At 40.3% G+C, this 288358-nt stretch overlaps 2 protein-coding genes and 2 long non-coding RNA genes across 12 annotated transcripts; 2 read left to right on the top strand and 2 right to left on the bottom strand.

Annotated features, from left to right (window-relative positions):
- Positions 1-3030: 3030 nt before the first annotated feature.
- Positions 3031-9662, bottom strand: LOC117203450 (uncharacterized). 3 transcript variants are annotated; one of them, XR_007473117.1, is made up of 3 exons: positions 9361-9662; positions 8397-9097; positions 3031-3494 (listed from the first exon to the last, which is right to left on the bottom strand). It is a non-coding gene; the product is annotated as an uncharacterized LOC117203450 (long non-coding RNA). The 3 variants fall into 3 exon arrangements; XR_007473105.1 differs by having other exon boundaries at positions 8397-9662; XR_004486218.2 differs by lacking the exons at positions 8397-9097; positions 9361-9662 and adding an exon at positions 6887-7838.
- A 59507-nt stretch (positions 9663-69169) lies between these two features.
- Positions 69170-109444, bottom strand: DTL (denticleless E3 ubiquitin protein ligase homolog). 6 transcript variants are annotated; one of them, XR_004486219.2, is made up of 17 exons: positions 109183-109361; positions 104214-104339; positions 103033-103131; positions 101972-102033; positions 101767-101887; positions 95785-95850; positions 94455-94567; positions 93120-93193; positions 91156-91259; positions 90740-90844; positions 87964-88076; positions 82410-82499; positions 79874-80009; positions 73378-74210; positions 71968-72013; positions 71054-71164; positions 69170-70952 (listed from the first exon to the last, which is right to left on the bottom strand). XR_004486219.2 is itself a non-coding variant. In XM_033438065.2 (17 exons), exons 1-16 carry the CDS (start codon positions 109232-109234, stop codon positions 71066-71068), a joined length of 2289 nt encoding a protein of 762 aa, XP_033293956.1. In that variant the 5' UTR covers positions 109235-109361; the 3' UTR covers positions 69170-70977; positions 71054-71065. The 6 variants fall into 6 exon arrangements, 5 of the variants coding, with proteins under 5 accessions (XP_033293956.1, XP_033293955.1, XP_033293957.1 ...); XM_033438065.2 differs by lacking the exon at positions 71968-72013 and adding an exon at positions 72359-72454 and having other exon boundaries at positions 69170-70977; XM_033438064.2 differs by lacking the exon at positions 71968-72013 and adding an exon at positions 72359-72454.
- An 85-nt stretch (positions 109445-109529) lies between these two features.
- INTS7 (integrator complex subunit 7) lies at positions 109530-221694 on the top strand. 2 transcript variants are annotated; one of them, XM_033438069.2, is made up of 21 exons: positions 109530-109782; positions 113689-113817; positions 121071-121200; positions 122374-122520; positions 123653-123790; positions 136970-137016; positions 141080-141279; positions 141760-141882; positions 156435-156552; positions 158681-158815; positions 162191-162288; positions 164962-165201; positions 166768-166905; positions 168010-168216; positions 184292-184486; positions 185038-185141; positions 186532-186600; positions 196439-196571; positions 202014-202112; positions 203491-203676; positions 207149-221694. In XM_033438069.2, the coding sequence occupies exons 2-21, from the start codon at positions 113808-113810 to the stop codon at positions 207434-207436; spliced, it is 2805 nt and encodes a 934-aa protein (XP_033293960.1). In that variant the 5' UTR covers positions 109530-109782; positions 113689-113807; the 3' UTR covers positions 207437-221694. The 2 variants fall into 2 exon arrangements, with proteins under 2 accessions (XP_033293960.1, XP_004275321.1); XM_004275273.4 differs by lacking the exon at positions 113689-113817 and having other exon boundaries at positions 109531-109782.
- Positions 221695-281083: 59389 nt separating this feature from the next.
- On the top strand, positions 281084-283818 carry LOC125964205 (uncharacterized). Its single transcript, XR_007476951.1, has 2 exons — positions 281084-281129; positions 281206-283818. It is a non-coding gene; the product is annotated as an uncharacterized LOC125964205 (long non-coding RNA).
- The last annotated feature ends 4540 nt before the right edge of the window (positions 283819-288358 follow it).

Here is a 288358-nt window from a genome sequence, read left to right as displayed (position 1 = left end):
TCTTGCCCACCATGGCTGGTTTTATCTTAATGCAGAAAACTTAACTGCTCTATAGTTCTTTCTCCCAGGGTTAGTAGTTCCAAGTTATAGTTTAGCTAATCTATTTAACCGGTTCATGCTAACATGCAAATGGAAGTGGTCCCTCCCCTCCAGTCAATGTACGTTTTCATGGTGGTCTCAGAAGACCTCACCTCTCTAGTGCCTGAAGGGACAGAAGACAGACACATGAAGAAACCTTGGTGGGAGAGAGACTTACACACAGGTGTGGTCTTGGGACCATCTTGTTCTACCCTGTCACATTGGTCTTCCCCTACACGAGTGGTGCTCATTGCTACGATGTGCCTCATGGGCTGGCTGATTGACAGACTTTCCTAGATGACAGTGAGGGTCCAAGGTTTTTTTCCTTAGCGGTGTCCTTTAGGATAGTGTTCAGGAAGGTTGTCCTGGGAAAGTGTCTGGTGTAGTCATGATTCACACCATAACTCCCTTTCCACAAGAGAGCCAGAAGCTGAACCAGGTGGTTTTCCTCCCCCGAAATCAGGAGGTTGGGAAATGTATCATATCCCTGTGTTGGCTGGAAAGTTTAAGCTGTACGTTTTCTATGTATCTCATTTGTTCTTCATTTCTTTTCTCCTCTGTCTTCTTTTGGATTTATTGAGCATTTTTTATGCTTCCATTTTATTTCCACTATCAGCTGTATGTATCTCTTTTTTTAAAGGGAACTTCATTTTTATTTATTTATTTTTGCCTGCATTGGGTCTTTCTTGCTGCACCGGCTTTCTTTAGCTGCGGTGAGCGGGGGCTACTCTTTGTAGTGGTGCACAGGCTTCTCATTGCAGTGGCTTCTCTTGTTGCGGAGCGCGGGCTCTAGGCACACGGGCTTCAGTAGTTGTGGCTCACGGGCTCGAGAGCACGGGTTCAGTAGTTGTGGCACATGGGCTTAGCTGCTCTGTGGCATGTGGGATCTTCCTGGACCAGGGCTCGAACCCGTGTCCCCTGCATTGGCAGGTGGATTCTTGTATGTATCTCTTAAACAATTCGTTTTGGTGGTTGCTCTCTATGGTTTACAATGTACATCTTCAACCTTATCACAGTCTACCTTCAAATAATTTTATAGTTTTATGTCACTTCACATATAGTGAAAGAAACTTACAGAAGTGCCTTACATTCCCTTCCTCCTGAGCTATTGTCAAACATTTTACTCTGACATATGCTATAAACTGAAGATACATTGCAAGTATTTTTGCATGAATCAATGATCTTTTAAAGAGATTTAAAAGCAAGAATATCTTCTTTTCTATTTAGCCTACTATTTAGCATTTCTGGTGCTTTTTATTCCTTTGTGTAGATCCAGATTTCCATCACCTTCTGCCTTTAACATTTCTTCTAGCGCAGGTCTCCTGGCAACAAATTCTTTTGGCTTTTCTTTGTCTGAAAAAGCATTTATTTTGCTTTTGTTTCTGAAAGATATTTTCATAGGGTATAGAAATCAGGTTTTATTTTCAGTAAAGATGTTGCTCCACTCTCTCTAAATTGCAGAGTTTCTGACAGGAAGAATGCTGTCATTTGTATCTTTGCTCCTCTGAATATTATGACTTTTCCTCTGACCACTTTTAAGATTTTAATTTTTATCACTAGTTTTCAGCAGTTTGATTATGATGTGCCCTGATGTGGTTTTCTTTAGGTTTATTCTGCTTGGAGTTTATTGAGCTTCTTATATCTGTGAGTTGATAGCTTTCATCAATTTGGGGAATATTTCAGCCATTAGTTTTTCAAAAATGTTTTCTACCTCCCCTCCTCTCCTGGGACTCAGATTTACTAGATACTGTCTCACAGGTAACTGAAGCTTTTTTTTGTTTCCCTAATCTTTTTTTTTTGACAGTTTCTATTGTCACGTTTTAAATTCCTTGATCTTTTCATCCGCGTTATCTGATTTGCTCTTAATCCCATGCGGTATATTTTTCATTTCAAATATTATATTTTTCACCTCTAGGAGTTTCAGTTGGACCTTTTTGGTATCTCCCATTTCTCCCTTCATTGTCTTTACGTTTTCTTCTACCTTCCTCAGCATGTGGAGTATGTTTTCATTTTCTTGTCTGCTAAATTCCGTCGCCTCTGGCATTTCTAGGGCAGTTTCTACAGATTGATTTTTTTCCAGGTTACGGGTAATATTTTCTTATTTTGATGCATATTTGTCAAGCTTTGCGTGGTTGCAGGATATTGTGAATTTTACGTTTTGGGGCACTGGGTCTTATTGTAATCCTTTAAATGGTGCTCTAGGTGGTTCTGACATACAGCTTGCTTACTTACAGTCAGTTTGATTCCTGCACAGTGTACTATAGTTCTGTTAGGTGGGTGCTATGCAACAGTGAGTCTAGGGCTGATCAGGTCCCACTACTCTGACAATGTCCTTCTGAGGACCCTACTTGATGCCCTGTGTATTATGAGGTCTTTCCACTCTGGTTAGTGGGAACAGAATTCCATGAGCTCCAGGAATTTGGGGGGCTCTTGATGCCCATTGCTGTGTGTGTTCCCCTCACATCCCTCCTCTCCCAGCTTCGGGTCATTTTCTTTCACATGTGTTTTCTCTCAGCCGAGGAGTTGATCTGCAGATCTTCAGAGCTCTCTCTCTGGGCAGGTCCCTCCTCTCTGATGCTGCCTCTTAAGCTCTAGCTATCTTAGCTTCCCTGAACTCCAACCTCTCAATTCAGTGCGACCACCAGGCTCTGTTTGGGTTCCCGTCCTCAAACTGCAGCCTAGAAACTGCCTCCGGCTAGTAAGGTGAAGCAATCATAGGACTGGCCTTGTTTTTCTCCCCCTTCTCTCAGGGGAAACAGTCCTGTGCTGACTATTGTCCAAAGTCTGAAAACCACTGTGTCATAGTTTGTCCAGATTTTTAGTTGTTTAAGGTAAGAGAGTAAACCTCTGGAGCCTCTATTACTCCATCATGGCCAGAAGCAGAACTTCTCTCAATGAATATTTAATTATATAACATATGACGTTTTACATCATGGTGTTTTTGCTTAACAGTAGATATTGGTCATTTAAAACTTTTTGTTGCATAATTGTGGTAAACATTTTTTTTAATTTATTTATTTTTGGCTGCGTTGGGTCTTCGTTGCTGTGTGTGGGCTTTCTCTAGTTGCGGCAAGTGGAGGCTACCCTTCGTTGCTGTGCGCGGGCTTCTCTTGTTGTGGAGCACAGGTTCTAGGCCCACAGCCTTCAGTAGTTGCAGCACGTGGGATCAGTAGCTGTGGCACACAGACTTAGTTGCTCTGCGGCATGTGGGATCTTCCCGGACCAGGGCTTGAACCCGTGTCCCCTGAATTGGCAGGCGGATTCTTAACCACTGCGCCACCAGGGAAGCCCTGGTAAACATCATTTTAAACTGTGTATACATTCATTCACTTACCAAACAGCCACTGATTGAGTGACTCCTACACTCCAGCTCTGGATAAAGCAGATAAGATCGCCACTCTTCCAAAGCTTTTACGCTAGAGGAAGGAAGACAGGTAAAAGATAATAAACCATAGCGTGATAAGAGCTAGAAAACAGGGTGATATGTTAGAGTGACAAGGGAAGCTCCTGAAGCTGGGTGTTTAGGGAAGTCCTCTTGGGAGGTATGATGCGGGATCCAAGTCCTGAGTGATTTTAGGGGCAGCCGTGTGCAGTGTTACAGACAGGGAAGGGAAGTGCACGAGCCCCAGGAAAGTGGCAAGCCTGTTGCATTGGAGGAACAGAGAGGAGACCAGTTTGATTAGAGCATAGTGAGCAAGGGTGGGGAGAGTGGTACCAGATGAACTCAGGGAGGTAGATGGAGGAGGGCAGACTTTATGGGGCAAAGAATGCCGTGCAAATGCATAATTTATTTACCTAATTATATCATTACATGCTTATTGACTTCCTTGTTCCTGTCCTGCGAAACTTCAGATTTTTGCATTTTACAGCATTTTATCATAAATCACACTGCAGTTAAAACCTTTTTCTTTTTTTTTCTGTACTTAGAATTATTTCAATATGGCAGAATTTCAAGACGAATTAAAGAGTCAGGGGGTAGGTAGCAGAGGCGGATGGTGCGCTTGGGGTCCCTTTAACAGTCAGGGATCTCTGTTCTCAGCTGTTGCAGGTGCTGCTGACACCTCACACCTTGGACAACAGGACCCACCTCCGCACGTGCCTGGGAATGACACCCCTCCAAGCCTACAGCCAGTGGCTGACTGGTGTGTGGATACAAAAGCACCCACCTCCTTGCCTCAACGCAGGACAACTCTGTGGTGCCATTCATACCCCAGAGCTCCTGGAAGGACCAGGTGGAGGCCATGATCCTCCTGAAGTCACATTCCTGCTTAGCTTTCCCCTTCCTTGCTCTGCTCCCCTCCTTCCCTCAGATTTCTTCTGAAGCACTCCCCCGAAGAGTCACCTGTACAGGAATCCCCACATCAGGCTCTCGCTCTAGGGAACCCAACCTAAGACAGGATATGAGCCTTTTGAAGATTCCTGATTTAGTAACTCCTTGGTAAGAATCCATTTTTAGAAACACTATGTCCGCTGAAGACAATTTGAATGTACCCCATTCCCACGAAGGGTAGGAAGCACTAGAAGGTAGCAGATAGGTAGTTGAAGGATAACTAAAAGTCCTGAGGTGAAGAACTAATGGTACTGACAGCTCCATGTGGAATGAGGATTAAGATTCCACTGGATTTGGATGAGTTAGGAACACAAGTCTGGGAAGACTTAGGAATAGCTAGACTCAACCTTCAACACCAGTAGGCCATCTGAGAACATCAGGTGAACTTGTTCCTTCTCTCAGAGACACTGAGAGCCTGCAGGTTACCTCACTGGTCCCAAAGCACATCTCCTATTTTCCTCCAAGAGTCTGTCATTTGATCCCGGAGGCCCTGTGGCTTTAAGATAAGAGGACAAGAGAACAGAAACACTACAGCCAGGAGTGGAAGCAGTGGTCAAAAGAAAGAAGGGGACAAACTGAGAGATGAGAAAGAGGGTTCAAAACAGAAGAGGAAAACTTAGGGTATCCTGACACTTTAATCATGATTCTTTTTTTCCTCTCTTCTACAGGAGAAGAAGGTAGTCACATGGGAAAGCTGAAGATCAGCAGTGACTATCACACACACACACACACACACACACACACATACACACTCACCCTGTTACTCTTCCCCAGGTCCCTATCTCCCCATCCTTTGAAGAGAGGATCTTAGATAAGGGAGCCCTGGCACAGGGTTTGGAAGTACCCTCTTTTTTTTTTTTAACATCTTTATTGGGGTATAATTACTTTACAATGGTGTGTTAGTTTCTGCTTTATAACAAAGTGAATCAGTTATACATATACATATGTTCCCATATCTCTTCCCTCTTGCATCTCCCTCCCTCCCACCCTCCCTATCCCGCCCCTCTAGGTGGTCACAAAGCACTGAGCTGATCTCCCTGTGCTACACGGCTGCTTCCCACTAGCTATCTATCTTACATTTGGTAGTGTACATATGTCCATGCCTCTCTCTTGCTTTGTAACAGCTCACCCTTCCCCGTCCCCACATCCTCAAGTCCATTCTCTAGTAGGTCTGTATCTGGAAGTACCCTCTTACTGAGAGTCTGGGCAGATTCCAACCTGGCTTCCAAAGGAGATGGTAATTCTACTGCCAATTGTTTCTGAAGAGGCTGATATCTGAAGAGTCTGAGATCTAGAATCATTAACAAATCTGACCAAATGTCAGGAAAATGAGAAAAGTCTACGTGCCGGAAGGCGGTTGGTCTTACTCTGGATTCTTGTCCTAACTCTACCCACATCAGAATGAGAATAGCAATGACTAAGTACACATCTGAATATACCCCTTACATGCTGAACACACAGAGTCCTTCAGACTCTAAGGTGGCATGTCCCTGGGGCTGCAGTTCCAAGACTGTGGACGGTCGAGCCAGTCAGGATGATGGTAAAAACTAAGACTTGCACAGGAATTTACAGCTTCCAAAATACTTTCATAAATATTATATTTAGCTGCCACTCATCTGTAAGATAGCTACTCTTATTAGTGTTGTTGTTTTAACTTTTTCATGATGAGTACCTTGAGATGAGTACATTGAGAGTCAGAGCAATTAAATAACTTGCCCATGATCCCATAGCCAACAAGAAGCAATTCTTTTCTATAATACTGGGACTAAATCCTGTACAGTTCTTACTCTATTTGCCTGCCTTGTCCCCTTCTCTGCTCCCTGGAGTCTTCTTACATCTTGCTGTTCAGGGCTAAGAGTTCTAAGATCCTAGAAAGGGCAATAAGGAGTTGGCTATCCACGGGATCCTGAAAGCCTACTCCCTCTCTCAAGAGGACCTTCCCACGCTTGCTGGAAGAAGGGCATGATAGCTCATTCTTTTTTATTTTAAGGTACAGCTCCCAACTTCCTAAACTTAAGAAGAACTTCTTTTTCTGCCTGATTTGCACCTCTTTGGTTCCCAAGATGGCAGGCCTCTTCACATCAATGGGAAGATGGCAAGATGTATGAACCTATCCCTGCAAGTGTAATCACTGCCTCCCCTGGGCATGCAGGAAGTGAGTATGGGTATCTCCGGCCACTGTAAATGTTGAGCATGTTGTTTTGTAACCTGCGCCACTGGCTCCCCTTTACTCCCCCACCTGCAGAGCTGCCTATCTAATCTGGGCTGATGGAATGCCATTTCTTTCTCTCCTTACCCTAAATGAAGTATCATTAGGGAGGTAAAGGCTCTGCCTAAAACAAATCACCTAACATATCCCAGAGACAAATTAAAATTATTTAAATTATTTTTTTAGATAACGTGTCCCGTCATATTATCCAAACCATTGCTGCTTTCCCTAGCAAGAATAATTGAGAATTGATACAAAAAGAAACTCACCTGAAGCCAGGACTTCAGCTGACTTGCAGAACAGGTGTAAAGCCTGCCACGGAAGGAAGTCTACAGTGATAGCATTTGGGAGAATTTATCATCCCGAGGCATATGGTGGTAGTAATTTCAGTATTTGCAAGCTGTGACTCACAGCAGAGCCTGCTACGTGGTGGGGATAGACCTAGCTCTGGATTGGATGACTTTCCCAGGTGAACTCACCCAGCAGGCCTGGGAAGCTCCATAGACTCATCAGGGCGTGATTACCATTGCCAGTGAGCAAAAACGCCCTGCTGAGGTTCGCAGGCTGGGACTTGCGGGCACAAGACTCCTTGAGAAAAGGATATAGAAGAGCCTCTAGACCAGAGGCCCCTCCCCCAGCTCACAGGAACTGAGGTGGCTTAGTCAGGGAGGGAGGGGCAGGGATGGAGAAGGACTGCTGGTGGGCCCACCCCTTAGAGCAGTGTGCCTGCCATTCCTTGGCACCGGAAGCGGGCTAAACAGCCATGCCCGTGCCTGCAGGTGTGTTGGCTAACCTAAGAGGTCCCTTGAGGGTGATTAGAGCTAGAAGATTCTGCTTCTCTGTCAGCAACACTGAGCACAGATTCTGGAGGCAACCAGCCAGAGATACAAGGAAAAGAAGTGGTGGTTCCTCTAGGAACTGCTGTGGTAATGTGGGGAGAGTTCTGGGTCAAAGACCAGGAGATTTAGGAACAGGTTGTGGAGGTGATCAGTGAACTAGAGTTCCTCCCATTCCTAACATTCTGTGATTCCAGTTTATGGGAGGAGACTGGATAAACATACCTCAAAAATATACAAATGCTAAGCTCCAGGAAGTGTAGCGGTGGAGTCAAGACTTTCTGTCTTGAGCATGATCTTTATAGACCAGTGACAGCGGGGCTGAAGTCTGGACACCGCGGACAGACGGTGTGAGAAAAGATAGGTGATTCTAGCTGAAATATCAGAGAGAGTTGGTGATAGAACAGATTGGAAGGGGAAAACTCTATAAAAAGAACTCTTTTTTTTTTTTTTTTAACTCGAGGCTGAAAATCTCTTTCCTCCTGGGGAGAGAGATTCTGCTATTGCTTCAGCCAAGATGTGAATTTCCTGAAGGAGGAGATGACTCAGGTGTTCCTCATGGAAAGGTGGCTGCTGGTGAGAGAGGGGTGGGTACAGGGGATTCAGGGCTGATTTAGGCCTTGCCCGCAGTGATTCAGGCAGCCCAGGACCCTGCCTTCTGTGGGTGAAAATCCTGAGATAGGTCCTCCCATGCAGACACGCAGGCGGTTGCCATGTGGATGGTCTGAGATACTTCTGCGACTGCTTAGTAAATGTCCCAAGGGAAAATCATTTGGAGGTTAACCTAGGGAAGGGGACAGGTATGATGTTCTAAAGCTAAGCAGATTCATGCAGGGCCAGGAGGGTGTTCTAGAAAAGGGAATTTCTAATCGGCTTCACCGAGGAAGGGGAGCTGTCTTCCGTCTCATGCATGATCTGCAAATGTATCTCTGTGTATACTCACCTCACCTGCAGCGGTGGTACGGTTACCAGCTCCAGTCCTTGGACTCTTTAATCAGTGTTAACTGATAAGAGGCCAGATGAGAAATTCAGGCAAGGCTTTACTGGGACTCATGCTGCAGCAGGAGGGAGAGAAAACAGGTAACAGGTTCCCTTACTCGCTCCCTGAGGAGGGGCCAGCTGGTCCCTTAAATGGGGTGAGAGTGGGGGCAGATTGGTGGGTTGGGCCGGAGGGACGGCTTTTGTGGTCTGCCACCCGCTTGGTGGTGCTGTGCGCACGGATCGTGCGCAGTACCCTGCTTTTGCTCCCGGCACCTCAGAAGTGGCAGTTGGTTTGTGGCCTTTTTGTATCTTGTTCATAATTGCCCGGAATGCTCGTGCACGCGGTTGTTTTTAGTCTCTTATCGTTTCTTTGTATTCTGTTGCTTGAGGAGACATTTGTCCAGGTGCAAGCACTGCAGCAAAGGGTCCCAGGTCACAGCCTGTCTCAGTACAGCTTTTAAGCATTCAGGTTGATTGAATCTCCTTTGACGGGTCAGAGTGAGCTGAGGGGGTTTACTGAGCTCCTACTGCCCAAGGAGGCTGGGTAGTATGTAGGAAAGCCCCTGGGGTTGCCAGAAAGATCTGGGTTCATGTCCTGCCTGGGCCACTTATTAGTCGTGTCTTCTTGAATATGTTGCTTGACCTCTCTGATTCCACAGAGTCCTTAATTATAAAACGGGGACAATCATTCCACAGAGCCGGACTGAGAATTAAATGTGATAATATACAGCACTGGGACAAGAGTAGCTCCAGTTATATTACTTCTGTGAGTGTCAGAAACACAGTGGGAGGGCAGGACCCGAGATGAAGGTAGATTAAGGGGACGGATGAACAGGTGTGCCCAACTTGGGGCCTCAACTGTGCTTTCCTCTAATGCAGTGCCATGTGGAGGGGAACCAAACCAACCTGAACCCAGGGTGCCTTACCAAGATGGCGGGCCCTCACTCCAGAGACTTCTCCACGTAGAACCTGTGACAGGCCCAGGACACGTGAGCCATGCAGCCTAGGCCTCAGCCCTGCCTTTGGCAAACAGGATCACCCTGGGAACTCCCACTAAGCCCAGGCTCTCTGGCTCTGCCTCGACAGCACAACATAAACACAGCATTAAGGCCCAGAGGCAGTGCCCTGGCCCTGTCTGTGGTATGTCTCCTTGGCTTTAACGATATGGGCTGTGAAATGAAAAATAATTTCAAAAGGGAAAATATTAGTTAAGATCATGTGAACAAACTTCCAGTAGACAGACTTTCATTTTTCTTCTTCTTACTTTTCAGTCCTATTTGTGTGTTCTTGTATGAGACTATGTCTGCCAGGGCTTAAATATGTCAAGCAAGAAAGAGGAATAATAAGTTCTGGGTTCCAGCTCCAGCTCTTATTAACTGACAGGGAGAGACCTTGGGCTAATCCTTTAATCTTTTTGAGCCTCCATGATCTCATCTGTAAAATGGGGAGGCTAGTGCCTCTCTTAAACTATTGTGGTTAGGATCAAATAAAACAATGAGTGTAAAAGCCCTTAATGAACTGAGGGCAAAAGTGATACAAATGGAAGCTCGTTTTTGCATGTCGAATGTTCATTGATCGTCTGCTTGAAGCGTCTGTAATTACTGGGTTGACTTCCTAGGCTATCTAATGATATTTTGGCAGACATCTGAGCCTGCCCTTTCGCCTCTGCTCGTTCAATCCCTACCTCAGTCTCACCCCTCCAACAGGTCAAAAGAACTGAGACACTGTTGACCCATCGTGCCTGGGGCAGGTTGGATGTTCCTGAATGGTCATTAAGGACTCTTAGGGACAGAGGTGATGTGACAACTTGCTGGTGTGAGTGTGGGGAGCCTTTCTGTGTTTGCCTTGCAAACCCTCTCAAGGCTCATGTTGCCCCAGCCTTTCTCTCAACAAGGGCAACAAACGAAAAGAGGAAAGGTTCACGGGACACAGAGAATGGGATGCTGACTGCCATGGCCTCCAAGTTTCCCCACCCACAAACTCTCCATCAAATACTTGAATACGCAAGAAAGGAATGATAGCCTCTCAGGTTCTCTCTCTTTACTTTTCTCCTCATGCACTCCCCTCTCAAACACTGCAAAGATTATAGAGAACAAGGCTATAGCTACACAGTCTGAAAGCCAAAGAGAGGGTGCAACTACCAACCATTCTGCGTGAATGGGAGTTTACTCTCTCTTGTTCATCTTGTTTTGAACATAAACTATCTTTTCCTATCGATTTTTTCATTAAAAAATTAAAACCATTTTTGAACTATAAAACAATACATACTTGTTGTAGAAAATGTAGAAAATAAAGGAAGCGATAAAGAAGAAAAAAGAATTACCCACAATTCCACCATTACTAACACCTTGAGTGTCTTTCCCTTCAGTGTTTTCTCAGCCACAGAATGTGGGTGGTGTGTGTACAGTTTTGTGTACTCTTTCACTTAATGTTATGACATGAAAAATTTCCCATGATGCTAAAATTCTCAGAAAACAGGATTTCAATGGCTGAGTAAGGTCTATCATACGGATGAATCACAAATTATTTAGCCATTTCCCTATTGTTCAACACTGAGGCTGTTTTAACTTTTTCCATTAAAAATAACACTGCTATTAATATCCCTGTACATGTGTCCATGTCTCTGATTATTTCCTTAATATAAATTGCTAGAAATAGAACCACTGTGTCAAAAGAGTAGGAATGTTTCTGAAAGTTTTGATCTATGCTTCCAAACTGCCCTCAAGAAAATACGTACCGATTTACCCTACCAGTAAGAGTGCATAATAGCACGCATTTCCCCACGCCCCCAACAACGCTGCACGTTATCTCCATTTTAATCCCTGCTGTTTTAATAAGTGAACACTGATTTGCTTTATTTATTTTTATGTAGCGATCCTACCTTATCATTCCAGCCATGACACTCATTTGTATGTTTGCTACCTGTTTATTTTGTATGCCCTGCCTACCTCCAAACAGAATCTGAAGTCGTGCCAACTAGGTAATAAGCCCTTAAAATTTTCCCAGTAATTTTCCCTCTTTGTAGCTTCTATGACTGGCACAGTGGTCTTCACATATTCAATAGTTGATACGTGTTTACAGGTGAACCATATAGAGATGTTCACTAACAGAATCTTCTCTCTTTTTGCTATGTGTATGGCCCCATTATGGCCTTTTCTCTCAATTTTCATTGCTCTTACACTTAATCTTTTTTTTTTTACACAATCTTAAATGCATATAATTATTTAGTGGCTTTTAGGAGAAAAAAACAAAATATAAATAAACAAAAAAAACCCTCTGTCTCCTCAACTGGATTGTCAGTCACTTGAGGGCAGGGGATACATGCCTTTTATTTATCTTAGAAGAAATGAGTATAGCATCAAGCACACAAGGACATTTAATTTTTCATACATTAATTCACTTATTTAACAAGCATTATTGAGCATCTGTTAATACGTCAGGCACTGCATTCAGTGTTGAAGAAACTAGCTCCCAGTCTGATAGAAGGAGTGGGGTATGGTGGCATGCAGGATGTTATGAGAGCATTAAGGAGGGACCTCAAACCCAGACTGGAGGAATCAAGGAGGGCTTCCTGAAGGAGATGGTGGCTGACAGGAGCTAGCCGATAAACAATATGGCTGAGAGGATGGGTGTTTCGGGAAGAGAAAGCAGCACATGTGAAGTTATGGTCTACAAAGAAAGTATGATGCTTCGAGGAATTTACTACTGACTTAACATATCCAGAACTTAGAGAGGGACAGAGAAAATGCAGGAAATGAAGCTGGAGAGTTGGGCAAATGTACAATGAGGATGAAATTGACCAGTTTGCGGCTTCACCAGTCGATGTATATAGTGGCAATCCCACTGGCATCAATACCCAGTTTCACATCCTCTGTATCCCGCCAGCTTGACTTAAAGGAAGCCAAGATCCTTGGAAGAAATCAAAGTTATTTTCAACATCTTTCCCATCAAGTATTTAGGGGACTCTTTGGGGAGTACTTCCACGTTTCAGTGAAACAATATAGGTTATCATTTACTATGAAGTCTAGCCAGGCTGGAATTCTGCAGTCCCAAGCCTTAGTGCTTCAGCAAGGATGCCAACGTCAGGCTGGAACAAATACCTAGCAGTTTATGGAGCTCCATAATGTGGAAATCAGAGCATCACTGCTGCATCTGAAGACCAGAGATTACTGCCACTGGTCTAGCAAAGTGTGAAGGAAAATGCTCTTACCAGTACAGTTCAAATAAGGGTTCTGTGAAGGCTGCTCAACTTCACAGAAATAGCTCTTTAAAGGTCCACACAAGGCCTTTCCTTCCAGGAGCCACACGTGCTGCCAAAGCAGCTAGGGGAAGCAAGTTCCAGTGTTAGCCTCCACAGTGAACCCAGAACACCGTTCCCCTTGGGCACTCTGGCCCAAATGTTAGATTGATTCAAGAGGCCAGATGCCTTTTTCTCTATGATGACTGAGTTCTCAGGGCCCCCACGACCTATAATCATGCCTCCCTCAGGGCCATCCCAGTCCATCAGGTGCCTGAATCCAACCAGGAATAAGATTCAGGCTCTCTCTCATAGGTTGTACTGTTCAACTTCTGTGTAAATCAGTGGGTGTAAATGGATACACGGAGGGAAGGCAGTTGCCCAGCCGTTCTTATCAAAGGCATCTGAACACCATCTCCTGCCCAGACAACACACCTGGCTTTGTTAAAGCACATAGAGTTTATTCTGCAGGCAAAGAGGATCCAATAAAGTTATCATACGGTATATTAGTACACCAACTGCACTATACTAATTAATGATTAATATCCACAGTATGCACAGAGCTCTCAGAAACTGGTTAGGAAAGACAAACCTGGTAGAAATGGGTAAATGATATGCGATTCATAGACGAGAAAATCTAAATGTCCAGTAATGTACTTAAAACATACTAATGAAAATTAAAGCAATAATGTAATTTTACTTTATACCCTTCAGATTGGTAAACATTAAGAATGATAACACCTACTGCTGGTGAAAATGAAGAAGAAATACTTGACATTGCTCGATGAAATGTGAATTGCTACAAACTTTTTGGCTATCAGGCGAAGACTATAAAAATTTAACGCATATGCCCTTCATCCCAGCAATGCCATTGCTGGTAATCTACTCTATAGAAGCACAGTTAACCCTTGAACGATATGGGTTTGAAGTTTGTGGACCCACTTATATGTGGGGTTTTATTTCCACAGTAAATACTGTAGTAGTAAACGATCTGCGGTTGGTTGAATCCGCGGATACAGAACTGCGTATATAGAGGAACTATGTATATATGGGAAAAAAAACCCTAAGTTATATGCAGATTTTGGACTGTATGGAGAACTGCTGTCCCTAATCCCCGTGTTGTTCAAGGGTCAGCTGTAAAAGCAGGGCACAAAGGATACATATACAAAGGTGTTTATTGCTGCATTGTTTGTCGCTGGCAAAACACTGAAAACAAAGTGAATGCCCACCATTAGGGCATTGAGTCCCACCATTAGGCGACTGAATAAATTATGATGTACACATGCCATGGGGAATTGTTTAGCCATTTAAAAATATAAGTTAGATCTATACTGACTTGGAGGGATTTCCATGAAGTGTGATTAAGTGGGAAAAGCTATATGCAAAGGTGTATATGTACTCAGATCCCATTTTTTAGAAAACGAAGACATCTACTGCTAGCAAAACAACAACGCTAAAATCTTGTGGGCGGGTGTGTATTTTTCCTGTCCTCTCTTGCAGATAGGAGTGGCCAATGAGATATAAGTGGAAGTTTTGGATGGAGGGTTTGCTGAAGTTCTTTTTTACTCCTGGTCTTCCCCTTTTCTTATCTGAAATAAGGATATGTGATAGCTGGCACTTTTACAGTCATTTTATGGCTTTGAAGATATGACAGTGTGAAAGATTACAAGGCAGACAGTTGGAAGGAACGGCTCCCTGATCACTTTGTGTAGCCCTGGACTTCGTACATACGAGAATAAAACCTCAAGTGATTAAATATCTGTACTTTGGTCACTATAATGAGGAGCCCAACACCATTATGATTATATGAGCATGAAGAAAAGGTATGAAAGTATACATACCAAGTTCTTAGCATTGATTACTTGGGGTGTGGGTGCAGAGAGTACAGAAAGAGAGAGGAAAGTACAAAGAAATTATTTAAATAAAAGGTGCCCTTTATTCAAAGCAAAACAGCATTATGATATAATTCCATTTGTTTCCAATCATATATTCACTCTTTCCAGGCCCTCTTTGTTCCTACTTAAAATTATTCCTCTCTCAGGGCCATCCTGTAATATCTGAATCCCAGTGAGGGGCAAGGTTTACACCCTTTTATCATATGATTGATCAACATAAAAAGGTGCCTGAAAGGATGATCATCAAAACATTAATGGAGGAATGGGGATAATCTCAGGGTAGCGTGATTTCAGGTGATCGTTTCTTTCTTCCTTATATTTGTATGATTGTTTCAATTTTTATATTGATCTTGTATTATTTATATAATCAGGAATAAACCCAACAATGCTATGTTCACTGTGGGACAACAAAAATAAAGCAAAGGTTGAAGTGAGGCAAGATCAACTATGAGGGCATTTTAATAATCCAGTTAAGAAATGATGATGGGTTGAAGACAATTGGAGATGGAGAGATATAGAAAGATTTAAAAAATAGTAAGGAGGTAGAATCAATAGGATATAGTGATTGATTGGAAGAAGAGGAGAAGGCAAGATTTCTAGGTTAAATGAGTGGATGGAGAGGTGTGCCATTCCCTGAAATGAGGAACAAAGGAGGAAAAGCGACTGAGTGGAGGACATGTAATATCTTCAAAATACTGATGCCGAAACTCAATATCTGAATCACAGTCTCTAGGCACGTATTGCCGGATGATTCCAAGGCACAGCCAGGGCTGAGAAACACTGGGAAAGACCCCAACACAGGGATGAGGACCAGAGGACCAGGAAGTTTGAGACTAAGAAAACATGGTCAGAGAAGGAGGAAAGCAAAGGAGAATATGTCCTGGAAATCAACTAGAGGAGGACGTTTCTGATACTTAGCACTGTGCCCGTTGCATCACTGGTGCTTAATAAATATTACTGACTAAATAACAGAAGGAAGGGACAATGGTGTCAAATATTGCTAAGTACTCCAGAAAGAGAAGAGTTGTAAATTTTCTGTTGGAGTTAGCATCAAAGAGGTTACCTTTCACTCTTGTGGGGTTGGTTTGTGTTGTTGAGGAGTGAGGAGTGAGAGCAAAAGGGCCATGGGTTGACAACTGAATGGATGGTGACACACCATTATATCAAAAATCTTGATTATGCCTCAGAAATCACATTTCTAAAACATATTTTGTGATATTGAAAAATGCTCAGTCTATCTATAACGTATGATTTTGATTAGAAGCATGAAGAGCTGATTTAAGAGCTTATGTTCTGGAGCTAGACTTTCTGGGACTGAATATAGTCTAAGCCAGTGATTCGATTGATGTGCAACTATGGGTAAGTCCTTCACTGGATCATGGTAAGCCTTGGGCACAACAAACACCCAGGAAAATGTCAGCTATTAAATGTTAGACATAGATATATACACATGGAAATCTGAAAATGAGTGGCAAGATTATAATTCTTTCCTATATAGTTTTGTACAAATATTCTGTAATAAACACGTACTAGTTTTATAATTAGAGAAACATGTAAAATAATATTTAAAAACAACAAAAAAACTTTGCTGTTAAAGGAAAGATAAAGAAAAGGCAATAGCTAAAGGATGTAGGATTGATGTTTCACGTGCTCATGACATTTGCCTGTTCATGGCTTTTGGGAAAGAGCCTGAAAGGGGTTGAGAGTGGTGTCTGCGGCAACAATGTTTCTGAGAGGGAGAGGGAAGTGAGTATGAGAGCAGCGGGAGGACTTAGCCTTAGACAGGACATGTCCTTCTGTGATTGGGGAGGAAAGAAGTGGTGAGTAGGTATAAATGCAATAATTTGTAGGTGCAGAGAGACACAGGAGGTGGAAGAAGTTCTTGACTGATAGTCTTCTTGTCTATTACTGAAGCCAGCAAGGCTGTCTTCCGAGAGGGGAGATTTTTTTGTGTGTGTGGTACGCGGGCCTCTCACTGTTGTGGCCTCGCCCGTTGCGGAGCACAGGCTCCGGACGTGCAGGCTTAGCGGCCATGACTCACGGGCCCAGCCGCTCCACAGCATGTGGGATCTTCCCGGACAGGGGCACGAACCCGTATCCCCTGCATCGGCAGACGGACTCTCAACCACTGCGCCACCAGGGAAGCCCCCGGGAGGGTAGATTTTGAATAGCCACCATAGGGAATGAAGGAGGAAACTGACACACGGAGACATCCAAGCGCCTGGCTTTGGATGGAGATGTAACCCTGCCGTGGCCCTGACCTGTGTCACCTCCAGTGTAGCAGATGTACCCACTGTTCTGTCACACAGTTTTGGCGTACTTACGGCTTGCTCTGGATTTGTCTCTCAGAACCCCATGGCTTCTAGGTTCAGGAACTTGCAAAAGCTCCATCTGTGCCTTTTCTCTTTGATACCTGTGCTATCTGATCATGAAAGAGTCATTTTAGGACAGGGGTTTGCCTTGGAATCTGACTTCCTGATGATTTTTGATTGGAGGCCAGTATTATATTCAGTCTGTGTATGAGCATGCATGTGCTTCCTTCCCTTCTACTATTAAGGATTTAATTTACTGGAGGGGAAGCACCTGTAATCGCTGTTTGGAAAAATGTCTGCTGAATGGCAATCCTCCCAGATGGGACCCACTTGATAATAAAAGTTCTAATGGAATCAGGTCTCACTGTAGCCCAGTTTACGTATAGATATAATTAGACATTTGGCTAACTAGCCGCAAATGACTGGGTCTTCCAGAATGCTTAATCCCCCCCATACGTATTCTCTAATTTTATCAGAACCTCCGATGTTTCCACCCCTTCATTTTCTACCAATTCAGCATACCTCCTGGCATATTTTCCTTCTACATCCTGCCTGAAATTCATGGCATATCCTCTGCCATTCTTAGCATCCAAGCTCCCTGATTTTCCTGTCACATCTTTTTTATAGTTCATCACCTTTGGATTAATCTAGCCATTTCCTCTTCTTCTATGTCAGGCCTACTGAGCCCTTCATCAGGGCCTAGGTTTTTGCTCCAGTATGATGAGCAGGGATTAGAGGGGAAGGATTCACCCTTGATGTCACTGGTGGGAATCAGTGACTGCAGAACCGAGGACTGGCCCGAGTAGCCAGGGCATTGGTTACATGCAAGGGAATTGAGCAAATATGTTATATATTAAGGATAATGAAAGCCACTCATTGTTAATGAAAAGAGTTACAAATATGAAAAGGGGAAGGCTAAGATAAACCCTGTGATATTGAATTGGGACTGGAGAACTCATGGTTTTTAGTAGATAGACAAACATGGAAATAGATACAGATGAGCATGGGTGTTTTATATATATATATGTGTGTGTGTGTGTGTGTGTGTGTGTGTGTGTGTGTGTGTGTGTATGTATACATTTCCTAGCTCTGTCCACTGAGAGGATAGGGGCCTAGAAGTAATAAATGACACTCTAGGAGCAATGAGCACACTGAATACCCAGATCCTGGTTTATGAATATCACCTTCCACTAAAAGGAATCAAGCCTCCTTGGAGAAATGGCTAATCTGGGGGCCAGGGCAGGGAAGTATGAGTCTAGAGCCTGTTACCAAAAGTAACAAAGTGCTCAGAGAATGATGGGGACATACCAAGAGGACATAGGAGATAACTTCTACTGGTCATATGTGTGGACAATTTGAAGATCAAAAAAAAAATAGTAGTAATAGATTATAAGTCATTGAATAAAATAGGAATCCATGAGTCTACACAACTGACTTTAACCAAAAATTAACAATTTGTGGGGCTTATAAAGTATGTAGAATTAAGTGTATTACAATAGCACAAGAGCCAGAAAGGGGTAAGTATATTATTGTATGTTTCTTACCTTATACATGAAGTGATATAATATTATAATATTATTTCAAGATATACCTGTGATAAGTTAAAATGCATATTATAATTTGTAGAACAGCCACTAAAATGAACAGAAGTCTCATGAGAAATGCTAAAATGTCAATAGAGAAGACAAAATAGAACACTAAAAACTGTTTTCTGCTTTACACAAAAGGAAGCAGGAAGGGAGTTTAAAGAAAAAGGAACAGAAAACAGATGGGGTAAATTGAAAATAATAGCAAGAGGGTTGACTTAGAGGCCAGCTCTGTCAATAATTACACTAAATGTAAATAGTGTAAACACTACAATTAAAAGGCAGGCTGGATAAATAGAATGGTCTAGGAAGGCTTCAATACGAAGGTGACAACTAAGCAAATACTTGAAGGAGAGGAGGGAACAAGACATGCAGATGGATCAGAGTGTTCCAGACAGAAAGAAGAGCATGTGCAAGACTGATCTGGTCTATTTTTAAAACAGAGAGCTGATTACCAGACACTGCTCAGAGATGAAGCTGTCTGGATTCTCAATGACTGAAACATCTAGGAAATTCTTAGGATTATATATTAGTAAATTATTATGGCCTCAGAGCTTTGCAGGAATATCGCTTAGAACATGACTAGTTCTGATTCTCAATTATGCCTTTTCTGAGCTCATATGTTCTCTACGCTCTAGCTCAAGCCCCGATACTCTACCACAAAGTTTATAGTGATAATGATCACAGAGTCATGGAATTAGGGATTGGAAGGTATCTCAAAGGTCATCTTGCTCCAACCTCACATCTGTGGTATGGCTGACAGATGAGTCAGTCACATCCAATGGAAATGATTTCACACCTCCCAGTGCCAGCTCCTCATCTCATGGAAGCCTCTACTAGAAAGTTCTTTCTTCTGTGGGGCACAAACCTGCCTCACTGCAGTTGAATTTTTTCTGCATCTAAGCAACTGTGATGAATGTCTTACCACATGTAGTGAATGAGACAAAGTGCAAGAGTTTCAAACTGACCATAAGTTTCTTGGCTTTTATCACCTTCCCAGAGCCTGTCAAATGGTTTAGGTTTCAAAACTTAAATCCTTGGCCTTCACTAAACCTTCCCAATATCTTCTGTCAAGAAGCTTCCTGGACTTTTGAAGGGAAAGTAAACCAAATGGGCGTTTGTTTCCCATCATCGAAATCTAAGTGCTTGCAGAGGCCAGCTGGGCTATTTTTGTCTGTGGGTGGTGGATGGTTGCCAAGATTGAGCAGAGGTGTTTGTCTGTGGTAAAGACAGAGACAGGGATTGATGGAGATGAGTATTGATGCAGGAGAAGGAAGGTTCATGAATAGGATTCAGAACCTGAGAACCTTGTTGAGATGATCCTAGCTTGACCTTCAAGCTCAGACCTCTCATTCTCCTCCTCACTGGCACCTTCTCATCTGTGGGCTCGGGACTGCTATGAGATTCATTCCTCTTCTGACAGGAAGTAGATATCAAGCCTTTGGTTGGGCCAGGTCATGCAGTACCCTCATCTTACTGCATGATGCTCTGATTGCTGGTACCCCGAGTCCAATGTATCCTCTCCCTCATCCTCTCTAATGAGGCTCAGCACTGCTTTGGCTGGATGCAGAAGGCTGGGGTGGGAGGATAGAACCACCTGAGGTAGCACAAAATCTCAAAGGAGTCAGGTTAATCCGAGGGATCTGGGGACAGACTCAGATTCAAAGACTGAGTGTCGTCCAGAGAAACACCACCTCCACTGGCCCCAAAATGCTAGGATTTCAGAGCCATGAATTTGGAACCAGTTATATCCGGGATTAAACGGAAGCAGTTTGGGAACAAGCCCATGCAGCGTCCTGGGTTATTTTAGCATTTGCACTTTCTTTAAGGGCCCATGTGTGTTGAATACTTACACATGAATAAGTGTGAATTCAGGGTGACTTTTTTTTTTTGCAGTACGCGGGCCTCTCACTGCTGTGGCCTCTTCCGTTGCGGAGCACAGGCTCTGGACGCGCAGGCTCAGCAGCCATGGCTCACGGGCCCAGCGGCTCTGCGGCATGTGGGATCTTCCCGGACTGGGGCACGAACCCGTGTCCCCTGCATCAGCAGGCAGACTCTCAACCACTATGCCACCAGGGAAGCCCCAGGGTGACTTTTTTAAAAATAGATTTTAAAAATATAGGTTAAAATACAGATTTCTGGGCCTGCTCTTAGAAATTTTGACTCAGGCAGTCTGAGTGGGACCCAGAAAGCTATCTTTAGAAACTTCCCCAGATGACTCTGGTTTGTGATTGGGAATCATCAGCTTAAAGGACTGGCGGTCAGGCAGACACCTGTGCTGAGTCTCTTGTCTGTTGACATCTGAACTTCCTGTCCTCAGCTGTGGTACTGTGTGCGCCTTATCTTTTCTCTCACCTACCTGGATGGCTCCCATGACTTGATTATTTCCCTGTGCAGTTTTAGCCGGCCTCAGGGCTGCTGTGAGCTAATGATAAAGAATACTTAGCACAGGGCTTCCCTGGTGGCGCAGAGGTTGAGAGTCCGCCTGCCGATGCAGGGGACGCGGGTTCGTGCCCCGGTCCGGGAAGATCCCACGTGCCGCGGAGCACACGGCCGCGAGAGGCCGCTGCAGTGAGAGGCCCGCGTACCACAAAAAAAAAAAAAAAAAAGAATACTTAGCACAGTGCCTGGTACTCAATATCACTCAGTAAAAGTCAGTTGTTATTCTACTTACCTCTGGTTAAAATTATATGATGGGCCTGAATTGTATGACCCATTAGACCATGCAATCATATCCCTTGAAGATAGTGGAATTAGGTCAACCTCCTACCTCCTATACTAATCCCTGGAATCTCTCCTCCTCCAGGAAACTTCCTGTTTGGCCCCCCTGGGTTCTCACTTGGTGCCAGTCTGATTTTCTTGGGTTTGCTTTCTATTGTTTTGGCAGGATCCGGAGCAGGTGTAATCCCCTTTGTGTTTGTTTAGAAATACTCTCCACTGGATGAGAGGAGTTGGGCCTCCCACTCACAGTGTTCTGGTGATTTGTTTCCATTCCTTTGTGGTTGTGGTACAACTACTTGAAACTGAACTGTGGTTTCTTTGGAGACAGGGGTATTCTGTAGACATAGTGTGAAATTCCTTGGACTGGGAGGGCCCCAGAATGTAATACAATATCGCTACTGGCTCTAGAACTACCCAGAGTAGATAGGATTCTACTGTTATAACTAGAAGTGGAGTAAATGCAGGATTCACTCATTTGTACATTCATTCAGCGAATGTTTTTGAGCACTTTTAGTGTGCCAGGAACTATGCTAATACTGGGAAGAAAAAGAGGGCCCCTACCATTTCAGCCCAGATCCTCTTTGTCCCCTTTCCAGTCCATCGATTACAACACTGCTAAGTTAACCTTCACTCCTTTCCACTCATGGTTACTGAATACCTACTGTGTGCTAGGTGAAAAAGTTGGTAGGATGTAGTTCCTATCTCCCACGACCTCACAGCTTGATAGGAAAGCAAGCTCAGAAACACACAACTATTCTATTTCAAGTCCTGTTTGGAATGAGTAAAATGTGTTTATTCTACCAAGAGCTTAGTACTAAGTTAGAGCTATAATAGAAACGTGTGCAGAGTACGGGAGCATAAGAATTAAATTTACTTCAAAAGAGTCATTCATTTTAAGCATTTACTGAATGCCTACTATATGCCTGGCATTATGCTTGGCAAAAGAGAAAAACAGCTTTTGCTTTTATGGAATAGAGTTTAGAAGTGTGGGCTCTAAAGAGTAAGAGAAATCTGAGTTTGTATTCTGGCTCTACCACTGACTAGCTCTGTGATCTTGGGCAAATTACCCACCCTCTCTGAACCTCACATTTCTCATCTATAAAATGGAGGAAATAATATCTACCACACAGGATTACTGGAAAGGTTAAAGAAGTCTTTTTTTTGTTTTTTTTTGTTTTTTTTTTTTTAAATAAAGAGCTTTCAGTTTAATCGTCCTTCGTTCTAATCTCCTACCTTGTATGAGAGTTAGTGCCTGACTGTTGCCCTAGACTGTAATTTCCCAAGGGTGGTGACTGTGTCATATACAGTTTTGTATCTACTGTGACTCCTGCACACGTCTGGTTTAGAGTCCCTCACAGCTGCTGTTCCTGCTCCCAGGCCTTGGCCACCATCCATTGATCAGAGGCCTCTGGCTAGGCTGAATTGACTCTGATCACAGAGAAACAGTATAAAACCTGGGGCATGGAGCAGGAAGCTGGTGTGGTTAAGTTTGTTCTTACTCTCCATCAGTTTCCTAATGTGTCCCCTTAATTTTAACTTCCACCCACACCCAGCTTCTTGAACCCAGCCCTGCCACTGCCAGTTTCTTGCCGACCATGTCACACTGCCTGCTGCTGGCTTCCTGTCTGACCTGATTCTCCACACTGGCTCTTGGGGCCAGACTGATACAGCACTGCCTGCTTTAGAAACTTGTGCTCACACAGGAGTGACCCCAGCTGGCCTCTAACTCTCCCACCCTGACCAATGCCCTAGTGGAATCCTTGCTATCAGCTTTTCTACCCCAGTTGGACTTCTGTCCCACTCTGACCCTTCAACAAACATGCATTGAGTTCTAAAGTGTACTAGGCTCTGTGTTAGGGAACACACAGACGAATGAATGGTCCCTGCCCTGAACCACATCTTTGATTGCCCTGGTCTTCAACATCCTCAGGCTAAAAACAGTTCCGTTGGAAAAGGAGTCTCTAGGCTGCACCGTGAGGTTTTCTTGCCCACTTATGAGCAGATAGCAATGTGCCTTCTGGCAGGACCCTAGAGCCAGCTCTCTCTACCTGACCTGCAAGAATCTCACAGGGCAGGAAGCAGTGAATCGATAAACACTTATTATGTACTTACCATGTTCCAGGTACTGGAGGATACGGCATAAACTATGATCTACTTCCTGCCCTCACAGAGCTTGGAGTCTGTGGTAGGCAGAATAATGGTGCCCAAAGATATCCACGTCCAAATCCTTGGATGCTGTGAATATACTATGCCACCTGGCAAAGGGAATTAAGGTGGCAAATGGAAATTAAGGTTGCTAATCAACTGAATTTATTTATTTAATTTTTTGGCCACACCATGCGGCTTGCGGGATCTTAGTTCCCAGACCAGGGATGGAACCTGGGCCACAGCAGTGAATGCGCCGAGTCCTAACCACTGTACCACCAGGGAATTCCCTCAACTGACTTTTTTTTTTTAACATCTTTATTGGAGTATAATTGCTTTACAATGGTGTGTTAGTTTCTGATTTATAACAAAGTGAATCAGTTATACATATGTTCCCATATCTCTTCCCTCTTGCGTCTCCCTCCCTCCCACCCTCCCTATCCCACCCCTCTAGATGGTCACAAAGCACTGAGCTGATCTCCCTGTGCTATGCGGCTGCTTCCCACTAGCTATCTATTTTACATTTGGTAGTGTATATATGTCCATGCCACTCTCTCACTTTGTCCCAGCTTCCCCTTCCCCTTCCCTGTATCCTCAGATCCATTCTCTAGTAGGTCTGCATCTTTATTCCCGTCTTGCCCCTAGGTTCTTCATGACCATTTTTTTTTTTTTTAGATTCCATATATATGTGTTAGCATGCGGTATTTGTTATTCTCTTTCTGACTTACTTCACTCTGTATGACACTCTCTAGGTCCATCCACCTCACTACAAATAACTCAGTTTCGTTCCTTCTTATGGCTGAGAAATATTCCATTGTATATATGTGCCACATCTTCTTTATCTATTCATCTGTTGATGGACACTTAGGTTGCTTCCAAGTCCTGGCTATTGTAAATAGAGCTGCAATGAATATTTTGGTACGTGACTCTTTTTGAATTATGGTTTTCTCAGGGTATATGCCCAGTAGTGGGATTGCTGGGTCATATGGTAGTTCTATTTATAGTTTTTTCAGGAACCTCCATACTGTTCTCCATAGTGGCTGTATAAATTTACATTCCCACCAACAGGGCAAGAGGGTTCCCTTTTCTCCACACCCTCTCCAGCATTTATTGTTTGTAGACTTTTTGATGATGGCCATTCTGACTGGTGTGAGATGATATCTCATTGTAGTTTTGACTTGCATTCCTCTAATTAATGATGTTGAGCATTCTTTCATGTGTTTGTTGGCAATCTATATATCTTCTTTGGAGAAATGTCTGTTTAGATCTTCTGCCCATTTTTGGATTGGGTTGTTTGTTTTTTTAATATTGAGCTGCATGAGCTGCTTGTAAATTTTGGAGATTAATCCTTTGTCAGTTCCTTCATTTGCAAATATTTTCTCCCATTCTGAGGGTTGTCTTTTCATCTTGTTTATGGTTTCCTCTGTTTTGCAAAAGCTTTGAAGTTTCATTAGGTCCCATTTGTTTATTTTTGTTTTTATTTCCATTTCTCTAGGAAGTGGGTCAAAAAGGATCTTGCTGTGATTTATGTCATAGAGTGTTCTGCCTATGTTTTCCTCTAAGAGTTTGATGGTGTCTGGCCTTACATTTAGGTCTTTATTCCATTTTGAGTTTATTTTTGTGTATGGTGTTAGGGAGTGTTCTAATTTCATTCTTTTACATGTAGCTGTCCAGTTTTCCCAGCACCACTCATTGAAGAGGCTGTCTTTTCTCCACTGTATATTCTTGCCTCCTTCATCAAAGATAGGGTGACTATATGTGCATGGGTTTATCTCTGGGCTTTCTATCCTGTTCCATTGATCTATATTTCTGTTTTTGTGCCACTACCGTACTCTCTTGAGTACTGTAGCTTTGTAGTATAGTCTGAAGTAAGGGAATCTGATTCCTCCAGCCCCTTTTTCTTTCTCAAGGTTGCTTTGGCCATTCAAGGTCTTTTGTGTTTCCATACAAATGGTGAAATTTTTTGTTCTAGTTCTGTGAAAAATGCCAGTGGTAGTTTGATAGGGATTGCATTGAATCTGTAGATTGCTTTGGGTAGTAGAGTCATTTTCACAATGTTGATTCTTCCAGTCTAAGAACACGGTATATTTCTCCATCTATTTGTATCATGTTTAATTTCTTTCATCAGTGTCTTATAATTTTCTGCATACAGGTCTTTTGTCTCCTTAGGTAGGTTTATTCCTAGATATTTTATTCTTTTTGTTGCAGTGGTAAATGGGAGTGTTTTCTTAATTTCACTTTCGGATTTTTCATCATTAGTGTATAGGAATGCAAGAGATTTCTGTGCATTAACTTTGTATCCTGCTACTTTACCAAATTCATTGATTAGCTCTAGTAGTTTTCTGGTAGCATCTTTAGGATTCTCTCTGTATAGTATCATGTCATCTGCAAACAGTGACAGCTTTACTTCTTCTTTTCCAATTTGCATTCCTTTTATTTCTTTTTCTTCTCTGATTGCTGTGGCTAAAACTTCCAAAACTATGTTGAGCAACAGTGGTGAGAGTGGGCAACCTTGTCTTGTTCCTGATCTTAGTAGAAATGCTTTCAGTTTTTCACCATTGAGGATGATGTTGGCTGTGGGTTTGTCATATATGGCCTTTATTATGTTGAGGAAAGTTCCCTCTACGCCTACTTTCTGGAGGGTTTTTATCATAAATGGGTGTTGAATTTTGTCGAAAGCTTTCTCTGCATCTATTGAGATGATCATAGGGTTTTTCTCCATCAATTTGTTAATATGGTGTATCACGTTGATTGATTTGAATATATTGAAGAATCCTTGCATTCCTGGGATAAACCCCACTTGATCATAGTGTATGACACTTTTAATGTGATGTTGGATTTTGTTTGCTAGTATTTTGTTGAGGATTTTTGCATCTATGTTCATCAATGATATTGACCTTTAGTTTTCTTTCTTTGTGACATCTTTGTCTGGTTTTGGTATCAGAGTGATGGTGGCCTCGTAGAATAAGTTTGGGAGTGTTCCTCCCTCTGCTATATTTTGGAAGAGTTTGAGAAGGATAGGTGTTAGCGCTTCTCTAAATGTTTGATAGAATTCGCCTGTGAAGCCATCTGGTCCTGGGCTTTTGTTTGTTAGAAGATTTTTTGTTTTGTTTTTGTTTTGTTTTGTTTTTTAATGAATTTATTTATTTATTTTTGGCTGTGTTGGGTCTTCGTTTCTGTGCGAGGGCTTTCTCTAGTTGCGGTGAGTCGGGGCCACTCTTCATCGTGGCGTGCGGGCCTCTCACTGTTGCGGCCTTCTCTTGTTGTGGAGCACAGACTCCAGACGCGCAGGCTCAGTAGCTGTGGTGCGTGGGATTAGTTGCTCTGTGGCATGTGGGATTTTCCCAGACCAGGGCTCGAATCCGTGTCCCCTGCATTGGCAGGCAGATTCTCAACCACTGTGCTACCAGGGAAGCCCTGTTAGAAGATTTTTAATCACAGTTTCAATTTCAGTGCTTGTGTTTGGTCTGTTCATATTTTCTATTTCTTCCTGATTCAGTCTTGGCAGGTTGTGCATTTCTAAGAATTTGTCCATTTCTTCCAGGTTGTCCATTTTATTGGTGTATAGCTGCTTGTAGTAATCTCTCATGATCCTTTGTATTTCTGCAGTGTCAGTTGTTCCTTCTCCTTTTTCATTTCTAATTCTACTGATTTGAGTCTTCTCCCTATTTATCTTGATAAATCTGGTTAATGGTTTATCAATTTTGTTTACCTTCTCAAAGAACCAGCTTTTAGTTTTATTGATCTTTGCTATGATTTCCTTCATTTCTTTTTCATTTATCTCTGATCTGATCTTTATCATTTCTTTCCTTCTGCTAACTTTGGGCTTTTTTTGTTTTTCTTTCTCTAATTGCTTTAGGTGGAAGGTTAGGTTGTTTATTTGAGATGTTTCTTGCTTCTTAAGGTAGGATTGTATTGCTATAAACTTCCCTTAGAACTGCTTTTGCTGCATCCCATAGGTTTTGGGTCGTCGTGTTTTCACTGTCATTTGTTTCTAGGTATTTTTTGATATCCTCTTTGATTTCTTCAGTGATCTCTTGGTTATTAAGTAGTGTGTTGTTTAGCCTCCATGTGTTTGTACTTCTTACAGGTTCTTTCCTGTAATTGATACCTAGTCTCATAGTGTTGTGGTCGGAAAAGATACTTGATAAGATTTCAAATTTCTTAAATTTACCAAGGCTTGATTTGTGACCCAAGATATGATCTATCCTGGAGAATGTTCCATGAGCGCTTGAGAAGAAAGTTTATTCTGTTGTTTCTGTATGGAATGTCCTATAAATATCAATTAAGTCCATCTTGTTTAATGTCTCATTTAAAGCTTGTGTTTCCTTATTTATTTTCATTTTGGATGATCTGTCCATTGGTGAAAGTGGGGTGTTAAAGTCCCCTACTATATGTTACTGTCGATTTTCCCTTTTATGGCTGTTAGTATTTGCCTTATGTATTGAGGTGATCCTATGTTGGGTGCACAAATATTTACAATTGTTATATCATCTTCTTGGATTGATCCCTTGATCATTATGTAGTGTCCTTCTTTGTCTCTTGTAATAGTCTTTGTTTTAAAGTCATTTTGTCTGATATGAGAATTGCTACTCAGGCTTTCTTTTGATTTCCATTTGCAAGGAATATCTTTTTCCATCCCCTCACTTTCAGTCTGTATGTGTCCCTAGGTCTGAAGTGGGTCTCTTGTACACAGCATATATACGGGTCTTGTTTTTGTAACCATTCAGCTAATGTATGTCTTTTGGTTGGAGCATTTAATCCATTTATATTTAAGGTAATTATCGATATGTATGTTCTTATTACCATTTTCTTAATTGTTTTGGGTTTATTATTGTAGGTCTTTTCCTTCTCATGTGTTTCCTGCCTAGAGAAGTTCCTTTAGCATTTGTTGTAAAGCTGGTTTGGTGGTGCTGAATTCTCTTAGCTTTTGCTTGTCTGTAAAAGTTTTAATTTCTCTGTCAAATCTGAATGAGATCCTTGCTAGGTAGAGTAATCTTGGCTGTAGGTTGTTCTCCTTCATCACTTTAAATATGTCCTGCCACTCCCTTCTGGCTTGCAGAGTTTCTGCTGAAAGATCAGCTCTTAACCTTATGGGGATTCCCTTATGTGTTATTTGTTGTTTTTCCCTTGCTGCTTTTAATATTTGTTCTTTGTATTTAATTTTTGATAGTTCGATTAATATGTGTCTTGGTGTGTTTCTCCTTGGATTTATCCTGTATGGGACTCTCTATGCTTCCTGGACTTGATTAGCTATTTCCTTTCCCATATTAGGGAAGTTTTCAACTATAATCTCTTCAAATATTTTCTCAGTCCCTTTCTTTTTCTCTTCTTCTTCTGGGACCCCTATAATTCGAATGTTCGTGCATTTAATGTTGTCCCAGAGGTCTCTGGGACTGTCCTCAATTCTTTTCATTCTTTTTTCTTTATTCTGCTCTGCAGTAGTTATTTCCACTATTTTATCTTCCAGGTCACTTATCTGTTCTTCTGCCTCAGTTATTCTGCTATTGGTCCCTTCTAGAGAACTTTTAATTTCATTTATTGTGTTGTTCATCACTGTTTGTTTGCTCTTTAGTTCTTCTAGGTCCTTGTTAAATATTGCATTTTCTCCATTCTATTTCCAAGATTTTAGATCATCTTTACTATGATTATTCTGAATCCTTTTTCAGGTAGACTGCCTATTTCCTCTTCATTTGTTAGGTCTGGTGGGTTTTTGCCTTGCTCCTTCATCTGCTGTGTTTTTCTGTCTTGTCATTTTGCTTAACTTACTGTGTTTGGGGTCTCCTTTTTGCAGGCTGCACGTTCGTAGTTCCGGTTGTTTTTGGTGTCTGTCCCCAGTGGGTAAGGTTGGTTCAGTGGGTTGTGTAGGCTTCCTGGTGGAGGGGACTAGTGCCTGTGTTCTGGTGGATGAGGCTGGACCTTGTCTTTCTGGTGGGCAGGTCCACGTCTGGTGGTGTGTTTTGGGGTGTCTGTGGTCTTATTATGATTTTAGGCAGCCTTTGTGCTAATGGATGTGGTTTTGTTCCTGTCTTGCTAGTTGTTTGGCATAGGGTGTCCAGCACTGTAGCTTGCTGGTCGTTGAGTGGAGCTGGGTCTTGGTGTTGAGATGGAGATCTCTGGGAGATTTTCACCGTTTGATATTACGTGGAGCTGGGAGGTCTCTTGTGGACCAGTGTCCTGAACTTGGCTCTCCCACGTCAGTGGCATAGCCCTGTCGCCTGGCTGGAGCACCAATAGCCTGTCCTCCACATGGCTTGACAGTGGACTCTAATCTCAACAGTCCTGTTAGACAGTGATATGACAGCATCTAGTAAAACTTTATTACATCCTGAGAGAACTTGGGTGCAATTAAATAAAGTTAGGAAAGAGCTCCAGTGCAATAAAATGAAGTAGGATGTCTACACTCTTACATTTTGGTGAATCACAGGACCATTGGTAAATGCAGTCTTATCCGAAGGAAATGCCATACACTCCTTAACTTAGTTCTATGATCCTTTATTTCCTTGGTGCTTGTCCAGTTTCACTTGCTCATAGGGTGCTGTGTCCACAGGCCTCTCACCCAGGACTTCAGACCAGAGTTCCTAGTGCGAAACAGCTGTGCTGACTGCTCAGCTCCAGGCCCCGTACAGAAGCTTTTTTTTTTATTTGTGCTTCCTAGTTTCACTCGCTTATTTGGTGCTGGGGGCAGAGGCCTCACACCTGGCTCTTCAGACCAGAGTCCATAGTGCAAAATTCGCTCAACTGTCTTTAAGATAGGAGGGTTAGCCTGGCTTATCCAGGTGGACTCAATGTAATCACAAGATCCTTAAATGTGGAAGAGGGAGGCAGGAGAGTCAGTGTCTGAGTGATATGATATAAGAAAGACTCAACCAGTCATTGCCAGCTTTGAAGATGGAAGAAGCCACGAGCCAAGGAATGCAGGCAGCCTCTAGAAGCTGGAAAAGGCAAGAAACCAGATTCTCCCATGAGTCTCCAAAAGGAACCCAGTCCTGTCAATACCTTGATGTTTTTGGCCCAGTGAAACCTGTTTTAGACTTCTGACCTTCAGAGCTATATGATAATAAATTTGTGTTGTTTTAAGCCACTTAAGTTTGTGGTAATTTGTGACAGCAGCAATAGGAAACGAATCCAGAACTCAACTAGGAAGATGGAAGTTAAAGAGGAGATTATACTTCAGTGTGATGAGTACTGTGATGGGAGAAGTATTGAATGCTGGGAGAGTATATGAAAGAGATCCCATACCAGTCTTGGTGGTCATGGTAAGGGGGAGTCAGGCAGTGCTTCCTGAAGGAAGAAGGCGGGGCACCTGCAGGAGAGAGAAGGAGCCAGACAAGAATCTGCTGTAACCGTGTGAGGGGACAGGGATCTAGTCCATCAAGAGTCCAGTGAAGAGGTGTGGGAGAGTCTGGGCTATGAGAGTGAGGAGTCACGTAAAGGGCTGCTCTGGGCTGGTCCCTCTGCCTGCAGTTCCTCCTTTTAGGAGAGGAATTTTGCTAAAGTTTTCAAAATATAAAAGATGGATAAATAAATGGTAGTAAATTGATACAGCAGAATATTATACCTCAATTAAAAAGTAAATTTAGGGCTTCCCTGGTGGCACAGTGTTTAAGAATCTGCCTGCCAGTGCAGGGGACACAGGTTTGAGCCCTGGTCTGGGAAGATCCCACATGCCGCGGAGCAACTAAGCCCATGCACCACAACTACTGAGCCTGCATTCTAGAGCCCGCAAGTCACAACTACTGAGCCTATGTGCCACACTACTGAGCCCGTCTGCCACAACTACTGCAGCTCACGTACCACAACTACTGAAGCCCGCATGCCTAGAGCCCGTGCTCCGCAACAAGAGAAGCCACCGCAATGAGAAGCCCGCACACTGCAACGAAGAGTAGACCCTGCTCGTCTCAACTAGAGAAAGCCTGCGAGCAGCAATGAAGACCCAATGCAGCCAAAAATAAATAAATAAATAAATTTAAAAAGTAATAAGAAACTATAAAAAACAAGTAAATTTAAAAATTATTTTCACAGAACAAAATGTAAAATGCACAAACCCTTTGACCCAGCAAGTTTCACGGCCAGGAATTTATCCTGCATATGTGTCTTCACGGGAGTTCAAAGATAAATGTACAAGGAAGCTCTCTGCCGAGCAGTCTCTAATGGTTAAAATGAGAAATAACTTAAATGTCCATAGATGGGGATTAGTTATATTTGAGGTATCATGGTGTGACATTCCATGAAACTTATTAAAAGCAAAAAGGCAGATCTATTTGACCTGATAAGTAGAGAGATTTATCTAAACCAGGATGGTTTGAGAGTGGGAATCTGTTGATAATTATACAGGATGGACTGTCCCAGGTAAACTGGGACATACAACCATACCAATGATAAAGAATGATTTCCAAGGAAGATCTTTAGGTAAAAAAGCAAGATGTATAATAATATGCATAGCATGACTCCATTTGTGTGAGTGTTTTAAGGAAAGGATACACTCTCCTAGTTACATATGCATAAATGCTTTTTAATGCCTCCACACCAGGTTCTTATATTCATTTTATGATCTATACTGGGTACTTAAATTACTTTTATAATAAAAACACAATGCTGACTGGGTACATATATTACTATTATAATAAAAATGCAAATTCAACTAAAGTCATGGAAAGTCAAACACATTTTAATTAGGCGTTTGCTCCCAATTTTCCTCCGGTTCTTAGGTCAGCTCCCTCACCAGTCTCCTCCCTCTCAGTTTGGGCCCTGAGTCTTCATACACTACTTAGCCTGAATCCCAACAGTTGCAGTAGGAGATGATGGAAAAGCAAAATATAATAAATAAATAAACACATCAATATCACATATAATAAAAATCCCTCTAGGTTTCCAACTGGGACAATTATAAAAGTAGAGGCTACATTTCCCAGAGAAAATTTTCAGCCTCTTTAAAGCTGCCAACTCTCCACTCAGAGGAAACAGGTGCCCATTTGTAGAAAATATTTCTCTTCTGTATTCTAAAACCTACTGCAGGATAGTAAATCATTCCTCCCACTCCTTTTTCCTTCTGCACTGAGAAAGGAGCACATTTAAAAACTTTCCTCCTTTAGATGATAAGTTCCTTCCAAGAAGGGAAGGGTTGAATTTTAGGTCATTTGTCCACCCACTTCCTGAGAAAAGGTCACTTCCTCAATCCTTATTATGGACCCCGCCTGAGAGCAGGGTGGGAAGGACTGTTCTTTGGCTTAGTGGTTTGGTCAAATGGCCTTAGAGGGGTCATGTTTGGCTGAAGATCTGTTGATTTCCATGGATTTTTATCACCCTGGAAGTTCACTCTCAGGGAACAGGAGGCACCGATGCAACCAGTTCAAGAGATTGAGAGGGTGGATGTCACTTGACTTTCTCTGAACAACTTTTTAACAGAAAGAATCCCTGACGGACTCATTCTGTTCCTGCCCTCTCCCTACCCTCACGACCACTTAACTTTTCTGGCCTTGGAGAGCTTTCCCTCACAGTGAGGTGGCAGGAAGGGGGGGTGGGGTGCAGGAATAATAATACTAGTAAGTGGTTGAACTAGTGTTTGACCAAGTCGACCTCAAAAGCCTGTGAGATCTCCACACACCTGGCCCATCCCTAGCTCATCCCCCTCTCCTTCTGGGAATTCAGCGCCCCCTTCAGGCAGGGCTCTTCTCAGCTCTAACCGCCCCTGCTACTTTTCACCCTCCAGACTGTTCTCTAGACACACACCAACCCCATCCTTCCCACCCCTACACCCTGTCCAAGTACTCCCACATTTTCAGGGTACCCTTCCAGTCCTATCTCTTTCATGAAGATTTCCCTGAGCACCGACGTTATGCTAAAAAGATATCGGATTTTTAAAAATCCTTAAAAACAATATGCAAAAGACTATTATTATCATTAATGATAATACAATCATTGACTTTAGCTGTGGGGCACATTTAAGCTTCAGGCTTAGCCCGGTGGCAGCCTGTGGTAGAAGCAGTGGAGTCTCCAGTCTGTTTTTCCCAACTGTGACCTAGAGCAGCAGGGGGGTACTGATGGCCTGGAGGGCCCCTGAGCTCTCCTGCTGAGCAGGGTGAAAGCTAAGCCAGCCACAACCAGCCTGACGGCAGGAGGTACCGGGAGAAAGCAGGCTGCAGTTTGCACATCAAATCCCAAGCTGTTTGGCCTCAAATACAAAGGAGTCACTTCCTAAGAGGAAGTCAGTTCTTCCCATGACTTACCTGATGCCACCAAAACAACTCTTGGTCACTCTTGGAGTATGGCAGGGTATACTGTGGTCTCAGGACAGAGCCTGGACACTCTTGCATCCAGCTCCTCTGACCAGGACATTCTGGCCGTCACTGCTGGACCTAGGGGTTCCCATTTCCAGCTGTGTTAGTAGAAAGAGAATCTGGGATTGGGTCAGAGAATCATAAATTGTTAAGAAGGGATTCAAGGAGAAATCCAACACCCTCTGATAAGGTAAATGAGGCCCAGAGAGATTTCAGAAGTGTTTCCCAAATGCTGATCCTGGTATCTGTCTGTCTTCTGAAAAATGAAGAAAATAAGGACAAAGTAGTGAGTTAAAAAAATAAACAAAATTTATTTAATTTAAAAGACATGCCCTTTATTCTGGTATTAAGGTCTTTCCTTGTTTTTAGTGTTAAAATGCCTTTTCTTTTATGAAGTGATGTTGATAGTAGATGGCGGGTGATTTTTAATGCTCTTAAAAAGAAAGTAATGACTGTACTTGAAATTCCGGATGCTACAAGGTTGGGTTACTCATCAGGGGCCCAGTCGGGGCGGAGCTGAGTTTGCATTTCTGTTACTCATTGCTTTCTCCTAAGTCACAGAAACACGTATGCATGACTCCGGGTAAGTGATTTTACATCCTGGTCTTCAGATTTTGCATCTACAAAATGAGGGATAATGAAATCTGCCCTGTGTCACCAGGGAATCATGAGGCTAAAATGAGATAATGGAGAAGAAGGAACTTCAAGAAGTAGAATTTTTACAACTAAACAAGGGCTTGGTGTGATTATTGTGTCAGTCAATTGACTTGCTGCTCCAGCTGGGCAGATTATTTGCTTTGAAGACTATATTAGTTTCCCAGGGCTGCTGGAACAAAATACCACAAAGCAGTGGCTTAAAACAACAGAAATTTATTCGCTCACATTTCTGGAGGCTAAGTCTGAGGTGTTGGCAGGGTCATGCCCCCTCCAAAGCCTCTAGGAGATGATCTTTCCTTGCCTCTTCCAGTTTCTGATGGCCCCAGGCATTTCCTGGCTTTTGATAGCTTATCTCCTATCTCTGCTTGTGTCTTCCCATGGCTGTCTTTACTCTGTGTGCCTCTGTCTCTTCACATGGTGTTCTTTTTGTAAGGAAACCAGTCATATTGGATTAGGGGCCCATCCTCCTCCAGTACGACCTCATCTTTATTGATTTCATCTGCAAAGACCCTATTTCCAAATAAGGTCACATTTTGAGGTACTGAGGATTAGGATTCAGTACATCTTTTTTTTTGTTGGGGGTGGGGGACACAGTTCAACCTATAACAAAGACCATCTAGGTAAATTTTAAGTTGCATTTTTTAAGTAGCACCAGCTGCCCTGATTTTAAGAGAAGCAAATTTCGGGACTTCCCTGGTGGCGCAGTGGTTAAGACTCCACGTTCTCAATGCAGGGGGCCTAGGTTCAATCCCTGGTCAGGGAACTAGATCCCACACTCATGCCGCAACTAAGAGTTCACATGCCACAACTAAGGAGCCAGCGAGCTGCAACTAAGGAGCTGGTGAGCTGCAACTAAGGAGCCTGCCTGCCACAACTAAGACCCGATACAACCAAATAAATAAATAAAACAAAATAAATTTTAAAAAAAGAGAGAAGCAAATTTCATTCTTCCACCCTTCTAGGAAGAAACCTGTGAAGCAGAAACAAAGAGAAGTAGGGGGAGAATTCTGGAGGAGAATTAAAGCAGCTGGTTAATCAACACACAAATCTTTGGCTCCTGAGAGATGCAGCACATAGAGCAGCAGTGACCAGAGCTTGAAAGCAAATTCCAGGCTGAGCTTGCTCCTCAAAGAGCTCTTAACTGGAGTGTGGCTCCCCCAGATCAATCTGCACTGCCGGAGAGAGGTCAAGGAACCATAGCTTCTTAGGTCAACATGCCTGGGCCTGAAGCAGTATTTATTCATGAAGGGCCTGAGCTGGGTTCTGCTCTGCTTGACACACTGAGCTGACACACTGGTGGCAGGGGCATTGCTGGGCAGTCCGGCCTCGCCAGGCCCTGGGGCCAGTTGAATCAACACCAGCACTCTTCTTTCCTAGCTGCCAGCCTCCGCTTCCTTCCAGAGAGCTTTTTTGTTTTTATCCTGACTCAGAGGTCAAAGGCAGCTGTGTTTAGTTCTCCAAAGGACTGGTCCAAGGACATACGTGATCACAGCAGGGATTCTGCTCAGATCTTGGGAAGAATCCATGCTCCATCAAGTTTGTGGACCTGTTACTTGAGGAAGACAGGGCTGCATTATAGCTTTCACTGCCCCTTGGCACTTTTCCCTTTATGGCCCCCTTCCTCCATTAAAAAAACGTATTAGGGCTTCCCTGGTGGCGCAGTGGTTGAGAGTCCGCCTGCCGATGCAGGGGACACGGGTTCGTGCCCCGGTCCGGGAAGATCCCACATGCCGCGGAGTGGCTGGGCCCGTGAGCCATGCCCACTGAGCCTGCGCGTCCGGAGCCTGTGCTCCGCAACGGGAGAGGCCACAACAGTGAGAGGCCCGCGTACCACACACACAAAAAAAACCCCAAAACATTAAAAATTATATTTTATATAATTTGTATAAAGATGAGTATAATCCAGGCTGGGTTCATTATTATATATCCATTATTATTACATTCTTTTTTCCTTCTAGTTTTAAAAGAAGTTAAAATTAAGATGTTTTTGTTGGTCCTTAAAATACCACGGGCCCTTAGCACTGAGCCTACTGTCTTTGGATAAGTTGGCCCTGGGGAGAGGCTGTGCTCTTTTTAAGCATGTGGGAGTTGGTTTAAGTGGGGCGTGTGTGTGTGTGTGTGTGTGTGTGTGTATTAGATCTAGGAGACGACTTAAAATCAATCCATTCTGGACACAGGGGAATGACCAAGATGACCTTTTGAGACCCATGTAGCTGAAGGAATAAGGTTTAGGGTACCATGCCCTTTCTCTATATAGTGTGATGCTCCCTTTCCTCCTAAGGACACAGATATATATCCAAATGGAAAGTATAACTGTCTCGTCAATGGTTCCCTGATATCCAACTTCAATATTTGGATACCTTGTCTGACCTCAGAACAAAAATGTGGAGGAGGATGGGCAAACAGGGTGATGAGATGGGGGAGAAAGCCAGGAGGAATGACTTGGACCACTAGTCTAAACAGAGGCCCAGGGCCTGACATTGTTGCATATCAACAGAAATCCTTCCTGGCTGGGGGTCCCCAAAAGCGGTTTTCTCTCAGACCATAACTATTCACAGTTATGAGTGCAAAATATTTAATCTTCCATCAAACCTAGCACTAACCTACCTTCTCCTCCATCAAGGGAAGTTGTACCAATTTTACTGAGCCTGGGAAGCATTTATTGAGTTTTGGGGGTTGGCAAATTTTTTCTGTAAAGGGCCAGATAGTACATATTTTAGACTTTGCAGGCCTTTCAGTCTTTGCTGCAACTACTTAATTCTGCTGTCATAGAACAAAAACAGCTGTGGATAATACGTAAACAAATTGGTATGGCTGTGTTCAAGTAAAACTTTATTTACAAAAACAGATAGAAGGTGGGTTGTAGTTTGCTGAACCCTAGACTAATCAATCTTTCACTTCCTGACCATATCCTGTTTTTTCTTTTCCCAACATTTCATGAGTGTTTATTATGTGCTATGCACTATGTTAAAAACATTATTAGGCCTTGTAATATTTAAATTTTCCTGTTTTTATTTCTTGTTTCTTCCGTGACCTCAAAGACCCTATCTTCTTTTGTATCCTCCATGAGGCGTAACACAGTGCTAAGCTGAGCATACTTTGGTTTCTTATATTTCTTACTTACATTTTTCTGGTTTTGAAATCAATAGGAAGGGCATTAGTTAAATTCACTAAAATCCACCCATTTGCATTTGGTGTTCAGTCACCTTTCCTTTCAGGTTTCTGCTTTCCTCATTGAGCAACCTTCAGCTCTTGCCTGCAAGGCCCATCCTAGGGAGCTTTGCTGGCAGTTAACCATATCCACCACTCGTCAGTCAACAAGTATTTATTGAGCATCTACCAGTATACTCTAGACTAGACTATGCTGGTAAGTGTGAAAGTTTCAAAAAAAAAAAAAGATGCAATCTCTACTCTGTTTATAAACTGAGGTAGACATTGGTGCCCCCCCACCCCAAACCACACCTACCCTTTCTAAAAAAAAAAAAAATTATTTATTTAATTTATTTATTTGGCTGCACCAGGTCTTAGTCGCAGCAGGTGGGCTCCTTAGTTGCAGCTCCAGGGCTCCTTAGTTCTGGCACGATGGCTCCTTAGCTGTGGCAGGTGGGCTCCTTATTTGTGGCTCACAGTTTCCTTAGTTGCAGCTCCAGGGATCCTTAGTTGCAGCTCCAGGGATCCTTAGTTGTGGCTCACAGCCTCCTTAGTTGTGGCATGCATGTGGGATCTAGTTCCCTGATCAGGGATCAAACCCGGCACCCCTGCATTGGGAACATGGAGTCTTATCCACTGTGCCACCAGTGAAGTCCCGAGTCATACCCTTTTGAAGCCTTTTCCCACATTGACTCTGGGGTTGGTTGTGTGACTTCCTTGGTCAATGAGATATTAACAAACATGAAGCAAGTAGATAAGTGCTTGCCCTTTGTGCTCTACTTTTGGAAATGCTACCTTCTGGAACTTGGCTGCCATGGTGTAAGGAAGCCCAGGATGACCGCTGGAGAGAAGGCCATGTGGAGAGGCCCTGGAGAACGAGATACCACATGGAGAGAGGGGCCAGCCAGCCCCCAGCTGTTCTAATCTCCTCAGCTGAGAATCAGACATGGGAATAAAGCTCATCTTGGGTTTTCCCATCACAGTTGAGCCTCCAAATGACAGCAGCTGTGTGAGTGACATCAACTCAACCAGCAGAAGAACCATCCAACTGATCCCAGCTTACATTGTAGAGTTGTGAGTAAATAAACAGTCATTTTAAGTCACTAAGTTTTGGGGCGGTGTGTAACGCAGCAATAGATACAGGTTTCCCCTGCCATCTGAAAATAGAGTGCTCCTATGAAATCTTTTGTAAGCTGAAATGGTGTAAAGCGAAGAAGCAATTACCTTTTCTCGTAAAAGGAAAAGTCCCCTTTGGATTTCTTTCGGTTAATGAAAACAGGTACCAGTGTAGGTCTTTCATAAAAGCAAAGTGGTATAAAGTGAACTTTTGAAAAGTGGGGGATACCTGTAATTGATAGACGCACTAATTAGGAAACATGCATGTGCACGCACACACACACACACACACACACACACTTACACAGAATCCAACCAACAAGCCACACAAGACCAAACCTGCTGGATCAAAGACTCATAGCAGCAATACGAGTCCTCCTAAAGAGGGTGGCAGGCTGGAACAGAACCCCTGAGGAAGTGCTCTGGACCTGAATGACAGGCTTTGAGTATGTGGAAAAGAGCAACCTAAGCAAAGGAACAGCCAGAGTAAAGGCGCATCTCTCTCTGGACTATATGCCTTTAAAAGAAGACTTTGAGGGCTAAAAGCATCCCTGAGGACTGACTCTGATGGACTTCCAGGAACAGTGATGCAAGGAGGCATTTTGGCGTGCAGCTGAGGCACCCTCTCATTTCTCTCAGAACACACACGAAGGTGGCAACCTACTCCACTTACTCATAAGGCTGATAAAAATAATCTATTATCATTTTAGAAAACTCCTAAGGTGAAATCCCTGGGACCCTAATGGGGCTTCTTTCTTAGGAAGAATAGCCAAGAACAGCTAGGTTTACACCTTCTACTTTATAAAATGGCCAAATGCTAGGTCTCAGGGTCCTATGGTTATCTATCTTGGTCCTTCTTGTTCACAACATGATTTGGTTTCTTGTTTTTTATTTATGTACTACCCCATTGAAGGCTATGTGCTTCTCTGCCATCTGACCTTTTGGTTTCCTGATGGCAACACCATCAGTTAAGATCCAGAGCTGGACAACTACCACAGTGCACTGTAGTTGACTGTTCACTTCTCTGCAGTCCCTGCTAGAGCATGAGATCCTCAGAGGCAAAGATTTCTTCTACTCAAAGTTGTGTCTCCAAAGCTTACATAGCGGCCAACATGTAAGGATTCAATAAACGTGTAATGAATTAAGGAGAATACTCAGAAATACAACAACCACAAAACCAGGCAAATTAGAGTGGAAGGCACACTAGGCATAAAGCTTCACTAACATTTACTGGCACAACCTGATTCCAGATCCTGTGCTAACCACGTTAGGAACCTTTTGTTCTCTCTCTCTCTCTTTTTGTGTTTAGCAAGTTTTAGTTACATTTGGAGAAGTTAACTTTCTTATTCGCAGAGCTGGAATTCAGCTAGGCCCTTCTGTCCCCAAGTCCACACTTCTCTTTCTAGCTCTCCTCCTGGATCGTAAATACTACCCAACTGCTCCTATTTGGAGGTCACCAAACAGGGGCAGAAAATGGAGGAGACTGACAAGGCAGCTCCCTTAGAGAATTTTTGCTTGGGCCTCAGGAAGGAACCTACTTATCCCTGTGCTTGTGCTGGGGAGGACGAGGTGTAGACAGAAGAGGCCCTTAGAGTCTTTCCAGACCTTTACCTGGGCACAAGGAGGGAGGGTTTGGCACCCAGCCTGTGCTGGGAGTAATAAGGACGAGTCCCTCCCAGGCTGCCGTCTTCTCCCTCAGGACCAAGTTACTTTTCTCTGGAAGGACTAACAGGCAGGAGAAGGCAGCCAGACCTGCCTATGCATAGGATGGGGCATTGCCACTTGACCCTCATTTCCCCGGTGTCATGCTTAAGACCAGGAGTCAGGGGTGGGGCAGGGGCTTGGCATTGGGGCTGAGGCAGATGAGGGAAATTCGGGCTCTTGAAGGGCAGGATGCAGCTGAGGTGACTCAGGGGGCAGGGCCCGGTGTGGGGCAGCCTTCGGCAGGCAGGGGCAGATCTGAGGACGAAGTGTCTAATTCCACGTTTGTGCCTGCGGCTTTGTAGGCACCATTTGGCAGCTGCAGGGCAGTAAGGTAGCCTATGGCTGGGTCTTCGATATCCTAGGCTCAAATCTTAGCATGGCCGCTTACTGTCTTGATGGCACTGGCAAAATCACTTAACTTTTCAGAGCTTCAGTTTCCTCTTTGACACCACAGGACTGAAAAGCTGGGATGGGGAGATGAATCAATGAGAAAGCCTGCTGAAATATCATTTCCCCTCCATCTCCCTGTCCTGCTGGCTCTTGACGTTAGCCAGAGCCTTAAAGGTGAGCTGTGTCAGGCAGGGCCACGTTGTGACTTTCGTGGGCCCCTTTCGTCTTCCTGGGTTGCTTCCTTCATAAGAAAATATTAAAAATTCTATTTCATGACTGTATTGGTATAAAGATGAATATAATCCAAGCTGGATTTATTATCATATATTAATTATTATTATACTCATTTTTCTTCTGACTCTAAAAGAAGTTATAGTTAAAGTATTTTTGTGAGCCCCTCATGACCTCCTGCGCTGTGGCTAACGGAGTTTTTGCAGGCTCAGGTCTCTTCCTTTTTCCTGAATCTTTGAGTCTCATTGTGATCCAGATGGTTTAGGACAGTGAATTCACAACTGAGAGGCACTTTCCCCTAAGGTGTTTATTGGGTCGGTGTGTGTTGCACATGACGATGGGTGTTCTGGTGGTGGTCTCGGTGTGTCCACATTTCAAGATGTAGCTGTTTTGCAGTGGAGGGAGGTAGTGTGAAAGCCTAAATTATAAAGTCCCGAAACTTGATTGGTTCATCCAACAATTTTTTTTTTTTAAGTATCTACTATATGCCAAGCCCTGTTGTAGGAATTAGAGATATAGTACACAAAAGACAAAAAGTCCCCATTCTCATGTAGCTTACCTTCTAGTTGGAGGGAGGTAGACAAAAAACAAAAAGAATTATGTCGGGTAGTAAGTACCAAGCAAGGGGGGTTGGGAGAGTGGGTGGTGATAAGGTGGGAATGGAGTTTGCTGTTACATATAAGATGGTCAGGAAACGTGTTGGATAAGGCGATACTGGAGTGGAGACCCAAGGGAAGTGAGGGATGTGGTTATCTCAGGGAATAGCTTTCCAGGCAGGAGGAGAGGCAAGTATAAAGACCCTGTGGCAGGAGCATCCTCAGTGAGCTTGAGGAACAGCATGGAGACCAGAGGCTGGAGCAGGGAGAGGGAGGGGCAGAGTGGCTGGAGAGGAGGTCAGACAGGTGGCACAGAGCCAGATCTTGTAGGGCTGTGTAGGCTGTTGTAAAGGTTTTAGCTTGCAGTCTAAGTGTGACGAGAAGCCACTAGAAGAATTTGTTAGAAGAATGACATCATGTTAGCTCTTAACAGGATCACTTTGGCTGCTTGCATGGAAGAGAGGAAAGGGGCAAGCACAGAAGCAGGGAGGCCAGTTAGGAGGCTATAGTGTGTTGCAGGTGAGAGTTTATAGGGATTTGGAGCAGAGGGTTAGCAGTGATAGTGCTGAGAAATGGTCAAATTGTGGATATGAAGGTAGAGCCAACAAGATTTGCTGGTATATTAGATGTTCAGGAAAACAGAGAGAGAGAGTAGTCAAAACTCCAAGGTTTTCGACTGGACAACTGGAAGCCTGGAATTGGCATTTATTGAAATGGCGAAGGAGACAGGTTTAGGGAGGACTCCAAGAGTTTGGTTTCTTTCTTTCTCTTTTGTTTTAAGACTTTGGTTTCGCACAAGTTAATTTTGAGATGCTTCTTGGATAGAGATGCCCCAAATTGAAGCACTGGCCAAGGCCTTGCAGCCCCACATTGACCAGTCTTTGGCTGTGAGCTGCCCCCAGTGAGGGGGTGCAGAAATGAGCCAAGGAAGTTCCTTTCAGCTGACAGCATTGCCCAGAGAGGGACACAGCTGTGAGCCATCCATAGGCAACACTCCTGGCTGCTGAGGGGGACATGGACTGAGCATTATAGTATCTGCTACAAACCACCTCTTGTGCCATTCAAATCCACTCCATCTGGGAACAGCTTCTCCAGGATTCTGGCTGGTCTGTTTCTTTGGGGTAACTTAAGGAAGATTAGTGGGATGAACTAGCCACCCCTCCCTCTGTCCCCACTACTGGCAGCTAGTCTTGAGACTATAATGAATGATCATCATCTCCCTCCTGTACTGCCCACTCTAGAGTCCCCTCACCCTTAGCTGGTACCTCTCCTGTTCCAAGCGGTGTGACCCAGACCCTCATCCCTAAGGGATGTGAGCAGTGGGTTACCATGTCCTTCTCAGATCAAGGCTGCTTCACTTTTCCATATACCTTTATAATCGGGAGGGGGAGTATCAGGAGATGCCCCCGTGGATTACATGAGTGCCAGAAATATTCCTCCCTGTCCCCAAAGTGTAACCCAGCCTATCACCTTCTGATGGTCAGGGTCAATCACCTTGGCCAGTGTGGTGATGCTTTCACTGTCTGCTGCTCTCTTAGCTTAAGGAGCCTGAAGTTACCAAGGCAGCAGCCACGGCTTAAAACTTACTGGAGGGGCTTCCCTGGTGGCGCAGTGGTTGGGAGTCTGCCTGCCAGTGCAGGGGACACAGGTTCTAGCCCTGTCCAGGAGGGTCCCACGTGCCGCGGAGCGACTGGGCCCGTGTGCCACGACTACTGAGCCTGCGCTCTGGAGCCCGCGAGCTCTGGCTACTGAAGCCCGCGTGCCTGGAGCCCGTGCTCTGCAATGAGAGGCCACGGCGGCGAAGAGTAGCCCCCGCTCGCTGCAACTGGAGAAAGCCCGCGCACAGCAACGAGGACACAACGCAGCCAAAAATAAATACAATTTAAAAAAAAAAACCTTACTGGAACTCCTACTATGCATCCTCCAAGTGGAAGCATTCTCCCTGTGGGAACCAGGGCCTCTACACCCATACTGCCTAAAGTTGCAGGGACTGGACACACAAATTCCTCAAGGTCACTGGAGTGATGGTGAGCAGGTCTCTCTATCGGGGACACAGTAGTATATAATGGTGGTTGATTAGGATGAGACCACATCCTGGAGGACAACACCCCAGCTTTGCAGGATATCAGCTCCAAGTTGGTGTCTCAGCTGCATCGTTAAGCAGTCACTTCACCACTCTCTCAGCTTCTGGATATGAGATAGGACTAGGGGATACCATGTCGGGTACCCACTCCCACACCTCTTTTGCTGAAGAGTAAGGCCCATGGTCCAAAGCAAGGTTACACTCAATCCCATGTCAGTAAATCTAATGCTCTACAAGCTTTTGGATTGTGGTGTTGGCCCAGGCTCTCCTGGCAAGAAAAGCACATCCAAATCTAGAATATCAACCAGGAATATGTTGTTTTAAAATTAAACCTTTATTTGATAATTATATATGCATATGCAGTTGTAAAAAAAAATACAGAGAGAACCCATGTACTCTTTACCCAGTTTCACCCAAGGGTAGCATCTTGCAAAATTATAGTATAATATCACAACTGGGATATGGACATTATTACAAATCAGACTGCCCCAATTTTACTTGTCCCCTTTTGTGTGTATGTGAGACTGTGTGTGTGTGTTTAGTTCTATACAATTTTATCATGTGTGTAGGTTTGTATATCCACCACCACAGTCAAGATACAAAACAGTTCCATCCTCATAAGATTCCATGTGTTGGCCTTTTATAACCACACTTGCTTCTCCCTCCCTTTTCCCCAATCCCTAGCCTCTGACAACCATTGATCTGTTATCCATGTGTAAAATTTCATCATCTCAAAATGTTTTATAAATGGAATCACACAATGTATAACCTTTTAGAATTGGCTTCTTTCACTCCGTATACTTCCCTGAAGATTCATCCAAGTCGTTGCATTCACCAGTAGTTCATTCCTTCTTATTGCTGAGTATTCTATGGTATGAATGTGCCAGTTTGTTTAACCATTCACTCACTGAAGGACATCTGGGCTGTTTCCATTTTTTTTTTTTTTTTTTGGGCTGTCATGAATAAAGAAACTATGAACATTTGTGTATAGGTTATTGTGTGAACATAAGTCTTCATGTCTCTGGGATTAATGCCCAAGAGTGCAATTGCTGGGTCATATGGCAATCGTATGTTTAGTTTTATAAAAAAAAGAAAACCTGCCAAGCTGTTTTCCAATGCAGCTATACCATTTTACATTCCCACCAGCACTGTGAGGGAGCCAGTTTTTCTACATTCTCACCAGCATTTGATGTCACTAATTTTTATTTTAGTAAGTGTCTAGTGATATCTCATTGTGGCTTTACTTTGTTTTTCTTTAATGGCTAATGCTATTGAACTTTTTTCCCTTGTGTTTATTTTCCATCTGAATATCTTCTTCAGTGAAATGCCTGTTGGTACCTTTTGCCCATTTTCTAATTGGATTTTTTTTTACTGTTGAGTTTTATGAGTTCTTTATATATTTTGGATACTAGTCCGTTGATAGGTATATGCTTTGCAAACATTTTCTCCCAATTGCAGCTTGTCTTTTCATCCTTCTTACAGGGTCTTCCATCGAGCAGAAGTTCTTAATTTTAGCGAGGTCAAATTTATCGGTTTTTCCTTGTGTGGATCATGCTTTTGGTGTCAATTCTAAGAACTCATTGCCTAGCCCTAGATCCCAAAGATTTTCTCCTGTTTTTTTTTCTTCTAAGTTTTATAGCTTTATATTTTATATATAAGTCCATGATCCACTTTGAGTTAATGAAATATGTTTTAATCCCACTCAAGATAAACTGTTCTCTCTTCCAGGGTGAAGAAGGACCAATGTAATCAGCTTGACACAAGTGGCTGGTTTATGTCCTTTAAGAATGGTGCTGTATTGGGGGCCGAGCAATCTGAAAATTGCCTCCACAATTGAGCACTCACCTCATTTGCTTCCCTTCCCTTAGGGATCACAGTCCTCTCCTGCCTCTGGTCCAATGTCTGGAAATAGTTGTTCTGTATCTTTATCCAGTTTTTCCATTTTTTTAAAAAATAAATTTATTTTTATTTATTTATTTTTGGCTGCATTGGGTCTTCGTTGCTGTGTGTGGGCTTTCTCTAGTTGTGGCGAGCGGGGGTTGCTTAGCAGTTGTGGCACACGGGCTTAGCTGCTCTGAAGCATGTGGGATCTTCCCGGGCCAGGGCTCGAACCCGTGTCTCCCGCATTGGCAGGCAGATTCTTAACCACTGCGCCACCAGGGAAGTCCCTTTTCCATTGTTTATAGTGAGATAGTTAAGTCCCATTTTTCATGGATGAAAGCAAACCCGAATCTATTTTGAAGATAAGGCCAACAGGATTTGATTATGAGTTGGATGCAGGTTGTGAGAAAAAGAGAGACGTCAAGGATGACTTCCAAGTTTCTGGCCTGAAACTGGAAGAGTGGCATTGCCATTACCTGAGTTGGAATCAGATTTAGTCGGGGAGGCAGGGAGGTAAAGTTAGGAGTTTAGTTTTACAAGTGTTAAATGTTAGATGCCTGTTAGACATCCAAGTGGGGATGTCAACTTTTCAGTTAAATATATTGGTCAGGTGTTCAGGCGGGAGGTCAGGCTAGAAATGTAAAATTGCGGATCGTCTCTGTATAGATAGTACTTGAAGCCATGAGTCTGGGTGAGATCACTAAGGAAGGACAGATAGAACCAGTAGGAGTCCAGGGACTGGGCCCAGGGGCACTCCAGTATTAAATACTTGGGGAGATGAAGAAGAGCCCAAGTTGTTTGTGCCAACTCTCCTCGTCTTCCCACAATTTTCTTTCAGTCTCATGGCTGTGCCCCATCCTGTCTGCTCAGTCAGCCTACTCTTGCTGCTTTCCTGGCACTGACTTTTGCTGACCTATTTGTCCTGCAGCCATCCAAGTTCAGGCCTGACAGATCAGTTCCAGGACTGATCTCAGGCCTTGGAAACTTCTCCAGTCAATCCATGTCCTCAAAATCCTCTGAAGTCATTTAAGATCCATCTGGCTCTATCAGGACTGACTCCTCTGCCAAAGTATAAAGTGGGAATAAGGCAAAGGGCCCATGGCTTCCAGAGTGAGCAATGCCTTGCCCAGAACCTCTTATCATGTGTGGTGGTAACTTCCAAGTTGAAAACTCAGAAGAATAGGGAAAGAGAAGATACATCTTCCTAGACCAAGCCAGTTTCTTCTGCCCAAGATTCTGTCCTACTCAGTATTGCTGCATGGGCTACCCTGGTAGTGTTCTTCATGCTACTGACCTCAAAAGACTAAGTGTACATTTTCCAAATATCCCCAGTTTCCACATAGCAGTTTATTATTGACTGGATAGTAGTAATTAATATTAGCATCATTTATCTAATCACATGCAACGAGTTGTATAAGGATTTTGTCATAGTGCTATTTATAAAAGTATTAGAAAGGACCTACATGACCAACAATAGGAGACCGAGTAAATAAGTTATGGTACATCCATAATATGCCCTCATTAAAATAATTGTGCAGATGTGGGAAGATGTTTATAATATAATGCTGATTTAAACATTTTAATGAGGCAGTTCAGTGTAGTGTGTAAAAGCACTTTAGAGTAAACGGACTTGAAGAGAACTCCATGCCTTGAACTCTAACCATGAATGGCTAGGTAGAGAAGGATGAGCTTGTAAAGAAGACTGAGCAAGAGTGGTTAAAGATTTAGAAATTAAACAAGGAGAGTGTTGTATCATGGAAGGGAAGATTTTTTTTAAGAGAGAGGGAATGGTCATTTATAACCACTCAACAGAGTCAAATGCTGAAGAGGAAGATGAGAACTGAAAGATGAACACTGCATTAATCATGGATATCACTGATGACCATTGCAAGAGATTCTTCAGTAGAGTAATGATAGCAAAAGCCAGATTGGAGTGTATTGAAAGTTAAATGGAAGGTGAGAAAGCAGAGCTTTATTTTGAGGAATTGATTGTGTAGAGGCAGAGAGAAAGAAGGCCATAGACTGAGGAGTATGTGTGTTAAAGGATTCTTTTTTTTTTTTTTTTTTAATGAGAGAGATAGGAGTTTGTTTAAATAACCGTAAGATGGGCCCGGTAGAGAGGGAGAGACTAGATACACAAGAGAGAGATTGGATAAATTACAGATAAGGTTCATGGGAAGGTGGGGGAGGATGGGATATAAAACCCAAGTGGTGGAATTGTTCTTGGTTAGAGAGTAGAAAGGAAAACTCTTCAACTGTAATGGGAAGCAAGAAGGAAGGGTACCATAGGTAGGTTTAAACACTTGGTAACACAAAAGAGGAACTCGAAGATGATGACTTCTGAGAAAAGTGAGGGTGGAGGTGAGGGCACCAGAGGTCCCAGGAGAATGGAGAAGGTTTGGAACAGTTGTTGATAGGAGTGTGAGCTGACCAGAGAAATGTAGTAAAATTCTCAACCACCCTTTGGTCCATGTGGGGTTAGTGATCCTGAATTAGAGTGGAACCAATCTGCCTGATGGTGAGACTTTCCTCAGTAGTGTCTGGTTGCTTGAGTGCAGACAAGAAGGAGGCAGATAGATCAGCTCCTCCGGGGTTGAGATTTAGCCATACAAGAGAGGTGAAAATTTCTGCCACCTGCTTGCAGGCCTGGGTGGATGGGGATGAGCCAGCTGCCTGGCTCTTCTGTGGAAGCACAGCCAGAGGGAAACGGGAAGAGGGTGGTTCCTCTGTTTCCACTAAATGAGTTTCCCTGCAGTCACCTTCCAAACTTCCTGTCCCTGGGAGAGCTGGCCCTTTGTTAGCCTGACAGATTCCCCACATAGAACTCAGCCTCCCTGAGCTGTTTCTGCAGGCCTGTCAGGAACAATCCCTTTCAGTCTTCAGAAAGGTCTTTTTATACGTGCTGCTTCTTGATCCATACTGTGCTTGTGAGTGCATGGGAGGGACAGGGCTTGACCCCTGAGGAAGGTCACTGTCAAGGTCTAGTGAAGACAAAACAGCCTTCTTTAATGCTTCAACTCACTCAATACTCTGGTGCCCACACTACCTAAAAGAAGCAACGGGGCTGCTCTTTCCTCTGGCCCTTGGCTTCTGTGGAGAGCAAAACAGAGTGGAGGCATTTATTTCCCTCAGCTCTGGGCATTTTACCCATGGAGGAGAAACAGGGCAGCCAGGTTATAATTTGTGCATGTGTGACAGTCCTAACCTGGTCCCTGGGCCAGAGTTGGTGCTGAGAAAGGAAGGGCTGGTGAAGGAGGATGGAAGGAGTGGTAGAATCAGGTTCCAGCTTGGGCCCAGGCCTCAGCTGTGGCTTCTACTGCTTGGAGAACAGAGGAGAGAGGCGAACACAGGGGCGAGCCACTGATGGCTCTGCTGAAGAGTGGACAGTGTTCTGCAAAAACCAGCTGAATTTGGGAAGATAGCAACCCCCACTCCCACCCTGACATACACACTCCAACCAGGGAAAAGTCAACACATGTTTCCTGTGTCATTGTTTGCTGGGCAGGGGAGCATTTAAATGATAAGCCAGTAAATTCTCAACAAACTGGGTATAGGGAACTTACCTCAACATAATAAAGACCATATATGACAAGCCCACAGCTAATATTATACTTAATGGTGAAAAGCTGAAAGCTTTTCCCTTAAGATCAGAAACAAAACAAGGATGCCCACTCCCACCACTTTTACTTAACATAGTACTGGGAGTCCTAGCCAGAGCAATTAGACAAGAAAAAGAAATAAAAGACCTCCAAATAAAGGAAGAAGTAAAATTGTCTCTATTTGCAGATGACATGATATTATGTATAGAAAACCCTAAAGACTCCACCAAAAACTGTTAGCACTAATAATCAAATTCAGTAAAGTTGCAGGATGCCAAATCAATGTACAAAAATCAGCTGCATTTCTATACACTAATAGTGAACTATCAAAAAAGAGCTATCAAGAAAACAATCCTATTTATAATTGCATCAAAAGAATAAAATACCCAGGAATAAATTTAACTAAGGAGGTGAAAGATCTGTACACTGAAAACCATAAGATATTGATGAAAGAAACTAAAGAAGACATAAATAAATAGAAAAATATTCTGTGCTAATGGATTGGAAGAGTTAATATTGTTAAAATGTCCATACTACCCAAGGTAAACTTCAAGGTAATCCCTATCAAAATTCCAACGGCATTTTTCACAGCAATTGGACAAACAATCATAAAATTTGTATGGAAGCACCAAGAACCCCGAATAGCCAAAGCAATCTTAAGAGGGACAAAGCTGGAAGTATCATACTCCCTGATTTCAAACCATATTACAAAGCTATAGTAATCAAAACAGTATGATATTGGCATAAAATCAAACATGTAGATCAATGGAACAGAACAGAGAGCCCAGAAATAAACCCATGCATGTATGGTTAATTAATTTTTGACAAAGGAACCAAGAATATATAATGGGGAAAGGACAGTCTCAATAAATGATGTTGGGAAAACTGGACAGCCACTTGCAAAAGAATGAAACTGGGCCCCTTTCTTACACCGTATACAGAAATCAACTCAAAATGGATTATGGACTTGAATGTAAGATTTGAAACCATAAAACTCCTAGAAGAAAACATAAAGGGTAAGCTCCTTGACATTAGTCTTGGCAATGATTTTTTGGATGCGACACCAAAAGCAAAGGCAACAAAAGCAAAATAAACAAGTGGGACTACATGACTACATCAAACTAAAAAACTTCTGATAGCAAAGGAAATCATCAACAAAATGAAAAGGCAACCTATGAGATGGGAGAAAATATTTGCAATTAATGTATCAGATAAAGGGTTAATATCCTGCAAAGAGTTCCTCCTGGACCCAATTCCAACGTGTGTGTGTGTGTGTGTGTGTGTGTGTGTGTGTGTTGTGTGTTGTGTATGTGTGTTGTGTGTGTGTGTGTGTAGGTTTCCCCACACCAACAAGCAATTCTCAGATGCCAGGAGAGTGTCCAAAAATTCAACTCAGTTCTGACACTATCTACTCGGAGATAGGATCAGAAAGCACAGGTGAAGGGCTCAGTCCCACAAGGCCGCTGCCCTCCATTTCAGTTGTTACCTGTACTTCTGACCTACTGGCTATAAATAAGAGGTTCTCACGACCGTCTCCTTGGGCTTGATTAATTTGTTAGAATGGCTCAGAGAACTCAGGAAAACCTGTTTACTCACTATATTACCAATTTATTATAAAAGGATAATAAAGAATATGAATCAACAGCCAAATGCATAGATACAAAGAGCGAGGTCCTGAACAAAGGAGCTTCTGTCCTCATGGAACATGGGGCCTGACATGGTGGCACATGGAAGTGTTCTGGTTCCCCAGTGTGGAAGCTCAACAAAAAGAACAAAAAAGCTGTCCTCAGAGACATGATTGACTAAATTGTTGGCCAATGGTGTTTGGTTTAACCTCAAACAGCTCTCTCATTTCTGGAAATCAGGGGGTGGGACTGAAAGGTCCAACCGTCTAATCACAGGGTTGGTTTTCCTGGCAACCAGTCTCCACCCTTAGGTGCTTCTAAAAGTCACCTCTTTCACATAACAAAAAACACTTTTATCACTCTCAACACTTAGGAAATCCCAAGGGTTTTGAGAACTGTGAGTCAGGAACTATAGATGAAGACCAAATATATATGAGAACTATATTTTGGTCTTCTGAATAACCAAATGTATATTTCTTAGAAATCATAATATCACAATCCAAAATACATAAAGAATTCACAAAACTGAATAGCAAAAAACCAAACAATCCGATCAAAAAATGGGCAGGGACTTCCCTGGTGACACAGTGGTTAAGAATCCGCCTGACAAAGCAGGGGACACAGGTTCGAGCCCGGGCCCAGAAGATCCCACATGCAGTGGAGCAACTAAGCCTGTGCACCACAACTACCGAGCCTGCGCTCTAGAGCTTGCGTGCTACAAATACTGAGCCTGTGTGCCACAACTACTGAAGCCCACACACCTAGAGCCCATGCTCCACAATAGGAGAAGCCACTGCAATGAGAAGCCTGCACACTGCAATGAAGAGTAGCCCCCGCTCACCGTAACCAGAGAAAGCCCGTGCACAGCAACAATGACCCAACACAGTCAAAAATAAAAATAAAAAATAAATAAATTTTAAAAAAATGGGCAGAGGAACTGAACAGACATTTTTTCCAAAGAAGACATACAGATGGGCCAACAGGTACATAAAAACATGCTCAGTATCACTAATCATCATGGAAATGCAAATCAAAACCATAAGGTGACATTACTTCATACCGTTACTGTTGAATGACTATCTTCAAAATAAGAGATAACGACTGTTGGGGAAGACTTGGAGAAAAGAGAACACTTGTACACTGTTGGTGGGAATGTAAATTGGTGCAGCCACTATAGAAAACAATATAGAAGTTCCTCAAAAAATTAAAAATACAATTACCATATGATCCAGCAATCCCAGTTCTGGGTATATATCCAAAAGAAATGAAAACAGGTTCTTAAAGATATATTTGCATGCATTATTCACAATAGCCAAGATATGGAAACAACCTAAGTGTCCATCTACAGATGAATGGACAAAGAAGATGTAACACATATATACAATGGAATATTATTCAGCCAAGAGAAAGAAGGAAATCCTGCCATTTCCAACAATATGGATGGACTTTGAGGGCACGATGCTAAGTGAAATAAGCCAGACAGAGAAAAACAAATACTATATGGTACCACTTATATGTGGCATCTTAAAAACAAAGTCAGACTTATAGAAATAGAGAGTAGAAAAGTGGTTGCCGGGGTCTGAGGAGTGAGGGAATACGGGGAGATTGGTAAAAGGGCACAAAGTTGCAACTACAGGATTAATAAGGTCTGAGGATCTAATGCAAAATGTGATCACTATAGTTGATAATGCTGCACTGTAAAAATGAAATTTGCTAAGAGACTAGAACTTACATGTTATCTTAAAAAAGACAAATATGTGAGGTGATAGATGTGTTAATTAAATAGATGGGGGAAATCATTTCACAATGTATATATATATATCAAATCAACGTGCTGTACATTTTAAATATCTTATATATGTCTATTATACCTCAATAAAATTGAAATTTAAAAAAGTATAAACTATAACATGCTCCTAATCAGAAGGCATTCCTTTTTCTATCAACAAAAAAGTTTTTAATTAGAAACAAATTTTTTTTTAAGTTATGACCCAAACAAACAAACAAACAAAAGACTAGACAGATTGTCCATGTAAGGTATTTAGCATAATGCCTAACACCTAGTTAGTACTCCATAATAATCCCTTTCCCGTCCTGACCCCCAAAGAAGCGCAGAATGTGATTCCAGATTAGGGAGGGCTGGGGACAGTTGGCCTGGTCTGATATGACCCTGGCTTAATGCAAGGTCACCCAATTGAAAATCTAAGGTCCTGTGTATGTAGGACCTGCCGTGGCAGGAGTAGAAGGAGCAGAGCATTGTCTAGGCCTAAAGGTGAGCTCTGCTCTCTCAGGGAAAAGCTCCAGGTGCAGGTGGAGTCAGATCAGGATGAGAGAAAGTCTGCATGTAAGTGACAGAATGTCAGGCAGTGAGGACAAGGGGGAGCAAGGTGGTGGGGTACACAGGGTAGGATCAAAACGCTTGCTCAAGCACATGAAAGAGCTAGTTCTGCCTACATTTAATACGGGATTGTGGCTGCCTTTCTGAGTTTTAGGCGTTTAGTTCTCATATTTAGCCAGACTTTTAGTTGTTCTATTCCAGACTCACATGCTCACCCAGGATGAGTCTAGAAACGAACTGGCCATAGATGGTATAGCACCTTAAAATTACCTCCCTCCAACTCAATTCACAATATGAAAAAGACCTTGAAGCCACGGCCAATGGAATCCCTGAGTGTGTGGACAGCATCTGAATCAATATCTGTGGGCAGTGAGAAAAACAGTGTCATAAAAGGGGATGTTGGCACCAATTGTGTGTGTGTGCTAATACTACATTAAGGAAAGCTTGAGCCTTATGGTAAACAGTACCTAGCAGGGTGCCTGGCACATAGTGCACATTAGATATACATTTTTTGATAACTGAATAAATGAACAGATGCATGATAGACAGTTAATACTGACTGCCTATCTTGGTTCATGTGTTTAAAAATGAGGAGATTATTGTCATGTGCTTTCCTCCATATATAAAATTATATCCCTTATTCACCATTAAAAGACCATTCACAGTATTATGTGGTGTGGCCTGGGCTCTAGTCCTAGCGCTATAACTGCCATGTGACCTCAAGTAAATGACTAATTTTCTCTGTGTGTGTTTTTTTTTTTTTCTTTTTAATGTATAAAAAGAGGAGGTTGAACTGGGCACATGCTAAACCTCCTTCCAGGTCTGAACTTTAGAGATTATTCTGTGGTTCTGAGATAAGAGCTCCTGTGTGTAAAGTCAACTCATCCACAGAGGGACTAAACCTGTGAACCCTCTTCCACTAGTGTTGGGCTGGAGCTGAACTGCCCTACAGTAGCTTGAGCCAGGCATCCTTAAACACAAGACCTGCAGAGCCCCTGAGTTCCATCAGTGGGCTTCATAGGGTCTGTAAACTTGCAGCCCCACCTCCACTCTTATAAGCAACATTTTGTGTATAAGTATCTTGTGAATTTTTCTGGGGTGCGTGTCCCTAGATTTCAGATTCCCCAAAATGTGGATAAGCCCCAAGTGGTTAAGAAATCCTTGAGCTTTTCAGAGAACAAGTGTAGAAACTTATGCTCCCAACACTGTAACATTTAATCTGATAAATGATTAAGTCCTGGTTGTAGCCACAGAAAACTAATGAAATTCAGAACAAAGGTCTGAGCATTTCTATGCATGAGACAGTCATTCTGACTACAGGTGGGTCATTGACAGATCAATGACAGGAAAAAACCATCAGAAGCCATGACTGCAGGACAATAATATTTGAGCTGGGTAGAATTCCACCCAGGTAGGGTTATCACAGAAAGGTATGTGTCAGAAAGTTTTCCAGTGTAATGATAATCTCTACCTGATGTAGTGATGTCCAAGACTGTCCCAGAGAGACAGGTGGCAGTGTTGCAGAAGGGGCGCACGCCTGTAGCCATCCATAGTTTGGTTCTTAGACTGGCACAAACCAGAGGTAAGCAGGTGCAGGGCGGGCCAACTGAAAGAGGCAGGGACCTGCTGAGCTCTAACCACTGCTGTGCTGTAGAGTTATGATTCAGTGCAAACCACTCAACCCTGCTGGATCCCAATTCCTTTATTTCATAGGGCTATTTAATATGAGAAGAGAGAACTTGAATTCCTAAGAAGAAATCCCAGAGAATTAACAGAGTTTACTTTTTAAGAAAAGGAGGAAGTATATAGGAAGTCAAGATAGGGGATTCACCTAGAGTCCAGACTTGGAGTCCCTGAATGGATCTAAGGGAGTTTGGGGGTTTAAGGTAACTAAAGACCTACTATCATAGAACCACGAGTGTCCCCAGGGCAGAGTCTTTGAAGCTATGCATTCAGCAGCAACTAATCCAAAGGCTTGTCCCAGAGGCTCGCAGGGCCACTTAGCTCAAGATGCCATGGGGTCAGAGATTTGACCTTTGTGTATATGTGACTGTTTCCACATTAGACTGAGCCCTAGTCCCAACCAGCAGAGTCACACATGTGCATTACTGGGGACACACAGAGGACTGGCTGCGAGAGTGTAGCTGGCATCCCCGCCTTTGGAAACTAGCTCAAATACACTCTAACTCAAACTACACACCTTGACCCCTAAGGTTTAGAACAGAGTATCTGTAAGTATCCCGCAGGTCATGGTCATTTTGCAGTCATTTTAAAGAACGTGTGAGCAGGGAGAGAAAACAGGGTTCACTCCTGAGGGCCTTAGGCTGAGGCACTAGCCTCGTATTGACCAACTGGATTGACTGTTGATCTCCTTCAGGAAGTAAGTACTCAAAATTCCCTGTCTTTGGGGAAACCATAGAGCTTTTCTTTTCTTACAGGGCCTTTCTCTCTCGGCACCTCTCCCTCTGAGCAGGGCTGGTCATCTAGGCTCCAAGTGAGAACTGTAGAGGAGTGTCAGACACACAAACCAGAGGGCTGGGCCTTTGACGACAGCTCCCAAAATAAGGTGCCAAGCCCTACTTCTCACTTTCCCCTTGTGCCCTATGAGATGCTGGCACTGCCTCTGGAGCCATTACTCAGCAGCCTGAATGTACAGAAATAGGTCGGCTTTTCCCTCTGGCAGGGTCCTGTCCTGGCGTGGTGGGCCCAGGCAGGGCTGTGTGGGGACATCTCTTGGCCTCCCAGTCTCTCTTCCTGTCAGGCAGTAATCCTATTACAAGACGGAGCTTCACTTAACTGTTCCTAGGCCTTTGAAGTGTCTCCTTGCCCCTAGGCTATAGAGTACCAGTTAGCTGGTGAAGGCACTTCCTCACCTCCTCCATCTTTTCAACACATATGCTTTCCATCTTCTTATCCTAATGGAAACATGGCCTGCCCTGTTCTCTGGCCCTCTCCGGAGCAGGCAGCTTCTCTCCTGCCCCTGGGTCTCGAGGTCAGGAGAACAGGCTGGCATTCTCTGAGCTGCTGGTATTTCTCCAGGTCATGGCTCCCCAACCCCTCGTGGGCAGACCATCCTATCTTACAGGCTGCCCTGTCCATTTGATTGTCTCCTGATCTCCAGCACTCTCTTATCCTCCTCAGTGGCTTAACACCAGCCTCTCAGCTTTCCTGGCCACTTCATCCCGGGCACCTGTTTTTTGATCCTTCTGATACCCTGGCTTCACCATCATTTTGAAAAACTACAAATTTGACCCTAAATTCTGCCAACCTGTCACTCACTGTGATGAACGTAACCTGGGTACGGCATCAAAATGGCCCACGGCATCTCAAATTCTCATAACCCTACTCTGACCACAACCTACTTAACTCTTTCTACCTGTCAAGGTATTTCATTCCTCACCTGCTCACCCTTCCCAGAACCTCTTGCTTCCTCCACATCCAGCCTGGACCTCGTGGCCTGCTGCCTCCAGGCTGCTCACGGATCCCGCATTCTTTATTCTTCTCTGGGTCCTTCCTTGTTGACTCCCCATCTCAGGTAATCCCTAACTCAGATTTCTTTGCCTCTGCTCCCAGATTGCTGAGCTATGCTGGAAATTTACAAGCTTTCTGTGGTGTTTGAGCTCTCACAAACCATTCCACTGAGACCATGTGTGTCTTCAAATGAATTTATCTACGAAACAGAAACAGACTGACAGATATGGAGAACAGACTTGAAGTTGCCAAGGAGGAGGGGTGTGGGGGAAGGATGGATTGGGAGCTTGGGATTAGCAAATGCAAACTAATTATATATAGAATGGATAAACAATGTCCAACTGTATAGCACAGAGAACTATATTCAGTATCCTGTAATAAACCATAATGGAAAAGAATATGAAAAAGAATATATACATATACATATATATAACTGAATCACTTTGCTGTACAGCAGAAATTAACACAACATTGTAAATCAACTATACTTCAATTAAAAAAAAAGACCATGTGTGTCTGACTCTCTTCCCTACTATTTGCTCTTCAAGGTAGGAATTTTGCCCCTCAGGGCAACTGTAAAAAGTTAAAACTTAGCACTTGCCTGGCACTTGTCTGAGGACTTTATACTTACTAACTCATTGAATTCTCCAATGACAATGAATTACTGTTATTACTTTTCTCATTTTTTTGATGAGGAAACTGAGGCTCAGAGAGATTAAGTAAATTGCATAAGGTCACAGAGTTACTAAGGGGTAGAGTTAAGATTAGAATCTCGGTGAGACATTATACTATGTCACATCATAAGATGATCATAAACTCTGGGAAGTCTGTTGACTTTCATCAGAGCTCCTCCTGTAGTTCAACAATCTTTTAAATCATCCCTTGTTCACTCTTAATTGGAGGTATGTATATTTCAATTCTGATTCTATCATTTTTGGTCAGTTGAGACCAGAGACCAAAGGCAGGAGTCCTGGTGAGCATCTAGAATCTTGGGGTATTCTTCCATTCTCTTCTGCCTCGTGTTTGACTGAATCAGTGCCCACGTGAGCTTCCCTCAGGACTCCATATACCATAACCCCAGATCCCTCCAACTTTTAGCTGGGCCACAGTGTCCTAGTCTCCATTCTCTAGGGAAGGGAGAAGATACTGCAATTCTCATAGTGGTTATTTAAAGCCATTTCCATGTGATCTGGCTTTGGAGGCCAGGACTTAAAACTCTCCTCCACTACTCACTAGCTTCCATGGGAGAATGGTTTAAACTCAAAGAGGTTTAGTTTCTTTATCTGTAAAATAGGAATAATAACAATCCCCTTAGTAGGGTTGTACTTATTGAAGCGCCTAGCAGAGACTGGGGCACAAACAGGCACATATTAGTTCCTTTCTTTCTCTTCCCCACACCCATTTGTTTCTTCATTCTCTGCAAATGTCTCTGAAACTTTCCTTTTAAAAAAAATTTTTAATTTTAATTTTATTTATTTATTTTTGCTTGTGTTGGGTCTTAGTTGCGGCTGGCGGGTTCCTTAGTTGCAGCTCGCTGGCTCCTTTAGCTGTGGAACGTGTGCTCCTTAGTTGCAGCTCGTGGGCTCTGTAGTTGCGGCACATGTGCTCCTTAGTTGCGGCCAGCGGGCTTCTTAGCTGTGGCTCGCTGGCTCCTTAGTTGCAGCACGTGTGCTCCTTAGTTGTGGCATGTGAACTCTTAGTTACGGCACGCATGTGGGATCTAGTTCCCTGAACAGGGATCGAACCCACATTCCCTGCATTGGGAGGCAGATTCTTAACCACTGCGCCACCAGGGAAGTCCCTGACACTTTCTTTTTGAGTGAATTTCCTCAGTTTCCCTTATATCTGTATCAGAAATTTCTCATTCAAAGTACAACTTTCCCAAAAATGAGTTGGCACTTTTAAGGTAAGGGCCTTAATGTTTTTCAGACCCTTTGTCATAGTAATTCCACCTCTAGGAATCATTTATGAAGAATAGTGGAAATGTGTATATGTATTCTATATATAAGATTCTATGTTCTATGTTTTTACACACACGCAAACATGTCTGTTGTGGAAATGGGACTTCCCTGGTGGTGCAGTAGTTAAGAATCTGCCTGCCAATGCAGGGGACACTAGCTTGAGCCCTGATCCGGGAAGATCCCACATGCCGTGGAGCAACTAAGCCCATGAGCCACAACTACTGAGCCCGTGTGCCACACTACTGAAGCCCGTGCGCCTAGAGCCTATGCTCTGCAGCAAGGGAAGCCACTGCAATGAAAAGCCCACACACCACAACAAAGAGTAGCCCCTGCTTGCCACAACTAGAGAAACCCCACAGCAACGAAGACCCAATGCAGCCAAAAAGTAAATATAAATAAATGAATAAATAAATTTATTAAAACAAACAAAAAATGATGTTGTTGTGGAATTATTTACCCTAGGGGGGAAAGATACAAAGCTTCTCTGTATTTTTGCTCATTATTTCTTCCTTCCCTTTTGCTTCTGAGAAACAAGTAACTCTTTTCCTCCCTAGATTCAACTAAAAAGTATTTTGTAAAATAACTTAAAAAAATTACAAAACTAACATATGCTTGTAGAAAAATCTAGAAAATAAATCAATCACTTGTGAGTCTACTCTCCAGTGCTGACTACTACTACAGTACCTTTATATTCAAATTCGTTTATACCTGTAAGAACAAAATTAGATATTATACCTATTATTTGGTAATATATTATTTCCTATCTTTTTTCTATCATTACAATAACATCTTTCCTAACACTCATATCTTAATTTATCTAACCAACGTCCAATGATTGTTGGAAAATCTATTTTGATCTATTTTATTGTTTTAAACTTAAAAAAAATTGAGGTATAGTCGATGTACAATATTATATAAGTTTCAGGTTTACAACATAGTGAATCACAATTTTGAAAGTTATACTGTTTATAGTTATTATAAAATACTGGTTATTGTCCTGAGTTATTCAATATATCTTTGAGCTAATTTATTTTATATATAGTAGTTTATACCTCTTAATTCTCTATGCCTCTCCTGCCCCACCCGCTTCTCTCTTCCCACTGGTAACCACTAGTTTGCTCGCTATGAGTCTATTTCTTTTTTGTTATATTCACCAGTTTATGTTTTAGATTCCACATATAAGTGATATCATACAGTATTTCTTTCTCTGACTTATTTCTTAGCATAATACCCTCCAAATCCATCCATGTTGCTGCAAATTTTCATTCTTTTTATGGCTGAGTAATATTCCATTATATACATATCATATATATATTCCACTTTATATGTGATATATATATATATATATATATCTCACATCTTCTTTATCCATTCATCTGTTGACGGGTGCTTAGGTTGCTTCCATAGCTTGGCTATTGTAAATAATGCTGCTGCAAACATTGGGATGCATGTATCTTTTCGAATTAGTGTTTTTGATTTTTTTGGATTAAACTATTTTTTTTTCAAGTTTATACATAGGACTGTGGTGACTGCAGCTGCATCTTTGGGCACTTCCTAAATTATATCCTTGCCTGTCTTTGTTTCTGATGCCATCCCTCCCAAGCCTCCATTTCCAGGACCCTGAGCCATAGCATAGGTCCTTGCCTCTGGGCAGGCCCCTTCCCGTTGGCTTACAAATATTACAAACCTACTCCACACACCTAGGTTTCAAAACTCTCCCCCTTGATTCTTCTGGCCTTTCCCTGCATCCTGAAGGCTCCTCTGTCCTCACAGGTAGGGCTTCTTCCTCCTCCTTAAGGCGAAGTTCCCTGTGTTCTTGATCCCCTTCCTTCCTGTTATCCCCACTCCTGCCTGTAAACACTTCTTTCCTGCCTCCTTTCTCCTAGCCCACACATGTACTTAGTCTTTCCCAACCACAGGTCTCGTCCTGACCATGACCCTCCCCCTGCCCCCAGTGTGCATCCCTTCTCACTTCTCTTCTCAGCCAAACCCCTTGGAAGTGGAAACTGCGTTTGCCATCTCCCCTCTCCTCCCTGACACGACCACCTGGCTCCAGTATTACCTTCTAAATTGTCAAATGCAATTGGCATTATTTGTTCTTCGTCTTGCCCGACATTGTTCAAATTTACTCCTTGAAACTCTGTCCTGGGCCATCTCTTCCTAAAATGGTTCCTTCTTAGTCACTCCTGTCAGCTCTTCTTTCTCTAATCACTCTGAAATGCTGGCTTCTCTCCACACTAACAGTCCTCAAAGTGTGGTTCCCAGACCAGCACCATCAACATGGCCTGAGAATTTGTTAGAGATGCAGCTTTTCAGGTCCCACCTCTGACCTCCCTCCTGAATTAAAAACTGGTGGAGTGTCCACTCAAGTTTGAGAACCACTGCGCTACACATTCTCCCTGGCCCATCTCCTCTTTAAGCTCCACTTTATTCTTTTCACACCTAATACTCCTAAAATTCTTTCCACCTCAGACTGCTCTCCGGAGCTCCAGTTCTATACATATAACCACCTATAGGGCATCTCTACTCTCCCATCAGGGCTTTACAGGGAAAATAATTTCCTCCCGTAATCCTGTCATTTCTACTGTATCCCTTTCCCCCCAGATGATACCACCATCTACCCAGTTGCCAGTGTCAGATCCTTGGATTTGATTCTTCTCTCATTTACTCACCTAAAAAAACCACTAGTTTGCCATTTCAGGAGCATCTCTTAAATTGACACTATCCTCTAGTCTGCACTGCCATTGCTTCCTTCAGGTCCATTGCCTTTAGTGCTGGGATTACTGCAATCACCTCCTAACAGGGTCGACTGCCTGAAGCCTGGTTCCTTACCAATCTACTTCCCACACTGCTACCAGAATCATCTTTCTAAAATAAAAACCAGATCGTGTTTGTCTCCTGCCTAGTCATTCAGTGGCTGTCTAGTGCCTTCCAGATAAAGTCCAAACTCCATATAGTGGCACAGTGGGGGCTTTTATGCCCCGACCCCTGCTTACCTCCACTGCCACATCTCCTGCTGTTCTTTATGTGCTCCCTGTGCTCCAGCCTAGGGGGAAACTGGAATCATCGATACTTACAGTTCCTCCAAAGGGCACTCTTTCTCACACCCTCAAACCATTGTTCGTGCTATTGTGCTACTTCCTTTATGAGGAATGCCCTTCCTTCACTTACCATCTGGAAATTTTCTTTCTTCTCTAGGGCTCAGCTCAGAGTCAACTTCTGTGTAAAACCTTCCTTGGATGCCCAGGCTCAGCTGGATGAGCCCCACAGTCCGCACATCATGCCTTGATCAGAGACCTTATCACGTTGTGTTTTGTTCTCTTGTTGTCTGCCTGAGGAGTCTGCGAGTAGCTTGAGGACAGGTACTGTCATCGTTTAGTGCAATGCCCGACACATAGTAGGTGTTTAGCAAATAGCTGTTTAATAGGAGAAAGACTGCTTTCTCTTTTCTTGAATCTACCCTTACTACCTATTTCCTAACCACCCCTATTTTTTCATTCCCAGCCATCTTTCATCCCTATCATGCTCCTGAAATAGCTCTGGAGAACAAAGATGTGCTGGCCTTATCATAAACTTCTGAGCAGCAGTTAGCTACCCAGTTCTCAAAGAATTCTCTTCCCTGGGCTACTGAGCAGACGCTTTTTGAATTCTCTTTACATTTCGGTCTGCACTTTCACTGGTTCCCTTCCTCATGCTTTTTGCAACTGCTCTACTGGGCACTATAGCAAGCACAGGGGTTGATGGCGACGGTGGGAAATGGGCCCGGATGTGCTGATAAGCTGGCTCTCTGGGGGAAAAAAAGGCCCTGATTTGTAGCTTTTGTCTATTCCATGGTATAAATACTCTCACCAGACTGATTTCAGGCTACCAACATTTTAACAACCAGCTCACAAAATTCCTGAATATCTAATAATTGGCTTTCATGAGTATGAGCCAGCTCTAGCATACCACTGGGTATGCAGAAATGAGTAAGGCCAGTTTGACAACTAGGAGGGGATAATCTAGTGGTGGAAACAGAGAAATATTGGCTTGGCCAAAAAAGTTCATTCGGGTGTTTCTGTAACATCTTATGCAAAAACCCAAACGAACTTTTTGGCCAACCCAATAATTCTAAGACAAATGTGATAAGCACCATTTAGTGTTTAAACAAGGCACTATGGGGTTGAATGGAAGGAAGGTTTAATTAGGAAAATCTGTGAATACTTCCTATAGGAAGAGAGGGGTGTCTGAACTAGACCTTAAAAAATGAGGACTTTAAAGGCAGACATAAGGGGTTAAAAACTATTCCAGGCAGAGGAGATGCCTTGAACAAAGGCGGGATAGTACATTATTTGGAGGAATAGCTAATAGATGAGTAGGACTGGGATGCAAAGAAAGTGGGACACCAGAATGGATTCTGACACTATCTAGTTTTGTGATGTTGGTCAAACTGGTTAACTTCCCCAGGCCAGTTTCTACACCTTTAAAAAAAGAATCTGATTTCTATGGCCCATTTCTGTCTTGATTTGATGACCCACCTTGGGAAGAGAAAGAAAATACAAGAGTGGGAAAGGAGAAAGGAAGAAATGTATATAGCGTGGAGTTTTTAGGTGGCTAAAGGCTGCAGTGCTGGCAATGCTGCAGGATTCCCTCCCACTGTCAGTTCCCCCCGCTAACTTTTGGCTTAATCCCAGTTATGAAAACCCCGACCCCATGTTTGAGCCATTGCACTGTTAGCTGAAGGCTCAGTTCTTTTCTTTTAAACTGAATGAATATACTGAATCCTGACAGTATATGTAGAAGCAATTTAGTTCATCCTTCTGCTTTGAGGGAACAGGGGATTTTCCTTTTTCCATAGAAAGTATCAAGAAGATCCCACAGGCTCCCCTAGTAACTCATTCCCTTTGAATAACTGTTATTATTGTTATTATCCAGTCTATCTAGAATTTCTCCATCCCCACCTCTTGCCTGTCTTCTCTAGAGATCTCATCTTCATTCCTTTAAACATTGTGAATCATAAAACATATACAGAAAAGTACATAAAACATAAATGCAAGGTATAATCAGAGCAGATAAGCATGTCAGCACCAAGAGCAAGAGACAGACTTGCCATAACCTAGGAAGCCCCCCATGTATTATTTCCCAAGCACGACCCTCCAGAGGGAACCACTGTCTTGACCTAATGTAATAATCATCTTTGTTTTGCCTCTTACCATCCATATATGTATCCCTCAAATACTAGTTCAGTATCCCGTTTTTTAACACTTGATTTGAAAGGAATCATACTGTATGCATTCCTTTGTTCTTGCTTCTTTTGTTCAACATTCTAATATTCATTCATATTGTCATGTGTAGCTAGTTCATTCTTTTACATAGTCTTCCATTATGAGTATCCCAGTTTATCCATTCTACTGTAGATGGACACTTGGGTTGTTTCCAGCCTTTGGCCAGTATAAACAATGCTGCTATGAACATCCCTGTACACATGTCCAGTGCATGTGAGTTCCCTTAGGGCACAGGGGTAGAATTGTTAGGTCATAGGCTCTGTGTATCCTCCTCTTCATCCTTCATTCTCTCCCTTATATTCGTGGGCAAGCTTTATTCCACTTTTTCTTTCCTAAAGAATTTTAACTTCTGTGCCTTTGTTCCTGTTTTTCTAGCTTTTGATCCTGTTTGTCAGTCTTCTTGTGTTCTTATAACGTTATCAGTATTGGTTCAAGCTTCTCGACCTGTATATCACCTTCCTCCTGTAGTTAAGAATGGTTTCCTCTCCCAAAGAGTAATTTTTTTATTACTCAAGTAGGAAATGTCTTTGGAGTATTTTGAGAGTTCTCTTTCAAATGTGCACAAAATGAAAAGCATATATATATATGTGTATATATATATGTGTGTGTATATATATATATATATATATATATTTTTTTTTTTTTTTTTTTTTTTTTTGCGGTATGTGGCCCTCTCACTGTTGTGGCCTCTCCCGTTGTGGAGCACAGGCTCCGGACGCGCAGGCTCAGCGGCCATGGCTCACGGGCCCAGCCGCTCCGCGGCATGTGGGATCTTCCCAGACCGGGGCATGAACCCGTGTCCCCTGCATCGGCAGGCGGACTCGCAACCACTGCGCCACCAGGGAAGCCCAGAAAGCATATATTTGATTAATAGAGGGCCAGGGACAGGCTTCTTTCTGTGAGTTATTATAGTATGGGAATTAGTACTGTGGGCTTTTGAGTCAGACCGATCTACAAGCTGCCACTTGTTGGCTATGTGTCCTTGGGCAAGCTACTGAACTTTCATGCTTTAGTTTCTGTCTAAATGTGGATCTGTCAAAATGTAGATAACAATTATAGTCACTTATTGGGTTACTGTGTGTATTACATGAAAGAATCTATAAGTTTGATTAAAAGAGGTTTATAAACTTGGTCATAAGATAGGGAGAAGTGAGGAAAGACAGGAATTCAGAATGCCTTCAGGATGTGTGTAGTGAGGGTACATACTATGAGTTTGTACCACCCTCTGTGGGGCGGCTTGCTAGGGGAGGCATGTGACAGGCTGCCTGTGGCCACAGAACAGAGTGAAGTGAATAGGCCATTTGGGAATCCAACTCACAACCCTGGCTTCATTTACTGTTCAGCTGGCCAAAATACCATGAAAAAGTGAATGGGATTAGAAATGCTGTCAAAGTAAACAGGAAGGCATGAGGACACCACAGGATAACTCGAGTTAACAAGCTGCTCTAAACAGCATCCTCTCTTTGTGCAATTTATTGTACAGGAGAGTTGGCTGGAATAGAAACCATTCTTAATCATCAAAAAACCACATTCTAATTTTCCTGGCTCTGCAGGCATTCCATGTATAATTCCAGACTTTTGTTGCTTACATTTCTTAGTTTTAGGAGGTAGTTTTCCAAAACCAGATACTTAATTATAGCTGCAACACTTAAAAGCTAATACCTCATTACCTAACTAGGAAGCTGAGAAATGTTTATCATTTCTCTTCCCCACTCAAAGGTTATTAATATTCATTTCGACTTGTCTGCTAGTCAACCTCTTTGTGAAGACATTGAGTTTTGGACTTGGAATCGTACTCCCACATAAAGCTAGAAAAATCTAATAAGGTTTTTATGGAAGTAGCATTTCCAACTTGACACTAACTGTTGGACCAAATATTGACCCATTACTGGGGCAACAATGCCTACTGGATTTTAACTTTTCAGTTCCTATACCGCTATTATTTCAGTTACACTTCATAAATCCTATTATGCTTCTTTTCAAATAATTCTTGGAAAATTATGTTTGAGTGTACTGTAGGTGATGGGGAAAAGGTGGAAGAGAAATTAAAAAGAGGAAAAGACGGGTGCTGAATGATTATCGAGTGACGTATGACAGTATGTGCTAACTTCGTATCAGCATAGCAAGGCCAGATGGTTTATTTATAGTTTGTTATTTCAATAACATATGTTATCTGGTAATATAATAGGGAAGGGCCCACTTGTATAATTACTTTTAAACTCTGGATTTAAAAGTAAGGCTGTTAACAGAAAGAAAAAAAAAAATCAGCCCTTTACATCTTCACCTGAATTGATAACTCTGGCACAAACTGATGAAGGGGTCCAACATGGAGGACTGTTCGGAGAGGAAGGTGCCAACTCCTAATAAGAGAATGCTACATTCTATAAGGTCTCGTAATTGGAAATCACGGTCTTGAACAGCAGCAGTGGCAACACAGATGCCAACTGAAACCTCAATGTTGGGTTTGTCCACCAAAATGTCAAACCTTCATGGCTGGTATTTTGGCACTGATGAAATAAAGGCACTAAGTATTACTGGCATTGAAAAAGAGCTCAGGGAAGAATCTCACTGAAGTGAGGGAAAAGAATCTAGAGACTTACACAGTACTCCTCAACCAAATGTTTGACTCTAAGTTTCTTACAAAATCAGAGCTACTAATACAGCAGCATAGCCTGTTTTGAGCTTTACCTCTCATTTGCCTACTCACTGGCCAGGGAACACAATAGCCCAACAAATGATCAAGACTTGGCTCTAAATGTCCCCCAGCAGCAGCTTCCTCCCTAAAGGTGAACACATCTTAAACAATGTAGCACAGCTGGGGGCAGCGGTCAGGAAATGGGAGGGTGGGCTTTGTGTGAGCAACATCTTTGGCTTACTTGAGAGTCCAGGATATAGATTTGCAAACCACAGCCTCTTTAAACAGTGGCTGAGGCTATATACGAAATAACCTCTGTAATTTTCATGTACATCTGGTGAGAAAGAGTCATGAATCTCAAACACCTGGGGAAATAGAGATTTTTTTTCCCAGAGGCCCATTTGCTCCTTTTGAAAAGTGCTAAGACTGGAGGCCCAGGCGAAGCTTCCCAGGTGATTCTGATTTAGTTCCCCTAACTGAGGATCACAACTGTAGTGGAACAGGAATGTCAGAAGAACTGGTTACTTAAACCTTTATGTCCATTTATCAAATATGGTTAACAACCCCTGCCCTCCCTACCTTATGAGAATAATAGCTAACAGTAATTGTTCAATAAATGTAAGCTATTACGTGCTATTAGGCACTGTCCTAAGAACTGTACATGTAATAACCACACATCTCATGGAAACTGATTCACAGAGAGGTTAAGGAACTTGCCAAAGGTCATACAGCTAGGGCTGGAATTCAAAGCTATGCAGTCTAGAGATGTTTTTAACTGTTATTTACAGTGTTATAAAGAATATATGAAACATGCATGAGGAAAGCATCTTACTTTGAAAAGTTAAAGGTGCTTTAAGTGGAAGTTGAATGAAGTTCCTGGAGGGAAGAGTCTGCATCTAGCCAGCACTTGCTACATCGTAGCTGCTCACAACTTCATTCAAAGGACGTGAAAATCCGATCTTTGCCTGTTTCCCTCAAATGCTGACTTTAGCCTATTGAAGCGCCACAGATAAAGTGACTCCTTTGACTACTGAAAATAAAGGGAGGAACTCTGCAGACCAGGTGCTTCACACAGGGCTTGGCAGGAGTGAATAAATAAGTGTTGGCTGAATTGAACATCTTCCAGGTGATGGATGTGTTGGCTGAATTGAATGTCTTCCAATCAAAGGCATTTAAAATGTGCTATTCATATTCTACAAAATAGCTTGAATTATTTAGAATGTCAAAACGGGAAAGGGCAAGTGGCAAGTTAAGGAAATTAAAGAGAAATGGGGTATAAATGGAATATTAAACCTTTGAAATTCAAAATTAAGAACCTGGTTATATATCCTTGAAGTCCTCTTTCCTGGCTTAGCAGGGAAGTGGGAGGGATGAGCTTCAGGGATGGAATAAGCCTATGCTTTAATACTGTAACACCTCTCATTTGTGTTGTACATACTTGCTGTAGGCATACTGATCCAAACAAGCTGCCTAATGTTTTTTTTAAAGGCTGACTTGACTTTACATAATTCTATAACAACCCTTACACTTTTTAGCATGTGCTCAAACATAGCTCAGAAATAAAACAGGTTTTTCTACCCCTTTAGATGACAAAGTGAGTCCCTTATAGCAAGCTGGGCTTGTATTCCTGGCATTGGATCTAATGAAGTATTTGACTCACTTCACATCCAACAAAATGTTGTTTGGCTTGCTTATAACGTGCAAACAATCTCTAAAGAGCACATGCACAATGCAGGTTTTTCCACAATTCCTAGGAATCTGATGCGTAACCGGTTAATCCGTGATGTGGCATGATCCGAACCGACGGCAGGCAAAGGATCTCCTATGGAGACCTGTGTGGGAAGCAGTGTGATGCTCAACGGGGCCAGCATTCAGCCCTGTATATAATTACAAAGCAGACACCTGTGCTGAACTGCCACAAGGAGGACAAGAACTCAGGTTCTCTAGTACGACATCCTCACTCAGTTTCTCTTCTGATGCACCTCTGTAAAATGTTGCCCACACCACCTAGCTGTGGAACGGATTCTCTCTGTGAGACTGCTTGTCCTTTGCTTTAAGAGCAGTGTGAGAGGAAGTCCTGTCCCTTTTGGAGCTAGGAAAAGCAGAAGAACAGACCTAAGAGCAGCAGTGTGTCGGCTACAACAGGCTCTCAAAAAGCATATGTTAAACTGCTGTGACCTATACAAGATCATTGCCACTGGCTAATTTCAAGGTGAGGGTTAAAGCAACTCACACACACACACACACACTTAAAAAGAAAAAAGTAATGTCTAGACATGCATATTGCACAGTTGAGGTTTTAAAAAATGCCTCCTACACAGGGTGTCCCAAAAATCTTAAAGTTTTAAGTTATTAAGGCTGGGGATAGGGATGGTGGGCTGAACCTGCCTTCTGCCACCCCAACGGGGTAAGCTACACATGATTCTGATTTATCACCAACTGAAAGCGCAGCCTAGATTAAGAGACATTTTAAAGGACTAATTAGTCAACCCTTGCAAAAGTAAATTAAGGGCCTGTGTTGAAACAGCCAAACGGAAACTCTAATACAGCTTTGTAGCAAAAGTGCTTGGAGTGTATTCAAATAGAAAACCTTGGGCTGGAAATACTTGTTTCTAAAAAGAATTACACCACCCCACCCTCCTTTATCAAGTAATCCAAGCCACCTTAAACACTCAAGGTCTGATCAAGCAAGACGTATTTTATGAAAACCTCTTTCAGCCTGAACTAGATCATGTCCTTGGGAATAAACAAATTTTATTCAATGAGCAAGTAGAAGGGATTCTTGATTACTGCTATAGTTCTTTTGTGTAGACAGACTGCTTCTAGGTTAATGCAAAAGCTCAGAAAAGAACATCAGATAAGGTAAAAGGCTTTATTATTCAGGAGCAGCTCAAAGTCTGACACTGACACAAGCAGGGATAATTATTATCTCATTACATTTGACCTTTGGCACCCATTTGAAGTACTAGTTTTCCAAGTGGGAATGTTACACTCAGTAGACTCTCAGCACAGTTTCTGACAGCCACATTTATCCCCAATTTTACTCAGCAGAAACTGTCAGATGAGCAGGGATACAAAGAAGAAAACCACCTACTTTAGTTCTCTTTTTCATGGATCCTTTTCCCCACTGGCTTTCAAATCAAGAAAGATAGATTGCATTATTGGCAGGTATTGGTCATAAATAACACCTTCCCACAAACACACAAAAATCAAACATCAAATATAAGTAGAGTTCTTAAATATTCAGTTAATGCTACGGCATACTTTGTTTCGAAAATAGCATTTCTGTGGCTTTCCTTTATTTACCTTTCTCCTTGGATAAAACCAGGAGAACCCATGCTTAACTGACCCATGCAGTTCATGTTGTTACACCTTCATTTATAAGAATCAAAGGAATTAAAGAGTTATCATTAAGAATAGATTTTAAAATGATGACAAAAGTATGAATAAAGTCTACACAGTCCTCAGGGATGTGGATAAAATGAATCAAGTTTCATGACTGGAAGAGGACTCCCTTCCAAGGACATAGTACATAGAAGTACACGGAGCTTGTTTCTATAAGGTTACAAAGGGCTAAAATATAAAACAATGGTTCATTTGAAGCTGATTCATACGTAACTGTTAAGGTAAGGGATACTCAAGATATTTTGCACACTATTAACTGAGAGTCAGTCTGTACACTCTCTCTATTAAATACCTAGAGAAAATTCTATGATGTTTGGCTCAGGGCTCTACTAGAAGATCATTGCTTTTTCGTATATAAAGAGAATCCAAAAAATCAAGTTAAAGTCAAGATTTACTCTTTAGGTTCTGGATTTTCAGTTAAGAACTACCTACTTTTATAAAAATATCAATAAAAAATCATTACTTTTTCTTAAAATCTGATGACTTCTTTTTTAAAAAAGTAGCAGCCCCTAGAGAACTGAAGACTGAATTCAAACTCCAGCTTCAGTGACTACTGATTCTATAAACATCTTCCTCCAGTAAATGGCAAAAACTATAACCTCTTCTAGAACGTGATGTTGGGTTGGAAACATAGTAGATTGCTTGGTAAAAATATGAGAACCTTAGATCTCATGTGGGAGATATATACGGGGGAAAAAAAGACAAACATTTCTAGTGTTCTCCAAGTTTCTCCAACTAGCTGATATTTATCACTGCTTTTAAAATAAAGATGATTTTAACTTGAGATTGTATTTTAACACTGAATCAATATAAATTTGCTTATCTAAACATCACATTTTACCACATACTTAAAAAACCCCACAAAAATGTAGTGAAAAGATTATATATATTTTATATGAAACTGTATTTGTTGGAAGCAGCAGAGACCCAGGGTCCTCTTCAGCAGCTCACCTTCACAGACAGGCCTCCTGCTGTGGCCTGCAGATACTTTCCACTGTGCCCAGAAAGTTTCAGAGTAAGAGAGACAACACTTGTTTTTTTGCCTCTATGACATGGGATGTCATTATTGTAGGGAGGATGCATAATTTAAAAAGTAAAGACTACTCATTCAAAATGTTACACAGTGACAAACTTACTTTATGAAATTTAAACACAGCATTCATTCCGAGGAAGCTGCACGGTACACCATGGCAGTAGAACCAGGCTAGGTAAATTTCGGAGTTGAAAGGATTTTCTCTAAAAAGGAAAAAACGGTAGCTTTCTTAAAACCAGAGTTACAGAGTCACTCTGTTGAATTTTTTATCTTGTTTTAATGGGTCAAAGTTCAGTTAACTCACTCAGATGAGAATCTATAATTCTGTTGACTGTTCTGGACTACAGTAGCCATCTTGGGACTTTCTATGGAAATATGTACAGATTTTCCGCATGGAGCTGGGAGTAATGGTGACCTAGAAGAAGAAAGTTTAGATTCTAAAGATTTTCTAAGACAAAGTTCAGCTGTTACCTCAGCAAGTTATCACTAAGGGTATTTTAAGTTAGGATGCCTAGAAATTTGCTTATTTAGTCAGATAGATTTCAGTCTCAAATACTTTGATGGCAATGTCTCTTTTGGTTGATTTGTACTAAATACAGAAAAATTTAAGGCAGCATGCAAGGAAGGAGGAAACAGATTTTTCATGTGAACAGAAAATATTGCCAGTTAAGCCTCGTAATAGGAACCAAAGAGGTTACAATTACCATCCTCTTTGAAATACGTGAGTAAATCACCCTCCCAAATTTACAAACGAGATAGGTATTCAAATGGCAGATACTACCCTTTTCTGAAGTCTACATTATCAACATGTACATAAAGAAAAAAATTATTTTAAAGAAACTTAAGCTTCAAAGATTGAAATTATAAAGCCAGAAATATCTTGGACCAGCACACTATTTTTTACAGCCTTTAAGGTGTACACATTCATGAAAACAATTTTTTATTGAAATTGCTTTTCTGCTAACACATAGCTTGGACTAGCTCCCTGAAATAAAATTCCTATAATAATAGGAATTTTAGCTAGGGGCAAAGATCACCTACAGGGATAATTTTGAGAGAAAAAAGGAAAGACTACTTATAGTTTTTTTTTTTTTTTTAATATTCTGTAGCAGGTCTTGGAATTTGTGTTTGAAGTAATCTTTAAAATATTTCTACCGCCACCATATGATGATAAAGCAATAAGACAACTCATCTGCAAGCCAAGAAATGGACCCTCACCAGGATGAGAATAGCACCTTGATCTTGGACTCCCCAGCTTCCAGAACTGTGAGAAATAAATGTCTGTTGTTTAAGCCAAAAAAAAAAAAAACAACTTCTAGTTTATCTTTCCTAAAATTATGGGATAGGCTTCATGACAGTAGGAGGGGGATATGAACACTTATTAAACTAGAACTGGCCTAAGGTTATCTAGTTTCTGCCCTTTAAATGGGCAGATGTTACTGATCATGACTCCTAAATTGGGTTTCAATCGTTCTTCCACCTTCTCCCTAACACAGACAAAGAGCTACTATGAACTACAGGAGAAAATTCCTTAACCCACCTCCATCCTTAACTTGCAAACTGAGTAGCAGAAGCTTTCTATTCCCTTTGAGTGGTACCCATAGCTCACCCAATGCTCACAGCTACTTCTGCCTCCACCATGAGTCACTTGGTTTTCAAGGTTCACAAAGCTATTTCTGCCAGCAATATCTGTTTTTGAAATTATCTAAGTTAAATAAAAAGATAAGTAAAGTTAAACTGAATGTTTAAAAAAAGGCAGATAGATACAGGTGAGTTGCCAAAAATACCGGTGTGAGCAAGATGATCGTAAAAGACTGGGGAAAAATCATAAAAATCTAGGATTCTTCACTTAAATTGCTTTGTAAGTATCTTAATTTTGCTTTATTTTAAATAATTATAAGCTGTAATTACATATTGAAAATCTATTTATGGATGTTGGCAACTTGTCCATGAATTACAGCTTTGTCTATAAAAAGGGGAGAGAATCTATAAAAAGAGGCTGCAGGGGCTGGGGGGTAGGGGAGGGAATAATGTCAAACAAAGGAGAGGGAAGATATTTTTGAATTGACATCCTGGAGGATGAAGAAGGCTTTGATGAATCAGGCAATGGGGCTGAGGGGTATGGACCTTGACAGATGGGATTTTTTTTTTGGCGGTACACGGGCCTCTCACTGTTGTGGCCTCTCCTGTTGCGGAGCACAGGCTTCGGATGCGCAGGCTCAGCGGCCATGGCTCACGGGCCTAGTTGCTCCGCGGCATGTGGGATCCTCCCAGACCGGGGCACGAACCCGTGTCCCCTGCATCGGCAGGCAGACTCTCAACCACTGTGCCACCAGGGAAGCCCGACAGATGGGATTTTAATGGAAGTAAATAGGGTTGCCAGATAAAATACAGGACACACCCAGCTACATTTGAATTTCAAGCAACAAATAACTTTTAGTATGAAAAACTTTTAGTATAAATATGTCCCACGAATATTTGTCCTGCATTTTTATGTGCTAAATCTGGCAATCCTAGGAATAAATAGATTTACTTTTAAAAAAAAACCAAAACATTCTGACTTTTGAGAAGAGATCTGTGCCTGCCCTGGCCAGTTGGGAAATGCATCTTCTACCACTGCCAACTTACCGGGCCTGGAGAAGTCTTTCCACTCTGCCTCCTAGGGTTGGGGGTCTGGGATGATGGACTTCGTGGAGACGAATTCTCAGCCTTCCGTTTGGCTGCCATGGCCAATAACCAGTTTTTATTCTCTGGGGAGCTATTCTCTTTGCCTACCACTTCAGAGCCTTCTCCACAAGATCCCAAAGGAAGAGGTAGCGTTCCACAGCCTTCTGAAGCATAAGGACTGGCAGGAGAAGGAGGCTCTGTGACACTCATACTAGTCCCTTCAATCTTGCTTGGTTTGGTAGGACCTAGAGAGTCCTTACCAAGGTCTTCCTGGTTACCAGCAAGGCAGCACAGATCCAAATGAAGCTTTTCAACTGGGTCATCAAGCTCAGTCACACAGTTGCAACTCTTTACACACTTTTGTTTCACATTCTCCAGACAACTTGAGTCTAGCCTCCTCTTTACTCTATTTCTAGACTCAGAGCAAGCCACTGCTTGGGATGATTTCAGGCTCACAGGTATAAGGGCTTTTCTTGGAGACATGATCTTGGTCTCAGAAGCAGGTGGAGTCATGGGTGGTGATAAGGAAGGTGTCCGGGTCATCCAGTTCCTAATGGACATCTTGAAAGATGAGGGTGGCTTGGGAGAGACAGAGGACACGGAGCCTCTTCTGCTGATGGGAGATCGGGTCTTGGCAGGAGGGGTTTTAAGAGAGAATGTGGCAGTATTTGAAGGAAGAGGGAGGTCTCCAGCACAGCTTGGAGCACAAGCTGCTGATGATGGGGAGGAAATGCATGGACTGCTCTTTACTCTGGGGGCTTTGGCAGGAGTACTCTGGCTACTTGTCACTGTTACTGAAAAAGAAAAGAGGGTCACAAAAATCAGAAGTGAAAGCCATAGAATACCCCCAAGTTCTCATCAAGGAAAATTATAGCTAACTTAATCATCCAGGGGTTGATTTCCCAGTGAGCAGATCACATAAGTCATTTGATTCTTACTGGACCCTTTTAGCATTTTCCTTCCCTTTTCCTAACTGCCAGCCCCCCAAACACCCTGCTGTAAAACACATACTTGTAAAAATCTAGAAATTATAGAAAAATTTAACAGCATCCAAGTGAACCACTTTTAATGTTTTTTCTATACTTGTGCATGTGATATAATACATCTCTTTTTTCTACACAAAAATGGGACCATGATGTACCAAATATTTAGTAACCTGCTTCATAACATATCATGAACATTTCCCACATTAATACAGATTTATATCACTTTTAACAGCTACAAAGTATCCTAAGGTAACAGTAAGACATTAGGGTTGTTAATGATATTTTGTTTTCATAAGTAAAGTTGCCATTAGCATTCCTGTGTATACTTCTGAGCACAGGGCAGAGAGGCACCGCACACTAAGGAACATACAGGTCTACAATCTGACACAATCACTATGTGACTTGGTACAACCGTTCACCTCTGCCTCGGTTTCCACATCTATTAAATGGAGATAGTTTTTAATCTCCATAAGAAGTAATTCCATCAATTACTTGTTATCAGGCCTCATGTGGCTTTCCACCTTAATTTACAATTTATGATTTTCCACAAGCCAAAGAATGTCAAAGAACATTTCAGAAACTCAATGCACGCTCTCTGTAAAGCAAATCAAATAGTGGATAGAACTCTTCTCTATGTGTCCTGTCCCTTGTTTACAGGCCATGACAAATACTTCAGGCAAATTCTTATAAACTGGGACTTCCCTGGTGGCGCAGTGGTTAAGAATCCGCCTGCCAATGCAGGGGACATGGGTTCAAGCCCTGGTCCGGGAAGATCCCACATTCTGTGGAGCAACTAAGCCCTTACACCACAACTACTGAGCCTGAGCTCTAGTGCCTGCAAGCCACAACTACTGAGCCCACGTGCCACAACTACTGAGCCTGCACTCTAGAGTCTGTGAGCCACAACTACTGAGCCCGCATGCCACAACTACTGAAGCCCTTGCGCCTAGAGCCAGTGCTCTGCAAAGAAGAACAGCCCCCACTCGCCGCAACTAGAGAAAGCCTGGGCGCAGCAACAAAGACCCAACACAGCCAAAAATAAATTAAAAAGAAAGTTATAAAAAAAAAGACTACAGCAAGCACTTGAGATAGAACAGGTAAGGTTTTCTTCTCTTTAAGATAATCATTTTTGTCACTTAGTAATACTTGACCAGAGGTTCTCAATCTGGCTGCATAGCGGACTTAATGTGGAGCTTTATAATAATACAGGTACTTGGCCCCTACCCCAGGCCTACTGAACAATTTCTGGAGACAAACTTTTAAAAAGTTCCACAAGTGGCTATGATGCACAGACAAGGCAGAGAACCATTTGCCCTGACGGTGCTATGAAATCTCTGGCTGAAACAGTGAAAGAATAGTAAACAACAGAGCAGGTGCTGACTGAGAAAAGTAGGACAAGGTAAAAGGGGCCGTGCCTTGGGATTTAAAGCCTTCTAGTTACTAGGTTAAAAGGGCCAGAAGAGAAGACAGGCCGTCCAGGACAGCAGTGAAGGATTGGGGTGGCAATTAGAGGCTTGGGAAAGCATAGGAACATAATTTTCAAAACGGCAGTGTGATTAGCAGCAGCCAATCCATTGCTGCAAGTTGGCTTACAGGGCCGAATGGCCAGTGCACCAGCCTTTGGCCCTTGCGTCAGGTTGCTGCTCTGTAGTGCTCTTCAGAGTTAACTCTAGCATCACCCAGAGACAGAGAAATCTAGGTCTAGCTCCTGGTCCAGGCTTAGTTTGAACTTCGCTTTGCTGTGCTGGGTTAAAGGAGGCGGTACTGCAAGGTGCTTCCAAGCATGAGCTTTAGAATCAGACTGCAAGGGTCTGAACTCTGATTCTACTATAACTTCACAGCTGTGTGATCTTAGGCAAGCCTACGTTCCTTGAGTTTCAGTTTCGGTTGTTTGGGGAATTAAACGAGATAATCCAACTAGGTCCTTAGAACAACTGTATTAATATTCAATAATGGCTAAATGTTATTAGTATGGTACAAATTTGGTCAACGTATGTAACTTTTTTGTGACTTGACCTCCAAAACTAAGAATAATTAATGACACACTAAAAACACCTAGTTAGGGACTTCCCTGGTGGTCTAGTGATTAAGATTTCGCTTTCCATCGCGGGGGGTACAGGTTCGATCCCTGTTCGGGGAGCTAAGATCCCACATGCCTTGTGGCCAAAAAACCAAAAAACATAAAACAGAAGCAAAACTGTGACAAATTCAATAAAGACTTTAAAAATGGTCCACATCAAAAAAATCTTAAAAAAACAAAAACACCTAGTTAAAAGAAACATAATTTTCATCAAAAATGTTAAAATGTTTATAGTCATTAACACAGAAATTCCACCTCTGGGAATCTATTTTAATGGGAGATGGGGACCCTAAATTCAGAAAAAAATTTTTTCCCACAAAACATTGGAAATAAAATGTCCAACTACCATAGAATAGCTAGGTAAAATATGGAACATTTACCCAGGGGATGATTCAAAATGTTTTGCAAAAAAGATAACACGGAAAGTGCTTAGAATATCATGTTCAGTGAAAAAAATCCTCAAGAAATCCAAATATATCTGTAGTTTAACTATGACTGTTAACAAGAAAATCTCTATGGATAAGGGAGTAAAATCTCAAAAAATAACTCTAAATGTTAACTGAAATTTTGTATGAGTGGTGGCAATGCTGATGGCTTTTTCCTCATATAATTCATTTTTGTTTTTCAAAATTAGGGAGCAAAAAATACATATAAAGACAAGGCAGCAGAGGGACTTCCCTGGTGGCGCAGTGGTTAAGAATCCACCTGCCAAGGCAGGGTACACAGGTTCGAGCCCTGGTCCGGGAAGATGCCGCGGAGCAACTAAGCCCGTGCGCCACAACTACTGAGCCTGCGCTCTAGAGCCTGTGAGCCACAACTACTGAGCCTGCATGCCCCAACTACTGAAGCCCGGGTGCCTAGAGCCCGTGAGCCTAGAGCTCGTGGTCCGTAACAAGAGAAGCCACCGCAATGAGAAGCCCACGCACCGCAACGAAGAGTAGCCCCAGCTCACCGCAACTAGAGAAAGCCTGTGCGCAGCAACAAAGACCCAACACAGCCAAAAATAAATAAAACATTAAATTACTGAAAAAAATTTAAAAAAAACAAACAAACCATATGACTGGTTAAAACCAACTTTCCACCTACAGTGTACCTGTACCTGTGCAGCAGATGCACAACCATGCTGACTGCTCACTTTCAATGAGTGAGTGCCAGCCTTAGGTTGACTCTTATGCCCAACATCATATTTCCCTGGTCCATTTACTCTTCTATTCTCTATATGACTATTCCAGACTTTCTTTTCTCTCCTCAAATCTCTATCACTTCCACCCCTCATCCTTATTCTCAGTTGATGATCCTCATTCCTATCTAAGAAAATAGAAGCTGTCAGAACAGTTGGAAACTTCCACAAGTTCTGACCATCCCATTTATCCACCTACCTTCACTGTGCCTATATTTCTGCCTTCTGGTTACTATGGATGAACTATCTACACCCCTGACAAAGGACTACTCTTCAACATGTATATTAGATATCATCCCCTCACTCGAGGACACTGGTCCAGCAAACTTCCCTGCATCGATTTTCCCCTTCACTATAGGATCCTTTCAATCACATACAAAATGCTATATTCTCATTAAAACCAAAACAAGGGGCTTCCCTGGTGGCGCAGTGGTTGAGAGTCCACCTGCTGATGCAGGGGACATGGGTTCGTGCCTCGGTCCGGGAAGATACCACATGCCACAGAGCGGCTGGGCCCGTGAGCCATGGCTGCTGAGCCTGCGCGTCCGGAGCCTGTGCTCCGCGACGGGAGAGGCCACAACAGTGAGAGGCCCGCGTACCACAAAAAACAAAACAAAACAAAACAAAAAAACAAAACAAAACCAAAACAAACTTCAACACAGCTTCCTCCTTCAGCTACCACTTCATCTCTCTTCTTTCCTTTCTAGGAAGACTTCTTGAAAGAGCCTTCTCTTCTCCCATCCTCCTGAACAACACTAATCAGGCCACCAACACACCACCAAAAACTGCTCTCACTAAGGTTGCCTGCACTGCCAAACCTAAAGGTCAGTTTTTAGCCTTCATCTCACATTGCATGCCAAAAACATCTGACCTTTCTTAGTTTACACAATACTCTTGGTTTTTCTCTTACTTCTCAGGTTGTACCTGCTCCTTCACCTCTCCAATTTCTAAATATTAGGATGTTCCAAGGCTCAGACCCAGACCTATTCTCTTTTCCATCTATAGCTACCTTTTACCAATATGATGATGAATCCCAAATTTACAACTCCAGCCCTAAATTGCAGAATTAAACATCTAACTGCCTCTCTGACATCCCCACTTAGATGTCTAACAATATCAAACAACATATCCAGCTGTTCCCTCCCCCAAACCTGTTCCTCCTGCAGTGATTCCTATATAGGTTAACGGCAACTCCACCCTTCTAGCTTCTCAAGACATAAATTCTGAAGTTATCCTTGATAACTCTCCCTTACGTCCCACAGCACATTCTATTGGCTCCATCATATCCAGATTTTGAAGACTTTTTGTCCCACCATTTGCTACCTCTTTGGTCTAAGTCAGCATCATTGCTTCCTGCGTTATTTCAATGAGTTTTTAAATTAGCTTGCAGCTTTTACCCTGATCCCCTTACAATTTGTTTTCAACACAGAAGTTAGAATGATCAAATTAAGAAAAGTCAGATCACACTTCTCTATTCAAAACCCTCCAACAGCTTTCTGTCTGTCAGAATAAAAGCCAAAATCATACAAGAACCTTATTTTCCACTACTATTCCCCTCTTCTCTTTTGCCCGCTTTAGCCACAGGGACTACAGCTACATTAGCCTCTTTGAGGAACACAAAATATGCCAGGCCTGCTCCTGCTTCAGGGCCTTTGCATTTGCTGTTTTGTCTGCCTAGAACATTCTCTAAAATATCCATATGGCTTACTACTTCATTACTTCAATTTTTTTACTCAGATACCATCTTTTCATTGAGGTCTCCCTGGGTACCTAATTTAAAATTTTAACAGCATGCTTTGCTATTCTCTCATTCCTTCTTTCCTTTTTCCCTAACCACATATTGTTATCTGACAAATTTTACTTCTTTAACTTGTTTGCCGACTCTCACACTAATATGTAAGCTTCATTTACATCTTTGGGATTTTGAATCTTTTGTTTATTGTAGAATCCCCAGGAACTTAGAACAGTGCCTAGAACATAGTAGATGTTCAACAAATACTTAAAAAATAAATCTACTGGTGTATTCCAGTGCCTTGTGTAGATGATAAACATAGTAGTGTTCAGAAAACATATATTAAAAAGAATGTCAATGAGACGGTGCTTTCCTCTGAAAACATACCAAAATAAGATCAAATCTAGCTCACCATCTGTACTACAAAACTAAATCAATCAAACCATTAAAAAACTTAGAAAAATGCACGGGATCCTTACCTAGGTCGGCTCTCGCCTCTCTCTTCTTCTGAGAGGCCCAGCCCACTATGGAGAGTTTATCTCCTCCTGATTTCTCTTCTAAGTCTCTATTCAAGCGCCAGACTTTCAGTGTATTGTCATCAGAGCAGGTAGCAATCTACAGAGAACCAGGAAGGGAGTTAATAAGTTTCAATCAAAGATTCACAACAAAGTAAAAAACAGGTATGTATTAAGCGCTGATGATTAGAGAATTATTCTGCCTGATGTAACAGGATATAGAAAATGTTATCTGAAAGGTCAGATACTTTCATTCCTTGCTTTCAGGAATCATTCCAGATTTCCAAAGAAGTGAATCCTTTAGTTTCTTCATTATATACATTCTGCTGGTATGACTTTTGTGACCAGTCATTTCTTAGCTACCTAAAGCTCTACTATAAAACCAGGTTCATTTCATTTTATTCTCAAGAAGTTGGGCAAGTCATTATCTTTATCACCTTCAGTGTAACTACAAAACATGTAATTAAATTAAGATGTCATTTTTACTCTTTCTCTTAAAAGATCAGTCAGTGTATGTCACTGACATTTAATTTGTATGACTTTCCTCTGACTTCCTCAAGTTCTGGCTTATTGTTAAAGTAATGGGATTATTCCCAAGATCTGATTTAGTCCATGACTCTAGTATGCTGTGGCAAGTAGAATGAAACCTTTCCCTAAGATTCTTTTTCAGATAGGTAAAGGAGCAATCTGGGAAAACGACACGTTCACTAGACTGAAAAAAGTTAAAAATAACTTTTGCCCCTTTAAAAATATCTAACCATTCCTGATCTTGGTCCCAAGCCTTTTATGGCAGAGAAAGTCCAGCTTGAAGAGCTTGTGGCAAATGGCCACTGGTACCAGAGCTATTCCCTAGCATTTGTTTATATAATTTCTCTATTTCAGTAACTAAAGAGAGAGGAAAAAGAACACACGTTCTCTTAAGTCTTGGTCCCCAAGAGGCTGGCAGCTTTTTCCTTTCCTCACTGGGAGGCCAAAAGAAGACACACATATTTAACTGCTCAAAAGAAATGCCTGGAATCCCCAGTTATTCTATAGTCTATAAACAAGTTATTATTTACAGAGCAACTACTAAATCTGAATGTCTGAAAATTTATGTTCTTTATCTTATTTAATTCTCACAATATAAAAAGGCTTGTACTCAAATAACCTCATCTACAAAATGGGAATAAAGTTATTTGCCCAAGGTCACCACAATTAAGTGGCAGAGCTAGAATTTAAATCCAAGTTTTTTCAATTTCAAAGTGTAAATCTTTTTTTTTTTTTTAAAGCGGTATTTTTATCTTCCTAATTCTAGGCTCGGGACAAAATTATTTTAAAGAACCTTTTAAAAAGGTGGTCGTTAAATTGGTATGAGTAAACAGCCCTGCTACTTCCTTTGAGTCTTTTCTGTGCAAAGAGATAAGGGCAATATATGATGGATGGAAAAAGATGATAATTAACTGAATAATAAAAAAAAATCATCTCAGTAAGTTCTATGAAGATATAAAATTCCACATTAAAAGCAGACGTTTCACTGGAAATCACAGGGAATATTAGAGGGAAAATGCCATAGGGGTGTAATTTTTGGTGATTAAAGCAATGATTTCAAAAAATGTCTATCATGAAGCTCATCACAGAAATGGTTATATAGGGATATAGAAATAAAAGGAAATCCACAGTAGTACTGGAAAGCTAGCAGGGATGCCATGAGTAGATCAGACCATGAGAAGATTCTGGAAGATAAAAAAACAGATGGGAATAATAGGCAACAAACCTTCAAAACATAATAGATAAAAAGGAGTTCTCCACAGAAGGGACATTTCCTGCAAACCCAAAATAACCCAAAGACCAAAGGTAGGCCCTGGAGAAGTGAGTGGAACTCGGGCCACTATTATATGAAATCCCTACATGTATGTGGAGTTTGTTTATGTTTCTGGGATTTCTACCTTTCAGGGTTTTTACTTGTTTTTAGTATCACTATTAAAAAAATTTTTAAGTGAGTATATTTTCTTCTTTTCAAAGTGTCTAAAATACTTTGGAGCTACTTCTTCTCTAGTTTAGTCACAGACAGCCTAACACGTTAAGACTTCACAGTAAGCATTTTTCAGGCATGTGAGAACCCAAACTGGACTGTGAAGAACAGTCAAGGTGTTACCTTTAATACACCACATTGATAATATGTAGAAAGTCAGAAACACTAGTTTTCACCTTAGATTTTCTTTTTACCTTCGATTTTAAAATGAAATTTTATTAATGTTAAAAACTTAAATCCTATGTTTAGGAAAGGAATGACTCTAGGGAACTAAGAAATCCACTTATTCTTTAGTGCATAATACAGTTTATCTATTGGTATAAAAAATAGAATATGTGTGATTAATGATGATACAGATTCTGGATGGCCTCTAGATCTTTTAAATGTCTATATAAACATAAAAGTCTGTATTAACTCTCAAGCTAACCTTGGGAAAACCTACAAACCTGTGATCTACTTTTTAAACCAACCACAGATTCACCTACAAACCTTTGTGAAGTCTGATGGACACCAGCACACAGATGTGACCTCTTGAGAATGACCCAGGAGCACAGTAGGAGGATGCCAGGGTATGGAGACCTATCACAACATCAAAAAGAAAAAAACAAGTCAGCAGAGCAGTGGTAGGTCTCCCAGACAGAGGCTTCGAATTTCTCCATATCTGTACCTTAGAGAGCTTTAGGGTTGTTACCAAAAGCCCCTAGACATGCCTACTTATAGCTCAGAAAAAGTCCCAATGGGCAATGAAAGTATTTCTGTCATTAATCTGAGAAAACAGAATGAAAATAGCCAAAATAAGTAAACAATATGAGCTTACATACCAGGACACGTCTTATTTCAAATCAGGACAACTTAGCTATATGTATTTTGACTAGAATTCAAGACTGAAAGGGTAAGGTTCAGCAACTAGGTAGTACACTTCAAGTGGAGCCTAGACAACTTTAGATCTTCTCTAGTCAGCTACTTCCAGGAAAGCTGCACTTACTAAGTCCTGAAGGTACCTGAGACATGCTAGCAGATCTCTTGGGACAAGAGGACAGTCTTTCTTCCAAAAGAAGACTCACTGACTTTTAAGAAAGCCCAGTTATACTCCTTCATTTTGAAGGGGTATAAGCTATATTCTACATGGCACTTTTTATCCATTTTGGAAAAAAAATTCCTCTAAAATTTTATTTAAATTCATTTGCTTAAAGAAATCTTGAATTTTCAAGTTAAGTATTGCCACATCTCAATACATTTTAATGTATAAAGAAGGGTCACATTGTGCAGTACTACACATGTGACTAAGAATATTTTCACACTCATTCGATGCCATTAGTGATGTGCATTTGACAGCTGACTCATTCAAGAGCTGCCAATCCCTATCAGAGGCCATGGGCATTAATCAGCACAACATGGAGTACAAACTCACACAGCTATTATTAGCATGTGTTTGAAAAGGAGAAATTATTCTCTTTTCATTTTCCTGAAGATCTGAATCATTGCTCATTTGTATGAAGAAAGTGGAGGCATTCTGGGAAGAATATTTGTGAGAATTACTAAGTAAGCTTAATGGACTCCTCAGACTGTAGTTAAAGGGATTCGACACACTGATTCATAAGGTTACCCAACTCAATTATTACTACTCCTCTCTTGGGTTAAATGGCACATATGTAATGATTCAAAAAGCTGAAGAAGACAAAGAGCAGAATCTAATTTGCCTTGCTGGGCTTTTTCTTGAGATCTAAAAGGACCTCACTTGCTGCCTACTCCTACAATGCCACAGAGAACAAGAGCTCATTCTTTCACAAGGTAGCATATTTTAGAAAAGACTTTCAAGATAGTCTCTATCTCAAGTCACAGAAATTCTTTATGGCCCCAGCCCATAAAGTTTCTCTACCCAAGGCCCAAGGAGTACTGCAAGCAGCAAGTTAAAAGGAAGAGGAAATCCTCATGTCCTCCTGACCCTCCCTGGTAACAACACATTATTTTACTCCATTGGTTTACTTGCCTGTTGCTTCTAGCTCTTTATTTCATGATCCTGCCCCTTCCTCATTTTCCTAGGCATTAAAATACCTAGGAAAACCTGACTGTCTATACCAAAGATTAAAATTAATGTCAAGAAAAAACAAATATCCACCAATAGAATGTATGTACATTTCTGCATTTATCTATAGGATTTAAAAGAAAAAAAACACAAAGGGTAGACCTGTTAGAAAAACTTTTTACAATTTGATAATAAGGCAGGAATAATAATAGTAACAAAAGTCAGCATTTATTGAAATGATTACCATGAGCCAGGTACTTTACACAGCATTAAAAGTGAGGGGAAGGTTCCTCAAACAGTTAAACACAGAATTAATTACCACATGACCCAGCAATTCTACTCTTAGGTATACACTCCTAGGAGAACTGAAGACATGTTCAAACAAAAATCTGTACATGAATGTTCATAGTAGCTTTGTTCATAAAGCCAAAAAGTGGAATAATTTAAATCTCCATCAACTGATGAATAAATAAGTAAAGCAAGGTCTATACATACAATGGAATATTCAGTCGTAAAGAGGAATGAAGTACTGATACATGCAACAACATGGATAAACCTTGAAAACATTAAGTGAAAGCAAAGCCAGGCATAAAAGATCATTTATAGGAAATGTTCAGAATAGTCAAATCCCTAGAGACAGAACATAGGTTAGTAGTTGCCAGAAGCTGAAAGTGACTCTTAAAGGGTATGGGGTGATGAAAATATTTGGGAATGAGACAGTGGGGATGGTTGCACAATACTGTGCTTATGTGAAAAAAAAAATCACTGAATTGTACACTTTAAGGTGACTACAATGGTGAATTTTACATTATACAAATTCTATCTCAACAAAAAAAAGTGGAGGGAAGGGCATGTTGTGGACTGGAATGAGAACTGATGTCCAACAAGTTTTTATGAACGTTAGTAACAAGTGCTTTCACAGTTGAGGACTATCCTAGTATGGTAAACTATACTTGGTGACTACTTCAAAGAAGATTAATTTCTTCTAATGAAACTCAGGTGACTTTTAAATCCTTCATTTTTATTCAAATAAGTTTTTATTTACTGTCACTTCATTATTATAAAAATATTATCACAATGATAATTTCATTTTTTAAAAACCTCCCTCTACTTTCAAACAAGAGGTGACTATTAAATCCAAGAGACACTTAAATATCTATGCATTCTGAGAATGGTCAAAACACAGAAAATTGTCCTCTCTTACAAATTTTAGTTGTTATAGAATAAAGACTAACTCAAGGCATGAGAAATTCCGAAGTTAAAACTCCCAGAACTATGAAGTAACTGGCTCTAACCTACAGACTTCATAAAACATTTTGTATACTTGAACATGAAAAAAAGATCAGCACTTTTCCTCAAAAAACCTCCTTACTCTGCCCAGTTAGAAACCAAACTTAATCTTCATTTTTGCCAAGAGATCATTTATACTTCCTAAAGTGTCAGGCTCAATGTTTCGCCAATCAGTGGTAGAATGATGGTGCCAAATCAGTTTATTTATAACCACTTCAATACTATTCAGTGGCTCTATCAGAAATGAACCAGGGAAGGGGAGGTGGGTAGGGGTGAGAGGAGGACAAGGGGTAGGAAATTAAAAAAGAAAAATAACATAATATTAAATCTTTTAATTCTTAAGTCTCAGGCCTCAGTGTCAGAAAGTCTAATTATGTTACATCTCCTCTATGCTGGCCAGTGGTGAGGATTAAAAGGCCATTCTCTTCTGTCTTGAGATCTAAAATTCCCTTCTTTCACCCTGTTTTCTTGGGCCCATGGGCTTTTTTGGCATAGGAGAATCCTAACACCTGAGAGAATTCTGACCTAACAGCCTGAATACTCAGCTTGTGTGCAATTTTTTTTAAATTACACCCCTCCCACTTTTCCTTATCATGGAAAAGAGAAACTGAGCCACCTCACTAGGCACATTCAATTTTAGGAGCAGTAAGTTTGCCAGGATCTCAAATATCAGAATCTGCACACTGAGGGACAGGCAGGAGAACATCATGTTTGAACCACATCATTCAGCACCGACATGTGACCCAGCCTAGAATTCAGAAAGGGTCACCCATGTGTGTGATACCTACTGATTGAATGCCTGAAATGGGTTACTAATGAACCACCAAGTATCTTTACTTCATGTCTTTAAAGAGAGGAAGCAACCCTCAACCCTGATTTCCTGAAACCAAGAAGGAAAAAAAAAAAAAGCAAGCATTCGTACTAGAGCTAGGGAGGAACTTTAAGGCTTGGCAATAAAAAGAAAAAAACAAAACACAGAAAACAAATAAATTGAAGAATTGGCAATAAGACTATACATATACACATACATAACATATAATTTTATATATATATATAATTAAGAAGCTGATTTTAAATGATTTAAAAAAATGATCAGTGCCTAAAGTTTTTTTTTTTTTGCATAATCCTTTATTATACTTTTTGGTATGTCTGAAATTTTGTTTTTAAGAAAAACCTTAAAAAAATACAGACCTTGGTAGGAATAAAATCCTCTAAGTTGGGAACCATAGTAGAGAAGGGAAATGTAGGTAAAACAGTGAGGGAAGGGGAAAGGGAAAACCAAAAGACAATAAATACACAGCATAAGACCAGATTATGAGACAGAAACATTAGTGCTAGTCACATAAAGTTTAAAGCTCAAGTCAGAAGAATTTTATAGACAGGAAGCTATGCAAAAACTCTTACCATAAGAGGGAGTTCTCAACTGTATATTTTATAAGCAAATTTTTCATTTTAAAAATACAACAAATGTGCTTGAAGAAAAAGAGGTAAGGTCAACACAAAGGCATCTTGGATAGAACAGTATCTCCACCTTGTGACCATCTAGGTTATTGTTACTAAAGCTTTTGATAAGGTAGTGTTGCATTTTTGCAACTAGAGTTGCAAACCTAGAGGTATATAGAAAAAGCATTTTTTAGTACCTCCCTCAGGACCAGATGAAATTAAGCTGAAGAATTATGCTTCATACCTGACAGGATCTACCCCTGCCCTGCATTAAAGATATGACTTTCTAGAGATTGGCAGTACTAAGAATGATACAATTTCCTCCTGAGAAGGAATTTGATAATATTGAACCTATAGGTCTATGAAGTTTTAGACATTATGACTCTAAAATCCAAAATGTGTGAACTCTGATCATTCAATTCACCAATATCAAGGAAGTTTATGATATTGTAGGGCAATCTGGAAGATAATAATTTCTAGCCCTAGGAAAACAATGCCTTAATGCTCTTATTCCTTCTCTGAACTCAGACATTTCTATAATTAATTATTCCACAAGAGACATTTTCCAGTGGTCAGCAAGTGCTACTTATATTTCAATTTTCTCCACTTGACTTCAAATTGACAGCATTAAGTTTCTTAGCCTAGAGTAGTCACTTTAGAACCACTGTTTATTTAAAATGTAAAAAAAGAAATTATAAATTTCTGTAACAGAAATGGGAAATCTGTAAAATAAATAAATAAATGAATAAATAATGCTATTAAAGATGTACAAAACTAACAAAGCAACCACATCTATTTCAATAGCCTGAAGATTGGCCACTTAGAGGAGACTAAAGAACACAATTACTATATGAATATTTTTGAGTGAGTGTTTTTTGCAAGTGTGATTCGGGGGTAGGATTCTAGTATCCAAACACTGTGTTTTGAATGAGAGTTTGAAAACACAGGGCAGAAAGGCAGAACAGCATGTTTTTCCAGGAAGCAGGACAAAGTATTTAAGATTCTTTCCAGTCTTCTGAATTCTCAACTTCCTGATAATCTGTAAAACTGTTGGAGGATATGGATTGTTAATTTCTGAGAAGCTGACCATGAAAGTGTGATATCTTCTGTCAGAATCAGAGTGAAGTTTTGGCTATATTAAGAGGCAAGAAGCAATTTTTACTAAACATCTGATACAGAAAAGTTAAAGTATGTGTTTACATTAACCTTACCTCATCTTGGACAGAAGAAATATTTGCAAGAATACTTCAGCCTCACCTTTGTGGGGAAAGTTTGGTAACTTACCTTCCAGATGTAGGCAGCTTCATCACTTGAGCCACTGACTAAAAACTGGTCATCTGGACTAATACTGGACTTAACATAAAAGGTAGAGTTCTGATGTCCATTGAAGATAGCCACTGCCAGAGGAAAAAAAATCAAATTACTTGGCTCTTGTTATTTCCAGTTTTCAAATAAATGAGGAGTATACATGTTCTAACAAGTTTTATTAGTGTACTGATTACTGAAGCAGATGGTCAAGCTAGTCACCAAATAAAAAAGAACTGGACATTGGCAGGGAAAGAATGGAAATCCTAGAAAGAGGCTTTATATTACACCCAATCTCACAATCTAAACCCAAATACTTGGTATGGAGCTGGCTGTAGAGAAGAAAGTGATGAAAAATATTCTTAAAGGACAAGAATGGAGCTGGGGTCCAATCCTTTAGTAAAGTGCCTTTATTAGACCCTCTCTCCCCACCCTAGGCTAGGTTTCTTCCGTTGCATTAAACATTCGTCTTTCCTCCTCTTAGACTTATCTTAAGGATAAATTTCATAAATATCGTTTTCTTATAATGCTTTGAACAGAGGAGATCTTCAAACATTTGTTGTATGAACAGGTAAAAATCAATGAAAGGAGAGTTAAGATTTATGGATAGCTTATCTGAGATGCGGTAACCTTAAATCTAGCACTTTAAATAGGCTGAAGTGGGGTAAGCTATATATTCATATGTAAGATACTCCAACTAGGTTAGGTTTAGACTTCTCACTATCCAATCTAGCATAACGTACTTGACAAGTTCTTTTATCCTAAGGAGACCAAAACCTGAGGCCTCTGGCATCAGAATACTACTAGGAAATAAAAGAAAAAAATCTCAGTCATTAGAAAATTTAAGGATACATTTAGGCAGGAAAAAATATTTCACTCCAATCTTCTAATGGAGGGGAAAAAAGAATTATTAAGGGACTTAACAGCTTTCTGTAAGTACTCACAAAAATCCCTTCCTTTTGCTAGAATAACACTGGAAAAAAACTTTGTGTTTATAGGCCTTTAAGAAAAAGCCTGCACATCAAATAACCCCCACATCAAATACTATTATTGTGAAAGTTAAGCAGGATATGAATCAATTCAGATACACATATTATAGAGCAACTATGATAGATAAATCCCCACGAAATAAACAGGCTCCTTTATTCTGACTACAACTCCAAAACTACAATTGTTCATCTTTCTCAACTCTTAGCTACGAATGGAAAACTATAGACCAAATTTCCCACTAAACTCGTAAGTATTCATTGCCCTCTGCTGGTCTAAGAAAGCCAACATAAAGTACACAGTAAATGTTTCAAACCATGTGAAAAATCCTTCTAAAACCTGTATTGGCTTTAATTAGTTTAATTTAATCTTTGACAGTTCGGGCTTTTAAAATCTTCATTAAAGTGCTTCAGAGTCATCTTTATGAACATCACTTAGTGTAATAAAATGCTGTGAATTAAAAGTATAGGAGATCAAGTATTGAGTCCAGGACCCTTTCTAAAGTTTTGAAAAAGACGAGCAATTACCAGATGTGTCTCTCTCTCACACACACACACACACACACACACACACACACACACACACACACACACACACGTCTGTCTTTCAATTTCTAAGGAACATACCTATGTATCTACCCACCTACCTATCTATATATGAGAGCCAATCAAATTATTTCAGGAGCACAGGAAAAAGGTTACTAAATTATTAGTAAAGTGGCCTTGGGCATATTTGTTTTAATGGCAGAAGGACAACTAAATTCAAAGCCCCTTTTGGTGCCACACTATAACAAAATGATACAGAAAGAGCTCTTGGACATCTGATAATATAATTAGGCTTTTATCTTTTAGGGAAAAATTTGAAAGAGTCTGTTTTATACGGCTAAATAAATTAGAAGTTGTCCAAGTTCTAATTCCATTCACGAAGACAGCAAGCAAAGTTATAAAACCTCTTCCCTTTTCCAAATACTCTTATTCTTGTTTAGACAACGTCAGACCTAACCCAGGGCACTGAAAATACCAATTGGGTAACTGCCACAGATACCAAAGTCCTAACAATGGCTAGGGGTCAGTCTTTAGAAACTTCTCTAAGAGCCCAGCTAAATTCTGTACAATTTTAAGATTTCTTTTTTATCAACACATCTTACTTTACTGGGAACTGGGTAGCTCTAGGGATTGGTTATAGAATTCAAAGTCAAGTTTCTGACAGAGCTATACCTGAGAAGTAGGTTACAAAATATGCAGCTTGCTTAAATAATTGATAATGTTCTTAAAATGATGAAATTCAAATAACCCTCTTAGAGTATGCTTGAAAAACTTTGATTTTTTAAAATGTTATTTATCAGCTTTAAAGTCAGATTCCACTTATAATTTTCTTGAAGAAAAATAAAAAGGTGAGGTTAGGGAAAACATCCAGAGGTCCCCTAATTTTAATGAACAGTTCCCAAATAGGACAAAACCTGGGCAGAACAGCCTTCTCTATCCCACAAAAATTGAGATAATTTTAAGTATACCCAAAGGGGTATAATTTCGGGAGAGACTCACTATTAAGTTACCACACAGAGCAGGATTCTGTTCACTTGTGAAATCATCACAAGGTAAATACATCTATAAAAACATCACTGGAACTAATCGAAGATCCCAAAGTCCTTATATGTCTTCATAAATTTGGTACAGAAAAAAAAAAAAAAAATCAACATTAAATTCTCATTAACAAAAAAAACCCTATTAGTTTCCAGGAAAGAGAATCTGAATGAGTAAGCTCCTACCTGGAGAAGTCTTTAATCCAGTCATATTGAACATGTAGATGTTGTCATCTGTGCAGTTAGCAAATAAAGTAGAGCCAGTAGAATCCAAAATCAGACTTGAGTATCCTAGAAAAAGGAAACTTTAGTTAGCATGTGCTGATGAAGGAGAGTAGAACTGAGGTGAAAATGATCTTTTTAGATCATTTCACAAGAATCATCAGAATTCTTCTTCCCTAAAGTATATACAAACCAAAATTATTCTTAGGAGTTTCTATCTTTTGAACTTCAAAAAGATACTTCCATATATTAGCTTCTCAAGTCAACAGAGAATAATAGTTGCTGAAAACTAGCTTGATATTTACTTTAAAAATTTTAACAAAACTTACATATCCAAAAAAGCCCTACAAAAAAGTCCTAATGAATACGCAAAGGCTTACCTAGTTTTCGAGTGCTGCTACCTGGGTACAGGAAAGACTTGGATGCTATGGGTTCTTGCCGATAAGCAGTATAATTCTTACGTAAATCCCATATTTTGATTACCCTAAAAACCAAGGTAAAGAAATAGTTATTTTATAGTCTTTCTCCAACACCAATCAGTTTCAACTACATATGAATGTGAAATGACTTTTAATCTAATTCCTCTGGCACATCAACCAGGTACAGTGAGGATATGTCATTGGGAAACAGATTGAACTATCTCATACTCTTGTCTCCAACGTCAGGCTAACAATTCTGGCAGAACGGAAACAGATGTGATCTGACCCACTGATGGGTTGCCCTGAGTTTACTTCAAGGGAGCGGAAAAGGAAGATGAAGGTTGACTGCTGATAGTCATTGTTTCATTGTTTTCAGAAAAAAGCACTTCCTAAGCCTTTAACATTCTGCATGTAACTTCTGACATCATTAAGTGTTAAGCTCTGTCCCTATGGTTATATCTTCATATATTAACTCCTTAAGTAATCTAGTCTAAACAAATTTTCCTGTGAAATAAAGTATTTTTTCATTTCATCTATTGGAATAATTTTCTTAATCTTCTACATCTACTTTGTAGGCAACTTGAAAACACAAGCTTGGTTATAAAAGGGAAGTATCCTTGGAAGCAAAGCTTTCACAGCCATTTACAAATATAACTAATAACCTTTAGATAATTCTACATTTGTGCCTGAGAATTCAGTCCACAGAAGAGTTTAAGTGTCCAGAGGACACAACAGAAATTCTAGTTTATTAAGCCATCATATTTTAAAATTAAAACTTTTGAAGGGAGGGATGTCTTGGGAGATAGGGGCAAAAACGGGGCAAAGAAGAGAATTTTAAAAAGAGCCCCTATACTCAATGAACTTAAATTCCAACAAAGCAAACAATCAAGAACTATCACAAACTTATTTGGAAGCCAAAAATTCAGAGCAATCATAGAAGGAAAGTATGTGAAAGTCTTTAGGCCTATCAATCTAGTTAGATTGCTCCCAGAAATGCCAGTTACATGTCCAGAATCATATTCCTCCTTTTAGGATATTACTAAACCAGAAAAGACAAAATCAAAAATACAGGCATACCTCATTTTACTGTGCTTTGCTTTATTGTGCTTTACAGATATTGCGTTCTTTTACGAATTGAAGGTTTGTGGCAAGTCTATAGGTGCCATTTTTCCAAAAGCATCTTCTCACTTCATGTTTCTGTGCCACATTTTGCTAATTCTCCCAATGCTTCAAACTTTTTCATCATTATTATATTTGTTATAGTGATCTGTGATTGGTGATCTTTGATGCTACTATTGTAATTATTTTGGCATTTTTTAGCAATTAAATATTTTTGTATTAAGGTCTGTATATTGATTATTTTAGACATAATGCTATCACACACTTAGTAGACTACAATGTAAATATAACTATATAGTAATATAATAAACTATAATATACTAATATAAATACAGCATAATATAAATATAACTTTTATATATACTGGGAAACCAAAAAAATTCGTGTGACTCCCTTTTTTGTGATATTAGCTTTATTGCAGTGGTCTGGAACCAAACCTGCGATATCTCTGATATATGCCTGTAACAGAAATTTTGCTCCTCAAAATAAGAATCCTTGATTAAATTACACTGCACAGACAAGCAAGTTACCCAGCCAGCTTCTCTATAATAGCAGCAGCAGCCAACACTCCTCCTATGTGCTAGAAATGTGCTAAGTGTGATACATTATCTCATTTAATAATTTGAGCAAGAGTCCTAACTAGATATTTTCCAGTGTGATCTGTAATTCCTCTTCTCAGCTGGGTACTCACTATGTTGAAAGTTAAAAGCACACACATTGAATTATAATGGGTCTAGGTGACTTCCCCATCCCAGTTCATGAAAGACAGCTCACCAAAAGAACCAAGAAATAAAGACTCGTCTTACCCATCCACGGCTCCTGCTGAGACTAATGTATTCTCATCTTGAAAGAGGACCACAGTAACACTCTGCTGGAAATCCTACAGCACAAGGAAGAAAAAGAAAAGAAGGAAATCCTATTTTGGCTATAACAATCTTCACTATCAAGAGACCAAGGCGCTAAAATGATGGCTTTTTCCCCTAAACTGAATATGACTAGATCTTGCCCTTCCAATAATCCTAGTCAGATATATATGCAGACCAAGAAGTAATTTTAGCAAGGAAGTGACCTAAACATCATGTTATATTACATAGTATGAACACTTTGACTCGTATTCAAGAAAAAACTGGTGATTAACACAAGATTTTAGTACTTGTCTAAGTCTACTAGCTCTATTTGAAATCATCCCTACTGTCTATCCTTAGGAACCTCATTTAACCTGTACCTGTTTCATCTATAAAATGTTGCCATCTATCCAGATTGTCATATACGAGTGTCTAAAGAATTGTGAACGAAAGATGGTTACATGCTATGAAAACTCTAAAGGAGCTAGTAGAGTTTTACCTCCTAATTGCTGTTAAGTTTTCTTGGCTAAGAATCTGATGAAAAGTCTGAAATGTTACTCATTTTAACTTCATCTGGCCTCCAAAAATCACATGCTAACCCTGTCAGTTTCCATTCATGCCCGTGTAATTTTAAGTCCTAATGTTCTAGCAACCACACGTCCCCAAAATATTAACTAAGACTCTATACACCAAGAATACTAGAAAAATAAACAAATTCAAGTAAGAACACTGGTGATTTTTCTTAAAGAAAAAAGCTGTATTATGGGCATTGTTTGAGCTTTGACTATAATATGCTAAAGAGGTACTATATTTTACCCCAATATTTCTCAAAATATTTTATAATCTTTTGCCAAATATTAAAAAACAAAAATAATAAAAAACCCATATCTTTTCTGCAGTTTATATTATGAAAACAACAACAGGGATTCCTTTCCCCTACAGAATACTGTATCATGGTACTTAATATGCTTCTTCAAACTACCCATCTCCCTTTCCTAATGAATCACATCATACTGTAGATGATGTGTATGCATGGAGATCTCTAGGGATGAGTCTCAGGAAATTGAATTTTTAACATATTCCCCAAGTGACTCTGTTGCACACTAGAGTTTGAGTACCAGTACCATAGGTACTGAACTGGTATTAAGCAATAAACCAGTGACATCAAGAGGAAATGAAGATTCTCATTCATTGACTGAATCTCTAGCTCCTATTTTATGCCCAACGAATTCCCTAAAATGAGACTCTATGCTACTGTCAAGATCTGCACACATGTATACAGTTATAAAACCTTACCACAGAAGGAGCAAGCCCTTTTGAATTCTGTTTCTTCTTAGGTTTTGAAGGGGTTTGCTTGTCTAAGGTATTGTGAGCTCCACTGATTTGATTCACTTGCCTATAAAATCCATCTGAAAAATATTCCAAGGTAAATGGTTTAGGTTTCAGAACTTTATTCCCGTGCTGAATGTAACATTTATATATAAGATGTCAAAATTAATTATATTCTTTATTAAATTAGTGAAATTAGAAGCCAGCAGGGCTACTGTACTACATCTCTTGTGGTGAGATTATGATGTATAAAAAGGAAATAAGCACATGGATATTTATAGCAGCTTTATTCATAACTGCCAAAACTTGGAAGCAACAAAGATATCCTTCAGTAGGGGAATGTATGAATAAAACTGTGGCATATGTAGACAATGATATATTATTCTGTGCTAAAAAAAAATGAGATAACAAGCCATAAACAGACCTTAAATACGTATTACTAAGTGAGAGAAGGCAATCTGAAAAGGCTACATACTGTATGATTCCAATTATGTGACATTCTGGGAACAAAACCATGGAGATAGTAAAAGATCAGTGATTGCTAGAGGTTGGGGGGCGTGCAGGATGAATAGGTAGAGCACAGAGGACTTTTAGGGCAGAGAAACTATTCTGTATGATACTATAATGGTAGGTATATGTCATTATATGTTTGTCACAACCAAGAGAATGTATAATACCAAGAGTGAACCATAATGTAAAGTACAGACGGACACTGGGTGATAATGATGTGTCAGAGTAGGTTCACCAATCGTAACAAATGTCCAACTCTGGTTGGACGTTGGACATGTCGACAGTGGGAGAGGCTGTGTGGGGACAGGAGGTATATCAGTACAGAGAGAACTCTTTGTACATTCTGTTCAGTTTTGCTGTGTATCTAAAATTGCTCTAAAAAATAGTCTATTAAAAATAATGTTTTTACAAAAAAGTGAAGCAGGGAGATGATCATTGCTTTCTGCTTAATGGTATCATGGGGCAATATGAGTATAATTATATTTAATTTAATCCAATTCTTAAAAGTTCCCAAATTTTTAAAATTAAAATAAAAGATCATGTACTAATAATTTCAATTCCATCAATAACTTAGGTAAATGGCATTATAGTTCAGAAGACAATATGAGGTAAATATGGAGGGTAATACTTAAAACAATCACTAAGATCCTGAGAACTGAACAGAGCAGAATTGGGGTTTATGAACATGTGCCCCCTGGTGGTAATCAGGTGAAATAGTTGATTCTTTCATTCAGAATTATTATGGGGCAATCCCACATATATCAAAATTAAAATGGAACTAGATTACCTTTTTTGTTGCACCTGGTGTCCCAGACCATAATGTTGCCATCTCTTCCACCTGTACAGAAGACAGCTGCAGACACATAAACAGTTTATCAAGAAGTTAACAAAACCAGTCAGTGACACATATATTTCAATTTAAATTTCCTAGAGTATCTATTATATGCTAGGTACTGTAATTGGCCCTGGAGATTAAAAATGATAAAATATATAGCTCAACACAAATAAGAAAACAAAGCTGTGAAGGGAAAGGATTATAAAGAACTCAAAATGCTTATGTTGAGCAAAAACTTGATAGAATAATCCCTCTCTGTAAATTTTCTTTAAAACCACATGAAATACTATACTATAAAGTTGTAGTAAGAATAATGATAAATAAGCAATAACCAAAATATACTGAGTGCTTATTAAGTTTTAGACACTATCCTAAGTGCTTTTTTATACATGACCTCAATCCTTGTTATCAACCCTATTAGGTGGGAATTATTATCCCCATTTTACAGATAAGCAAAACTAAGGCATAGGGAGGATATGTAACTTGCAAAGGTTATTATTTTTGGCAGTATGTATCCAGAGCCCATATTCCAAACCTCCAAGCTGTATTGTCTCAGTATAAAGATACAAACCAGATCCACATAAAGTTTGTGAAAGGCGTTGCCTCTGGGGATGGAAGGAGAGCGGTGAGATCAGGGGAGGGAACACAGGGGAACTCCAGTTTATCTGTCATACTTTATTCTTTAAAATTAAACCAAAAAATTCTGCTTCCTGTATGAAAGAGGGAGCACTTATCAAATTGTAGGTGGATTAATTTGATAAGTGTTCTGGTCAAAATACAAAAAACAGCTACTTGAGGGTCATACAGATTGACCAAAAACATACAATTTTTGTAAGGGAGTCAACACCTGAAGCAAGTGACTGGCCTAGGGTAAGTTCCTGATTTTTTGTGGTTTTACCTTGAGGGCAGCCACAGTTGTAGCATCAGAACCAGGCAGCCAAAGGGCCAACAAAAAGACCATCTTTCAAGCCAGAGGAACTAGGAAGAGAGGACAGGGGCAAGAAGAGCTGCCTGAGGAAGTGGGGAAGCCTGGAGACAGCAGAGAAAGGGAAACCCTAATTCTGTGTTTAAACTTAGCTCAAGTCTCTGGCTGACCCCCAAACCATATGTGCATAGGATAGCTAAAAGCAGCTTCCAACTAAGGCTTAAATTAAAGAACTGAATTGAGATCCGATCTTCTGAACTGACTGCCTTCACATTATGCTATTTGAGTCTAAATGATTTAACTGCCTGTTAAAACAAAAACACCAACTCTTTCCTGAGCAACATAACAGAATTCAGAGTCCAACACACCATTCCCAATGCCCAGGGTATGATCTTAAGTTACTTGCCATATACAGAGCCAGGAAAATGCGTCATTCTCAAGGGAAAAGAAATCAACAGAGGCCAGCCTCAAAACAACCCAGATGTTGATTTATCAGGTCTGGTTGTAAAACAGATATTACTGTCAAGTGAAATAAAGAGACACTCATAATCAATGAAAAGATGAGAAATCTCAGCAGAGTAACAATATGGGCTCTGGATACATACTGCCAAAAATAATAACCTTTGCAAGTTACATATCCTCCCTATGCCTTAGTTTTGCTTATCTGTAAAATGGGGATAATAATTCCCACCTAATAGGGTTGATAACAAGGATTGAGGTCATGTATAAAAAAGCACTTAGGATAGTGTCTAAAACTTATTGAAAACAAATGGAAATTTTAGAACCCAAGCCCACAACTTCTGAAATGATAAAATTCACTGGATAGGCTTAAGAGCAGAATGGAGAGAACAGAGGAAAACGTCTATGAACTTGAAGACAGATCAACAGAAATCATTCAATCTGAGGAAGAGAGAAAAATAAGATTGAACATTATGCTAAGTGAAAGAAGCCAACAACATATTGTGTGGTTCTATTTATACGAAGGTGCAGAAGAGGCAAATTATATATAGAGAAAGTAGTTCAGTGGTTGTGTAGGGCTGGTAAGACGGAAAGTACTGCTAACAGGTTCTGGTTTCTTTTTGGGTTGATGGAAACATTCTAAACTTAGATTGTGGTGATGGCTGCAAAACTCTATAAGAAAATTAAAAACCAGTGAAATGTACACATTAAATGGGTGAATTTTATGGGGTGTTAATTATATCTCAAATTTAAGAAAACTGATAAAGATGAAGAAAGCTTCAAGGATTCATGGGACAATTTCAAAAAGTCTAATACATGAGTAATTGGAGTCCCAGGAGAGAAAATTGGGCAGAAAAAAATATTTCAAGAAATCATGGCAGAAAAATTCTCAGATTCAGTGACACATATTTGTAAATTTACAAATTCAAAAAGCTCAGCAAGGCTCAAACAGGATAATTTTGCAGGGAACCATGTCTAGACACATCACAGTCAAACTGCTGCAAACCAAGACAGAAAACCCCAAAGGCAGTCGGAAGAAACAACATAGTACATACAGGGAAAGGATTCAAATGACCAGAGTTCTCCACAGAAACCATGGAAGACACTGGAATAACACCTTCAAGTAATGAAAGGAAAAACCCCGTCAACCTGGATTTTATATCCAACAAAAATATCCTTTAATAGTGAAGATGAAATAAAGGCATTTTCATATAAAGGAAAACAAAGGGGGTTAATTACAACCAGACTCGAACTGCAAGAAATGTTAAGGGACTTTCTTCAGGCTGAAGAGAAAGGATTTTAGAGGACAGGGGAAAGATGGTGCTGCTGGGGGAAATCATGAGTTCAGTTTTGGGTATGCTGAACTTGAAGTGCTTGTAGGAAAAGTGAAAGCTGGAAATACAATCTGGTTCAATATAAGTGGAGCAAAAAACAAAACAAAATTGGAATAAATGAAACTGTCCAGGGAGAAGGTACAGACTGAAAGGAAAAGATGGCCAAATACCAAATCCTGGGCCATGTCAACACTTCAAGTTAGGTAAAGAAGTGGAGTTCACAAAAGCAATTATGAAGGAATAAACAGAAATACTGAGAACCAGAGGGAGTGGTATCACAGATTCCAAGGAAGAAAACAATTTTCATGAATTTTAAAATAACTTGCCGGAAGTGTCAAATATTGAACAAGTAGAAGGCAGGGTGATTTCAGGAAGAGAGATGGAATGGATTGAACCAAACTGAGATGAGGACATTTAACCGGGTTTTGATTACTCTTAAGAAACTTAGAAGAGATAGGAAATAAGAAAGGATGATAGCTGGGCTTCCCTGGTGGCGCAGTGGTTGAGAGTCCGCCTGCCGATGCAGGGGACACGGGTTTGTGCCCCAGTCCGGGAAGATCCCACATGCCACGGAGCAACTAGGCCCATGAGCCATGGCCCCTGAGCCTGTGCGTCCCGCAACGGGAGAGGCCACAACAGTGAGAGGCCCGCGTACCACAAAAAAAAAAAAAAAAAAAGGATGATAGCTGAAGGAGAATACAAGGTTAAGATGTTTCTTTCTGGACAGGCCACAGATATGCTTGAGTTTTTCCTATGGAGAAAGAGCCAAGAAAAGGAAAGCTTGAAGACAGAGGAGCTGTGGGGATGTAAGTGATAGCATAAGGTCTTGGGGAGGATCAAGAATGTTTCTTAACCTTAGCTGCACACTGGAATCCCTTGTGGAATTTTAACAAAATAGACGCCTGGCCCACCTCCTAGAGATTCACACTTAATTGGTATTTTAAAAAACCTCCCCAATGTGTATAACTGAGTCACTTTGCTATACAGCAGAAATTAACACAACGTTGTAAATCAACTATACTTCAATAAAAACAAAACAAAACAAAACACCTCCCTAGGTGACTAATGAGTCAAGGTTGAGAACCAGTGCTCTAGGAAGAAGGATTCGCCTTAAACTGGAGAATGAAGAATGAGAAAGAGGTGCAAATTTGAAGATAAGTTTGTAGGAGGGGAAATAGAAAAACACTTATAATTATTTTTAATTACTCACTAGAAGTTCTAACACCCATTTTATCACACAAAACACACATCTGTGAGCAACTGACAATTAGAGATGAAAACATTTTCCATGTTTTCAGGTGGTAGATATTTAGGGAAGGCAAATTCCACTAGTATAACTATGTCCTTTAGGATTATTTGTATTCTGCCCATGTAGGGCTGAAAGAACTGGATCATGATCTTTCCTACCACGTTACCTACAAAAAACCGCCCCCAAAAACCAAACCCCAAAAAAACCAACCCACTAAGCATTTATATGCTCCTCAGTTTTGTGTTTGTTTGTTTTGGTGTGTGTGCATTCACATCTCACTTCATTTTTTTTTTTTTTTTCTGTACGCGGGCCTCTCACTGCTGTGGCCTCTCCCATTGCGGAGCACAGGCTCTGGACGCGCAGGCTCAGCGGCCATGGCTCACGGGCCCAGCCGCTACGCGGCATGTGGGATCCTCCCGGACCGGGGCACGAACCCGCGTCCCCCGCATAGGCAGGCGGACTCTCAACCACTGCGCCACCAGGGAAGCCCCTCACTTCATTTTTATGCTTACAATGTTTTTGTGAATTTGGAAATGAAGGTCCTGGGAGATAAAAATGACTTTGCCCAAGAATTTAAAGGCAGAAAGCCGAACAAAACACAGGGCTTCTATATATGGCTGTAAAAGTATGTCCTGCACAAGAACACTTGGCTGAGGGGGTAGAGCCTAAAATCTGTGTTTTAGCAACCAAACGATGAGGCCTTGGGGGCAGTGTCCAACCAGACTAATTCACACTAGGGCACCTGTGAACTACTGGGAGCCATGATAAAGGTTACCACTTTTTCTACTAGACCACACTGGCGTAGATTCAATGCACAGTTTTAAAAATTAAGTAAAGGGACCGAAAGATATGGTGTTTCCCTTTTCTATTACCCTTTAAATAAACAAATTTACTTTAAGTACATTTTCATGACTTTAAATTATTTTTATAAACTTACAATGAACTCTGACACAGGAGTGTAAACTAGAACACAAGCATACTTAACTTTATACAACAGATGTGTTAATGAAAAGTTATGCAGAGATAAAAACTATGTCATGTATTTCCTCTTCAAGGTTCCAGTCTCAACAGCAATCAACTGACCTTTTTTTAAAGTCCAAACCAGCTCAACAACTCAGTTTAGTACTCCTGAGTGGTCAGGTGAATAAACAAAAACATTCCTTTTAAAAATAGAATATTTTTTAATGATAAAGGGAACTATACTGTTTATTTCTATTATTCCGAGATTAAAATCAGATTGATCAGCCACTTCTTTGAGATGAACGTTTGTTGTCTCACTCATTTAGTGAGAAACAAATGGAGGAAGGAGAAAAGAAAACAAAAAACACAGAAATGAAGAGCTCATTCAGATACCCCTGCTAAGTTTTTCCCTGGCTACTATAGTACTGTTCTGTATTATAGCCCTCTTTCTTATAATCTTCCTTCTCCATTATAATAGTTAAATAAATATAGAAAGATTGTGAGTAAATAACAGTTGAAAACATACCAGGGAACTGGGCCATTTAAAGTAATTATGTGGTAAATTTTTTAGGTAAAGAATCATGTCCAGTTTATCAGGTTTCCCACCCAGCCTCATACTCCATTTAAATTTTACAAGTAGAGTTAAAGTAACTATTTTACAGATGGAGTTAATCAGTGTCCAGTACAGGCTGTGACCTCAAAGGCCACTCAAAGCTGAGCAGAGGGATTGTGGCTATTTGTGAATTTTTACCTTATCTGCAAGATTACAGAAAAAAATTATCTGAAGACACTTGACTTTCAGAGACAAGCTGGAGATAATATCCATTAGAATGGGACTAAAATCCAACTTAATTTCATTGAGGTTTCCAAGTCATATTAAGAATCTCAAACATCTACATAGGTAAAGGAGCAACTTTGACAGGGGAAAGGGTGGAAACAATTACAGCTTATTATTACTTCACCATGAAAGAGGTTAAGGAGATGAAAGAGGGTAAGCATATACCTACCTTTCTCAAACTTAGAAAAGGCAACTGACTTGAGGCTGCACTGATGACCTTTGCATGTTCCAATCAGCTCACCAGCTTTTACATCCCAAAATTTGGCTGTTTGATCACCTGCTGCTGTAACCTTTCAAAAATAAGGTTTCACAGTTTAATAAAGCAACCCTTTACCAGTGTTTACCCAGATCCCAATAAAATGAAAGTCACTTACAAGCTTAAGTTCACCAGGGACCCAGGCCAGGTCAAAGACAGCATTCCAGTGAGCCATCCATTCTAAACAAAGAAAATGGTGAATGTGAACTGTCTAAACTATGTCTTGTGGTAGCCATACCAATAGCTGTTGAAGTGCCTTGAAAGCTGTAGTGAAAAGATCAGTGGTCAGCACACTAAGATCCATGGGCCAAAGAGAATTTGTGGACTTGCACACATAGCACATTCCCTTCATTACCCCAAAAAACTACCATTTGATATCAGATTGTTTTCCATGAGGGTATATATGCTCTAAAATGGAATCTTTATAAAACATTCTCAAAAATCTTCATCATGCTCTCTGAATGGAGTTTAAAATACTTTGGTTTGACATTCAAAATTCTGCTTGCTTTGGCCCTATCTCTTACTGTTCTCTGTATATCCTATTCCAACTAAACTGGAGCGCTCCCTATATGCTTATTATATCCTATGGTTTCCTATCTCTAGGCCTTTACTAATGCTTTTCCCTCCACCTGGAGTGTCCTATTCCACCTCCACAGGTCTAAATACCACAGTCTGCCTCAAATGTCCCATCCTTCATGAAAAATTTTCCTCACCTTCTTTGATATGTAAGAGCTCTTTGTGACACCTGTGGCGTTTTCTTTGTATTTCCTCTACATCATCTATAGCCTTTGTTTTACTTTAGTTATCTCAACACTTGACTTACTAGTTCCAGATTATTACCTTCCTAAGGTCAGTAGAACTTTGCCTTATGTATGTAAGATGTTTGTTCAATATAAATATTTTAAAGCAACATTTCCCCACATTAAGTATAATATAACAAATTTTAATTTTTTAAAAGAAAAACTGTTTTTAATTCTAAAATGTATTTTTAACTTTCAGTAAAGGCTTTGCTGCCGTTAACAGTTATCGACAGAAAGGCAGTCCACCATTTACTTTCAGCCTGGCCCCTAAACAGGCTTAATCAGAAGTGAGTATCACTGAGAATTTATTCAAATAGTAACTTCCTTGAGGCTTTATGAATTAAAAATGTTCAAACAAATATTTTAGACCCTGACTTACCTTTGACGCACTTCTTTCTACTGGTTTGTGATTCTGTGTTATATAACCTAACGAAGCCTTCTTCATTGGCAACTGCTAGTATATGCTCCATATTGGGAGCTAAATAAGAAATAAAGAATAAAATATATAGAGTCACAAAAAAATTTAAAGCTGAGTTTAAATCTATATAAACAACAAAATATAAATTAACTGAATAACTACAATCTATTTGAAAAGAGCTAAGATGATTCTACGCAAATAGCACCTGCTATGGTAGAGAGGTTTTTCTGAATTAAAGATGGCTGAGGGATTCCCTGGTGGCGCAGTGGTTGAGAGTCCGCCTGCCAATGCAAGGAACACGGGTTCGTGCCCCGGTCCGGGAAGATCCCACATGCCGCACAGCCGCTAGGCCCGTGAGCCATGGCCACTGAGCCTGCGCGTCTGGAGCCTGTGCTCCGCAATGGGAGAGGCCACAACAGTGAGAGGCCCGCATACCACAAAAAAAAAAAAAAAAAAAAAAAAGATGGCTGAAAATTTGCCATAATACCTAATTAAGTAAGTGACTCAAAAACACCAATCCTTGGGCTTCCCTGGTGGCGCAGTGGTTGAGAGTCCTCAGATAATCTCTTATTTAAAGAAGGGCTGAATCAAGCATGGTAATTAAACAAAACAAAAGTGGTACTGGCCAATAGCAAATAAAAGCATATGATATAGGCATGGCAAATAAAAGCATATGATACAAGCCACCAGCAGGCTGAACCTATTAATTTTATATTCCCTTTTCACAATTTTTTACTTTTCTTTTCTTAAACTTTTAACAGCAGGGACAAGTACTCTATTTCTGTTAATATGTTCCCCAATGCATTGTAGAAAGAGATAGATTCAAACAGGTCAAAAGGGGCAAAAGTTTTCATGATGGCTGAACCTTTGCAACCCTTTCCGGATATCAGTTATAAAAACAAACAAACAAACAAACAAAAAATGGTGCTATAAGAATCTTATCCCTTAGCAGAAATATGTAATTATGCATAGAGATTAAGAAAAGTCTATTTCATAAATCAGGGGAGAACAGTTATTAGAAAAACTCTATCATCTATCTAATTTACTTTTTCTTGAAAGGGAGACACCCCAAAATATTTTCCCTCTTTAGAGTGAAATAGATCATTTCTGACCAAACCTAGCTTATACAGTAGTTCCCTTACCAGAAGAGAAGGTGCATCCAAAAGGAGGAACTGGGGCTCCTGTTTCTCCATAAGAAGTGTGCTCATCATTATAGTTGCACTGATAACCAGTAAGAAGGGACTGTAGAGGGTATTGTGAAGACCATCCTAAGGTAAGACAAACTTCCTTATAGAGTTCCAATATATCACATTTCAGTACTTTTAACAAATGCAGAGGTTACAAATTCATTTCTAAAAGCTTTATATACTTAAGTATAGATCCACTCATTATCCATGGCCCTCTAGAACACAGTTTCAGGTATTTTCCTAAGGGGTCCTAAGGAAAAAATGAAAAAGCACTCTCAGCTTCTGGTGAGATACAGCTTTGGGCTTATCATCTTAAATGGAGACTCTTGCTAATACATTTAAGACTGCAAGAAACAAGTGGCCTTTGCACATTAGAAAAGATCTTACCCCTTCCCCCACCCTTTGGAGACAATCACAAAACACAACCACAAAGACTACCACAACCATTAAAACTGCCATTCTCGTCAATTAAAATTTTATGTTTTCAGAGTTTCTAAATCATTACTGCAAACTCAAGTTCCTAGCAACATCACACATAAGCCAATGGTCAAGAGAGTTAAAGGAAATAAGGTATGTCAATGTGCCTACTGTAGCCCCTAGTATACGAGAGAGGAAGAAATTCAGGGTGGAGGGAAAGTTTATTCTGCTTGGGTCAGAAAGCTGATGTGTACTATGGTCCTAAAATAGTAAACCATCTTGATTTGTTTTATCATTTTGATATGTGGGTCAACATATTTTAAATATATAAAAGAAACATTCTTTCAATATATAGTTACTGAGAACCAAATGTTTAGTAAGCATGGGAGGAAACAATGAAGTTACAATCTAGAGAGCTGTCTAAATAATTAACAAACACTCTCATACTTTAGGGTACTTTCAATTCTCACTTTTCATAAAAAAAATACCATTTGAAGAAGACATCTTAGCCTGATATAACCTCAGACAAATCTGGTTTTGCATGTTCATAGAAATAACCTGAAGAAATGCAAACGAGGCAAATAAATTCAGTCCAGATTTAGTAATTATTCCTGGGGGTATTACCTTAAGGCTAGATACGATTGTAAACAAGCCATTAAAGACCACTAAAAGAAGAATATGAATACAATAATTAGTTATGTGGTCGAGTTCACAAATATCCATCTACGGAATGAATTTTAAAACAAAAGCCTCTGTTCTAAAGTTATATAAACATACACTTGTAGTTTGGGATTAAAAAAAAACAAAACCAAAAACTAATCACAACTCATGAATTCAAAAGGAATCTTGAACAGTTTAAGTGGAACTGAAGATGATAAGCTCTGGAGACCTAAATTCTTTACAATTAAACAGTGACCCCTCAACTCTGTCTCATTGCCTACAAACTATATCCAAACACCAACAAATGGCCTAACATGGCTTAGTAACTGGTCCCTATTTACCCCTCCACCTCTGCGATTGTGACAACACACACTTCATGGACAAGCCCCGTAAGCTACTTTTGGATCCTTATTGTTCTATTCTGTTTCCAACATGAGCTTGTAATGGTTTCCTTCACAACACTCATTTGGAAAAGCCTATTATTTCTTCAATGCACAACTTAAGCCCCTGGGGTTACATGAAGATTTTTCAAGGAGAATGAGAGCTGTCGGAAAACTAATTTCCAGATACTCAACTTCCATATATATATGTATTTCTAAAACTGACCTGTCTACAATGTCGAGGTCGAAGGTTTTCCCCCTCTTCATCACTACCTTTCTTCCACTTTTCAAAAGAAAGGCATTTCCATGACCCAATCTTATACCTTGCGTTGACTCAAGGTACAAAAACTCCTGGGACCCCATTAAGAGACAATTGGATAACTCCTTTAATAAAGGCATCATAAACACCCAAATCCATCTCTTTAAAACATAGACTTTCAATAAATTTTTATCTTGCTTATTTATTGAAATTAGTAATCCATATTGTTTTGATCAACGACATACTACTAAAAATAGTAATGATAAGTCAACCCAGAAGAAACTTTTAACACTTAGAGCTTTATGATCACAGAAAACATCAATTTAAACATATTTTTTTACACAGAGAAATAAGATAGCATGATCAATAAAATGACTTTTCAAGCTTAAAATCAAATCACATTAGGATAAATTCTGTGGGAGAAATAAAGTGGTAATAAGCTCAAGGGGAAAAAACAACTATGTAGAATATCTAGCAGTTAGAATTAGTTCATACTTTTCAAAAATGATTGATGTGATTATTAAATCACTACAGTATTTACAGTCTATTAGATACATTTTAAAGACTGATGTAGCAGTAGCATTTTTATTTAAAAAGGTCATCACTCACAATATGGCCAGAGATGACATCCTTTGCATCTGTTTAAACTTATGATAAAAACTTTCAGATACCAATTTAAAAATACACAGAAGAGTAATCAGTTTCCATTTCAGAAAGATCATTGGCAGCAATGTGGAGGATAAACTGGAAAGAGGGAAACTAAGAGGACATTTGGGAGACTTGTTACAGTTCAGACAAGAACATATTATGGCCCAACCTAGGGAAATAGAATGGTAAGCAAAGGACAGATCCAAGATACGGTGAAGAGGCAAAATCAGTGGGGATAACGAGGAGGAAGGATTAGAGATTTTAAGGGGACTTCTCTGAATGCGTATCTTGAGGAAAATGGAGGAATTCTGATTGACTCTCAGGTTTCTGACTGTGAAGACCAGTTTAAAATAATGAGAGCATTTCCTAAAATAGGTAATATAGCAGGTTTGGGGAAAAAGTGAGTTCGGTTTTGGGTATTTGAGTTTGAGATGCTTACAGGACTGACCATCTGGATGATACAACTCTTACAGGAATGGGTGTAAAGTATAGGGAATGGAAGGTTGCAGGTAGTAATAGAAGAAACCCTGGTTACAGCTATGATCACCCATGGGAGTAGGTAGAAATAGAAAAGGGGCCTAGGATGGAACACCCTCATGGAAGGGGAAAGAAGAAGATGGTCCTATAAAGTTCAGTGCATTATATATAACAATGAATGAATTTCAGTGCCTAACACATAACAACGCATGAGTATTTGGGGGCTCAGGGTGGGCTGTCTCAAAACATGCCACAATGGCATATTGATTATTTTGCATTGAAGCTGCTTGAGAAGCAGCTGATGCAAGAAGGAAACTCTGACCTCCCTGTCTCCCTGAAAAGCAGGAAATAAATCTCTTATGAAAGGTGCACTCCTTGCAACTGGAGGTAGAAGGACCCCCAATACGTCAGAGATAGGGAATTCAGAGCCAAGAAGCCTGTGTAAACAAACCTTGTTACTTCTTTTATTTTACTACCTGAAGCCCAAACTCTGTTTAGATTCTTCACTTAGTAAGCATCCCAAACCTAAGTTTCTTTGTCCTGTCAATTCCTCACAAATTTATTGTTTGTTTTTTTTTTGTCTGAAGAGTATAAAAGCTGCCTTGCTTTGGCCATTTCTTAGTCCCATTTCTATGACACCTCCATGTACATGAATTAAAATTTGTTTTTCTCTTGCTAATCTGTCTTGTGTCAATTTTATTAGTCCAGCCTTAAATACTCAAGAGGGGTAGAGGGGAAAATTTACCCCTCCCTCATAAGTATTTGTGAATTAGAGGGAAAAGGGACGTAGACAGAATGTAGAATTAGGAGAAAATCTGTTACAAAATAAAGGCTTCACAGCTTGCTCCAAGTCACACAGATTAAGTAAGGAGTGGAGGTGGAATTAAACCTCAGCAAGTTTAACTCCAAAGACAGAGATCATAACTACTATGCTGTACTGACACTCATGACAGAAGACAGAGAAGTATCTTAAGCAAGGTCACAGGAGAGACAGAAAGAGAAGCATTTAGAGTATAATTTAAAGAGGTAAGGATGGTAGGGTTTTAGATTGGAGGCAGGAAGTGGAGGAACTACTCTCCAGTCTCCTTCTCAATATCCTTCTCCTAGACCTATGCCTTAAATACAAAAAGTTCACTTCTCACATTATTTTCTTTCTGTTTTTCACATGGTTTCAAGCGGAAAGACCTAGTCCATCTTTAAATGAATGAGATTTCACCTGCAGCCAAGCTTAGTCTGGGTAATAATTCCCTTATCAGAAACTTACCAGAAAGTTTCAGGTTGATGACACCCAAACCTAAGCTCAAAATTCTTATTGCCAATGTTTTAACATAAGGAACTTCAAGAACTGGAGAGAATAAATCAGTTATCTATACACTAACATGGAAGTATTTCCAAGTTTTACCGTTAAAGAAACAAAACATTTTTATCCCATTTCTGTAAATAACAATACTTATTACCTCTGGCATTGAAGAACATTTGGAATAAAATACTTCAGTCTATTAATAATGGTCATTTCTGGGAAATGTGCTTATGGGCATTTTTCGCTCTATAACTACGAGTTTTTATGCTCATGTATTAATCAGGAGGAAAAAATTCTGACCATGCTAGAAGCAGATGTTCTGTCTTCTCTGCTTGACTGAGTTCCTTAACAGCGGGTCATAGTCACTGTTATATATAGCAAAGAGTAGGGCTCACTAAGGTTCCACAACAAATGAATGAATTAATCAATGAATACGAGTCTTGACGATCTCACATAGCTGTTGAGAAAACCACACATACTCCCATGAACGCGTTTTCCAGTTAATGTGCAAAACAGACATAGCCGTAATGGAGGCCAGTTAACTCAGCGTCCCTCCCTCCGTCAGCCTACACTACAATTGAAAAAATCCCGATTACGACTAAAAGTGTCTCGAGAGCACGAAAGTGCAGCTTTCTTCAGTACTCTTCGCTAACACGAACTCACTCTGCCTGTGGGAGAACTCGGCGGCTGGGAAACAGAACTGGAGTCGGCGTTGGTCCGAGGTGTTGTTCGGGGGGAGGTGAATCCCGCCGGCAACAGGCAGCGGTTAGGGCCGTTACTCACCATTTCTCGGGACGCCAAACTGGGGCTGGCGGAGTACCGAATTGAAGAGCATCTGGGCCGGAGGAAAACTTTCAACTGAGAGAAAAGCCGTGGAAATGCCCCCAGATTCAGCAGAAATCTTATGTGGCGTCCCTTAGAACACGACTAGTTATTGCCTCCAACTCCCGCCACCGTAAGCCCCGGCCACCAAACTCCCCGCCAAACTGACGTCACGCCCTCTGATTGGCTCCCGCCGCGGCGTCCGGGCGCGTCCGAGTCACTTCCCCCTTCGAATCCCCGCCTCCTTTTCTCCCAGCCGCGGGAACCTGGAGTTCCTGAGCTCCCTGAGCGCCTGCGCGGGGGGCCGCAGAGGCGCTGGCGAACGGCGGGGAGACCAGAGCGCATGCGTAACACGGCTTGACAGAGCGCGGAGGAAAAATCCGCGAGAAGGTGGTGGAAGAAGATGGCGGTGCTGGGGAAGAGTTTGCAATCTTTCTAAATAGGCTAGTCGAGTAACTGTTCGGGTCATGGCGTCAAACTCAACTAAGTCTTTTCTGGCAGATGCCGGCTATGGCGAACAGGAGCTGGATGCTAACTCTGCCCTTATGGAATTAGACAAAGGTATTCGAAAGAGCGGGCTGAGCGGGTGAAACGCATGTGGGGGAAGTGGCGCCCCCAGGCGGTGGTAGCCTCGTGAGAAGCCGGGAAGGCGCATGCGCCTATCTTCCCTGGGCGGGGGCGGGCGCTGGTGCCAGTGCTTCTGGTGAGTCCAGGGCTTTTGCCGCTTTGCGAGATTGCCGGGAAATTGCAGCGTTGTTAGATTGGCCTCGTACAGGTGAAAAAGTAGCGAGTGGGGGCCGTTTTGACCACTTGAGGGCACAGTCTCCCGATTTTCCAAGCAGTTTCTAAAAACGATAAATTGAAATTGTGAAATTATTTTTCAGTATGTTCAGTTGAGACCAGGTCTTCAAGGGTGCTGAATAATAATCTTGCACCGACTTATAACGATTCATTTAATTTCTGTAATTCTTACCTGCCGGTTATTAGGCAGGTTAAAAATAGGGCCAAGACCATCCGAAAATCAGAGCCCCTGCTCATTCTCTGCAGACGGATTCCACGAGTTCTATTTCCTTACGGGAGTTGGAGTGGTGGGAGTTTGGTGTAGTGGTGGGAGCTTGGTGTAGTAGTAGGAGCTTTGGATAGACTGAGTTGAATTCTCATATCGTTCATTTTATGATCCTGGACAGGTCACCTAAGTTAACCTAACCTTGTTTTTTTTTCTGTGCAAAGTGGGTAAAGTACCATTGAGCTAGCAAGATTGCTGTAAATATTGTGATATAATGGTATGCAAAAGAAGCCTTTATTAAATGCAAAAGAGATTTGCCTTCTTTCTTAGATATGGATATGGGAGGCATGGGCAGATACTTGTCAGTAAAGAACTGAAGTATTAAAATGAAACCTTTGTTTTCAGTGTACTTAAATGATTTTTATTGAATGGGGGAACCATTTTGTCACCTGGTATGCAGTTAATTTTTAATTAACTACAACTAGTGTGTAATATATTAAGAACTAGAGGTTACAAGGATTTTTCTTAAAGTCCACTTTGAGCCACTTCCCAGCTCTCCGACTTGGACACTATCTTATACTTTTTGGGGACTCTTTATTTTGTTTGTTTTTTAACCTGTAAACATTAACAGCGGGTTCGTCTAGATAAGAGTTTCTCAGACTTTTTAAAAAAGCTTTTAACTCCTTTTGATCAACATAAAAATGCCACAGCACTCCAATGAGATATTCCTTTGGTTGAGTCACAGTATCTTTAGTGCAGGTCCATCAGCCAAGAAAATGATGTTGAGCTTTGATTTCTCAACAAATCTATGAGGACTTTTCCCTCTAAAATATAAAGTCATAACATTAAATGTGTTTTTTTAAATAAATTTTATTTTTTTAATTTATTTTTTGTAGTTGAAGTATAGTTGATTTACAATGTTGTGTTAGTTTCAGGTGTACAGCAAAGTGATTCAGTTATACATATACATGTTATCTATTCGTTTTCGGATTCTTTTCCTTTATGGGTTATTATAAAGTATCGAGTATAGTTCCCTGTGCATTCTTTATTTTTTTAAAAAAATTAATTAATTAATTAATTTACTTTTTGGCTGTGTTGGGTCTTCGTTTCTGTGCGAGGGCTTTCTCTAGTTGTGGCGAGCAGGGGCCACTCTTCATCGCGGTGCGCGGGCCTCTCACTATCGCGGCCTCTCTTGTTGCATAGCACAGGCTCCAGACGCACAGGCTCAGTAGTTGTGGCTCACGGGCCTAGTTGCTCCGCGGCATGTGAGATCTTCCCAGACCAGGGTTCGAACCCATGTCCCCTGCATTAGCAGGCAGATTCTCAACCACTGCACCACCAGGGAAGCCCCTAAATGTGTTTTTTATACACTACATAATCTTTTCCTCCCCATTCTGATATTTCCTTCCTTATTACCCTCTTAAGAGTTGCAGGTCTGGATATCTAATATTCCTACTAATTATGTAAAGACATTTTCTACCACTGTGGTCCAGGTGGACTCATCCCATAATGACAGTAGAGCAGTGGTGTGGAACAGAATTGGGATGGGACTTTGAAGAAATGAGAAATCTAGAATTGTTTAATTCCGAAAAACTTGAAGTTGTAGTAAGAAAAAATATAACACAATTTTTCCTTCTTAAAAATTGAAATAGGAATATTTCAGATCTGTAAGAAATATATAGGTGACTACTGAGTGTAAACCAAGAGTCTGTCCTAGATACTAAGTGATGGTGTTAAATCCTCCCAGCAGTGCCTTGGGTGAGTATTTTACAGGTAGAATTTGATGTGGGGTTACTTGAATGCATGGATGCTCCACAGATACTGAGGGACTACTGTAGTGAGGAGGCAATTGTATCAATAACAATCCAGGGAAAAGAGAATAGTGGCTTGGGCCAGGGTGGTTACAGTGAGGCTGTGTGAAGTGCTGAGATTCTGTATATATTTTGAAGGTATAGCCAACAAGAGTAGCTAATGAATTGGATGAGAATGTGAGAGTTAAGTAGTCAGGAGAAACTCAGAGGTTTTTGGTCTGAGCTCCTGGAAGTATGTATTGCCATTTACTGAGTGGATGAAAATCAGATCAGTTTGAGACTGTTAAATTTGAGATGTCTCTTAGACATCCAGCTGGAGATGTTGGGTAGGCAGTTAGATATACAGATGTGATACTTGAACTACATTATAAAGAAGTATCTGTAGCACTAGTGTCAAGAAATACACTTGGGAAATGGTGCCATTTATAACCTGTTATATGTTTATAACCACTGCACTTTGTTCCGAGCATTTTGAGCAAGCATGGCAGTAAGCAACTTGTTTCTGATATGTCTAGGAATAAATGGATGCTCTTTTTTTTTTTTTTTTTTTTTTGCGGTACACGGTCCTCTCACTGTTGTGGCCTCTCCCGTTGCGGAGCACAGGCTCTGGACGCACAGCCTCCGCGGCCATGGCTCGCGGGCCCAGCCGCTCCGTGGCATGTGGGATCTTCCCAGACCGGGGCACGAACCCGTGTCCCCTGCATTGGCAGGCGGATTCTCAACCACTGCGCCACCAGGGAAGTCCATGGATGCTCTTTTAAAGCTGACTTAACTCTGTTCATTTAGGATGTAGTTAGTAACACAGAAAAATCATCATTCATATAATAGCCATTAAGTCAGTCAACAAATATTTACTGATCATCTACACTGTGTTAGGCACTCAGACTTGGGGCTATATTAGTGAACAAAACAGCTTTAAGAAGCTCACATGAGGCAGACAGGGCTAGATCAAATATGGCTTTGTTAGGACAAGAAGTTTGGATTTATGCAAAGTGCATTGGGAAAACATTGAAAGTTTTTAAGCAGAGGACTGACATGGATTGGTTTACATTTTTGAAGGTCACTTTAGCTCCTATGTAGAGGTCGTTTTGCCTTCCCTTTTTAAAAGTTTTAAGCTGATAACCATGCTGCCTGAGCTGTGAAGACAGCAAAGTGTCAAATCAAGTATAACTTATGTATATATGACACATTTCATAATCAATCATTTCTATAATATAGGCATTACAAAGGACATATCTCCCATAATTTACTCAGTGTAACTTTCACTAATGTAACTTCTACACTGTCAGTCTAAAGATTTTTAAGTCAGCTGATGGGAAGTTGTCCCAGTGATTTAGGAAAACTTATGCAAGATCTCCTTCACCCTGGGTGAAAAGGAGAGTCTACCTTAAATGACGTCACTCAGCCTATCTGCTTTCTGTAAGGTTGGCCTTGTGCGGGGGATGAGATCCAAGAGCAATGGGGAAGAGGGTGGTTTCCCTTTCTTGCACCTGGGCAATGAGAAGGAAGGAAATGTAGGGGGTGGAGTTGCTGTCTGAGGTGTTGGTGAACTTAATGTTGCATGGAAAACTTGATGGTATGTTCAATGAAAAAGTTAATTCTGAAATAGGAAATTGATGTAAATCAGGACAACTGTCTGTTTTCCCTTAGATGCTGTCACTTCACCTATGTTCCAAAACATCTGAATTCTCAGACTGTGGAAGAGACCACAGGTTGCTTTTACTCTGTCCATATTGGTACAGATGTAGTTGGTATTATGATAAACAAATATGAAGCCCTGTGAGTATCTCCATATCTCCTACTAAAGAGGGAGGTCTCTGCAGCCAAGTTTGTACCAAGTGACTAATTCCAGGCCATAAGTGATTCAGAAGTGGACATGTGACCCACACTGGGTCAATCAAATTCTTTCTCTTGAGAATCTGTACTACCAGACCAAACTTAGTGTGGCAGTATTGAGAAGTGGACCTGTAAGATCATGTAGAATTAAGGTCAGACTCTTAACTCAAAGCCACATAAAAACCAGCGTTATAAAGGACTGATTCTTAAAGCCTGGCTGGTGATCCTTTGATGGACTATGAACTGATCCAAAAATCCAAGGCCCTTCTTTAGTTCTTACTGAAATCCATAGACTCATTTTTACATATGGCTAAAAGCTATTATCTTGTAACTTACAAAGTAAGTTATTAAATATTCCTAAAAGTTGGTATTCATAAAAATAATTTGTTTATGATTCTAAATCAGTATTTGTGCATATTGACAATATTGCATACATTCTCACCATGTATATTTACAGATTCTAAAGTTTGGGGGAAGGATGCTTTATTATTAATGCATCATCAGTTGAATTGACTATCCTATTAGTTGTTTTTATTCTTGCTTTTTAAATATAATTTACTGAGATGTTACCGTGATCAGTTTACTAAGCTGTTGTGAGATTGCCTTGGTATAATGTGTGGTGCATACTTGTGTTTGTATTTCTCCCCTCCCCACCTCATTTTTAATGAATAGACTTTAAGATGTTATGGTTTAAGATGTTAGGGTATTATGGTTCCATTTTGAATCATTCTCACCCTTTAGCTAAAGCAAATGTATACAACAAATTCTCCTAAAATGTACTTGTGTAGTAATGTGTATTAGCAGTGTTCTTTGTAGTGGATGTTAGTCATATTGGTGGTCACTTAGCATCTTGTGAACATTCTATGCTTGAGGAATGGCCCACACCACAAGCACTGTGTCATCAAGGTGGAAGCAAAAGCTCACTTTCCTAGTTTCCCTTTTAAGAGAGCAGGAGAGAATTCCCTGGCAGTCCAGTGGTTAAGACTCCACGCCCTCACTGCCAAGGGCCCAGGTTCAATCCTTGGTTGGGGAACTAAGATCCCCACAAGCGGTGCGGCCAAAAAAAAAAGCACAGGTTGTGAACTAGGCTTGCCAATCAGACAAATCTCCTCCAGGCTCTGTGATTTAGTTTAGAGATGCAAGAAGGCAGAGTTGAAGAGTACTTGCAGTTTCCTTGGCAGCAGCAGTGGCTGCAGTGTCCATAGTGTACAGTAGTAGCAGCAATGGCTACTACATTCCTAGATGATAGGAGAGCTAATTCTAGCATCTGGTGCTTCCCAGCAACAATAGTTTACCTCATCTAATCAGCTTGGCAGTGTGGAGTTAGGTGTTCTTAGGAGTTTTGCCTTGAAACTTCTTATTACTTTAATAAACACTCAATAAAAACTCATTTCCTGCCTAATCATCAGAGTTAGCTTCTGTTGCTTGCAGCTAAGAACTCTGACTGATACATGCTACCTAGCAATGTATGCTGTTTTGAAAACTTGATTGATGTATCACAAATCCCAAGTTTACCATAATTTATGTTATTTCTCTTCAATTCCTTGGAATTTGTCATCCCTCAGAATTATACCACTCTGAAATCCCATTCGGGTATCTCTTCTTTAATCTTAACCTCTGTCCTCTAGTTGCTTGCTAGAAATGCATTTTAGCATAATAATTAGGACCAGATTGCCAGGATTTGAATTCCATCTCTGCCATTTATTAGCCGTTGTTTCTTAGGCAAGTCGCTTAACTATTCTTTACCTGTGTCCTCATCTTTAAAATGGGAATTATTGAATAATACCTAACTTCTGTGAGTCTAGTGAGAGCTTAATACATGTAAAATGCTTACTAGAGTATCTGGCACAGAATAAGCACTTAATATGCATCATCATCATCATGATGATTAACTGCTACTTTAACCATTCTTTATTTCATTCAGACCTCAGTATACTTACCTCTCTACTTCCCTTACCTCTCAATCCCTTTGTGTTTTTACTTCTTTATCCAACTTAGATTTTATGGTCCCTCATTTCATTAATTTCATTAAGTTTCTTACCAGTACTTTAAATTCTCATCCAAGGTTCTATTTTAGTCATGTGTGCCCAAAGGCAGCCAAAAATTGCTGGAGAAAGTCATACAACTTGGTATGTGGCTTTTATCAGAAATGACACAAACCCAAACTGGCCTTCAACACAGACCTACAATACTACAATGTTTCTTTAGTCAGGATTCTCCCACCTTCTTTAGTGACATTTCAGATCTTTAAATTTTCAAAAAAAAAAACCCAAACCCCAGAAATCCTGGGTTTTATGTGGAATCTCATTTCATTTTTAATATTTGACAATGAATTCAAAACCTTTGAAAACATTGTATCATAAAGTTACTCTTAGGGCCAGATTCAGCAGCCTACTAGTTTTCAGTCAAATAAGATTAAGTGGCAGAGGATAGCTTGAGGATCTACTCGCCTACCTTCACAAAACAGCTAACTAGATGCGTGGGCCCCCACTATAGAGATTTGGTAGGTTGGAGAGGAACCCTAGCATAGACATTTTTGAAAAATTTCACAAATGTTTCTGATGCAGAATCAGACCTGATAAACCACTAGCGTAGCAAAATGTTCTGCACATTTTAAATGAGAAATACGTTTAGAATAATGAATTTCATTGCTGCCAAATGGATTTTGACTGAATAAGCAATTTATGGACAGCTTATTTTAGTTCTTCCTAGTCTACCTGCATGTTGCAACTAAGTTGAGCACTGTTTAACTCCAGGCACTGAAAAGGAAGAGATCTCTGTTGCTTTGGTGGGAGAATAAAAAGTAAAATGTAGAAACAGCAATCACATCCTTCCACAGTGGGTCTTACGGTGGCATTCTTATGATCATTGGTCTTCTGATCAGGGTATTTTTCCTCAGATTTGTTGTAGCTAGCAACAGAAGTAAAGTGAATAACCTCTTAAACCCCTCTAAGAATAAGATCTGCTTGTGCTGAGCTGCTATTTTCAGGTGCTTGGCTTATACTGGAGTTGGAATTGGCCTAGAGCAAGCAAGCTGGGTACCATACTGCCCCAGCCTAGGATTGTTGCTGCATTGCAGGCCTTAATGCACTTCTCTCTTCTCTTGTACCCTAGCTTCTGACCTTCTGAGCCAGCCTAGCTTCTCATTTCCTCTCTCATAAAACTCGTATCAGAAAATAAGCGAGACATTTACTGTTCTTTAGCTCATGTACCCTGATGGCTCTGTTATGGGAATGAGGGTCTACTTTATCTTAAAGAAATAAAATTTGACCACACTAGAGAAATCAAAACCTTTCTTTGACCAGATGCAAAATTATCTTTGGTACATTTTAAATCAGCATGTTTAAGTAGGTGATTTGGTCTGTGGTTCTGTTTTTAAAGGGAAGGTAAAGTGGATCATATTCTGTTGAGGAGACTCCCTGTATGGAGAGCACTTCCTACTTTACCTTTTTCATTCCAACCAAGGTTAATTTATTGCAAGCAGAACTTTACTATCCTTTGTATCACTCAACTCTTGAGAGAGAGAAGAGAAGGAAACAAGTCCAATTACTGTGGGTTCTCCCAGCATTCCCTTCCCCCAGCACAAGTACATAAGCACACATCTCTTCCTTCTCTGTTCTCACACCTCCATCCTCACACTTGCCTTTCTTTTTCTCCCCTTCCCTTGTGTCCTTCAGTGCCCTGTCTGTGTGTCCCTTGACCCCTTTTTCAAGGATACAGGAGCCATTGCCAGTAACCTACAGTGTCTCTGTTGGTACTGTGCATTTAGTGGGAAGAAGACTCCTAGATCTTCTAGTGGCAGTTCTTGTGTGTATAGAAGTTGGTGGGTGAGGGGTGTAGGGAGAAGGGAGCAGACAAAGAAGGGGTATGTTCTAAATATCTCAGTTAGAGTTAATTTTGAATTAATTTTCCCAGAGGAACTTTTATTGTAAGTGGTTATTAGATTATGGAGTACTATGAGTACTGATAGTGCTATATTTTTTCCTATGAGGAAATATTTTCCAAGTACCAAATAACTAACATGAGTGTACCTATAGAACTTAACTCATTAGGAAGTTGTAGAAATTGCATGTGCAGATTTACTTTGTGGTTGTCTTATGTATTGGAACAAAGTGGCAACCAGTAAAGAGCCCTCTGTCAACTGGGGGAAAACCACACAATATAAGAGCTGTGATTTGAGTTTTATTCAGTGTCTTACTGAGGACTATAGCCTTGGCGACAGCCTTCCAGATAGCTCTGAGGAACTGCTCTGAAGAGGCAGAGGGAGAGGTCAGTATACATGTGATTTTGGCTAAGGAGTATGTGCAATCCAACATATGTCTCGGTAGAAGGTTACTGCTAGTCTAAGGAACAGATATCTCAGTTAATGATTTTAGTGCTTTTCTAGGTGTGGGAAGATGCAAGAATCTGGGTTCATAAAATTTTTTTTTTTCCTGAAATATAACTATCTAAGGGCCTGTTTTGCCTGTTTTGCCTAAAGCACAGAGTGCCTCATCTTGTTCTTTGTCCTAAATTCCTTTCAGGTGTGCTGTAGGTCAGCGACTTAATCTTTGTAGAACTGAATGGCAAGTGACATTCCTTGTTTTACACCTCAGACAAACATTTCCTTTGTCATTTTTTAACAGTGAACAAACTTTACTGAACAGAGATGTTCTAGGGCACTTACTCTTGTGCAGATATAATCAGCATTTTGTAAATGGCAAAATACTAAAAGAAAAATATTTGAAGGTGATACTGTTAATTCCATATCAAGATACTCATTCTTAATGATTTTTTTTAAGGATTGAATATTAACTCCTTTTATTTGTTGGATTTTTAAAAAAATCAGATTCATTGAGGGAATTCCCTGACGGTCCAGTGGTTAGGACCCGGCCCTTTCACTGCTGAGGGCCCAGGTTCAACCCCTGTTTGGGGAACTAAGATTGCACAAGCTGTGTGAGGTGTGGGGGAAAAAAAAATCAGATTTCATTGAGGTATAATTTGTATATAATAAAATCCACCAAATGTATGCAGTCATGAAACCACTACCTAGAACAATTCTTTCACCCCCAGAACTTGCCCTGTGCCCCTTTGTGGTCAGTTCTCTTTCTTTAGCTTCTGGTATCCACTTTCTGCTTTCTGTTCCCATAGTTTTGCCCTTTCCAGAATGTCATATACAGTGGTCTTTTGGGACTGACTTCTTTCACTTAGCATAATGATTTTGAGATCCACCCATGTTGTTGTATCAGTAATCGGTTTCTTTTTATTGCTGAGTATGAGTCCATTGTATGGACCACAGTTTGTTTATTCATTCACCAGTTGATAGACTGGGTTGGGTTGTTTCCAGTTTGGGGCTATTACGCATTAGCTGCTGTGAACCTTTGCATACAGATCTTTGTATGGACAGATGTTTTCAATTCATTTAGGTAAATATTTGGAAGTAAGATTGCTGAGTGTATAATAAGTGTATATTTACCTTGATAAGAAATGACCAAACTGTTTTCCAAAGAACTGTATAGTTTTGCATTTCCACCAGCAATGTATGAGAGTTTTAGTTGCTCCATATCCTCTTAGCACTTGGTATTGTCGGTCTTCTTTGCCATTCTAATGGATGTGTAGTGGTGTCTTACTGTGGTTTTTAATTTACATTTCATGGATGACTAACAGTGATGAGCATCTGTTCATGTGCTTATGTTTGCCATCCTTATTTCCTCTTTAGTGAAATTTCTCTTCAAATCTTGCCCATTAAAAAAAATTAAGTTTTCTTTTTATTGAGATACAAGAACTGGGCTTCCCTGGTGGCGCAGTGCTTGAGAGTCTGCCTGCCGATGCAGGGGACACAGGTTCGTGCCCTGGTCCGGGAAGATCCCACATGCCATGGAGCAGCTGGGCCCGTGAGCCATGGCCGCTGAGCCTACGCGTCCGGAGCCTGTGCTCTGCAACGGGAGAGGCCACAACAGTGAGAGGCCGCATACTGCAAAAAAAAAAAAAAAAAAAGTGAGATATAAGAACTATGGATAAAGTCCTTTATCAGATACATGTTCTATAAATATTTTCTTCCAGTATGTGGCTTGTTTTTTTATTCTCTTAACAGTATATTTTGAAGAGAAGTTTTTTGTTTTAATAAATTTATTTATTTATTTATTTTTGGCTGCATTGGGTCTTCGTTGCTGCGCACGGGCTTTCTCTAGTTGCAGCAAGTGGGGGCTACTGTTCATTGTGGTGTGCGGGCTTCTCATTGCGGTGGCTTCTCTTGTTGTGGAGCATGGGCTCTAGGTGCGCAGGCTTTAGTAGTTGTGGCACGCGGGCCCAGTAGTTGTGGCTTGCGGGCTCTAGAGCTCAGGCTCAGTGGTTGTGGCACGCGGGCTTAGTTGCTCCGCAGCATGTGGGATCTTCCCGGACCAGGGCTCGAACTCGTGTCCCCTGCATTGGCAGGCGGGTTCCTAACCACTGTGCCACTAGGGCCACCAGGGAAGCCGAAGAGCAGAAGTTTTTAATTTTGATAGAGTTTAACTTATCACTTTTTAATTTTATGATGTTTTTAATCTAAAAACTCCACTTTTTTTTTATCTAAGAATTCTTTGCTTAACCTAAGCTTATAAAGATTTCCTCTGTATTTTCTTCTATATAATTTATAATTTTAGCTCTTACATTTAGGTCTATGGTTCATTTTGAGTTAATTTTTGTATATGGTGCAAATTAAGGATTGAGTTTCTTTTTTTCTTTTCTTTTTTTAAATTTCCCTTCTGATTTCTTCTTTCACCCTTTCACTTCTTTCAGTGATTCATCTTATTGATTATTTATAAGTGTGTTGCTTAATTTCCAAATATTTGGGAATTTTTAAATATTTTTCTCTTACTGATTTTTAATTTAATTCCATTATGGTCAGAGAACATACATAGTATGATTTCAGTCCTTTTAAATTTGTTGAGGTTTACTTACGGCCCCAAATATTTTATCAACTCAATCTTTTTTAAAAAATAGTTTCTTTTTCATTATTCTATATCTAAAAGTGACACTTTACCAAATTACTATTTCATATGCCATTTTTATTTTTGAAAAGGTAATGAGTTACAATTGTACTTAATTGTTAAGAATGATTATTACTTTACTGTGTAAATACTTTTACTCTGTAATACTGTGTTGATATTTGCTATTTTTGCCTTATTGTAGCCACAAATTTGTAAACTGTTCTTCCCTTTTTATGCTCTTCATAGGTCTAAGATCTGGCAAACTTGGTGAACAGTGTGAAGCAGTTGTCCGCTTTCCCAGGCTCTTTCAGAAGTATCCATTTCCCATTCTCATCAATTCTGCTTTCCTAAAGTTAGCTGATGTTTTCAGAGTTGGGTAAGTCTTTTTAAGGCCTTGGTGTCCTAAAGCACATTGTTCATATTTCTTTATTTTATATTGTGGTCTGTATTCTTTTTGGCTTTTAGGACTTCCACATGGTTCATTACCATTTTAATGGATGCACGTGGCAATTTGCAACAAATTTTGGTGTGAAATTTAAAGGCATTTAAGCAAAAGTGAAGGATATAAGTCAGAGAGTACTTATTTCTTTGGGGGACAGGATAATTCAAAATTAAGACAACCTTAATATATTATTGTATATTTTGGAAATATCTGTGGCTTTATGCAGATAGTTTGGAGAAGTTTCTGATTTAACAGTTTATTTTATAACATGAAATGACATGTTACATGAGATTATGGGTCACTGTGAAGTGCCTGAAACATGTAAGCAAGCACTGAATATACACCTATTTTTTTCCCTCTGCCGTTCCCTCTCCCACTTCTTTCCACCCTTCTCCATGCATTCGTGTGCTTATACACACACCAAATCAGACTTGGAGAAATGATGTTGTAGAATTAGCTTGAGAGGAAGATGACCATCTCCTTGGTTATAATATGACTGAGGAGATTGAGTTTGGGGTCCAGGGCTTCTCTTTCTGTTACTACTGTTTTGGTGCCTTGCAGTTAGGACTGCAGGCTTTGCTAACTGCTTATGCTTAGTACTCATCTCATGTACAGTTGGCCCTCTGCAGCTAAGCATTCTGCATCCATGGGTTCTACCAACCATGGGTCAAAAATATTTGGAAAAAAAATTCCAGAAAGTTCCAAAAAGCAAAACTGGAGTTTGCCACACATTGGCAGCTATTTACATTGTATTTACATTGATTTATATAGCATTTATATTGTATTAGGTATTGTAAATAATCTAGAGATGATTTAAAAGTGTGTGGGAGGATGTGCAAATACTATGCCATTTTGTATAAGGGATTCGAGTCTCCAAGGGTTTTGGTATGGCAGGGGGTAGTCTGGAACCAGTCCCGCTCCCCACCATGGATATCACAGGATTACTGTACAGACTTTAACTCTTTCAGTGGTAAGACAGAGAATATTAAGATTGAAAAACATTGGCCTATTGCTAAAATTTATTAATATCATTAGTGTTGCTTTGATTCCTAATTAAATATTACTTTATAAAGTGGTCTAATTTATTTTATCTGTGGTTTTTCATAGAAACAATTTCCTGAGGCTATGTGTTCTTAAAGTTACGCAACAAAGTGAGAAGCATTTGGAGAAGATTCTAAATGTGGATGAATTTGTGAAGAGGATTTTCTCTGTGATTCATAGTAATGATCCTGTAGCAAGAGCCATCACACTCCGGTATACTCTGTTATGCTAATGAGTCACCACAAGATTGTTTGAGTTGTGATTATATATCCCCAAAAGGCAATATATTTACTTTTATCATTTTGAATATTAAGAATTTATTTTTATTTTTTCTACTAACAGTCACTGAGAAAATATGGTAACCATCCTAATCTGTAAATGCCTTGCAGCTAACCGTCTATGATACTGTTTTGGTAACTTACGTTTGAAATATTTCTCTTCGTGGGTGGATGTTCTGATCTGATAACTCTAAGGTGAATGTGGCTTAGCCTCAGCTTATTTTGAACTTTTACCTTCCTGACCTTGTTCTACTGTTTAATGTCAGTTTTCTGTATTCATCCTTGGTTATGTGCTTGTTTTTGTATATGATAATTTATATTTGGACTCCTTGGAGAATGCCAGATATAACCATATTAGTTTCTTCAGCCTTTTCTTTTCTTTCTTGGCATTAAAAAAATTTTTTTTTAAGTTTTGTTAGAATTTCATTTTGTAAGCCTTATATCCAGCTTGAACCAATATCCTCATTTTAGGTCTATCATCTATGAAATTATATGCATAATTTTTGGATTGTTTGAAACTCACTTTCCTAAACTCTTCCTTCCTCAATTCTGATATGAGCCCCAGGGAGCATTCTCCTCTCTTCTCTTGATATTGAGGAGAGATTTGAAAATCATGATACAAGTAATCACTGATGTTGAAAAAAAGACTGGGAAGTCTTACTTTTTACTTTGCGGATCTGCTGAATAACAAAAGCATTGAACTCTTAATGCTTTGCTAAAATGGACTTCTTTATACAACATTGGAAAATTGATATTTTGATGCTTTAATAATTTAAAAGTTTCTTTTTCTGGGCTGTCTTTGGTACTCAGCATGTACTTCAAGGTGATTCTTAAAAGTTTTACTTGTGTTAAATAAGCCATGTTAGTTTTTCTGACATATTGAAGTATGGAAAAGTGTTTAGAATTTGAGTCACTGCTTGATTTCTAAAATTGATACTTTATTAACCTGAGATTTATGGAAGGACCTGTAAACTTTAGTTCTGGTCATTTAGCTTTGCCTGTTTCTTCCTTTTCTGACCTTGAGCTTATTGTATTTCCATTCTTCTTGTGTTTCTCTGTTTGTGCAGGATGTTGGGAAGTCTGGCATCAATAATTCCTGAGAGGAAGAATGCTCATCATAGTATTCGTCAGAGTCTGGATTCACATGATAACGTAGAAGTTGAAGCTGCTGTTTTTGCTGCTGCTAACTTCTCTGCACAGTCAAAGTAAGCGTAGGCCTTTTATAATTTCGCTTCCCAGGAAGAGGTTTTGAAGGAATAACTCATCTGTGTATGTAAAACACTAAGGGATACAGAAAAATGTAAATTGCAAGGTGTTTTTCCAAGAGGGTTTCCGTCATGTTGGGAAAACAGGACTTAAATCCTTAAAACAGAAAAGTTAAGTACAGATGTTGGCATTAACTGTAAATGAAATTAGTGTTTCCAGAAGGACAGGATCAGCATGGAATTAGAGTAGTTGGGGAAGGCTTCACTGGGGAGCAGAAGCTTTGTCTACTGAACAGCCTTCCCCAGACATACAGTCCTAATACTAAATTGCTGCTTTCTTACTGTCTTCTCAAGTTTAGCTTTTTGGCAGTAGAACTGTGCACAGTTTGACAGAGACAGTAACTTGAGTTGAAACCAATTTCAATTTCTTTGGGATGTCATAGTCTACTATCTTACAAAACAGTATATCTATGTGTGTGTGTGTATATATATATTTTTTTTGATGAAATGTTGACCATAGTTTTATGACTGTGTTTGACTTGCTTGATTATCCTCTCTAAAAAATATATATTATTCCCTTTAGTGACTGATGGGGAAGTAGCATTGCTTTCTGGAGGACATTTTGGTAATATGTATTTTGCTTCAAACATGTAAATTCCTTTGACCTAGAAAATCCACTTACAAGAACTTATCCTAAGGAGTCAGCAATGTGTACTGATATTTACTTACAAGGATGCTAGTTATAGGGTTTTCGTAACCAAAAAAATTAGTAACAACTTAAATTCCAACCAGTGTGCTAGTAAGATAGATATGACCGTACAACGAAATACTGTATCAGCTTTTGTAACGCATATATTTTAGAAATATATTTGGAAATAGGTTACATAATACGTTATATGATATTATAGATTTATTTAAAAAACAAGTATTTATATTTATGGAATAGAAAAAAGACTAGAAAGATATATATCGAAGTATTATCTCTGGTTGGTAAGATGGTTATCTTATTTTTGTTTTCTTTTTTACAAATTTCTGTATATCCTGCTAGGAGCAAGTTTTGGTTTTATAATCAGATGACTATGAATTTTTTTTAATAAAAAGTAGCATTTACATTAAGAGCCTCTGCTAAATTTGGATAAGACTTGAAAGAGTTAATCACCAACAGTCTTCCTTTATATTTTATTAATACATCACATTCTTCTCTTCAGCTGCTCTTATGAAGCCTTCAGAATTCCAGGATTATTCATTGGAAAAGGAGATTAGAGAATAGAAAGCATATAGTCTTTAATTCACTGATCGAAAGTAGTAGGTGTGGCAATAATTGAGGAAGAGAAATATCTGAGTAAAGACAGTTCCTATTTGTGCTTTTGAAAGTTGGCATTTTTTCTTATTGATGACCAGTAAACATTTAATAGTTTATGTAGAAGCAGTTTTTCACATACCAGCCTTTAATATGGTATACTTGTGATTTGTGATGTTTAAAAATACCAAATTAGTGCAATAGGAAAGTCTGAAGGACCTATCTAGATGTATCAGTGTGAATAAGCAAATACGTCTTTTTCAGATTAGCATTTACCTCTTCCCCCAGAAGTGATGACCTGGCTTGAGATCAAACATCTCAACCAATACGGATGGATTTTTATGTTAGTATCTCCATCAATTTTGGATCTTAAACAAATTAGAGAAACTGGCCAAAAAAGACCTTAAGAATTTATTTAATCCTGTTTCCACCTGTCTGCTACCACAACTACATGTGACTTGTTCTGAAAAAGGTTATAATTTTTAAGAGCTAGCCCCCAGAGCAGGAGTTGCAAACCCAAATGCCTTCAGGGACCAGGGAGGCATTGTCAATGAGAGAAGTGACTTCACGTGGTGACTGTGGTGAACTGAAGGGTGCACTCACCATCTAAAAGGAGTAGCCCCTTCGTACCAGTAGATGGTAACATTCCAGGAGTGTATGGCCAATGGTGTGACATCGGAATTTGGGGGTGGGGGGTGGTGGGAAGAAGCTGGAGAATTGGATTATTCTGTTTATTTCACCATACAAGACTATATATTCTTAACATATTCTTAATGCTGACATTAAGAATTTAAAAAAATATTATTAGACCAAAAAAAAAAGAAAAAAAGGAAAGAAAACTGAAGGCTTCTAACTTGCAGTTTATTGACCCTAGAGGAGTGTAACAGACTTTTAAACTTTGAGTTGTTATCAAAGTTATTATATAGTTAGTGGGACTTCCCTGGTGGTGCAGTGGTTGGGAGACCACCTGCCAACGCAAGGGACACGTGTTCGAGCCCTGGTCTGGGAAGATCCCACATGCCGCGGAGCAACTGAGTCCATGCACCACAACTACTGAGCCTGCGCTCTAGAGCCCACGAGCCACAACTACTGAGTCCGCGTGCCATGACTACTGAAGCCCATTCGCCTACAGCCTGTGCTCCACAGCAAGAGAAGCCACTGCAATGAGGAGCCTGCGCGCTGCAACAAAGAGTGGACCCCGCTCGCTGCAACTAGAGAAAGCCCAAGCACAGCAGCAAAGACCCAATGCAGCCAAAAATTAAAAAAAAAAAAAGATACTATTTTAAAAAAAAGTTATTATATAGTTAGTGAAGAAATACTTAGTGAATATCCATCATGTCCAGACTCTATTCCAAGCACCAGGAATACAGAAGTGGAAAAGATGAATGACCTGTTGTGATGTAAACACAAAGTAGTTTCAGCTGCTCATTAATGTTATGGAAAAATAGAACAGTTCTGTCATTGTGATGATGACCTGAGTGAGCTGCTTAGGTAGAGTGATCAGGGAAGGCCTCACTGAGTAGGTGACATTTGAGCTGAAACTGGGTGCTGAAGAAGAGGCAGCAATCTAGAGGAAGGATATTCCAAGCAGAAGGAATAACAAGTACAGGAGCACTCTGAAATGTGAACAGGTCATCTATACATACCTAATACACCTTTTGCCTTATACCTGAGAGACATTTACAACTTACTTTTTCTTATCAAATGTGAGGCTGATATCAGAGCAGTAGTTTTGAAACTATTTGGTATCAGAATCCCTTTACACTCTTCAAACATTATTGAAGTCCTCAAAGAGCTTTTTTTGTTTATATGGATTATTATATCAACTGATAGTTACTGTATTAGAATGAAAATGCCTAAATTTTTAAAATATTTATTAGTTCATTTAAAAAGTAACAAATTCTGGGGCTTCCCTGGTGGCACAGTGGTTGAGTGTCCCCCTGCCGACGCAGGGGACACGGGTTCGTGCCCCGGTCCGGGAAGATCCCACATGCCGCGGAGTGGCTGGGCCCGTGAGCCATGGCTGCTGAGCCTGCGCTTACGGAGCCTGTGCTCCGCAACGGGCGAGGCCACAACAGTGAGAGGCCCGCGTACCGCAAAAAAAAAAAAAAAAAAGCAACAAATTCTTAATATGTTAACATAAAAATATCTTTATGAAAATAATTATTTTCGAAAACAAAAATCAATTTTGTGGGAAGAGTGGTGGTGTTTTACATTTTTACAAATCTTTTTAATGTCTGGCTGGATTCTCATATCTGATTCTGTGTTCACTGTTTCTGTTGCAATGTTATTTTGGTTAAAATAATGTGAAAAAAATCCAGCCTCACACAGATATATAGTTGGAAAAGAAAGGAGTGTTTTTAAAGGCTTTATAGGTAATTATGGATGTTTTTCTTTGACACTATACCAAAACTAGAAAAGTGTTGGTTCTTAAAGGTTAATTGCCCGGTGAACTCTAAAGCCACCAGTGAATATGTACTGTTACGTTGAAAGCCATTGGCCTCTCTTACCCGTGTATGGTTTTATAACTTAGATATTGGTCTTCTGGAAAATATTGGTTCACTGTGTTATGCAGGTCTTCCAAATGTTGACCTTTTTCATGGTAAAATATCAAAGGATCACATTTGTTACTATCACCACTGATCTCATCAGGAAGGTCTGTGAATATTAAGCTGTCAAGCTCATGGTGACAGATACAAGTTTTCTGAAATGCTAATTTTTGCTTAGAAGCTGAGATTGGCAAAAAATTTTCCCAGTTACTTTCCTTAAAGTTACAAGCTTTCTTTATTCATCCTTTTAGAAAATATCTGCAAATAGCCAACTCTGAATAATTATGGAATTTTATGAAAAAAAATGGGTAGTTCCTGTAGAAACTCAAATGACTGCATGGTATTTTTCCTGCAGACAACCACTGTGTACTTGATGTGTGCTTTCCATTTTGTCAGAGAATATTAAATAATATCTTAATGCCAGAAATGTTTTATATAGACATCTAAACTGCAGAGGGGAAGTATTCCATGCCCTGTGTATAATTTATCATGACTAAAAGAGCCAAGTTAGATCATATTATCTGTATCTTATTTCCTTACATGTTATATAATGTTTTATCCCAAAAATTCATGTTATTAATAACTTTTGCAACATTCAGTGATATTTCAATTGCAACAGACTCAAAAGCAACACCTTGGAATATACTTTACACATATATAATATTTTTAAAATGCCTACTTTGTTTTTAATTTTTATTTTATTTTATTTTATTTTATTTATTATTATTTTTTTTTTACCATCTTTATTGGAGTATAATTGCTTTACAATGGTATGTTAGTTTCAGCTTCACAACAAAATGAATCAGTTATATATATACATATATTCCCATATCTCTTCCCGCTTGCATCTCCCTCCCTCCCACCCTCCCTATCCCACCCCTCCAGGCGGTCACAAAGCACCGAGCTGATCTCCCTGTGCTATGCGGCTGCTTCCCGCTAGCTATCTACCTTACGTTTGGTAGTGTATATATGTCCATGCCTCTTTATCGCTTTGTCACCGTTTACCCTTCCCCGTCCCCATAGCCTCAAGTCCATTCTCTAGTAAGTCTGTGTCTTTATTCCTGTTTCACCCCTAGGTTTTTCATGACATTTTTTTTTTTTAAATTCCATATATATGTGTTAGCATACGGTATTTGTCTCTCTCTTTCTGACTTACTTCACTCTGTATGACAGACTCTAGGTCTATCCACCTCATTACAAATAGCTCAATTTCGTCTCTTTTTATGGCTGAGTAATATTCCATTGTATATATGTGCCACATCTTCTTTATCCATTCATCCGATGATGGACACTTAGGTTGTTTCCATCTCTGGGCTATTGTAAATAGAGCTGCAATGAACATTTTGGTACATGACTCTTTTTGAATTATGGTTTTCTCAGGGTATATGCCCAGTAGTGGGATTGCTGGGTCATATGGTAGTTCTATTTGTAGCTTTTTAAGGAACCTCCATACTGTTCTCCACAGTGGCTGTATCAATTTACATTCCCACCAACAGTGTAAGAGGGTTCCCTTTTCTCCACACCCTCTCCAGCATTTATTGTTTCTAGATTTTTTGATGATGGCCATTCTGACTGGTGTGAGATGATATCTCATTGTAGTTTTGATTTGCATTTCTCTCATGATTAGTGATGTTGAGCATCCTTTCATGTGTTTGTTGGCACTCTGTATATCTTCTTTGGAGAAATGTCTATTTAGGTCTTCTGCCCATTTTTGGATTGGGTTGTTTGTTTTTTTGTTATTAAGCTGCATGAGCTGCTTATAAATTTTGGAGATCAATCCTTTGTCAGTTGCTTCATTTGCAAATATTTTCTCCCATTCTGAGGGTTGTCTTTTGGTCTTCTTTATGGTTTCCTTTGCTGCGCAAAAGCTTTTAAGTTTCATTAGGTCCCATTTGTTTACTCTTGTTTTTATTTCCATTTCTCTAGGAGGTGGGTCAAAAAGGACCTTGCTGTGATTTATGTCATAGAGTGTTCTGCCTATGTTTTCCTCTAAGAGTTTGATAGTTTCTGGCCTTACATTTAGGTCTTTAATCCATTTTGAGCTTATTTTTGTGTATGGTGTTAGGGAGTGATCTAATTTCATACTTTTACATGTAGCTGTCCAGTTTTCCCAGCACCACTTATTGAATAGGCTGTCCTTTCTCCACTGTACATTTCTGCCTCCTTTGTCAAAGAGAAGGTGACCATATGTGCGTGGGTTTATCTCTGGGCTTTCTATCCTGTTCCATTGATCTATCTTTCTGTTTTTGTGCCAGTACCATACTGTCTTGATAACTGTAGCTTTGTAGTATAGTCTGAAGTCTGGGAGCCTGATTCCTCCAGCTCCTTCTTTCGTTCTCAAGATTGCTTTGGCTATTCGGGGTCTTTTGTGTTTCCATACAAATTGCAAAATTTTTTGTTCTAGTTCTGTGAAAAATGCCAGTGGTAGTTTGATAGGGATTGCATTGAATCTATAGATTGCTTTTGGTAGTAGAGTCATTTTCACAATGTTGATTCTTCCAATCCAAGAACATGGTATATCTCTCCATCTATTTGTATCATCTTTAATTTCTTTCATCAGTGTCTTATAATTTTCTGCATACAGATCTTTTGTCTCCTTAGGTAGGTTTATTCCTAGATATTTTATTCTTTTTGTTGCAATGGTAAATGGGAGTGTTTTCTTGATTTCACTTTCAGATTTTTCATCATTAGTATATAGGAATGCCAGAGATTTCTGTGCATTAATTTTGTATCCTGCCACTTTACCAAATTCATTGATTAGCTCTAGTAGTTTTCTGGTAGCATCTTTAGGGTTCTCTATGTATAGGATCATGTCATCTGCAAACAGTGACAGCTTTACTTCTTCTTTTCCGATTTGGATTCCTTTTATTTCCTTTTCTTCTCTGATTGCTGTGGCTAAAACTTCCAAAACTATGTTGAATAAGAGTGGTGAGAGTGGGCAACCTTGTCTTGTTCCTGATCTTAGTGGAAATGCTTTCAGTTTTTCACCATTGAGGATGATGTTTGCTGTGGGCTTGTCATATATGGCCTTTATTATGTTGAGGAAAGTTCCCTCTATGCCTACTTTCTGCAGGGTTTTTATCATAAATGGGTGTTGAATTTTGTCAAAAGCTTTCTCTGCATCTATTGAGATGATCATAGGGTTTTTCTCCTTCAGTTTGTTAATATGGTTTATCACATTGATAGATTTGCGTATATTGAAGAATCCTTGCATTCCTGGAATAAACCCCACTTGATCATGGTGTATGATCCTTTTAATGTGCTGTTGGATTCTGTTTCCTAGTATTTTGTTGAGGATTTTTGCATCTATGTTCATCAGTGATATTGGCCTGTAGTTTTCTTTCTTTGTGACATCCTTGTCTGGTTTTGGTATCAAGGTGATGGTGGCCTCGTAGAAGGAGGTTGGGAGTGTTCCTCCCTCTGCTATATTTTGGAAGAGTTTGAGAAGGATAGGTGTTAGCTCTTCTCTAAATGTTTGATAGAATTCGCCTGTGAAGCCATCTGGTCCTGGGCTTTTCTTTGTTGGAAGATTTTTAATCACAGTTTCAATTTCAGTGCTTGTGATTGGTCTGTTCATATTTTCTATTTCTTCCTGATTCAGTCTTGGCAGGTTGTGCATTTCTAAGAATTTGTCCATTTCTTCCAGATTGTCCATTTTATTGGCATAGAGTTGCTTGTAGTAATCTCTCATGATCTCTTTTATTTCTGCAGTGTCAGTTGTTACCTCTCCTTTTTCATTTCTAATTCTATTGATTTGAGTCTTCTCCCTTTTTTTCTTGATGAGTCTGGCTAGTGGTTTATCTATTTTGTTTATCTTCTCAAAGAACCAGCTTTTAGTTTTATTAATCTTTGCTATTGTTTCCTTCATTTCTTTTTCATTTATTTCTGATCTGATTTTTATGATTTCTTTCCTTCTGCTAGCTTTGGGGTTTTTTTGTTCTTCTTTCTCTAATTGCTTGAGGTGCAAGGTTAGGTTGTTTATTCGAGATGTTTCCTGCTTCTTAAGGTGGGCTTGTATTGCTATAAACTTCCCCCTTAGAACTGCTTTTGCTGCATCCCACAGGTTTTGGGTCGTTGTGTCTCCATTGTCATTTGTTTCTAGGTATTTTTTGATTTCCTCTTTGATTTCTTCAGTGATCACTTCATTATTAAGTAGTGTATTGTTTAGCCTCCATGTGTTTGTATTTTTTACAGATCTTTTCCTGTAATTGATATCTAGTCTCATGGCATTGTGGTCAGAAAAGATACTTGATACAATTTCAATTTTCTTAAATTTACCAAGGCTTGATTTGTGACCCAAGATATGATCTATCCTGGAGAATGTTCCATGAGCACTTGAGAAATATGTGTATTCTGTTGTTTTTGGATGGAATGTCCTATAAATATCAATTAACTCCATCTCGTTTAATGTATCATTTAAAGCTTGTGTTTCCTTATTTATTTTCATTTTGGATGATCTGTCCATTGGTGAAAGTGGGGTGTTTAAGTCCCCTACTATGAATGTGTTACTGTCGATTTCCCCTTTTATGGTTGTCAGTATTTGCCTTATGTATTGAGGTGCACCTATGTTGGGTGCATAAATATTTACAATTGTTATATCTTCCTCTTGGATCGATCCCTTGATCATTATGTAGTGTCCTTCTTTGTCTCTTCTAATAGTCTTTGTTTTAAAGTCTATTTTGTCTGATATGAGAATTGCTACTCCAGCTTTCTTTTGGTTTCCATTTGCATGAAATACCTTTTTCCATCCCCTTACTTTCAGTCTGTATGTGTCTCTAGGTCTGAAGTGGGTCTCTTGTAGACAGCAAATATATGGGTCTTGTTTTTGTATCCATTCAGCCAATCTGTGTCTTTTGGTGGGAGCATTTAGTCCATTTACATTTAAGGTAATTATCGATATGTGTGTTCCTATTCCCATTTTCTTAATTGTTTTGGGTTTGTTATTGTAGGTCTTTTCCTTCTTTTGTGTTTCTTGCCTAGAGAAGTTCCTTTAGCAGTTGTTGTAGAGCTGGTTTGGTGGTGCTGAACTCTCTCAGCTTTTGCTTGTCTGTAAAGGTTTTAATTTCTCCATCAAATCTGAATGAGATCCTTGCTGGGTAGAGTAATCTTGGTTGCAGGTTTTTCTCCTTCAACACTTTCAATATGTCCTGCCACTCCCTTCTGGCTTGCAGAGTTTCTGCTGAAAGATCAGCTCTTAACCTTATGGGGATTCCCTTGTGTGTTATTTGTTGTTTTTCCCTTGCTGCTTTTAATATGTTTTCTTTGTATTTAATTTTTGACAGTTTGATTAATATGTGTCTTGGCGTATTTCTCCTTGGATTTATCCTGTATGGGACTCTCTGTGCTTCCTGGACTTGATTAACTATTTCCTTTCCCATATTAGGGAAGTTTTCAACTATAATCTCTTCAAATATTTTCTCAGTCCCTTTCTTTTTCTCTTCTTCTTCTGGAACCCCTATAATTCGAATGTTGGTGCGTTTAATGTTGTCCCAGAGGTCTCTGAGACTGTCCTCAGTTCTTTTCATTCTTTTTTCTTTATTCTGCTCTGCAGTAGTTATTTCCACTATTTTATCTTCCAGGTCACTTATCCGTTCTTCTGCCTCAGTTATTCTGCTATTGATCCCATCTAGAGTACTTTTAATTTCATTTATTGTGTTGTTCATCGTTGCTTGTTTCATCTTTAGTTCTTCTAGGTCCTTGTTAACTGATTCTTGCAATTTGTCCATTCTATTGTCCATTCTATCTCCAAGATTTCGGATCAACCTTACTATCATTATTCTGAATTCTTTTTCAGGTAGACTGCCTATTTCCTCTTCATTTGTTAGGTCTGGTGGGTTTTTATCTTGCTCCTTCATCTGCTGTGTGTTTTTCTGTCTTTTCATTTTGCTTATCTTACTGTGTTTGGGGTCTCCTTTTTTTTTTTTGCAGGCTGAAGGTTCGTAGTTCCTGTTGTTTTTTGTGTCTGTCCCCAGTGGCTAAGGTTGGTTGAGTGGGTTGTGTAGGCTTCCTGGTGGAGGGTACTAGTGCCTGTGTTCTGGTGTATGAGGCTGGATCTTGTCTTTCTGGTGGGCAGGTCCACGTCTGGTGGTGTGTTTTGGGGTGTCTGTAGACTTATTATGATTTTGGGCAGCCTCTCTGCTAATGGGTGGGGTTGTGTTCCTGTCTTGCTAGTTGTTTGGCATAGGATGTCCAGCACTGTAGCTTGCTGGTCGTTGAGTGAAGCTGGGTGCTGGCGTTGAGATGGAGATCTCTCGGAGATTTTTGCTGTTTGATATTATGTGCAGCTGGGAGGCCTCTTGTGGACCAGTGTCCTGAAGTTGGCTCTCCCACCTCAGAGGCACAGCACTGAGTCCTGGCTGCAGCACCAAGAGCCTTTCATCCACAGGGCTCCTTAATTTGGGATGATTCGTTGTCTATTCAGGTATTCCACAGATGCAGCGTATATCAAGTTGATTGTGGAGCTTTAATCCGCTGCTTCTGAGGCTGCTGGGAGAGATTTCCCTTTCTCTTCTTTGTTCTCACAGTTCCCAGGGGCTCAGCTTTGGATTTGGCCCCGCCTGTGCGTGTAGGTCGCCGGAGGGCGTCTGTTCTTTGCTCAGACAGGACGGGGTTAAAGGAGCCGCTGATTCGGAGGCTCTGGCTCACCCAGGCCGGGGGGTAGGGAGGGTCACGGAGTGCGGGGCGGGCCTGCAGCGGCAGAGGCCGGCGTGACGCTGCAGCCTGAGGCGCGCCGTGCGCTCTCCCGGGGGAGCCGTCCCTGGATCCCGGGACCCTGGCAGTGGCGGGCTGCACAGGCTCCCCGGAAGGGCGTGTTGCTAGTGACCTGTGTTCGCACACAGGCCTCCTGGCGGCGGCAGCAGCGGCCTTAGCGTCCCATGTCCGTCTGTGGTCTCCGCACTCCTAGCCGCGGCTCGCGCCCGTCCCTGGAGCTCTCTCAAGCAGCGTTCTTAATCCCCTCTCCTCGTGCACCAGGAAACAAAAAGGGACGTAAAAGTCTCTTGCCTCTTCGGCAGGTCCAGACCCCTCCCCGGACTCTCTCCCGGCCAGCCGCGGCGCACCAACGCCCTGCAGGCTGTGTTCACGCCGCCAACCTCAGTCCTCTCCCGGCGCTCCGACAAAAGCCGGAGCCTCAGCTCCCAGTCCCGCCCGCCCTGGCGGGCGAGCAGACAAGCCTCTCGGCTGGTGAGTGCCGGTCGGCCCGATCCTCTGCGCTGGAATCTGTCCGCTTTGCCCTCCGCACCCCTGTTGCTGTGCTCTCCTCCGCGGCTCCCAAGCTCCCCCACTCCGCCTCCCGAAGTCTCCACCCGCGAAGGGGCTTCCTAGTGTGTGGACACTTTTCCTCCTTCACAGCTCTCTCCCGCTATTGCAGGACCCGTCCCTATCCTTTTGTCTCTGTTTAGTTTTTTCTTTTGCCCTAACCAGGTACGTGGGGGGTTCCTTGCCTTTTGGGAGGTCTGAGGTCTTCTGCCAGCGTTCAGTAGGTGCTCCGTAGGAGTTGTTCCACGCGTAGATGTATTTCTGGTGTATCTGTGGAGAGGAAGGTGATCTCCGCGTCTTACTCTTCCGCCATCTTCCCGGAAGTCCTCTATTTTATTTTTTTAATTGAAGTATAGTTTGTTTACAATGTTGTGTTAGTTTTAGGTGTATAGCAAAGTGATTCAGTTATGCATATATATATCTATTTTTCAGATTCTTTTCCCATATAGGTTATTACAAAATATTGAGTATAGTTTCCTGTGCTATACAGTAGGTCCTATGTGTTATCTATTTTGTATATAGTAGTGTGTATATGTTAACCCCAAACTCCTAATTTATCCCTCCTCCCCCTCCCCCTTGGTAAGCACAAGTCTATTTTCCATGTCTGTGGGTCTATTTCTGTTTTGTATGTAAGTTCATCTGTATCATTTTTTTTGATTCCACATTTAAGATATATCATATTTGTCTTTTTCAGTCTGGCTTACTTAGTATGACAATCTAGGTCCATCCATGTTGCTGCAAATGGCATCTTTCATTCTTTTTTATGGCTGAATAATGTTCCACTGTATATGTATACCACATCTTCTTTATCTGTTCATCTGTTGATGGACATTTAGGTTGTTTCCATCTCCGGGCTGTTGTAAATAGAGCTGCAATGAACATTTTGGTACATGACTCTTTTTGAATTATGGTTTTCTCAGGGTATATGCCCAGTAGTGGGATTGCAGGATTATATGGTAGTTCTGTTTGTAGTTTTTTAAGGAGCCTCCATACTGTTCTCCCTAGTAGCTGCACCAATTTACTTTCCCACGAATAGTGCAGGAGGGTTCCCTTTTCTCCACACCCTCTCCAGCATTTATTATTTGTAGACTTTGATGATGGCCATTCTGACTGGTGTAAGGTGATACCTCATTGTAGTTTGGATTTGCGCTTCTCTAGTAATTAGCAATGTTGAGCATTGTTTCATGTGCCTTTTGGCCATCAGTATGTCTTCTTTCTTCTTTGGGGAAATTTCTATTTAGATCTTCTGCCCATTTTTTGATTGGGTTGTTTGTTTCTTTGATACTGAGCTGTATGAGCTGTTTGTGTATTTTGGAGATTAATCCTTTGTTGCATCGTTTGCAAATATTTTCTCCCATTCTGTAGGTTGTCTTTTTGCTTTGCATATGGTTTCCTCTACTGTGCAAAAGCTTTTAAGTTTAATTAGGTCCCATTTGTTTATTTTTGTTTTTATTTCCATTACTCTAGGAGATGGATCCAAAAAGATTTATGTCAAAGAGTATTCTGCCTATTTTCCTCTGGGAGTTTTATAGTATCCAGTCTTACATTTAGGTCTTCAATCTAAAAAATGGCCACTTTTAAATAATTTGGCTCTTAGTAAGATTCTATCCATATTTCCTACTGCGTTTCTACTACTTCATACTTACTCTGTTTTTCTAAAATTCAGAATATTTGGTATATATTTTATTGTTTACGTAAGTGATCGCTTGTGTGTTGAAAGCTTCTCTTAATTAAAAGTGTGTCCTAAAACATTGTAGACCGAGATAGTGACCTTGAGTCTTTCAGACAGTGTCATTTAGTAATGCAAATTGCAACAATGCTCATAAATCAGAGCATTTTTCCTTGAAAATCATGTGGGAACAGTGTTGGCATAAGCCCACTGCTGTTTGGAGTTTTGGTTTCAGTTGCATTTCTTACCCCACCCCTGGCACCTGACCTTAGGAATATTAGTTACGATTTGGAGTATTGCATTTCTCCTGTGCTTACTGTGTTCTGTTTCTTTTAAGTCCTCAGAAAACTGAAGCAAATTTAATTGTTTGGTTTTAAAGATTTTGCTGTTTTCTCTTTCCAAAGGGATTTTGCTGTAGGAATCTGTAACAAAATCAGTGAAATGATTCAAGGTATGTATGCTTCATTTGGTATTATGAAGTAACTTAATGGGATTTATATTAATATTAGCTGCTAACATTTATTAAGTACTTACTGTGTGCTAGTCACTATTCATTCGTTTATTCATTCAAGTAATGTTTATTAAGTGTCTTCTAAATGCCAGAACTATTCTAGGTGCTTAGGATACAGTAGTACACAAAACAAAGCCCTTGCCCTCATGTAACCTACATTCTAATGGTGGAAGGGTTGGTGGTGGCAACAGATAAGTAAATTTATGACATATCAGGTGCTGTGGAGAACAAGTGCGGTAAGAAGGATAGAGAGTCCCCAGAGCAGATGGCAGGATAGAAGGGGGGAAGTTACTGTTTTATATATGTTGATCAAGGAAGACTTCTGATAAAGTGATATTTGAGTGAGAAATGCAGATACTTAGGGGGAAAACATTCTGACCTGGGGGAGAGCTGTGCTGTTAGGAGCTCTGGGACTCTCTTCACTCTGCTAATGTCCCTCCAGTATCTTCCAGCTGCAACGAAACTCAAATTCAAATTCCTCGCTGTAGCCTACAAAGCCTTAGTATTCTAACCTCATCTTCCATACTGTGCTTCACATGTATTACCCCATTTACCCTCATCATATTCATAAAAGGAAGCTCTGGGGTTACAGCATTGCACAGCTCTAGAGAACACAACTCTCTTTGTGTATTTCTAGATGGCATTTCTTTGAATTGTGCAATTTGGCAGACTTGGATAGGTAATACTACTACCTCTATTTTATGGAAAAGGAAATGGAGCCACAATAAAATCACTTAATTGAAGACCAAGATACAGTGGTTGAGCTTTGTCCTGTTTCTGTTTATTCCTTTGTCTTTTTTCCCCTGCTGCCAGAAAAGGGCTGTCCTGCAGAAAGCTATCATTAGAAGGAAGCATCACTCATTCATTGAGCAGGTTTTTATTGAATGCCTGCTGTAACAGACAAGATCTCAGCAGGAAACAGATGTCACATTTGAGCTGAGATAATTAGTAGGGTTTAATGAAGGAACAATTTACAAAGGTGTGGGCAAGGTAAACTATAGGGGATGATGTAGTCCTATACCCCTCTATGGTGCAGAAGAGGGAGTGGTTACCAGAACCTGGAGTCACATCAAGAGGGCCACTTTGAAAAACTGACCTTCAGAATGATGTGACCTGATGTGACCCTGCAGAGAAGGAGCCAAGGAATAAATACTTGGTCCTGAGCATTCTTCTCTTCCCCTCTGCTAGGACTCTCCACCCAGAGAGAAGGCAAATAGCAAGGGAGTCGATGTAAGCCTCCTAGGGTGCTGGAGGATTCTGTATAGCTTGAGTGGTGGCTCTATGGATATATTCATATGTAGAAATCCATTAATATGCATACTTAAGATTCATTTTTGTTCCATAAGTTTTATCTGTAAAAAATTAAAGTAGGGACTTCCCTGGTGATGCAGTGGTTAAGAATCCACCTGCCAGTGCAGGGGACACGGGTTCAAGCCCTGGTCTGGGAAAATCCCACATGCTGCGGAGCAACTAAGCCCATGCACCACAGCTACTGAGCCTGCGCTCTAGAGCCCGCGAGCCACAACTACTGAAGCCCGCATGCCTAGAGCCCGTGCTCTGCAACAAGAGAAGCCACCGGGGCTTCCCTGGTGGCGCAGTGGTTGAGAGTCCGCCTGCTGACGCAGGGGCCACGGGTTCGTGCCCCGGTCTGGGAAGATCCCACATGCCGCGGAGCGGCTGGGCCTGTGAGCCATGGCCACTGAGCCTGCGTGTCCGGAGACTGTGCTCCACAACGGAAGAGACCACAACAGTGAGAGGCCCGTGTACCGCAAAAAAAAAAAAAAGAGAAGCCACTGCAGTGAGAAGCCTGCACACTGCAACGAAGAGTAGCCCCTGCTCACTGCAACTGGAGAAAGCCCGCGCACAGCAACGAAGACCCAATGCAGCCAAAAATAATTAAATAAAAACAAACAAATAAATAAATTTAAAGTGGAAGTAAATGAACAGGAATTAGGAGATAGAGAGACAGGGAGAAAAACACAGGGGTAGGAATGGGGGCAAGGTGGAGGAAGATTGGAGCTCAAGATATAGAAGTGGTAAGCAAGTTTTAGGAATAAAGTATCCTTAAATTAAATTTTAAGCTGCTTGTGTTTCTGCAAAGTAAAATCTTGAGTCTCCCTAAGCCTTCAGTAAATATGTCTGTAAACACAAAGAGTCCCTCTGACTGCTGGATTGAGAATAGACTTGCAGAGGAGAAGGGGGAGATATGCGACAGGAGTCTGCCATGGGGAAAGGCCTAAGTAGAGACAATACTTAGGACACTGTTGCAATGGTCCAGTCAAGAGACGGTGGTGGAAATGGACCAATGTGATAGCAATGAAGGTGGAAAGACAGTCAGATTTGGGTTATATTTTAAAGATAGAAACCAACAAGATTTGTTGATAAATTTGGATGTGGGTGTGAGAGAAATAAGGGAATCAAGAAAGACTCCAAGTTCTGAGGAGCTGTAATGATGGAGTTGTCATATCCTGAAATGGGAAAAGTTGGAGGGGCAATTTCGTAGCAAAGATCAGAAGTTGTCTTTGGGCTGTGTTAAGTATAAAATACATCTGAGACATCCCATTGGAGATGACCAGAGGTAATGGGATACACATATCTGAAGTTCAGGGAGCAGGGAGGCGAGGGGGAGGCAGTCTTTAAAAGCATACAGCTGGTGGGGTTCCCTGGTGGCGCAGTGGTTGAGAGTCCACCTGCTGATGCAGGGGACACGGGTTCGTGCCCCGGTCCTGGAAGATCCCACATGCCGCGGAGCGGCTGGGCCTGTGAGCTATGGCCGCTGAGCCTGCGTGTCCGGAGCCTGTGCTCCGCAACAGGAGAGGCCACAGCGGTGAGAGGCCCGCGTACCACAAAAAAAAAAAAAAAAGCATATAGCTGGTAATAGAAGCCATGGGTTTATATAAGCTCAAGCTCACTCAGGGAAAGTACATAGGGTAAGAAGATAATATATTACCAAGCCCAAGGAATACCAAAAGTTAAAGTGTGGATAAAGAGGAGAATACAAAGAGATTGAGAAAGGAAAAAAAACAGGAAGAGTGTGAAAAAGCAGAAGCTATTGAGAAGGAGTTTCAAAGATAGACTGGTCATTCAAATGCATTCAGTACCTTAAGGATCAAAACAATAATAACATAAGCCTGATATGATCCTGCAGAGAGAAAACCAGGGAGTAAATGCTCTGACCTTATTCTCCCTCCCATCTCCTGGGACACTCTGTTTTGGCTAAACTCAAAGAGAGGCCAAATAGTAAGGGACTTAGTTGATGTAAGCCACTGTTGGATGTTGAAATATTTATGTATTCACACTAACACTTACTTCACAGTGGCAAAACCAGTGATCAGCAGAGATAAATTAGCTTTTGACCTATGTGTAGTATATTATGATGACAGTTTTTTGTTCACTGTCACCTCAAAGCCATGTTGTAGAAGAAAAGACTTTTTTGTTTATGTAGCTCCAATGTTGACAGGAACAGATGCTTTGGAATTAATCCTCATGGAGTTCCAGCTTTGTATACTGTAAAGAAAGGCATTGCTACACAAAGTTCAGAGAGTTTCAAAACTGCTTCATACACAGTCTGTTCACATCCTGATTTTGACTTAGAATTGAAGGAAATAATTAAAATTGTAAATATAATCAAATAATCACCATTGAGTTTGTACATATACGTGTGTATATGTATACATGTATGTGTATATCTTTTAGTATCCTTTGGGAAGAAACAGGCAGCAAATATGACTGCTTTCTACTGTGCCTTTTAAGGGCATTTTCTACTATCAGCATGTAGTTTAATAAGCACCCACAACTTAATGTTAAGATACATACTTTTGAAAAAAAACTATTGAACTTGTTGATTATCTCTAGTATATAATTATCTTTAATGTTATAACCATAATACTCATATACTATTTGTTTTTAAATGGTCATTTTGCTAATTGAATCAGACCTTTTAACTGTGAACTGTTATCCAGGATGATGATCAGAAATCTCTAAGCATTCTTTCTGTATCTAGGTCTAGCCACGCCAGTCGACTTGAAGCTGAAGTTGATCCCCATCCTGCAGCACATGCACCATGATGCAATATTGGCATCCAGTGCTCGTGAGCTCTTACAACAGCTAGTCACATCCTACCCTTCCAACAAAATGGTGATTGTTTCTTTGCACACCTTTACTCTGCTTGCAGCTTCATCCTTGGTTGATACGCCTAAGCAGGTAATGTCAATTTTCTTTAACTGCCTTTTCAATAAACTTGCATATTAAGTATACGATAAAAAATAAGTAACCCATAAGTTTTGATAACATTAAGATCCCTTTCTCTGATAAAGATCAGAGAAGGTTTCATTTCCTTTTGCTTGCTTTTTTCCTCTGTTCATAGTGCTAATTCTTAGGAGCCTTGAGAGAAATGAGGGGGAGGTGGGGGTACGTGGCAGAGCATAGAGTTGGCGGGGAAAAAAAAGGGAAGAATTGAGTGTTTGAGGCCAGGTCTTGTGCTGGAACCTTGCAAGTTAAATGATAGTATATTTCTATACAAGAGGAGAAAGAGGTCCAAACATGGGCACATAGCGAATAAATGACAGGGCTGTAATTTGAAATGAGCCCTGTCTCAAATGTAAGTTTCACTAACTTACACTGCATCCCTAATGATAATTTCAGTGACAGTATCATTCATGGAGTGACTTATTTCTTTTGTAGATTCAACTTCTATTGCAGTATTTGAAGAATGACCCCAGGAAAGCAGTGAAGAGACTTGCTATTCAAGATCTGAAATTACTTGCCAGTAAAACACCACATACTTGGAGTAGGGAAAACATTCAGGTATGCAGAACTTTGAACATTAATATTTTATATAGAAAAATAATATAGCATTATAATAGAGCATATTGTTTTGCTTTACATTTTTATATTGGGTTGGCCAAAAGGTTTGTTTGGCTTTTTCTGTAAGATGGCTCTAGTGGCACTTAGTTGTGTTTAACTTCATTCAAAACAATTTTGTTAGATTGTATGTGACAGCTGTCATATCAGCATACATTTAATACAAGACTTATCAAAATTGGTGAATTTTTGTGTAGCCATTTTAATATTGAAGATGGAAGAAAAAAAGCAACATTTTTGACCTATTATGCTTTATTATTTCAAGAAAGGTAAAAATGCAAAAAAAGATTTGTGCAGTGTATGGAGAAGGTGCTGTCACTAACTGAACATGTCAAAAATGGTTTGTGAGGTTTTGTGCTGGAGATTTCTCGCTGGACGTTGCTCCACGGTTGGATACCCCAGTTGAAGTTGATAGCCATCAAATCGAGATATTAATTGAGAACAATCAACATTATACCCCACAGAAGATAGCTGACATACTCAGAATATCCAGTCAAGCATTGAAAATCATTTACACCAGCTTGGTTATGTTAATCGCTTTGATGTTTGGGTTCCACATAAGTTATATTTCCACATGCAATTCTCTACTTAAACGTAACAAAAACGTTCTGTTATTAAAACAAATTGTGTATACATATAGCTGATTTCACTTTGTTATACAGCAGAAACTAACACAACATTGTAAAGCAATTACACTACAATAAAGATGTTAAAAAAAAAATTGTGACAGGCGATGAAAAGTGGATACTGTACAATAATGTGGAACGGAAGAGATCGTGAGGCAAGCGAAATGAACCACCACCAACCACACCAAAGGCCGGTCTTCATCCAGAGAAGGTGATGTGTATATGGTGGGATTGGAAGGGAGTCCTCTATTATGAGCACCTTCCGGAAAACCAAAGGATTAATTGCAACAAGTACTACTCCCAATTAGACCAACTGAAAGTAGCACTCGACGAAAAGTGTCTAGAATTAGTCAGTAGACTAATCTTTCATCAGGATAATGCAAGACAGAATGTTTCTTTGATGACCAGGCGAAAACTGTTACAGCTTGGCTGGGAAGTTCTGATTCATCTGCCTTATTCACCAGACAATGCACCTTCGGATTTCCATTTATTTTGGTCTTTACAAAATTCTCTTAATGGAAAAAATTTCAATTTCCTGGAAGACTGTAAAAGGCACCTGGAACAGTTCTTTGCTCAAAAAGATAAAAAGTTTTGGGAAGATGGAATTATGAAGTTGCCTAAAAAATGACAGAAGGTAGTGGCACAAAAGGGTGAATATGTTGTTCAGTAAAGTTTTTGGTGGAAATGAAAAAAGTGTCTTTTAGTTTTACTTACAAACCAAAGGCACTTTTTGGCCAACCCAATATTATCTTTGTCTTTTTCTAAGTGTTTCAATCTAAAAAATTTCCAAGAGCATTGTTGATATTGGTGGCAGAAGTTAGAAGTGGCAAAGTAAATATATAAAACTTCTTTCTTTTTTTCCCTTTTTTTTCCAGTTTTATTGAGATAAAATTGACAGAGCATTGTATAAGTTTTAGGTATACAGTGTAATGATTCGACTTACATCATGAAATTATTACACAATAAGTTTAGTGAACATCCATCATCTCATAGATACAAAATTAAAGAATTTAAAAAATATTTTTTTGTGTGATAAGAACTCTTAGGATTTACTTTCTTAACAACTTTCATACATAACCTAACAACAGTGTTAATTATATTTATCATGCTATACATTACATTCCTGGTACTTATTTATCTTATAACTGGAAGTTTGTGCCTTTTGGCTGCTTTCATCCAACTACCCCGTGCCTCTGGTAACCACAAATCTGATCTCTTTTTCTATGAGTTTGTTTGTATGTTTGTTTGTTTGTGTGCTTGCTTTTGAAGTATAACTGAGCTGCAACACTGTGTTAGTTCCTGTTACACAACATAGTAATCTTTTTCTATACATTTCAAAATGATCACCATGATAAGTCTAGTTATGCTGTGTCACCATTCAAAGATATTACTTAGTTATTGAAAAATTTACATCCTTTAATGTTTAGGTTTGTTTTAGTGAATTAGACTTGCCTCTCAGTTTCTTTTTAATTGTCCCATAGCAGCACCAAGGCTAATTGAGAAGCCCACTTAAATTGTTTATTTTATTCTTGTTTCCTTTACTCAATTTAGGGAGAACAGTTTTGGTGCTGACTGTATTTATTAGAGAAAGGTACTGGATGGGGAACTTAGCGAACTGTATTTCTCCTTTTCACACAGAGGAAAAGACATTCTTAAGTTTTCTTTTGTAAATACAAGAACAGATTTCAATCTCTAGACTTTTAATGTGTCATCTTTTATAGCATTTCCTAGGTTAAATTAATGTTTTATATTAATTTTTTCTCAAAGTGGAACCCTATTTGTTTGCCCATTACTGATGACAGATGCACCACTTTTAAAAAAATGCTGCTTAAAGTGAAATGGAAAATTGTCAGAAATAAATCTTACTTTCATGGATTTTATTATCTCTTGGTATGATCATAGCTACAGTGTAACAAAAACCTTTGAATTTCAGATTATGAAAACTGAGCTGCTGTGTTTTTTTGTTTGTTTGCAATTTTCTAAACATGTTTTGGTATATTATGATTGATAGTCACAAATACCCCAAGACATAAGGACAGTAATTAGTATTTGCACTTAATAGATGAGCAAATTAGGGTTCAGAGAGACTTAATATGCTTAAGAGAGCTTCTTAAGAGGACTTAATTAAGAATTAAGAGAGCTCTGTCCTCTTGTGTTTTTTTCTACTAAACATATTATCCAAGAAGAGAATGTGCTCAGTCATTTTAGGGAACCAAACCAAGTGAGAGCACTGTATTATTCTATCTCATTTCTTTCCTTATTTTGAGATAAATCACACATACAAAAAAGTATGTACAGTGTATATTTAATAGTTTAAATAATAATTGTAAATCAAAACCCATGTAACCACCATCCAGCTAGAAAGAGAACACTGCAAAATCACAGAACCCTGCTTCCTTCTCTCACATCATTCTCCCTGATCAGAGCCTTAATACCCACCCAATGGAAACCACTGTTTTGACCTTTGTGATAATCATTTCTTTGCTCTTTATAGTTTTACCATCTATATATATGCCTCCCTAAAAATATTTAGTTTTGTTTGTTTTTACTTCTTTTGCTCAACATTATACTGATGAGACTCATTCATGTGGTTGCATGTTTTTTTCCTTTAATTGATATACAGTTGTCCCTTGACATCTTTGGGGGCTTGGTTCCAGTACCCCCTGCTGAATACCAAAATCCTCAGATGCTCAAGTTCCTTGTATAAAATAGTAGTTTTTGCATATAACCTATGTATATCCTCCTATATACTTTAAATCATCTTTAGATTACTTACAATACCTAATACAATGTAAATATTATGTAAGTAGTTATAAATAAAATGTAAATGCAGTGTAAATAGTTACCCTTGCCATGCTCTGAAATGGTTAAGAGCTATGACATAAGAATTTTCTGTCTTCTGAGGGTATAGCTTTAAAAGTGCCATAAGTCCATCTGAACCTGGAACTTCTTCCAGGGATAGAGTTTTGAGAATATTTCTAATTACTTACATGGTTATTGCCCTATCAAAGTTTTCTACCTCTTGAATCAGTTTTGATAATTTGTTTTCCATTTAATTTATTTTGCAGATTCATGAGTATCAGTATAAAGAACCTTTATAATTTTTAGTATCTCTGTGTTTAAAATTTTATCTTTATTTTATTCTTACTGTTGTGTTTATGTTCCCCTTTTCTTGCCAGAAGCATGGCTTTCTTGTGCCTTTCAAGTGGTTGGTACATTTATTTTTATTCTTCTGTTTAATAATGAAAGCACTTAAGGCTATTAATTTTCCTCTTAGTGCAGGTTGGCCACATTCCATAAATTACAACTTTCAGTGTTCCCATTGCCATTAATTTGAAATGCACTTTTTCTTTTTAATAAATTTATTTATTTTTTGGCTGTGTTGGGTCTTCGTTGCTGTGCGTGGACTTTCTCTAGTTGCGGCGAGCGGGGGCTACTCTTCGTTGCAGTGCGGGGGCTTCTCATTGCGGTGGCTTCTCTTGTTGCGGAGCACGGGCTCTAGGTGCGTGGGCTTCAGTAGTTGCAGCACATGGGCTCAGTAGTTGTGGCTCGCGGGCTCTAGAGCGCAGGCTCAGTAGTTGTGGCACACGGGCTTAGTTGCTCCGCGGCATATGGGATCTTCCCAGCCAGGGCTTGAACCCATGTCTCCTGCATTGGCAGGAGGATTCTTAACCACTGTGCCACCAGGGAAGTCCCTGAAATGCACTTTTTAAGTCAGATTTTGTGGTATAATTTATTTACAGAAACTTTTCTAGGTACACAGTTCTAGATACGCAGTTCAAATTTTAATAGATGTATACAGTTGTGTAACTACCACCACAATTGTGATATAGAACATTTTCAAATCACTCCAGAGTTCCTTCAGGCCCCTCTAGTCAGTCTTTCCCCTAACCCCTGACTAGTACTGAACTGATTTCTATCCCTATAATTTTGCCTTTCCAAAATATAAATGGAAGCATACAATATGTAGCCTTTTGGGTATGGCTTCTTTTGCTTAACATAATGCTTAGCATAATTCATCCATGTTGTTACATGAAGCAGTAGTTTGTTCCATTTTACTGCTGAGTAGTATCCCAGTATATGGACCATAGTTCATTTATCCGTTGACAGCTTCATGGACATTTGAATTGTTTCCAGTTTTTTGTGTGTTTTTTTCTATTATAAATAAAGCTTTTATTGTACAGATCTTTGTAGGACATTTCTTGGGTAAAAACCTAGGAGTAGAATTGTTGGGTTGTGTGGTAAATGTATGTTTAACTTTGTAAGAAACTGCCAAACTGTTTTCTATAACGGCTGTACCATTTTACATACTCAGCGGCAATGTATGAGTTGTAGTTCTTTATCCTTGCTAGCACTTTTTATTGTATGGCTTTGTAATTTTAGTCTTTTGAATAGTTGTGTAGTGGTATCCACCAGCATCGTATAGGCTTGTCATCCAGATCTCTTCTTTAGTGAAATGCCTGCTCTAATCTTTTATGCTGCTTTTTTTTTTTTAGGTTTTCTTCTTGTTACTGAGCTCCTTATATATTCCAGATACAAATACTTTTATCAGATGTGTATTTTGCAGATATTTTCTGCCAGTATGTGCCTTGAATACAGTATCTTTTGAAGAACAGAAGTTTTTTTGTTTCGATGAAATATAGTTTATCAATTTTTTTTTTCCTTTTGGGGTTGTATTTTTGTTTTTTGTCTAGGAAGTTTTGTTTTGTTTTGTTTTGTTTTTTGCGGTACACGGGCCTCTCACTGTTGTGGCCTCTCCCGTTGCGGAGCAAGAGGCTCCGGACACACAGGCTCAGTGGCCATGGCCCACGGGCCTAGCCGCTCTGCAGCATGTGGGATCTTCCCGGACCGGGGCACGAACCCGTGTCCCCTGCGTCAGCAGGTGGACTCTCAACCACTGTGCCACCAGGGAAGCCCCTATCTAGAAAGTCTTTATCTAACCCAAAGTCTCAAAGATTTTCTCATATATTTTCTTCTAGAAGTTTTATAGTTTTAACTTTTATATTTAGCTCTATGTAATCCATTTTGAGTTGACTGTTGTATATGGTGCAAGGTAAGAATGGAGGTGTGTTTGGATAGCCAGGTGTTCCAGCACCATTTGTTAAAAAGACTATCCTTTCTCTGTGAATTACCTTAGCATCTTTGTTGAAAATGAGTTGACCTTATCTATATAGGTCTATTTCTGGATTCTGTTCTGTTCCTTTGGTCCGTGTATCTGTTCTTAAGCCAATAGCACACAATTTTGATTTCTGTAGCTTGGAATTCTGTAAGTCTTGGCATCAGGTAGTGTGAGTCCTCTACCTTTGTATTTATTTTGGATGTTCTAGGTCCTTTTCCTTTCCATACAAAATTTCAAACCAATTTGTCAGTTTCTACAAAAAAGTCTGCTAGGATTTTGATTGGTATTTGCATCTATAGATCAATTTGGAAAGAATTGACATCTTAATAGTATTGAGTTTTCTAATCTATGAACATGGCGTATCTCTCCATTTATTTAGATCTTCCTCAATTTCTCATCAGTGGTTTTTAGTTTTCAGCATACAAATTTTGCGCATATTCTGTGAGATATTCCTAGGTGTTTCATGGTTTTTGGTTGCAGAATCATCCCTTTGTATCACATCTGCTGATTCAGCCAACCACCAATGACTCAAAGAAGTATTCCAAAAAAAATCCCAGGAAGTCCCAAAAAGCAAAACTTGAATTTGCCACCTGCCAGCAATTATTTACATAGCATTTACATTGTGTTAGGTATTATAAGTAATCTAGAGATGATTTAAAGTATGTGGGAGGATGTGCATATGCAATTTATATGCAAATACTACACTAGTAGTATTTGAGCATCTGTAGATTTTGGTATCTGCAGCCAGGAGTGGGGGGTCCTGGAACCCCTGCGGATACTGAGGGGCGACTGTATTGTAAATGATTTTGTTCTTTTAGTTTCCATGAGAGCAGTTTTGATTTCCTCTTTGACCATGGAATTAGTTTAAATAATATTTTTATCCCCTTTTTTCTTATTCTTCTTTTATCCCATTTATTAAGATGTAACTGACATACATCACATATATAAGTTTAAGCATAATGGTTTGACTTACAGATATTATGAAATGATTAACACTGTTTAGTTAGCATCCATCATCTCACATAGATAAAAAGAAGAACACGAAAAAAATTTTTTTTGCTTATGATGAGAACTCTTAAGATTTACTGTAACAATTTTCCTATATGTCATACAGCGTGTTAACTACAGTCATCATGTTGTGCATTACATCCCTAGTACTTATTTTTCTTATAACTGGAAGTTTCTGTTTTTGACGTGATAAGGTTTTTATATTTGTAGATGGAATTTTTGTTGTTGCTAACCTTTTGTTATTCCTAATTTTAAGGTTTCCTTGTGGCGCAGTGTAGGATCATTTTTTGTAAACAGTTCGTAGAATTTGAAAAGACGGTATATTTTCTATATAATGTAATATATATATTAAGTAATACAGATAAATATATAATATATATATGTGTTAATATATATTTCAGTATTAAACTGTATGAAATCTTATTGATACTACTCAAGTATACTATATCTTAAATTAGTTTCTCTTTTTGATCTGTGAAGTTTTGATATTCATTAGCTTCTCATGCCAATTTATATGTAACCATTTTAATTTAAAAATCTTAATGCTATCTTGTTCCACAGATAGAACTTTTATTAGTGTAAAAGAATCCTCTCTCCTATTTAAAGCTGTTTTGGCCTCAAGTTCTTTATGTAATATTAATATTGCCTCTTGTTTATTTTTCTTTCCACATATCTATCAGGTCTTTGCCAATTTTGTTATCCTCAACCTTTCTCTGTCATTTAGGTTTGATTCTTATAAATAGCATATAATTAGATTTACCTCTTTAGACTTAATCTGAGTCTTTTTTAGTAGTGTAATTTATTTACATTTATCGATGTAACTGAGTTTTTGTACTTTTATAAACAGTCTTATTTTAGACTGTTTACAATGTGTCCTTTTTTGTTTCCTTTGTTTCATTACTTTGTTATTTTGATCAAGTTTTCACTGTTCCTTTATTCTCTAGTGAACTAAAAAGATTTTAGCATGGTAATTAAGCATTATTCTTACTTTACCTACCTCTATATTTTATATATTAATATAAGAACTTGTGTATCTCTATTAAGAATGAAAAGTATGGTGGTTGAAATATTGCAAATTTTAGCAGGCTTAAATTCTCCTCTTTTCTACTCCCCTTCATTCCCTCCTCCCCCTGTATGTTGTTAAAATAATCTGAAATTTAATTACAAGTTACTTTTTTTATACTACGCAGTTATCGTGTGAAATCTTTTTTATAATATTTGCATTGAACTTCACAACCACATTAATGGTTACTTAAGTGTTAACTGTTTTGTTGATTTCACAGCTTACGAGTATTTCTTCAATATACCACATCTTCCCTGAAGTTTTTTGTTCTGATTTATCTTTATCTTTCTTGTGGCTTTTTTCTTTAGTTCTTTTTAATCGAAAATACATGTTATTAAATATTTGTCTTTCCCACAAAGAATTTTTTCCCACTGTGCCTGAAATCTGAGCATATTGATTTTAATTAAATGGATGTGGTCAAATAATCATTTTTTCAAAGCCTGGGTGTATTTTTGAAAATATTGAAATAGAGCAGAAGAAAACAGTTCTAATGATTTAACCTTTACAAGGTAATAGCTTGTTGATTTCAAATTTAAATTTTACTCTGTCACCAAGAGTAATTATTTTTATTCAAGGTTTTCCTCCCTCCTTCTTTTCTTTCTTCATTCTTTCCTTTCTTCCTCTCAGCCAGTCTTATCACTGCTGATTGATTTTTGAGTTTTGGTATTCCAGTTGCAAATTGTGTGCATTCTATTGCTATTTTTACGGGTGTGTTGGTAGGTATTATAATTTCCACCTGTAATCAGATATTCCAGGTTTAAAGGAAATACTTTCGTTCCGAATGTCTTAAAAACCTGAAGGAAGGAAGGGCCTAAATCAAGGCCCAAGTATAGCGTATTATTGTTAAGGTAGTCAAAAACAAATAATTTCATAGGAACAAAAATATTTTTTCATGTGTTTGTATTTCTCTTTGGATTTTTTTTGTATGTCTTGCTATAATATCCATTTGTGTTGATCAGTATTAATAGTTTACACTATTCTGGTGTTATTGTCTTATCTGAAGAGGTTGATTTATTCAACCTGTCTGTTACACAGCAAAAGATTATTTGTTCTGGGTATTCTCAAAGGCGTAATTTTATTTTTGACTTGATCTCTCCGAAGATTTCTGATTATATCTTACCTGATCCTAGGAGAAATGACAAGTTAAACATGAGAATTAGCTCTTTTAATAATCTTTTTCTTTTTGTAGTTAGTACAATGGAGACATAGAAAATTTAGAGGTATTATGTCTCTGGCAGAGTACTTTTGTTTATTTATTTTTCGTGGAAGTATGGTTGACATACAATATTATATTAGTTTCAGGTGTATAACTTAGTGATTCAATATTTAAATACATTATGAAATGATCACCACAATAAATCTAGTAACCATTTGTCCTCATACAGAGTTACTACAGTATTATTCACCATGTTTCTTATGCTGCACATCATATGCCGTGACTTATATGACTGAAAGTTTGTACCTCTTAATCCCCTTCACAGAGTACTTTTAACATGACATTTTTCTTTATTTTGAAGATTATCAACTTTTTGCCATGCTTTTCTGGAACACATCCCTGGTGGCCAGTCCCATTCTAGAGTAGAGGAGAAGCCCCCATTTAGGAGCTGACCCAGAAAACAGTAATTCAGGACAGAGCCTCAGTTGAGCAGTGAGTTAAACCAGCCTGGAGAGAGAAATTCAGACCAAATAGTCAGTGACAGTAACAGTGGTGGTGTGTGAGAAAGGGGGCTCCATTTCAAGAGTTAGATATTTCCTTTTTGAAAAATGGTCCTGGTAAGAACAATTTTGTAATAGGTAACATCCTTGAAACAGAAACTTGAACCATATTTCATCGTTGAAATATGACTGATGTGCTATTTCTGGGGAACTTTGATGTGCTCCGTTAAGCTTACTACATTAAATTAATGGACCTTTAAACCAATATGTAGTTACAGAGAGCATTTTAGATATCCAATACTGTGCAAAGTGACAGAAATGAGAAGATAACACTGTAGATAATTTTATAGATTTTCTAACACTTTGTTCAATTTTTTAAATGGTAAATCTTTTCTTCTTTAAAATTATTAATATCATCTTATGTAACATGTCGCAACCTTCTTGATTATCCCAAAAGGCTAAATATCTGTTATACATAGAGCACTTTATAAGACATAATTTTGAATATGTGTAAATACAGGACATAACCTATGGGGCTATTTGGTTAATAATTTTATTCCCAAGTACAAACTAACAGTACAAGGCAGAACAATTTAGGCAGTAAAAAGTGGATAAATGGAAGTAGCCTATGTATTTAAATAAATAAATTAAAACTGTAATATTACCTAATGGCAATGACTTTTTTTTTCTTTTGTAAAAAAGCTTTCTTTTGAACTTCAAAAATAACATCTATATCTGCTTTTACATCTTCATTCCCTACTCTTTCTTTAACACACTTGTTTATAGGTCTGTTTCCTTATTACTTTGCTTAGTTACTTAAAAGATCACCAGTGTTCTTCTTAATGCTAAATCCAGAACCTTTTTCTGCCTTTATCATCTTTTCTTTTGATACATTGGACACTGTCAGCCTTCCCCTTCTTCGGTCCTTATCTGTCCTCACTCTTCCCACTCTCTGAACTGCACCTTCTCTGGATTCTTCATTCCCCCTTTTCCTCAGAGTTGAATCTTTGAGTTGAATTCAGTCTAAGCTCTTTCTTCCATTTCTTCTCTGCCAATCTGAGGGCTTCCTTTAGTATAAGCACATGCGTCCTCTAACAATCTAGTCCTCTTACCTGAGCTCAGTTGCTCTCCAGCATAGTAACTTGCAGAGGTTGTGAAGTGCTTTGACTCTCAGTAGCTGTTTAATCTTACAGACAATAGATGTCACCGCCCGCCTTTTATTTTAAACTTCACTTCCTTTCTTTGCCAATATATTCATGTGTCAAAATTCAAATGCTACAAAAGGCTATATAGTAAAATATTTCCCACTTTTCTGCCATCTACTCAGCTCCTTTACCCATTGGTAACCAGTGTCTAATTTTTTATATGTTTTTCCAGGGATGTATAAATTCTGTATAAATCTTTACCCCCATTTTACAGACAAAGAAGTTGAGACTCAAAGATTTCAGTAATTGGTGCAGATCACAGCGATGGTGAGCGGCAAAGCCAGAATTCTAATGAGAGTGTTCCAGTTAAAAATCTGCGACATCTCAGATTCCAAATGCCTGGTGGATATTTCCTCTTGGACTTCATACCTCTTCCTGTTTTCTGTTGTTACTCAAAAATTAGTTTATCCGCATAAATTCTCAGTCTTTGTAAATGGAACCAACATTCTCTGGTCATCAGTTTTGAAATTTTATAATAATAATTGAATCCTTCTTGTTCATTCCCTCATATACAGTCTCCTTCAAAATGTCTCTCGTATTTATACTCTCCATTCCTGCCACTGAGTTCTAGTTCAGGCCATCACCAATCACCACCTGCTTGGATTACTGCCATAAGCTACAGGATGGCTCCTTACCTCTCAACTTTCTTTAACTTGTTCTGTTTACCATTGCCAGAATAATCTTCCCAACACTTTAGATGACGTTATTCCTCTCCAGTGGCTTCCTTTTTCCTTTCTCATCCTGTTTACATTACTCTGCCTAACATTCAAGGCCCTCTATAATCTGGCCTAATCTTCCCTAATCAATATTTCTCTCTCTTAGCCTTCATCCCTTTTGGATATATCTCCTCTTACCGCAAATAAACACTTCATATTCTGGCCTTATTGCCCCAGTTCTTGTTTGTATCACATAGACTGTCTTCCCTTCCATTACCAAAAACTACTTTGTGTTTCAAGTCCATTTCCATGCCTTCCACAGTAATGTTTGCTGCTGCTGCTATTTTTGTTATTAACTAAGTTTTTCTTTCAGTTGAAAAAGTATACATGCACGTGATAAAAATTAAACAGAGTTCATAGGTGTGCAGTGAGCAAAATATAAGTGTCTTCCATCTCTTCCCTCTGGTCTCCTCTGTAGAGGTGATCACTATTACTAGTTTCTTAGGTATCCTTCCTGAATTTTTTCATCCACACACAAGCATGTGTATGTCCCATCTTTTTTCTGTACAAATGCAAATATACTCTATGCATGTTAAGAACTTTTTGTCACTTAAGAATGCATCTGGGGGGGGCTTCCCTGGTGGCGCAGTGGTTAAGAACCCACCTGCCATTTCAGGGGACACGGGTTTGAGCCCTGGTCCCGGAGGATCCCACATGCCACGGAGCAACTAGGCCCGAGCGCCACAACTGCTGAGCCTGCGCTCTAGAGCCCGCAAGCCACAACTACTGAACCCGAGTGCCACAGCTGCTGAGGCTCATGCGCCTAGAGCCCATGCTCCACAACAAGAGAAGCTGCCAGAATGAGAAGCCCGCGCACCGCAATGAAGAGTGGCCCCCGCTCACTGCAACGAGAGAAGAGCCTGCACACAGCAATGAAGACCCAACGCAGCCAAAAATACAATAAATTAAAAAAAAAAAGAATGCATCTTGGGGAACATCTCATATTAGCACATAAATCTACTTCATTCTTTTACCAGCTGTGTGGTACTGTCTCTTTATTCCCAGTCCCCCACTGATGGACGTTAGAGTTGTTTCCAGTATTTTTGTTGTTGCCATTTACATTGCTCCATTGACGAGTTTGTTAAAAAAAGTTGCCTTTGTGAACATAAATTTCTAAAAGAGGAATTTGGGGGCTCAGTGATATATATATATAAAATTTTTTATCTTGCCAATTACCCATCAATGAGATTTACACCCTTTTAGCTTTCTATCAGCAGTGTGTGAGTGCCTATTTCCCCCATGCTGTTTTCAGTGTTATGTATTATTAAACTTTAATCTTGGCCAATCAGATTGGTGAAAGCAACTCATTTTAATTTAAATTTTTCAAATTATCAGTGAGGTTTAAAACATCTTATATTTTAAAAACATTTATATAAATTCTGTGAACTACTGATTTTTCTTTTGGGCTGCTTGCCTATTTATTACTAAGAACTTTTTATATATTAAGATTATTGGGCCTTTGTTGATCTTACATGATATAAATTTTTTTCCCCAATTTTGGCACTTATCTTTTCACTTTTTCTTTTCCCATGTTAAATCTTAGTGCTTTTTACAGTTTTGTTTTTTATTTGCCATAAAAAGGAAACAAGAATCAAGTTTTATTTTATTCAGATGACTGGCCAGTTGCCCTTGAACTGTGTATTGAATAGTCTCTGATTTGAAATGCCATTATCATATATTAAATTCTGTGTGTATTTGAATCTATTTCTGGGACCAGTTCTCTTTTGATTTCTGTCCACAAGTAGGAAAAACTTATCTTATTACTATAGATTATATTTTAATATTTGGTAAGGCTTGTTTTGTTTGTCCTTATACTTTGTCAGAATTTTCTGCATATTTTCTGATTTGTAAACAGGTTATCTAAGTTCTCCCCTCCCCCCAAGATTCTGTTGATATTTTTATTGGGGTCATATTAAATTTATTGTTTAACCCTTTCCGAAATTTTATTTTATTGAAGAATGTTTTCTTTCTTTTTTTTTAAAATTTCTTATTTTTTTGGCCACGCCGTGCAGCCTGCGGATCTTAGTTCCCCAACCAGGGATCAGTCCCACACCCCCTGCAGTGGAAGCGCAGAGTCTTAACCACTGGACCGCCAGGGAAGTCCCTGAAATTTTATTTTTAATTGTTCCCCTAGTCTTTCAATTTTGCTCATTTTCTGAAACTTTGTCTTTGTGAGAGAATGGAAGTTGGTTTAATTTAACAGGACAGTTATTTGACCATTTACATTACATGCAGTAATGTTATAGAGTCCTAAGAGTAACTATACAGGATGAGCCAAGACGCACTGTACTAGGAACACATATTCAAGGTTAACTACAGTGAAAAAAAAAACTAGCATCTTGATTTTGGTAATACTTTAGATCACCTTAAGTCAAGAGTAGAGTAAAAAAAAAAAAAAAAAAAGAGTAGAGTAAATGACCTGAAATGGAGGAGGATAGATAGATAGCTCACTTACTTATTAGCTAGATAGAATGCTACACTCTCTACTATTTAAAAAAAAAAATATATATATATATATATATATATATACACACACACACACACACACACACACATATATACATATGAACTAATATCTGTCGCGTAAGCAAAATATATTGGAGGTTCTGCTTGTGAGGACTAAATAGGGCATAATTCATAGTGATCTTAATAAAGTCATTCATGATGACTTTTTTTTTAATAAACTTTATTTTTTAGAACAGGTATAGATCTACAGAAAAATGGAGACTGTAGTACAGAGGACTCCCACATACCCACATCCAGTTTCCCCAATTATTGATATTTTACATGAGTATGGTATATTTGTTACACTCAGTGAACCTATATTGGTACATTATTATTATTAACCAAAGCTCATACTCCGTTCTGATTTCTTTAGTTTTTACCCAGTGTCTTTTTTTTGTTCAGATCCCATGTAGGATACAACGTTATATTTAGCTAATGTGTCTCCTAAGGTTCCTCTTGGCTGTGGCAGTTTGAAGTTTTTTATCATGGAAAAAAAGATATAATTTTTCTAAAAAGCTAGAAAATTTAAAACGAGTAGACAGTTTTAAGGTATACTGATGTTTTAACTTCTGTATTCCTTTCTCTTCTGCATTTCAGGCACTCTGTGAATGTGCCCTCCAGACTCCTTATGACAGCTTGAAACTTGGAATGTTGTCTGTTCTTTCCACGCTGTCAGGGACCATCGCCGTCAAACATTACTTCAGCATAGCTTCAGGTAAAGAGAAGAAAGGAGATAATATATGGATGACATGCTAATCCTTTATTCATGTTGATATTTCAAGTCGTTTCCTCTGTAAAGCTTTAAATCAGGAAAGGTTTCAATTTCATATGGTTGTATGTTAGGAATTTCTTTGAAAATGATTTCTTAACTAATTCCTAAGATAATAAATTTGATCTTAACTCAAGGCTATAGTTTTTCTCAGTTTGCCCTTTTTTGCATTATATGTGGATGAAACAATATTTTTTAGGGTGCTTAAAATGGCTGGTTTGCTTTTGTATGTCTCTGACTTAAAATGCCCTTTGGATTTAAGTGTATTTCAAAGGCCAAGCGGTGGTGAATTTTAAAAGCAAATGTCATGTGCTTCCTTTTAGGCATATGTTATCCTTCTGGAAAATGATTAAAATAAAACTTTACCCCAGTTCAATAATGCTTTCCTAGTTGCCTGTTTAATATGATTTAACTCCAAAATGCGTTTGTTAATGCCCTGTGAGGAGCTTGCTTACATAACAGACTTAAGGCTAAAGTTTTTTGTTGTTTTATAGTCTTGGAATGATGCACAAGAAATATAACATTAAGTGGATGAGGAAGACTTTTCTCTTACTAACTTTCTACCTTTTTCTGCTATTGGTTGAACCTTTTGAACCCTGTGAATTTATCTTAGTAAATTGTTTCTAAGTAAAAAAATTGAAAATAATAATTTTATTCCAAAAACAATTGACATAGAAAAATGCTCACAAATATTATATTTTAAAGGTAGAAATTGGAAGTATCTACTTATTCTGATTATATATGAATTTTTAAATTGTATTGGTGTGCATGGGGGAAAAAGATGTTTTAAAGTATTCCCGAAAGTTAATAATAAGGTCATGCTGGTTTGTGGGTTTGGGGATGATTTTTGTTTTTTTCTTTGGGTTTTTCCCCAAGTTTTCTATAATATCTTGATGAGAAAAAAAAGGAAAAAAGTAAGTTCCAAAACATGTTTGTAAATTTATAGATGAGTCTGCATTGTCCGTATCACGTGGGCAAGAAAAAGAATGGAGGAAATTACAATTTCCATGGTTTTGTAAAGAGAACTCATAGGTTCATCTTTCAAATGTTTTGCCTATTTAAAAAGCACTGAGGTTTTACCTAAGCTAGTACTTTTATGTCAAGCTGGATATCAATAAGGTGACCATATGTCCCACACTGCCTGAGATAGTCTTGGTTTATGCCTGTTGTTATTTATGATAGTGTCCTTTTCAAACATCACAAAATATGATCACCCTTAGTGTAAAAGATTGCAGTTGATAGGAATCATGGAAAAATCAGCAGGGGAAAGGAAGACAGGAATGAGAGACCCCGCTGAGAAGTTGAATGAGCTTTAATCTCCTGATTATTCCTGAAGCTCACTCACTTATAACTGAGAGCTTCTCTACTATAAATAAAAACATTCACGACATAAACCTTATGTTACAGAATTTCAGGTGTGACTTTTAAAAGTTACTGCAACTATAGGATAGAACTTAACATGTAAAGCACAAGGCCAATGCATAACTAACAGGTCTTATGACCTCCATGGCAAGATGCTTAAAATCTTTAGGCTTCAGTTTCTTCTGTAAAAATAGGTTGTTGAATCAGATGATCCCCAGGTCCTTTCTAGCTCTAAAATAATAAATTCTTATATAAACCTTTTGCAGTATAACTGTGCCAGCAATTGAAGTGGGAACAGCAAACTTAAAACTTTTGTTTCTCTCCTCTCTTGAATGTAAGGTTTTATTTGACAAGAAGACTTGTAATGACTCCATTTTAATGAGAGACTATTTGAATGCCCAAGATACAATCTATAGTTGTTTTGGCTTTTGCTGTATTCTTTAGTCAGTTTTTATTAATATTTTTGTGGGAAAGTATATTGATTTTAGATTTTAATCATTACAAAACTATTAGCATATACTTATTCTAGGTACCTTGACAGGAGAAAAAGAAGTGGTGATGTATATTGATCATGGGGTAGAGGCAGAAAATTTTGTTGAAATTTATTGTTAGAGATTTTCTCTTGAAAATGATAAAAATGAACCTATAAAATGAACTGCTTTTGAACTCTATGAATGAATTAAATCTGTACTACTTTTCTCTTCTTGTTTAGGAAATGTGGGTTCTTCCCCTAGATCCTCTGATTTAGTCAAATTAGCCCAAGAGTGCTGTTACCATAATAACAGGGGCATTGCAGCTCATGGAGTGAGAGTCCTAACTAATATTACTGTCTCTTGTCAAGAAAAAGGTAAGTTTGATTAAGACTGATATTATGTATAAACTTTTAGATTGGAGTTTCACCAGAATCCTGTGTGTATTTGGTTTTTTAATCCCTTATTATTTTTAGCCTGTGTGCTTTTATCTATTGGTTGCCTCCTCCTGAATGTTCTTCGGGCAGATTTCCTCAAGACTGCTTAATCCTTGGGGGAAAAAAAAATGAGGGGGCTTCCCTTGTGGCGCAGAGGTTGAGAATCCGCCTGCCAATGCAGGGGACATGGGTTCAAGCCCTGGTTCGGGAAGATCCCATGTGCCGCGGAGCAACTAAGCCGTACGCCACAACTACTGAGCCTGTGCTCTAGAGCCCGCAAGCCACAACTACTGAGCCCACGTGCCTAGAGCCCGTGCTCCGCAACAAGAGAAGCCACCGCAATGAGAAGCCCACGCACCGCAACGAAGAGTAGCCCCCGCTTGCCACAATTAGAGAAAGCCCGCCCAGTGAAGACCCAACACAGCCAAAAATAAATAAATATATTAAAAAAAAAAAAATGAGGACTTTAGGATTGGGATTGCGGAATTGAAAGGTTTTATGGAGCATTGCCCGTTTCCTCCCATTGCTTACCTTTGCTTATAACTATCCAGTGGCATCAGTTTGTTCACCTGTAAAAAAAAAACCTAGAAAATTTAGGGGAAAAAAACCATATGAAGTTATCGAGTGGCTTAAATAACAGACAGTTTCACCTAGGGGGCAAATGAATTAACAGAGCAATGCAAATTAAATTTTCATGGAGTTTATCTCTAGGTATCTATAGCATTAAATGATTTGCACAATCAAGAAGGATGTGCATAGAAAATAATGCATATATTTTATTGTATTCCTAACGTCTTTTGACCCAAACATTTAAAGAAGTTCATGCTGGTGTTCAAAAACAGGAAGTGCATTTTGGATGTTTCATCTGTTTCAGTGCTTATTTTGATCTTTGTTAAGAATCAGCAGTCCCTCTTATCCCCACCAGGCTTCAGCATTGCTTGTTACTAGTGCCTTTGTTTTCCTAGCAACCTGACCTTCACTAGACATTGTTTGCCAAGCCCCTATTAGTTATTTGAATAACTAATCTTGTTTTATTTTTCCATAGTAATAAGTATTTTCTACCATTTAACACAGCAAATTGCTGTATGTCCTCAAAGCTGACATATTCATTTATTTATTTATTCATTCATTCATTTATTTTTGGCTGCATTGGGTCTTCATTGCTGTGTGCAGGCTTTCTGTAGTTGCAGCGAGTGGGGGCTACTCGTCATTGTGGTGCTCGAGCTTTTCATTGCGTTGGCTTCTCTTATTGTGGAGCACAGGCTCTAGGCGTGCAGGCTTCAGTAGTTGTGGCATGTGAGCTCAGTAGTTGTGGCTCATGGGCTCTGAGCACAGGCTCAGTAGTTGTGGCACACAGGCTTAGTTGCTCCGTGGCATGTGGGATTTTCTCGGACCAGGGCTCAAACCTGTGTCCCTGCATTGGCAGGCAGATTCTTAACCACTGCGTCACCAGGGAAGTCCCAAAGCTGACATACATTAACCTAAATGTGGTTAAGTAATTTATTCAGAACTTTCTAGAAACTTTAGAGAAATTGTAGCCCAAAGGTAGTGAAAAGATGGTATAGTACTGCTATTACATGAGACATCTAAAGGGTTCATTTCTTTATGATCTGACTTAAAACATTTATAAGATTAAGTGGGGTCTTGATTATTTCCTAAAAGTAGTTCCACTTGCATGAGAAAGTTGCATCCTAGGTGAAAATGGACCTGCATAATTTATGTCTTGTTTGGAAGATTGACACATGCTACATGGTTTGCTAGTTTTTTCCCTAGCTAAGCTGGTGACACTGTTTCAGTTAGGCTTTATTTATACCTTTGTGGCTTTAGATCTTGGTTTATTGTATGTGTGTGTGTGTTTTAAAAAATATTAGTTTCATGTGTACAACCTAATGATTCAATATTTGTATATATTGTGAAATGATCACCACAATAAATCTAGTTAATATTCGTCACCATACATTGTCATTGTAAAGTTTTTTTTTCTTGTGATGAGAACTTTTAGGATCTACTCTCCTGACAACTTTCAGATATGCAGTAGAGTATTACTGACTATAGTCACCATGGTTTACATTACATTCCCATAACTTACTCATTTTATAACTGGAAGTTTGCACCTTTCCACCCCCTTCACCCATTTTGCCCACCCCCAACCTCCTACCCCCCACTTCTGGCAACCACCAGTCTGTTCTCTGTATCTATGAGCTTGGTGTTTGTTTGTTTGTTCTAGATTCCACATTTAAGTGAGATCATACAGTATTTGGTTTTCTGTGTCTAATTTATTTCACTTAGCATAATGCCTTCAAGGTCCATCCATGGTCACAAATGACAGGATTTCCTTCTTTTATAAAAAATGGCTAAATAATATTCCATTGTGTGTGTGTGTGTGTGTATGTATATATGTGTATATATATATATATATATACACATATATACATACACACATACATAACACATTTTCTTTATTCATACATCAGTGGACATTTAGGTTGTTTCTATATCTTGGCTAGTGTAAATAATGCTGCAATAAACATGGGAGTACACATATCTTTTTGAGTTAATGTTTTTGTCTTCTTCAGATGCATACTCAAAAGTGGAATTGCTGGATCATATAATAGTTCTATTTTTAATTTTTTGAGGAACCTTCATACTGTTTTCTGTTGCGGCTGCACCAATTTATATTCCCACCAACAATGCACAAGGGTTTCCTTTTCTTTACATCCTTGCCAACACTTGTTATTTCCTATCTTTTTTATAATAACCATTTTAAAAGGTGTGAGATGATCCCTCATTGTGATTTTGATTTGCATTTCCCTAATAATTAGTGATGTTGAACATCTTTTCCTGTACCTGTTGCCTATCTGTATGTCGTCTTTGGAAAGAAGTCTATTCAGACTCTCTGCCCATTTTTTAATCAGATTGAGTTATTGTGCTGTTGAGTTGTATGAGTTCTTAATATATTTTAAATATTAACAACTGCTTATCAGATATATGATTTGCAAATATTTTCTCCCATTCAGCAGCTCGCCTTTTCACTTTGTTAATGGTTTTCTTGGCTGTGCAGAAGCTTTTCGGCTTGATACAATGTATATATTTTTATAATCTTCAATAAGGTAGTGCTACAAGTCTAAAGATAGCCTTTGCATTTTATAAGTAATGCCACATGCACTTTTTCAGGAAGGTTAGCTTTATGCATTGAAGTATTTCCTATATTTTAGATTCCTTAATGTTTTCTTCTTCTAAGTGTGTGTGTGTGTGTGTGTGTGCATTTAATCTTCTCTACTTGACCGCTAAAAACAATTAGTGTTTTTCCTATAGACCTTTTGGCACTGGAACAAGATGCTGTCTTTGGCCTGGAATCCCTTCTGGTACTTTGTAGTGAAGATGATAGCCCAGGTGCTCAAGCCACTTTAAAGGTGAAAACATCAGTTATTTTAATATAATGCCTGTCTTCATTGCCTAAAGTGTGGATTGGCAATCTCTTTGTAAAGGTTCAGATAGTAAATATTTTAAGTTTTGCAGACAGTGCACTCTTTGTCACAACTGCTCAGTCTACTATTGCAGAAAAAAAGTAGCCATGGACAATGTGGTTTTTTTTTTTTTAAAAAAAAAAAAGGAAGGGTGATGGTATGGCTGTGTTCCAGTAAAATTTTATTTACAAAAACAGGCAGGATTTGGCCCAAGTGCAAGAGTTTGTCAACTCCTGGCTTAAACAAATATTTGCCCTTGATCTTCACTTTCAAAGCTAGCATTTTGACTGTTATTATTCCAAAATACAGGCGAGGTAAAAATTTGAGCTTTGGCCTATTTTGCCGTCAGTTGAAAGTGTTTATTAAGTTGTAATAGATACATATGATGGTCCTAGATAATGTAAAGTTAAATAGACAGAGCTCCTGCAGTTTTGGAAGTTTATAATCTAAGGTAACACTGATAAGATCACAAAGAACTGATGAAATTACTGCAGTCAAACTCATAAATGTGTAAGCGTGTATTAATTTCTAGAGTATAGAAGCTCTAGTTTTAAGGGCTTTTCACCTTCACTTAATTATAGAATCATCTTAGAGATAGTTAAAAAATTTTTAAATGAGACTATTATTGGATTGAAACATAAAATATAATTTTTGATGGTACAAAATAATTAAGAAAAGTGGAATTAATAGAAGTAAAAGGCTATTAAGTAGACAATGGAGAATGTAAGAACTATAACTTGTCTAAGGTATGGATTGAGGGAAGTCATGACTTATTTTAGCATGTTAAGAAAAGGTATGATGTAGTCATAATGATGTACAGTAAAGATACTAGTACCATTAAATAAAAGCTGATAATCAAGGGGTGGTGAAGGAAGTAGGCAACATGTGATTGGCAAGTCCACAGAATCCCTTTGGAACCATAATACATTTATTTAAAAAGTTTAAAAAGAAAGAAAGAAAGCAAACCAAAACCTTTCCCACCAATCATAGGTGTCAGTAAAACACTGGACTCAGCACAGTGGGACATACATGGATGGTCAAGAAAAGTCCCTTTGTTAGAGGAGCTCTCCATAAGAGGATACTGATATTTATATAAGGGGTCGTAATACCAAGCAGAATGTCGCAGGTTCTCTGGTAATATAAACAAAAGTGCAATTCTAATTGAGAGGACAGAGTGGGGAGTGATTAATTTCAACTAAGGATATTAGGGAAGACTTGAACAAGTAGATGTCATATGAATTAAGCCTTGAAAGACAGGGTAGAATTTCAGTATTGAGGAAGGATCATTTGAACCTGAAGGACCACTTTTATGAAAGACAGGAAAGCAGAAATGTACCTGTTATGTTGGAAGAATGATAAGTAGCCCACTGTGGCTGGTTGAGGTAAAGGGAGATTAGAAGGTAGTTTGTAGCTCGATCATGGGGGATATCAAATGTCAGGCTGAGGAACTTTGGCTTCATTCTGTAGGTAATGAGATCTTAAAATTTTGAAGTAGTGACCATGCTCTAACTTTTGTTGTAGCTATTATTGTTATTTAAATATGTCTATTATGTACCAAACTTTGTTGAAGGCTTGTATATACATCTTTCACTGTTTACAATAACCCTAACTAGTGAAATTTGTATTCCTCTTATAGTCATGAAGAAATTAAGCCTCAGAGAGATAAAATAACTTGTTCACACACACTTAGTCAGTCAAGGGCAAACTGACCTTAAACTCTGGGTCTGTCAGACCCTAAAGACATGATTATTCTTCCTAACATACTGAAAGCTACATGGTTATAGCGTGAAGGATGGATTAATGGGCCCATCTTTTCAAGAGATTGGAATTAGGGAGACATTTATGTTGTAGTAGAGAGAATGAAAGGGAGCTAAATAGATGGGTATTAGAGACTTGACAAAAGTAGAAATGACTAGGTTTAGCAACCTGTTGGCTATGTTAGTTAGAGGACTTCTGGGTTTCTAGTTTTGATGGCTGGGATATTAGGGATGTGATTAACCGGCCTGAATAGAAGCTCTGAGACCAACTGATATTTAGATTTCTGTTGAGAAATAAGAGAAAATTAGAAGCCTCCTCCCCACTTCAGTGTGCTGAAGTCACCTAGGGCACCTTTTTTAAACTGCAAACTTTCGGTAACCCAAACACCAGGAAAAAAAAAGGTTAATTCATTAAGTTTGGGATGGATAGGGCCCAAGAATCTATATTTTAGTTAGCATCCTAGGAGATGCCATTATGGGTAAGTTTACAAACCACACTTTAGAAGCAGTTCTTGAAAAGTAATGAAAGTGCAGTAATATGACATTCAGTTTGGCACTTATTTGGCCTTTACAGCATTATTCCTTATGATGTTCATCTCAAGTCTTAGACTGAATAGTCTTAGATTAAAATGAGCGTTTAATGTACCATCCTGTCTTATTATTTTAGTTTTAAACATGGCACACTTGCAGATCTTAATATGGGATTCAATGTCATGTGTTTCTTATTGAGAAAAATGTCATGCCTACAAAAAACCCTTTTCCTTAATTTTTCCTAGTAACTTGTAGAGAGTTACTTTCTTTAAAGCTTCACTTCATATGAACCTTCAGAATGTAACTGGTCCATCTTCTATTCAATATGCAGATCGCTCTGAATTGTATGGTGAAGTTGGCCAAGGGTAGGCCCCATCTCAGCCAGTCTGTAGTTGAGACCTTGTTGACTCAGTTGCACAGTGCTCAGGACGCTGCCCGGATCCTGATGTGCCACTGCCTGGCCGCCATTGCCATGCAGCTGCCTGTGTTGGGCGATGGAATGCTCGGTGACCTCATGGAGCTCTACAAGGTGATCGGACGATCAGCGACAGACAAGCAACAAGAACTTCTGGTAAGGAGCCACTTTTTGAACCTGCTGTGGACGAATAGGATCTGGTCTAGTGGGAATTACTTTCAGAATTCCACAGGTTAAAGTAATTAGCTGAGACCAAGAGCATGCTGAAGTCAAAATAGGGCTGGGACCTGGAGCTTTTTACCATTTCCTCTTTTGGTATAGAAAGCCCTATTTAGTTCACATGTAAAACTGCTTTCTTCCTAAGCCCTGTCAAATCAGCTTAGTGTAGCCAAAGCCTTCAATCTGATATTTTTGTTTTATTACAAAGGACAAAATGAAAATGAAGGTTTTTTGCTTTTTTATACAAGACAAATAAATAATGAACCAAACCGTGTATTGTACTTCCAAAAATGTAAGTTAAAGACCTAGTGATATCAATGACCATAAATTAACCCAATTCCTCTTTGCCAATCCAGGACCTCTTTAGCTGTTTAGGATCCAGTTTAGGTTTCAGTACAGTCCGGGGGCTGGGAAAGGTACATGCTTAGAAAAAAAACAGAAGGTGTGGAAGCTGTATAATAATGTTTAGTTGAAAGTTCTCCAGGGCTGAGAGTAGACTACGTTCTAAATATGCGTAAATTATATGTAAGCTTTAAAGTAGCCACTCTGTATTGTTTGTGGTCATCTGGCTTTATGGCTTGGGAAGAAAACTTAGTGAAATTACTTACTCAAGCCCATTTTATGTTTAATCCTGCAGGGGGCATTGTGTAAAAGATTGCCCCCATTTCATCATTTGCTATCAGTAAAGGTTACCCAGATGACTAAGTGGCAGTGGTCGTGGGAATCAGGCAGTTATCACAGTATGTATGGATCCTTGTGTGTATCAGCTTTGGAATACTGAGAAGCAGTTAGCCAAGTTTATTTTTCATTGAAGCAGCATTTTCAATTAATGCTTTTTATTGCTTTTTTCTTAGTACTACTTTAAAGCAACTTTAAATTATGAAACATAATATTCAAAAACACATAAGGAATAATATGATGAAAGCTTTTGCATCCATCACCTAGGTTAAGAAAAAAGTGTTACTAGTACACATGACTTGTACCCCGCTGTGTATCTCTCTGATAGTGTCGTCTTCCTTCCTATCAGGATAGGTAACCACTCTCCCGAATTTGGTGTTTGTCATTCCCATGCATGTTGTTATATATTTACTACCTTAGTATATATCCTAAGTGATATGCAATATTTTTGGCATATTTTTAACTTTGTGTTCTCATACTGCATGTAATCTTTTGCATTTTGCCTATTTTTGCCTGTTTTGTATGAATCGTCTATACTGATAAGTGTATTTCTAGTTTATCCACTTCACTGCTCTATAGTATTTCATTGTGTGATTATATCATAGTTTATCCATATTTATGGGCATTGTTTCTAATTATTTGCTGTTATACACAATGCTCTGAGCAAAGGAATAAAGTGGAAATTTTATAAATGTCAAAGGAAGACAAATTTTGTTCTTTTTTGATAGGCTCTAATTAGTTTTTAACGCTTTTGGGTAAAGTTATCTTTGACATTGCATAGAGTTAATGATTTTCTTGACTTTCTTACTTCTTGCTCGATGTTAGGTGAGCTTGGCCACTGTGATTTTTGTAGCCAGTCAGAAAGCACTGTCTCCTGAAGTAAAGGCAGTAATTAAGCAGCAGCTTGAAAGCGTCTCCAATGGATGGACTGTATACCGAATTGCCAGACAGGCATCCCGAATGGTACGTAGTATCCTTCTATGTGAACTGGGTTGGTGAAAATGGCAGATTACGAACCTTAGGTTGTGTGATTGTTACTCCTAGTCAAAACTAAAGGTGAAGGTAGAAGTACTTTTTAGTCATGCGATTAAAAGATGATGAAGGAAAGGACCTAATTTTTAACATATGCACAGAGAATGGTATATATGTTATTATGGGGAAGTTCCATGGGAATTCCAAAAATATGAGCTCTTTCTGGCTGTAGGTTGTTAGCAGCACTTTCATTTTGTCCTGTGCTCCCGTAAGCACAGCTCCCTCCCACCCACGTTTATATTCTCCCCTTTCAGTACACCATGTCGTTCTTCCCTTTCCCTCTCCATCTTTATCATTCTTATGTGGAAACGGGAAAGTTTTAGTCTTCTGTTCCCTCTCAACCATATGGAAATCCTAGCGATTTTTATTTACTTTTGTTTGAGAGGAAATATAGAGCTTGGGTAGTATAGAAATTCTTTGGGGATAAGTCCAGAGAACAAAATTTGAGAAGCATTATTCTAGGTGATTGAAGCACATGTTCACATTTTACAGTGTTTCTCAAATGGGAGAAGAAGCACTATTGACAGGATATTTCTTTATTATACCCAACTGTCCCAAGCATCCAAGCACTGCAAGACAGTGAGCATCCCTCGCCCCCATGCATTAAAAGGCATTCACATCCTCCCACAGCTACCCTTCCCTCAGTCGTTTCCAGAGGGCGCACTGCTCCTCTTGGTAATCGCTTAATGGAACTTAACTGGAGTTCTCCCCACCCCACTAAATAGCTCATACAAAATGACATACAATAAATATTTATACTTTCTATATTTTGAACTAAAGTTCTAGACATGGGTTATGGTTACTTCCATTCATTTTCTCTTTGGAACTGTTTTGGTAAAGAACTTCAGTCATTATGTTACATAAAAGCAGCTCAGCATGTTTTCTCTGAAGAAATACTTAGACTGAGTCTCACAGAGTTATAATGTGAGGAGTGATTGTTAAAACTTATCCAAGGTTTGGGTTTCTCTTTTAGCTGCTACATCAACTAATTCAAGTGTAAGAACCTCATTATCCTCCCCCCCTTTTTTTTCTTAGGGTAATCACGACATGGCCAGAGAGCTTTATCAGAGTTTGCTGACTCAGGTTGCCTCAGAACATTTCTACTTCTGGCTGAATAGTTTGAAAGAGTTCTCACGTGCAGAACAGTGTCTCACTGGGTTGCAAGAGGAGAATTATAGTTCAGCACTTTCTTGCATTGCTGAGTCTTTAAAATTCTACCACAAAGGGATTGCTTCCTTAACAGTAAGTTCTCTTAATTCTCCTTTGGTGATGATGACTTGTGTGACAATGGTCTCCCTTTTCTTTTGGGGCTTATCCTCTTTTAACCTTGAAAAACCTGCTGATATATATGTATTTGGCAGTATTACAGTAATAAATAGGACATGGAAGTAGATCATTAACCCCTCCCCCACTTTTTAACATTCATAGATTGGTGAACATTTATCATTTTGTTTTTATCAAGTATCAGGTACACATGTGAAGAGGATTGCTGAATCCATGCAGGAAGGATAAAGTGGAGATAGGGTCCTCCCTTTCCAAACTCCTGTTAGTAAGACTCCAGCCTGGGTGACTGCTACTGTCAAACATAAACCCTCCACCCCATCTCATACCTGGCAACTACTCGCTAAGAAACTAGAGTTTCTTGCTTTGTAAATAAAGAAGAAATGATGAGGGATGCTAGCGTCTCACCTTTTATCCCACTGTGATATCCTCCTATTCCAAATTAACAGTCAGCCAGCTACTATTCCCTTTTTTTTTTTTTCCCCAAGAAAGAAAGGGTGTGGCAGAGAGAGCAGATCCTTAACATTTCCTTGAAACTAGTTATATTCCTAAGAATCTGTTCCCTAAAATGTGCATTTTCTGTATTAATGCAAGGACTTTTTCCCCTTAAGAGTAAAGAGTTTATGTAATCAGCATTAAATATGTTTAAAGTATTGTCACGTGACTTTAAAAATTGTATATATTTAGATGGGGCCATAAAACTTTTGCTACCTGTTTTTTTTTTTTTTGCGGTACGTGGGCCTCTCACTGTTGTGGTCTCTCCCGTTGCGGAGCACAGGCTCTGGACGCGCAGGCTTAGCGGCCATGGCTCACCAGCCCAGCCGCTCCACGGCATGTGGGATCCTCCCGGACCGGGGCACAAACCCGTGTCCGCTGCATCGGCAGGCGGACTGTCAACCACTTGCGCCACCAGGGAAGCCCTACCTGTTTTATATTTATCACATAATCTAAAATATTTTTAATGGTGGGCCATGCAAAGAGAAATGTTTCAAAGTAGAACAAAGAATAAACAGATGTCACAAAAGAGACAGACTATTCAGATTACTGTGGGTACATATCTTTTGAAGAATGATTTATTGATTAACTGCCATTTTAAAACAGGAATATAGGAATGGCTGCCCTCCATTTTAAGGGGTAGCACTGACTGCAGTGATTCTCTCCTCTTGATTATCTTAGGAAAAGATTGTTGTTACCTATATCAGGCTAATAAATACCTTAGAAAATGAAAAAGTACAGTTATTGCCTCTGATCAGTAGGGTAATTTCATTTTCTAGTTGATGTGGAACAGAAAATTGTTAATCATGCAGTACAGTAAATGGTAAGAACTGTGAAACAGGCTCACAAAACAATGAGGCAGATAGAATTAATATTATGAAAAATCCCGTTGAATATTTAATAGTCTTTTAATGATTTGTGTGTATGTGTGTTTAATGAGGCTTGGCAGTAATTAAGGACTGAATTCTGACGTAGGAAGAAAGTACCCAGTTGACAGAAGGCCCTTGTCTTAGTCTCCGTTCTGCCATTAACACAGGCAAGGGCAGGTTATTGGGCCTCAAATCATCTTTTGAAATGGAGTTCCTTTATTCAACACTGTAAGCACTTGCTATGTGCCTCACACTGCTTTGAGGATAAAAAGAAATCAGGAAATGAGTCTCCACTTGAGAATAGTCTGAAAGGGAAGGCAGTATGATCCATACAATCATTTGGAACTTCTCACATTTCTGATTGTACTATACTATCAGGGTTTTGTTTTGTTTTAAGGTTTTTAGAAAACCTGTTGATTTGACAAGTATGGATTTGACGGTAGCTTTCTGTCTTTTTAACGAAGATGATTTGAGCATGAATTGCCCTTTTACTCTCTGACACATGAATGTTCTAATTTGAGGTTGTCAGCTATGAGGATTATACTTTTTACCTTCTTCAACCAAACTAAAGAGAAGTTAAAAATTCTGTGCTTGTGGGGCCGCTATGGCGATGTTTGGGTGCTTAATTTCCCAGTGCAGTGATTAATGATAGTTATCTTGCTTCTTAGAAATAAAAATTGTAAGAAGTGTTTGTATTAGTTTTCCGTGCTGTGTAACAAATTACTACAAATTTAGTGGCTTAAAACAACACCCATTTATTATTTTACGGTCTCTATGAGTCAGAAGTCCAGGCATGACTTAACTGGGCCCTCTGCTCATGTTGTCACAGAATTGCAGTCAAGGTGTCAGCCAGGGCCAGTCTTGTCTGAGGCCTGGGCTCAGCGTCCTCTTCTAAATTCATGTAGTTTTTGGCAGGATTTATTTCCTCACAGCCGTAAGACTTGTGGAAGCTTCAGGGCCTACAGGAGAATCTCTTACCTTCAAGACCCTCTTTTAATGGACTCACCTGATGAGGCGAGATCTACCCAGAATAATTTCCCTTTTGATTAATATAAAGTCAGCTCATTAGGGACCTAAATTACATCCTCAAAATCTATTACCTTTGTCGTATTCCATTAGATAGAAGCAAGTTACAGGTTCTACCCACACTTTAAGGGAGATATATAAGGTGTGGAGACTGGGGCGGGGGTGGGAGTGGTGGCATGAGTTAGAGGAACGATTTTAGCAATCTGCCTCCAATGGTGGGTTTTAAATTTATTTTTTATTTTATTAAATATTGAATAGGTATTATATCTACATATATGTTATGTGAGGTATATAAAAATATCAAATATCCAAGTATACCTAGCACTCAGTTTAGGAAATGGGACATTACCATTTCCTTTAAAATTCATGTGTGCCCCTCCATGTTTGTATACCAGTTCCCACCTCACAAAGGTAACCACAATACTGAATCTTTTTGTTTTGTAAGTTTGTTTGATTATTTATTTATTTTTGGCTGTGTTGGTCTCCATTGCGGCGTGCGGCCTTCTCATTGCCGTGGCTTCTCTTGTTGTGGAGCACAGGCTCTAGGCGCGTGGGCTCAGTAGTTGTGGCACGTGGGCTCAGTAGTTGTGGTGCACAGGCTTAGTTGCTCTGCAGCATGTGGAATCTTCCCAGTCCAGGGCTTGAACCCGTGTGCCCTGCATTGGCAGGCAGACTCTTAACCACTAACCACTGCGCCACCAGGAAAGTCCCCATCCTGAACCTTGTATGTACCATTCCCTTGCCTTTCTTTACAATTTTAACATGCTTTTCTTTAACTCTTAAGGTATTGTTTTATGTTGCTTGTTTTTGAATTTTATATAAAAAGGAATCATGTATTTTTCTTTGACTTGCTTTGGTTATCTAAATTATATTCCTAAGATTCATCCATCTTGTTGCATAAAGCTTTAGGTCAGTTTCACTGCTGTATACCCATGTATTATATGATTATACGTCAATTTATTTTCCCATTCTAATGTTGATGGAAATTTTGATTTTTCCAGTTTTTTGTTATTAAAACATTACTGCTGTGAACATTGTTGGACACATTTTGATGCACCTATGTAAAGGTTTCTCTGGGATACTGATTCTCAACTGGGGATGATTCTAGCTCCATTTGGCAATGTCTGGAGACATTTATGGTTATCACAACTCACCAAGGTGTTAGTGGCATTTAGTGGGTAAAGGCCAAAGATGCTGCTGAACATCCAGCAATGCACAGGACAACTCCCCTCAACAAAGGATTATTTGGTCCAAAATGTCACTAGTATACTGAGATTGAAAACCCTTCTCTAGGGCAGTACTCACTCAGAACTATGTATCTGCCCCCTGCTCCAATTTAGAAATGTGTGAGGATGTTTCTGTTTGTCCCAGTGATAGAGGGGTTGGAGGGACTGCTGTTGGCCTAATGCTCAGTGGCTGGAGTTGCTTAATCTCCAGAAATGCTGAGGATACTCCTGCCCCTATTAAGAGATACTGATCTAAAATACTACCTTGGAGTGGAATTGCATAAGGTGTATACATCTTCAATTGACTAGCTAATACCAGGAGTTTTTCCATAGTGGTTTTACAAATTTACAATCCTTCCAGTAGTGTATAAGAGTTCCTGTTACTCTACATTTTCCCCCTCACTTGGTATGTTCTGGAAGTTATGATTGGAGTTTCCCAAATTACTAATACAATTAAACTTTATATATCTATATATTTGAGGTATGATTGATATATAACATTGGATTAGTTTCAGATGTGCAACACGACTTGATATTTGTATATATTGTGAAATCACTACAGTAAGTATGGTGACAGTTAACATCTGTCACATACATAGTTAGAAAATTTTTTTTTCTTGTGAAGAGGAGTTTTAAGATCTACTCTTTTAGCAACTTTCAAATATTCAATATAGTATTTTTAAAATTTATTTTTTCTTCCAGTTTTACTGAGATATAATTGACATACAGCACTGTATAAATTTAAGGTGTACAACATAATGATTGACATACATACGTCATGAAATGATTACCATAATAGGGTTAGTGAACATCCATCATCTCATATAAATACAACATTAAAGAGATAGAAAAAACAACTTTTCTTCTTGTGGTGAGAACTCAGGATTTTACTCTCTTAACAACTTTCATATATATCATACAGCAGTATTAGTTATCTTTATTGTGTTGTATTTATATCCTTATATCGTTAAATCCTTAGGACTTACTTATAACTGGAATTCTGTACCGTTTGACTGCCTTCGTTCAGTTCTCCCTCCTAACCCCCACCCAGCCTTCCACCTCTGGTAGCCACAAATTTGATCTACTCTTCTATGAATTTGTTTGTTCATTTGTTTATTTACATTTAATGACCTATGAAATTCAGTTTCTAATGCGCAGCACACAGATTCAGTATTTGTGTATATTTCAAAATGATACTATGATAAGTCTAGTTGTCATCTGTCACCATACAAAGATGTTACATAATTATTGGCTATATTCCCCATATGGTACATTACATACCTGTGGTTCATTTATTTTGTAACTGATAGTTTGTACCTCTTAATCTCCCTTAGCAGTTTCCTCTCCCCACCCTCTTCCCCTCTGGCAACCACCTCTTCTATCTGTGCCTCTCTTTCTGTTTAGTTATGTTTGTTCATTTGTTTTGTTTTTTAGATTCCACATATAAGTTAAATCATACAGTATTTGTCTTCGTCTGTCTGATTTATTTCACTTAGCCTAATATCCTCTAGGTCCATCAGTGTTGTCACAAATGTCAAGATTTCATTCTTTTTTATGGCTAATATTCCATTGTGTGTGTGTGTGTGTGCATATATATATGTATGTGTGTGTGTATATATATATATATATATATATATATATATATATACACACACACACACATATATATATGCCACATCTCCTTTATCCATTTTTCTCTTGATGGGGACTTAGGTGGCTTCTGTATCTTGGTTATTGTAAATAATACTGCAGTGAACATAGGGATGCATATGTCTTTTTTAATTAGTGTTTTTATTTTCTTTGGATAAAAACCCAGAAGTGGAATTGTTGGATCCTGTGGTAGTTCTGTTTTTAATTTTTTGAGGAACTTTCATACTGTTTTCCATAGTGACTGCACCAATTTATATTCCCACCAGAAGTGCACAAGTTTCCCTTTTCTCCACATCCTCTCCAACACTTGTTACCTGTGGTCTTTTTGATGGTAGCCATTCTGACAGGTGTGAGGTGATATCTCATTGTGGTTTTGATTTGCATTTCCCTGGATGAGCATCTTTTCATGTGCCTTTTGACCGTCTGTGTGTCTTCCTTGGAAAAATGTCTATTTAGGTCCTCTGCCCATTTTTAACTGGATTTTTTGCTTTTTTTTAATGTTGAGTTGTTTGAGTTCTCTGTATATTTTGTATATTAACCCCTTGTTAGGTATATTGTTTCCAAATATCCCATTCAGTAGGCAGCCTTTTTGTTTTGTTGATAGTTTCCTTTGCTGTGCAAAAGCTTTTTTAGTTTGATGTAGTCCCATTTGTTTATTTCTGCTTTTGTTTCCCTTGCCTGAGGAGGCATAACCAAAAAAATATTGCTAGGTAAGACAGAGGATACTTAGCTCAATAAGACAGTATTCTGTCAAAGAGTGTACTTCCTGTTTTCTTCTAGAAATTTTATGGTTTCAGGTCTTACATTTAAGTCTTTAACCCATTTTGAGTTTATTTTTGTATGTAATGTGAAAAAGGAGTCCAATTTGATTCTTTTGCATGTAGCAGTCCAGTTTTCCTAACACTTATTGAAGATGCTGTCTTTTCCTCATTGTATATTATTGCCCCCTTTGTTGTAGATTAATTAACCATATACGTGTGGGTTTATTTCAAGGCTCTCTATTCTGTTCCATTCATCTGTGTCTGTTTTTGTGCCAAAACCATACCGTTTTGATTACTGTAGTTTTGTAGTAGAGTTTTAAATCAGGGAGTGTGATACGTCCACCTTTGTTCTTCTTTCTCAAGATTGTTTTGGCTATTTGGGGTCCTGTAAGGTTTCCATATGAATTTTAGAATTATGTGTTCTAGTTCTGTGAAAACTGCCATTTGATATTTTGATAGGGATTGCATTGAATTTGTAGATTGCCTTGGGTAGTATAGGCATTTTAACAATATTAATTCTTCCAAGCTATGAGCATAGCATATCTTTGCAGTTTTTGGTGTCATCTTCAGTTTCCTTTATTAATGTCTTACAGTTTTCTGAGTACAGGTCTTTTCCCTCCTTAGATTTATTCCCAGGTATTTTAAATTCTTTTTGATGTGATTATAAATGGTATTGTTTTCTTAATTTCTTTTTCTGATAGTTTGTTTTTTAGTATATAGAAACAGAACAGATTTCTGTGTATTAATCTTGTATCCTGCAACTTTATTGAATTCATTGATGAGTTCCTGTAGTTTTTTGGTAGTGTCTTTAGGATTTTCTATATATAATATCGTATCATCGGCAAACAGGGACATTTTTACTTCTTCCTCTCCAATTTGGATTCCTTCTACTTCTTTTTCTTGCCTGATTGCTGTGGCTAGGACTTCTAATACTATATTGGATAAAAGTGGTGAGAATGGGCATCCTTGTCTTGTTCCTGATCTTAGAGGAAATGCTTTCAGCTTTCCACCATTGAGTGGAAAACAAGCTGTGGGCTTGTCATATATGACCTTTATTATGCTTAGGTATATTCCCTCTATACCCACTTTGTGGAGAGTTTTTATCATAAATGGATGTTGAATTATGTCAAAAAGCTTTTTCTGGATCTGTTGAGATGATCATATGGTTTTTATTCTTCAGTTTGTTAATATGGTGTATAACATTGATTTTTGAACCATTCTTGCGTCCCTGGCATAAACCTCACCTGATCATGGTGTGTGATCCTCTTAATGTATTGTTGGATTCAGTTTGCTGATATTTTATTGAGGATTTTTGCATCTGTGTTCATCAGTGGTATTGGCCTGTAATTTTCTTTTTTTGTGGTATCTTTGTCTGGTTTTGGTATCAGGTGGTGCCAGCCTCATAGAATGAATTCAGAAGCATTCCTTCCTCTGCAGTTTGGAATAATTTGAGAAGCATAGGTGTTAATTCTCTTCAAAATGTTTGGTAAAATTCACCTGTGAAGTTATCTGGTGCTGGACTTTTGTTTGTCAGCAGTTTTTTAAATTACCCATTCAGTTGCATTACTGGTAATTGGTCTGTTCTTATTTTCTGTTTCTTCCTGATTCAGTCTTGGGCAATTGTACATTTCTAGGAATTTGTCCATTTCTTCTAGGTTGTCCCTTTTATTGTTGTATAATTGTTCATAGGAATATCTTATGATCCTTTATATTTCTATGGTGTGGGTTGTAACTTCTTTTTCATTTCTTATTTTATTGATTTGGGCCTTTCTTTTTTTTCTTGATGAGTCTGGTGAAAGGTTTGTCAATTTTGTTTATATTTTCAGAGAACCAGCCATTAGTTTCATTGATCTTTTCCATTGTTTTTTTAGTCTCTATTTCATTTATTTCTGCTCTGATCTTTTCCTTCTATGATTTCTTTTGTGTATGCCTTTTGAAAGTGGAGTCTCTATTTCCCACAGTCCTCTGGCTCACCCCAAAATAAGCCCTGCTGGCCTTCAAAGCCAAGCATTCTAGGGGCTCCCGGCTGGGAAGCCCAGTCCCGGCTGGGACTCAAAGCCCTTGCTTTTTGAGGAGAACCTCTGCAGTTTGTAATTAGCCTCCCATTTGCTGGTCACCAACCTGGGGTATGGATCTTGACTATACCATATTTCCACCCCTCCTACCCATCTCTCTGTGGTTCCTTCTTTACGTCTCTAGCTGTAGAAGTTCTTTTCTGCTAGTCTTCGGGTCACTTTCATTGATATTTGCTCTGTAAATAGCTGTAATTTTGATGTGCCTGTGGGAGATGAGCTCAGGGTCCTTCTCCTCTGCTATCTTTGCCTCTCCCTCACAATATAGTCACCATGCTGTGCATTACATCCCCATAACTCATTTATTTTATAGCTGTACTTTTTGACCCCATTCACCCATTTCATGCACTTCCCTACCCCCACCTCTGGCAACCATCTATCTGTTCTCTGTATCTATGAGCTTGGTTTTTGTTTTTAGATTCCACATATAAGTGAGATCATTCGGTAATTGTCTTTCTCTGTCTGACTTATTTCACTTAGCATAATACCGTCTAGATCCATTTGTGTTGTTACAGATGGCAAGATTTTATTCTTTTTTATGGCTGAATAATACTCCATTTTGTGTATATATACCACATTTTCTTTATTTATGTATCAGTGGACATTTAGATTGTTTCCATATCTTGGCTATTGTAAATAGTGCTGCAGTGAATATGGAGGTGCAGATATCTTCTTGAGTTAGTATTATTGTTTTCTTCAGATAAATACCCAGAAGTGGAATTGCAGAACCATATGGTAGTTCTGTTTTTAATTTTTGAGGGACTTCCATACTGTTATCCATAGTGGCTGCACCAGTTTACATTTCTACCAGCAGTGCACCAGGATTCCCTTTTTTCCACATCCTTGCCAACACTTGTTATTTCTTGTTTTTTGGATAATAGCCATTATAACAGGTGTGAGTTGAATTTTGTGCTTGTGGTTTTGATTTGCATTTCCCTGATGATTAGTGATGTTGAGCCTATAGGCCATCTGTATGTCTTTGGAAAAATGCCTATTCAAATCTCTGCCCATTTTTTAATTGGATTATTTGTTGTTGTTATTTTACTAGTGACTTGTATGAGTTTTTAAATGTATTTTAGGTATTAACCCCTTACTAGATACATGATTTGCAAATATTTTCTCCCATTCATTAGGTTGCCTTTTTATTTTGGATGTTCTAGATACCAATCTTTTGTAGGTTATATGAGTTGCAAATATTATCTTCTGATTTGTGGCTTTTTATCACTTTAAGAAATGTTTTCCCTTCAAGTCACTACCTTTACCTTTCTCTGTAGAAGGCACTTTTGATTTCTAAAGCTATAGATTAGTCTCGCCTTGTTTTTCATTATTATTTAAGGACTCATGCAGTATTATGCTTTTGATTCTAGCTTCTCTGCTCAGCTTTATATTCGTGTGATGCATTCATGCTTTTTGTTGCATATTGCAGTAGTTTGTTCATTTTCATTTCATTGTGATATTCTTTTGGATAACTGTTATAACAATCTGTTTATCCATTTTATTTTTGAGAAACATTTGAGTTATTTCCAGGTTGGGGCTATTTAGAATAATTTGACTTTGAACTTTCTTACACACATCTTTTGATATAGGTGTGCCTATCTTCTAGATGGTAGTGCTGTGTCATAGATATACTGAGTTCAGCTCTAATAAATACTACCAAAAAGTTGCCTATGGTGGTTTCCAGTTTATACTACTATCAGTATCAATGCCTTTTGGGGTTCATAGTACTTCTGGGATATAAGGCTTGATGACTTTGATCAGTTATGGAACATTTGGCCATTATCTCTTTAGCCAATGCTTCTGTCCCTTTCTTCCTCATTTGGGACGTAGTGCGCCCATGTTAATTCTTTTTACCATGACTCATATATCTCTCATATTCTCTTCTTCATTTTCTACCTTTTTATCTCTCCATACTTAACTCTAAATATTTTCTTCTGACCTATCTTCCATTTCCATAATTCTCACTTACATTGTGTCTAATCAGCATGTCAGACTCATTCATTAAGTTCTTAATTTCATTTATTGTGTGTTTCCAGTTCCAGAATTTCCATTTGGTTATTTTATATTCTGTAGTTCTTCTCCAGGACTCTCTATCTTGTCATTTAAGTTCTTTAACATATTGATTGTAGTTATCTTGAAATTCATATATGATAGTCTGTTATCTGGATCTGTTGTGGTTTGTGTCTTTGACCTTTTATCCCCCTTTTGGTTTGAGGAATTTTGTCTTTGTTGTATACTTAGTTATTTTTTTAGTTAGTTTTGGACAGTGTGTGTGAAAAATTACAATGATTATATCATCCTTGCTTTTGGCAGGCAGTTAGGCTAAGGGCAGATTACCCTAATCCAGCCAAGGATTGAACTGATTCAGAGCTAAGCTTCAGTCCTTGGAAGAGCCAGTATATTTTTGGTTCTCCTAACTCCTAGGGTATAGCCCTTTGAAGTTACAGCCAAAAGCCTGAAGTGTTTTCCACAGCCCTCTTAGTCTTATGAGACTGCTGAAAGCTCTGCTCAGCTTCTCAGACTCCCAGGAGCAGCTTTCAAATTAGCAAGTAATCACCAGATGTCAGTCTTATCTTCTTGGATTGCCCATCTCTCCATGATTTTGGCTCCTTGTTGCCTTAGTAGCTCTTCAGTGCTTTTAGATAGATGTTCATAATATTTAACTCAGTTTTCCATTTGTTCTTAGCAGGAGGTCTGGTTTTAAACAGTTTAGTCTACTATTGCTTTAAGCTTGGCTTATTCTTTCAAAAACTGAGCTTGTATTAAGTGAAATAATCCAATTACAAGAAGACAAATATTATATGATTCCACTTAAATGAAAGTGGTCAGATTCATAAAAACAGAAAGTAGGGTGGTGGTTACTAGGGGCTTAAGGTCCATTGTTTGCACTGTGGTTCACTCTTGGTTGTCACATGTTCTTTACCACAATATATATAAATATTTTTAACTGAGTTTATTAAGTAGCTTTCCTTTCAGCCACATTGGGTTTTTTTAGCTGCTCCATATAGAAAACAGAATATGTACCAAAAGTCAGAAATTCAGTGAAGTAGCATTATATGTGTGTTTAACACAGATTTACCTCTGTATGTTTAGACTTTTAAAAAAAAGAAAGAAAGAACAAGAATGAGGGAAAATAGCTATTTAAATAATGGGGACACAAAATAGCACTTTAAATAGTGGGGACAGTTCTTCTCAATTAGCTTGTACCCCGGGGCTCTGAGTTTGCTGTTCCTTCACCTATGTTAAATTTACTGGAAGTAGTTCCTTCTTGAGGAATTTTCAGGGATAATTTTGACTGTATACAATTTTTGCCTTAGAACCCATTTCCGTTTTAAGCTTTAGCCCCCATGTAAAGAAGAATAAATAATATCCCTTTTATTTCTCATTGGCATTGTTCATAGCACTATAGTCTAAATTTTATTTTTATATGTTTTCTGTCTCTCATGGACGATATTACCTTTTTAAAGTCTTTGATTGACCTTTATCACAAGTTTATCTTTTCTGTGTTCTTTTTGAACATGCATACTATATCTAACATTGTTTTCCTCAGTATAACACGATGTAAGATGCACAGTCACTTTCAAAGTTACCATCTTATATCATCAAATATTTCTTGTTAGTCAGAAATAACTTCAGAGTAGCAGTAAATCTTTTTCGTTATAACTACATCTTGCTTCACTTTCAGTTTTATAATGCATGTTAGGACAATATTGCAAATGATTTTTTGTCTGTAAGATGGTCTACACTGTATATAACTGTATATATATCATATATACCCACTTGTATCCCTGACCCTTCTAAAGTTATTGATAAGCAGTAAATAAAAAATAGCAAGTAGCAGCTTAAGGGGCAGAGGAAGGGGGAACTTATCTTCCTATAAGAGCAAATCAAATCTCCAAGAAATTAAAAACAATTGAAATAGTCTCTTTAATATCCCTAATCTGTGCTGTTTCATGATTAGAACAAAACATCCCAAAAGTTTGAAAACCACAGAATTCAATATATTGATTATAGTTATTACCTCTAGCTTATATAATTTTATATAGGTGTAACTTTGCAATTTGAGAGGGATACTAGAGCAAGTGTATGTTCTTATAAAGGATACAGGAAGTGGCAAACTTTCCTAGAGTAAAATATGAATTCCACCAAATAATAAAACTATAATTTGACACTTAAAACTAGAGAGAACTACACTAAGGTCAATACTTGGTCAGATGGATAAGATTGTAACTTAATTCTAGAACCTCCAGTCACACACCAGGCTCTCCTCCTAAAAGAAGAGTGTGAAATACTATCTAAGAACGGCATCAGCATGTTTTAAGCGAGTCATGTCAGGGAATAAAGTTAATTTCATTATGCCTCCATTTATTGTTAAGTTAGCATTTTTTTGGTAAGTCAACTATACTTCGGTAAATTTTTAAAAATCTGAAAAAGAATATATATATGTGTAACTGAATCACTTTGCTGTACACCTGCAACTAACACAACAGTGCAAATCAACTACACCTCAATTAAAAGATAACTGATATTAAAAAAATAACTACTTTTCTAATAATACTAAGACGGTCCTTGCCTTTTCGCGGGGACACAATGGTACATATATATATCACCATCTTTATCCATTCATCTGTTGATGGATACCTAGGTTGTTTTCATATCTTGGCTATCGTAAATTATGCTGCCATGAACATTGAGGTGCATCTATCTTTTCAAATTAGTGTTTTTGTATTCCTTGGATAAATACTCAGATATGGAATAGCTGGATCATATATGGTAGTTCTAGTCTTAATTTTTTGAGGAGTCTCCTTACTGTTTTCCATACTGGCTGCTCCAATTTACATTCCACACAACTGTGATTTTTTAATATTGTCTAGTGAAATGGGTCAACATTTGGAATAACTGCACAATTCAGTGAATGGTGGAGAACCTATATAAACGCTTCTCCATTTTCCTGCTACACATCCCTGTGAGATCAAATTTTCTTAACAGACATCAACTAAAATGATATATTACAAGAGACTGAACACAGAAGCAGCTATGAGAATCCAGCTGTCTTTTATCAAGCTAGATATTAAAGAGATCTGCAAAAATATGAAACAAGTCCCTTGTTCTCACTAATCATTTTTTGAAAATAATGATTTTTCATAAAATGTTATTTATTGTTGAGTAACATGGAGTCAGTTTCTTATTGTAAGTTTAAATGAATGAATAAAAATCTTTTAAAAACAATCTTTTAGTCTTAATTTCTAATACTGTATATGTTTTCATGAACCCAAAGCCAGCTGCGAAGTGGGACAGGGCAGGCACTGGCTGGGAGAATTCAGGGTGGTAAAAAGGGACTCATTCCAATCCCTCTAGGAGATGTAAGTCTAAACTTCCCAATTCCTCATTTTTAGGAATTTCTTTATCTTACACATTTAACCTCTTAAGTATTTCATAAGGTAGGAGGGGAGAGAAAGACAGCTAAAGAAATTGGGAAGCAAAGGAGTCTTGAAAATCACTGATACTGCCTCACACCCATGAGGGTATAGACGCAAAAGAACTGAAAGCAGGAACTCAAACAGATATTTGTACATCCATGTTCAGAGCAGCATTACTCACACTAGCCAAGGGGTGGAAACAACCCACGTGTCCACTGAAAGGTGAATGGATGAACAAGATGTGGTCTATCCAGACTATGGAATATTATTCAACCTTTAAAAGAGAAGGAAGTCCTGTCACCTGCTACGGCATGGAGGAACGTTGAGGACATTGTGCTTGGTAAAATAAGCAGGGGCCTCCGAGTAATGTTTAAATCAGATCACTCTTCATAGCAAACAATAAAGAGAAGTTGTATTCTGGTTATTAGTTCCGTTTCTCAGACCAGGAAGTGGATGCACAGCCTGGCTGGATGCTTCAGGCAGAGGTGGGCTTCATCTACCCGCCACCCTGGACCCCCTACGCTGGTGGCAGCGATCGGAACAAAGTGAGCTCGGCCCTGCGAAAGCTCATGTTGTCATTACTTTTGTAACTTCAACGAGAAACAGATTTTTACATACATGACATCACAGACCATGCCTCTTGACCGTTACCCAATATAGAAACTGGCCCGATCACGAAGCTGAAGCAGCAGCTGGTTTGGGAAAGTCGCTGGTTGCAGGCGAGCGGCTGGGTCACTGTGCCACTTGCAGCTGCGTGACCCGAGGAGGTCTGTTCTGGTCCTGCTCAAAAAAGTCGCCACCCGGCTCTTCTCGGGAGCAGCCAACTCCAGAACCTGTGGTCCATCTGAGGGGTGGGCAGCCATCATGGTGTGACCCACAACGAGACCAGGGAGAGGGGACTGCTGTGAAATAGGAGCTGCGGAACGAAGCTTCGTGCCATCGACACAGCTGCACTGGGGCAGGTGGTTGGAACAAAGCTCTTTCACTGGCAAAGTTGTCCAAAGGCTGTGCAGTCAGGGGAGAGCCAGGAATCGTTGTCCTCTACCACGGTGTTTCGTACTCTTTTTTTTTTTTTTTTTTAACTGGACAATATAGTTTAATGTAGCAAAAATCTAGGGAACGATCCGGTATTTCAGTTAAGGCTCTGGGTGCCTGGAGGGGATCACTGACGGCACTTGCAGCTCTTCCTCTTTTCTGGAGATGGCCCTTCCAGCCACGTGTTGCCGTCCTGGGTCAGCTTCTTCCCGGAGCAAAGCAGGGGCCCTTCTCCAGACAGCGATCCCACATAGGAGGAAGATTTCTGCAAAAATGGACAGTCGGCCAACACCCGTGCCTCTGCACTAGGGAAGGCCTGCCCTTCCCTTAACGTCTTGGAGCGCTCGGCCACCGGCGGGGCCCGCGGGCTCAAGGCAGCACCACCTTTGAAAGTCCACCTTGAAATACGGACCACACTTTCCGGGTTGCTCTAAGGGAGGCCACTTCACCTGCCGACGGGGCCTTGCGTGGATCACCGGGGGACAGGTGCCTGAGGGCAGAGCGCGAGACCAGAGGCGAGCGTGCTGCGGTGGCTGGAGCCCGGACCAGGGCTAAGGGCGCCCGGGGTCAGGCGGGTCTCTGGGCACAGCCGCCGCGCTCGGGACACACGTGCGCATCCGCAGGGAAGAAAGCGGGGAGGGGGGGGGCTGCCGTGGGCCTGTACACAAAGAGGGTGCTGCACAGAGTAGGGGACTGGGCGCCAAACACTGCATTTAAAATATAATACGGAACCTTGCCTGTGGTCTGAAGGCCCCACGTGGTCTGGCTGGCTCTTGCCTCACCTCCGCCAGCAACAGGCTTTTTTAACAGTGACGGTCTAACAATATATTTCTCCTGCCCTCACCTTTCTTTTCTCCCCCTTCCAACTTTTTTTTTTTTTTTTTTTTTGCGGTACGGGGGCCTCTCACTGTTGTGGCCGCTCCCGTTGCAGAGCACAGGCTCCAGACACGCAGGTTCAGTGGCCATGGCTCATGGGCCTAGCCACTCCGCAGTATGTGGGATCTTCCCGGACCAGGGCACGAACCCATGTCCCCTGCATCGGCAGGCGGACTCTCAACCACTGCACCACCAGGGAAGCCCTCCCCCTTCCAACTTTTAAAAATTCTGTTTAATGATTCCAGCATGTGAATTTCAGGTTAGAAAGGTAGGAAGGTGATAAGGGAATCTGGGGGGAATGGTAATGTCTGTGAAGCATCCCTCATATGATATCTTACAGATGACGGTCTAGTTAACCCATGTCTTGTGGGGTCTTTGCAAATGTAGGAAGTAAGGAACCTGAGTGTTGATGGAACATAGTTTTTCAGAGTTGATGCTAATGACAATAAGTTTTTCTTTCTAATATTACATCCTCCCCTAATAATGTAGGTGTTTATCCATCATCATTAGAACTACTGCTCTTTTGCAGACTCTGATAAATACTTTGTCCTTCAGCATCTTCCTTTTATGCTTACCTTGTATTAAATATAGCTTGTTTTTATTCCCCAGGCTGCCAGTACACCACTGAATCCTTTAAGTTTTCAGTGTGAATTTGTAAAGCTCAGGATTGACCTTCTCCAAGCCTTCTCTCAACTTATCTGTACTTGTAGTAGCCTCAAGACAAGCCCACCACCTGCAATTGCCACAACAATTGCCATGACCTTAGGGAATGACCTCCAGCGGTGCGGTCGCATCTCCAATCAGGTATGTCTTAACTTTATTTTCAGTGCAGTTTTTATTTACACTTTAGAGGTTTTTGAGGTTAGTTGTGAGATGAAAAATTCTGAAACTTAAAAATCAGCGGATTGACTCAGAGGCAACATCAAATACTTCTAAACTCATCTGTCTTGCAAAAAACAGGCTGAAGTCTTATTAAAATGACAGAGTGATTGATGATATCTCACTAGTTGCTACATGTTTATATAAAGAAAAAGGACATACATTTTAAAGAAACTTTGGGAAGTTTATAGCCATATTATTTATTTTAGTGAAACTTTGAAGAAGCTAAAAATGCAGTCTTTTTTGTTTCTGTACATTATGTGTAAATTATAATCTTGTACACATTTGTAGTTTCATTTGCCATCTTTGTTAATTTTCTTTAATAGGGTTTATAAAAATGAATGAATTGAAAATGAGTTGAAATATATTTTTATTGTTTGAGGATTGTTTTCTTATGTTTTGACTTTTGTGTTGTTTATACAACACAAAAGCATATTTGTTTATTTATCATAATTGATATTTTTCCTTCTTTATAGATGAAACTGTCCATGGAAGAATTCCGAAGCCTTGCTTCCCGATATGGGGATCTTTATCAGGCATCTTTTGATGCTGATTCCGCAACTTTGAGGAATGTAGAACTGTATCCTAAACTTGCCCAATATTTCTTGTTCTTTGGAAGTATTCTTTTAAATGTAGAGTAAATATTTCAGATACGCTTACCTAAAATATACATATACATTAGATAAGCCTACAGATTTACCATAAATAATAATTTCTCTTTTGAAACCTAGTATGAGCAGTATAATTTAACTTCTTTACTTCAACCAGGCTTTTTAAAAAGTGGTGACTCAGTGGTGGTCTTTTACCACCTCTGGGAAGAGCGTCCAAAACCCAGGTCCAAGCAGTGTTGAATACTTTGTGCTCACTTGAGCTACAATGGTCAACACAAAATATTTTTCCACCAGAGAACCATTTTCTGTCTTGCTTCACCTATCTTTTATTCACAGCTAACAACCCTAGTTCCCATCACCTTTATTAATGATGTATTCAGTCGTTTCAGTCATCACTTATGTTCCCTAAGCCCCCTTTAAGTTCTCCGTATTTTCTTATTAGCAGCTTCAGATCCTTTTTGAAAGGAAGAAAGATAAATTGCTTTTAAGTTGCAGACCTATAAATCAGTAATTCCTGGCATTTTGGTTTAGTGATTGAAAACCTGATGAATGCTATGGACCCTCTCCCCTAAAAAAAATGCATATATGCACATATCCCCCCAAATTTGCATACCATTTCAGGAGAGTTAACAGATCCCTTGAGCCCCAGCCTAGGAACCTCCAGGGTAACCGCTCTACAGACCCTTATTGTGGTGGTTGTTTTAAACTTTTCATCAGTGAAACCCCTATATCCAAGATAGATAAAAAAGTTTCTGTGATTGAATCACAGAGCCTGTTGCTTGGTTCCTCCTTCCAACATTAACCTCTGAAGTACTCTTCCTGGAACTATCACAGACAACATATATCCCTTAAAAAGAAAAAAATAGAGCCACAGACTATTTTGAGTCAATAACATGTGGTTACCTTCACGAAGAATATGATTTTTGTAAGGAACGGCACCAAAACCGGAGGAGAGCTTAAACAAGCTTCATTTGGGAACACTCCCGGGTGAGGTTCACTGGTCCGAGAGAAAGGGGCCAGAGAAGTTGCGCCCGGGTGTGGGCGCGAACAAAATTTATAGGGGTGGACGCAGGGGAGGCACTTGCTGTGTGAAGCAGCCCCTTTTTGGTTATCTTTTGGATGTTGTGGCAATGTTGGGTGTCGGTTGCATCAGCCTCAGAGCCGTTGGTTCCGCCCCTCAGGGAGCGGGAAGACCGGTTGGTTGCATCAGCCTCCTTGGCGGGGGTTCTGTCTGGTTCCCTGGGCCCTTCCCTAGACCTGCTGGCCTTACAATTTTCATCTTGCCTTATTTAGTATTCAAATAATATAAAGTCTATAGTACATTTCTCTATTATCATGTATAACCTTAACATAATGCAGACAGCAGCAGAGCTGTTTACTGATATCTCACGCAATAGAAGCCCTGATTTTGGATCCAGAATCAGCAAGGTATTTAAATAGTTTATATTACAGAACACTTTCAAATATGTTATCTTACCTAATCATCACAACAGTGTTTTGGAAGATGTTTTATAGAGGAAGAAACAAAGAGGAAGAACTTCTCTAGCATTTGCCTAAGGTCATATAGCTAATGACAAACCTAGATTTTCTGTCTCCATTGTTTACTTACCTCCTGTGTTCTGTTTTCTAAATAACTAGGAAGAAGTTCTTTGAATTTGAACATTTTCTTCTGGTATATTATAACTAAATTTTGGTGTAAAAAATTGAGTTAATAGTATAATTAAGCTTGAACTTGAAAGTTTTATTCTTTGGTTTCCCAAACAAAAAGATATTCCTCTTTTTGCTTTATTAAAATCCTTCTCCATTCTCTAATTAACTGATTAATTGTTCAAAATATTTTTATTGAAGAATGGTCCATTATTTTTTCCCACTATAGTATTCTGTTTTAGAACATTTATTTTCAACTGTATATTTCCAATCTAGTAAGGCCTGTGATTCTAAGATCAGCTTCCTCAAAGAGAACATAATCAACAGAGCGTTTTAAATTCCTCTATCCTAAAGCATTGACTCACCATTTTTTTCCAAGGCAGTACCAAAATCCTTGCCTTCTGTTTTAAAGTGCTATCTACTCTCAGACTAGGCCACTTGGCTATTTTTTTTTTCACTCATCTGATTCATTTTAATATTTCGATGACATACTAATTTTTACTTATTTTTCCATTTATCCTTCTTTGACCTATGTTCATTTTCCCCTTAGACTTCCAGTGTTTTTGTTTTGTTTTGTTTTGTTTTTTTAAGCTTCTCCCTTTTAAATTTCAAAATGTTCTCTAACCTCCATATTTTTCAGTCTTTGCCAGTTAATTGATACTTCCAGGCTCACGCCATTTCTGATTATGCCTACTCATCTTACCTCATAGCACACAAATGTCATTGTACTGTTGGTTGACATAAGAGAAATTAGTATTTTTCTTGATTGATTTTTTTAACACATTGTCAGCAGGGATGGGGTGAAGGGAGTTATCTAGCCAGCTCTCAAATCCTGCTCTCACTGTCAACCTCTCCACTTCCTACCACCTTTCTTCACTCTTCTCCATCCTGTTTTATCCCCTAAACCCACTCCCCTAGCCTTTGCCCTTCCTAGCAATGAAAAATTGGAAAAGAAAGATTGTACCTTGAAGGAGAGCTCTCTGGGTTTCAGTCGTACTGGTGTACAACTGCAAAGAGTAGATTCCTTCTGAAACTTCTTTTCTTGATACTATATATTTTGTGCCTTTCATATAAAGAAGGACCTGCTGCTAAAAAGAGCCTCAAGAGAGTGAAGCATGACATTAATAAAATTCACTGTAGTTTTTACAAAAATCTGTGTGTATCTTTCATAGCCTAGAAGGTTTTTGGGGAGAAGAGACCTTGTCTTATCCAACTTCGTATCTCTAGCAGCTAACATTGTGCTTGAGCCAGTATCAGTAAGTGTGGGATAGGATGGGGTTTATGTTTATAATTATGTTATTATCTGCTCATACCAACCTTTTAGGATTATTAAGAAAAAATATTTTGAGATGCTTGTTCATTACATTTTTCTATTCTAGCTTTGCACTTAACCTTTATTTTTACTGCCTAAAATATAATGGAATGGCTTCTGGTCATGAAGCCATTCACGTATGGGACTTTTCCTTCTATTGTAAACAACTAGAAACCTGGATAAAATATGCAAGTTTAAATACAAGTTTAACTGATTTCAGACATTGGACAACAGGGAGACCAGGAATGTAATCCTTCAGGGAAGGGACATAAATAAGGTAAACTTTACACTAGTCCTTGCTTTCCTCTGCCTGGAGGCACTTTTTAGACTGCCTTTCAGGCAGGAGTAACCAAATTAAAACATGGTGGTCTTGCTTAGTTGAAGAGACAGATATCAGGGTTCAGAGAACAAAGGAAGCTAGAATTTGCAGGCCAAGTACAGGGATGGAGGAAGCTTTCCAGAGGAAGAGTGCTATGAATCTTTGGCTGAATGCTAAGCTGTACATATATTAGGTGAAATCCCACAAGGCCAGGCAAAAAACAGCTACTAGGGAGGGAATAATTACCAGGAAGCTGTAAACTGAACAGCTTATGCAGAGCTGAGAAATGTTTGAGTTCCAACCGGCCAAACTGTAGAGACCTAATTGAACACTCAAGGCATTCAGAAGAGACACTAGAAGGGTCACACCACCTTAGTAATCAAGCTAAACTAGCCCTAAAGTGAAGACTAGTCTAGACCTGACCTAACAAAGCTTAAGTAATCCTTCAAAGAGTCAGAATTATGACAAGTAATGGCTGTCCACCAAAACAAAATCTTAACATTCTTTGAAGACAACAAAATTCAAAAACTCAAATGTATAAGGTCCACAATTTTAGCATCCAATCAAAAATTACTGGTCATGAGAAGAAGCTGGAAGATGTGACAAATAACCAAGAGAAACTTCAGCCAATTAGAAAATAGACTCACAAATGACAGATGATGGAATTAACAGACTTGGACTTTAAAATAGTATTTTAGTACTATTAGTATTTTCAAAATTTTAAAGATAGAAGATAATGAACAAATTTAAAGGTTTAAAAAGAAAATGGAACTTCTAGAGCATAAAAATGAAATATCTTGATTTTGCCTTTATTTTTGAAAGATAGTTTTGATGAACATAGAATTCAAGGTTGATTAGGTTGGGTTTAACAGTAGGTTAAATACAGCAAAAGAAAAGATTAGTGAACTTAAAGACATAGCAATAGAAATTATCCGAATTGGACAGTGAAAGAAAAAAGACTGAAAAACGGAACAAAGTTAAAATTGCCAGTGAGACAGTGTCATTTGTACTACTATACATGTAACTGGAAATCTTAGAAGGAGGGGAACAAGGGACAGAAAAATATTTTAAGTGACTGAAAAATGTTCATGTTTAATTAAAAATGTAAACCCACAAATCCAAGAATCTTAACGAACCCAGAGTGGCATAAACATAAAGAAAATCACAAGGCACACATTATAATCAAATTGCTGAAAACCAGTAATAAAGAAAAATATAAAGCAGCCAAAGAAAAAAGACTATATAGAAGGGAATAAAAATAAGAATTTTTTACTAATTCTTATCAGAAATAATGCAAGCCAGAAGACAGGTGAAGCAACATCTTTAAAGTCCTGAAAGAAAAAAAAAGTAACCTAGTATTCTATATTCAGTAAAAATACCCTTGAATAATTAAGACTAAATAAAGACATTTTCAGACAAAATCTGAGAAAATTTGTTACCAGCAGACCTAGACCTGTACTATAAGAAATGTTAAAGGAAGTTCTTCAGGCTGAAGAAAAATTATTTGAGATGTAAATTCAGATCTACAAAGAAAAACACTAGGAATGGTAAATATGTGAGTACATAAAAAAGACTTTCCTCATGTTTTACTTTTTTAAAAAAATATTCCCCATTTAGAAAAAAATAACAATGCGTTTGGGAGTTTATAACACGTAGAAGTAAAATGTGTGACGTGAGACAAATGACGGGGGTGGGGGTTGGAATTAATACAGTAGTAAGAGTCTTACATTTTACATCAAGTATATATTATTTGAAGATAACTTGTGGTAATGGAGGACGAATAAATTCTAGAGCAACCACTAGAAAATAAATAAGCCAGTAGAGGAGGTAAAATGCAATACTTTAAAAAAAACCTCAGTTAATCCAAAAGAAGGCAGGGGAAGAGAGGGAAAAAAAAACAGTGAACAGATGAAAAAAGAAAACAAATCACAAAATGGTAGATTTATACCCAGTCATACCAGTTATTACAATAAATGTAGATAGTCTTTCTCTAAGTAAAGAGATTATCAGACAGCTAAAAAAGCAAAACCCAAAGTATAAGCTTACCACAAGTAACCCACTTTATCATTTATTTATTTATTTATATCTCGTCTTAATTCATAGGTTTATTATGAGGTTTTGTGGGCTGCTTATTTTATTTTTTATTTCTTTAACATCTTTAATGGAGTATAATCGCTTTACAATGTTGTGTTAGTTTCTCCTGTTTAAAAAAGTGAATCAGCCATATGTATACATATATCCCCATATCCCCTTCCTCTTGTGTCTCCCTCCCACCCTCCCTATCCCACCCCTCTAGGTGGTCACAAAGCACTGAGCTGATCTCCGTACTGTACAGCTGCTTCCCACTAGCTATCTGTTTTATATTTGGTAGTGTGTATATGTCAATGCTACTCTCTTACTTCATCCCAGCTTACCCTTCTCCCTCCCCGTGTCCTCAAGTCCATTCTCTTTGTCTGCATCTTTATTCCTGTCCTGCCTCTAGGTTCATCAGAACCATTTTTTTTTAGATTCCATATATATGTGTTAGCATATGGTATTTGTTTTTCTCTTTCTGACTTACTTCACTCTGTATGACAGACTCTGGGTCCATCCACCTCACTACAAATAGCTCAATTTCGTTTCTTTTTATGGCTGAGTAATATTCCATTGTATATATGTTCCACATCTTCTTTATCCATTCATCTGTCAGTTGACATTTAGGTTGCTTCCATTTCCTGGCTATTGTAAATAGAGCTTCAATGAACATTGTAGTACATGTCTCTTTTTGAATTATGGTTTTTTCAGGGTATATGCCCAGTAGTGGGATTGCTGGGTCATATGGTAATTCTATTTTTAGTTTTTTAGGAACCTCCATGTTGTTCTCCATAGTGGCTGTATCAATTTACATTCCCACCAACAGTGCAAGAGGGTTCCCTTTTTTCCCTACCCTCTCCAGCATTTATTGTTTGTAGATTTTTTGATGATGGCCATTCTGACTGGTGTGAGGTGATACCTCCTTGTGGTTTTTTTTTTTAAAGTATTAATTATCTTTTTATTATTATTATTTTTATTTATACAGCAGGTTCTTATTAGTCATCAATTTTCTACACATCAGTGTATACATGTCAACCCCAATCGCCCAATTCAGCACACCACCATCCCCACCCCCCGGGGTTTTCCTCCCTTGGTGTCCATACGTTTGTTCTCTACATCTGTGTCTCAACTTCTGCCCTTCAAACCAGTTCATCTGTACCATTTTTCTAGGCTCCACATACATGCGTTAATATACGATACTTGTTTTTCTCTTTCTGACTTACTTTACTTTGTATGACAGTCTCTAGATCCATCCATGTCTCAACAGATGGCTCAATTTCGTTCCTTTCTATGGCTGAGTAATATTCCATTGTATATATGTACCACAACTTCTTTATCCATTCATCTGTTGATGGGCGTTTAGGTTGCTTCCATGACCTGGCCTATTGTAAATAGTGCTGCAATGAACATTGGGGTGAATGTGTCTTTTTGAATTATGGTTTTCTCTGGGTATATGCCCAATAGTCCTCCTTGTGGTTTTGATTTGCATTTCTCTAATGATTAGTGATGTTGAGCATCCTTTCATGTGTTTATTGGCAATCTGTGTATCTTCTTTGGAGAATTGTCTATTTAGGTCTTCTGCCCATTTTTGGATTGGGTTGTTTGTTTTTTTGATATTGAGCTGTGGGAGCTGCTTGTATATTTTGGAGATAACCCTTTGTCAGTTGCTTCATTTGCAAATATTTTCTCCCATTCTGAGGGTTGTCTTTTTTGTCTTGTTTATGGTTTCCTTTGCTGTGCAAAAGCTTTTAAGTTTCATTAGGTCTCATTTGTTTATTTTTGTTTTTATTTCCATTACTCTAGGGGGTGGGTCAAAAAGGATCTTGCTGTGATTTATGTCATAGAGTGTTCTGCCTATGTTTTCCTCTAAGAGTTTTATAGTGTCTGGCCTTACATTTAGGTCTTTAATCCATTTTGAGTTTATTTTTGTGTATGGTGTTAGGAAGTGTTCTAATTTCATTCTTTTATATGTAGCTGTCCAGTTTTCCCAGCACCACTTATTGAATAAGCTGTCTTTTCTCCACTGTATATTCCTGCCTCCTTTATCAAAGATAAGGTGACCATATGTGTGAACCCACTTTAAATACAAAGATACAAATATATTAAAAGTAAACAAAAGGATGGAAAAGGAACCCTAAAAGCTGGTGTGACAGTATCATACAAAGTGGACTTTAGGACAAAGACTTGACAAAGAGCTACATTTTACCATAATAGGGGATCAATTCATCAGTAAGACGTAATTGTAAACATTTATATACTTAGTAACAGATCTTCCAAATATACGAAGCAAAAACTGACAACTGAAAGGAGAAATAAATCCATAATTATGGTTGGAGTTTTCAACACTCCCCTCTGAATAATTACTAGAACAACTTGCAGAAGATTTCTTAGGATATAGAGGACTTGAATAACACTACCAGCCAACTTGACCTAATTGACCTGTATGCCCTACCAACAGCAGCATACACATTCTTTCCAAGCGCATTTGGAAAAATTACCAAAGTAAACCATATGCTGAGCTACAAAACAATTCTTAGTAAATGTAAAAGCATTGAAACTACGTAGAATATGTTATCTGATAGAATTAAATTAGAAAATCATCTCTGGAAAATCCCTAAATGTTTAGGAATTAAACAAGACTTCTAAACATTCCAATTGGTCAAAAAATCACAAGGCAAATTAGAAAGTAAGTTAAACTGAATGAAAATGAGAACACGACATATCAAAACTTGTGTGATGCAGTTAAAACAGAGTTTAGAGGGAAATTTATAACTTTAAATGCATACATACACACACAAAAAGAAAGTTTAAAAGTAATAACATTAGTTTCTATCATATTAAAGCAAGAAAAAGAGCAAATTAAACTCAAAGTAATTAGAAGGAAAGAAATAGTAAAGGTGAGAATGCTAATCAGTGAATTATAAATAAACAGTAGAGAAAGTCAATGAAACCAAAAGCTGGCTCTTTGAAAAGATCAATAAAGTTGATAAAACTAGCTATTCTGCACAAGGAAATAAGAGAGCATAAATTACCAATATTAGAAATGAAATAAGAGTACCATCACAAATCCCATAGATATTAAAAGCATATTAAAGGAATAAATAACTTTGTGCCAATAAATGTGATAGTTGAGGTCAACAGGAAAAATTCAAATATTCTGCATAGACTTAAAAATCTTTAACAAAACATGTACAAATTGAACCTAACAAAACTCTAAAGGATAATACATTAAAACCAAGTAGGGTTTATTCCGGAAATTCTAGGTTTGATATTAGAAAACCAATCAGTGTAATTCACCATATTGTAAAATAAAGGAAAAAAACTAAAGTCGAGGACTTGCTAAAGATTTCAAGACTTAGTGTAAAGCTCCAGTAATTAAGGCAATGTGATATTGGCTTGAGGGTAGAATGGAGAGACCAAAATAGTTACATAGGAGTATTACTTGATTTTTGACAAAGATGACAATCTGTTTTTTTCAACAGATTGTGCTGGAACACGCTGTATAGGGGGGAAAGAATCTTGACCTTACCTCACACCATACATAAAAATTAATTCCAAGTGTATCACAGATCAAACTGTAAAAGATAAAATTCCAAACTTTCTAGAATACTACTTGGGAGAAAATCTTCATGACCTTGTGATCAGCAAGGATTTTTTCAGGACACAAACAGCAGTTACTGTACAGAAAAATTTGTTTAATTGGATTTAAAAATTTAAACTTCTGCTCTTTGAAAGATGCCATTAAGAAAATGAAAAGATTGGTTGCAGGGTGAAATATTCTCAAACATATTTTATCAGAATATTAAGAAAACCATACAACTCAAGATAACCCAATTTTTAAGAATTGACAAGAGATTTGAACAGACACTTCAACAGAGAAGATACGTTAATTCCAATAAGCACATGAAAAGATGCTTAACATCATTAGGTATCAGAAAAATACAAATTAAAATCACAGTGAGATACAACTAACGCCCACTAGAATTCCTAAAGTTAAAAAGCCCTTTAATACCAAATGTTAGATGTGGAAGAGCTTGAGTTCATACATTTTGGGGACTGCAAAATGATTCAGCCGCTTTGGAAAACTGTTTGGCAATTACCATATGACCACCAGTTCTATTTCTACTTACTTAAGAGAAATGAAAACATATTTCCACAGAGACCTGTACACAGATTTTCTTAGCAGCTTTATTTGTAACAACAAAATATGGAAAGAGCCAAATGTGTCAACAGGTGAGTGGGTAGATAAATTGTAGTATGTTCATACAGTGGAATATTACTCAGCAATATAGATGGATGACCTGTTGAAATACACAAAACACATTAATGACTCAAAAATGTTGTGCTGTAAAGGAAACCAGACACAAAATATTACATATAGTATGATTATTTATATCCAGTATTAGGAAACATCTCATTTACAGTGATAGAAAGCTAATCTGGTTGCTGGGGGCCACAAGTAAGGATTGACTAGGAAGGGTACATTTTTGCGATTTTGTAACATATCTCAATAAAGTTTATTAAAAATAAATAAAGGAATACTCCTTTTGTAGAAGGTGGAACAGTATATTCTGATTTTATACCCTTTTATTTGCAGGTCACTTTGTCAGAGACTTTTAAATCTTTATGCTTTATTGTGTGGTATAGTTTTCCTTAAAGTCTATCACTAAATGAGGTTCAGTTCTTGTCTTAATAGAACTTAAGATATAGTACAGAGTAGGGAACAAAGCTTTGGAGCCAGGCAGATACACATGTACATACAGCTAGGAGTGTTCTTTCATTTCCCTGAGCCACATATGCATAAACTATAGGTAAGTAATAATGCCTGTCTCTTAGAGTGGTTGTAATGGTTAAATGAAAACCTATGTAAAGTACCCAGCTGAAGTACCTTGCACATAGTAGCCATTAAAAGGATAATAAGGGAATAGTAAGAATAGTGTTAACCCAACATAGTTAAGTTACCTATATTGCATTTTCAAATAGCCCTCTTGAAGTTTAGTTAGAATGCAGGAGTTTGCCACCTTTTCCCATTTAGAAATACTTTCAGAAATGTCTTTGGGTTTGAGGCAGTAGAAAAAAAAGAAATCTAGGTAAAACTTTTTCCAGCATGCTCTATATGCTAGTTCTCTGCTGAACATTCTTGTGCATTTCACCTGCTTGCTTTAGATTCATGCCATTTCTCCAGTTATGAATGCCCTCCGAACTTTCCATCTCTTCAAATCTTATCCATGCTACTTGCATAGTGATTTGTCCAAGACCGATCTCTTCTGTGGCATTCCTCAGCTCCCTCTATATTCTGATTACTTGCGTATCTTTACTGGTTATTTGGCACTTGTCTGCTGACTTTATTGATAGTTTACCTTTTCAAATGCCTTATGTCTCTTTCCGCTCATGGCAGGGACAAGGTTTAATTAAACATTTTTATACTAGCTAACAACCAAAGTGATTAAGACTTGTATAATTTGAAGTCAGGTCTGGATTTGAATTCTAGCTTGTCGCTTACTAGTTGTGTGACTGAAGGCGAATTACTTAACATCTCCAAGCCTCAGTTTTCTCATCTGTGAAATGGAAATAACAGTGCCTACTTCATTATTTTAAAGATTAAATGAGACAGTGTGGAAAGTACCTGACACATTTTGACATTAAATTAGTTACTGTTGGGCTTCCCTGGTGGCACAGTGGTTGAGAGTCCGCCTGCCGATGCAGGGGACATGGGTTCGTGCCCCGGTCCGGGAAGATCCCACATGCCGCGGAGCAGCTAGGCCCGTGAGCCATGGCCACTGAGCCTGCATGTCTGGAGCCTGTGCTCTGCAACGGGAGAGGCCACAACAGTGAGAGGCCTGCGTACCGCAAAAAAAAAAAAAAAAAAAAATTACTTACTATCTTGGTTGATTGATACTAATTTTTGACTTCAGTTTCCAGGAATATGGATCTACAGGAGCAGCCCATGCTGATAGTGAATATGAGAGAAGAATGATGTCTGTATATAATCATGTCTTGGAGGAGGTGGAATCACTCAATCGGAAATATACCCCTGTTTCTTATATGGCAAGTCACATTTGTTTTATTGAGTTTTATTATGTGGAAGTGAGTTTTTATCTGTCTCTGGCACTTACTGTGTGTGACTTCAACACATTAACCTCTCTGTGACTGTTTCCTCTGTGCCTGTTTTTTGTTTGTTTGTTTGTTTGTTTTCTTTTGCGGTACGCAGGCCTCTCACTGTTGTGGCCTCTCCCGTTGTGGAGCACAGGCTCAGCGGCCATGGCCCATGGGCCCAGCCGCTCCGCGGCGTGTGAGATCCTCCCAGACTGAGGCACGAACCCGTGTCCCCTGCATCAGCAGGTGGACTCTCAACCACTGCGCCACCAGGGAAGCCCCCCTCTGTGCCTGTTTTGTAACAGGGTTAGTACAGTACCTACATCATAGTATTGTTGTGAGGATGAAATGAGATTATCCATGAAAGCACTTAGCACATCTGTAGCTGCTACATAGTCACACTAACATGTCAACTCTGCTCTACCAGAATGCAGATAAAACTTTCTTTTTCCTTTTTTAACAATTTAACTAAAGTTGCAATTGTTCTCAACCTTGGCTACACATTAGAATCACTTTGGAAGCTATTTAAAAAAAAAAACATCAATATCCAGGCCCCACCCAGGCCAGTTATCTTTGAATCTCTGCGAGGCCCAGACCTTAGTATTTTTAAAAGCTCCCAGGTGATTCTGTCATGCCACCAGGGTTGAAAACTATTGGCCAATTAAAATAGAAAGAACTGGGCTTATTTTCTGACTATCAGTAAATCAGTTCCTGCCAGGTGATGCTACTGCTGTCCTTTAATACTCGTGTCCACTTAGCCTACTGAATCTGCTACCTTTGGCACTGTTGAACATCTGCTGTTTATCCCCTGACTTCCCAGTCACAGGACAGACTGACACTCTCACCCAGATTTCCTCCTCCCTGTCTGGCCATTCTCCAGTGTTGTATTGAGTTCAGGTTCCTATAACAAAATAGACATAGTGGCTTAAACAACAGACATTTCTTACAATTCTAGAGGCTGGGAAGTCCAGACTCAGGGTGCCAACCAGTTTGTTTTGTGGTGTGGGGTCTCTTGCTGGCTTGCCAGCTGCTGCTTTCTCGCTGTGTCCTCACATGTTGGAGAGAGAGGGCCTCTCTTTTCTCCTTTCTCTTCCTATAAGGGCACTGATCCCATCACAGGGGTCCCACCCTCATGTCCTCTTCTAAACTTAATGACCTCCCAAAGGCCCTCCTCCAAATATCAACACATTGGGAGTTAGGGCTTCAACATGTGAATTTAGAGACGACAGCACGTTCAGTGCATAGCACTGTCTTTGAACTTTACACCTTGGAGAATTTCTCTTGCCCTGCCTACACGTTGGATACTGGTATTTCCTGTAGCTCTCTTCTGCCTCCTGCTGTTCTCATTCTGAACTCACCATTTATCAGGTGTTCTAGAAGAAATTGACAGGATGTGTCATTAAAGAGTTAAATTAGATTTTAAGGTTAGATACTTTCATTTGCACACTGCTTTCCATGTAAGATTGTCAATACATATTTGCTGAATTGAAATGACACAGGTAGCTGTTTGATACTGAGATTGGTTGCTAAGGAAGATTGTAAAGATTATCTTTGTAGGAAGTAGACATATTTATGTGAGACATTGATTAAATTATTTACATGTATTTCCTCTAAGCTCCACCCTAGGAAATTAAATAGATGCCAGATAGTACCTTGAGTTTGATAGAGTTCAATCCACTGCGTCACATGGAAAGAATGGGAATTTTCTGCCCAGTAGGTACGCAATACAGAGAAAAGAGCCCTAGGGTCAGATTCTACCTCTGCCACTCAGCAGCCGTGATTTTAGACAAATTTCTAATACCCTTTTCTATGATATGGAAAAATATCTACCTCATAGGGTTTTTGTGAAGTTTAAATGGAATAATGCCTAATGCCTGGCACAGTGCCTGGCCTGGCATATAAGGAGTGGTTAATAAATGTTGATTCCCTTTTCCCCCTTTCCAAATTTTATTTTATAGATTTGATACTTTCTGAACCCAAAATTCAGTTTAACAAGTATTTATTGAATCCTGTGAATAGAAAAATGACAAAGAGGCTCTTCCCTCAAGTTGTCCATAGTCTGATAAGAAAGATTTTGTAAACAAATACAATACAATATATGTGCAATAATAGAGGTCTGCACAAAGTAGAGTTGTAGCACAAAAGAGAAAGTAATTCATGTCAAAGGATAGGGGAAATGGGGTGAGGGTGCATATCAGAGAGAAGAGGTATTTGCATATGAGTTTTTCAGGCAGATAAGGAGGTGTAGAGAATTTCAGGCAGGGAACAACATGTTCAAAATCAGAGGCATGAGGACTTCCTTGGTGGCACAGTGGTTAAGAATCCACCTGCCAAAGCAGGGGACATGGGTTCAAGCCCTGGTCCAGGAAGATTCCACATGCTGCAGAGCAACTAAGCCCGTGCACCACAGCTACTGGGCTTGCCCTCTAGAGCCCGCGAGCTACAACTCCTGAGCCTACGTTCCACAACTACTGAAGCCCACAAACCTAGAGCCCATGCTCCGCAACAAGAGAAGCCACTTCAATGAGAAGCCCGCGTACCGCAGCGAAGAGTAATCCCCACTCACCGCAATTAGAGAAAGCCCGCGTGCAGCAACGAAGATCCAAAGCAGCCATGAAGATCCAACACAGCCATAAATAAATAAATAAATTTATTTTAAAAAAGCGGAGGCATGAAATAGCATGATGTCTTCCGGGAACAGTGTGTTATTGCTGCAGCATAATGTGCAGGCTCGGGACTAGAGAGGTCAGTGGAGGCCAGATGACAAAAGGCTTTTAACACAGTCTTAAGGAGTTTGGACTTTATCCCATAGACAATGGGGGCACTCTTTAGGAATTTTAAATGGGTGTGGGAGAGAAGTGGTTAAGCTAAGACTGTACACTATTGTTATGTAGATACAGAACAGGTAATGGCCTGGAAGCCATGAAATTAAAGGAAAGAAGAGTGGTTACAAGACTTCTGCAGTAATCCAAGGTAGGGGCCAAATTGATAAAGTGGGAGCAAGAATGAGAAGAACAGATACATAAGAAAGATTATTTAGGTGTAATATTTTCAAGGCTTGGTTTTGGTGTTCTGTTTGTTTTTTGTTTTCTTTAAATTAGATGTGAGAGGATGGAGACATGACCTCTGGGTTTCCAGCTTAGGTGACCAGGTGCACAAATGGTTGATCCTTGACTGAGACAGAATACAGAGGGTTAGTGGAAGAAGGTGGTTTCATTTTTAAACATGTTAAACATTGGCAGTTAGATAACAGGTTTGGTGTCAGAAGGAGACAGGCTGGAATGCATGTAAAGTTGAGGTGTCGTGAGCATATAGATTCTTAAAGTCCTGGGAGTGAAGAAAACTGCCTGTGAAGAACAAACAGACTGAGAAGACAAACGGACTAAGGAGAGCATCAACACTGAAGGAACATACAAAGGAAGAGAATCTTAGGAAAGAAGATGGAGCGGGGAAGAATCAGAAGTGAGGGCAGGGGCCGTTAAGTGGAATTTCATGGAAGAAGAGCATTATCAGGTGCCACAGAAGTGTCAAAAAATACAAAGGCTGAAAAGTATTCGGTTTGGCAATGAAGGGAGTATTCATGATGGGATAGTCCTCTTACCGGTTTACTAATCATGATATGTGATTTCACATTTCCAGACTGGTACTTTGATAGTAATATGCAACTAACATACATGTTGAAGTGTGCCCAAGGGGCTAGTGGTCTCAGAGGCAGTCCTGCTTTCCCAGTGGAGAATTGCAAAATCCGCATCTATTCTTTTAAAAGGGAAAATGGTACCTTTTTGCCCGGGAACAGCCTGAGGTCACTTGTGGTCCTCTAAATCCATTCTTTAAAGATGTTTCTCTCCTTAAATACTGTTGTGGCATCAAAGGTTCCACCACAAGTAGGATGTCCGGGCAAACGCATCTCAGATCCCTTGTGGCAAGAAGATGAATAGTGCCGTTTTAGCAGTTAAACCTGAGTAGACCCAGTGTCTCTAAATCCGTGTTGTGGTAATCTCAAGTAATAGACCTGGCATTTATATTAGGAGTCTGTCAGGCGCAGAATGTTCAGTAATCTGAGACCAATGAGGAAAGGATTCTTCTGGCTTTTAGCCTTAATGCCCTACTTTTTAAAAATGTTTATAGCAGAGGCACTAGGTGATACCCTGCTTGGAAGCAGGAACTTAAAAGGACAGACAGCACTGTATAGTGGAATAGTTTTCAGCCTGTGGCATTTTGGGGGCCACTGAGAGAGGAGTAGACTGAGGAGGGGATGGTAGACCAAGCAGGAATGGTTCTGGGTCACCCAAAGTTACAGGTGTTCCGGTACTGTAATTTTTTTTTTCTATTAAGTTTGCAAATCATTGGTGAAATAAAACAAAATCACTGAGTGACCTAGTCAGGTGACCTAGGTTCCAGTCCCAGCTTGTTCCATTAGTTGTCTGGGTGACCTGTGTCATCAGCAAAATTGAGGATTAGACTGGGTGATCTTTAAAATAGCTTTGATGGTATCACAGGTGTATACTTATCTCCAAACTGATTAAGTAGTATGCATTAAATATGTCCAGCTTTTTGCATGTCAGTGGTACCTCAAGAAAGTAGTTGAAAATAAACAAATAAATAAATAAAATCTTTGAATTCTTAAATTCTGGTTCTATGACCCCTTTCACTAAGACTCGAAAGATTCATTAGAGTAGTTCTATTCCTCTGCAGTTAAGCTGGGATTTTCAAAACTCAGTTAAATTTGTGAAATAGATTTTAGAAAGAAGGTGTTTTATTTAAGTTTCAGCGATCTATAGAGTTGGACTATATGGTAATCTGTAATCTGAATTCCAGTAAGTTTCCACCGTTGCTGTATCTCTGGAGACTCATGGCCACATGAACAGGGAGGCCACCTGGTAGAGATGGGATGAAGAATGAGGCAGTTCCAAGCCAAGGTTCCACGGGGATTTGGACTCGAGCCTCAAATGTCAATATTTTGCTCTGATTTTTTACCATATACCTGCTCTTTATCATATTTTGTCACGTGATAGTTACTTTATATTTTAGTATCTAAAATAACTGTATATATCTAGTAGCTCTAAGCTCTATGGAAATGCAAACTTTGCACATTGCTTGATCTTGAGGAGTGTGGGTTTTCTCTGTCATTTTTTATTGAATATATTTCAGAATAAAGTAAAAGTCTGTAATTGTCCTCCTTGACATGAGTGATTTGATAAACATATATAGTTCCTGAGCGTTATGTCTCTTAACCTGATTGGTGTGTACTTTTTTTTTTTTTTTTTTTTTTGGTGTGTACTTTTGTAGTAATTTTATGAGCGTTTGTAGTTTTTACACTTCTTCCTGAAAGTAACTATTTGTTGATGAAATTTGGAAATTTATTGTCATCTGATTTTTCTTTTCTTTCCCCAGCATACAGCATGTCTCTGCAATGCCATCATTTCTTTGCTGAAAGTTCCTCTTTCATTTCAGAGATATTTTTTCCAGAAACTGCAGTCTACCAGCATCAAGGTAATATAGGAAGAACAATCAGGTTTAATATAGTTTAATACCTTCTTCTGAAGATTGTAGGGGGCATAGCTCTGCTTCAGGATCTTACCTTTGGTTTAGACAGAACTTATACTCTTCAGTTGTAAGCCTTTCCTCCCTTCAACAAGTGATTTGGGAGTTAAACCCTCTCCTCTCCTTTCTTTCCTCATAGTGCCAAATGCAGTAGGACAGGCATTTGGGTACCTTGAGCTCTGTCCCTGTCTTCAAGAATGAGTTGGGTGCTGTTCATCATAGTAGCCCACAGGGATCTTGAGCTGAGTCCATGTCTGATCAAACTATTTAAACCCAACTTGGAATGAATCAGGTCCAGTAAAACATCACCAGCCCTATCTCCAAAGCACTTTTGTCTACAAATAACAAATTTTGAGAAGCTGGGCAATGAGTAGAGTCAGTATTTTAAAATATTTAAGCCACTCAAAATTCAAAAGCTATTTTGATTCAAAGAATGAAATTGTTGGGAAAGGGGGGAAATTGTCATTTGTAAGAGATTCCCTGGATTATCCCTATCAGTAAATGTCTTCAGTGCACTTTTGCATCCATTTGAATGTTTTTGATTACAAATAATAGAGCATTCCATTTGAAAATGACCTGAATAACAAGGAAAATTGATTATATAGATAAGAAGTCCTAAGGTAAGATGTCTCCAGGGTTCAGTGGCTCAACAACATTATCAGAAAGACCCAGTTTCTTCCGTATTTTTATCTAAGCAAGATTTGAGCTTTCTTTAATTAAAGGGTATTTAGGATTCTTAATATGTTTTTAAAGAAAAACTGAGAGGTTAAAAATGTCATTTGGTTTATTTGTGGAAATTGACTTTTATACCATGCTGACTTGATAGCGTATGTAATCCTAGAATTCTAGATTCATTTACATTTGAATTTAGTTTATTTAAAATGACCTAAGACCATAGAGACAGCAGCTGGACATGAAAATTTATATAGTGCATTTCCATACTAGAGTTGGTTCATTGTCAAAGAAATGCCCCACCTCAGAAATTGGGAGAACAGTGCCCTTGCTATTCTCTAATCCTCTGTTCCCCTCAAACAAAACTGGGGCTGGGGATTTAAAAAAAAAAACAAAACAGTGGTATTTAAAAGGAGGCATTAGGGATAAGGAACCCTTGACTTTAAAGGTACATCTGTCTGGTTGTCCCAGCACGGTCAGGTCATTGCGGGTGTGTGTGTGTGTGTCTGTGTGTGTATGTATCTGTGTGTATGTATGTGTGCCTGTGTGTGTACAAGTAACGTTTTAATCTATAATCAGCAATTAGCACAGACATGTTTGTTGGAAGGAAGCTTGCTTTTGGTTGTTAGCATTTATTTTAATGTTGGCTTTCCAGCTTGCCCTGTCACCATCCCCCCGGAACCCTGCTGAACCCATTGCTGTCCAGAATAACCAGCAACTGGCGCTGAAGGTAGAGGGAGTGGTTCAGCACGGATCTAAACCAGGACTCTTCCGCAAAATTCAGTCTGTCTGTCTGAATGTTTCTTCCACACTGCAGAGTAAATCTGGACAAGACTACAAGGTAATTTAGAAAAGAGGCAGAGTTGTGATGCAGGTTTTATCAACTCATTGATGGAAGTTTTCCAGTCTTTTTCATGGTTAAGCAGATTGTAGTTATTCCTCCCAAGGGATCAGATGGACATAAGTTAAAAGTACGAATTAGGGTGTAAGGGGGCTGATAAACAACACTTCTCTTTTCCCTGCCCGAACCAGTTGATAGACAAAGCATCCAGGCAGGCAGAGATCAAAATAGGAGTGTCACTACTGTTAGAGCTGGGGAGAAACCTAGCTCAGGTGCCTGGCAGCAAGGACTGCCTAGCCTTGTGGCTCTGAATTGAGTTTTCCCACCAGCCTCCGCCAGTATACAGAGAGCCTGCCCCTATAAAACTGGGAGGAGCAGTACCCTGAAGCCCAAAGAAGAAGGGAGAGAGAAGGTGCTTAGCTCCCCAGGCCCAGTCCCCACCCCACAACTTACCAATCAGTAGGATGCACCTTCTCCCCTAGAGACCAGTACTGTTCATCTAATGAAAGGTCCCTCCACATGGAGGGAAGCGTCAGGAATGGGGAATAACTTCTCCCCAACCCCAAAAGAACACATCTATTTATTTTTCCTTTGTTTTAAGTAAATTTTAGCATGTTCCAAAAAAAGTATACTATATTGGGCTTTCCTGGTGGCACAGTGGTTGGGAGTCCGCCTGCCGATGCAGGGGACACGGGTTCGTGCCCCGGTCCGGGAAGATTCCACATGCCCCGGAGCCGCTGGGCCCGTGAGCCATGGCCGCTGAGCCTGCGCGTCCAGAGCCTGTGCTCCGCAACGGGAGAGGCCACAAGAGTGAGAGGCCTGCGTACCGCAAAAAAAAAAGAAAAAAAAGTATACTATATTGACATACAGTGATCAGATGAAGTAAAATCTTTCATTAAGGGTTTAACCCTAGAAATTTGCTACTTTGAGAAATCATGAGGTAGGTTAACCAAAATCACGCTTGCTTTGTTAGCCAAAGCTAAGATTCTGAATCTGTGCCTGTGAAACACCAATGTTCCAAATGTAGAATGTTCCTTTCTTTAGACACCTCTTTCTAGTCCCTTGGTGGTTTATTCACAGTAAATGGAACAAGTGAACAAGTGCACAGTTGTATGAACAGAGTTGTTTAAATGTCCAAATTGGTTATGTCTGGGTTTATTTGTGGGCACCCTTGAACTGAGGTCCAGAGCAAGGAAAGGGGTATCAGTAAAGATATAAAATGAGAGCATTTTATTCTCTTTGGTGGTTTTAGGCTAAAAGGCCAAGGGAAGGTCTGGTTTAAGCCGTTACTACTTTCCTTACTTTGGTAACTTTCTCTCTCTCTCCGGGGCTCTGTACCCACTCTGAGAAGGCTCAGCCTTCGTTCTCTCCCTCTCTTTTGACTTCGAGGGCACAAAGCATGGCACCTTATGTAGCCACTCAGTAGATATTTGGTGAATAATGAAAAAAATCATTTACTGTATTTAGTACAACTCTCTTATGTTTCAATGATCTCTCTTGTCACAGAAGATCATAAGGAGAACTTACATAGTCAGCTTATCCCTGTCTGCAGCTCTCTGCTCATTTTGAGTTTGAAAGAACAGTAACCATGATTCTCTTTGTTCTTGTATATAGTGATTTTTACTGTTTTTAAAAAAGCATTCAAGTCGAGAAGTACTACTGGTCTTCTCATTGTTGACTTACCTCTCAAGAGGCACTGGTTAAAGTCAAGAAGCTGACGTAATAAGCCAGGTAGTACATGATTGCTTTGTAATGTTACTTGCAGTGAGTTTGCAACTTAAAATGCATCATGCGTTCAGAGTGATCAGGTTGCCTACTAGGCCTATTTCTGGTCCTTTTAAGGAAGTTCTTGTTTGGTGTGCATATTCTTTACGGAAATAAAAATCCTACAGAAGTTGAATGTGCAAGCAAAAAACAAAAAAGGACTTATAAATAATTTTAAGATCTTGAATTTGTGGTGACTTCATTTCATTAATGTTACAGATCGGTGTCTCTGGAAAACTGACCTCATGATAACTGCTTATTGAGACACGAAGCTTCAGGGCACATTTATATAATTAGTTACACAACAGAAATACACACATACACATAGAGCAATCTAATCAAATATTCATTCTGATAACCTGTATATGCATTCTTAGAATGTCTCTCTTGACATACTTCATCTTGGGTACAAGAAGAGATACACCTGCAGGTGTTACTCTGTTCTTTGAAGGACAAAGGTATGAGTATCTAGCTAAATACATAAACGAATGCATAAATCTGTGTTTCATAATATGTTGTACTGCCCATCTGAACAAAACACTGATTTTTAAGTAAGCAACATGCAAGTTCTAAAGTTAATTGGTTAAAGGAGGGAAGAATCACTACATTACTTAAGTAATATAAAATCAGACTACCTAGGAGGGGAAAAACCATATATTTGCATAGCGTTATGTTCTTTTTTAGTCTTTCAGATTTTAAACTCACTGAAACAGGTGGTTGCATCCAGTTTCTTTAGAATATCTCTTCACAGGTTAAAGAAAGATGGGAATTGGAGTTGGGGTTGGGTGAACAAGGAGAGGGGAGGAGAAATTTCTCTTTTACCCTCTTAGGGTCTCCAGCTAGGCCTAAGATTGAACTGACCTTAAGGCAGATTAACAGGAGAAAAGCATGCCAGTTTTATTAGAATTTTACATATATATGGGAGTCTTCACAGGAGGATGAAGACCCGAAGAAGTGACCAGAACAGAAAGCTTAGATACCTTTTAGTCACACAGATGATGAATTCCTGACAAAATGGCAATACAGAGGGTTTGGGGCTAGGGACAGTAAGTAAAATGACTAGGAGATCTGTTGGGGCATTGGGGGAGACTAGTGGAAGACACGGGTTATTTTCTTAGGTTGGTTCGTACAGATCCATCTCAACATCGATTCCCAGTCTCTGGTGATAGTCTTCTCTTTTTTGGTGCAGGGAGGTTTACCTTTCTCATGGAAAATTTGATTTATGTTTTAGGTAAAAAGGGGCAGGTCAGAGAGCCCTTTCTGTACCTGTTGTTTTTCAAGTGCCTTTAGCTCAAAATAACCGCTGTGCCACAGCAGCGTATTTGGGGTGGCGTGTTCTGAACTGCTTCCCAAGGCAGAAAGGCCAGCATCAGAGGGGCTGAGAAAGCTCCTTCTACTCAAGCTCCTTCCAGTGAGGAGGCAGTGTTACCTGATATTAAGAGTGCGGGCTCTGGAGTTAGCCAGACTCTTGACTCCAGTCTAGAGTTTTGTTATCAGATGCCAACATCATCACTCATTAGCTGTATGACCTTGGAGAAGTTAGTTAACCTCCCCACCTCAGCTTCCTCGTTCGTGAAACAAGGATAATATTAGTACCTACCTTTTGGTTGTTTGCAAAGATTTAAATACCACCTAAAACAGGTCCTGGCTCGCAGCATGCACTCAGTAAACGTTAGCTATTGTTATTTCACGATTTTTTTCGTTCCAGATACCCATTGACAATATGACCAATGAGATGGAGCAGAGGGTTGAGCCTCATAATGATTACTTCAGTACTCAATTCCTGTTGAACTTCGCTATCCTTGGCACACACAACATTACAGTGGAATCTTCCGTGAAAGACGCCAACGGCATCGTATGGAAGACTGGTCCCAGAACCACCATATTTGTAAAATCCCTGGAAGACCCTTATTCGCAGCAGATTCGCCTGCAGCAGCAGCAAGTCCAGCAGCCGTTACAACAGCAGCAGCAGCGAAATGCCTACACGCGGTTTTAGCCGTGCAACAGAGGCACTACAGACTTTCCAGGAACTGAGCAAATTAGCGAAAATAGTTTGCTTTTTCATATGGATAAAGGTACAAAAGTTAGAATATGGAGTCCGTTTATTCATTGGTTTCTGTGATAGAACATTCTGAAAAAAAATTTTTCTTAAAAATTTACTTGGAGAAATCATTGGGTTCCTAACTAGAAAGATTTTTTTCCCCTTATTTCTTCTTAAACCAAGTCCTTCATCTCCTATTCAGCACTTTCATTGTTTTGCTATTATTACTTTTATTTTTGCTGAGCCTTCTCTTTTTCTTTCAGGAAAAGTCACATATTGGGATCATTGAATTAGTAAATTTGACTGCTTTCCTACCAAAATATATCACTTGCTGCCTGACATAGACCTCTAATTCTGAGCTGGGCCTTTGGAAGTTCTGACCAGTATGTGCCGGGTTTACCCAGGGTAGTAGAAACTGAGTACTCCCGTAGTTGGACTTGAAAGTGTCCCCTGAAACCTCCAGTGTTGTGGATTATGAGAGCCTGCAGTCTAGCAGAAAGGAAACATCCTGCCGTATTATTTCAACCGTTTACCTATCTATTCTCTGCTAAAGCAATCGTAATTTATTGTTTTAGTATTTAATTGACCCAAAAGCAACTAACAATTACATAGAAAGATTGGAAATTAATAATTTGTTTTTTCTAATATATGTGCAATTTTATGTCATACAGACTTTTTTTATTGTTTCTAAGAATGAAAAAAATCACATTTAATGTTAGGAGGGCAGATCTTTTCCTTTGATTGGTTTAGATTCTTCTTGGCAAGTTAGGTAATGCTAAACTTGATTGTCTAGAAACAGCAGTCTCTTTATAATACACCCTCAGTTAGTTGGAATGCTCAGGGAATAGAAGTTTTCTCGTTAGCCAGAAAACCCCCTTTTTCTCTATGTCAATACTGGTTGAAAACCATTATAAAATATAATAATAATACACTTTCTTAACACAGTATACTACATGTAATTTGACTGTTCTTTCTTGATTTGGGATTGTTCAGTGCTTCGGGGTCATGATTTCTAGACATCAGGGATCACAGGATTGCAGACACTGCTCCCAAGGTGAAGCGCAGGGCACATTCCTTGGAAGTTTCCTTTTAAAATAAATCTCTCAATTGCTTTGCTCGTTTTGCCGTTTTCTCTTTAAAGTCGACATTGGCTCAAAGGAGGGATAGAGTTTAAAGGGAAAAAAATGAGTTTGGGGGATTTGTGTGTGTGTGTAATGTGGCCTCTAGGGGTGAAAGAGATTGGCAGGCAACTCGTGTCCCTCTAAGATCTCTTGGCTTCATGAGCTATTGTCCCAGCACAGCACTTCTTCTGCCAGTGGCCAGGGCATTGTCATAAAACGTGTGTAAATCTACAGTGTCCACTGTGGTTGATGTCCAGATGTACGCAGTACATGATGTGCACAGGCATGACAACATCTGGGAACATAAGCCTTAGGAAGAATTGCTAGAGAGTAGTGGGGGACGTGTGCAGGACCTCTTGCCCTTCTACCAGGTGTGGAAAGAGCTGACCGGAAAGCCTAGGTTCCACTGTAGGCTCCAAAGAGTTAGCCCTGTGACCTGGGCAAGTGTCATCATCTCTGTAGATGGAAGTTTCTTTGTCTGTAAAATGACTGGATTAGACAGGACCTCTTGACTCCAGTCTAGAGTTTTGTTATCTGAAAGACTAAAGACAAAAAAAAAAAAGTTCTTTCTTAAATTGAAAAAATCTTTTTTCTTTTCTTTTCTTTTAAAGTGGCTATTTTCAGAATGAAATTTTACAATGTTAATTTTAGGTTTCTGGTGCTGTTTCAAGGCAGAATTGTCTGAAAAGAAGCAAATTTTGTAAACCACCAATTCCCCCAGTTCACTTTGAGACCTTCCCGTATTTTATGTTCTTAAAAGATAGGCTTTTGATAGCTGTAGTTATAAACTGATTGATTTGGTATATTATAGAGCCCCTGGCACAAATTGGAAAGGAATTATTAAAATAAAAACAAATCCAAACAGTTTGGAGTGAAAAGTAACTCTGCGAAGCAAAAAAGGCTATTTTATTTTAGGATGTCCATTAGATCTGGAATTAGGACACTGATTTTATTTTTGGTATAATATCTACTGCATTTTTGGCATCGACTGTTAAACAGTTATTTGAGGTGGGGGGAAACTGTGTTTATAATTTCAACAGTACACTCATGAATGAAAAGGAAAAGAATACTCAAGGAAAGATGCAGAAAAGAAAGATAAACATACTGATTATGAAGTGAACATGTTCCCTGATTTTAGAAATATGAGTAATAAGGGCACTGGCTGATTGATTTAAGAAGACAGGACTGATTTTTCCCAGTATTTAGTGACTTTGCAGTATAACCTGGTGGCTAAAAGCCCAACCTTTGGAGCCACTCTGTCCAGTTCCAAACCCTAACTCTACCTAACTTTGTGGCCTTGGATGAGCTACTTAATCTCTCTATGCCTCAGTTTCCTTATTCCCCAGATCAGGAAGCATAATAGTGCTCCATGGGTTAGGTGTGAGGATTAAGCAAGTTAATACAGAATTGATATATATAAAGCAGTTAGAATGTGCCTCGCACATAGTAAGCAGATACACATGAGTGTTTGCTGTTATTATTACCGCTATTACTATCCTCCCTAGTATTCTTTTTCACAGTGTTAGATCAATTCTTTTTTTTTAACAAGTTATTTTATTTTATTTTATTTTATTTTTTTGGCTGTGTTGGGTCTTTGTTGCTGTGTGCGGGCTTTCTCTAGTTGCAGCGAGCGGGGGCTGCTCTTCGTTGTGGTGTGTGGGCTTCTCATTGCAGTGGCTTCTCTTGTTGCAGAGCATGGGCCCTAGAGCATGCGGGCTTCAGTAGTGGCAGCATGTGGGCTCAGTAGTTGCAGCTCACATGCTCTAGAGCGCAGGCTCAGTAGTTGTGGCGCACGGGCTTAGTTGCTCCGCGGCATTTGGGATCTTCCCAGACCAGGGATCGAACCCATGTCCCCTGCATTGGCAGGCGGATTCTTAACCATTGCATGACCAGGGAAGTCCATAGATCAGTTCTTAACCTTAGCATTTTATTTATTCAAAATAAAAGTTACCTTTTCTCTGCTAGTCAACACACATTTAAGCTATCTTCCCTCATATTCATTTTGGGTACCTTGATTAAGAACAAAATAGCTTAATGTTGACCTAAACAAAATGGAATTTCTGTCTACTGCAGTGCTGAAATCCTATTTAATTAAAATATTTAAAGAAAAACGTACAAAGAAAATTATGAAAATACTTTCCAAAAGTACTGATTACCTTCAGTAGTAACGGCCATAGTATATTGACTATTTAGAAACTAAAGTACTATTGTAGTCCAACTTAAACTAAGAGATCTTGTGATGTGGCTTTCCGGCTCAAACCCACCAAGGTAGCAGGTAATTTGCAACTGAAGGCTGTCAGTCACTTTTCACATTGAAATATGATTCAGAGAAGAACAAAACAGCCAAACAAGATCTTCAGTCTAGGGTCCCAGAGATGTCAGTTTAAGTTCTATTTATACGACTCACTTGCCATGGATCCTTGGATAGGTCACTTGATCTTTTTGTGCCAATACATGCCAGCAGTATACTGAGAATAAGATGACCCTGCCATCTGGTATACAGAGTATATGCAGAGCTGTCTGACAGAACTTTCTGAGATGATGGAAATGTTCTAAGTCTGTACTATCCAATATAGCCACTAGCCACATAGAGCTGTTGAGTATGTAAAGTAAGCCTAGAGTAACTGAATCGTTTATTACTTTTAATTCAGTTAAACTTAAATAGCCTCATGTGGCTACTGCCTGTAGAACTGGACAGTGCAAGAGTAATAAGTGAAGAAATGAGATTCACTACTACCTTAGGACCTAGATAGTCCTTAAGTAGGTTTCTAGATAAGGTGTCTACATTGGAGTTATTTGATGCACCAAAGCTTTCACGTGGAAGAGTGTGGATGACAAGGAAGGTATCGGGGGTTCGTGTGTTTGCTTTGCTTCAGATAATACAGTACTGTGTTGCTCAACCACCTAGCCCTGTTCTCTCTATAATGTGCCCTTGGATTTAGGTTTTATCAGTCACCAACAGTGAAAGTATGATGGGAGTACTGAGAAGTCCCAAAGTCTGGTGAATTGGCTTAGATTTCCTGCCAACAGCACTCCAGGAGGCTGTGGTCTTCCTTTCCATTTCTTGCCCAGGAACACAAAGACCTTTCCATGGGCTGTGTATTTTATTGGCTTAACTGGCATTAGTCCACTATCCTGTGGTGCCTCCCAGTCTACTCACTCTATGAGCAATTTGATGTTTAATTGTAACAGATTTAAACAGTGTAAGTCATGTTTTTTTTCTTAAATAACATACCAAGATCTGGAGTCATTGATTTTCACAGTATAATGAAGAATGCGAAATGTAAATTTACTTATTTCAAATCTACTACAGTTACAAAATATCTTTTCAGTCTATATCTTTTCCCTTATCCTCCTGCTTACTTGCTAATCTCTCCCAGAGCAGTTCTCTCCTGCACAGTCCAGTTTGTTGTGCAATAATTGCGTTCTTTGCTTATTATTTAGGTCTAGTTAAAGATTGAGACTTGGTGAAATGAGTTTGGGGATTGTCTTCTTCATAGATCATGACTACGGGTCTAGCTTTTGTCTAGTGATACTTAGCTGGCAAACTGAGACTAAAAATCTTTTTATTGTTGTTTCCAGATAATTTTTTCTTAATAAAATTATAAATGTGAGATAATACCAAATGAATCAGAACAATCAGGAAAATGAACATCTACCCAGTACCCTCAAAATTCAGATCGTAAGCAGAGAAGAAATACTTTCTACCTTTTGGTTTTCTCGGGAGATTTCGTTTGTGGATTTTGATGAAGCTTATTTGTGGCTTATTTGTATTTTAAAGAAAGAAATTTAAAACAGAAGACTGTGACAAGTAAAATAGAACTGAGTTAGACTGAGGAATTATGAGAAGATACCAGTGTTTGCTTTTCCTGTTTCCTAAGATCATGGAAAGTGAAAGTAGGCCAGGCTGCCTCAATTTCTACCACTCCCACCCCCAGCTCCCCCATTGGAAGCAGTGAGGCTAAAGATGCTTTCTGTTTATGTGTCGTCTCACACTTAAGAGATGAGCAAAGTGATGGCGACTTGTTAACACTTGTGTCCCCCATCCTTGCTTTCCCCTCCCACCTAGCAAAGGCAGCCGGTCCTGTGATTAGGAGGGTTAGTTCTGAAATCCCCCCAGCCCCTTCTCCCACTTGACAGGAGAGGCAGATGAAAAGGCTACTGTAGAAGTGCAAGTTGGGGAGAGGGGCTTTCCTGACAATGCCGGGCCCTGAACTGGGGTGAGAAATGCAAAAGGAAACTGACAGGGAGACCCCTCAAGCAACTTGCCGTCTCATTTGACAGAAAAGACCTATTTTTAGAGAATGTGGAGAGGGCTTTATAAAAGCTGTTGACAGAGCACAAAAGATGCCATTTCTGAAATTCTAGTAGCACCCCCCTTATATGTAACAGGACAGGCTCTTAGGTAATTAGAAAACTGGCCGTCATGTGGCATTTTCTCCTTTTCCAGCACTTCAAATGCAGTGTCCTTTCCTCCTCAGAGAGCCTCTTTTTGACATAAGCAGAGACAGTTGGGTAGCTACTACTTGGAAGCCAGAGAGGAACAAAAGAGCATTTGGAAAAAAGGTACACTCCTAAAGTGTGAAGTCAGTATTTAGCCTTGAGGGGATAGGAGCTTACACTCAGAATTAAATATTGTCTCCTGTTGCAGAAACTACTGCTTCTGGCCAGGCCGTTGGAGGACACGAACCCCTCAATGTCACGTTTCAAGGTATCAGGGCATTAGGGAGAAATGACTGTAATCACAGAATCACTTAAGCAAGATCATATCTGTCCTACTTAGTGGTTACAGTGTCCCCCGGGATGCTCAAGAGAGTATTAGCCCTGCCTAGAGTTGTCTCTCTCAGGGAGTAAGCACGTCTGGAATCTCCTTGAGGGCCCTTGGTGCAGGAGGGGGCCCACGCGTCTCCCCCAAGCACCGCCTCCCCCTGCCTCTCTCCCCTGCATGCTGACCAGGTTAGCTGATGGAAAGCACTTTTCCTTCATCCTAAGCACCAAGGTAACTCAACTGACATCACAGGGCACTGTAGCTCAGTCAGCATTTGTCCATTCGTCTGAGCAGGCGTTTGTGAGCTCAGATTTCTCAGATCTGTGCAAAAGGCACAGCCAACAAGGACACAAACAATTTTGGAAACAGGTGATCTTTTATTCTTCACCAAATGTTGATTGAACACGTACAGGGTACCAGGAACTGGGAATACAGTCATAGACAAGTTCCCTGGGTTCACGGCCATGCCACTGCTTGTTTTTGCACAGGCTGTGGGAAACCCGCCCTGGCCTTGATTATGCCAGGGCGGCCTTAGCTTCCTTGGTAGTTGATCATTTTCTCCAGTGAAAGTGGAGAGGAATGTGTTTAGACGGGACCATCCAGATCAGAGTCGCTGCTGTTTCCTGTGTGGCCTTTGGAAAAGCTCTCTCAGCCTGAAAGTCTGCTCCTTTGGAATCTAACCATCTTCCCAGTTCACTAAACCTTTCCTTACATCCCAGCTAAACCCCTCACGGCAGTCTTAACCTCCTGCTTCAATTCTGTGTTTGAGGGTATAGAAAGCTCCCCAGAGCCTTGGTCATAGGGAAATAGCTTTAGGCAGAATGCAGCCTCCCCTGACCCCAGCTACACCACATTGAAAAACCCATCTGCCCCTCCAGACCCAGCAGAAACCCTGGCCCTGATTACTCCAACCAGACATGGTGCTCCGTCTCCCTCTATGACCAGTATCAAATCCAGTCTCGTGTATGTTCTGCTGCCTGACTCTTGGGGTTGACATGAATGTGGACAAATGGTGGCTAAAATTACCATGTCCTGTTAATGGGAACAAACACCTGTGTCCACTGTCCCACACCCCACGTCAGCCCCCTGGCTGTTCTCCGAGTCTCTATTTACTCTCATAAAATCTCTGTGAGCCTTGGCTTCTTCGTCTGTGAAATGGGGCTAATACCTGCCTGTTGAAGAGTTGTGAGGATTAAAGGTAATAATACATGCACAAAGCCGGCTACTGGCGGGCCCACCAAACGTTGCTTGCCTTCCGTGTCAGTGGTGGAGTGGCCAGCGTGGCCTGGTGGCCCAGAGAACCCTGGGGAAAGAAACGTCAGCTTCCTAAAACAGTAATGTTTCAGATCATCTCTGCCTTAATGATGATGTCCCAGGTTTGAGGACTTCAAGGGACAAAAATTGACAGCTGAGAGGAGGGGGGTGGTGAAGAGGTTATGTTTTCTCTCGCCTCCTAAGTGTGTCTCTGTGTGTGTATGAGATATGTGTCTAGGCAGGGAGAAGAGCTGGCCTACTTTGGAGGATGGGGGACTGTCCTTCACAGTGTTGCCTCCTTCCTGTTGCCACTACCGTCACCCTAGTTCACAGCCTCATTATATCTTCCTGGAATATCACTTTCACTTCCTGTTTTTCCTGCTGCTAGTGTCTGCCTCCTCTGAGTAATCCTTATTCCCACTGCTTCCCAGTTCACTCATCTGGTCCAAAATCATAATTCCCATTGGGTTCCCTATACAGCCTGAATTCTTCAGTATATCATTTAAAACCCTCCACAGTGAGACTCCAGCGTGGCAGCCAGGCCTCACCTCTCACCCCATCTCTGTGTGTATCCCAGCCTGTAATAAAACTAGCTTCCTGGGCATCCCACGAGCTTGGTTTGCACACTCTCACCATCGTGACTTTGTTCATATTTTCCCACCACCTGAAAACTCTTTTCCATCACTGAAACCCTTGTCGATCCCTCCGTGTTCTGATTCTCCAGCCAAGCCCAGGGTTCCTCCATGACCTGTATCATGTTCAATCTTGTGTGGAGCAGTTAGCCTGCCTGGCCCTCGGAGTCAGCATAAAGGTGGACATGTAGTGGCTAATGTGACCATGTCCCGCTGATGAGAAAAAACGGCTCCCTCCGCCGTCCCACCCCTCGTGACTATTCTCCAGCCCCCAGCCCTGGTTCACATCCCTGTGTGGAGCAGTCCCAGCTGGTCTGCCTACTGACTCAGTGTTCACCTACTATTTCTGAGCTGCAAGCAGTGTCAAGGCAGGAGCACACACCACTGCCATTGTGGGGGGCCTGGAGTGCAGCTCAGGTTCTGATCTGAGGTCTGAGGCAGTAGGGAGGGAACCAGAGCCTAGACTTGCAAGAAAGTAAAAATTTAAATAAAAGGCCTGTTCATCCGTTTTTTGTTTTGTTATGTTTTTTCCAGCCGCGCAGCTTAGAGGATCTTAGTTTCCCAGGGATGGAACCCAGGACCCCGGCAGTGAAAGCCCAGAATCCTAACCACTGGACTGCCAGGGAATTCCCGTTATCTGTCTTTTTCTTTAGAGTCACCTTCACATTCCTCCTGCACCAGCCTTCTCTTGATCAGAATGTGGACTATGTTGTTGCTTTGGGTGATTTGGGTTTCACTGTTGCCAGCCAGCTTTTTTGGGGGCACCTTCCTCCCTCCTTCCCTTTCTCTCTCCCTGCCTTTCTTTTTCAAGGACTGATTGAGCACCTGTTATATGCAAACACTGCAGCAGGTAGAGTCCCTGCTCTCTGGAAGCTTTGGTTGGTGGTTGTCATGTGTGTCAGCTTGATCCATGTTTGTCCACAGTGCCAAGGTGCTGGGGTGCCAGTCGCACTCAGGTGAGACTTGAGCAGTCCACTCCATTGTCCTTCTCATGGACTGAGCTCGTGTATAAAGAGCTGCCTGAAAGACCCTGTGGGAGGTGGAGTGGGCAACGTAAGATGCCAAGGAAGACAAAGGCAAGGAGAGGAAGGCAGAGGTGGCTTTGGATTCTCACCACTCCAATCCAGAGCCAGGCGCAAATCAGACTCAGAGAGGGCCACGCTGATGCTTTCACTCCTCTGCGGGTCACCTGTTAGATTGCCGGCCAGCTCATGTTTTCCCCCCACCCCCCACCCCTCATCTGCTTTCCTTTATACTTCTACCCTGCGAGCTTTGGACCACAGACTCCCTTTGGATGGCTGGACCTGTGACAGGTAACCTTGGGAGTCATCCAAGACCATGTTTTTTGCTATACATACAAACAGTAAAAAAGGACAGCCCAGCTGAGTTCCTGTCCAAGGTTCCCTGAGCTGCCCTTACGTCCTTATAATGCAGTGAAATATTCATCTTTCTGCTTTTCTTTTGGACATTCCCCAGTTTGTGATCTTTCCCTAGTCAGAGACATCCACAGTGCCCTAAGGAGAAGTGGAGGGTTAAAGCAATACGCAAAGACAAAACAACCCAATGTTCAGTCTTTTTAACATCCAAAATAAGACATTGAGAGTAAAAAGGGATAGCGTTTTGGCTATAAAAACAGAAGAGAAAGAACAGTGAGATAACCATGGCTGCCGCTTTAGACGTGTTGACATTCTCATTGTTTCCTGAACCCCAGTGCATCTCACACCTCTGCACCCTTGTGGCACTTGGCATTCAGTGTGCGATGCTTCTTCTCCCCCATGGTTCTGCTTAGCAAGCTCAGTCCATCTCTGTAGATTTACCCAGGTTGAAAGTCCTCCTCTCCAAGAAACTTTCCCTGAAAGCCCACACAGAGTTGGGTGCTACCCTAGCTTTCTGGTCTACTCTCTGCTTATGTGTATCTCCCTGTGTACGTAGCTATCTCGCCTTCTGTCTAAACTGTGAACATCCAACGGGAGGATTGGGAGTTCATCTTTGCATGCCTGCTGTCCAGCATGGTGCCTGGAACATAGTAGGCAGTCATTTGAGTTGAATTACTTAATGCAGAATTCAGTTTCTAATGACCTAGCCTTAATAGAGTTAACTGGTCCTAGGAGCCTAGCCACTGAGAACTAACTGTAAACTCAAGAGCTATTGCATAACTAATGCTGGATATTTCTGGTCCTCAACTCAATAACTCAACTACTTAGGTGACCCTACTACAAAGGACCCAGCACTCAGGCAGCCTAATAATTCTGCAGCCAATGTTGCAGAGGTGCCCTTCCTAAACTAGTGGCCTAGCCCTGACCCTACAGCCTCCGAGTAGGAGTCAGAACTGGGCTGGACTCCTTTGTGACCAAGGTGAAGCTTTGTCATCCCTGTCTCTGGTCTTCAGTTTCTCTGTCCGTCGTGTGGTTGTGGTCCTAATTAGAAAGCTCTTAGAGGATCCTGAAAGGACTCTTATTGCACAGCTGCTCAAAGGGTATTATGTCACCGTGGTATAAGAGCACGGCAAATAATATGAACTAGGAATAATAAGGGCACTTATTCCCAGAAGCACATTGGTTTAAACCACAAAAGCTCCTTGGCACAGGGCTTGAGGATTGTAAAACCTGAGCAATCAACAACCCCTGGGAGAGGGGAGCCCATGCCAGCCTACCGCTGGAGAGTTCATTTGATCGTGGTGGGTGGGCCGGTGTTTTCCCTCAGGTGTTCTCACTTCGGTGAAATTTCCCTGCTGGAGTGAGCCCAGCCCATTTGCTGGGTTCTCGGGCATAGTGGCCATTGCTTCCGCATCCCTTCTGCATAAAAGAAGCAAAGAACTGGCCTTAGCAAATCTCAGTTCTTTTCATTCTCTGTAGGATGAAGACAGGTCTCTAGATAATGGAAATTTCATGGCCACTTTTGCTTCTAAAATCTATATAGCTGAAAAGTCATCTGGGCCACACCTTGACCCGCCGTTGCTACCTCTGGTCAGAAACTTGGGAAAACCAGCCAGATGCACTGTGTCTATGAAAAACAAAGTCACCATAACAACCTGGTCATCCTGGAGTGGAAAACGATGTTTAAACATGGCTCTGACAGGAAGAAGGGCAGAATCTACAAAGCAAAATAATGGTGGCTCCTGGAAGAGACAGGCACATGTGCTAGTGGCTCCAGTTTCTACCCAGGAACCTTGATGGTTGAAAGTGGGCTTGAGAACCTGCTTGCCATGTTTGCATAGGACTTTATCTGAACTGGGAAAACATCAGCTATTCATAAGAAAGAAGGAGGTGAATGTGTGTGGGCATGGGGTGCTGGTGGAGGTGAAGAGGGGGTGGCTAAAGCCCTCAACCCTGCTCTGGAAATCAGCATTAGGCATGGGTAAAGCTTCATCCTATATATACATGAAAGAAGCATTTAAACATGCAACGAGAGTCAGGGAACTTGGCCTCTGGGACCAGCTTTGCCACAAACGGACTAGGGCAAGTTGTTTTCTAATGTAGGCTGTAGTCAGGGCTCTGCTGGCTGCCCATGGCTCTCCAGGAGGTTCTGAGGACAGATGTAGGACAGGTGTGATGTGTAGGACAACCAAATAAACCTTGTCAAGCCAACGTCAAGTAAAGGCCACTGCTCACCTGGTTTACCTGGTCAGGTCACCTGACCTTGATTTCATTGGCCTGGCAGAATCCACCCAGTCCAAATACCCAGAGGAGTTATACACCTGGGGAATGTATGTAGACGACAAAAGGAAGAGGTGCGAAACACTAAATCTGTGTGGCTGAAAGAAAACTGCATTGTTTAATCATAAATTTACCCAGCCAACCATGGATGTGATATGATAGGACATGACATGACATATGATATGGGATGATAGATGATATAATGATATGATGTGTTGGCTTCCAATTTCCTTCTGACCAGAAACCTGGAAAAGCCCCTTAATCAAGCATGACTGAGAGATGGGTAGAGAGGGATAGGATTATACATGGAAAAAGAACAGAGGTCGGGGTCACCCCAAAGTGTCTGGCATCCCAAATCTGCCACTTACCATTGTGCAATTCAAGGCACATTGCTGGAGATCACTGGGTCTCAATTCTTTCATTTGTAAATTGGAGAAAACACCACTACCTCATAGAGGTGTTGTGAGGATTAAATGTCAACACAGATATAAAGTATGTAGGAAGTATTAGATGCCCAGTACCAGCAGCTACTTGCTTGATTCTTGTTTGTAATACATCCTTCTTCCTCTTGCACGTTCCAGTTCTCTCAGTCCTCTCCTGCTGTCCATGTCTCACGTCAAACTGGGCAGGAGTGTTCTTTTAAAAATTTAAGGTGCCTAAATAAGTATGGAGAAAATTCCACTGTTAGACAGTTGTCCCAACTCTTGGACAGAGTCCCAACAGAGGCCTAAGTCACCATCCCCAGCCTTTGCCTGCAGTGATGGGACAGTGGTACATGGCCACAGGGCCCCAGTTGAGGGAGGAGTCGAGCAAAGCCAGAGGGGTTGGCTGGAGATAAGCAAGGGTCAGCTGCCTGAATTAGGGATAACTCCTCATGTTGCTTCCAAGCCTGAGATACCATGATTCTTAAATCTTTCTCTGTCTACTTCATTAATCCATGTAGACCAGCTGACTCAACCAGGGTCGCATATTGAGCAATGGCCAGGCTGGGGTTAATAGCTCTGGTCTTTGAGCCATTATCACAGAACTGGCAGAGACCTTGAACCCATCCCAGTGGAAATTTCAGGGCTGTTCATGGAGCATTCGATGGGCCAACAGCATACCATGTTGATTTTTTAAATATTCCCTGATAATTTTCACATCAAATAGTTTCTGCTATGTTAATTCATTTTTTTAAATATTTTTTTTGGCATCTGTGGGCAACACAGAGTGTCCATTAAGTTCTCATTGAAGGTATTTATTTCCTTCTCTAATGACATTTCCTAACTGGAAATCAGTAGGGGGAGGCTCTGGGCAGGACGTCCTGGCTTTCGCCTTAGCTGGATGCCAGTCTGTGTTAAATCTCCAGGCCACCTGCCAGACAGTCTTGTGATTGAACTGGAGAGTAGGAAATAGTGTAAAAGTGAAGCAGGCAGAGGCCACAGGCAAGAGTAGCTTGAGACAGCAAATAACACAATGGTAAGATGAGCAGGAACAGGATCAGATCTTCCCATGAACACATGGAGGTGTGGAAAGATGAGCAACCAGAGGGGAGCAGCACCATGGAGACAGGAGGACTGGGTGTGGGCTTGAAGCAAAGAAAGGAAGTGGGGAGCTCCTTAGGGTTCACCCAATGACATTTGTCTTAGGGTTAAGTTATGGAAGCAGAACCACTATGAGTCTTATGGAATAAGGAATTTATTAATACTATAAGAATTAGATCATACACAATTGTGGGAGGAGCTGGGCAAGTAAAGAACTGAAAGTTCTTTCTTTCTTCTGAAAGTTCGGTGAAGGATCACCGAAAAGTCATTCACCAGCCATGGTGCGGGTGAACAAAGCAGAGCTTACAAGGAAGAGCAAGGCAGGGCTGGCTGCTGGACTGGGGCCACCAAGGGGCTGGGGTGCAATCTTTGGAAGGACGTGGCTCTTTGTAGCTACTGCCTCTGTGAGTTTGCAGCAAAGCATCTCATGGTATATGGGGGCGTCACTGTTGGTCAGCAGGGCCGGCAGTCACACTGGAGCGGGGAAGAGCAGGGACACACACGAGCCTGGCTGCCTCTTGGTGTGTCCCTCACCAGCTCCAGCCAACAGTGGCCTTCAGAGCGTGATGGCTGCTGTTTCACCGCCACCACCCACATGCAACTTCCCTTTTGGCCAACTTCTCACAGAGAAGGGGGTGCTGGGAAATATTACACCAGAACCTTCCAACGCTGATCTAGGAAAGACAAGAGCACACTCAGCTCACCGATACACAGAGCCTCACATTTTTGAAGTTTCAAAAAGTGTATGGTAGAGAGGAAAGCTGTCAGAGTATTTCTGTTCATCAAGACTCTGGGTTGCAAGTGACAGAAATTCTAAAACTGGCTTAAGTGAAAAAGAGGCTTTGAGGCTTTGCGGGGTGGAAATATTGGGGTAGCTCAAAGAATCCAAAGAATTCTTTGGATTAAGAATTAATCAGAGGGGGACTTCCCTGCTGGCGCGGTGGCTAAGAATCCGCCTACCAATGCAGGGGTCACGGGTTCGAGCCCTGGTCCGGAAACATCCCACATGCCGTGGAGCAACTAAGCCCATGCGCCACAGCTACCAAGCCTGCGCTCTAGAGCCCGTGAGCCACAACTACTGAGCCCGTGTGCCACAACTACTGAAGCCCGTACGCCTAGAGCCCATGCTCCACAACAAGAGAAGCCACCGCAATGAGAAGCCCACGCACCGCAACGAAGAGTAGCCCCCTCTCGCCACAACTAGAGAAAGCCCGCGTGCAGCAACGAAGACCCAACGCAGCCAAAAATAAATAAATAAATAAATTTATTTTTTTAAAAAGAGTTAATCGGAGGGAACTTAACACCATAAAACATACTCTCTTTCCTTGTTTCCATGTCTGTCTCTCACAGCCTCACCTCTGGATGGTGGCCTCATCCTCCCATCCTTCTTATGTGGCAGCTCTGGTGTCACAGTTATATAGCAATTTGACCAGAAAGAAGAGTTTCCCCACCAGCTTCATTTAGAAAAATCCCTGATTTTTTAAGGGAGGAGGGAGGGAGTTGGTCCTTAGACGAATCCTCAGACCAATTGCTGTGGCCGGATGAGTGGGCTGTTGTTACGGTTACGGTTAAGCTGGGGTCACGTGTCCACCCCTGTGGCCCCAGAGGAACAGTCCAGGGCGCTTGGATCAGCGGCCCGGAACCGTATGGAGGGAGAAAGAAGCGGTTCCCCCAAGGAAGGAGGCTCTGTCCCCAGAAGAGGGGAAGGAGGTGCTGGGCAGACAGAAGTAACAGGGTCTACCTTGGTGTCTTAGGGGCTGAATGAAATGCTCTTCAAATTTATGCTTCTCATTCCTACCCATTTTCTTTAATGTTAAGGCCACTGCAGCAAGTTTCTGATTACACTGCACTGGTACTCCGAAGAGAACTGCTATAAGGAAGGAAATACTACCTTGTAAAGCGTGACGAGCAGGTAATAATAATCATCTCGGAGACCTAGAGATTGAGCAATTTGCTCAAGGCCACTCAGTTATTTAAAAAGGAGAGCTAGGACTCTGACAGCTATTCCCAAGCAGAACATTAGCAGTCGGGTTTATAGAGCACCTGTGGAGATTTGGGCCACTGTGAATCCATTTTCCAGAGCCTAATCAGATTGTTTTCCTGGACCTGAAAGAACAGACTGGGGCCAGAGTGATTACTCAGTGGTCAAAGGATAAAAGACCTGACATAGAATCTGACTTCAGCACAGAGGCAGGTGGAGATGATTCATGGTGTGTGTGTAGACTGCAAGGTAAGAGAAATGTCACTGAAGTCATACACATCTTTTCTAGAAGGAAAGGAACCTGAGATTAGCGTTTTGAGTGCCCTGAAAAAGGCAGACAATTAGTTATCAACTCTAAACAGAGTTTAAAATGTGCAGATAATTCTAAGACTTCTTTTTAGCTAACAGTGTAATTTATTTCTCCTCTCCTATTTGTCTTTTATACTTTGTCAGTGGTTTCCTCACTTGACTGTGCATCAAAATCACTTATGGAGCTTAAATAAAAAGAAGACGTACAGATGGCCAAGGGGCACATGAAAACATGCTCAACATCACTAATTATTAGAGAAATGCAAATCAAAACTACAATGAGGTATCACCTCACACTGGTCAGAGTGACCATCATCAAAAAATCTACAAACAGTAAGTGCTGGAGAGGGTGTGGAGAAAAGGGAACCCTTTTGCACTGTTGGTGGGAATGTAAATTAATACAGCCACTATGGAGAACAGTATGGAGGTTCCTTAAAAAACTAAAAATAGAGCTACCATATGGCCCAGCAATCCCACTACTGGGCATATACCCTGAGAAAACCATAATTCAAAAGGACACATGTACTCCAATGTTCACTGCAGCACTATTTACAATACCCAGGACATGGGAACAACCTAAATGCCCAATGATAAGTGAATGGATAAAGAAGATGTTGTACATATATACAATGGAATATTAGTCATAAAAAGGAATGAAATTGGGTCATTTGTAGAGATGTGGTTGGACCTAGAGTCTGTCATATAGAGTGAAGTAAGCCAGAAAGAGAAAACCAAATATCGTATATTAATTCATATATGTGGAATCTAGAAAAATGGTACAGGTGAACCTACTTGTAGGGCAGGAATAGAGACATAGACGTAGAGAATGGACCTGTGGACACGGGGGGGAAGGGGAGGGTGGGACGAATCGGGAGATTAGGTTTGACATAAATACACTACCGTGAGTAAAACAGATGGTGGGAACCTGCTGTATAGCACAGGGAGCTCAGCTCCGTGCTCTGTGACGACCTAGATGGGTGGGATGGAGGGGGATGGGAGGGAGGTCCAAGAGGGAGGGGATATAGGTAGACATACAGCTGGTTCACTTCACTGTACAGCAGAAACTAATACAACATTGTAAAGCAATTTTACTCCAAAAAAAATAAAATAAAATCTTCCCAGTCACCAGGTCCCACCCTCATCCCCCCCATCCCTGCTCCACCACCATACCCCCTCCTCCAATTTCAAGCTCCATAGAGGATCCCAGTGCACAGGAAGGAGGGAGAACAACTCATGGTACAAAGGGCTCTCTCTCCCTCAGAGATCCTGTGTGCTTTTCCTTGCCCCACAGGTGTGGGAGCAAGGCCAGGCTGGAGAACCACGGATACAGCAGTTAAATGGTGTTTTTAAGGTCAGACAACTTGTAAGTTCTGGAACCAAGTGGACTGGAACCTGGATTATGCTGTTCGTGATCTAGTTAAAAAGGGCAACGAGGGCTTGGTCTTGACCCCTGGTGGAGTAGTAGTGGGTAAAAGAGGCCTGACTAATAAGGATATGTCTACTTCTATAAACAATCGATCAGAGTAGTACTCCTAGGTAGTATGCAGAAATTAGCACCTCTGACAGGCAGAGCCCTTCCTAAAATGTACCGTTCATGGACTCCTTCCTCACTGAATGAAGGTGCCATTTTTCCTGTTCTGGCAATTACTGCTGTGTGACCTTTGGAAAGCTGCTTGACTTCACTGTTTTCTTGGTTTCCTCATCTATACAATGAGAGTGTTGGGCTTGGGTCCTTTCTCCTCCTGTGCTAGATTATTATATCTCTTCAGTGAAGAGCCCTTGGGCATGATGTGATTGCAGAGCTGAAAAGAGCTCTCTGTTTTCTTAATGTCCATTGGACAAAACTTTTTATGTTGCAATATGATACAAGAAAAAGCATAAAATATGGTGATCCCTGGAGAAGATGTCTTATGACTCAGTCGCAGGCAAGTAAAAAATGAAAATGTTTGACAGCAAAGGGAGTAGGAAGTATGCAGAACCAGTAGGCAGGGAGGCTGCAAATCCATGAAGAGGAGTGGGGATGGAGCTGAAGAGTGCCCTCAGGGGCTGGAGTTGACAAGAGAGGGGTGGCAGCAGCAAAGGTAGCTGATTTATTCCACTTTTGCCTGAAGAATGTCAGTCCTTGATGGATTCTTGGATGAACATTTGAAATCTAATCCCTTACTTCTGCCTCAGCCCTTCTGGAAGGGCTTAAGATTGTTTCCCCTACATTTTCCACTGTGAGCCCAGTAAACATAAAATAGACATTAGTGTCCTGAACGAATGAAACATTTATGTTGGTCCTTGCCCAGCCTGGCTACTAGAGCTGGGAGGAGAAACTCAGAAGCTAAGAGGGGAATTCAAAGAGAGACACAAACTCATGAGAATGACGTCAGGAGGGTTAAATCCCCTACAAAGAAGGGCCTTGCCAACCACGATCAGGGCCAAAAAAAAAGGCCTATTGGGTCATGTTCAGAGCAAGAAGATGGGCTAGTCCTATAGCATGGGAAATAGCACAGTATTGACAAAGAGACAGCAGAGCCATTCAGCTCCTAAGTGCTTTCTCTCCTTCCACTATTGGAGATCCAGGAAAGTCTCTGAATACCCAGGCTGAGCTCAGGGCCTGGCACGTAGTAGGGGTACAGTAAAAGTTTGTTCCGTGAATGAAGAATGAATGGGAGGCGGATGACAAGGAGAATGCTTTTCTTGATCTGAACGGAGAGCCCAGGATGTTTGAAAAGGTCTTGAGAGTCTGTGCTGTCACTTCAATCCAAATCAGGAGCGGAAGGTCACTGTGGTAATCAGTTCCTTAGGAAGCTGACTGAGATGGAGATTGTGGGCAGGAAGTTTACTGAGTGCCCTTGGCAGCCATGCCTATGGGTGACCGAAGGGAGTAGAAATGGCAGAGGGATGAATTGAACTGTGGTGCAGATGTAACAAAGGTCTCAGGTCAACCCTATGGGAGGGTTCTTCAGGACTGGCTCACCTTGAGGCTAGGGGGCTGCGTCTTCATACTTCCTCATCAACTAGTCCCTGGACAGGCTATGCTTCTGGGGGAGATATGGTCTTGGGTCACCTGTCAACTATCATCCATCCCAACAGTTGAGGGAATGAGTGACTCAGTCTTGAAGAAGGTATGTGTGGGCACACCACAGCATCCACTGTGAAAATTAACCCAATCTCCTCATTTTATAGATAAAAACAGTCCAGAGATGAAATCATATATCTGGTTAACAGCAGAGCTAGGACACCTCTCAAAGGACTACCAGAAAATTCCCACAGACTTAGTGTACATGAAATTTGGTATGGGATTTGACAGAGCTATCAATATGGATGAGGAGAAATGGAGATTAAATCAATGGTTCCCAAACCTAGCTGTCATCAGAATGATATAGAGGGCATTAGAATGCAGATTCCTGGGCCCCGTTTTCAGAGATTCTGTTACTGGAGGGTCTGGGGCAAAGCCTAAGAATCTGTATTTTAACAAGTGCTTATACAATTTCTATGTGGCCTATCTCCCAGCCTGTGCTCGGGAACCAGTGGCTAAGATAATAGAACCCTGGGCAGATTCCAGTTTGTTGAACAATCTGTACTTAAAGAGTATTGCTAAATGATGGCCCTCTGGATGGACATCTCAGGTGGGTTCAAGGGGGTTCACTCCTGAACTCTGTTCTATTGAACAAATTTTATCAACAGCTTGACGACTTTAACACGCTATATATCCAATGAAGAGAATTTCAAAACTAGAATAGATTGCTAATACTTTGGATACTTGACTCAGTGCCCTTAATTATGACTTTGTAGATTGATATTTATTGACCTTGAAAGTTGTTCATGTATCTTAAACGAGAGGAGGCAGCAGAGAGGCAGTGGGATATGGTGGTTTAGAGCACAGACTCTGGAACCTGAGGGACTGTATGGATTCAAATCCCAGAACCATCACTCACTGGCCCTGAGCAAGTTTCTTATTCCCCTGTGTCTCAGTTTCCTCATCTGTGAAATGGGGACAATAATATATACTCATAGTACTTACTTCATAAGGTTATTGTGAGGATCTGTAAGTTAATATGTATGAAGAATTTATAACTATGCCTGGCACACAGAAAACACTGTATTACCATTTGCTGTGATTATGTGTCATTTTTTCAGCTATCTATTGCTGTTGTAACAAACTACTCCAAAACTTAGTGGTTTCAAATGACAATTTATGACTTTTTATGATCCTGTGGATTATTTTGTATCACTTGGTCCTGACTGGGACTCTGGGATAACTGGAAGGTCCAAAAGGACCTCATTTGCACAGTTGATCATTGATACCGGCTGCCAGCTAGGAGGGAGCTCCGTGTGTTCTCAGACACCGGCTTCAGTTCTCCAGGGGGCTATTATGCTTCCTCATATGATGGTTGGCCTCCAAAAAGAGTCTTCCAAGAGATGAAGGCAGAAGCCAAGATCTCCTTAGGCCCAGCCTTGGAAGTTACCCTGTGTTACTTCCACCACATACTATTGGAAGTAGTGTTAAATACTATTTAATACTATTAAAACCAGTCACAGGGGCTTCCCTGGTGGCGCAGCGGTTGAGAGTCCCCCTGCCGATGCAGGGGACACGGGTTTGTGCCCCGGTCCGGGAGGATCCCACGTGCCGTGGAGCAGCTGGGCCCATGAGCCATGGCCGCTGGGCCTGCGTGTCCGGAGCCTGTGCTCCACAACGGGAGAGGCCACAACAGTGAGAGGCCCGCGTACCGCAAAAAAAAAACAAAAAAAACAAAACAGTCACAGGTCCAGCCCAGAAGCAGGGGAGAGGAAATAGATGCCATCTTTCAATGAGAAGAGTAGCAAAGAATTAGCAGCCGTCTTTAATCTGCCACAGAAGTTTAATCCCACTTTTGTAAAACTGTGTGTATGTGTTATACATAGAAAATGATGTCTAGAAGAGTATATACCAAAATGTAAACGATAGTTATCTTTAAAGGGAAGGGTTACAAAAAGTGGTTAGTCCCTTCATGTTTTGTTTTTTTGTTTCCCTGAATTTTCCATGATGATGTATATTACATTTCTTTTTTTAAAAGTAATTACCATTTTTTGAAAAAATGTATGATGATTTTAAAACTAATATGAGCCAGAATTATGATAGTTCTCCAACTGAAAGAAAAGCTAGCTCAAAATTACACAGTATTAAAAAAATCACAGTCGCTAGATAGAGAACAAAGGTCCCAATCCCACTCCCCTCAGCGATCAGACCACACTGAGTGTTATGGGCTGGCTTCTGAACCCTAAGAAAGGAAAACAAAGAGAAACACAATGTATCAAGGTGCCAAAAGGTTGACAAAGTGTCTGTAAACCATTTCTTGTGGAGAAGGACTTAAGGACACTTGGGTGGAAGAGAAGAGGCTCAGAGGGGACACGAGAGAGTGAACCGGGCCCTCATTCTGTGTGCGAGGAAGTCTGCCGTGGGGAAGAAGTGTTACTGCCCAGGGTTCTTGGCCTCCTTAATAGAAATTTGATTAGAGGCCAAACAAGAAATTCAGGCAAGGTTTTACTGGGGTCCCTTCTGCAGCAGGGGTGAGTGAGAACAAGTAACAGGTTCCCTTCCTAGCTTGCTCCCCAAGGTGGGACAAGCTGGTTCCTTACATGGGGGTGAGGGTAGGGGTGTGTCCAGGGGTCGGGCCGGAGGGACGGCTTAGGTTTTCCCACCCCTTTGTGGTGTTATGTGCAGGGGGCATGAGCAGTACCCTGCTTTTGCTCCCGACCCCCTGTTTTTGCTCCTGGCTCTCCAGAAGTGGCCGTTGGTCTTTGGGGGTTTTTTGTATCTTTTGGCCAGAATTTGCCCCAACTGTGCATGCACAGCAGTTATTTTTAGTCCCTTATAGTTTCTTTGTATTTTGTAGCTCAAGGAGACTTTTGTCCAGGTGCAAACACTGCAGCAAAGGGTCCCAGGTCCCAGGCCTGTCTCAGAGGCATTAGTTCTGGTCCTACAGAATTAGGAACATTTAATGGAATTGACACAGAGGTAGATTTGAGATTCTTCCTACAGAGAAGAACTCCCTAAACCGTAAAAGATAAAGCTGGAGTGAGGTTTCTAGGATGGTAACAAGTGGAGACCAGATGCCCATGTCTCAGGGCAGGAATCCTACCTTGCATAGGTGCCTGACCTAGACCTACCAGGCCCCTTCCAAATCCCAGGTTCTGTGCCTGTAGGCCTACAGGAAAGTGGAAATAAAACACACAACATTTAAACCTTACCCTGCCTAAAGGCAGTGGCCTGAATTAATTGAGTTCTTGAGATTCATTTTATGGGTCTATAAATGGATATTGCCCTTGACGTGAAAACACGACGAATCAACAAATATTATCAAGTGAACACTAGATGCATGGCAACGTCCTGGGTACTCAGATGTGGTCTCTCAGCCCACAGGTCTAAAGTTTAATAAAGAAGAAAGACATATAATCACCATATAAACTTAACACTCCTAAGAACAGCCATTACCTGCGGGGGTGGCAAGGGCCCCAAGAGTAAATGGTTGGTTCGTAATAGCAAAGAAAGCTTGGGGGCAAGTGGGAATGGGAGCTTTAGGTTGTAACTGTGAGATGAGAGATGAGAGGGATGGGGCTGAGGCAAAGAAAGAGGGACCTTGCCCTGCATCTTTATGTTAATGTGAACGTCTTTGGTGGAGGAAAGAAGGCTGCATGCCAGCCTCCTGGAGTGGGTTTTCCTAAAAATAGATCACATTCTCTCTTTATTGACTCATAATAATTATAATCACCTCCATTTACTAAGGACATGCTGTATGGTAATTGCTTTACATATATTAACTCATCAAATCTGTTTGATGACCAGGTAAGGCGTGACTATTATCTTCAGGGTCTAGAGTCCCTGAAAAACTATGGTTGACCTCCTTCGGGGTGCCTGCCCAACTCACAAGAACCCTTGCCCCTTGCCCACAGAACTAGCTCCCGGCAGATGTCTGTTCAGCATGAACCCTGCACTCCTGGCCTCAGCTGAGTCAGAGCTCTCCCCCAGGCATCTGGAACTGTGTCCAAAGAGAAGCACGGGATTTCCCTGGGGTAGGACCTGTAAGATGGAAGCAAGGACACTGTGGGTGGCCATATTCAGCTATGCTGAGACAGAGAGGGCGAGAGACAGACAGACAGACAGAGAAACAGTTGCCTAGAGAGAAGCAGAGACAGGGAGAATGGTTCCTGGTGGGCAGCCACCCACCAGTTCTGGTCTTCCCTGGGACCTGGATGCCTTCCTGCCCTCTGGTGTTAAGAGACAGCCCTATATCTTTATGTTAAATTGACCTTTTTCACTTATCCTAGCTTGAGTGTCTATTACAGCTAATAAGTTCTTACTAATACAAGTGTTTTGTCCATCTGCTAAATAAGGAGCCAGGCTTCCAGGAATTCCCTGGTGGTCCAGTGGTTAGGGCTCCGTGCTTCCACTGTAGGGGGCATGGGTTCGATCTCTGGTCGGGGACCTAAGGTCCCACAAGCCACGAGGTGGTGTGGCCAAAAAAAAAGTCTCAACCATGGGGACCTCCAGCTCCTTTGTGTTTACTCCAGAGTGGCAATTTTAGCGTAACATTTCCTGAAAGGAGGCTTGGTGGGACAGCTGGCTCTTTGCTTCATCAGGGTGGCTCCTGTGCCAGCTAGGTGTCAGCAGTATGATAACCAGCTGCCCTGATGACGGCAGGGGGCTCCCAGCAGGAGTCCAGCTCATTCATAAGGTTCGCTAGTTCCCCAACATCACATTCTCCCCTGGAACATGCACCTTTCTGATATCGTTGTTGCATCCCAGGTGTCAATGGCCAAACAAAAAGTTGCTTTGGGAGCTTGGCTTTCTAAGATTATAGCAGCTGCTCTGACACCACAACCCCTGAGCCTGCTCTCTACGTGCTGCTGCATCCTCACTTGTCACGGCTGTCACCCTGGCCACCCCTTCTCGAAAGCCTCCTCTTGACCTCTGCCCACAGACTCCACAGATGGTTAGAATCAAGCTGACCCTTGTACCCGTGTCTACAAAAGCTCTGATGACATACATATCTGTGCTTTCATTTACTTGACTTCCTGCCTCCTGCTTCTAGCTGTGTGGGCAGGGTCTCTGTGTCCTATTTGTTTTTGTGTCTCTAGTGCCTATTGCAATGGATGGCACAGAGTTGGTATTGAGCAAATGTTTGAATAAGTGAATCATTAAACAAACGCATTTCTTTCACTGTCTCTTTATTCTGACATACTGACTATGCTATGTTTTATTTCAGGAATAATGTTTCTTTTAGGACCATTCTGTCTTCCCCGTTTTTTCCTTGTCCACCTGAAGGACTGTAAAGCAAAGGCCTTCCTCCCACTTTCCTTCTCATAACTAGCACAAGGGTTTGCAAATAGCTGATGTGTCAATTCATGGTGTGTGTGTGTGTGTGTGTGTGTGTTGTATTTGTTTTACAGAGCTCAGAATAATAATCGTAGTGCTTATTCTCTCACGGGAATTTCTTAGATGGCGATGTCTTTTTTTAAAATAATTAATTAATTTTTGGCTGTGTTGGGTCTTTGTTGCTGCTTGTGGGCTTTCTCTAGTTGCGGCGAGCGGGGGCTATACTTTTGTTGTGGTGCGTGGGCTTGTCACTGCAGTGGGTTCTCTCATTGTGGAGCACGGGCTCTAGGCACATGGGCTTCAGTAGTTGCAGCACACGGGCTCAGTAGTTGTGGCTCATGGGCTCTAGAGCGCAGGCTCAGTAGTTGTGGCACACAGGCTTAGTTGCTCTGCGGCATGTGGAATCTTCCTGGACCAGGGCTCGAACCCATGTCCCCTGCATTGGCAGGTGGATTCTTAACCACTGCAATAGCGATGTCTTTACTGTTCTGTCCTTTTCCCTCCTTTCTGTGTGGCCAGGCACCTCCTGACAGTGGACATAGTCCAACACAAGGCTTTAGAGTCAACATGAGTGAACTTTGGCCGAGGCAACCCAGGCAGGACTTTACTCAAATATCTAGATGTAGAAGCATCTGTTTAATTATCCTGCTGAAACTTAGGAAAATCTATGACATCACATTCCTGCACTTTCCAACTTGGCCTAAACGGAGGAAACAAGAACCCGAGTGGCCACTGGGCGATCACACTGTTCCCGCTAGTCAGGCAGCAGGTGCACACAGCGCAGTGCGTGAACTCCCCCTGAACGATGTACACCCTGCCTTTGCCCCCAGCTACTGCAACCCTGGCAGGCTGTGTTGCCTTTCCACTACAAGCAGAGAGAGTGGCTTAACACTCTCATTGAGCAGATAGTCAATGAGGCTAGAGAGGAGAGAGGTGAGAAGAGGCTTGCCAGCCAGGAGAGGTCTTGATGAGTGAGAAGTGGCTGTTCGTGTGTTCTATTGGCCGCCACTGCCTCACGGTGTTCAGGGTACCGCTCCCCAGGGGGCAACCCCAGGTGCTACTTTGGTGCTGCTGCCTTTGTTCTCTGAGTCTCTGGGCTCTCTGGGCTGCATCAACTCCCTCCACTATCCTGGATCGCATCGTCTTTTCTTAGGTAAGCCAGGACAGCCCCTGGAGACAAATTAATACTCTGAAAGGGAACTCACAAGGCATAGGAACTGACATTTAAGTGCCTACTTTATGCCAGGCAGGGCGCTGGGTTTTTCTTTCTTTCTTTCTTTCTTTCTTCCTTCCTTCCTTTCTTTTTCTTTCTCTCTCTTTTCCTTTCTTCCTTTCTTCTTCCTTCCTTCCTTCCTTTCTTTCTTTCTTTCTTTCTTTTATTCTTTCTTTCTTTCTCTTCTTCTTCATCTTCTTTTTTATTGAAGAACATAGCTGTGAATTTTTATAGATGTGAAATTTATAATGAGACCTGCACAATTAATTTCCTTTTACTATGTCTGGCCTGCTAGAAATTGTTAAGATCACAATGTTCCACTGTTTCAGCCAGTTGCTTGTGAAATTATGTGACTTTTTCATAGATAATATACATGAAAGGGGAACTTCTGGTATTTTTGGTCTTCTACGTAGCTCCGACTTTATGGCCAAGAACCTGAGTCTCAATCTATTTCCAGAGCTGCCAAGTAAACTGAAGACTTGAGATTGAAGATTTGGGGGTAATATAACTCGAATGGACCACCCAAATCTGTTCTTTCTTTTATCCTTGTCACATCTCCCAGCCTTCCTTGAAGTTAGATGTGGCCAACAGGCTAAATAAATTTCCTCCAAAGGAATGTGAGTGGGTCCACTTCCAGGCCTACACTTAACACCTGGGTGTGTCTCCTCCCCAGTCTCTTCCCCCTTCCCACACACTGGGACCCTGGCAAGGCACTGACTGAACCTTGATTACGCAGATAACATCAAGGCCTAGGGGTTGGAGAAGTGGCTTAACAATATGGGATTGGAACCCTGAGCGAAGGAAGTTGGATAGAAGTTAGATCCCTGAGCGATCAGGCAGAACAGAGCCACCCTGGACTGTTACCTGAGAAAGAAAGAAACTTCTGTCTTCTTAAAGGTGTGGGATTATTGATGGGTCTCTTTGTTACCCATCTGTAACCTTACCCGAACTAATATAGAAATTGTTTCCAAAAGTATGGTATTGCCGTTACAAAAACTCAAAATATGTGTCATTGTTTTTTACTGGAGAGATAAGAAATTGATGTTTTTTACTGGAAAGCCAGTGTCTTGTTATGCTGAGGCAAAAACATTTGACAAGATCATCATCTGTGATAATTTGAAGGACAGACCACTTGCCTACTAAGCCCCTAATTCTAAAGGAAGTAATTGCATAAAACTCCATTGTCAGTGTGTACTAGCTGCTCCTTCCTGCTTTTTAGTAAGATATTACAACAAGCGCAGGCAAGAAGTGACCAGATTGCGGAGTATGTCCAGAATCGTGGATCTTTACAGAGTCAGACAAGTCAATTTCTTCTTTACTCCAAACAAGAAGAGCTAAAATTGTGGTTGTTCAAAGCATTTTTCAAAGGGTCATTAAAACTTCTCAGCCAAACCAAGAGCCAGGCCTGTGCCAAAGATGAGACTAAGGGACTAAGGATCTGGGACTTCCCTAGTGGCGCAGTGGTTAAGAATCCGCCTGCCAATGCAGGGGACATGGGTTCGAGCCCTGGCCTGGGAAGATCCCACATGCCGCGGAGCAACTAAGCCCATGCACCACAACTACTGAGCCTGCACTCTGGAGTCCCCAAGCCACAACTACTGAGCCCGCGTGCCACAGCTACTGAAGCCCGCACGTCTAGAGCCTGTGCTCCGCAGCAAGAGAAGCCACTGCAATGAGAAACCCTCACACCGCAACGAAGAGTAGCCCCTGCTCGCCGCACCTAGAGAAAGCCCGCACACAGCAACAGAAACCCAACACAGCCAAAAATAATAAATTAATTAATTTTTTTAAAAAAAGGGACTAAGTGTCATTTCAGATGGACTCAAGGTAGCCATCATTCAAATGAGAGAGAAAATCACTTGTTGATCAAGAAAGCAAAGAAGTAAAGCAACTTAAAGACCTATGTTCGGAGAAGAACTTGGGAGTGGTGACTGGCTTATGGAACTGACGGAAGCCTTCTCAAGTTTCAAGGCAATTACATTCTCAAACTACAAGCATTAAAAAAAAAACAAACGTCTCCAGGTGTTTAAAGCAGAAAGCAACCCTTGGACCCCAACGTTTGCACCAGTAGGAAGCCGGCTGTGAAATCTGCATAGCTCCAAAGAGGGCTTAATCCAAAGCTCACTTCAGATGCTGTGAGAGAGGAAACAGATAAAGAAGGAGCTCCCAGAAGGCAAAGCCATCCGCCATGAAGGACAATGGCCATATCTCTTCCATACGCTTTTACTGCCAGCTTGGCTCAAACATGTTGTTGCATATTGCTCTTGCTCATTCATTTTCATTGCCCAATAGTCTTTCATTGTAAGAATACGCCATAATTTATCCATTCTATCACGTATAGCTATTTAGGTTGTTTCTGCTTTTTTTCCTATTATGTTCTGAACATTCTTTTACATGTTTCCTGGTGCACTATGGACAGATTTCTCTGGGGTACGTTCTTAGGAGTGCAGTTGATTGAGTCATAAGGTACTCAGTAATGCCAAACTCTCTCAGAGTAGTTGTAGCAATTATACTCCCTCCTGCAGTGTATTTGTGTTCCCCTTGTTTCATAACCTTGTCTATGTTATTTTCAGATCTTTTAATTTTGCCAATCTGGTGGATATATAATGGTGTCTTGTTGGGGCTTCATTCACATTTCCCAATGACTAATGAGGCTAAATACCTTTTCATGTTGTTTATTGGCCATTGGGACTTGCCCTTTGGTGCCTATTCAAAATTTTTGGATAGAGCTCTTGGGTTGTGTATCTCTTTCATATTAAGTTTTAGGAATTCTTTTATGTAACAATCACTTACCTAATGTTGCAAATATTTTCTCCCACTTTATGGCTTATCTTTTCACTATCTGGTCTTTTGATGAACAGAAGTACTTAATTTTAATGTGGTTGAGCTTAATTTTTTCATTCCTCTTTACGTATCCCTCTCTATCTGTGGTTCACGTTCAGAATCTCTGGGAGATGATTTACCTAGTTAGCCAAGCACAATATAAAGCAATGTGGTTGGATGATACTCTCATGTAAGACCATCTCCTAGGTCCGGGGCAGCTTATGGATGTCTGCTTTAGGATCACTGCCAATCTCTGGCCCATCTGCTGTCCCTAATATAGGGGAGTACCATTTAAAGCAATAAATGATGGGGGCAGGAGGAAATTAGACACAGGATAAGATATTCAAATCAAGAAATACTGGGCTTCCCTGGTGGCGCAGTGGTTGAGAGTCCGCCTGCCGATGCAGGGGACACGGGTTCATGCCCCGGTCCAGGAAGATCCCACATGCCGCAGAGCGGCTGGGCTTGTGAGCCATGGCCGCTGAGGCTGCGCTTCCGGAGCCTGTGCTCCGCAACGGGAGAGGCCACAACAGTGAGAGGCCCACGTACAGCAAAAAAAAAAAAAAGAAATACTAACTGACAATACAGCTCTTAATAATCTACATCCAGAAATGAAGAAAATAAACAACAGAAAACTTCTTAGAAATTATATCATTCCATGGGACTTTGCATCTCAAATATTTGGCGATTGAATACTTAGTAACAATAATCCACCCTAAAATGTGACTTGTAGATTGCTTATTGATTAAGTTATGTGATTCCAGTGTTATCCCCAGGAAGTAATAAGCTTAAAACTTCATGAAAGTATGTTGAAATGATAACCACAATTGCCATCTAAAGGTTGAAGTCCAAAGTCTAGAAAAAGGAGGGTCAGTGAGTTTAGATTTGCCTGTGTTCATCCAGGAATTTCCAAAAGAGAGCTGGACTGGATAGACATGAACCTTCCTGTCACTTCAGGATGCTTTGTTTCAGTTTTAGAAAACAACCCACTCCTCCCAAAAGTTCAGATGAGGAGGGGAGCTGATGGAGCTTTGTGTGGAGAAAATTGCTCTGCAGGCAAGATCCAGAGAGCCAGCAGGGAACCATGTTAGAATCATGGGCTCATCCAACCCACAAGCATTTATTGAATGCCTGCCATGTGACAGATATACAGTGGATACAAAGTTGAAGATAGAGTCCCTGTATCCATTAGGACTCTTCCTACTACAAGTTACTTCAATTTAATAAATAATTTTTTTGGCTCATGTAAATGGAAGTTGAGAGGTAGGGCAGGCTTCAGGGATGAATTAACTGGGGGGCTCCCAGCTCATCTCCCCTCTGTGCATGGGCCTCCTCTTCGGGTTGGCTTCCCACATTGTGATAAATGGCTCTTCTAGATACCAGGATTTACAAAAGAGAGGAAAGCTTTTATGAAGTTTCACTGTTAAAAGCATAGACCCTGCTTTCCCAGAATTACCTAGCAAAGTTCACCTCATTTTCCACTGGTCAGACTAGGTCACATATTCCTTTCAAAACCAATCCCCATGTGGAAAGAAATGTCAGGCATTGACTGATTCAGAAACCCAGGCCTAAGCTAATTGCCTTGACAGGCAGGATGGGATTACATCTAGGCAATAAAAACCTACCTCTTTAGCTGGAGGGTAGGGGTTATCTTTCCCCAAATCTAATAGACCAGAGAGTAAATACTTGAGTAGAAATCAGGGTACTGGCAGGGAATGGCAGAAAGGATGCTGTGCCATCTCCCTATTATAGCCTCAGTCTGCAAGAAGCTTAGAGTTGGGGAAGACAGGTTTATAATCTACTTATAATGAAAAACGACATGACAGACACAAAGTGCTTTGGGAGACTAGAGAAGACCGTTTATAACGCCTGAGGGATCAAGGAGCTGGGTCCACACAGATACATTTTTTTAAGGATGCTGAAGTAGAAATGCATTCTGGGCTAAGAGTGTTGGATCCAGAGCACAGGAAGGGAAGTGTGGTTTAGAGGAAGGAGGCAGGAAATTAGTTACATTTATAGTAACATTGAGATATCCAAGTGAGAATATCCAGAGAAAATTTGGGAACAGACAGAGATGGAGAGGTTGTGTTGGAAGCCATCAGCGTAAAGGAAATGATGATAATAAGAGTTACATTTTATTAAATATATATATTACATGTAAATTTTATTATATATTATTTTATATTAAATATATATGCCATACCTGTTCTAAACACTTCGTTGGTATTATTTCTTTTGATTCTCACAATCCAGTACACGTATTCTTGTCTCAGTTTTACTAAGAAGGAAACTGACACTCAAAAGAGTAATCTACCAAGGCCATCCACGTGATTAATGGGTGAATAGGGTTCAAACGCAGATACTTCAGGGGTCTGGGTGCTGGAGCTATGAACGTGGATAAGGTTATTCAGGAATGTGTTTCCTATCTTGTCTCCAAATGCAATTTATGTGGATACCTTGACTTTTTTTTTTTTGCGGTACGCGGGCCTCTCACTGTTGTGGCCTCTCCCGTTGCGGAGTACAGGCTCCGGACGCGCAGGCTCAGCGGCCGTGGCTCACGGGCCCAGCCGCTCCGCAGCACGTGGGATCCTCCGGACCGGGGCACGAACCCACGTCCCCTGCATCGACAGGCGGACTCTCAACCACTGCGCCACCAGGGAAGCCCTACCTTGACTTTTTAGTAATACATTTGTTCAAAATTATTTTGTTGTCATAGCTCTTTTTTCCCCCCAACATCACTGGGATCATTTTGGCTACAAGTATCTAAAAACAGTGACTCAGCAAGCCAAAGAAAAAAGAAAAAGTATTATCTCCTATAACAAGACGTCTCAAGGTAGGGCAGCTCCAGGATTGATTACTTCAGCAACTCCATGTCATCAAGAACCTTGGTTATTTCCATTCATTCTGTATCTTCAGCATGTCAGTTGGGTTCTTAAGCTAATTCATCTGATGGGCAAAACGTAGCTAGCTGTCAGAGTTTAAGTAACTCATCTAAACCTGCCAACTTCCAAGGGAAAATGTTAGACCATCTCTTCTGGTGTGTCCATTTTTCGTCATGAAGGAACCTTTCCCCAAAGCCACCTGGCAGACTTGCCCTCACATCTCGTTGCCCAGAGTTGTATCACACACCCATTCCTAACCAATCACTAGTGAAATCACTAGCAAAGAGAACGGGATTACCTAATTGGCTTAGTGAAGTACATGACCACATGCATGACAGTGGATTGACATACATACATACAGACATAAATAAAATATCAGGGTTCCCTGGGAAAGGGGAAAGCAGTGGGTTGGGGATGGATGGGTGGGGTAGTCGTAGGAAGTCGTAGGAAGATGAAGATGGCAATAAGGACATTGAATAGGCAATCAACATGTCTGTTACATTTTCATCTACATCATGCTATCATGCTATTATTCTCAATAGCAATGATATCCTCCCAAGAGGGTAAAATATTGGTTGGGGTAGGACTTTATTCCTTTTCTTTGTAAAGCACAAATATACTTATAGTACATGAACACATGAATATACAGTATAGCTATGCTATTAATATTTCACGGGATGTAGATTAGGGGAAAGATGTCTAAAAAGGCTCCCGTGGGGCAGGAGGGGGATGGTAATAGTGAAAAAAAAAAAAGAAGTGGAGAAACACTGAGCTACATCACTGTGTCTTTATCCAGATTTGGAGGCTCCTTGAGAAAAAGTTGTGCTGAAATACCTCCGTGTAGCAGAAGGCAGCATTTTAAGGAAGTATGCAAACAAGAATTGCTGTGAGGCATCTAATGGTAGACGATGATTATTATAACACAGTGATACTCTGTGACCTTTCAGTGTCTTCTATCTCCCTCTGGTCCAGATCTGTAAATATAATAGCAGCCACTGTTCACTGAATCTTTTATTTATGTCACTCTGCTGAGTACTCGACAGGCATTGACTTGTTAAATCTTCACAACGATTAGCAAAATGAATGCTACTGTTATCCCCATTTGACAGGTGAGGAAATTGAGACACGGGAAGATTAAATAATTTTCATAAGAAAGTGGTTGAATGGAGATTAGAAAAAAAACTATTCAGTATTGAAAATGTCAAAATGGAAACTTTCAACAGTAGCGCAGGATTGTGAAAATGGTTGTGTAAGCTGAAAGCACGCAAAGCAATCTTAATAAACAATGAAAAAATTACAGTTCATGTGTGACCTTCAAACATTTTTGTCAGAACATTAAAATTTCCCTTACTGTCCGTTGTAAATACATAGGGAGATGAAAAAAAAGAGTAAAGCTAATATTTATTTAGTACACTGTAATTTAAAACATTAGACACTTTGAAAAGGAAGGTGTTTATTTCTTTGTAAGAAGTGTATCAAGAGTAGTTTGAACAGTGCTTGCCTTCACGTCACACAACAACTAAGCATATTTTCTATGCCTTGGTGAATTGTCATGCTCTTTCTAAGTGTAGATCACCTTCCAACACTTCGTCCTTTGAGCTTTCCATGTTGTGAAGCACCTCCAAGAGTACCTTCAATGTGAAGGTTTTTCCAGGTGTCACTTTCTCTGGAATATCATCTTTTCGTCACAACCACTGTTTTCCCGGAGTTTGCCTTCACTGACTCCTCTGGCTGTGTCCATAGCCTTGAATGGCGTCAATGTCGACCTCCCCACAGTCGGCTATTTATCTACAAGTTCACCTGTAGATAAGCTCTAATTTCATTTTCAGCGTCATCACTGTTCATTTCTTTGGTGCATTTTCATTTCTGTTGGCCAAATCTCTCTTTTTGATTATCCATTTTTGTAAAATGTCACAGGTTTATCACTAGGAGACAAAGAGGCAACTCAGCACATGCTTTGTGTCTGTGTGTTAACTTAACAACAGATGGGCAGTGACCAATAACCAAAGACAGACTTTGAAAGAAGTGTTGTGACAGATGGCTGATGATAATGGGCACCTGCTTTTTATGCAGTAGTTTGTGCACTAAAGTGTGTACTTTATGCAATTACTCACAGTTAATATCCTGTGGTCACTGAAATTTGAGCTGTGTTGCGGGGAGACTGGTGCTATTTAACTAAACCATGGTAACTGCAATCCATGCATATCAGAACCATGCAAAGTGAGGACTGCCCGTATATACAATGTACGCAGATTGGTCTAATAAACCCCATATATCCATCACCCAGTTTCAGCCATTGTTAACTCATGGCCAGTCTCATTCCACAACATCCCCACTGACTCTCCCCTTCCTGCACTATTTTGAAGCAAATCCCAGACATCTCATTATTTCATACATAAATAGCTATTTGTAATTTTAAACGGGGATTTGAACTCAGTTCTGTCAAATTCCAGAGTCTGAGCTCTTAACAATTACACCCTACAGCTTCCTGAGGAAGGTAATAGACCCCCAAAAATGGAATGCCATGTTACAGTATTTGCTCTTTTCATGCTGACAATGACCCTGTGAAGTATTATTGTCTTGACTCTTTCTGATGAGGAAACTGAGGCACAGAGGAGCAGAGTAACCTGTCCAAGATCACATAGTGAATGAGCAGTTGAGTCAGGCTTTAACTTCAGATCTGCTGACGCCACGTCCCACTCTTTCCTATGCATCACAACTGCCCTGCGGGTGGTTCTTAAACTCCCGTCACTGAATTTCTCCTGTACCCAAACTCTTGTGCCAATTGGCCTCCCAGCTATGGCCAAGAACTACGGAAACCACATATTACTTCCTTCTCTCTGCACCTCCAGTCTTACTGGAATGTGATTTCAATGCCAAAACCAAAAAACAAACAAGGACTCAGCGCAAATCCTTGTGCAGGTGTGGTCGTCCTCACCCCCCTGATCCTGGTTCCCACTGGCACTGAATCCACTGCCAGGACCACACTTGCTACGGGCTCAGGAGCCTGGTTTGTCAACCATCCTCCTCCGCAGGTGTCTTCTGGGCCACTGACTCCAAGAAAAGCCTCATGGAGCAGGTTACTGGACTGAAACCAGCTATGCCTACACACCCAGGCCCATCAGAGCCCGAGTTAAATCACTCTCTGCTTCCTGCTTCAACACCTCAGCTCTGGACTGCACCATTCCCCCTGCTGAGCCTCTGTCAAGGGAAGGAACATTGCCTGGAGGTCTCTGATAACGTGGAAACAGGCTGCGCGTCAGTTGAATGGCACGTCTCTGAACCCTGCCACTAATTCCAATGGGACTTGCTGTGACCCAGCTCCTAACTCCTCAGGCACTCGAGAGAATAGGCCTTATGGCCTCGCAGTGCTAGCTTTCCTTTCTTTTCTACTACAGCTTTCTGATCTCCCTGTGAACCTTCCTTCTGTTCCAGATCAAAAGCATTTTCTCTCCTGCTCCTGGAGAGAGTCAAGCAGGGGAGGGTCCTTTCAGCTCCCTTTGGCTGCCGTTCCCCAACAGTCTCAGAAGTGACTTTAGGTGCGGCTGGGACAAGGGTATTTAAGGAAGGAAGTAGGAGGCTCCAAGAACAGAGGGACTGGGAACTGCCCAAAGAAGGAGGAAATGGATGGCTCAGTTTAATGTCTATTTCAGTACAAGGCCCTGTCCCCTTACCTACGGCATCCCATCCATTGAAATGGACGGTTCCTATTTTGTGGGCCCAACTTCCGCTTCCTTCCCACCCGCACCCCCCAAATCCTTATTTTGGGTAACAGCATTTACAAATACCCTTTCCCTGGGGAATTTTCTCTCTCCACTTTACCAGAAGATTCTGGTGGGACTGTCCATCACAAAACCCTTCTCCCCTCCCTGGGGTAAGCTTGCAACTCAGATCTGGCCAATCAGAGACTTCCTTGGACTTGTATATGCTGATCGGAGAAAGAGAAGTCCTTCCCCGCTCTGGGTTGCTAAGCAGAAATGAGATAAACTATTTACAAGCACTGCCACCACTTGGATGGAGGAAGCTCATTCGTAGGAGAAGATGAGGGCGATACAGAACGAAGCAGAATTGAGTGTGTGTGTGAAAAAAGAGAGACATTGAGAGATCTCTCTCTCTCTCCATGTCTAGCTCTCCATCCATCCTTCTATCTGTTTATGAGAGAGAGAGATCTGAAAGTCTTAGAGTCTCTGGATTAAATCATAATGTAAGCTATTAATACCTCTGTGTATCAATACTTTTCTTTGTTTGGGATTTTGTTTGTTTTGGGTGAAAGGTTGAGTTGGGTTTTCAGTACTTAGGATAGAGACAATTCTAACAGAAGGCTGATCCCCCAACTCCACTGCTGGCACTCTGTCAAGCTGTCCCCTGAAGACAGGTGAAACCTGATCCTACCCCCAAAGAAATGAAGTCTGCAAGGGAATTAGACCTTCATAAACCACTATAAAGCAAGACAGAACACAATGTTACAAAAGAGACACAAATGAAATTCAGTGGGATCCACAGGAAAGGGAGCGTGTGAGACCACGGTTGTGCCTGAGGTCAGCCCAGACCCAGCTTAGAGGGATTCCTGAATGTGTGAATGCCCAGTCTTCCAAAGTCTCTTTGGGCTTTCATGGTCACTGCCATTTACTAATGTACAACCAGCACTTATCACAGCCCTGAACAGAAACCTCTGGCTGCGAGCTTCGGCCACTGTTTGCAGAGCTCAGTGTTGTTTGTGCCCCTGCCTCTCCTATTTACAGTTGCTCTGAAACCTTTGCTCGGAACAGCCCCACCCCCTCCCATTCATTACCGCTGCTCTGCTCCCTGATCCGTCAGACTCCGTTGCTTCCTGCTACAAGCACAGCAAGCCTGCAGCTGAGTAGGGGGTGGAAGAAGGTAAGTGTGGACGTTCATTTCCCAGGCATCTATCAAGGGGAACGAGTTTGCACATGCCACTTATAAGCTATTTGCAAGATGTGCTGTATATTCAGTTGTTTATTCCTCAAGTGTAAGACAGTGGTTTTCAACCTTTTCTTTTCCTCCTTGAGCCCACTTTAAGCTGGGCAAAATAGCCCACAGCCAATCAACCCCATCCTTTCTCACGTCCCAATGGAAAAATAACTCAGGGATAATGTTGAGGGGCCATTGTAAAGTATATTTGGGGGGGATTAAGTGTCAATGTGCTTTAGCAACTAGGGCATACATGATTCATATTCAAATTGCAATGCATAATTGTCTTTAGGTATAATTACTGGAAAATTAAAGGCCAAAAAATACAGTTGAAGCGAATATGCAACACTAGTTGCTTTAAGGCTAACCAAATCGCAACTAACTTGATAATGATGAAGCTAAGTTAACAGTAAATTATAATTAAAGCAAGAATGGCAGCAATTGAAGACCTTGACCCAAATATGGCAATACTGACTGTAGACTAATGACAAAGCACTGGTCTAGAGACAGTCAGGTGTGGGCGAGGCTCCATCAGAGCTTTCCCTGGAAGCCAGACTTCTTGGTGGGATACTAAATTAGAAATTAGAAATCCTCAATAAGAACTAGTATCTCATTGATTTTGGTTTATGAATTCCAAATTAGATTATCTTTTAATAATTCACTTATCAAGCTCCTAGATGTACATAAAAACTGGAGTGTATGGACTTGTAAGTAGTTTGTCCGTAAGGACTAAAGGGAAGAGTCGCTTTCTTGGGTCTGTTTGAGGCCCGTCAGGTTGGCCTTGGGTAGTTTTGAGAATCAGTGGTTGGAAGGCTCTGGAACACAGCTGAATTTCTATTCACAGGGTCTTAGGTGAAACCAGGAGCAAAATATGAAACTTGAGAGTCAGGGACATTTATTCCAACTCTCTTGCCTTCTACAATAAGAGTTTGCTGGGACCTCAGGAGGAAGGGGAGTGTTTTAACCTGACACTCCCATTTAGGTTAGCACGGAGGTTAATGTGCCTTGGAAGTTTTTCATATTTGCTGATTATAACACAAACCTCCTCAAAGCAATGAAGATGGATGCTGGTGACTTACAGAAGAGTTACAATGTTTTATTTGTGGCTAAAAAATTAAGTGAAGGAAAGACGAGGTAGCAGTCTGTCAGAAAACCTAGAGTACAAGTTTCCAAAGGGTACAATGTCGTGGTATTTCTGCCTTAGAAAATAACACTTTACAATTGCATAACACTTTTAACCTTTGAAAACATATTTACATATGTTACTTTGATCTCCAGCCAGGAAGTGCAATTTAAATCTCAGGTGACTGGAGGCAGTTTGCAGTTCTCTGACCTCCTTTTTCTTTCCTCTTCCCTCAACACTCCACTTCCTTCTCCTTGGGTTCACATCCCTGCTAATATATCCTTTCTCTCTTGTTCTTTCTGTTCCATTTCTCAGCGGTTGCTTTAGTGGCTGGCCCAGGCCCTGCTTATTCTTGAAATGAACCTACAGGAATTTCTAGGGTCACTCAGCGTTAAAGAGGTGGCTGATCCTGGAATCAAAGTCTAATCCAATCTAGATCTTTTGGTACCTCTTCAAAAAATCAAAATATTTGACTTTTTGGTGTGTTGAAAAACAAATTCACTGAGTAAATTTAAGGACCCAGTTGGTTTTATCCAGCGATTCAGGAATGGGGCAGCATCACATCCAGGGATTAGAAAGGAGCTCTGAGAATCATACAAAATGGAAGGTTTTTATAGACAGAGGGGGGCAGGCAAAAGAAAGAGTGATTACCACATCCTTCTTTGGGGGATGGGAGGGGTCTATTGAGGGAATTACCACACTACTGCTGACCAGGAAATTCCAGATTGACTGGTTTAAAATTATGTTCCTGGGAGAGGCTGAAATTGCAATTAGGTAGGTACTAAGTTTTATTTTGGTGACGTGGGTTCAGCACAAGTGACTCCATTTGGGCCCTGTTGCTTTGTTTTTAGCAAGTGAATCAGGTAGAATGCTTCACTCCTGGAGAGTGACCCTAGTGAGTGGGTTTACGAACTGTGAGCGACTCATGCATAGCATAGGCTGTCTCCTGCCTCTACCTCACTGAGGCGGCCAGCACCAGCTTCCATGTATCTTTGTTAGGAAACCTACAGTTCAGTAATTTGGGGATTGTTATGGGTTGAGCTGTGTCCCTCCATGCCCCATCCCCCAGTACTTGTGATGAAGCCATAACCCTCAGTACCTCAAAATGTGAACTTATTTGGAGATAGGGTCTTTAAAGAGGTAATCAAGTTAAAATGAGGTCAATAGGGTGGGCCCATATCCAGTATGACTGGAGTCATTATCCAAAGGGAAATTTGGACACAGAGACAGATTCAAATAGAGGGAAGACAATGTGAAGAGACACAGGGAAAAGCCAAGGCAACGAGAGAGGCTTGGAACAGATGTTTTCCTCACAGCCCTTAGAAGGAGCCAACCCTGCCAATACTTTGATCTCAGACTTCCAGCCTCCAAAACACCTAGCAAACGAATACAGGGAGCAACAGAGCCCAGGGGACTAATTTTACTACCTCCTCACAGAATTATTTTAAGAATTAAATGAGCTAACCTAAAGAGGTAAAAAGCCTGTACTCAGAAAACTATAAGAAACTGGTGAAAGAAATTGGAGGCAACACAAACAGATGCAAAAATATACTGTGTTCATGGACTGGAAGAATTAATATTGTTAAAATGACCATACTACTCAAGTCAATCTACAGATTCAATGCAATCCCTATCAAAATACCAACGGCATTTTTTGCAGAACTAGAACAAATAATTTAAAAAATTGCGTGGAAACACAAAAAACCCTGAGTAGCCAAAACAATCTTGAGAAAGAACAAAGCTGGAAGTAACAAGCTCCCTGACCTCAGACTATCCTACAAAGCTACAGTAATCAAAACTGTATGGTACTGGCACAAAAACAGACACATAGATAAATGAAACAGAATAGAGAGCTCAGAAATAAACCCACATATTTATGGTTAATTCATCTATGACAAAGGAAGCAAGAATATACAATGGAGAAAAGACAGTCTTTTCAATAAGTTGTGCTGGGAAACTGGACAGCTACATGCAAAAGAATAAATTAGAACATTTTCTCACACCATATACAAAAATAAACTCAAGATGGATTAAAGACCTAAATGTAAGACTGGATACTATAAAACTCCTAAAGGAAAACATAGGCAGGATACTCTTTAACATAAATTGTAGTAACATTTTTTTTTGGATCAGTACCCTAAGGCAAAGGAAACAAAAGCAAAAATAAACAAATGGAACCTAATTAAACTTAAAAGCTTTTGCACAACAAAGGAATCCACTGACAAAACAAAAAGAAAACCTACTTGAACGGAGATAATATTTGCAAATGATATGACCAATACGGGGTTAACATCCAAAATATGTAAACAGCTTATACAACTCAATATCAAAAAGCCAAACAACCCAATTAAAAAATGGGCAGAAGATATTTAGATGGCCAACAGGCACATGGAAAGATACTCATTGTCACCAATCATCCGAGAAATACAAATTGAAACCACAGTGAGATAACATATCACACTTGTCAGAACGGCTATCATCAAAAAGACCACAAATAACAAACGTTGGAGAGGGTGTGGAGAAAAGAGAACTCTTGTAGACAGTTGGTGGGAATGTAAATTGGTGCAGCCACTGAGGAAAACAGTATGGAGTTTCCTTAAAAAACTAAAAATAGAACTACCATATGATCTAACAATTCCACCCCTGGGTATATATCAGAAGAAAATGAAAACACTAATTAAAAAGATACATGCACCCCAATGTTCATAGCAGTATTATTTACAACAGGCAAGATATGGAAGCAACCTAATTGCCCATCAGCAAACAGAAAAAGAAGATGCGGTACATATATACAACGGAATACTACTCAGCCATAAGAAGAATGAAATAATGCCATTTGCAGCAACATGGGTGGACCTAGAGATGATCATACTAAATGAAGTAAATCAGACAGAAAAAGACAAATATCATATGATATCACCTATATGTGGAATCTAAAAAAGTGATACAAATCATTTACAAAACAGAAACAGACTCACAGACATAGAAAACAAACTTATGGGTACCAAAGGGGAAAGGGGGTGGGGGAGGGATAAATTAGGAGTTTGGGATCAACATATACACACTACTGTATATAAAATAGTCAACAAGGACCTACTGTATAGCACAGGGGATGCTATTTGATATTCTGAAGTAACCTTTTGGGAAAAGAATCTGAAAAATAATAGATATATGTATATGTATAATCGAATCACTTTGCTGTACACCTGAAATTAACACAATATTGTAAATCAACTCTACTCCAATGTAAAATTAAAAAAAACAATTTTCCCATAAAAAGATGAAATTTTGAAATTTGCAACAACATGGATGCACTTAGAGGGTATTATGCTTAGTGAAATAAGTCAGAGAGAGGCAAATACTGTGTGATCTCACTTATATGTGGAATCTAAAAAGCTGAACTCGTAGAAACAGAGTAGAATGGTAGTTGCCAGGGGCTTGGGGGTGGAGATGTTGGTCGAACGGTGCAAACGTCCAGTTAGAAGATGAATAAGTTCTGGGGATCTAATGTACAGCAAGGAACTATAGTTAACAATACTGTATTATATACTCGAAAGGTGCTAAGAGACTACATCTTAACTGTTCTTACCACAAACACCACCACCACAAAACGGTAATTATGTGAGTTGATGGAGGTACTAATTAATCTTATTGTAGTAATCATTTCACAGTATGTACGTGTATTAAATTATCACATTGTACACTTTAAACTTACACAATGTTGTATGTCAATTACATCTCAATAAAGCTGGGAAAAAAATGCAAGTTTTAAAAAAGAGGTGACTCACTAAGGGTGCTGACCTTGTAGCCTAGGCTGTGCCCATGAACAGTCAGTAGTACGGAGCACTCAAAAGGAAGGTCACCCTCACATGCTGTTTTGGGGGCCCCATCGAGTAGACAGTGAGGCAAACCGTGAGGAGAAATAACATTAAAACCAATCAATCAGGAAGATGGCGGAAGAGTAAGACGCGGAGATCACGTTCCTCCCCACAGATACACCAGAAATACATCTACGCGTGGAACAACTCCTACAGAGCATCTACTGAACGCTGGCAGAAGACCTCAGACCTCCCAAAAGGCAAGAAACCCCCCACGTACCTGGGTAGGGCAAAAGAAAAAACTAAACAGAGACAAAAGGACAGGGACGGGTCCTGCACCAGCGGGAGAGAGCTGTGAAGGAGGAAAAGTGTCCACACACTAGGAAGCCCCTTCGCGGGTGGAGACTTCGGGAGGCGGAGTGGGGGAGCTTGGGAGCCGCGGAGGAGACCACAGCAACAGGGGTGCAGAGGGCAAAGCGGACAGATTCCAGCGCAGAAGTTCGGGCCGACCGGAACTCGCCAGCCGAGAGGCTTGTCTGCTCGCCCGCCGGGGCGGGCGGGACTGGGAGCTGAGGCTCCGGCTTTTGTCGGAGCGCCGGGAGAGGACTGAGGTTGGCGGCGTGAACACAGCCTGCAGGGCGTTAGTGCACCGCGGCTGGCCGGGAGAGAGTCCGGGGAGAAGTCTGGAACTGCCGAAGAGGCAAGAGACTTTTATGTCCCTCTTTGTTTCCTGGTGCACGAGGAGAGGGGATTAAGAACGCTGCTTGAGAGAGCTCCAGGGACGGGCGCGAGCCGCGGCTAAAAGTGCGGAGCCCAGAGACAGACATGAGACGCTAGGGCCGCTGCTGCCGCCACCGGGAGGCCTGTGTGCGAACACAGGTCACTAGCCACACGCCCTTCCGGGGAGCCTGTGCAGCCCGCCACTGCCAGGGTCCCGGGATCCAGGGACAACTCCCCCGGGAGAACGCACAGGCGCGCCTCAGGCTGCAACGTCTCGCCGGCCTCTGCCGCCGCAGGCCCACCCCACACTCCGTGCCCCTCCCTACCCCCGGGCCTGAGTGAGCCAGAGCCTCCGAATCAGCGGCTCCTTTAACCCCGTCCTGTCTGAGCAAAGAACAGACGCCCTCCGGCGACCTACACGCACAGGCGGGGCTAAATCCAAAGCTGAGCCACTGGGAACTGTGAGAACAAAGAAGAGAAAGGGAAATCTCTCCCAGCAGCCTCAGAAGCAGCGGATTAAAGCTCCACAATCAACTTGATATACCCTGCATCTGTGGAATACCTGAATAGACAACGTATCATCCCAAATTAAGGAGCCCTGTGGATGAAAGGCGCTTGGTGCTGCAGCCAGGAGTCAGTGCTGTGCCTCTGAGGTGGGAGAGCCAACTTCAGGACACTGGTCCACAAGAGACCTCCCAGCTGCACATAATATCAAACAGCAAAAATCTCCAAGAGATCTCCATCTCAACGCCAGCACCCAGCTTCACTCAACGACCAGCAAGCTACAGTGCTGGACACCCTATGCCAAACAACTAGCAAGACAGGAACACAACCCCACCCATTAGCAGAGAGGCGGCCCAAAATCATAATAAGTCTACAGACACCCCAAAACACACCACCAGACGTGGACCTGCCCACCAGAAAGACAAGATCTAGCCTCATCCACCAGAACACAGGCACTAGTACCCTCCACCAGGAAGCCTACACAACCCACTGAACCAACCTTAGCCACTGGGGACAGACACAAAAAACAACAGGAACTACGAACCTTCAGCCTGCAAAAAAGGAGACCCCAAACACAGTAAGATAAGCAAAATGAAAAGACAGAAAAACACACCGCAGATGAAGGAGCGAGATAAAAACCCATCAGACCTAACAAATGAAGAGGAAATAGGCAGTCTACCTGAAAAAGAATTCAGAATAATGATAGTAAAGTTGATCCGAAATCTTGGAGATAGAATGGACAATAGAATGGACAAAATGCAAGAATCAGTTAACAAGGACCTAGAAGAACTAAAGATGAAACAAGCAACGATGAACAACACAATAAATGAAATTAAAAGTACTCTAGATGGGATCAATAGCAGAATAACTGAGGCAGAAGAACGGATAAGTGACCTGGAAGATAAAATAGTGGAAATAACTACTGCAGAGCAGAATAAAGAAAAAAGAATGAAAAGAACTGAGGACAGTCTCAGAGACCTCTGGGACAACATTAAACGTACCAACATTCGAATTATAGGGGTTCCAGAAGAAGAGAAAAAGAAAGGGACTGAGAAAATATTTGAAGAGATTATAGTTGAAAACTTCCCTAATATGGGAAAGGAAATAGTTAATCAAGTCCAGGAAGCACAGAGAGTCCCATACAGGATAAATCCAAGGAGAAATACGCCAAGACACATATTAATCAAACTGTCAAAAATTAAATACAAAGAAAACATATTAAAAGCAGCAAGGGAAAAACAACAAATAACACACAAAGGAATCCCCATAAGGTTAACAGCTGATCTTTCAGCAGAAACTCTGCAAGCCAGAAGGGAGTGGCAGGACATATTGAAAGTGTTGAAGGAGAAAAACCTGCAACCAAAATTACTCTACCCAGCAAGGATCTCATTCAGATTTGATGGAGAAATTAAAACCTTTACAGACAAGCAAAAGCTGAGAGAGTTCAGCACCACCAAACCAGCTCTACAACAACTGCTAAAGGAACTTCTCTAGGCAAGAAACACAAAAGAAGGAAAAGACCTACAATAACAAACCCAAAACAATTAAGAAAATGGGAATGGGAACACACATATCGATAATTACCTTAAATGTAAATGGACTAAATGCTCCCACCAAAAGACACAGATTGGCTGAATGGATACAAAAACAAGACCCATATATTTGCTGTCTACAAGAGACCCACCTCAGACCTAGAGACACATACAGACTGAAAGTAAGGGGATGGAAAAAGGTATTTCATGCAAATGGAAACCAAAAGAAAGCTGGAGTAGCAATTCTCATATCAGACAAAATAGACTTTAAAACAAAGACTATTAGAAGAGACAAAGAAGGACACTACATAATGATCAAGGGATCGATCCAAGAGGAAGATATAACAATTGTAAATATTTATGCACCCAACATAGGTGCACCTCAATACATAAGGCAAATACTGACAACCATAAAAGGGGAAATCGACAGTAACACATTCATAGTAGGGGACTTTAACACCCCACTTTCACCAATGGACAGATCATCCAAAATGAAAATAAATAAGGAAACACAAGCTTTAAATGATACATTAAACGAGATGGAGTTAATTGATATTTATAGGACATTCCATCCAAAAACAACAGAATACACATTTTTCTCAAGTGCTCATGGAACATTCTCCAGGATAGATCATATCTTGGGTCACAAATCAAGCCTTGGTAAATTTAAGAAAATTGAAATTGTATCAAGTATCTTTTCCGACCACAACGCTATGAGACTCGATATCAATCACAGGAGAAGATCTGTAAGAAATACAAACACATGGAGGCTAAACAATACACTACTTAATAACGAAGTGATCACTGAAGAAATCAAAGGGGAAATCAAAAAATACCTAGAAACAAATGACAATGGAGACACGACGACTCAAAATCTATGGGATGCAGCAAAAGCAGTTCTAAGAGGGAAGTTTATAGCAATACAATCTTACCTTAAGAAACAGGAAACATCTCGAATAAACAACCTAACCTTGCACCTAAAGCAATTAGAGAAAGAAGAACAAAAAAACCCCAAAGCTAGCAGAAGGAAAGAAATCATAAAAATCAGATCAGAAATAAATGAAAAAGAAATGAAGGAAACGATAGCAAAGATCAATAAAACTAAAAGCTGGTTCTTTGAAAGGATAAACAAAATTGATAAACCATTAGCCAGACTCATCAAGAAAAAAAGGGAGAAGACTCAAATCAATAGAATTAGAAATGAAAAAGGAGAAGTAACAACTGACACTGCAGAAATAAAAGAGATCATGAGAGATTACTACAAGCAACTCTATGCCAATAAAATGGACAACCTGGAAGAAATGGACAAATTCTTAGAAAGGCACAACCTGCCAAGACTGAATCAGGAAGAAATAGAAAATATGAACAGACCAATCACAAGCACTGAAATTGAAACTGTGATTAAAAATCTTCCAACAAGCAAAAGCCCAGGACCAGATGGCTTCACAGGCGAATTCTATCAAACATTTAGAGAAGAGTTAACACCTATCCTTCTCAGACTCTTCCAAAATATAGCAGAGGGAGGAACACTCCCAAACTCATTCTACGAGGCCACCATCACCCTGATACCAAAACCAGACAAGGATGTCACAAAGAAAGAAAACTACAGGCCAATATCACTGATGAACATAGATGCAAAGATCCTCAACAAAATACTAGCAAACAGAATCCAACAGCACATTAAACGGATCATACACCATGATCAAGTGGGGTTTATTCCAGGAATGCAAGGATTCTTCAATATATGCAAATCAATCAACGTGATACACCATATTAACAAATTGAAGGAGAAAAACCATATGATCATCTCAATAGATGCAGAGAAAGCTTTTGACAAAATTCAACACCCATTTATGATAAAAACCCTGCAGAAAGTAGGCATAGAGGGAACTTTCCTCAACATAATAAAGGCCATATATAACAAACCCACAGCCAACATCATCCTCAATGGTGAAAAACTGAAAGCATTTCCACTAAGATCAGGAACAAGACAAGGTTGCCCACTCTCACCACTCTTATTCAACATAGTTTTGGAAGTTTTAGCCACAGCAATCAGAGAAGAAAAGGAAATAAAAGGAATGCAAATTGGAAAAGAAGAAGTAAAGCTGTCACTGTTTGCAGATGACATGATACTATACATACAGAATCCTAAAGATGCTACCAGAAAACTACTAGAGCTAATCAATGAATTTGGTAAAGTAGCAGGATACAAAATTAATGCACAGAAATCTCTGGCATTCCTATACACTAAGGATGAAAAATCTGAAAGTGAAATCAAGAAAACACTCCCATTTACCATTGCAACAAAAAGAATAAAATACCTAGGAATAAACCTACCTAAGGAGACAAAAGACCTGTATGCAGAAAATTATAAGACACTGATGAAAGAAATTAAAAATGATACAAATAGATGGAGAGATATACCATGTTCTTGGATTGGAAGAATCAACATTGTGAAAATGACTCTACTACCCAAAGCAATCTACAGATTCAATGCAATCCCTATGAAACTACCACTGGCATTTTTCACAGAACTAGAACAAAAAATCTCACATTTTGTATGGAAACACAAAAGACCCCGAATAGCCAAGCAATCTTGAGAACGAAAAATGGAGCTGGAGGAATCAGGCTTCCTGACTTCAGACTATACTACAAAGCTACAGTAATCAAGACAGTATGGTACTGGCACAAAAACAGAAATATAGATCAATGGAACAGGATAGAAAGCCCAGAGATAAACCCATGCACATATGGTCACCTTCTCTTTGACAAAGGAGGCAGAAATGTACAGTGGAGAAAGGACAGCCTATTCAATAAGTGGTGCTGGGAAAACTGGACAGCTACATGTAAAAGTATGAGATTAGATCACTCCCTAACACCATACACAAAAATAAGCTCAAAATGGATTAAAGACCTAAATGTAAGGCCAGAAACTATCAAACTCTTAGAGGAAAACATAGGCAGAACACTCTATGACATAAATCACAGCAAGATCCTTTTTGACCCACCTCCTAGAGAAATGGAAATAAAAACAAAAGTAAACAAATGGGACCTAATGAAACTTAAAAGCTTTTGCGCAGCAAAGGAAACCATAAAGAAGACCAAAAGACAACCCTCAGAATGGGAGAAAATATTTGCAAATGAAGCAACTGACAAAGGATTAATCTCCAAAATTTATAAGCAGCTCATGCAGCTTAATAACAAAAGAACAAACAACCCAATCCAAAAATGGGCAGAAGACCTAAATAGACATTTCTCCAAAGAAGATATACAGAGTGCCAACAAACACATGAAAGAATGCTCAACATCACTAATCATTAGAGAAATGCAAATCAAAACTACAATGAGATATCATCTCACACCAGTCAGAATGGCCATCATCAAAAAATCTAGAAACAATAAATGCTGGAGAGGGTGTGGAGAAAAGGGAACCCTCTTACACTGTTGGTGGGAATGTAAATTGATACAGCCACTGTGGAGAACAGTATGGAGGTTCCTTAAAAAGCTACAAATAGAACTACCATATGACCCAGCAATCCCACTACTGGGCATATACCCTGAGAAAACCATAATTCAAAAAGAGTCATGTACCAAAATGTTCATTGCAGCTCTATTTACAATAGCCCAGAGATGGAAACAACCTAAGTGTCCATCATCAGATGAATGGATAAAGAAGATGTGGCACATATATACAATGGAATATTACTCAGCCATAAAAAGAGACGAAATTGAGCTATTTGTAATGAGGTGGATAGACCTAGAGTCTGTCATACAGAGTGAAGTAAGTCAGAAAGAGAGAGACAAATACCGTATGCTAACACATATATATGGAATTTAAGAAAAAAAAAATGTCATGAAAAACCTAGGGGTGAAACAGGAATAAAGACACAGACTTACTAGAGAATGGACTTGAGGCTATGGGGAGGGGGAAGGGTAAACGGTGACAAAGCAATAAAGAGGCATGGACATGTATACACTACCAAACGTAAGGTAGATAGCTAGTGGGAAGCAGCCGCATAGCACAGGGAAATCAGCTCGGTGCTTTGTGACCGCCTGGAGGGGTGGGATAGGGAGGGTGGGAGGGAGGGTGACGCAAGCAGGAAGAGATATGGGAACATATGTATATATATAACTGATTCATTTTGTTGTGAAGCTGAAACTAACATACCATTGTAAAGCAATTATGCTCCAATAAAGATGTTTAAAAAAAAAAAATTAGCATAAATGATGATAAGGCATAAAATAAAAACTAAACACCTAACTGAATGAAAGGTTACTTGTTGGTAAAAAAAAAAAAAAAAAAAAAAAAAAAAAAAAAAAAAAGTCGATGGGAGTGCATATTTCTCCATTCTCTTACAGAATACATTAATAATTTATTAGTACCTATGAGATATATGTATTGGTTATTGTTTCAAATTGTATGTATTATTTAGGATGAACATTCTTCTATACACTTATTGAACTTCTCTATGATTTTTTCTGAGATTCTCATGGCATGTGTTTTGTCTTTGGCTTCTATTAATATGTTTGCTTTAAAAACATTTCAGAAGCTAATTTTGGTGTTATACTTATCAGTAAATTTTAAAGGATAGAAAATAAGTAATGTCTTCACTGTAATGTTTAAATAGAAATTTCTATAATCATTCATTGCAATTCTAATTGCTTTTGCTTACTAAATATTCAAGCTATTTTCTTAGGTTGCCACTACCAAATGTAAAACCGATGGCTAGTGGAAAGGAGCCACATAGCACAGGGAGATCAGCTCTTGCTTTGTGACCACCTAGAGGGGTGGGATAGGGAGGGTGGGAGGGAGTGAGACGCAAGAGGAAAGAGATATGGGAATATATGTATATGTATAGCTGATTCACTTTGTTATAAAGCAGAAACTAACGGACCATTGTAAAGCAATTATACTCCAACAACAACAACAAAAAAAAACCAATCAATCAGAGCAGGGATATGCAAAGCCCCTTTAAAAATCAAAAAATGAAAGGCTCCTGGATATACAAAACAGGAGTCTTATTTGATTAATATATTAGCATAACTCAGTACAGAATGATTTCCCCTGGGGCTGAGGTGAGGAGTGGGGATTGTCAACCAGAAACTTTGGTTAGGAAAGGGAGAACTGAGGTGCCTTTGTCAGCTAAGCCTGGCTAAGAGTGCCCAGACTGGGGATGAAGATATCAGACTTTCCTGGGAGGTCTTTGATGGGAACTAAACCCCAGGGCCCATCTGGGAATGGGAGAGTCCAGTGTGGCCAGGAAGTAGTGCCAAGGTAAGGCTCAGATATAATAGAGTGATTCAGAGTAAGAATCCTCTGCCTCTGTGAAACCCGGTGTCGCAGTTTGCATTTAAAAAGTATAAAGCACAGGAAAGAAAATCTGTAAAGGTCCTTGTGCTCTGAGTGAAGAATTAAGGATCTCTGGCTGGTGCTTCTTGTCTGCAAGGAACAGGAAAGGCATCAAACTTGCCAGACTGACCCGCCTTTGGGATTTCACCATCCCAGGGAGTGGTAGTCATCCTTTTGTCCATTCATTCATTCATTCAAACATTTTTGAGCCAGACCCTGTGCTAAATCTTGGGGATACAAAAATAAATGTTAACTACCAGTCCGACTAAGAACCTTAACCTAAGGGATATGTATAATCTATAATCCAGTTCAAACAAGCGTCTGCTGTCTTCCCCAGGGGGTGAGGAAGGGCAGCTATAACACGGAGGAGCACAAGGTTAATCGAGCAGAGCAGAAGCCATGTAAAATGCCAGTCCACCAGGGGACCTGGGTCCAAAACCTCACAACCTCTTGCTGTGCACATTAACTGGGACACGTTACAGCAAAAATACAGCCCCAGTTAGGCTACAAGCACTGCCACTGACAAGCACTTAGCCAAAATTATCATGAGCTAAGCAAGGTTAGTTAAGCAGATAACTGAAAAAAAATGCACAACCTAAAAGCTGAGAATTATATTTTACTCCGTGGACTTACTGAGGACCTAAGTCCAGGAGTCAGACACTCAGATGGCTCTGAGGGACTGTTCCAAAGAGGTAAGGGAGGAGTCAGGGTATATAGGAGTTTTTGTTGAAAAACAAAGAAACAAACAAAACATGTAGTCCAACATCAAAAGATTACTGCTAATCACAAAAACAGACACCTTAAGTTAATGATTTTAGTGTTTTTCTATGTATGGGAAGATGCAAGAGTTTGGGCTCATTGAAATCATTCCTTTGCTATGCACCTTAACTATTTTAGCGCAGTATCCTGTTTTTCTCCATCTTGAATCCCCTCAGGGCACACCGTCAGGGGCGGCTACAGTGGCCGATGGCTTTATGGGCGCAACATCCATTGTTTACTAAAATGGCAGGTGATATTCTTTGTCCACACAGATCTTTCTAGAATGCCTGCAGTGGCCTTTCAGATATGTTCACCGACTTCCCCATTGGCTGGCTTCCCTGACTGAGCAATCCCTGTTTGGTCCATAAACAAACCAGCCCAAAGTCATCCCAGGATTCTTAGTCTAGACGGCACTTTGCTAAGACAGTGCCCTACATTTTCAAAATCTTGTCGTTGTTCAAGCCAGGTTGTTCATTCCTTGTTCAAGCATGGATGTCAAGACTAGTGAACCTAAGAGCCAGCTTTCTGCGATCAGAGCAGATGGAGAAAGTGTACTGTTTCCCTCCCAGTGCTTTGCATGAATTTGTATATTCCAACATACAACTTTCTATGCTGAGGTTCAAAAGCATTTATTCAAGTAGGCAAAATTAAACAAAGCAAAGCACTTTAGCCCTATTCCAGATGAGGGCTCATTTCCCTACCTGCAAAATACAGAGATTGGTCTTTTTCTTAAGGATTCTTTTTTAAAAATTTACTTATTTTATTTATTTTTGGCTGCGTTCGGTCTTCGTTGCTGCGCACGGGTTTCTCTCTAGTTGTGGTGAGCGGGAGCTACTCTTCATTGCGCACGGGATTCTCATTGCGGTGGCTTCTCTTGTTGTGGAGTACAGGCTCTAGGCTCGCGGACTCAGTAATTGCGGCTCGTGGGCTCTAGAGCGCAGGCTCAGTAGTTGTGGCGCATGAGCTTAGTTGCTCTGCGGCATGTGGGATCTTCCTGAACCAGGGCTCGAACCCGTGTCCCCTGCATTGGCAGGTGGATTCTTAACCACTGCGCCACCAGGGAAGTCCCCAAGATTAGTTTTAATAATCTTCATTTGTTGGGTCCTTCCATGCTAAGAGCCACTGAATTATATTGACCTGAAACAGCTGATTGGGACCCATTGGAATGTATAATAGTTACCTATTGCTGCATAACAAATGACTACACAATGTAGTGGCTTCAAACAACAAATATGTATCATTTCAGTTTCTTTAGGTCAGGAATTTGAGAGCAGCTTAACGGTGAATAGTTCCGCTCAGGGGCTCCCATGAGGTAGGAGTCAGGATGTTGACGGGGCGGCAGCCATCTTAAGGCTTGACTGGGGTTGGAGGATCCGCTTCTAAGATGGCTGAACTCACACAGCTGTTGGCAGGATGTCTTGGTCCCGTGCCACAGGGACCTCTCCTCATGACATGGCAGCTGGCTTCCCCCAGAGCCAGTGATCCAAGAGAGAGTGGCCAAATGAAAGCCACATGACTTCATCCCAGAAGCAACACAGTTACTTCTGCCATATTCTTTCCATTAGCAGGAGTCACTAACTCTGGCTCCTAATCAAAGGAAGGAAGGTCAAGCTCTCTTCACCTGTTGAGGGGTGGCAGATCAAAGGACTAGTGGACATAATTCAAACCACCACAGAAGGGAGTGGGAGGGAGTGCTACATAAGGCTATAGGATGAACCTGGAGCAAAATTGTAAATCGGAGTCTCATCTTGCCAGTGTCACCCCAGTGGCCAGACAATCCCCATCCCCACTTCTTTGACTCAGCTTCTCAGGTGTGTTCTCACCTCTCCTCATCAGTCCACCTCAGCCCATTCCGTATGTTACCTCTCCCTATGGATAACTGTGCCCCTGAGGAGATGGTCAGATAAGCCGATGTATTAAGCACCCCTCTTCTGCCACCCCCCAGGTAATGCCAGCATTTTATTAGAGGAACCTGACTTTGCTGTGAAAGTAAAAGCTATCCTTCTGGAGAAAGAATGAATTTAGAGGCAGCTCCCTAGAGGACATTGTGGGATAACTGCCCAATGTGGTCACAAATATAGAGTCTCTTACAGGGAGCTTGCATGCAGCAAAGACTCAAGAATAAATGTCCAACATGCTACATTCCCCCAAGCCTGCTCCGTTCCCTTCCAACCTCTGACGTAGGATAAACTCCAGGGCTGGTGGTGGTACCCTCCAGAGAAGTCCTTCCCATCAGCCTCTGCTTCCGATCCTGCATTAGGACCACAAACCCAAGAGAGATGCTTCAAGCCCTTACTGAGAGAGCACAGTTCTGCTCCCCAAGCTCCCTTGTTCCTTTCTCCCCTATTTCATCAATTAAACTGAACTACCTCCCATCCCAGAGTGGACCGCAGACTCAAACCAGTTTCTTGGAGTCCTTCTGGGTTGGGCCTCTAGAGCCACCATTCATAACTGTGTACTTTCTGGGACCAACCAGCCAGGCCTGGATCCACCAGGAACACAGGGAGCTGGACCTGCAGCTGGTCAATAGTTCTCAGATTTGCCTTCAGTGGTTGGTTCCAATCACCAGACGATGTTCTTCAGGTGTCCAAAGAGAGAGTAGAGCTGTCTAACATCTAGACTGAGTGCTAAGGGGCTAGATCTCTTCTAGTGCTTCTTCTCCTCTCCCTTACCCTGCAAGGTTCAGGCTCTCCTGACCTCAAACCAGACAATTGCAAGGACTTCCCTACTGTCCCTCAGGTTCTGCTTAGTACATTTCAAACCACACACTGATTCTGCCTTGCTCATCTCAACAAATTTCAGTGGATCTTTAATTATCCTCCTAAACTAAGGATGCATTCTATTCCCCAGTTTTCTAGCCCTTCCCCACCACTTGACTTCCCATATGTGGTTATCATTCAGCCCTTGTCTGACACTTGCTCACTTTTACTATGTTGTTCTCTCATCTGTAATGTTTTCCTTTCTCATCTTACCTCCGTGTCTTTCTCCTTCAAATTTCTTCTCACTTTTGCATCAAGCCATATCTCTCATGAACATATACAAATAATTCTGACCAAAATTTTAGCAAATCAAATCTAACAGTGTATAAAGGATAGTGTGTGGTGACCAAATAGGGTTTATCCCAGGAATGTAAACTTGGTTAAGCTTTTGAAAATCAACCAATGTAATTCATCCTATTCATTTTCTATTGTGTAAAAATTATTACAAACAGCTCAAAACAACACAAATTTATTATCTCCCAGTTTCTGTAAGTCAGAAGTCCAAGCACGGCACAGCTACTAGGTTCTCTGCTCAGCGTCTCCCCAGGCTGGTTATCAAGGAATTGGCCACAGCTGTGCTTCTCACATGGGGCTTGGGGTTCTCTTCCAAGCTTGGAAGAGCCCTTTATTGTGCCTCTTTCCATGGCCTATTTTATTGTAGAAGTTCTTGCGCCTTTGTCTTATCCCCACCACATCAGCTGTGCTAAAGGCAGAAACTGTCATCTTGGTTTTCTGAAATTGAACCAAGAAGTCCCAAAGTGCTGGTACTGTCCACTTCAGCATTTTCTAAGAGTGACTAAAGAGAGTCATTTCAGGTTATATATTTCTCCCATTTTGCCACCGAACTTGTCTGCTTTCCTCCCATTTGGCGGTACTTTTCCCAGTCTGGTAGTCAGCACTTCTGACAGCTGTTTGGCATGGCTTTCAATTAAAGGCAGCCATCTGTAAAAGGGACATTTGCCACACAACCCATTACTGCTCCAGAGATGGTGATAGTAGCAACAATTACTATTACCTATTTACCGTCTAAGGGGCAAGGCACTTTTTTTTTAAGGAATTTGTACCCCAATATGGGTCTGTCACTTCTGGATAAAACTTTCATTTTAAGAAATTGCATCCAGCAAATTGAACTAGTCATAGACATATCGGGAACTGGGACAAATACCCAGGCCCCTGTGGCACACAGTTCAGAATGGTTCTATACATCTTCCCCCATCTCAGCTATACCTACTTTGAGTCCTTTTTGCATTTTATTTTCATTTCCAAGTGATGGGAGCAGAGGATTGTGGCTATAGGAACCACCTGGGGCTCTCCTTCCCTTCTAGAGATCTCTATGGATGAAGTGAGTCAGTCAAGGATGTTCAGGTATATAATAGCAGTTAATAGCTCAGACTTTGGAGCCCAACTGTCTGGGATTGAATCTTAGAACACATTTCTTAATATATTGTACCTCAATTTCCTCATCTATAGAATGGGAACAATAATAGTACTTACAAGCTATTCCAAAGACTAAACAAGTTAGTTAATTTAGAACAGTGACTGGCACATAGTACTCGGTAGTAAAGGTTAGCTATTATTACTATAATAATGATAAATTATTATTATAATATTCAAATAATTGGAAACATTTTGAAAAATGCTGACGCTCAGAGCCCCATCCTAGATCAAGGCTTCTCGTCTGTGATACCATGGGCATTCTTGATTGGATAATTCTTTCTTGTGGGAGCTGTCCTGTGCATTTTCAGATGTTTAGCAGGGACTTCCCTGGTGGCACAGTGGTTAAGAAAATGCCTGCCAATGCAGGGGACACGGGTTCAATCCCTGGTCTGGGAAGATCCCACATAAGATCCCAAATAAGCCCCTGTGCCACAGCTACTGAGCCTGTGCTCTAGAGCCTATGAGCCACAACTACTGAGCCAGCACTCCACAGCTGCTGAAGCCCAAGTGCCTAGAGCCTGTGCTCCGCTACAAGAGAAGCCACCACAATGAGAAGCCCTGGCACCGCAACAAAGAGTAGCCCCCGCTCACTGCAACTAGAGAAAGCCCGGGCACAGCAACGAAGACCCAATGCAGCCAAAAAATAAATAATTAAAATTAAAAAATAAAATACTGATCCTATTTTTAAAAAAAAGATGTTTAGCAACATTCCTGGCCTTTAGCTATTTGATGCCAAAAGCAAATTTCCCCTCACTTTCAGTTGTGATAACCAAAACCAGACATTGCTAAAAATCCATTAGGGGGGAAAATTGACCTCAGCGGATATCTATGGCCCCAGATCAATGAAATCATAGTCTGGAGATGGGGCTTGGCCATGGGTCTTCCTAAGGGCAGATCCAGATTTTGTGGGGCTTGAAGCTTATACAATTTACTTTCAGAAAGGGGTTGCTCTTTCAGAAAAATAATACAAATTACAGGTATGGAAGTGAATATTCATTTAGAATGAGTAAAGAAATCACAACAAAATACTGGTGACTTGGAGATTCATATCCCTTTCTTTTGGGATCAATATAGGTAATTTACCAGCAAAAATTCTTATTGATAACAACCTGGCTTTCTCTCCCCACCTAGAATACAGGTGCCCTGGTGTTTAAGCGTCCTGAGAAAGCTTTATGGGAAATTTACCTCTGGGTCTTCCTTTGCTGCATGCAGCACACTGCTTTGGACAGAGGTCCAGATGGGTAGAGCAGGCACAAGGCCCACGAGACCTCGTTACCTTCCTCACAGTTCAGAAAACTTGACACTGGGAGGTAAGTCAGAGGTGGGCAGGGAGTACAACAAGAGGAAGTCAAGATTGTAACCCCAACTGGAAGTCTGGAGAACCATGACCCTGGCAGTGAAACAAGTAGTTCCAACAACTGTGTTGAGTTTTAATTTTCAACCTCAGTATTGAGGTCCTGGGCAAGGTAAGTGGTCAAAATTCAGGACTAGGGTTGGTGGGACCAAGGCCATGAGGAGAGGTGTGCTTCACAGGTCAGCACAATCATCTTCCACCACTCCTTAAGAATGCTGAGTCCCAGATCTGCCCAGAAACCAAAGAAACTGGGCAATGGATAAGTCACATGGGCACTTAGCAGCCATAACTAGGGAGCCAGACTCTTAGAGAGTAGACTTCCTTCTTAGCCCCATGAAATGAGGTTGTAGGGAGAGACTAAGCCTATAAATACTGAACTCTGTTATAGACTGAAAAAATTCATATGCTGAAATTCTAACCCCCAATGTGATATATTAGGAGGTGGGGCATTTGAGAGGCCATTAAGTCATAAAAGAGGAGCCCTCATGAATAGGATTAGTGCCCACATGAAAGAGACCCCAGAGAGGTCCCTTGCCCCTTCCATTATGTGAGGTCACAGTGAGAAGATGGCAGTCTGTGAATCAGGAAGTGGGCTTTTACCAGACACTGACTCTGCCGGCACCTTGATCTTGGACTTCCCAGCCTCCAGAACTGTGAGAAATAAGTTTCTGCTCTTTAAATGCTACCCAGTCTATGGCACTCTGTTAGAGTAGCCCAAATAAAGACAAACTCCCTGCCTCAGTTAGGAAGGACTCCAAAACTGGGTGTGAGGAGGAGCAGCTAGGACTGGGTGTAGGAATAAGCCCTCAACCCTAGCTGTGATGTGCTGGGAACTACAGAGGAAGAGAGAAAGGCCAGGGCTGACACAGGGTAAAGGCCACTAAACAGAGGCTCTCTTGATCTTGTGGATGGAAAATGGGGCTAGGTGAACTTTCGAGCTCTTCATGACATCATCATGGTTGCCCATGGAAGCATCTTGGAATCTGCTAAGATAAAGGGATGAAATTAGGGGTTTTCTAAACTCATGAAATCAAGAGTTGAACCCTGAAGTTAGCCCACAATTTGAGTTGGCTAGATACTCCTTTTATCAGAACTGGAGATGAAGACCATTTGACTGTGAACTTTGCTCCTCAATGTTAGATGGGTAGACCAAAGATCACATAGGCTATTTCCATGAATTTCCACTTTTAGCACACTTAATAGGGTGTCTATATTATCAACATTATTACTGCTATCATTTCAGTAACTGAGTCCAGACAAGTACTATGCTTTCTTTCTAAGAAGGACAGATTCCTTTTCATTCAGAATTCCCCTGGTGCAGAGTTTTGGGTAAGGTTTTTGGGTAGATTGATTATAGCCTGTGTGATGCATGAGGGTCAAAATAGAAGAAGGCGTTTCTCAGATGCACTCCCCTGATAACTGTTCTCATATCCTCATCCTGTGTTCCAGTTATCTATGAGTATGGCTGCATGTGCTCTAATCTTTATGTTATAAACCACCAGGAAAGAAATAATCTGTAAACTAAGGTGTGTTTAGCTGATACCCTAGTCAAACAATGAACCAACAGAATCCCCAACCTGGCTCCAAGTGTTCTTCTAACCATGGGTGTTTGAATCACTCAACTAGCCTAGAAAAGTAATTTTAACCAGTGATTTCCTCCCCTTCCCCATTCTTTTATCAAGTATTTTATCTAAGTATCTATTGGGACATGAGTCCATCTTCCTCTGTCTTCTATTGCCCACTCATTGGGAATCCTGCAAATGGATATAAAATGGTCCGAAGCAAGCAATGCTAAGAGAAAAAGCAACAATTTTGGATAATTTTCAAACTACAACTTCAAACCATCCCTTAAGCAATGAGGACAATTTGCGTAACATTAGAAGTATATCTTTTCTTTTTCCAAAATAATCAAAGTCTTTCCTGTCATATTCCCTAATTCTAGGAACTCATTCCCTATGGGAAGTTGCTGTCTTATTCTTCTGGGTTTTCAGGTTTGTTATTTGCAAAGAACAACATTCAGCTCTTTCTTAGGAAGAATTATATCAATTCTTTAACACTACCTCTTTCCATGCTTTCCCTTTTAACCTCTCTGATACATGTTAGAAGGCTGAGATATCACCCGACTCCCCAACAAACAAGTTGCTGTATCCACAGCACACTAAAAGGAAGGTGAAGAAGGAGTTGGAGCATCAGCTGTGTCGCTCATAAGATCTTTGTAGCTGCTGTTTTTTTGTGTTGGGAGCTGATTCCAAGTCTGTCAGAGCCAGGCCTGTCTGGCTTCAACATCCATATCCTATCTACTCTCTCCCATTGCTCATTCTCACAGGAGAAGGATGAGAAGGAGGAGAGATTGGAGGAGGAGGAGGAGGGGAAACAGAGATGCTAAATGTGGTTTGCTTTTGAGGGAATTCAATATCAGTTTTTCATACTTTTGAATGTAACTCTCCTCAAGATATTATTAATAATTAATAAGGTAATATCCTATAAATATCTATAATAGCTACCTCAGAGAATTGTTGTAAGACTACTATTAATATTTAATAAGGTAATGATACCTTATTAATACCTAGGTATTATTTAAATCTACTTCACAGGGTTGTAGTGGGGAATAAAGGTAAGTATATAAAGTGCCTGACACATAAATGATATTTATTAAATAGTAATTATTACTGATAACATGAATTTGGTAGAAACACATGTTCCAACTCTGGAGTCAGACAGACCTGAGTTTGTGTGACCTTGAACAACTTATTTAAGGTCACAAATCCTCAGTTTCCTTATCTGTAAATGGTAGGAAATAGTTCCTACTTCATAGTGTTGCTGTGAAGATTAAATGTGATAATGCTATGATATTTAGCATTGTGCTTGTCATGTAGTAAATGCTAAATAAACATTAGTTATTATGTTAATATTGTTATGAGGAGCTTATCTCTCTGTTCTTGTTTGTTTTGTTCCTGATATCATCACAGATGCTATGATTTCCTTGTCAATGACTCCACAGGCCTTTTTCCCCTCTTTTGGGATATCAATGCTTTTGAAATTCTGAAATCAACTTGGAAGAATTCCAATGGATTCTTTCCTTCTGATTCTCACTGAGTCTGCTTTGATTATTTCTTTTAAAATTTATTTATTATTTTATTTATTTATTTAATTTATTTTTGGCTGCGTCGGGTCTTAGTTGCAGCAGGCAGGATCTTCGTTGAGGCATGCGGGATCTTTTGTTGCAGCGTGTGGGCTTCTCTCTAGTTGTGGTGCGGGTTTTCTCTCCCCAGTTGTGGTGCGCGGGCCCAGAGTGCGTGGGCTCTGTAGTTTGCAGCTCAAGGGCTCTGTCATTGAGGTGCGTGAGCTTGGTAGTTGTGGTGCCCGGGCTTAGTTGCCCCGTGGCATATGGGATCTTAGTTCCCTGACCAGGGATCGAACCCGCGTCCCCTGCACTGTAAGGTGGATTCTTTACCACTGGACCACCAGGGAAGTCCCTGATTACTTTTTTCCTCTTAAATCTATGAGTCCTCTCTCTTGGCCGTCACTATTTTAATTTAGGAACTCTTGGTGCACAACCCATTATCCAAACCCAGCACATCTTGTAACTTGGAAAACTGTTCAAAAGCAGTCATGCACTTGATTATAACCATGATATTAGATTCATGTCTGCAGCAATTTTTTCCTCCAATCTTCCATTTTAAGCCCTTCATTACCATGAGTGAGAACCCACCATTATTTTCCCAGCAGTACCTTTTCCCAGGTATTTGGATGGCTTTCTTTCACCTGTGGCTGTCATCCTACTTTGTCTCTATTTTTTGCCCAATCATTCTTAAAACCTGTTTTTTTTTTTTTCCTGCCTGTCTTCCTTTCCTTTGCAGCTTCCACTTCTTTTTTCTTTTTTTTATTGAAGTATAGTTGATTTACAATGTTGCAGGTGTACAGCTAAGTGATTCATATATATATATATATTCTTTTTCAGATTCTTTTCTATTATAGATATTAGAAGGTATTGAACATAGTTCCCTGTGCTATACAGTAGGTCTTTATTGTTTATCTATTTTATATATAGTAGTTTGTATATGTTAATCCCAAATCCCTAATTTATCCCTCCCCGCCTTTCCCCTTTGGTAACCATAAGTTTGTTTTCTGTTTCTATGAGTCTCTTTCTGTTTTATAAATAAGTTCCTCTGTGTTATTTTTTTAGATTCCACATATAAGTGATATCATATGATATTTGTCTTTCTCTGTCTGACTTACTTCGCTTAGTATGATCCACTTATTTTGGGGGCTATAATAATGTGATTTAAATGATTGTACCATTTATGAAACTCCAGCTTCCAAATTAAAGAATATGCTGAGTGACTTGGCTAGCAGAAAGACATAAGTATACTATAATATATATATAATGATTATGTTCTAAGCTATAAATTGAGTTTTTATACGTAAAATTTTACTTTAAATATCCTAAGGGAATTTGTTTCCCATAGCAAATTCCTCTTTAAAGAAGATAACTACCCACTAATTTATGTTTGCATATAAAAATATGAGAATGTTGATATTGTGTCAGATCTAGAATTCATTTGGGATTCTGTCTCCAGGAAGAGTTTGTGAAGATCATAGCTATCAGACCTACTTGAAAGTTGAAAGAGACCCTACAACTTACAGTTTTTTGGGTCCCTTAGCCATAATTTTTTAAAGTAATCTTACATGAAAAATAAATAGGCTTCTGGATAACCTAATGAATTAGTCATATTTATTTGTCTCTGTGTTCTTCCAAAATCTCAAAAGGTTAAAGTTGGGGGGGGGGACTTAAAAAAGAGAAAAATCTACAAGGACAAAGAGAACAAGTGAAAAGACCACAGCAAATGAGAGATGTTAACAACATTTTGGAAGATGGAAAGGGGATAGGTGATAATAAGTGACTTAGTAAAGAGGAGAAAGCAGAAACACTAGTGCTTTCTGGGAGATAACAAGAGCCTAACCAACACCCATGCAGTACCCCAGAAGGAAATTGGAGGTACTAGATTGGGGTGGCCCTGAAAACCAAAGGATTGAATGAAGGTTTGTATAAAGAAGAGTTCCAAGATTGCCTGCTGTCCCTGCCTAGGTACAAGTGTACACCTCCCCCATCCCACTGGAATACTAGATGGAGGTTTACTCTCTGGTGAAGCTGACTCAGAGAGGTCTTATGCTCTGGGATCCTTGATGTGGCTGAGGTCAGAGAGTGAAGCACCTTACTAAAAACAGAGAAATTACATGAGAAATGAAGAATGCCTTTGATGGGTTCATTAGCCAACTAGAGATGGCTGACATGGCTGTACCCTGTGAAGTTATCCTTCAAAAGTGAAGAAATAATGACTTTCTCAGACAAACAAAAATCGAGCTAATTTGTTGCCAGTAAACCTGCCTTGCCAGAAATGTTTTAAAAAATTATTCAGAGGGAATGAAAATTATATAGATCAGAAATGTATCTAGATAAAGAAATGAAGAGTTTTAGAGAAAGAATATAGAAAAATAAAAAACAAAGCTAGTTCTTTGAAAAGATTAATAAACTTGATAAGCCTCTAGCCAGGCTAACTAAGAAAAAGAAAGAAAGCAGATACAAATTACTAATATCAAAAATGAAAGAGGAAACATCACTACAGATCCCATGGATTTTAATAGTATATTAAAGGAACACTATGAACAACTCTATGTCCACAAATTTGATATGGACCCATGATGAAATGGACCCATTCCTTTAAAGACAATCTGCCAAAACTCACACAAGAAGAAGCAGACCATCTGAATAGGCCTACAACTATTAAAGAAGTTGAATCAATCATTAATAACCTTTTAAAACAGGAAGCACCATGCCCAGGTGAGCTCACTGGGGAATTTTATTCAACATTTAAAGAATAAATTATACCAATTCTTTGCAATTTATTCCAAAAGATAGAAGCCAATAAAACACTTCTAAACTCATTCTATGAGGCCGGCATTACTCTAATATCAAAACCAGTCAAAGATAGTACAAGAAAAGGAAACTATAGACCAACAATGGACCACGAACATGGATGCAAAAATAGTCAACAAATTGAATCCAACAATGTACAAAAAGAATTATGTACCACGACCAAGCGGGATTTATCCTTGGTAGGCAAGGATGGATCAACATTTGAAAATCAATTAATGTAACACATCACATCAACTGTCCAGAAGAGAAAAATCATATGAACATGTGAATAGATGCAGGAAAAATATTTCACAAAATTCAGCACCAATTCATGATTAAAAACTCAGTGTGAGAGACTGGACATGTGTAAGGCAAGGATTATATGGGAACTCTGTACTTTCTGTTCAATTTTGCTGGAAATCTAAACCTGCTCTGAAAAATAAAGTTTGTTAATAATTAAATAAGTAAAAAAGATAATGTATACATGTGAGAAAATATATTAGTCTTTAACATACCATTCACTTTGACATTTGTCTCTTTTTCCTAATACATAGTTATTGTTGAAATAGTGTCTAATTGGAGACCCCTTTGAGATCGTAAGACTCAAGCCAAAGGGTCTTCCTAACACCAAATGCCAACTCCAGGCATCCTTTGTCCTCTGGCTTTGGGAGCTTTATTCATAATGCTAATCTCAAAAGTTAAAGGCATTTTCTAATCAATTTAGCTTCCCTAATAACCCATTATGAACCTGAATATTTTTCATTAGAATACATAAATAAATTGTAAAAAATTATACCATTTGGCATATTCATACTATACAGTCTTTAAAATAAATCTATTAGAAATGTGTATTTAAACATCGTATGTCAGACAAATGTTCGTTAGAAATGCTAGTGACGATACCAAGTTGTACAGTATTACATATAGCATGCTATTTTTGCATTAATTTGTATTAATTTGTATTTTTAGTCACATTATTTTACGCAGAGTATAAAAGCACAATAATAGTAACAAATGGAAAGGAAGAAGGGTGGGTAGGATGGGAGAGAACACAGGAACTTCAACTTTATTGTCAAAGTTTTCAAAGGAATCTATTTTGAAACTTCTGGTTTTACCCTGAAGGGCCCTGAGGGGTAAAAGTCCGGTAAGTTTCCTACCCATTTGTAAGGTAATGCTTTCATTTGACCTTAAGTTGCACTTTCAATTTTGAGAGGCTTTCTGAAATTTGTAAATTTAATTTTGTTCGCTCTGTCTTTACCATTGCAATTTTATAGGTAGTACCCATGAAGAGTATATTTAGAGTTAATCAGATGTAGGACTAAGTCTCAGGTCTATCACTTGTTAGTGGTTTGGTGTCAAGTTAAGTTAAGTTATTTAATTCAGTTTCCTTGTCTGTAAAACGTTGGTAACAAAAACATTCCTCTCTGGTTGTTGTGAGGTAATATATGTAATAGTGGCTGACATAAAGCTGATATTCAATAAATGCTAGCTTCTTTAATGCTTAAATCACATTCTTTCTTAGTCTTTGAACTATTTGTAGAATGAATGCATGAATGAAGGAATGCTAGAATTATGTAGTCAATGATGAAGTAGGTACAATGAGACAGCAGGTTAGAGATTTTACATGGAAATATAAATAATAAGGTAAAACATTAGTTATAGTTCATTGATAAGTGTGTTTTAGAGATAAAGGAAGAATAAGTGAGTACTTTCAAGCACACCATTGAAGACGAGGCTGATACGTCATTGTAAAATGTGTGATGCAAGAAATTAAATTGTCTCTACTAGTCTCAGACTACCATCAGTAGCAAGGATAGGTCTAGTTATGTCATATGATAAATCACATAGTTTATCAGTATAAACACAAAATAAAAGTCATGATCCAGAGTAACTAAGAATAAAAAGGGGTGCAGCGGGGAGTTGTATAAGTGAAGCATGAAGGTGTGTTGTAGGTTTGAATGTAATAGCAGCTGTGGTTGTTATGTGATCGTCTTCTGAAGTACCAAGGTAATAGACAGATAAGCCCCTTAACTAACAATCAGAAATATAAGAAGAGTAGAGGTTTTGTTTCCTTTTTTGACCACTCTAGGTTCTAAGGCCTTTTAGAACAGAAATTGGCTAGACAAATACTTCTCAAAGTAATCAAGTATTTTCAAAGTGTAGTCTATGTCATTAATAAGAAACAAATGGATATCATGTGTCTCCAGAGGGGATATTCTGAAAAGGACATATCAGTTATGAAGGATTCTTGCCAAAACTGCATAACTCAATTCTAATCACTAGAAAACATCAGCCAAATCCACAATAAGAAACGTTCAATAAAATAATTGTTTTGTATTCTACAAACAATGTCAATATGACAAAAACAAAGATAGGCTGGGGCACTGTTCCAGATTGAAGGAGACAAAGGGAGGTCACACTAAATGCAACATGTAATACTTGGATTGGATCCTGTTTGGGGAAAAATAGTTGTTATAAAAGGCATTATTAAGGAAATTGATAAAATTGGAAAATGGATTATATATTAGGTAAAAATAGCTTCTCAAGGTTAAACTTCCTGAATTTGATAACTGAAGAGTGTTCATGTAGAGAGAATATCTTTACTCTTAGGAAATACAGACTGAAGATTTAAGGAGTAAAGGGGCATGATATGCAAATTACTCTCCTTTTTAAAATTTTTATTGAAATATAGATGATTTACAATGTTGTGTTAGTTTCAGGTGTGCAGCAAAGTGTTTCAGTTATACATATATTTATTATTTTTACACTTTCTTCTAGTATAGTTTATCACAAGATATAGAGTATAGTTCCCTGTACTATACAGCAGGTCCTTATTGGTTATCTATTTTATACATAGCAGTGTGTACATTTTTTTTTTTTTTTTTTTTGCCGTATGCGGGCCTTTCACTGTTGTGACCTCTCCCGCTGCGGAGCACAGGCTCCGGACGCGCAGGCTCAGCGGCCATGGCTCACGGGCCCAGTCGCCCCGCGGCATGTGGGATCTTCCCAGACCGGGGCATGAACCCGTGTCCCCTGCATCGGCAGGCGGACTCTCAACCACTGCACCACCAGGGAAGCCCAGCAGTGTGTATATTTTAATCCCAAACTCCTAATTAATCCCTCCCCCACCTTTCCCCTTTGATAACCGTAAGTTTGTTTTCTATGTCTATGAGTCTGTTTTGTAAATACGTTCAGTTGTATCATTTTTTTAGATTCCCCATATAAGCAATATCATATGATATTTATCTTTGTCTGACTTACTTCACTTAGTATGATAATCTCTAGGTCCATCCATCTTGCTGCAAATGGCATTATTTCATTCTCTTTTATGGCTGAGTAATATTCCCACATCTTTATCTAGTCCTCTGTCGGTGGACACTTAGTGCAACCTACTGTTAAAGGATTTAGAAAAAAATTTTATATAGAGAGACAAATAGAGAAAAAGAGAGATTGGTAAAACAAATGTAGAAAACTATCAAAAATTGATGAATCTTGGTAAAGTATATATGAGAGTTCTCTGTGCTCTTTTTGCAATTTTTCTGTAAATTTGAAATTATATTAAAATAAAATTTCAGTTAAAAAAGTGCCCACAGATCAATTGACTCAGAATCTTGGAGCACATTGCTTGCTACTGATGCAACTTCATGAGCCCTGCCACTGAATCAGAAATTCTTGGGTAGAGCCTGAAAGTTTTCACTTTAAAACATCATTCCTGGTGATTATTATGCATACTAAAGATTGAAAAACACTTCAAACAATTGTCTTAATTTAATCAACTAAATGCCTTGAAGAAGAATACTACTACTATTACTCCTAATAGCTAATATGTATATTGTGCTTATCATATGGTAAGGACTATACATATTTGTTCAGTTCTGTGAATTACTATATACTCTTTTTACAGATGAGGAAATGGGGGCATAGAGGGGTTAAGTAGATTGCCAGGGCCACATGCTATTAAGGGATAGAACCAGGATTTGAACCAAAAGCAAACTGACTATAGGGCCACACTCTTGCCACTATGCTACTGAGCCTAACAATGGACATGTTGTTTGTCTCATAAAGTCAGTTCTTAATTACACATTAAGGAAGGAAGCAGTGGTGCAGCTAAAGCAATGAGCATTATGTTAAGGAATGGAATGCCCCCTGCCAATCCCCCCATCCTGGTGACAAAGCCATGGCTCTGTGACTAAGGTAAACCACAGCCTGTTTGTTCCTCCTAATCACTACTGTGACTTTCCCATCTATCTCACAGATCCTCTTCAGCCAGCAGGTACCAGGCTGGGTGAGATCTGGATATACCTTCACCAAAGGTAGGTCCACCCTTAGAGTGAGAGCATTTCTCAATGAGGTGGAATGTCATCATAGTTTTAAACTAGGAAAGGAATTACCCCTAACAAAACCAAAGAAAAGAAGTAGGTATTTCCCAAGGGTACAGCTCAGCTGGTTCTGCTTCCTCTGTTCTAGGGCACTGCCACCCCTCTGAGGCCCAGTCCTCTGCAGGGGAAACAGCCAGCTCACAGAAGGAAGCCTGAAGAAGTAGCTCACTGGGCTTTCAACAGTAACCATGTAGAAGTCAGTTAGGCAGACACAGTCTCACTGCTAATAGGCACAGAGCTGGACTGGAAATCAGTCTTCCAACTCCAGAGACTGAGATCTTTCCATTAAACCTTGCTGCCTTCTGAATGAAAGAGAGGAATACTGACACTATTTTGGAATCATGATCTCATATATTTATTTATTTTAAAAAATATTTATTTATTTAATTTATTTGTTTTCCTTATTTGTGTGTGTGTGTGTCGGGTCTTAGCTGTGGCACACGGGATCTTTGTTGAGGCATGCGGGATCTTTTTGTTAAGGCGCACTGTCTTCTCGGTTGTCTCTCAAGCTGTGGCATGTGGGTTTTTTTCTCTCTCTAGTTGTGGATGTGGGCTCCAAAGAGCTGGGCTCTGTAGTTTGCGGCACGCATACTCTCTCGTGGAGGCGCGCGAGCTCGGTAGTTGTGGTGCACAGGCTTAGTTGCCCTGTGGCATGTGGGATCTTAGTTCCCCAACCCAGATCGAACCCGCGTCCCCCACATTGGAAGGCAGATTCTTTACCACTGGACCACCAGTAAAATCCCCATCTCATATATTTAGGTAGGTTGATAAGGGCAACCCTTGGGGTAAAGAGCAAAACTGGATTTTTCAGCTGCATCTAGTTGAAATGTAATGTGTAAAGAATTAGTAGTGAATTTTCTTGTTGAGAAACTCATCCTTTCTAGCTAGAAAAAGGAAAAGCTTTCAGCAAAAAAATATATCACTATTTTTTGATTAAATTAATTAATTAATTTATTTTTGGCTGTGTTGGGTCTTCGTTTCTGTGCAAGGGCTTTCTCTAGTTGCGGCGAGCGGGGGCCACTCTTCATCGCGGTGCGCGGGCCTCTCACTGTCGCAGCCTATCTTGTTGCGGAGCACAGGGCTCCAGACACGCAGGCTCAGTAATTGTGGCTCACGGGCCCAGTTGCTCCGCGGCATGTGGGATCCTCTCAGACCAGGGCTCGAACCCGTGTCCCCTGCATTGGCAGGCAGACTCTCAACGCCTGCACCACCAGGGAAGCCCCTATATCACTATTTTGAAGGGATTGAAAATCCACCCCCCCCAGCTCAGCCCCGCCACAGTGCAATTGTTGCAGTCTTTAAGAACATTCAGGGGATAGACGACATGACTTTATAGATAGAAAATCCTAAGAAATCCACTTTAAAAAAACTATTAATGAGTAAGGTTGTAGGATACAAGATTAATACTAAACTAAAATCATTTTCTATATACTTGCAATGAAAAAATTTGAAAATGAAATTAGGAAATCAATTCTACTTACAACATTATGAAGAAGAATAAAATAATTAGGAATAAATTTAATATGAGAAATGTAAAACCTATACTCTAGAAACTACAAAATGTTGTTGAAAGAAATGAAAGGAGACCTAAACAAATGAAAAGACAATATTGTTTAGATGGCAGTACTTCTTCCCAGGACACTACAAATACAACACAATCCTTATCAAAACCCCAGCTGGCTTCTTTGCAGAAATCAACACGCTGATTCTAAAATTCATAAGGAACTTTAAGGGACACAGAGTAGCTAAAACAATCTTGAAAAAAAAAAGAGCAAAGATGATGTATTCACACTTCCCAATTCCAAGACTTACTACAAAGCTACAGTAATTAATACAACACAGTCCTGGCATAAGTAGAGACATATAGATCAATGGACAGAACTGAGAGTCCAGAAGTATACCCTCATATTTAAGGTCAATTCATTTGACAGGGGCGCCAAGACCATCCAATGGAAAAAGAATAGTCTGGGACGACTGGAGAGCTACATGCAAAAGAATTAAGTTGGACCTCTACCTCACACAAGATACAAAGATTAACAAAAAAATTTAGGAACTAAAACTTAAACTGTTAGAAGAAAACAAAGGTGTAAATCTTTGTGGTCTTGGATTAAGCAATGGTTTCTTAGATATGATACCAAAATCACAAGAAACAGAAGAAAAATTAGATAAAGCGGACATCATCAGATTTAAAAATTTTTGTGCTCTATCATCAAGAAAGTAAAAAGAAAATCCACAAAGTGAAAGAAAATATTTACAAATCACCTGTCTGATAAGGGACTTCTATTTATTTATTTAAAAAATTTTTATTGGAATATAGTTGATTTACAATGTTGTGTTAGTTTCTGCTGTATAGCAAAGTGCATCAGTTATACATATACATATACATATATCCTCTCTTTTTTAGATTCTTTTCCCATATAGGTCATTACACAGTACTGAGTAGAGTTCCCTGTGCTATACAGTAGGTCCTTATTAGTTATCTATTTTATATACAGTAATGTGTATATGTCAATCCCAATCTCCCAATTTATCCCTCTCCCCCTTCCCACTTTGACAACCATAACTTTGTTTTCTACATCTGTGACTCTATTTCTGTTTTGTAAATAAGTTTATTTGTACTATTTTTTTAGATTCCACATATAAGCGATATCATATGATATTCGTCTTTGTCTGACTTACTTCACTCAGTATGACAATCTCTAGGTCCATCCGTGTTGCTGCAAATAACGTTATTTCATTCTTTTTTATGGCTGAGTAATATTCCATTGTATATATGTGCCACATCTTCTTTACCCATTGCTCTGTCGATGGATATTTAGGCTGCTCCCATGTCCTGGCTGTTATAAATAGTGCTGCAATGAGCACTGGGGTGCATGTGTCTTTTGGATTATGGTTTTCTCTGGATATATGCCCAGGAGTAGGATTGCTGGATCATATGGTAGCTCTATTTTTAGTGGTTTTTTTTTTTTTTTGCAGTACACTGGCCTCTCACTGTTGTGGCCTCTCCCGTTGCGGAGCACAGGCTCCGGACACGCAGGCTCAGCGTCCATGGCTCACGGGCCCAGCCGCTCTGCGGCATGTGGGATCTTCCTGGACCGGGGCACGAACCCGTGTCCCCTGCATCGGCAGGCGGACTCTCAACCACTGCGCCACCAGGGAAGCCCCTATTTTTAGTGTTTTTATAATGAAATTAATTTAAGTTAAAAGTGCTAATTATTGCAAAGTAAAATAATTGAGCTCCTATAGAGTATAATTTAGTAATATTAAGATATGCTACTTATTACTTTGCTAAGAAAACATTTATACAATTTACAGGTGTAAAAAACACTAACAAAGAAGTTCCTGCAAGTTTATTAGAAACTTTAGATTAAATATAAATGGAAAAAAAAGCATAATTGTGTTTAAGTGTAAATTTTGATTCTACAACATCAAGCTTTTTTCATCATTACTTGCTTGGTTCACAATCCTAACCTTTCATTTCCTAAGCTACCAAATAGTTTTATGGTGCAAAAAAGAGGCAGCAATTAAGAAGTTATAGCCAACAAACACATGAAAGGATGCTCAACATCACTAATCACTAGAGAAATGCAAATCAAAACTACAATGAGGTATCACCTCACACAGGTCAGAATGGCCATCATCAAAAAATCTACAAACAGTAAATGCTGGAGAGGGTGTGGAGAAAAGGGAACCCTCTTGCACTGTTGGTGGGAATGTAAATGGATACAACCACTATGGAGAACAGCATGGAGGTTCCTTAAAAAACTAAAAATAGAACTACCATACAACCCAGCAATCCCACTACTGGGCATATACCCTGAGAAAACCATAATTCAAAAAGAGTCATGTACCAAAATGTTCATTGCAGCTCTATTTACAATAGCCCTGAGATGGAAACAACCTAAGTGCCCATCATCGGATGAATGGATAAAGATGTGGCACATATATACAATGGAATATTACTCAGCCATAAAAAGAGACGAAATTGAGCTATTTGTAATGAGGTGGATAGACCTAGAGTCTGTCATACAGAGTGAAGTAAGTCAGAAAGAGAAAGACAAATACCGTATGCTAACACATATATATGGAATCTAAAAAAATTGGTTCTGATGAACCTAGTGGCAGGACAGGAATAAAGATGCAGACGTAGAGAATGGACTTGAGGACACAGGGAGGGGGAAGGGATAGCTGGGACGAAGTGAGAGAGTAGCATTGAAATATATACACTACCAAATGTAAAATAGATAGCTAGTGGGAAGCAGCTGCATAGCACAGGGAGATCAGCTCTGTGCTTTGTGACCACCTAGAGGGGTGGGATAGGGAGGGTGGGAGGGAGACGCAAGAGGGAGGGGATATGGGGATATACCTATGCATATAGCTGATTCACTTTGTTATACAGCAGAAACTAACATACCATTGTAAAGCAATTATACTCCAATAAAGATGTTTAAAAATAAGTTATATGTACTGTTTTCTATTCCTACTAAAAAGGTAGAACATCTTGCAAAGAATGTTAGAATGATCATAAAACTACAGTGACAATTATAAGTAAATAATAATTTCCTGGCAATTCCCTGGTGGTCCAGTTGTTAGGACTCTGAGCTTCCCATGGCGGGGGCCATGGTTTGATCCCTGGTCAGGGAACTAAGATCCCACAAGCTGGGTGGCATGGCCAAAAGTAAATAAATAAATAAATAAATAAAAAGCAAAAAACCCACAAAAAACCCCAAAAGCAACTACTCAACTCTGCAACTGTAGGATGAAAGCAACTACAGACAAAATGTAATCAGATGGGGGGAGGGGAGCTGTGTTCCAATAAAACTTAAAAAAAAATTTCCTTAACTGTTATCAGTTTAGAAATATCGGTTAAGAAGTAAGAAAAGCAAATGATTACTTGGAAATACTGTCAGACCACAAGTTCTCATACAAATAAAACCTAGATCAATAGCTCATGGTAACTATTGGACCACTTTCTAGTAGGAGGAAAAGTACTTTAGAGGAGGTGAAAGAGTTCCTGGCTTCATTTTGGGGTTAGGTGTAGTTGTTAAGCTATAAAAAAGATTGTTTTCCTTGGGGAACACATTGATCTAAGGTGATTTAAATGGCCCTTGCCTAAAGGCAGCAAGTTAAGGAGCCATAATGTTTTCTTTATAGCCTTTGATTCTTGAAACCAAGGCTTAGACTAGATAGTTTGCACTTTGGCTAAGGTGATGTCCTTTTGGGTCTACCCTAGTATTTCAGTGCTTAGAAGAATATAATCAGAGGAGCTCCTATGTGGGATTTGAAGTCCAGATTTCACTTTTGAAAGTGAAATAACTTGAGTTAATCCATGTGGTCTTGAGTTAATCCATGTGGTCTTGGAAATAGCATTTCCAACCTCTCACCATGTCCTGCCAATTTTACCTCCTAAATTTCTCTCAAATCCATCCTCTTCCCCTCAACTTCACTGCCACCACCCCAGCCCAAGCTACTGTCTTCTTTTGCCTGGATACTCCAACAATCTAACTGCTCTTATTAATTCCATTCCTGTCCTCCTATACTTGGTTTTCCATATGGCAGCCAGACTGTAATCTTTAGGAAAAATTAGATCACTAAGGTGACCAACCTCTTGGTTAGCCCAGAACTGTCCCAGTTTTAGCACTGAAGTCTCATATCCCTCAGTCCCAGGCAAACCGGGATGGTTTGCCGTCCTAGGATTCTGCTCAAAACCTGCCAGCAGCCAATCATCCTTGGGACAGAACCCTTTATGATGGTCTACAAGGCCCTATAGGACCTGTCTCTTGCCTTCCTCTCTAGCTCGTCTCATACTAGGCTCCCCTGTGGGCTGACCACTTCAGGTACACTGGCTTTATCTTATTCATGAGAACTTATGCTGCTCCTTTCCATCTCAGGGTCGTTGCCTTTCATTTCCCTGCAGGGGATGTACTTTCTGCCTCCTTTCACTTAGTTAACTCAGGTTCATCCTTCACATCTCAGCTGAATCCTACCTCACTCTGTTACTCGCCTCTAACACAAGCTCTCAGAACATTTTGTTTCTTTCTTTTTCAGCACGTACCATCATTACTCATGAGTAGTTTAATGTCTGACTCCCATACCAGGCTGTAAACTCTGTGAGTGTAAGAACATGTGTGTTTTTGTTTATCATTGTAGCTTTAACCCCTAGAATGTGCCTGGGACAGAAAAAGGGCTCAGTAAGTATCTGCTTCAGTTCCCATGCTAATGCCACAGGCTAGCCTGAAGACTTTCTGAAGCATTTGCCTGCTTGTAGTCTATTCACCTTTTAAACCATGAAGTCCACTACTGCCAAACTTATCTTCTAGATATAGATACCCTCTGACTTTTCACAGCCACTGTGTCCCATATTGGTCTGTTGCTATGTCCCTGTATATAATTAGAAAGAGTATATTTATTAAGAGCGTGCTGTACACCAGCACTGTGCTAGATACTTTATATAATCTAATTTGCTCCTCATAACCACCCTTGAGGAATGTTCTCCCTATTTTACATATGAGAAGACAAAGGCTTAGATTAGGTAACTAATCTATTAGGGTCATAGGGCTGGGGACCTGGAACCAGGATGGTGCCTGATGCATAAACACTTGCATTTTTGGCTTTCAATTACATGTTTTGTGAATTCGAGTTAGGTTTGGCTGTGCATGACAGAAAAGTCAAAGTATAATATTACTGACTTAAGGAAGATATAAAATTACATCTTCCTCATGTTAAAGAGACCAGAGGAAAGCAGTCTGGGGTTAGAATGGCCTGATCACCAGGGACCCAGACTCCTCCTATGTCACTGTTTGCTCATGTTAGCCTGTGACTTCCAGCTTCTGGTCCAAAATTGTTACTCGAGCTCTAGTTACCCTCATCCCTATTTAGTTAACAGGAAAGTGGAAGATGTAAAAAAGGATGTGCCCCCATCCTTTAAAGGTACCTTAGAGAAGTCACAGCTGATATAAACACTTCTGTTTATGTCTCATTGGACAAAAGATAGTCATATGATCACACTGCCCTGTAAAGGAGGCTGGGAAATGTAGTCTACGTCTTGGTTGGCTATGAGCCGAACTTAAAAAAAAAATCCCCTGAGTCAACTATACTACAATTAAAAAAAAAACTTCTTGTAAAGTAGAAAGAAAAAAATGGATTGGGGAAAATAACCAGCATTGTCCAAACACATGCTATAGCACATTCTACTTCTGACTTTCAAACCATCTACAATTTAGTTTCCTCCTACATAACCTTCTTGTTTTCCATCCTTCACTCCCCTAAAACCTTTGCCGTAATAGGGCAGTTCACGTCTCTGTCTCCCAGACAAATCAAGCTCATTTTAAGTTTTACTCTCCTTGCTCTCTTTCCTTCTTGGGAAGGCCTCCTGTCTGCTTCGGTAACACCTCCCATACTTTACCCACCCGCTCACCTCCTCCTCCATGGAGGTTCCACTGACTCTTCCAGTCAGTATACTTTCCCCTTGTTAGAACTCCAATTGCAAACATCCAATGTCCACATAGCATCGAGGCATTTCATTATCTTCTATAAGTATTTTCTATATTATCTTTCTTTCCCCCAAATAGAATGGGATAAGCAAAATTCTGGGCACATGGAAAACACCTAATAAGTAAATACTTGTTGATTAATACATTTAAAAAGTCTTGTTTATATACTCAAACACTTATCTAGACCTCTGGTTCATTCATGATTTTGTCAATGCAAGTTAGTCTGCACAATGGGACTTCCATGGTACCTATTCCATGAAAATATATTCATCTAATGAATATTTGTTGAGTACACATTAAAGGCCCCCATGGAAGAAGGCTTGCTCCAGGTTATCCATTGATAGCTCTCACTTGGTTTCAAGTTTTGAGGTGATGTGATGTTGCTCGTTGTATTGTAGTGCACTGCTTATCAAATGTTATGTACACACAAACCACCTGGGAATCTTATTAAAATGCAGATTCTGATTCAGAAGATCAGGGTGGAGCCTGAGATTTTGCATTTCTAATCCATCCCAGGTGACACCAATGTTGGCAGCCCACACAGTAAATAGCAAGGTTTATAGGGACCTTCAGAGCACCTGCCTCAGATCACGTGAAGATGCTTTTTAATGCTGAAGATCCCCAGACCCCACCCCAGACAGACTGAATCAGAATCTTTGGGATGAGGCCCAGGAATCCACATTTTAACAAGCTCTCCAGGAGATGATTATATACACTAAAGTCTCAAATTAAAAAGAACTGCAGATGTTTCTCATGATTAAGCATATTTAAAAACATTGAAATAGAGTAGGTACATTTTCAGAAGAATGTCATTCAATTCAACATGACGTGGAGTTGCTGAAGGTTTACCAAAACCTCATGTAAGAACTTAAACTATAGAATTACTGTAAGTTGAGTGGCTCCAAACTTTAAAAATCCCATCCTTTTGTTGCAGGGAGGGGGACCCCTTCCAGGGCCTGAGAGTGGGCTCTTGTCTAACACTTGGAAATGAATCGTCCGAGGAGACACACTTACTGACAAAGCAAGAGACTATCGGGAAGAGGCGCCCAGGCGGAGAGCAGGAGGGTAAGGGTGGGTTCACGTGGCTCGCAGTGTCGGGTTTTATAGTGATGCGATTAATTTCCGGGTTGTCTCTGGCCAGCCATTCTGACTCAGGGTCCTTCCTGGCGGCGCGTGCAACCACTCAGCCAAGATGGATTCCAGCCAGGAGGATTCTGGGAGGTTGGTAGGACATGTGGACTGGCGTCTCCTCTCTCCTTTTGACCTTTCCCGTATTCTTCTGGTTGGTGGTGGCTTGTTAGTACCGTGTTCCTTACCAGGATCTCCTGTCGTAAAATAATTCATGCAAATTGCTACTGTCTTTGCCTGGCCAGGGTGGGCGGTTTCGGTCAGTGTTCCCCCTAACACTTGAAGAGGCAGCATTTTAGCCTCACTCTTTTGCCGATAGCCTTGTTTAATTCACAGTACTTACAACAGGAGCTTGTGCTGAGAAGACCTCATAATAGGAAACCAAGAGATGAGGGATTCTTTGTCGACGGTTCCCAATTTACAATCAGGTTCTCTTTCAAGAGCATGTGGGTTTGCATTTCCCCATAGAAATAATGTTCTAGGTGAGAGGAAGTAGAGAGGCAGGGCCTGCCAGGTTTTGGGGTGATGGAGGGTGGGACCCTCCCTCCAGGGCCTGCGGCTGGCTGTGCTGGGAGGGAGGAACTGGGATCCCCCCAGCCCTACTCTGGGGTTTCTCCAGGCTGTGTGGTTGCCAGTAGCTGATTCTTAATAATTTAGATTCTTAATAATTTAGATCTTTATGCTTTGAAGACAGAAGTTAAGAGAAACAAAGGATTTGAAAGCATGTTTTATAAACTGTTTCTTAAAGACATTTCAAGAGAAAACCACTTGTAAAGAAATTATTTCCTTACCCTATTTACTTCTTTCAACCAGTAAGTACCTGCCTACCTCAGGGGGTTATTGGTAACACGAAGCAAGGGGTGTGTGTGTGTGTGTGTGTGTGTGTGTGTGTGTGTGAGAGAGAGAGAGAGAGAGAGAGAGAGCGCGAGCACTTTGTTGACTGCAAGGCACTGGGGAAATGCAAGGTGGCATGATTTTCATTACGATAGTCTCAGCCAACAGGCTCAGTCCCCAAGATGACAAATCAATCTTAAACACACAGTTTGAAAAGGAGCAGGGTGAAAATTTCTGCTCAAACCCCTTATGATTTAAGCTGATGAGAACTTCGGAAAGAGCCAAGCTGCACTGCTGAAGACTTGAATAAGAGGGGAAATTTAACCCAGATAAGGACAAGTAATAACGCTTTAGAGGAAACATTAAACACGCTATTAGACCTGAATGGCTTGTTAGCTTCTGATGCATCAAATCGTCAGAGAGCAGGTGTAGCAGAGAAAAGGTAAGCTGGGCAGGGAGGCTGGACCTCTGTAACCTGGCTAAGGGACTGCATGGGGACCCAGGACACCATAGAGGGTCAGCAACCATTTGCCAGGACTGAGTGGTTTCCTGGGCTGTGGGACTTTGAGTGCTAAAATGATGAAAGTCCTAGGTAAATCAAGAGTTGGTCGCCTTAAGACCACAGCAGCTGTCTCTGGTGCTCTCTGGGATGAACAAGCCATGTAACTTCCCCATACCTTCTTTCCTCTGTTCATAAGTGAAGTTATCCTGTGTTCCTCTTCCACAGGGGAATTCCCCTTCCTTAGCAAATACCACTAAATTTCACCACCCCAATGCCAGAACAAAGATGCCGCAGTGTTGTTTTTTCTTTTTTTTTTAATTTGTGGGAAAACCCATAAACATAGGATACTTATGAGTTAAAAGCTTCCAGACAAGTTAGGAGTCGGTTGTCAATGGTAGGACCTGGAATTGTGAAAGAAAGCTTCAGACATGTGATTCCATGGGATCTCCTGAGGATAAATATGAGGTCAGAGGAAAGGGAGAAGAAGCTAGTACAAAGCAGATAGGGTACTCTTTCCAGAAAGAAGTCAGTGCTGGGAAATTCTGTGGACACAGTCCAGGGAAATTGCCAAGGTGGAATTCAGGTTAACTGTAAGGAGAACAGTTTTGTCTGGAAGCTAAGCAGAATCCAGGACCCTGAAAAGACCTAACTTTTCTGAGGGTCTAGAGAGGCTGAAAAAAGTAGATTTGGCTTTAAACTGGAGGATGGACTGTGGAAGGACAGAATGATTGAAAGGATCAAGCTACTGAAGGACCATCAGAGAAAGAAGTGAGAAGGAGGGGCTGGAACTTGTTTGCAGTCTGAGTGGGGTAATGTGAAATTATGCACCTGGAACTTCTCAATCTGTACAGTTTATATGCTGAGACCTCCCTGTACTGCAGGCTCAGAATCAGGCAGGTAATTGTGCTACCCACTGCAACAAGCATGCAGAAGGGATGTGTGAGAGCAAAGAATTAAGTCAAAACTGTGGGGTGCTCTCTATATAAATGCAGTAGTTATTCAGAGAAGGGACTCTGGAGTCCCGGACAAGAAGACAGCCTTCCCGTGGTTGTTAAAAGATGGTCAGAGAGAAAGAAGGATGGCTTTCCAGGTAGCGGAATAGCCAAAGCAAAGCTACAGAATGTGTTTGTTTAAAAGTAGAGAAGACTGGGCTTCCCTGGTGGCGCAGTGGTTGAGAGTCCGCCTGCCGTTGCAGGGGACGCGGGTTCGTGCCCCGGTCTGGGAAGATCCCACATGCCGCGGAGCGGCTGGGCCCGTGAGCCATGGCCGCTGAGCCTGCGCGTCCGGAGCACACGGGAGAGGCCACAACAGTGAGAGGCCCACATACCGCAAAAAAAAAAAAAAAAAAATAGAGGAGGCTGGTTAGGAAGTAAATGAGAACTGAAGTAGAATTTGACAATGTTTCCCAGCCTTTCATTTCACGGCAGTCATTGACAATGGTGAAAATAGGTTGGGGTAAATGGAGGCCACCAGTTTGTACCCTAGAGTGCCAAGCTCTGCCTTGGGAACCTCACTGAGACACAGCAGCGTGCATGGCCCGTTGGTTGATAAACTCTAGGATAATGAGTGAGGAATCTGGTGTTGAGGTCCTGAAGTAAACCAGACAGAGAGAGTCACACTTGATCTGCTAGGACGTGGAAAAGCAATGTCAAAACTTGAGCAGGAAAATAAAATGTTAAAAATGGTACTTTAAGCCAAATACTACAACCACATCATCTAGGATGGATTGGGAGTAGATGATAAGTTGAGAATGAGGAAGGAAGATATTTTAATAATAAAAGGGGGTAATATTATTTTGTACAATTAGTGATTCAGCTGAGGTGCTTCTAGCCACTGAAACAATCTTTTTTGTGTGTGTGGCTGCGTTGGGTCTTCATTGCTGTGCCCGGGCTCTCTCTAGCTGCAGAGAGCAGGGGCTGTTCTTCGTTGTGGTGCGTGGGCTTCTCATTGCGGTGGCTTCTCTTGTTGCGGAGCTCGGGCTCTAGGTGCGTGGGCTTCAGGAGTTGTGGCTCGCGGGCCCTAGAGCTCAGGCTCAGTAGTTGTGCCGCACGGACTTGGTTGCTCCATGGCATGTGGGATCTTCCCGGACCAGGGCTCGAACCCGTGCCCCCCGCATTGGCAGATGGATTCTTAACCACTGCACTACCAGGGAAGCCCGAAACAATCATTTTTAAAAGGTTGAAATACATTTTAAGATGAAGTATTAGCAACATTTATTGCTTCTGGCTATGGTTTGGATAATGATGGTGATGATGACAATGATGATGATGTCACCATTCAAGGTATCCTACTGTCAACTTAAAAAAATGAAATGATTTAGTCTGAATAAATGAAGTAAACATTGAATTCAATTTTTTTTCCTACCAGATATAAGGCACTAAGCTAGACATTGGAAAAAAATGAGAAAGACAGGTGATATGGAACCTCTAATTTTAGCAGAGAACCTGAAATGTAAAACATCCAAGCCTGTTACAGTATGGTAAGCATTGGGTTATAAGAATGCACACAGAGGAAGAATGAATTCTGGGGGTGGGGCTGGGGGTATGGATCCTTTGATATCTTAGCTGGACCACGAAGATGAGTAGAATCAAAAAGACACAGAGAGGAGAAATTCCCTGGTGGGGAATTCCATGCTTCCACTGGTTAGGATTCCACGCTTCCACTGCCTGGAACCTTGGTTTGATCCCTGGTCGGGGAACTAAGGTCCCACAAACTGTGTAGTGCAGCACCACCACCCCCCAAAAAAAGCACAGAGAAGGGAAAAGCATGAACAAAAAAATACATGAGCTTGTATGTGTGAAGTTGCACAGTGCATCCTTTCAAGACGGTGTGAGAAGGGAGTGATAAGAGATGAGGCTGGAGAAGAGTAGCATCCTCTGAAACTTCCTCTCGATCTCTCTCTCTTTCTCTCACCCTTCTGGTGGAGAGTGGCTTTTCTACCAGCCCCTCCTAGAGAGGCACTGTAGTTTGTGGTCAGAAGAATGGGCTCTGGAGCCTGAGAACTGGGAATCCAGTTGCAGCCCTGCCACTTGCTGGCTGAATGACCTGGGGCAGATCACTTAATCTCTACACCAGTAAAATGTAGGGCCTTATAAGGTCTTTGTGAAGAATGAATGAGTTGATGCATGGAAAGCAAGCACTGAGAACGGGGCCTGCAGTGTTGAAAGTGATCAATAAGTGTCCACTATTATTACTATTTTAACATAATCATCAACAACATGTCATTATTTTAGTTATTATGTTAGGAAAAGACAATTTTAAATCTGAATTTGTCTTATTCTTAGGGGTACTACATGATTTCGTAGGTTCTGTCAGCGAAGGAACTTGCTGAAATAGCCTCTCCAAAATATCTTACAAGAATACTTCTCCACTACAGTACCTGGGAATCTACCGACAGAAATGCTTTTAAGGAAGTCCTTTATAAAATGTTAATACTTCAGGAAGAGGGAATGTGGGTTTTAGCCATTAGCAACTCAGCAGGGATTAGTTTACCACACTAGGCAGGAAAGACTGGGCTGAACTAAGGAAATGCAATGTTGGATAGGTGAGAAAGAAGGTTCTAGCTTAAAGAGTGTTGTCTGTTGGGGGTGGAGGTCTTAGGTGGGGTCTTCAGTGCCCCTTGGAAACTAGGTACCATTTCAGTATCAAGAGGGGAAAAGGGAAATTAGTCGAAGAAGAGGGGGACATAGAGAAGAAGAGAGAATTGTTTACTTCACAAAACTGTTTAGGGTCAACCTTGTTAATAACAAGAGTTGCTGAAATGGCTTAAATAAAGCTGTAGTCAAGTCTTGTCTAAAAAATTTTAAGGTTATAAGTCCTAACATATTTTATGTAAAATGATTATGGATACTAATATAGAAGAAAACTCTATATTTCATATATTTATATATATTTAGGTATATATATATCTCCCTTTTTTTTTGAAGTTAAAGCTGACGACAGTCAGAATGCATGACTGTCTGGGGTGCTAATTTCTAGGTTGCAACTGTTTCTAGTGATGTGGGAGGCCGGTATCAAGTCATTGCATGTTTATAAAACTGCTGGTTGGGTTTCCCCTGGAGAGGAAATATTTCATTGGCGCTTTAGTGCAGAACCCGGTAAAGGTAGGTGAAATGTTTTTATAATTGCCACCAGGAAAAAGAGAGAGCCCAGGAGGATTCTTCTGCCCAAGGGAGCTCCTCCCTGGTTATAACCTAATTTGTTGGATGTATGTGGACCAGATGGGTGGAATTAAACCTTCTCAGGTGTTGTGGTTAGATTGTTTTAAAATGTCTGGAGACTCCTGGAAATGCGAGAAGTCATATTTCTCTTTCAAAGGACCATCCTCTTGTGATTCAAATGTGGGCTTTTGAAACTGAAACTATAAGTCTTGTGGCTATAGGGTGGGGTCTCCTTGTTTTCCTTCTTCCCCTATTGGGCTGTACTATAGGAAGATGGCAAAATTCTTAATTTATGTTTGTGTTTTGATAAACCTGGCTCTAAGGTAGTTGGATAGGGGACTGGAGGCTAGTTAGTCATTGAAGAAGGCCCTTGCTTTCTATAGATCTTCTACCCTGAACAACTGGCCATCCCAACCTTCTTGTTGCAGTCGTTCAGAGCATATATGCATCTGTCTGCCTGTGGTATTGTGAAAATAAGCTACAGAAAAATATCAGGAGGCTGTCTCAGTAAATTGAAAGCTGGCGGGGCAAAAAAACCATATAGGCAAGAGGGAGGTATTATATGTAAGGTAAAAGAATACAAAACATATATCTTGAATGAACTCTGAAATACAAGAAATAAATATAAGCGTCATCTGAAATTGTGCCCTGAACAATTGTTCCCTGAAGAAGCTAGACCAAATGCAGTTCCTTATCCATGGTAGGCACTGAATTGTCTGGAAACTGAACACGCTGCTGTGGTCAAGAAAGTTAAAAAGATAAGCCCTCTCATTCATCCTGGGCAATGAAACAAGACATACCTACACCTGAAACACGATGTGCTTAGCTTGAAGATAAGTCTAATGAAGTTGGAGCCAGTCAAGAGGGGACTAGCTGAAAGATTCAAGGTTAGGGTTTCCACATCTCTCCCATAAAAAGCTACTGAAATGGCAGAATTCTGCAGTGTAAACAGTAGAAGGATGATGTTATGGTTGAATTGTGTCCCCCTAAAATTCATATACTAAAATCATAACCCTCAGTACCTCAGAATGTGGCTATATTTGGAGATAGGACCTTTAAAGAGGTAATTAAATTAAATGGGGTCACTAGGGTGGGTGCTAATCAGTGTGACTGGTGTCCTTGTAAGAAGAGATTGGGACACAGAGACAGACACCAGACACCTGCATGCACAGACAGATGACTACGCGAAGTCACAAGGAGAAGATGGTCATCCACAAGCCAAGGCAAGAGGCCTTAGAAGAAACAAGCCCTGCCAACACCTTCATCTTGGACTTCCAGCCTCCAGAACCGTGAGAAAATAAATTTCTGTTGTTTAAGCCACCCAGTTTGTGGTATATTGTTATGGCAGCCCTAGCAAACTAATACAGATGAGAACAGATATGATTAAATGAGTTAAAATCATGAAGGGTCAAGGAAAGGATGTGATTATCTCAGGATACCTCTAGCTCAGAGTTTCTTAAAGCATGGTCTGTATACCCTACCTGCATCAGAGCCACCTATGACACTTTTTAAAAAGCATGTTCTCAGGCCCCTCTGGACCTAGAGTAGTAAAATTTTCTGGTATGAGGTCCAAGAATCTTTTTTGTAGTGATGTTTTGTATGCTGAAGTTTGACACCCACTGCGCAAGGTCTTGCCCAACCTCTGGCCCTTTTCTGGGCATGACTGATTG

The sequence above is a fragment of the Orcinus orca genome, chromosome 1, assembly GCF_937001465.1.
Source record: "Orcinus orca chromosome 1, mOrcOrc1.1, whole genome shotgun sequence".
Classification (NCBI taxonomy): domain Eukaryota; kingdom Metazoa; phylum Chordata; class Mammalia; order Artiodactyla; family Delphinidae; genus Orcinus; species Orcinus orca.
This window is presented reverse-complemented; position numbering and strand designations above follow the sequence as displayed.

Excerpts from the sequence above, each read along its gene's own strand:
- INTS7 (XM_004275273.4), top strand. The coding sequence starts at position 109,689 with ATGGCGTCAAACTCAACTAAGTCTTTTCTGGCAGATGCCGGCTATGGC. Across the intron at positions 168,217-184,291 it reads AAGGGATTGCTTCCTTAACA|GCTGCCAGTACACCACTGAA; the intron begins GTAAGTTCTCTT and ends TTTATTCCCCAG. Across the intron at positions 185,142-186,531 it reads ACTTTGAGGAATGTAGAACT|ACAGCAGCAGAGCTGTTTAC; the intron begins GTATCCTAAACT and ends AACATAATGCAG.
- DTL (XM_033438065.2), bottom strand. The coding sequence starts at position 109,234 with ATGCTCTTCAATTCGGTACTCCGCCAGCCCCAGTTTGGCGTCCCGAGA. Across the intron at positions 91,260-93,119 it reads TCAGCAGGAGCCGTGGATGG|GGTAATCAAAATATGGGATT; the intron begins GTAAGACGAGTC and ends CTTGGTTTTTAG. Across the intron at positions 82,500-87,963 it reads AAGCTGCCTACATCTGGAAG|GTCTCCATACCCTGGCATCC; the intron begins GTAAGTTACCAA and ends ATGTTGTGATAG.